The sequence below is a fragment of the Mus caroli genome, unplaced genomic scaffold (genome assembly GCF_978045245.1).
Source record: "Mus caroli unplaced genomic scaffold, Mus_caroli_1 scaffold_11, whole genome shotgun sequence".
Classification (NCBI taxonomy): Eukaryota; Metazoa; Chordata; class Mammalia; order Rodentia; family Muridae; genus Mus; species Mus caroli.
The window spans coordinates 98,152,441-98,440,798 of NW_028227266.1; the positions used below are offsets into that span (position 1 = coordinate 98,152,441).

Here is a 288,358-nt window from a genome sequence, read left to right on the forward strand (position 1 = left end):
CCTGCTATTATTATTTTTTTTTTTCTGGGCTTTCTCTTTAAGGCAAATAGTTTCAGTAAGCTAATTATAGCATTGGCTTCTCAACCCACTTGCTTAGCTAATAATGTAAATTTGTTCTAGTATCTTCAATTCGGGGCCTAAAAGAACTAACTGTTGAGTTTCTTCCTGTAGCTAGGAGCACACCTGCTTTCAATCAGCAGCTCCAGTGACCAGCAGAGAATCTCTGTCCAGGGTCCTGTCACCCACGGGTGTCTGAGGAGGGTCTTTCCACTTCATGCTCTCTAGGTTTCTTTGTGTTTGCCGGTCTGAGCTTGTTACACAGCTGAAGGTTGCTCCTCAGATCCCTGCAGAGCTGTTAGGATACATGATTCGGTCCCGTAGAGCCTCCCAACACTGCAGACGCCAGTGTGGTTAGTTGTGTCCTGTGGGGAAGATCTTCGGACTCTCAGGTAATGCACAGGGACACTGAGACTTCTCTCCATGGGGCTTGGGGCTGCTCCCTGTCATTACCATCACCAAGTCATGAGAGATAGCACATGGGGGAAATCTGCACACTGCCTCCGCAGGGCAAGGACCAAATAAGAACTGGGAAGCCTGTCTTCAGTGCTCTCCTGTCAGCTAGCAGGTGGCCCATTCTGCCCAACTCTACATGGGCAGAAAGTTCTACTTCCGGCCACAGGACCCAACCTGGTGAGCCTATATTTCACGTTCAATTGCTTTGATGGGCATAAGATGTGAAGAGTTTCTTTTTATAAAATCAGTTATGCTTTCCGGTGGGACCACAGAAAAACAAAGGTCAAAGGAGCTCCAACCCAGGATACCTCAACCATGAGATCAGCAGGAGTTGGCTACCTCCTCCTTCCAACCTGGCGCCATAAAGCTGGCTTCCCCACCATCGATCCTAGTGACAACCTATTACCCTGACAGTTATCGGGCGTCACTACTTGTTTGACCCTAGTAAGCCCTCACTCTCCCCACCCCCCCCCAACACACACACACCCTATAGTCCTGGAGTGTGTAGATGAAGCATCTTTCAACACCCCTGCCCTGGCCGATGGTGCACAGCCACACAAATCTCATTCCAGAGACCCTGGCCACCTCCCCAAGGGCATACACACTCCTTTCTACCCCTAACAAACAAACTAATACTCTGAAGCTGTTCCCAGGCGTGTTTATTGCCTGTGCATTCATCGCCGACCAAGATCCTGCACTGCACTGCACTGCACTGACACAGGCTAAGCTTCCCTCCCTCCAGTCCAGCTCAGTGCACAAGGGCCTGGCTACCCCAAAGGAAGAAGCAGGCATGGGCAGCACTTTGCAAATTAGCTATTTCCAAGGAACGTTTAAACCTGCCTGAATTAAATGTACTGGCATGCATGTGACGGTACTAGTGTGTCTTAGTCAGGGTTTCTATTCCTGCACAAACATCATGACCAAGAAGCAAGTTGGGGAGGAAAGGGTTTATTTGGCTTACACTTCATGCTGCTGTTCATCACCAGAGAAGTCAGGACTGGAACTCAGACAGGTCAGGGAGCAGGAGCTGATACAGAGGCCATGGAGGGATGTTCTTTACTGGCTTGCCTCCCCTGGCTTGCTCAGCCTACTCTCTTATAGAACCCAAGACTACCAGCCCAGGAAAGGTCCCACCCACAAGGGGCCTTTCCCCCTTGATCACTAATTGAGAAAATGCCTTACAGTTGGATCTCATGGACGCATTTCCTCAACTGAAGCTCCTTTCTCTGTGATAACTCCAGCTGTGTCAAGTTGACACAAAAATAGCCAGTACATAGTGTTTCTTCTTATGTCTGTGGGACCTGCACTAATACTTGTCTTATAGACTTGTAGATTCATTGTGATAGCTTCCTTTGTCTCCTTTATCAGCCCCAATGAAGGCTTTCCAAACAACCACATTTTAATACCTCTCCTCAATTGCATGTCTCTTGATGATTTGATCGCACTGGCTTCTATTTTACTATTTACTCTTTCTTTCTTTGGTTGAGGTTTCTTTGATAGTTTTTCCTTTTGTTAGTTTCTTGAGATAGAACTGGAAATCATTTTAACCTATCTTCTCTAAAGACATTTGAATCTAGAATGCTAGTCCTCATTTTTTAAAAAATGACAGTTTTTCTTTTTTAAGATGTATTTAATTTATTTATATATAGCCATCTTCAGACACACCAGAATCCCATTACAGATGGCTGTGAGCCACCATGTGGTTGCTGGGATTTGAACTCAGGATCTTTGGAAGATCAGTCAGTCCTCTTAACTGCTGAGTCATCTCTCCAGCCCTCTCTAGTCATCCTTCTAAGCATAGCTACAGTTACATCCTACAAGACTGTAACACAACAGATTGATAACATGTATCAATATTATATTGTATAGCCCAAAATCACAATCCCAGCACCCAGGAAGCTGAGGACCCTATATAAAAGTGTTACATAAGCTTTATTACATATTTTTTATTATATTAGTAAGTATACACCAATAATAAAGTATATATTGGTCAACTTTTACCAGTTTTAACATCTATACACTCAACAAACATAAGCCCAGATACAAGGCATACGAATCAATCCAGCAAGTCACATATAAAACTCATGCTCAGAGGTAAGTACTCTTTAGGATTCTTTTTAAAATTTAAACCTTCATTTATTATTCTTGTGTGGGTGATATGTACGTAGATGTGGGGTGCCGTGTGCTGGGTTTTGTCAACTTAACACAACCTAGGAAAAGGGAACTTCAACTGAGGAATTGCCTCCATCAGATTGGCCTGTGAGCATATCTATAAGGGCATTTTCTTTTTTTTTTTTGATTTTTAATATTTTTATTACATATTTTCCTCAATTACATTTCCAATGCTATCCCAAAAGTCCCCCATAGCGCCCCCCACTTCCCTACCCACCCATTCCCATTCTTTTGGCCCTGGCATTCCCCTATATTGGGGCATATAAAGTTTGCAAGTCCAATGGGCCTCTCTTTCCATTGATGGCCGACTAGGCCATCTTTCGATACATATGCAGCTAGAGACAAGAGCTCCGGGGTTCTGGTTAGTACATCATGTTGTTCCAACAATAGGGTTGCAGATCCCTTTAGCTCCTTGGGTACTTTCTCTAGCTTCTCCATTGGGAGCCCTGTGATACATCCAATAGCTGACTGTGAACATCCACTCCTGTGTTTGCTAGGCCCCGGAAGGGCATTTTCTTGATTGCTGATTGATGTGAGAGTGCAGCTCTCTATGGGTGACGATGCCCCTGGGCAGGTGGTCCTGAGTGGTATAAGAAAGCACGCTGAGCAAACCAGCAAGGAGCTTGCATCAGACATGAATTCCCTCCTATAACTCCAAGCAGACAATGTTTGCTTGCCCGTGACATTACCGCACCAATGGAGCTAGCTCTCCAGGCAGGTCAGTAAGGAGAACACAGGGTCCACAGCCGAGAAAAGAGTATAGGTGACTTTTCTTCCCTAGAAGACTGTACAGCACCTTCGGGCACTGTGAGTGTTAGTCACCGAGCAGGAAGCTTCCTGTTCAGTGCCATATTGAGTTCTCTGTGCCCTACAACAAAAACATGCAGTGTCTTCAGCAACAGATCCTTACAATCTAGTCCCGGTGGGCAACAAAGAGCAATGCCAATCTCCTGCATTGTTTTGTGGCCCTCCAAGGCCTTCCCGGCTAATGACTCATAGGGAGGGATCTCACAGGGCTCTAGGTTTTAGTTTACTAACTTGACATCTGTGAGCAGCATTATCTACTCATGTAGATAATCCCATTCAGACTCCTGTGCATATATAGCTATAAAGTAGTTCGTTTTCACGCTTTTCACACAACCTTGGTTTTAGTTAACCCTCTACCCCTCCCTCTTCCCCATCCCCATCCTCATTCCCCTGCCCCTCCCCTCCCCCTCCCCATCTGCCATCTCACTTTAAATCCTCCCCTACACTCAGTTCTTCTCCTGTCATATCACATGTATGCATTACTATCCCCCTTCCCCAACTACTTGAGGACTCTTCTCATGGCTGCTGCTTACTCCCTGTCCATGTCCTTCTGTCTGTTGATTTAAGAGTATTTATGTCTGTTCAACACATGCATACTTATTGTCTTAATTCAGAAGGCATCAGTTCACCTCGAACTGGAGCCAGAGAGTTGTGAGACACCTTGTGGGTGAGGGGAATTGAACCCAGGACCCTCCAAGAGCAGCAAGTACTTTCGGCCACTGAGCATCTCTCCAGCCCTCTCTTGAAATCTTCTTAACACATGATCTCTACATATGTTTTACATTTCAAATTCTTTTTGTTTTTTTAATCCAAATTTGAGTTGAAATTTTCTTGGGCCAATTTCAATAGTGTCAAGAAAATTTCCTATTTTGTGTAGGTTTCACAAACTTTGCAAAACTGTATTTATTCCAAAGCAGAATAATAATAGCTCTTTAAAAATCAATGACACCTCTCTTTTCTTTTCTTTTCTTTTCTTTTCTTTTCTTTTCTTTTCTTTTTTCTTTTCTTTTCCTTTCTTCCTTCCTTCCTTCCTTTCTTTCTTTCTTTCTTTCTTTCTTTCTTTCTTTCTTTCTTTCTTTCTTTCTTTCTTTCTTTCTTTCTTTCTTTCAGATCTAGCCAGCAGTTCTCAACCTGTGAGTTGCAAACACTGGAAAACAGGTATTTCTGATGGTCTTAGGAACTGAGACACCACTCCTCTAAAAAGTTACAGCTATGAAGTTACAAAATAACTTTACAGTTACAAAAATAACTTTCTGGTGAGGGGGAGTCACCACAACATGAGGAACTGCATTAAAGAGTCAAAGCACTAGGAAGGTTGAGAGCCACTGATCTAGGTAGGAATGATTAATTTTTCATTTTCTGTGCACTTTCCTGCATTTTAAAAACAAAAGTATTTATTTTTGGCTTGAGGTATCTGTGTCTTTGAGTTTGTATGCAGCTTATTTTTATTCTCATTTTCTCTAGGGATTTTTATGTTAGGATCATCTAGCTAAATATAAGTCTCCTGACAGTGATGCATATAAATGCAGGAGATAAAAATCATGTTTAACCTGAGCCACACTTGCACGCCTAGAGAGCCATCTGTGGTATAGATGGCTTCTAAGTGAGCGTCATGAAGGAACTCAGCTGTCCTCACCACCCCCAAACCCACTCTTTTTTTTTTTTTTTTTTTGATTTATTTATTTATTATATGTAAGTACACTCCAGAAGAGGGCACCAGATCTCGTTACGGATGGTTGTGAGCCACCATGTGGTTGCTGGGATTTGAACTCTGGACCTTCAGAAGAGCAGTCGGGTGCTCTTACCCTCTGAGCCATCTCACCAGCCCCCCAAACCCACTCTTGCGTATGTTCACCTCCCACCACCCCGCAAACCCACCCCTGTGTGTGTTTGCCTCCCCTGGAAGAAATTGCGGCCACCTTTCAGAGTTCGTCAAGTTTTTCTGTTTAAGAACAGTTTCAGGCTGGTGAGATGGCTCAGTGGATAAGAGCACCCAACTGCTCTTCCAAAGGTCTGGAGTTCAAATCCCAGCAACCACATGGTGGCTCACAACCATCCGTAACGAGATCTGACTCCCTCTTCTGGAGTGTCTGAAGACAGCTACAGTGTACTTACATATAATAAATAAATAAATAAATCTTAAAAAAAAAAAAAAGAACAGTTTCATTCTAAATAACAAGATAAAAATTTAGTCTTACACAGTCTCATATTACAATTCATCACTTCCATCTGATTTAAATTTTACATCTTTGGGAGGCAGAGACAGGCAAATTTGTGAGTTCGAGGCCAACCTGGTCTACAGAGTGAGTTCCAGGACAGCCAGGGTTACACAGAGAAACCCTGTCTCGAAAAACCAAGATAAAATAAAATAAAATAAAATAAAAAAATTTCACATCTTCTTTTATATGACCATCAGCTCAGAAATATGCCATGGGAACAATGGCTTCTCCTCCTTCCTAAGTGTTGTTTTGGAGGCTACCTTACTTATGATTCTCTGGAGAAATAGAACCAATCAGATATATAGAAATTCATGATCAAAAAATGGCTCGTGTGATTATGAGGCCAAGGGATCCCATGATCTGCCTTCTGCAAGCTAGGAACCCAAGAAAGCCAGGCATGTGGTTCAGGATGAGTCTAATGTCCTGTGTGCCAGAGGATGTGATTCTCAGCGAAGAGGACAGAAGACAGAAGTCGCAGCTCCTTCCTCAGCTGTTGGCTCTGTTCAGGACATCAGCAGATTGGATGGTACCAGCCACAAAACAAAGGCCATTTGTTCTTTTTGTTGTTGTTGTTGTTGTTGTTTTGGTTTTTCGAGACAGGGTTTCTCTGTATAGCCCTGGCTGTCCTGGAACTCACTCTGTAGTCCAGGCTGGCCTCGAACTCAGAAATCCGCCTGCCTCTGCCTCCCCAAGTGCTGGGATTAAAGGCATGCGCCACCACGCCCGGCTCGGGCCATTTCTAGTTAGAGCACCGACTCTAGACTCTCTTCCCAAATCCCCTCACTGAAATGCCCAGAGAGACATTATGGCAGCCTGTGATCTTGGTGCCCTGTGATTTACTCAAGCAGAGATGAGGAGCGTGGTTTGGTGGGTTGTGGAGCCACTGTGCCATTGCATTTACAATCAGGCAGGGCTCCCTGGCTCCCCGGCACAGGCTCCCTCTCTTCCAGACAGTGCATCCTTCAGGTCACAGTAGAGGCTTTCCCTCTCTGCCTCCCTGCTGTCTTAATTGCCAAGGTTGAGGAGTCCCTCATAAGTACCCCCATGTTCTATGGTGTCCCCTCCAACCCACAGGAAATAGGCAAATATCATGACCCCTGCATAGGAATGCCTTCACAAAGTATGCCCCTAAGCAAGGGGGGCTCCGGGCACCCTCCCCAGTCAGAAAGGGAGGCCCCTTCAGTAGAGGGAGGGAACTGCTGAAAATTGTGTTCTGACCTTCACAGTGGCACATACACCCTCATAAACACACGCACACACACATGCACACGTGTGCACATACATGTAATAAAAATCTTAAAGATGTTGGCCTTTATTCATCTATTTATCGTTTGCATTTCCTTCTGTAAAACATGTTTGTTCAGCCATGAGTCAGGATCCTTGTCTGAGGCAGGAGGATCAGAAGCCAAGATCAGGCTAGGCTGTGCGGGAGAGACCTTGCCACAGACGCATGGTCCAGGTCTACTGGGTTTATTTGCTCATTTACTGGTCTGATCCTGTGTTCCTTTGGTGTTCCACATTTTAAATTCTTTGCCTGTACTGGCTGAGAATGCCCGGCAAGGATCTTCTCCCAGTCTGCAGGCTGTGTCTTTGAGTTGTTATTTCCTTTGCTTGCCATGCAGACCCTCTGTAAGTTGACACAACCTCATTTGCCAGTTTGGTATTATTCCCCAGGCTGAGAAGGCCTGTTCAGGAAGTCACTCCTGTGGCTATATTGTGGAGGTTTCCCATGTTTTCCTCCAGGTCTCTGGTATTGATCCATTTGGAATAGATTTGTTTTAAAATGGAGTCTGGCTATGTAGCTCAGGTGGCCTTTATCACACTATATGGCCTATGCCAGATGCGAACTCGTAGTCTTTTTGACTCAGCCAAATAAATGTTAAAGTCACAGGAGTGTGCCACCATATCCAGCTCTTAGAGTTGATTTTATACAGTGTGAGAGAGACGGCTCTAAGTTCAGTCTTTTATATACTGAAATCCAGTTTTCCAAATACCATTTATTAAGGTGACTGTCTTTTCTTTAATGTATTAATTAGATTACTGTAGGTAAAGGTTGGGTTTGTTTATGGGATCTCTGTTCTTCTCCATGGGTCTCTATTTCTGTTTGCTTTTCTGTTGCTCTGATAAAACACCCCAACCAAAAGCAACTTAGGGGAAGAAAAGATTTCTTTTAACTGACATTGCCAAGTAACAGTCTACCACTGAGGGAAGTCAGGGAGGAAAGCAAGCAGGAACTGAAGCAGAAACCACAGAGGAATGGTGTGTACTCTCTGGCTTGCTCAGTTAGATTTCTTATACAGCCTAGGTTTACCTGTCACCAATGGCGCCGCCCATGGTGGACCCTCTCACATCCATCAACCAAGATGAGGTGGCAGGCATGGGAACAGGCCAATCTAACTGACATAGCCCTTCAGTTGACATTTCCTCTTCCCAGGTGACTCTAAATTACATCAAATTGACAATAAAAGCCAACCAGCTCAGTGTCCCTTTGCATGCCACTGTCACACTGGTTCCCCTGCTATAGCACTATGCCACACTTTGGAATCAGGCATTACAATACTGCCAGCATGGCTCTCTTCGCTCATTTACTTTGGCTTTTTGGGGTCCTTGTGCCCCCATGTGAATTTCACATTTTTTTCAAGTTGGACAAATATTTTGGATTTTGATGGGGTTCTCACTGAATATGCTAAGACCACAGCCATTTTCACACTATTGATCCAATGATACATGCCACTCTCTTTTGTCTTTCCTAACTTCTTTCTCCATTTTCTGTAGTTTTCATTTTAGAAATCTTTCACCCCATTGATTGAGTTTGCTCCTGCGTGTTTTATTCTTTCTGTGGCTATTTTGATTGGTACTGTGCAACTTAATTTGGTTCCCAATGGGTTTGTTATTGGTATATTTAAAAGCCACAGGACTGCCGGGCGGTGGTGGCTCACGCCTTTAATCCCAGCACTTGGGAGGCAGAGGCAGGCGGATTTCTGAGTTCGAGGCCAGCCTGGTCTACAAAGTGAGTTCCAGGACAGCCAGAGCTACACAGAAAAACCCTGTCTCGAAACTAAATAAATAAATAAATAAGTAAAATTAAAAAAAAAAAAAAGAAAAAGCCACAGGACTTTTGTGTACTAGCTTCATTCTTATTAGTTTATTAGGCTTCCTTGTAAGTCTAGAAGGCTTTTGATGGAATCTTTTTTTTTTTTTTTTTTTTTTTAGGTTTTTTTGAAACAGGGTTTCTCTGTATAGCCCTGGCTGTCCTGGCACTCACTTTGTAGACCAGGCTGGCCTCGAACTCAGAAATCCGCCTGCCTCTGCCTCCCGAGTGCTGGGATTAAAGGCGTGCGCCACCACGCCCGGCCTTTTGATGGAATCTTTAGGTCTTCTAATGTCACACCATCCTTATGTGGAGGTGTTTGGCTTCTTCCTTCCTGTTTCTATGCCTTTTCTTTCTTTCCCATGATTCATTGCAATGACTAAGATCTCAAGTACTGCATTGAATATTAGTGACGAGGCAGACATTTGTCTTGTTTCTGACTTTAAAGAACCTGATATTAAAGGTAATGCTTTCAGAGTTTGCCCATTCAGGGTGATGTGGCCCACAAGTCATCATGGATAGCTTTTATGATGTGTTGTATTAACATTATTGATTTGCATATATTGAGACATTCTTGCATTGCTGATATTTGATCTTTTTTAATGTTAAAGAGGATTTATAGAAGTATTGACAAAATACAATGTTTAGTTTGTTTGTTATGATCTTCCTAATGTATTATTGAATCTAGTTTGTATTTTGTTGAGGATTTTTGCATCTATCTTCAAGTACACTGGCCTAGAGTTTCCTCTACTGTCACATTTGGCATTCGGTTGGTGTTGACTTCATAGATGAAGTTTAGAAGCATCCACTCCATTTGTACTTTATAAGAAGCTTGGGACACATTGATGTTAGTGCTTCTTTAATTGACGTTAGTGTGTAAATTTCCACAGCAAAGTTTTCCATCCTGGGGGTCTTCCCTGGTGAGAGACTTTTTTTTTAAAGATTTAATTTATTTTATGTCTGTGAGTACACTGTAGCTGTCTTTAGATATATCAGAAGAGGACATCGGATCCCATTTACAGATGGTTGTGAGCCACCGTATGGTTGCTGGGATTTGAACTCAGGACTTCTGGAAGAGCAGTCAGTGCTCTTAACCGCTGAGCCGTCTCCCCAGTCCTGTGAGAGACTATTAGTTACTACTTCAACTACATAACTTGTCATTGATTCACTGAAGCTTCCTCCAGTCTGCTGATTCAAGTTTTACAGATGGTATGCATTACAAAGGTGTGCCCTTTTCTTCAAGATTTTCCAAATTATTGTAGTATAAGTTTTCTTTAAAAAAAAAAAGATTTATTTATTTTATATATGTGAGTACACTGTAGCTCTCTTCAGACACACCAGAAGATGGCACTAGATCCAATTACAGATGGTTGTGAGCCACCAGGTGGTTGCTGGGAATTGAACTCAGGACCTCTGGAAGATCAGTCAGTGATCTTAACCATTGAGCCATCTCTCCAGCCCGGAGTATAAGTTTTTGAAATAATTTTTAAATATTCTCTGGATTTCAGTGGTGTCTGTTCTAACACACCATACACACACACGCACACACACACACACACACACGCACACACACACGCACACACATACACACACACTTTGTCTCATTCATGCATTTCTTACATATTAGCCAGAATTAAATCAGCTTGAAATGCATATGGTTTTCCCTGAAAACAATCTATGGCAACATATGCTAGTGCTCATATTGAACTAGAACTCATTTGTGGGCCTACGTACCAGAGGGTTTCCACAGAGATCTCTGTCCAGGTCAGGTAGGAAGGTTCTAGCAAAGAGAATCGAGTGCAGGCAAGAAGACAAAGTCTCTGCCATGCCTTCCAGGTCGCTTGGTAACTCTGAGCCGAGACACTCTGAACTGAGTCCGGTCCGTTTGGGCCAACAAAAAGCTGAAAATCCAGTGAGGAGTGCGGTGGGACCTCGGTGGCTCTTCGGGAGAGAAGATCTCTTCCCAAGTGTTACATACAGCTCTTGGAACAAAAGATTCAGATGAAGGAATAGTTCTCACATACCTTTAATTCCCTGGATGGATTTATATACATTTCTGGGGGTGATTCAGGGTTTGACAGCAGGTACCTCTCATTGGCTTGGACTGAGAGTTTGGGGAAAACTTTATTTGCATGTGGGAAGGCTTGGCTTTGTTCCTAGGTGGCTGATAGCCACGCCTCTCCTGTGGGGGCTGTGGAGGCGGTAACTTCGACAGGAGCCTGGGGTCCAGAAGACATGGTCAAAGGCCTGCCATCCCATGTAGGTGGAAATTACCACCCATCGAGTTCTCCCGGGGTTCAAGATTTAACCTCCTCAACTGGAAACCAGGCTGTCTGTGCATAGCCCGTTGCCCCACACTCATTGAGTAGGTTTTGGATTTGTCAGACTGTCAGAGTCGATGCAGACACTTGACAGTGTTAAACACCAAGCTATGTGAATGAAAAACTTGACCAGCCCACGCTATTAATGGTTAACAAGTGGGCCTTTTCAGAGCTCTTTTACTTATTATTATTGTGTGGGTGCATGATGTGGGGAGGCTGGTGCATGCTGCAATGCGCGTGCAGAGATCAGAGGACAGAGTTTGGGAATCAGGTCTCTTCTTCCATTGTGGGTTCTGGGGACCAAACTCAGGGTCTTAGGCTGGAGCACCCGCAACTTCATCTACTGAGCCCTGTTGCTGGAATTCATAAAGAGAATCTTAAGGAGACCTCTAGGAACTCCTTTATCATTGAGGACAAAGCAAGTCTATCAGGAAACCAAGAAGGCTTTCATAGCAGGACTAATACAAGCAGAAGGTAACTTGACATTCTCTTCTGTCAACTAGAAACAGGACAAATACATGACCTTCTTGTTGATGCCATCGTGATGTAAAGGATTCAGTCACACCCTTCTGGAGGCGGGAGTTGTTTATAAGTTGATCTTGATTTTATGACCATCATCTGTGTAAGCTCTCCATGGCTGACCACCCATCATGCCGACTTCTGTGTCTGGCAATTTCATATTCTATCAGCTTTGTTCTCTCATGTCAACATGTGGCATAGCTCCGCTGCGTTGCTGTAACCGTCTCCGACGCCACTGAAGACTCGGAAGCCTCAGCATCTCTACTCTCTCTCTCTCTCTCTCTCTCTCTCTCTCTCTCTCTCTTATCTATCTACCAGAATGTCAAGGATCTCTAGTGTGTCTATCTTTTATCTAGATAGCATAGTAAAAAAATTCTGAGCAGCCCACAGTGCTGTTATCAGCATCTACTTCCTAGATCATATCCTGCAGTTCAGCCCCTGTTGGGTCTTGACCATATAACCTCACGACAGTTTGCTTCGTGGTGGCTGTGCTGTCACCATATTTACTGGGTGTGGAGAAACTGCTTGAATTCAGCCACCACCTCGAGCCAGCTAATCACCCATGGAGATGGTGAAGGATGGAGGAGCTGAGAGCGGGGAGTGCTGTGTCTCTGTCTTGTGCTGTGCTGCAGCTGAGTGTCCCCGAGACCCCCAGCACCATTCCTTGCCATTGTTTGTGATGGTGGTGATGTTACCATGGTCTGGAAATGGAGATATGGAATTCCAGTGGCCTGGCAGAGAAACAGGGTCTCTCCAGGGATGAGCCCTTGATCTTGCCCTTGGGTCTCTGCTGAGAGGCTGAAGGCAGCAACTGTTAACTTCCCCCATAGTTGTCAAGCCCAGAAATGCAAAGTCCGGTGTTGAGAGGACAAGTTTTTCTTTTCTTTTCTTCTTTAAACAATTTTGATGTTATCACCTCTTTCTTAGCTTCTAATCACTCTAGAACTCCTTGGGGTTCCATGGTATGTAGATACATGTTTGGCATGTAGATAATGCAACATCTGCCTGTCTTTACAAACCCCTCTACCCTTGGTATCCCTCCAATTTCCTCTCCTATGTCATATAAGGGCACCAGTCATTGGACTCCTTGAAATTCAGACAAACCCATGAGATCCTTCACCAATTCTACAAAGACCGATTTCCAAATAAGGTTACATTTACTAGAGCTTGGGGTGTAGACATATCTGTTTGGGATCTGTTATGGTTTGTCTATAAAAATATCCTCCATAGGCTGATGGGTCGAACACTTGGATCTGGGATGCTGTGCTATGTTGGGAGGATCTAGGCAGTTGAGGAGGAGGAGGCAGAGGAGGAAGAGGAAGAGGAGGAGGAGGAGGAGGAGGCTGACTGGCTGGAGGGAAAGTCCTTTGGGGCTGTATCTTACCCTGCACCCTTCTCTCCTTTGCCTCCTGTTTGCCCTGAGGAGACGAGCCTCCAACACATGCTCCCTGCCATGACTCGCTGCCTTGCTACAGGCCAGAGAGATGGGGCCAGGCAAGCACGTCCTGAAACCTTTGAAACTGTGAACAAAATTAATCTTTCCTGTTGTTTTGTTTTGTTTTGTTTTGTTTGTTTTGTTTTGTTTTGTTTTTGTCATATGCTATCTTGGCAAGAAGAAAGTGAGCCATTGGGGGGCTGCTGTTTAATCCACATGCATTTGAATTTAAAAAAGAATCAAAGGCTGGGGGCAGAGCTTGGTTGATGAAGTTCTTGCCATGCAAGCAGAAGAACCACCCTTCAGATTCCCCAGCACTGATGTAAGATATCTGGATGTGGGAGCTTGTACTGGAACCTTACTGCTGGGGAGGCAGAGGCAGGAGGATGCCCCAAGACTTGCTGGCCGAGTGTAGCCGGACTGAAGAGTTCTAGATTCAGTGAGAGATCTTGTCTTTAAAAAAAAAAAAAGTTTAAGCATGATTGGGGAAGACAGTAAAACCTCTGGCCTCCGTATGGACGTGCACACATGAGCACTTATATGGACATGGGCACACACACAGACATAACTAAAATAAAACCGAGTGTATTCCAGAAGCTTCCAGTCTTATTAACAGATGGCCATTGAGCCGCATTCTCAGATACTAGGTATCTCTTTCTCCCTTAGTACGTGTGCTGCCGGCATTTGAAGGACAATTCTGAGCACTGTAAAACCTTTCTTGGGGATGAGCGTGGAGAGTGGAGCCCTTCACACTTTCCGCAGGAGCCTACCTGGAGATTTGATGGTGAGCTTCCTAGAGAGTAGGTCTGCGCCTCTCCTTCCCAGAGCATCACCTTCTCCTTTCCCTTGATGTTATACAGGGGGGCTGGCTTCACAGGGCAAAGAAAATACTGCCTGCCTTCTCTCTCCTCCCTTCTGGGTCCCAGTGCAACCTCTCCCAGCCTTGAAGGAGACGGTATCACAGCAGAATCACATTATCTGATAGTGGGCTGTCATAAGTCAGGGCTCTTCGCTAAGCAACTTTAACAAAACATGACATCTTTTCATCAAGGATGAAGGCTAAAGCCACAACAGTGTTCCATACCAACATGGGGGGGGGGGGGAGGATGTAAGTTGGACTGTTGAAGCAATACAAGAGCAGCTTCACCTATCTGTGGGAGGGATCCTGCAGCTCCCAAAGTGGGGAGGTATGCAAGCCAGGACGTCCTCAACGACCCCATGCTACCCCACGAGTTCTCCCCACCTAGCCTTCCAGCCTCACCCCAGAGACTGAGATGCAGTGGGTCTGGAGAATGCCCATTTTTTACAAGTCCCCAAGAATGTGCCCTTTGTACCAGGACTACACATCGAAGGCTACTGGACTTAGGAAGGTTTCTCTGAAGCTCCATCCACAAAAGTGGCCCTCACCAAACACTATTGGATAGTGGATCTAGAATGTGCAGGAAAGCGGGAGGTCAGGGGAAATTGAAGCTGTGGATGATTTTCTTTGTTTCTTTTCTTTTCTTTTCTTTTCTTTTTTTTTTTTTTTTTTTGGTTTTTCGAGACAGGGTTTCTCTGTGTAGTCTTGGCTGTCCTGGAACTTACTCTGTAGACCAGGCCGGCCTTGAACTCAGAAATCCGCCTGCCTCTGCCTCTCAAGTGCTAGGTGTGCGCCACCACCGCCGGGCCGTGGTTGATTTTCTAACTGAAGAAGCTGGCTGGATTCAAGGAAGACGCTCTCTCCATATGTAGAATGTAGAACTGTATGAAAGTCTCCAGAAGGCACATGAAGTCAACTGTGAGGGACTGAAGCTGAGCCTTAGGCACAAAGTGTCCAGAAGTGTCAGGCTTCCCTGGGGTGGCTAAGTTTAGTTCCAGAAGGCTGATCGAACAGTTGTCTAGATGAGAATTTGGTCTGGCGTTTTGATAAACATTTGACACATGAAAACGGTGGACTTGAACTCCAAATGTATATTTCTCTGGTACCCGAAGTTTAGAAGGTTAGGAAATCCCACAGAAAGGAGAAAGGGTATGGGTTTTTTGTTTTTTTTTGTTTGTTTGTTTGTTTGTTTTTTGTTTTTTTGTTTTTCGCTCTACAACGGCACCCTCTGGTGGTCAGTATAGGCACTGTCCCAGTTTGCCAGGCTTCCTTAAGCGGCCAGAAAGACTGTCAAGTAGAGATAGTAATAATGATCGTGATCGTAGAAAAAACAAATACTGCACGCGGAGAAGCTTCGTCGGCACGTGGTCAGGATACTTTGCTAGGGTCTTAGAACGCATTAGGCCGTTTGATCCCCACATTAGCCCTAGCGGTGAGTAATCATATGATTCCAGCATCAGAGGAAAAGACCCCCGGCCCATAAAGTCATCAGCACAGAGAGACAGTAGTGAGCATATGCTACTAGGGGGTTAGCAAGGGATGGAGTCAGAGTCCCCAGTCTATCTTCGCCAACAGGCCTGTGACATCTAGGGGTGCCCAGGTCTTTCAAAAGAGGTTGTAACCTCCAGAGCTGGGAGGTTTCAGGAAATGAAGATTTTTAAGGCTATTGGCACACTGGCAGCACCAGCCTTTGTTATGATGATGTAGTATTTCGTTATTTAACCATACCCTAACTGTGATTCACCTAGGACCTTGACACACTTTGGTTTACAGATGCAAAGATCATCTTTACCAACCTCGCATTTCTATTTCCTAGGAGAGAATAGAATTTTGGGGGGTAGAAGATTTTAGGCTGAAACCTAGATTTTACTGGACTTATTTTGTTTATTTTACTTTTTGAGACAGGATCTTATGTATAGCTCCGGCTTGCCTGGAACTCACTGTAAAGACCAGCCTGGTCTAGAACTCACAGAGATCCACCTGCCTCTGCTTCCCCAGTGCTGGGATTAAAAGTGTGCACCACCCCGAGACAATGGTGGAGCGTGCTTTTAATCCCAGCGCTCAGGAGGCAGAGGCAGGTGGATCTCTGTGAATTTGAGGCTAGCCTGGTCTGTAGACCTAGTTCTAGGATAGCCAGGGCTACACAGAAAAACCCTGCCTTGAAAAAGTGTGTACCACCACTGTTAGCATTTTGTCTAAGCTCCGCCCCACAGTTACCTGGCAACCTCCAGGTATGCCTGACCCTCTATAAAAGGGGGCTGTTTGCCCCCCTCCTCTCTCTCGCTCTTGTGTTCTTCCTGCCTCCACTGTCCTCTTGCCTTTTTCCCCATCTCTCCCCATTCCCTTCCCCCCTCTCTCTCCATGTGCTCATGGTTGGTCTCTATTCTCTCTCTCTCTCTCTCTCTCTCTCTCTCTCTCTCTCTCTCTTTCTTTCTCTCTCTCTCTCTCTCTCTCCCTCTCTCTGTCTCTATCTAAGTACTTCCCAAAGACAAACTAAGGTACTGTTTGATTAGAGTTCACTCTGGGAAAGCAGTGCGTTTAGTGGGCTTCCTTACAGAGCACAAGTGAGCACTTACCAAGGCGTCGGGGGTTTTCCTTCAATCGGCCACACTTGGAAAGTCTTTACTGTGGAGAGCTACTTGGCTGGAGTCTGACATTGGCCATGACAAGGAAGTAAACTCAGGCAGGAATCTGACATTGGCCAAGGACAGGGAAGTAAGAATCTGGCTTTAGGATAGAACAGAGAAGTAGGCTCTGATATCTTGATCATCCTTAGAAACAGCCTCACTGGAGTGATCATGGGGCTTTGTGTTTATTGTCTTACTTGGTCCTTGACTATGGTCTCTTTGGTTCCTTATTGTACTGTTCCCCCCTTCATACTTGCATGTAATTAAAATGGTATAAAAAGCGGGTTGGGAAAATTAAATTTGCCTTCAGTCTTAGGATTGACTGGGGTCATGCTACAATGCTGTCTAACTGTCTTTTTTTTTTTTTTTTTCTTTTTAATCCTCACTACTGTGCTAGAGAACCTGTTGATTGAGCGGGCTTGGTCACTTTACCCAGCAGAGAGGAGAGGCTCCTGGAGCCACAGTTAGAGCCCCTTTCCCCTTGGTCTTCCCATGCCTATATATCCCAACGCTTCTCTGAAGTCACCAGCAACTAAGGCAGAGTTGCATACAATAGGTAGTCGGTCGCTGAGTCGGTGAGGTAACCCTTTTGCAGGAGCGTGCAGCTGAACTTCCCAAGATGGCGGTTAATTGGCTCAGAAGGTAGTAAGTGCCACTCCCCGCTTCTTACATCGATCCAGCCTTACATCTTCATACCTGTGAAGTGCGTACCTTCCACCACTGAGACATCTCTCTGGCCTGGACTGTTTTGTAAAAAGATAGAAGAGAGGAATATGCTTGATAAGGAGGTGCAGTATGGTGTGGGGGAAGGGTGTTCCTCTTTGGGCCTGTGCTGAGGCATCCGTTCCCCCTGGGGGACCAGCCATACAGTATAGAATAGGGTTTAGAGAGAGAGAGAGAGAGAGAGAGAGAGAGAGAGAGAGAGAGAGAGAGAGAGAAGAGGCCAGCTACAAGTATGTAGAGAGGGGGAGAGGGGAATGTGGAGAGAGGGGGAAGAGGGTAAGGAAACAAGGGCAGGAGAGCAAGAGAGTGAGGAGGGGGCAAGCAATCCCTTTTATAGTGAGTCAGGCACACCTGGCCAGGTAACTGTGGGGCAGAGCTTAGACTAAATGCCAACCCAACGTGTTATATAGCAGGCTGCTCTCAGATACATGACCCTCCCGCCTGAGATTGTAGGCGGGCATATATGGTTCTGATATACTTTAATTGACAAGGAGAGATGGGAAGAGCTGAGCCAGGAGCCAGACAACAGAGGGCAACAAAAGGCTGCCTGAGTCCCGGGGTTCTGACTCAGGCATTCAGAATTTCTGTATGTCAATCATTATTCCAAAAGCATATACTAAATTCAAACCTAGCAATAGTCTAGCATTTAAGTCTAATAATAGTCTAAGGCTTTAAGAAGTATTGTTAAAAAAAAGAAAGAAGAAATATTGTTAGCATCAGTTCAGTTAAAGTTTGACATTAAGCTGAGACATGGGGAAGGTTGGACCTCTTGGCTAAGATCACCAGACAGCAGCACAGCCAAGCTAGACCTAGTCTGTGCACTGGACACTGCTCTACATGCTGAGAACCAGAGAGGGAACCAAAAGTCTGGGCTGAGAGGAGAGAGAGGAACTGCTCTGTTAACAGATAAGAGCACCTAGCATCCAGGGCTCCATTTGCTGGAGCAAAAGAACGGGGCCGAGCAGAGGTCAACTGAGGCACCATCTTAGGACCTACCAGTCCTCAGCAACGCTCAGAGGTGGTCATGAGGGAGGGTTTTCTTTGTGGAAACTGAGGTAGGGGTTCATTAGAGTAGTGAGGCTATAGAAAGGAGGCAGATGCAGAGGGCGCCATGAGATCATGTGATCTTGGGAAACTATTTGAAATGTGCTGCAACCTGGGGTCCTGCTACAAGCCATGAGATTGACTAGGGGCAAAACCAAACCAAAACAAAACAAAAACAACAAAAGCCCAACGTGTGTCTCATTGCTAATCCATGGTTCTCAGAAGGCCCAGTATACTATTACTCAGAATCTGTTAAAAAGCAAATTAAAGCTGCCAAGTCCTAAGCCTGTGTTCTAACTACTCCCATCCCCAGGGAACGATGACAGTCACTAGGGTTCCCGGCTCTGGGGGTTCTCTAGGCAGAATGTCTGAGGCCCAGAACAAGCTTACAGCTCCTGGACCTCACCCTTTGTGCCCACTGGCCTGAAGAGTCTCAGTTGGAAGGGCAGTAAGAGGGGGACAGAACTGGAGGTGGGGTCCAGGGCCACGGTGAGGAAGGGCTGCCCTGGGTGATGTCCTAGTGCAGACACTCTGGAAAAAGACTGTCGCTGAAGTTCACAATCCTGTGCTGAGTCACTAGGATGGGGGGGAGGGGAGTGTGGCACACATTGAAAACCTCAAACCTGGGTGAAATTGAAAATAGGTGTGGGGAGACAGCCTGGGCTGGCTCCGTCTTCAGTGTGGCAGGGTGGTGGGAACAGAGCACAGGCTGCAGGAGCAGAACTGGGTGTAGGAGCAGACTGCCATTTCTGCCCGTTGTTGGCCTCGGTTTCTCTCTCTATAGAACAGTGTCACTTACTCCACAGGGCGGTCATGAGTAACGGGAGGTGGGTGAGAGACAGGGACAGTGGCTGGCTTACAGGAAGTCCTCAGCCATGCAAGCTAGGACTCTCAATGTGTCCTATGCATTTGCCGAGGTATCAGACAAGTGGCATACCATTACCTGGAACCTGTTTAAAAAGTAAACTAACACTGCTAAGTAATTAAACCTGTGTTCTAACGACCCCCACCCCAGGGGACTAGGACAGTTGCTAGGGCCTAAGGACCTGCACCTAATTCATAGTTACTAAAGGTGTTTACCAGAACAGGCTTAACTCTTAACACTCAGGTAAGGTTGGCCAAGGCCTGCCCTGGACCGGTGGCAAACCGACATCCTAAAATCCCCTGCCTTAGCAAACTGCAGGCTTTAGGAAGAAATTGTAGGATGTGGCTTTTAAAAATCATCTGCATTGTGTTGGGGGTGGGGGGAGGGGAGCAGCGTTTGACATAGGGGAGGAGCTAAACTGGGAGAGGTTCTGGCGGCAAAGGTCACCTGAGAGGCCCTCTTAGGGCCTATATGTCTTCAGCAAAGTTCAGGGGTAGTTTTGAGGGTGGGTTAGAGAGGGTTGTAGAAACTGAGGCAGGGGTTAACTTGAAAAGAGAGGTTGTGGGATGGAGGCAGATGCAGAGGTCACCATGAGATCATGACCTTGGGAAGTTATTTGAAATTTGCAGTGACCTTGGGTCTGCTACAAGCTGGGACTGGGGACAAAGAAAGCACTTTGAATGGAGATGTTTGGGTTTTAAGGCATGAAGGCTGATATCTATAATTATTTTTTTTATATTTTTAGATTGATTGATTTATTGATTTATTGATTTTATGTACATGAGTACACTGTAGCTGTACAGATGATTGTGAGCCATCATGTGGTTGCTCGGAATTGAACTCAGGACCTCTGCTCTCTCCGGCCAAAAGACTTATTTATTATTATATGTAAGTACGCTGTAGCTGTGTTCAGACACACCAGAAGAGGGCATCAGATCCCATTACAGATGGTTGTGAGCCACCATGTGGTTGTTGGGATTTGAACTCAGGACCTTCGGAAGAACAGTCAGTGCTCTTACCCACTGAGCCATCTCACCAGCCCGTATTGATTTATTTTATAAACATTAGGAATCACCACTGTACTACCAGCTTCTTCTCTGGGCCTGAGGGCATAAACATGCAAGAAACATAACAAATGAAATATCACTGTCGTATGTGACCAGCCTCGAAGGGGACCTGTTTTAATGAAAATTAAGAGTTGCCTGTGAGCCTGGGAATCTAGGTCACTGGTAGAATTCTTACCTAGAATACACACTCACACATACACACTCACACACATATACATACTCACATATACACTCACACACATACTTATATACACACACACATAGAGTCATACACATACACACTCACATAATACATAGAATTACACACGTATACAACAATCACACATACATATACACACATACACACTCACACCCATACTCATACACTCACATACACACACACTCTCACACACTCACATGCGCACACACATAGAATCTCTCTCTCTCACACACACACACACACACACACATAAAATCACAGTAGTGTTTGCCACAGTGGGGAAGGAGGTAGTTGAGTCCTGTGGGTCACATACTTGGTCATGTAGGGGGAACTGGGAAAAAGGCAGCTTGACCCTGTCACCTCCCACAGGATGTCGTGGGAGGGCACACAGGGACATGTCTAATTTGTCAGCGCTTCTTCAGAGTAGCTGGATCTTTGCTTCTTTCGTTTCCTCTTCCTGTTCTCCGTGCCTGTGAGAGCCATGGCTGTGAGGCTGCAGAAGAGCCTGGCATCAGAGAAATGTGCTAGAGAGGCCGCTACATCTCCACACAGAGCAGCACCTGCGGCAGGCACAGTGAGAAGCTGCCACAATGTGACTGTCACAAACCTAGAAGAGGGCATGGTAGCTGTCATTTTGCATATGATTTCAAGGTGTCAGCCACCCCACCTGCAACTCTGTGGATTGACGGTCAATAACCCCTCCTCTGGGATCTTTGGTTCCAGATGTTGGGGAACCCTTATTAATTAGATGCGGGAAGCAAAGAGGAGTGGCCTGAGTGTCATCCTCTGATAGGACCACAGCTGCCTTGCAGATGAAACACCTCTGCAGCTGTGCATCTCCACAGGATGGAAACTTGGTGACTTGGCGATTCTCAAACTTTAGGAAGCATCAGAGAGTCATGGAGGCCTCGTCAAACAAAAATCTACCTATAATCGGTGGTCACACTCGGTGCCTATGGAGGACAGTTCTGAGTGTATGGTGTTGCTAAGCAGACTCTTACAGCTGTTTGCAGCTGAGCCTTCCTCTAAGGCAGCGGTTCTCAATGTCGTGACCCTTACTTAATACAGTGCCTCGTGTTGTGGTGACCCCCCAGCCATAAAATGATTTTTGTTGCTACTTCACAACTGTGATTTTGCTACTGTTATGAATCATAATGTAAATATCTATATTTCCTGATAGTCTTTGGCAGCCCCTGTGAAAGGGTCATTGACCCCCGAAGAGGTGAGACTCACAGGGTGAGATGCAACATAGGTTGAATGGATATGGGGAGCTTGGCTCAGAGGTAGCAAACCTGGGTTGAATGTGGCTCAGGTATTATACACACAAATCACTGAGCTCTTGTTGAAATGAAGACTCTGATTGAGAAACTTGTGACAGGACCCCGGTCATGTCAGCAAGTTGCAGGGCAATGACCATGTTGATGTCTGTGACACCAGGGTCCTTTCATGTACGGCCTCTTCAAACAAAATCAAAGTGGACTCTTCAAGTAGTCCTTCTAGGGGTGGAACGTGGTTCTGGTGGTAATGTTAGTTGTGCAAGCATGAATGCCTGAATTCCAGCACCAGTGTAAAAGCTGGGTGAACCGCATGCATTCTGTCAGCACGGTACTGGTAGGGCAGAGACAGTCAGAGCTTATTGGCCAGGTAGGCAGCCTGGCACAATGGGTGAATTGTAAGTTCAGTGAGAGACCCTGTCTCAATCAAGTAGAGAGCAACTGAGGAAGACATCTGACGTTGACCTCTTGCCTTCAAAAGCATATAAACACATGTGCATATGCACCAGCAGTTTGAACATAGACCGCACAGAGATAGGGAGAGGAAGGAAGGGAGGGGAAGGAGGGAAAAGGGAGGAAGGGAGAAAGGGAGGGTGACTTTGGAGGCAAATCTTCACTCTTTATCAGTGATATAATAAGTGGATCCAATATGCGCTGTGGTTTTCAACTAGTCAGCGAATCGCCTCCCGGTTTTGATGTTTCTGTGACCTTGCTGTGGGGCCCAGAACTCAGTGAGTGTTTGACATCAACTGAAGGAGCACATGTGGCTGCTCTTATCATCTAGCTAATGCCCATCTGCTCATCCGTTACTCACGTGTCATGGTGTAGCCCTCCTTGCCATGCCTGCAAAGTGAGGTGGGGGAAGTTACTGGGCGATGGTGGGGTGGACAGAGTGGAGACATGAGTGAGTTGCCTTTAAATTTCGCCAGAACTTCTGTGCTGGCTGGGTTGAGAGTGAACTGTGGGAAGAGACAAGAGCAGGACGTGAAGAACGGCAGCCTCGACTCACACGTCAGCGGGGGAGGTAGAGGGAAAGGGTAGACTCCAGACGAATGTTTGCAGTGTGAAATCAACAGTCTTTGCTTATAGGACGGGAGGTGGCGGGGTCAGGGCAGAGATGAGAGCAAGTCCAAGACTTAGGGGCCGAGAACAGGAAGCAAGGAGCTGGGTGAAACAGGCATGGGAGATGGATGGTCAGGAATTCCATTTTGAACACAAGTAAACAGTTTCCCATGAAAGGCAGAGGGGCATGTGGCAAGCTGCTGAGGATGTGGGCTTTTGTAGGAAAAAAAAAAGTCTGGATCCTCCTCTCAGCCCCATGCTCCCAGAAATCACACTCAGACTCAAAGTATATTTACAAATACCTCGGCCGTATAGCTAGGCTCTTCTCTGACTAGCTATAACTTAAAATAACCCATTTATTCTAATCTACTTTCTGCCATGTAGCTGGTTATCTGTGCTCGGGTACCATGTGACCATCTCGTCACATCTTCCCTGGTGAAACTCCTGCCTGTCACTTCCCCCAGACTCCTTCTGTCTTCTGGATGTCCCACCTCCTATTCCTGCCACGGCATAGGCCATCAGATTTATTATCGACAGGTGCCCCATCCGTACAGACATAAGATAGTCTCTTCTCTACAGTCTCCTGCAGGCAAAGATACCTGCATGGCCACCAGTGTGCTTCCTCTTTGCTTTAGGTTTAGTTAAGCCCAAGGCTGTGCTCTGGAAGAGGTGAGTGTTTCAGTAAAGAACTAAAAGCTCACAAAAAGGGCAGTGTTTGGGGAAGAGGAAATAAGGCAGATCTCTGATCGTTTCTTTATTAATAAGTAGAGATACACAAAGACTTGATAAAAAGTACATAAAAGGCTCAAGCGTCAACAAGATGTCCAGGCATCACTCTCGCTCCTCGCACGACAACAGCCACCTGCTAATACTGTCACGCAAAGGGCTCATTGTTTCAAGTATCTGGCATTGTGGGTAAACCCGACCCAATGTGGACTCTCCAACCAGGTGGGCTGCTAAAAGGAGGGACCCCTCTGCGGCTCTGGACTTAGTGTGATGGCTCTGAGGGGCTTTGGGGTTAGAGCTGGCATGGTCAGTGGGTCATGTCTTCCGGCAGGCAAGACAAGGCACACGCATCCAATCAGGTACTCCACAGCAAGAGCCATGGAGGGGCGTGGGGTACTCCTAAGGGGAGCATCCAGATGTTCCTGTGTGGCACGGTGCTTGGGAAGGAGGGAGCCATAGCATAGCCCCATACTGGGGGAGAAGGGATGGCTTGGGGGGGGGGTGGCAAATGAACCTATAAAGAGGTGGCAGAGTAATGGAAGAAAATCGGCACACAAGAGAGGCAGAGGTGAGGGGATTGCGGGGAAGGTATACATCAGATGTGATGGGAACACACATTTCTGAAAAAATTACAGGGAGCATCGGAATGACAGCTCAGTACAGACCCAAAGGGTCCTCTGTCATGTGGTATCAGAGCCAACCAGGTCTCCTGATGTCCCCTGTCAGCTGGCGATGGAGATTCACTGAGCATCTTTTACTCGGCCTCCCTGGAAACTCTGTCAGAGGGCTCATTTCTAATTCTGGAGTGTCATCTACCCATGCCACATGTAGGGGAAACAGGATTGTGGAAGATGAAAGCCCTGAACCAGAGATGGCCAGAAGTTGGCGAGTTTGTCCACCTGCGTGTGGGGTCAGTTTAGGACGTGGGCAGTTTAGAATGGATGCCCTGGATGACGAAGCTGAATGCACTGCTTCTGCTGAGAGGGGTGGGGGCGCTGGGAGCCTCCCTTCTGGTCAGCTGTGTGACTCACTCCTCAGGGCTTTGGTCTAGTCTGCTTCCGGGAAGAGTCTCCACTTGGAGCAGGAGAGGCGCTGGTCCACAGAAGTGAGGGTGTGCCGGTAGCAGGTGGCAGGACATGGCTTCTCTGGCAGTGGCTGCTGCCCTGAGTATAGAGCCTCCTGACCCTCCTTCCATCTGTCCTCTCTCCGGACTGCAGCAGCTATGGGTGTGGCTTAGAGAGCCCAGGGCTGAAGAAAGCCTGGTTCTTTTCGTGTTGAAAATATTCATAAGTATTACCGGATCTGAAAAATGGTGAGATACCTCCTCTGGCATGCCCTCTAGTATCCTTTTCAGGAACAGAAAGAAAAAAAAAAAATCGGGGCGGGGTGGCAGTCTGGTGAGTAGGAAGCTTGATCTCTAGCTAGCAAAAGCGTCAGTCATTTCCTTCTGTAGCACAGTTGTCCCTTGCATGGGGCCTTCTGTCCTGATGACCCTGCGTGTGAAGAATTTAGGACTCTCTGGGTTGGAAAGGAATCACGAGGCTGGGCACCCTACTTGGTGCCTGGTTTCCTTGGATTTCCTTCCGTACTGGCCCAGCCCCCTGGTGGGAGCCTCTGTTCTGCGAGGGGAGCTGGAAGATGAGCTCACTCACTATGCCAGCCACCTCCAGTCCCAACCCTCTCACAGGGTGTACTTGGTCCTTGCTGTCCCTCCATACGGGTCTTAGCTGGAAAAAGCCACTCTCTACCCCACTAGCAGCACCAGAGAGGGAGGAGTGCGTTGTGGCGGGAGGTGTCCCTGCTCAAATAAGTGTGTGGACCATGTCCTCAGCTCAGCTTCCTTCCCCTTTGACCTAAGAGAGCAAAGAAAGTGTGTACCGAACGGCAGCCATACCTGCCAGAAGGGGTTTGCTCATTGGCTGGACTTATAAAAGTAATGGTCAGCTGACTTGGGTGGAAATGGCTTCAGGTCCTGGGGCTTCTAAGATAATAGTATTGAGCTCTTTCAGTTCAGAGCTTTCTGGATGATGTCACATCCACCTCCTTGAACATGTCCCTAAGTTTGTGTCAGAGGCACAGCAATACATAGTCTGAGAGCAACAGGGACACGGTCCACATCTGAACGCAGAATTTACCCACTGCATGGAAAGCAAATGAGTCCTTTTGCAAAGCCAGTCACTGGCCTCACCACACACTCAGGGAAAGGAAATCCCACCAGGGGTGAACCGGGCCCAGCTAGCTCTCACTTCAGTGGGGGCAGGATTGAGGGTGGGGATGTAGTGGTGAGGGGAGTTATTTTCTAATCTCTGCCTTTTTTTTTTCAAGTGCACCAAAGCCCTCCAGGTAAATCCACCCCCTCTCTCCAGTCTCTGGGGTCTGTTTGCTTCCTGGGTTTGACCCCAGGCTTTTGATAAGACTCCACCTACTTCTGCCTCTCATCCAGGATGGAGTTTGGCACTGCTAGGAACACTCGGTTAAGAAGACAACAGCCCTATTGCAGACATTTATCAGAGGTCTGCCAAAGACTTGGGGCTTCGCCAGGCAATGGGCACAGACCTCTTTAATAAAATAATCGTTACTCAAATAATTTAAAAATCTACAAAAGACACAAGAGCTCAGACACGGGATGGGACAGGGAGGAAGCTTGCTCATGGCTTGTCTGGTGCGTTGTATGTGGGTAAGCACTTCCATAGCAAACCAGCCCTGTGGAGTTAAAAGAAACAAGCCCACCAAGAGACTGGGAACTGGGCTCAACCAACACACAAAGGGTTTGGAAGCTGTAGCCCTGTCTCCTGGGAGAGGCAGCAAAGCCAACCCCGGCCTGCTTCTGCCCCCTCCTCCCTCATTCCCTTCCAATGCCCAGTCCAGAGCCAAGGGCTGTGGTTAGAAATGGTTCTCAGTGCAGTTAGGCAGTGGGCTGGTCCCAGGGGCTGGCAGTTCACGGTTGCTATGCCCAGGGCTTCAGGCTGTCACAAGATGACACACTGCAGTTTGTGAGTGCCGGTGGCCCTGTCTCCTCGCCATTTTGTCTTCTTTTTCTTCTTCTGGTTTTTCTCTGGAACCTGTTGCCTTTGGAACAATGAAGGAAGCAAAGACAAGGTCAGAGCAAGCCTTTTGCTTCCTCTGTCCTCTCTCTGGGACTCCCAAGTCCAGAGACAGCTTGAGAGCTATTTTGGGGTGCTGTCTCGGGGCCTCTAATATCAAGGGCAGTGGTAGAAAGAGGGGCTTGTTCTTTGCTGTGTTGGGTATGTTGAAAGCTTGGGGTTCTTGGAGGGACAGCTTGAGAGTGCTGCTGTGCTGGCCACCCAAGGAGACCAGGCTGTGTGACATCTCTTAGTGCAGGAAAGGCAGAGAGGAAGGGAAGAGAAAAATGAGAATCCCCGCCGTCCAGCGGCGACTAGATTTATTCATACCGTAAGACTGCCGTGCTTTATAACGGAGCTGGCGTCTGTGCTTATTTCTTTTTCATATTTTAGACAAAATAATTGGCCAACTGTGTGCCAAAGCTTTTACGTGTTTTCTGCTAACATTTCTGAGGCCCAAGGGTCTTTTGGTGCCACAGCTCCCTAAGCAATACACGGCAGTTTGGGAAACCCATCAACTGCCAACACAAACAGGAGGTGAGGGCTGTGGGGAGAAAGAAAGATGAACTCAGGCTGCGGGGTGTGTGGGGGTGCGTGCAGGGGTGTGCACAAGGCAGGGGGCCAAGAGGTGGCAAACAGGGGCACTATTACAGGCCCAGGTCTGATTCATAGCTGAACAACAGCCTCTGAGTCACCGGCATAAGGTACTGAAGACAGGGGTTTAACTGTTGGCGATGTTAAAGGTTTAGAAACTGGATTGGATCTGGCAGGGACAGAGCCAGGAAACAGCTTCCATCATCCAACGTGAAGTGAATACGGTGTTAAAGGAACGAACGTCCATGAGTCTGCTCAAGGCTGCTGGCACTTGAAGACCACAGGCTATGGGTCTTGGAAGACACACACACACAGTGTCTCTGGAATTTGAGTCCAGGGACCATACTTGGCTATTTTGGGGTGCTGTCTCGGGGCCTCTAATATCAAGGGCAGTGGTAGAAAGAGGGGCTTGTTCTTTGCTGTGTTGGGTATGTTGAAAGCTTGGGGTTCTGAGGTACTAGGATGCCTGCAGCCCCCACCCACCCTCCTAGCTATACCTGGGGGCAGTGTAGAGGGAGGGGGTCAGGGGCAGGGGGGAAATGCAAAGAGTCACAGGAAATGGCAAACGAGGCTTGGAAACCGCCCAGTCTCTCAGGAGTTACATTCCTCATGTGTTCCTGCTGTAGTCTGCACCCCCCCACCACCTTCCATCAGAGAAGGCGTAGCCAGGGAGGGGCGCAGTTGTCAGGGAGAGTACAATGCTTACCTAATTACTCTAACTAGGTCATGGAAGGTTTTATCCACGTTGAGAGGCGGGTCCTTGGCACTGGTCTCTATATATGGGATCTGGAAGGCAAATCTCAGCTTGGTCAACCTGGCACCATGACCCACAGAGCCCTCTCCCACCTTTACAACGTACACTTTAAGCCGGGTGGGGGTGGTGGGGGTGGCTCACACCTTTAACCCTAGAACTCGGGAGGCAAGGGTAGGTGGGTCTCTGTGATTTCTAGGCCAGCCTGGTCTACAGAGTTAGCACCAAGGCAGACATTGCTGCACAGAGAAACTCTGTCTCAAAAACAAAACTCTAGAGGTTCCGAAGACCTGACAAGAACCCCCAAAGCTCTATAGCTTCTTGCCTTGTAAGGCTGGAGAGTTTGGCTAACAGCTTCCCTAACTCCCTCTTGGTCTCTAGTCACAGAGATACTTAATAGCTTCCTTAAAATAGAATCCAAATAGTCTTTTTATACTCAAGAGCAAACTGTTTCACTTCTCACACAGTGATGGAAGACAGTGTTCTTCATGCTTCTTCTGGGGGGTGACCTCTGACCTTTTCCCTGGGCTCCTCCAGAGTGAACTTCAGTGGGGAAGGCTGAGGAGGACTCTGGACCTAGGTCACCCTGGTCTCTTACCACCAGCTCTCCAGCCCAGCTCCACTCTTGTTTGCTCTAGAAACCTGGGAGCTCGGCCATGTTTACCCAAGGATGATGCTTTGATGATAGCATCTTGCCTAGGGAGTGGCACATTGGAAGCTGTGGCTGACAGGACTCCATGGGCCGTGTCCCCACCAAACCTTGGACCAGCAGAGTGGAACAAAGGCGCGGGGAGGATAAGACACAATCCTAGGTCCTATGATGGGGAACCCAGAGAATTAGGAAATGCTCAATCCTCCACACACAGGGCTCAAAAGTTCAGGAAAACATGCCCTGGCCTCCTGGGTGTGAAGGAAGTAAGCTGACAGAGGTTAGACCAATGACTTTCCAACTTTCCATAACTTATTTTTCCTGATCACCAAATTAGTGCCTTTTATTCTAATACAATTAAAGAAGCTGAGTATGGTGAAGAAGGAAAGTTCCTTAAACACTCGGGGAGGGTGGTAGAGCAAGCTCAGAGTTAGGGCAGTCAACTTTGCCTAGGGAAGCTTTGCCTAGGACACACAGGGGTATGTTAACATCCTGAGAGGTCAGATGACAGCAAGCTCAGCGGCTTCAGGCAGAGGTCTTACTGAAATGCAGAGACAAACAAAGGCCCTTGCTTAGGCCTTTGACCTTTTTATTTGAGCCTCTGATAACTCTAAAAGGACTGTGCCCTCCATAGTGGAAGAGCTGTTGGGTTCCCAGTCTCCCTTTTCCCACCTTTGCTTCATTAAACCCCAGAGGCAAGCATCATCCTGCAGTGAGGAGACTGAAGTCAGAATGATGAGCCTGCAGGGGCTCTGCCTTGCCAGGTCAACAGTGAATCTGTGTGAGCCTTCTATTGGTCTCCCATGGGCACCTGTGTGATAGGTCAGTTTTGGAGCATCTTGTGAGCTGGACACATGGTAGGCATTCCTGATGATAACAAGGTAGAACCCTTCCCATGGCTCAGGACACTGCACAGCCCTGTATACATGCAGAAGAGAGGTAGGAAACCACCCATAGCCAAATCCCCTTGATATCCTGCCCTCCTGGGAGTTCAGCCATCCTCAGTGTCTACAGGTCTGCAACACAGTTGTCTGCTGACCCCATATCTGGTCTGTGAGCAAATGCTGTTGGTTCTAAGACATACAACCTAAATCTTGCCACCCTCACGTGCTTCTCAGCCTCTTGTGGGGCACTGGAGCAGCCCCTGTGTGACTCTCTGTTTTCTCCTTTCCCAGTGGACTATTGTCAACATGTCACAGGAGAGAAGCTGCTCAGGTACAAGTCACATCTCTCTGAAACCCTCCAGTGGCCATTCTTCCTCAGCCTCTATCATAGGAGCCATAACTGCTTAAGTCACCTTGCCGACCACACTTCTTATGACTCACCCGCATGCACCCACTCAGCCACCGCTGCTCAGCTCGTTCACCAGCCTGCAAACTCCAACCCTGGGGCTCATAGATAATAATCCTTTGCTAGAATGTTCTTTTGTCAGATACCTGTCTGGTCATTCCTCTGTCTCCCTAAGTCTCTGCTAAAATAGACCCAGCCCACCCTATTTAAAACATCACTTCCTCTTCCCATTCCTGACCCCTCCCCACACCTCCCCCCCCCTTTCCTGATTTGTTTGTTTCCGTAGGACCCATTGCCTCCAGACAAACTGTAATTTACTTTGCTTATTGCCGGTCTCCATCACTAAGTTTAAGCACCCAAAGACAGAGAACCATTGCTCTCCAGGACCTAGGGTGATGGAATTAATAAAGGAATTAATACAGAAGACAGACAGACAAAGCTAGTTCCCAGCATGCTTTTCTCTCCGTGTAGTCCACTGGGTAGAAACAAGGCTACCTTGCTGCTGACTTTCCAGCTCGCAGGCAGCACCCAAGGGGGCCAGTGCACTGTGCCAATAAGGGGGTGAGGAGCAGAGACCTGACCCAGCACTATGGAGAGAGCAAGGACATTGCAATGAACTCAGAAAGCTAAAATGCTGTGATAGGGTAGAGCTGAAGCAACCTTAGGGCCAAACCAAGTAGGGATAATGATGCCTCTGGTTGCAAGGGTAGAGGACTTGATATCCATGCTTCCCCAGTACACCGCTGGACCTGGGGGGGGGGGGTGGCGGGGGGGCATTGCTCAGTGAACAGAGCTGATGGCAGTGATTCAGTATAACCAAGTGCAAGCTCATGAGCAGGAAGGCTATCACCTCCATACAGCCCAGTGCTACCTCAGGCAGAGCAGCCCTCAGCCAGGAGGACGCTGAATACTACAGCTACCAGGGCAATCTGAAAGCAGCAGTTCACACCTCTACCTCATGTTCTCTCTGCTTTTTTCAAATAATATCCCCTAACATTGCACCCTGTGGCATCTTGTTGGAGCCTCGTTGCTCAGTAGGAGGCCTTAGTCCTTTTTCTAAAGACTGGCACTGCCGGAGGGATGGCATATGGACTTTCACACAGAGCCCTGAGGCCCAAACATGCAGGCATGCAGGCATATCCACCTACATTGTATTTGGACGCCATTTCTTTTCCTTGGTCCCTGGTGATTTTCCTTAGGTGCATCAGATCCACCTTGTTGGCCACAAGGATCATTGGGAATGACTCCCTAGGGAAGAGGAGAATTCAGATAACAACAGTGAGATTCATCCTCCTACACAAGCAGGTGATACCGAACAGACGGCGAGCCCGCCTACCCCACAGCAATTGCCCAGTGGGCCCAGTGGGCCCCCTCTTTTCCAGAGGAGAGGGGTGGGGGGAGCTCAGAGAGAAGGAGCCCGGGATCTGCTGCAAGGCTAGTGGCGAGGCTGTTGATGTGGGCCCCAGCTTCCCAGACTCTCCTCAGTTCTCCAAGACTCTGATATACAAACCATGAAGGGCCCTCAGCCAGGACTCAGGAAGAGCAGCAGGGACAGGGGCTGGCACACAGCGGGCACTGCACATAAATGGCAGCAGCGAAATGAGAATGGATCCCAGAATAGGGACCCCCCCAGAAGAGGGACCCCCAGATGGTGAGGCACATCCCATCAGCATCTTATTGACATGCGAACGAAACAAAACAGCAGCCCTTTGGCATTTGGGGTGATATTGAATATTTTCACATTAAATAAAGAAACCTAAAATTTGAAAGATAAAAACTGCTACTTTATTATTTGTTTGATTAACAAGTAAATTAGGACTTCCCCACCACTGGGGCACTTAGAGTGTCCCTTTTGAGGCATTATATTCATTAATCAGCCTCAGCTCTGGGGGTGTTGTGTCCCCCTGCCAGGCAAAAGTATAAGCCTGTCTTCCTGTGGAACAGTCATTGCCTGGGCTTCTCCATCTTTACTGGAATTTAGTCAAAACTTGCTCTTTTCCTTCATTTACATTTTCCTTCTGCATTGCTTCTCTGACTGGCAGTATTAGATAGGCTTAAACCAGACACTAGGTGATTTGATTATGTTATAGAGCATGAAGAGGGACTTGTAAATCTTGTAGTCAAATGCAATTTAATCGATTTCAATGTGTTCTGGAGAGGAAATTCACTTTTTCTTTGCATATAATGCAATTTGGTTAAATCGGGGCTGGGAAACGAGGATGTTACCAATGATTGCTTGCTTGTGGGAGTTTATGAAAATGGGAGGGGCATAAGGCTTGGGAGTAGCTTAGGAACCAAGGAAGGAGTCAGGGGACCGAGGAGTTACAACAGTTGGTTCTCAACCTTCCTAGTAAACCCTTTAATGACTTCTTCATGATGTGGTGACCTCCCCACCCCCACAACCAAAAAATTATTTTGTTGCTACTTTGTAATTGTAATTTTGCTATTGCTATGAATTGTAATGTAAATATCTGATATTCGACCCCCAAAGGGGTCATGATCAACAGGTGGAGAACTGCAGCCTTAGAGGAAATAATAGAGAAATTTGTGGGGGGCAGGGGAAGAAAAGGAGAGGGGAGGAGGGAGAGGAGAAGGAAGGGAGGAGGGAGGAGGAGGGAGAGGGAAGACTGAGCCTTCATAAGCTAAGAAGGAGAGGAGGGAGGCCCCGCTTGCTGCCCTCACCTGTCCTTGACACGCAGAATGAGCTGGTGGAAGCGGTCCACGTGCTCGAAGCTGGCCTTGTCGGTGACGGAGTAGACAATGAGGAAGCCATCCCCTGTGCGCATGTATTGTTCCCGCATGGCACTGAACTCCTCCTGCCCGGCTGTGTCCAGAACTGGAGAGGAATGAGGTCATTCAGGGGCTGCCCCCGCTTCCATTGGAGTCACTATAGACTGTAGAACCCCAAGCTACTGCTACTGCTGTCCCCACTGTGGCTGGCTCAGACCCGGCTGTCCTCACAGGAGGACTTCCAGCCCCCTCAGAGCCTGCTGCAGTGTAAGGCTCTTCCTGGCTCATTTCGACCTCCTTGCTCACTGGACCTCAATTCTGTGACCCGAGGACAAGCCTCACGAAGCCAGAGATCAACTTTCAAAAGTCCCTCTGGGAAACCCCAGAGCTGGGTTTGGATTCCCGGTTTAGCTCTTTCAAACTGAGGTTCTCTGGGCGGGGGTGGGGTGGGGTGCCTGCCTCTCTGTGCCTCCATTTCATCCTGTACATTCATGGGTACAGGACACCCACCTGGAAGCTCTCAGGTGGGGAGAGGCCAGCTAGAAGGGCCCCTTTAAGCCCCGTGTGTGCGGACAAAAACATGCAGACCTTGGGGAAGGAGTCGCCTTCAGAAGTCAAGGTCCACATCATAGGATGGAAATGTCAGGAAGAGGCATCTGGGGCAGGAATCACGTAGAACTGAGAAGGCCACTACAACCTCCAGACACGCTCAACACTCCCCACAGCACAGAACCCTGATATACAGTGCTCATGTCCAGTTGTAACTTAACCCCAAAAGTACCCATGTTGTATTTGAATAACTAAAGGAACATGCAGCTAGGCAGCTGTGCCTATCCATTTAAGAAATACTGAGTGTCTACTCCATGCCAGGCAGCCTGTAGGCCCACTGGTTACAGGGTGAATGAGGCAGAGAGAGTCTCCAGATGGAAAACACCAGTGCAGCAGATCCTGTGCAGGCTGCTCTAAGATCTCATCCCACATGTTAGCACTGCTCAGGACCTTGGGTGGGCGGACAGCCAGTGTGGAAGGGCGCCAGCCTGGGCCTTTGATGTATCTGTCAAGATTGAGTCCTCTTTTCCTTCCTTTTTCCTTTCTCTTTCCCTTCTCTGCTCCTTTCTTCCTGCTCTTTATTTATCTAGATCTGGGTCTGGCCACCTCGATCCGGACTAGCATCCAGATTCCAAACGCACGCTGAAGCTATGACCTCCAACCTGGAAGCCCCTCTTCTCTGGTTGTCCCAGCCACCCTTTGGCTCAGAGGCAGACCTGTGAGGAGGTCTCCCTCATAGGAGGCCTCAGTCTCTGTCATCTCTGGAGTCTACTTCCAGCCTGTGCCCTCAGTTCTTCAGACCTGTGCCTCATAACCTAGATCAGCTCTACGCTTCGCAGAGAATGGCAGAGGTCAGGAGTCAGGTACTGTTCTCTTGAGTCTTCCCCCAGATGCAGCTCCAAGGTGGGTTCAAAAATGTGCAGAAACACAAGGTGCAAGCCATGACTCATTCGAGGAATGCTATGACCTCAGTGAAATGGCCTTTTAGGTTTAAGGAAAAGCACTAAAGATAGTGGTGTCAAGGATGACAGCAGGGAGAGCCAGCCCTGCCACTCCTTTGCCCTGAGTGAGGTGGAGAGAGAGAGAGAGAGAGAGAGAGAGAGAGAGAGAGAGAGAGAGAGAGAGAGAGAGAGAGAGAGAGACATGGGCGATGCCCTCCTCTGAGGTAGTAAGGACAGCTGGCCCAGTCTCTTGTGGCTGCAACACTTGGGGGTGCTGGCCAACACAGTCGAACTAGTCCTAATGGTAAAGGCACAGGTAAGCCAGCCTGAGGGCATGAGAGCAGGAGAGATGACCCTGTTTCCTGCTGATAGCAGCATCCAGTAAACCAAGGGCTTGACCTGGTGGTGTGGATAAGGGAAAATGGGCAGGCTGACCAGCTCAGCTACCACCCAGGCCCAGATCCAGGGCTCCAAGTCAGCCTACCCCAAAGTCTATTTCATCAGTGAATGGTTGAGATTCATGAAAGGCCAGTCCTGCTGATTCAAAGCTGCATGACACAGGGCACCAACAGGATAACCTGGAGGAAGCCCAATGAGAATCCAATATTGATGATGTCATAGAAGCCAGAGACCTCACTTGAACCAGACCAATGACTCATGGCAATGAGCATTTGCAAGTGAAGATGTGTAGACAGAGGGATAGACTATGGAACACACTGTGACACACTACAGATGACACACTACAATGAGATGTTTTCTGTACTCTGTGTGTGTGTATTATTTGGGGGGGGTGCAAAGGTGAAGGGTAAATATGAGGGGGCAGGGAAATGAGTAGGGCTGGGGTACATGATGTGGAACTCACAAAGAATCAATAAAAAGTTATATATATATATATAACTATTATATATATGTGTGTGTGTATATATATATATATATATATATATATATATATATATATATCTTTTTTTTTTCTGGAGATGATATATCCAGTGACCACATCTCCAGTTTGTTCTTTCTGTAATCCCCAGGCCTTCTATGGGATGGAAGATCAATCAAGCCTGTTTTCCAGGCAAGTTAGGTGGGAAAGCCTGTGCCTCCCTAGCTATGTTTATATCGAGCCACATCACCTCACAGAGCACACACAGCGACAGGCTTGCTCCTTCCTGCCAGAACTGTGCTCACTCTCTGGGTCAGGTATGTAATAGGGCAAGGTTGGGTTCCCCGAAGCACAGCTGGGTGCACTAACCACCCGCTGTCCCCTGAAAAGGAGCTGCTTTGGCAGACTGTGAAAGCCAGGCCACCTCCTGCCACCTCCAGGGAAGGAGCCAAATTTTTACAGAGCCTCCAGCTGGCTTCCTGGCCACGAGGGAGGATTCCCTCTGGCAATGACACCAGCTTTCTCAACCCAATGGCTACAGGACAACAGCAAGTAATATTCCACAGCTGCTAGCCCCCCGGGATGTCTGTTCACTATGCCATACTACTCCAGCTGTGGGGCTGGGAGCGAGGAGACTATGGGGTAGGTGTGCACGAGGCCCAAGATCCCCTGGGTTGGTGTGCAAATTGTAGGTGTGGGTGCCCATTCTGGGAAGGTTCTCCATGACTTTGTGGAGTTCTTAGAGGAGCCAGGGACACCTGTCCTCTGACGCTGCTCTGGGTGGGGGGGCGCAGAATGTTATGGTTTGAATATAAAATCTGCCTAAGACTTGGCTCCCAGCTGGTGGCTCTATTTTGGGAGGTGGTGAAAACTTTAGGCAGTAGGGCCTAGGTAGAGAAAGTAGGTCACTGGGGACAGGCCCTTGAAGGGATTCTTGCCCTGGTCCCTTTCTCCTTTCCTCTCTCCTTCTCTTTGCTTCCCAGCAACCAGCTTCCTACTCTATATATTCCTGCCACTGTGATGATCTGCCTCACTGCAGGCCCAAAGTGGCGGAGCTGACAGACTGTCACCAAACCATCTGCAATGGTGAGCGGAGATAATTCTTCCTTTTAAATTGTTCTCTCAGGTACTTGTCAGTGACTGACAGGGGCTGGAGAGGTGGCTCAGCGGGTTAAGAGCACTGACTGCTCTTCCAGAGGTCCTGAGTTCAATTCCTAGCAACCACATGGTGACTCACAACCACCTGTAATGGGATCTGACTTCCCCTTCTCGTGTGTCTGAAGACAGCTACTCATATAAATATAATAAATATAATAAAAGTAAATCTTATTATATTATTATATATAAATATATAAACATAAACATAATACATTTTAAAAAAGAATTCAAAAAAGAAAAAGAAAGGAAGAAAGAAAGAAGACTGATAGACACTGAGGAAAGTTACAGAGGACAGCAAAGGCCTCAGAGGCATAACCAGAGTTCAGGAGCATCACGGGAACACAACAGAGCCTGGGAGGGGCCCTGGTAGCTGGGAAGAATGGAGAGACACAAAGCTGTGGTCCACAACCCGGATTTCATTTCACAGCCACTCTGGGACGCCAGCCAATCACAAGTGAAGAGACTGAGCCAGGCTGAGCCCAGTAAGCTTCAGGCTGCTGTGCCAATGAACCACGGGGTAGGTTCTGAACTCACCCTTGCATCTAGCTCCTTATGCCTACCTGCCTAAGAGCAAGAAGCTAACAGAACATGTCCAAATCCTGATAGCAGGCTCCATCACACTCTCCCCAGACTCTACGGCTCTGGGTAGACATGCTGCAAACCTGGGAAGAGATGTAGGGCTGGGCCTGATGCTTTCCTTTCAATGGAGCCCTGAGCTCCTAAGGATTCCAAACACAGTCGCCACCAGCTAGGTTCCTAGTCCCCCACTTTCTCCTTTGTTCTCACCTCCACTCTTATCTTAGAAACAAGAATACATTTCACAGTCCCGTCCCCCATCCCCCTCAGCTTGCCAAGTCTGTGGGCCCAACATGCACTTCGGGTGGGATGCAGTGTTAAACCCGTGAGCCCTAGCAGCACACCCAGGAGAACCAGAGACGTGAGTCCACAGAGAAACAAAGCAGTTGAGGGGTCCGGCAACATTCTCCACCCAAGAGCCAAGCATCATCTGAGAGTCATCCAAGGGGAGACAGCCCCAGGAACCAGTGGAAGAGCGAGCAAAGTGTGTGTCTCTGTACACCAGAATGTCAGCCACACATGAAGGAGAAGAACCTGAAGGTCTACAACAACTCAAAGAACCTTCCAAGCACTGAAGCTATTCGCAAGACTCATGCTATGTGAGTCCACGCATACGAAATGTGAAAGCCGGTAACCACACAAGGGCAGAGAGTAGAGTCTGGGGTCCGGGGGAGGGAGGATGAGAAGTAGCGGCTCAAGTATGAATGTTTTAGAGGATACAGAAAACATTCAGGAATTAATGGCTGTCATTTTAGTGATTATTCATTTATGGATCGATTGGTCATTTCTAACTGCACAATGTTGATAGGTGTGGTATTTTGAGAAGGTATGGCCTTCATAGACTCATCTGTTTGAATGATTGGCATGGGGGGTGGCACTTTCAGGAGGTGTGTCACTGTGGAAGCGGGCTTTGAGGTGTCCCGTGCTCAAGCTATGCCCAGTGTGGTAGATCTCTTGGCTCCTCAAGCAACATGTCTGCCTGCATGCTACCATACTTCCAATCCTTGAAACTAAACCTCTGAAACTGTAAGCCTGCCCAATTAAAGTTTTCCTTTATAAGAGTTACCATGGTCCTGGTGTCTTTTCACAGCAATGAAACCCTAACTAAGGCAATAAGCATGCAATTGTGCATGTGGTCTACATGTTTTTCTTTCTTCCTTCCTTTTCTTTTTACTATTATTATTATTTGTTTTTTGTTTTTTGAGACAGTGTTTCTCTGTGTAGTCCTGGCTGTCCTGGAATTCACTCTGTAGACCAGGCTGGCTTCTAACTCAGAGATCCGCCTGCCTCTGCCTCCGGAGTACTGGGATTAAAGGTGTGCACCACCACGCCCGGCTATTTTTTGTTTTTTTAAGATATGGTTTTTCTATGTAACCCTGGCTGTCTGAGAACTCACTCTGTAGACAGGCTGGGCTCAAACTCACCGAGATCCACATGCCTCCTGAGTGTTGGGATTAAGATATATGCCACCGCCGGGCGTGGTGGCGCACACCTTTAATCCCAGCACTCGGGAGGCAGAGGCAGGCAGATTTCTGAGTTCGAGGTCAGCCTGGTCTACAGAGTGAGTTCCAGTACAGCCAGGGCTATACAGAGAAACACTGTCTCAAAATATAAACAAACAAACAAACAAACAAAAAATGTGCCAGCACCACCTGGCTGTGGATTATATCTTAATGAAAAATTATATGATTAAAAAAAATCACCCTCCCCTTCTCTGACACCCATGCTCCACCCCTCGTCCCCTGTTAGTAGATACTTGTCTATCTTCTGAGCCTATCGCTTCCTCTAGAAACACCTTGATTCTGCTCTTTATATGAAAGGCAGTCCGTACTTGATAAGTCCTAAATTAGTCCCAGGATTCCCAGTTCCACTCCATAACATTTTTTTTTTCTCTTTCCCCATCCTATTCCTATTCTTCATCCACAAACCCTGTGGTTCCCCCTAAAACTGTGTTTGAACCTGCTCCTTCTCACTTCCTCCCCCACAGCCCTAGGCTACCACTCACTGTACCCCAGTTTTATTCCTCTACACACAAGCCAAAAGCAAGCGTGAAACCAGTCGGATCACATGCCTCCCCTGCTCAAAACCATCAGGGCCATCTCCTCAACTCACCTGCCGGTCTCCTGTTTATTGGCCGTGCAGAGCATCTGTGTTTACTGCAAGGTGAGTTTCATCTTACCCATTAGCTCTCTGCATCCCGCCTGACCTAGCGGAGTTGTCAAGGCTAGCAGGGACAATCTTTGCAAGGCCCTTAGCCTGGCTGGTGGCCAGCAAAGAAAGTCTGGTCAGTGGTCTTCTGCTAGCCCAGCTCTGAGAACCAAATACCAGCAAGAAAGGATGAGAGCTCTCTACCTGCAAAGCCTGCCCCAGGCCATTGGAAGCATTCCTGCAGAAATGACTCACACAGCCAGGAGAAAGGGTCAGACACAGACCTGTAAGGCAGGATTCATCCCCTGAGGCCAGTGGCCATACTTACTCCCACAGGGAAAGAGGGAAATTCCCCAAATCACTGTCTTTAGGATAAAGAGGACAAAGGGTAGGGGACAGGCTGACTTACTCTCCTCCGTTCTTGCTTGGAGGCACCTGATGTGCTCCCTCGAACGCTGGCCATTGGGTGGTAAGCATAAGTGGGTCAAAGCCCCAGCCCAGAAAATTCGCCCAATAAGCTTTCCAGTTCCTTCCTGCCCTTCCATGTCCTCTGCTCTTCCTGCTCCAGAAAGAGTGCGGATTCAAATGTTCAGGGAAAAGCCAGGTCCAGGCCCCCCGGAGAAGACAAGAGCACTTGTGTCTAGTTTTGGGCAGAAGCCAGGGTAGAAATGTCCTGGCTTCCGAGGGTGCCAGAGGACAGACCGCCAGGCTCATTCACAAAGAAGGAGCCCTTGCTGAGGAGAAGAGGAACAGCAAGGTTAGGAGCCTGGGTCCGAGAGCTCCCGGGCAGGAAGGGTCTACAGAATGGCTCTTTGATGTTTTGTGGCGATGGATGTCCCAGAGGCTGGCACGCAGAGTGAGCCTGGAGCCAGATGGGGAGGGGAGGCCAGAAACATTGGCTTCTCCTGTAAGTGGACAGAGGTGTGTGCCAACAGCTGTTCAGCATGCTTAAAGCTTGTGCCAACGCAGAAGTGAACACGAGAAGGTGGAGACCATACTCAGTGGGGTCAGGAGGCTGAGGCCTGGCTCGGCCATTAGCCAGGTGTGGCTCCGGGCAAGTCACTTCTCCTTCTGCACTGGGTTGAAGCAAGAGGCTGATCTGATGAGTTCGGCAGCCTTCAGTCTCTAGCCCAGCAGAATCAACAGGGACACACAGCATTGCTAAGACGAGGTACTGAACAGTGGAACCCAAAGAGAATTATGGGCCACATGCATAGCTCCTCTTTTCATAGCAGTCACAAGAGGGGAGGGCACAAGTGTCTATCATTAGAGGGTGTGACATCAGGGAGTGATACACAATGCAGTGTGGTATTATCCAGCATAAAGGAAAGTCAATGCTAAGTGGAAATCAACTACGACATGATAAGTGTACAACCCCATGGATGCTCAGCACATGTATGAGGCACATGGGGTTCCCAAGACAGGATGTAGAATGATGAATGCCATGACTGGGTGAAATAGGAAGGAAGCCTGTGTGTATATAGGTAAGCAGGTGTCAGTGCGGTGGGGCAGCGGGGTGGGGGGAGTATATGAGAAGTTCTGGAAATGGGTGGTGATATAGAGCAAGGGTAATATACTGAACAACACATACCTGCATATTTCAGTATCGTTTCAATAGTGGATTTTATGAGATAGATAGATACATAGATATAGATAGAGATGTGTGTGTAGATAGATGATTAGGTAGATAGATAGATATGTGTGTGCATATATGTGTATACATATGTATATATGTGTGTATATTTGTGTATACATATACTTACACACACACCTCCCAGCAGAAAGCCTCAAACATACAACTCCAAGACTCTGCTTGAGTTTCAGAGCTTCCTGATTCCGAACTGGAATGCAGTAAATCACACAGGTACAAGCCAGGGTAAGGAAGAGTCCAAGAGACCAGAAGAGAATCCAGACAGCCAGGAGGAAGCACTGAAGAGGACCCACAGTTAATGGGTGGACAGACTGTATTGAGGAGATAGATGTTCACTGTGGGAAAGAATTCAAATGAAACAAGAAACAGGTTTGTAATACAGCAAGCACCCTGTGAGCCCCCTGGGAGTGGGACCTCAGAGGCATTCTCCCGAGTGTGCCTGCACACATGACCACAGCCATGGGGAGGACAGCACAGGAAGGCAGGCCAGAGATGGGATGGAATCCTGACAATCCAGCTGTGTGCTTTCTCCCTGGGAGTTCAACTCCCACTCCCTCGAGCCACCAGAATTGGCTGTCACATTGGAGAAGATTCTCATGCCCAGCCAACTATGCAGTGTGTGGCGGTCTATGGGAGTTTGAGCCAGTGCTAGCTGTCAGAAACTCGGTGTCTCGGTTGGTTTCACCAACACTGACTAAGTACCGGAGGAAACCGGCTCAAGGAAGGAAGGATTTACTCAGAGAGTTTTAGATCACAGGACTGTGACAAGGCCAAGCATCATGGTGGCAAGGATATGTGGAGGACAAAGCTGTTTGTCTCATGGTGGACAGGAAGAAAAGAGCAAGGGAGAGACTGGAGACTGGGTAGAACTTCCAAAGAGACACCTCCAGTGACTGGCTTCCTCCAAGATCTCCCACCTCCAAAAAGATTGCCACTGCCTAGTGACCAAGCACTCAACACGGGTGCCTGAGGGAGACAGACATTCTGTATACAAATGATAATATTTGACCTTATTTCCATCTGTAACAGCAGCTACCATGACAGCTTGTGTAAGAGGTAAAGAGTGCATTCATGGGTTTTCCAGCAGTAACGGCCCATGACATCATCATGACCCCACCCCATGACATCATCACCATCATCATGACCCCCCTACCCTCCCCCAATCACTATCACTGCCATCATTGCTCAGCTCAAGCTACAAGGCTTTTACCCTCAATCTGGGACAAGAAAAAGCAAAATCCAGAGCACTTTGAGATTGGTAGGGTGTGGGGCAAATGAAGGCATCTACCCCCAGGTTTAGCACATCCCCAGATGGTACCCAGCAGGGAAAGCCAGACCCCAGAGCACTGGTTGCTCAGGAAGATCTTTGCCCTCCAAGGTTTGCACACCTCCCAGAAAGGGTCAATGTTATGTTCAGGCCTAAATATAACAAGCCTTTGATTAAGGTTCTCTGTTAAGGTTTGGTCTCATGCTATGTATTGTAGTGCTAAATACTGGCCCTGGTTGCCTCAGGGATGAGAGAATCAACCAGTAAACCAAGTGATGCTATGTGACCTTGCTCCTTAATTTAAAACTATCAGTTGATTAAAGATGCCTACAGCCTATAGCTGGGCAGAAGAGAGGTAGGTAGGTAGGGCTTTGGTTTGCAGGCTTGGGGTCTGAGGCAGAGGCCAGCAGAGAAGAAGAAGGAGGTAGAGAGAGGAGAAGATGCATGGGGTAGGTATCTCAAAAACATGGCCAGTCAGAGTTACGAGGGGCCCAGATGGAACATGGCAAGTTATAACCAGGGGTTATTGATGGGGAAGTAGATTGTAAAAGTTTAGAGGGTCGATATCTGTCCATCTCTAGTGTATTATAGGGTTATAATAAATATAAAAGTTTTGTGTCTTTTATCTGAGAACTCAGTGATCAATGGCAGGTTGAAACCCTTGATTGGAACGTATTATTACTACGACATTCTCTCTTATATGGGGCATCCTTCTAAAATCCATACTCAGCTGAAATGACTTAAGCTTTGTTAAAAATGGGAGAATTTATGCTGAGGAACGTGCTAGTCTGGGCATCTAGCATCTATCTAGGTGTCTAGGAAAGGCCTAGGTGGGCAATGCCATAGGCTAAGTGTGCTGGCTAGCTTTATGTCAACATGGCATAAGCTAGAGTCATCAGAGAGGAGGGAGCCTCAAACTGAGAAAATGCCTCTGTGTAAGATTTGGCTCTAGTAAGCCTGGAGGGCATTTTCTAAATTAGTGATTGGTAAAGGAACAGCAGGCCCACTGTGGGAGGAGCCACCACCCCTGGGCTGGTGGTCCTGGGTTCTATAAGAAAGCAGGCTAAGGAAGCCATGAGGAGCAAGTCAGTAAGCAGCACCCTCCATGGCCTCTGCCTCAGCTCCTGCCTCCAGGTTCCCGCCCCAGCTGACTCTTCCTGTCCTGACTTACCTCCATGGTAGACTGGGATGTGGAAGTGTAAGCCAACTAAACCTTTCCTCTCAAACTTGCTTTGGCTGTGGTGTTTTCTCACAGAAAAACCCTATCCCATTAAAACACAGAGAAAACCTAAGACACTAAGTCAGGTTCTGGTCTCACTGACCTGAGCTTCTAAAGTAATCTTAGGACCGTGCTTCCCCTGTCTCTGCTGGGAAGAAATGATATCAGCTCATCTAAGAGGCACTCTGGAAAATAGTGTTTTCTCCCTGAGAAGCAAATGTTCCAAGTTACTTAGAAGGACATTAAAGAAGCTTACATGGCAATAAAAATAAATAACATTGACTGAGCCACAACTTGTACCAGGAGGTGTTCTCCTCTATGTATTATGCAATATTTCTCTGAATGTTTCCTGTGGAACACAGCCTAAAATGAAGTGCCAAAAATAGTTCTTTTGGGGGGAATCCTAACAATATACTCTATGTTCCTAATATACATTATATAGTAAAGGGTTTTATAAGACCTGCAGTAAAGAAACTTATTTCCATGTATTTAACTCAGTCTGTCCTAGACCACGGGATATTCCAGTAGATGGTGCCTGCAGTTATTTTAGAAAGTGCCAGCTGGGTGGGATGGCACATGCCTTTCATCCAGCAACCTGGAGACAAAGGCAAGCAGATCTCAGTGAGTTCAAGGTCATCTTGGCCTACATAGAGAGTTCTAGGCTAGCCAAAGCTACATAGTGAGACCTCGTATATTAAGAAGAAGGAGGAGAGGAAGAAAAGGAAAGAGAAGAAGAAGGACACAAGGAAGGAAGGAAGGAAGGGAGGGAGGAAGGAAGGAAGGAAGGAAGGAAGGAAAAACGTGCATAAGTATAAATTTTATAACAGTTATATGTATATTCTTTACTAAGAATTAGGAAGGCAAAGAGATTAATGTAGCTAAGCCATTGAGCCTGTTACTGCATATACATTGTTCAGTTTAAAAAGTATTCACTGACAGGAATAACAGGGGTAAGTAAATACTAGTGTAGTTGTCTTGGTCATGGAAGACCTTACAAATAACATGACATTTAATAGGCTGTGGATGTAGCTCAGTTGGTAAGGTGCTTGTCTACCGTGCCAGAAGGCCTGGTGTGGGCATACTATCCTAGAACTCAGGAGGCAGAGACAGGGGGATCAGAGACTCAAGTTCAACCACAGCTGCACAGTGGGCTCAAAGCCAGCATGCCACACAGGAGACCTGCCTAAAAAAAAAAAAAAAAAAAAAACAAAAGACAGGATCTTAATGAATTATGTTCTTCTACAGGAAGAACATGCTAGAAGAGAGAAGATCACATGCAACTTTCTGAGTAGGGACATACGTGTCTACCTGTCACCCAGTGAAACAGATCAAAATCCCAGGCTGCAGGCAAGGCCCCAAAGGCTGGTTGGTGTGTTTTCTGTAAGATGCTTCTCATACCACAGCATGCATCCCTTCTGAGAAGCATGGTCCTGAGGAACGGAGTGCCTACCTCAAGGTCCTCACAGTTTTAAGGTGCAGCGCATGCAGGCAGCACAAAGTCAGGAATGATGAGAGCCACTTTAATAGGACTAGAGGGCCAGTCGTCTAGAAGATAAATCAGTCCTAAGTGTTTATGCATTTAACAACAGAACTTTTTAAAAATGCACCAGGAAAACCCTGGCAGAAAACAAGGAAATATACAATCTCAGTCTGACATGCAGCACTCCCCTCTTAATAACTGACAGAATAAGAATTCAGAAAACCAGTGAAGATACAGGAGACCTGAACATCATCTGCCAGTGTGATGTGTGAAACACTCACAGAGCATCCTATCCAGTCACAGCAGACTCTGGGAACATCTATGAAGACAGCCTATCTTCTGGGCACACAGACAAGCCTCAATAAAGACTTCAAATGCTGTACTGTATGTTCCCTGACACACTGGAATTAAAAGATCAGGAACACAGAGATTTTTTTTGGAAAATTCCCAAATACTTGAAAACTAAATAAGATACTCTAAATAACCTAGGGGTCAGAGAAGAAATCTAAAGAGAAACTAGAATTTGAAACTCATTAGAAATGAAAACACAAGCCAGGCATAGTGGCACAGGCTTTAAACCCACCCAGCACTGGGGAGGCAGAGGCAGGAAATGAATTGTGAACTGAAGGCCAGCCTGGCTTAACAGAGAGTTCCAGGGTAGCCAGAGTTACATAGTGGGGGAGGAGGGGAGGGGAGGGGAGGGTTGGGGAGGGTTGGGGAGGGGAGGGTTGGGAAGGGAAGAAGGAAGGAAGGAAAATATATATTACAATTTGTGGAGTACAGCTAAAGGAGTAATTTAGTGAATTTTATAGCACCAAATGAATATCCCAAGGAAAAAATAAAATGATTCAACTCAACAAAATCTGATTGCATTTCTGGCAATTAGAACAAGGTGGAGCATGGTGCTGTGTCCCTACAGTCTCAGGTACTTGGGGTGCTGAGTAGAAGGATCACTGAGCCCAGGAGGAGATTAGCCTGGGTAAAACAGCAAGACAACTGTCTTCAAGGGCGTGAGAACAAGAGAAACTTAAATCCAAAGTAAGTACAGAGGCAGAAAGAACGGTTATGAGTAGAAATCAATGGAACCGAACGAGAGAAATCAACGGGTGCCAGAGCTCGCTCGGAAAAAATCGATACATAGAAAACCCAGCCGTTGCCTGATCAGGAAAAGGAAGGAAAAATTGATACAAGTTACCAGTATCGAAAATGAGACATGACATCACTGTAGAATCTACATGTATTATAAAGATAATAAACAAGATATACAAATATCCAAGATATGCAAATATATATAGTAAACAAATATAAAGATAATAAATAAAGATAAATAAGATTATAAAGATAATAAAAAATATTATCAAAAGCCTTATGCCAATTTGGAATTTTGGGAACTCTGACAAAGTGAGCAAATTAAAAAACACATACACAAGGGCTGAAGAGATGGCTCAGTGATTAAGAGCACTGACTTCTCGCTCTTCCAAAGGTCCTGAGTTCAATTCCCAGCAACCACATGGTGGCTCACAACCATCTGTAATGTGATCCAATGCCCTCTTCTGGTGTGTCTGAAGACAGCTACAGTGCATATAAATTAAAAAAAACAAACAAACAAACAAACAAAAACCCCACAAACTACCAAAGTTCACTGAAGAATAAAGAGGTGGTTTAATGACCCTATGTCTATTAAACACATTTAATTTATAGTTTAAAAGTTTCTCCATAAAGCTTGTAGTCCAGAGGGTCTTGCTGGTGAATTCTATTGAATACATAAGAGGGAAATTAGAAGAGATTTACTTAAACTCTCCTAGAGAAATTTAAAAAGAAAGGTTAATTTCTAAACCATTCTAGAAGGCCAGCAATACTTCCATACGCAAGTTAGACAAATAAATTATGCTTTTTAAATATGGCCTAAAATTATTCAATAACAAAGTAAAACATTTCTGTATCAAATTCTATCAAACTGAAGCAAATGGTTTATAAAATTCATCATCAAATTCATTGTAACCATGTATCATTTATTTCAAGGATGAAAAATTACTTATACATTAAGGAAAGGGCCAGCAAGATGGCTCAGTGCATAAAGGCACTTGCCACCAAGCCTGCTGCCATGAGTTAATTTCCAGGACCCACCCACATGGAGGAAGGAGAGAATGGATCCCCAAGTTGTACTTTGACCTCCATATTCAGGCTGTAGCGCATGCCCCAGCTCCCCCCAATACATACACTAAATAAAAGTATTTAAAATAAAAAAGTATTGGGGGAAAACAATATAATTTACCACATTAACAATTTTTTTAAAGGTTTATTCATTTATTTCATGTATGAGGGTACACTGTCGCTGTCTTCAGACACACCAGAAGAGCACATTGGGTCCCATTACAGATGGTTGTGAGCCACCATGTGGTTGCTGGGAATTGAACTCAGGACCTCTGGCAGAGCAATCAGTGCTCTTAACTGCTGAGCCATCTCTCCAGCCACCAACAAATTTTTTTATTAAAAACAGCCATATGACTATATCAGGCATTTGACCACATACATCAGCATCCATTCCTGATTGAAACCCCTTTGCAAACTAGGGCACGGTGCTTCCTTCACCTGATAAAGAACATCTCCACCAAATAAATCCATGGTTACTGTCAGACTCAGGCCAGAAGACTGACCACTCCCTCAGGAACAAGGCAAGGACGTCTGTTCTTATTAGGTCGCTCAGTGTAGAACTGGAGGCTTAGTCACTTAAGGCAGGCAAGAAAAAGGAAGTAAAATCCATTCAGATTGACAAAGAAAAGATAAAACTGCCTCTATCACAGCTTCATCCAGGGAAAAGAATCTCACAAAGAGCCACTAAAGCTAATAACCCGCAGGTTGTATGATTAATATAAAGAAATCAGTTATACTAGAGGAGGTCAGGAGGCACAGGAAATGCAGAGGGAGGGGGCAAGGAATGGATTAGAATCAATTATGTATAATGATATATATGTTTAAAATGCCACAAAACCCCATTCCTTCACAAGCCATCTTAACCTCATTTTAAAAATTAATTAGAAATCACTTATATTTATATATTCTAGTAGCAAACAACCAAAGCTGAAATTAAAAACATTTACCATAGTATCAATGCAGTTGTAAGTATAACTCTGTCAAAATGTACATAAAAGACCTGTGTATCTGAAAGCATAAAACAAGTGAGAGATCGTGAGAGATGTAAGATAAATGGAGAGACAGACAGAGCGTGTTCACATGTAAAAAGGCTCAGAACTGTCCGCTAAGACATCCGTGCTCAAGATGAGGACATGGCTTAGGGCTATGTCAACTTGCAGAGCTTGAGTTAAAGTCCCAGGCTCAGTAACAAACATGACAAAAACTCCTTCAGGTTGTATACAAATTTAACACTATCCCAAACAAAATCAGAAATTTCAACAGAGTCTGTAATTCATATATCCATTCTCACAGCGTTGGCTACTGAGTTATAATGTTATAACTGGTGAGGCAATAGTCAGTTGTCTTAAATCAGACATCAGGACCAAAGACACAGATTACACAGGGAACTGGTTGTCACTAGAGAGACAAAGGCAACTGGGAGCTGGGAGGAAGAATCTCTTTAACAAGGAGCTCTGGGGGATTCATTTTGCCCCCATGCTGCATGCAAAGTATACAGAATAGGCCAAAACCTAAACAAAAAAACCCCAAACAATTAAACTCAAGGAGAAACCATGAGAAAAACTGTCGTGACCTTGGGTTAAGCAAAGATTTCTTAGACAAAATACCAAGAGCACACACTGTGAAAGATCGAATAAACTAGACGGCGTCAGAACAGAAATGTCTAGTCTTTCAAGAAACCGTCTTGAGAATGGAAAACAAGACACAGACTGAGAAAAATATTTGCAAACTGCACTTATCTGAAAGAACCTTGTAAGTCAGCAGTTTTTCAACCTCTCCTCCTAGACCAGTGGCCTGGGCTTAATGGGCCTTTGTTTATGGAAGAGACTTGGGCAATTGAAAATCATGGCCAAGGGAATCTAGAACGTGGACTCCAGCTCAGCAGTCCCTGCAGGATGTGCTAAAAACAAGCCATCGCCCTCTGTCCTTGGAGTTTCAGAATGAGAAGGGCCTGGGAATTAGTTTTTCTAGTAAGTTCCTTGACCACCACACTAATTTTGACCAGACTAGAAGACAATGCCAGATGCAAGATCTCCCAACAAAGGGGCACTTCCTAAATAAACTCTGGTCATTAAGAAATAATTTTTCAGGCATTTTGAGCACCTCATTCTTGGGAGTTCTTTCTCAGCTTTAATAAATCTAAAAATAGAGAGAAAACTTCAGTTTCCCCACTTTTCTATACCTGCCATCAGCACATCTGCTCAAGCAAGCAACACCTGACATAGCATTTCTGAGCTGTCAGGAGTCCAGCAAGGCCTCCTTATTCGGTGTCCACTTTCATTGCCACTAAGGTCTTTAAGCAGTCTATCAAGACACGATCTCTCTCTAGAATTCTCCGTGCCCCTCCCCCAAGAAGCTGCCTATTGCCTCATAGCAACCATCCTATAATAACAGGAAACCATGTTGCCCCACTAAAACCTATCAAATTCCCCTGATCTTCCCCACGTAACGACCCACCCCATGCAAGACTGTCATCAGGTCTCACCATCCAAGATGGCCCACTGATTGTCAATCTCTGTATGCTTCAGGTAGGAGTCTTCAATGGTGGGGTCGTAGTCAGGCACAAAGATCTTCTGGAAAAACTGAATAGTGAGCGCACTCTTGCCCACACCACCATCTCCCACCACTACTAGTTTATATGTGGGAAGGTTTTCACTGGGAACAGCGCTGGTCGCCATGTTTCTGGTAGTCAGACCTAGGGAAGAAGGACACACGGAATGAGGAAAGGATCTTTAACTTTTGAACTAGGAAAAAATACTCATGGGCTTTCTTTTCTGAGTTGGGAAGAAATATGCGTTTGCTTCTTATAGAGGAACACAGACTCCCAACAGTAGATCTGAAAATGAAACAAGGCAAAGGAGTGTGAGTGAGCTTTGTCACGCATGGTCTCACCACCCAGAGATGATCGCTGTTCAAATGGTATTTACTGAACAGCAACTACACGCCAGGTCTGATCTTATTCACCATAGTATCGGTCTTTAACGAGTACAGCCAAAAGCTGTGTCAAGGGAATTCCCTTACCACTAACCTCTGCCCCAGAATGATAGGAGTAAGAGGGCTCTGGGCTGAGCAGATATAGAAGACTCAAGAGTTCACAGCTCACTTCATCTCTTATCAACTGGAGCATCTCTTATCGATTGGAATGCTCTGCTGAGAAAGCACTGAGGCTGTGGAGCCCAGAGGACAAAGGGGTGGTGTGGATTTGCATGCCTGTGCTCTGGGAGGCCCTTCCCAACTCAAATCTGCCTTCCTTCCCCTCCATCCTCTCCCACTTTATCATACAAGTCAGGAATCTCTTCCAGAACCCTTGCTCTGCCTTGCCCTGTCACATGACGTAGAGTAGAACATGCCTAGGCTGACTTTTGCATAGTGATGACTACTACACATGCTCTGCATTGTACGGGTTCCCATTCAGGGCAGTAGAGAGAAAACAGAAAAGGGGCCAAGAGGGATGCAAAGTGCACAAAACAGAAGAGTTAAAGAGAAATCACACATCTGGATGCTTGTCGTGGAAACTAGGCCAGGGGTGTCTGCTGTCTGAAACGCAGGGAACGTTTAATGTTCAGCCCTTGTCGGTAAGGGAACACGCTACTCTGTGTCTTATATTGTTAATTTTTTACTCCTGATTTATAATTTAAAGGCCTGTATATTTTGTTACCTTGAAGTGGATTTTGACTCCTGATTTATAAAAGGCTTATATTCATTAAAAAATATATCTATCTATCTTACATCCACTTAAGCTGGAACAAAGGGAAGGAAGGCGCAGGTGTCCTGGTGGTGAATCTGGTTAAAGTGTGGTTCTCAGCCAGAGATAGTTCTCTCCCCTACCCCAGGATATCTGCACTGTCGGGATGTTTCTAGGTATCACTGGCTCCAAGTGGGTGGAGTTCAGAGACAACACTTAAAACATTCTAGAAAGCACAGGGTGGCCCTCCCCAAGAGGCCTCCCAGCGAAGGCAGAGAGGAGAGAGCTGGAAATGTGGGAGGACGGTTCAGAAGAATGATGGGGTCTTCACAGGCCAGGACTGACTGTGAAGAGGTGACAGAGAGGGGTGAAGAGTAAGTGACTTTGGGAAACAGTGCCACAGAGTGCCACAAAGAGAGTCAGGTGGGGGTCATGGAAGGCACACTCAGAAAACCAAGAAGAGATCCGGTCAGCTTCCAGCCAGGCCAGCAGCAGTCACACACTGGAGAGGGAAGAGCTATTTGTAAGAGCCAGAGGTAGTGGCTGGATTCAAGGGAAGTATTTTCCAGGTACAGCGGGGTACTTGCAGATATGAACTCACAGCATGGGACAGCATGCACATATGAACTCACAGCATGGGACAGCATGCACACATGAACTCACAGCATGGGACAGCATGCACACATGAACTCACAGCATGGGACAGCATGCACACATGAACTCACAGCATGGGACAGCATGCACACATGAACTCACAGCATGGGACAGCATGCACACATGAACTCACAGCATGGGACAGCATTAAATTATTCCTTTATTTGTTTTATGTGCATTGGTGTTTTACCTGCATGTACATCTGTGTGAGGGCATCAGATCTACTGGAACTAGAGTTACAGTTGTGAGCTGTCATGTGAGTGCTGGGAATTGAACCCTGGTCCTCTGGAAGACCAGTCGGCACTCTTAACCTCTGAGCCACCTCTCCAGCATGCTATTGACATCTGATAGCTGCTAGGAGGAGAGTCAGCTTTCTGGTTAGTTAACCACACACCAGAGCAGGCCCCGTGCCCAAGGGTAGTTGGGTAACATAAACTAGGCTAGACAAAAAGAGAAGGCAGACGAGGAAGAGGAAGAAGACAGACTCAAAGTTGAGTGGGTAGGGAGGTGAGGGTAGAGAGGGTAGATGTGGGAGGAGCAGGAGGGGGTGACTATGATCAGAATACATTGCATGAGATTCTCCAAAGAATTAATAACTATTTTTAAAAGAACAATTAGGAATGTTCATAGCAGCAAAAGCTGCCCACTGAAGACCCTGCCAGGGAAAAGCTGGGTCTCTGATGGCTGGGTATGCCATCATCCAAGCAGCACAGAAAACCAATTCTAACCACTCAGGGAGTAGAAGCACGTGAGAACACACACAGACAGACACACACACATACACACACACACACACACGCACACACAGGCACACATACACACATACACACATGCACACACACACCTGCGCACACACCAGTGCTGCTCTGGGGAAGAGAGAGGCTGGGGTGTAGCAGAGACACCTATGCCAGAGCAGGGGAATAGCACAACCCAGAGGACAAGGGACTGGGGTTCCTGCCATGACTACATAGGAAGACCCCTGAATCATAGCTTCCTTCTGTATCAGACTAGCAGTCTAGTTTGAGAGGTTTTTATAATTATTTTCAGCTCTATGAGATCTTCAACTCTAGGCTGTGACAAGAGGGTAGTCACAAAAATGTGGGTTATGTGGCCAGGTTGATTTGCATGTGGCTAAAGGCCAGCACCGTTGCTGATCCTCTGCAGTCACTGAAACCTGATGTTAACATTTAGGACCCCCCCCCCGAGTGGAGGGGGGGGGGGAAGTGTGTGCCTTTTTGAAGGCAGGAAGAATATAAACCTCTCAAAGCTGGGCTGAGAATACGCCTTCAGAGACAGATCAAAATTAAAAGGGATACACCCTCTTTTACACTCTTATCAAGTGAGAATTTATTGCAAGGAAAGGAATCTAGTCGGGGAACTTCACAAAAATGTTAGGAATGGGGAGATGGAGATATGAATGATTTAAATGTTGGGGGAAAGACAGACAAACATATCAATCAGGCAACTGGGTGTGGTGCTGTACAACTGTAGTCCCTAGACTGGTAAGAAAATCTGGGATATACAGGAAACCCTCTTACACACATAAATACGTGCTCACATAGAAACAAAGGCAAAACAGAATAGTTAACAAACCTTAAAAAAAAGAAAAGAAAAGAAAGGTTTTTATTATGTATGGAAAAATGACCAGATCTCAAAACAGCAAAGTTCTAAGGTCACTCTTCCAGGAAGGTACCCATCCAGGACTGCCCCTGCCCAAGGGTGGATCCCAGAACAAAAAGGTTTGGGAGGTAGCTATTCCAGAATCAGACTGCAGGGCACTTTGATTTCCTGTGTGTGTTTCCATGAGACATACATACACAGTCAAACCCCCTTAGCCATGAGATCCGCATTTACAGATTCAGCCAACCGCAGGTTGCAACTATTTTTATTTGGAAGATCTAGAATGGCCACTCTGATCTTTGTTGGTAAGGACAATGGAGAATCAGGTGCCCTGTAGCCCCTAAGGATGCGCAGCAAGCCTTAGATGGGAAATCACAGGTTTTAACACTATTAGTGAAAATGGCTAGTGTTTCACCACCCTTAGCTGAAGCTGGCAAGGCAGGCTTTGGGGACTAACTGTCCACAGAACTAGAGAAAAGCCAGGAAAGACTAACAGCTCCCTCCTTAAATAATAGCAACCAACCCTCCCTGTGAAAAAGATCAGTGAGAAACTAAAAGCTTCCCTCTTGATTCTGAGCACATCTGACAGATGCAGAAAGGCTCTTTCCCTCCAGCCCACTGACTGCAAGGCCAGCCTGACTGACGCTGGTCCTTAGTGTGGACCAGACTTGAAAAGATGCTGCACCTGGACCCGCTCCGTCTATGAGGCTCACCCTGGGAACATAATCTCTTGTGCTCTTCAGCCTTCTCTCCGCCCTGGAGGTTGAATTTCTACCTCTGTATCACCATACAATACTCAAGCTTATCACTCTTTTATCCTTTGCATAGGATGTGTTAATAAAACATTTTTGCATCTGAAAACAAAGTCTCTGGGGTTGGCTTTGTAGCTGGGCTGGTAGAGTGCATGCTTTGTGCACACTAAACCCCCAGCACCAGGAAACTGGATGTGCAAAGCATGTCTGTACCTCCAGCACCAGGCAGGGAGGTCAGAAGTCCAAGGTAGTCCTTAGCTAGATAGTACATTGGAGGCTGGCTATAGTAAATACGGGAGATCCTGCCTCTTAATATTTATTTTTCTCCTGACATATATGGACCATTTTTCTTCCCGTTATTCCTTAAGTTCTATGATATTTATGCAGCATACACATTGTATTGGATTTGTAAGTAATGCAGAGACGATTTTAAGTATATGAGAAGGTACTGTGATTTTTTATGTGAGGGACTTGTGGATTTACAGACCTGGGGTCTTGAAATCTTGAAATCCTGTCTTGGATACCAACGGATGACTTAACAGATTTGCATCCTGGAACAATTTGACAGTATTATCATCCCTTAAAACAAAATACTCAGCTACCTGAAAATACTCTTTCCACTTTCGTTTACGCTCTCTGAGGTGGGGCTGGATGTGGCTGTAGCCTCAGAATCAACACTGGGGATGAGCTACAGCTCGGGTCTGTGCCGCCACATACAAGGGTCACAGGGGAGTTGCAGGACCACAGAAATGGGCAAACAGGAAGGGCAGACATCTTTTTTTTTTCCTTAACTGGTCAGTGAAGTCTGGTGCCACTGCCCCTTGTTAACAGCTACTGTCCTCTCCCCACTGGACAAGCACTGGTGAAAAAAGACACTTTTCCACTCTCTGCCAGAAGCCACAGGAGCAAGCACCACTTAGAGATGGGAGAGGATGAGGAAATCCAACCATTTCTGTTGTGTTCTTCAGAGAACACAAGGTAAGACACTATTAGTCACAGAGGACATGAACTTGACCTTTGAGTCAGAGTTCAGACCACCCACAGAGGAATCACCTGGGAACTTGCTATAAACAGCCTCTCCTTGCTAAGGCAGCTGGCAGGAAGTGGTCAGTTGAGGGCCCCCCTCCTTTTCATGGTGCTCTGACCTCAGGGATTGAGGAACCCCAGGCAACAGGGAAAAACATCAGGTCAGGGGTTCCTGTCTATGGGAGTTTCCTTCTAACAGGGTCCCACAGCTTAAAAACCCTTTCCATACCATCCACAGTGGACGAGGCAACTCTACGTTACTGAGCATTTTAACTGAGACCTGTCACCAGTAGCCCTCAGTGACCACTCCTGCCACACCTGTGCAGCTGACCCACTCTTCTGTCACCCCAACTAGTCTTTGCTTTCCTCGTGTGTCCCTATAGTCATAAAATGTCCAATGCATTCAGAATGGTAGTAAGCAGGTGGGGCATAGACAACTCTAGTCAGCCCAGGCCCAGGAGTCACATTCCAGGGCAGACATAGCCTCTACACTGTGCTTTGTGCTCCATGGTCCCCATGAAGCGGCTACCATCCATCCTGGGAATCTTCTACACATATATTATGTGCCCAAAGGCATAGGCTGTCTTTGTGTCCCCCACCCCCAGCCCCTGTCCTCACAAAGCCTGGCACAGAACAGCCTGAACGTACCCGGGCTTAAGCTCTGGCATTTCCAAAAAAAGTTAGACAAACAGCCAACCTCAGAGCTGGCCTCAGCATACACAGGACTAAGGGAAATCCTCTCAGCCAGGCACTGGGACTGTATCCAAGGGGTCAGATGAACCCCACAGATATGAAATAAGTGGGAACCAAAAGGCTCACCAGGACAAAATGGATCCAGAAAGCCCCCAGCACAGAGGTAGTTTTGGCTGTGTGTCTTCTCCTGGTATGAGGGGACGGGGGGGGGGGGGGAGATGGGGAATATGTTTTTCACCCAGAAAAAAAGAAATTGGATCAAATGAAGTCTTCGTAAATGGAGGCTGGCATGATGATGACAGGATACATAGCATACTTCTACAAAATAAGCTGGTCTCTGTATGGTACAGGGAAAGAGATTCTTAAATACCACCCAAAGGCTCTGACGAAAGTCACCATGGCAAACTTGGTTGCTAGACAGCTATGGAACAAACTGCCTATACTGTCGTAGCACTCTGCTCTCCTCCTAGTGGAAACCATTGCTGAGTGTTTGAGGGATCATAGGTGGCCCTTGGAGGTAGGGAGGTTGCGTAAGGAAGCCGTGGTTCCTCGTCACAGGTTGCCATTCATCTTTTGTGTTTCTGTCCAGTTGTATAACCTCGGGCAAGCTACATTTCCTCGCCTTGGGGTCTGCTCTAAGCATGAAACGAAGGGGCTCGAAATATGTCAAGCTCAGAGAAGGCGCACATCCTCTCTCACCTGCTTACTTTGCTCCCAGAAGCAAGAGCGCCCCATCTCAGTCACGTGATGCCCAGCCGTGGGCCCCCTTCCCTCATTTACAGTCCTGCTGCCGCCTCGTCTCCATTACAGCCAGATGATGCGGGCCTGTGTGGGAATGGCGCCCATCATTTAGGGCATTGTTTCCATGGGAAAGGCTCTGAGGTTCCAACACCCTCCACATAGGAACCAACTTTTGGAACAGCAGCCATTTGGCAGGGAAGGCAGCTGAGCTGGTTCCCATGGCAACCATTGCTCCCAGAGCCCCACCCAGCCCACAGGCTGCACCAGCAACCTAAACCATTACCGCACTGGAAACTTCCTCCTAAAAGGCAAAGTTCCTGTTTTAAATTATTTTAATAGCACGTATATAAAACCTCAAGCACCTTTAAATTGAGAAGTATGCTTTGGTGGTGGGGGGGGGGGGGGGTTGTTGATGACGTCATGTCTCCTCTAACCCTTTTTTCCTTACCCATAACACCATCTTACATGAAATTATTTTCTTAATTCCAAAACCACCTCCCCAAGCAGAACATCAGCTCCACTGGGATGACAGCCACTCCCTCACAGGGCTGGAGGGGTCTGTGCCTCTGCTAGCCACGCCATCCTGCCCCGTTTAGCCTTCTACTCTCTCTGCCCTCTTTGGCACCAAAAGGGACACAATGTCCTTTTTTTTCACAGGAGGCCAGCTCACACCCCTAAGAAGCAGGTATTTAGGTGGTGAGGCCAGCATAACCTTGTCACTTAGTAAGTTTCACAGTATGGTGGGTACAGGGAGCTGTAGAGATGGCTCAGCTGTTAAGATCACTGGCTGCTCTTCTAGAGGACCCAGGCTCAATTCCCAAAACCTACATGGTGGTTCATGAACACGTGTAACTCTAGTTCAAGAGATCCAATGCCCTCTTCTGTCTTCCTGGGGCACACATGGTGCACATATGGTGCGCAGCCAGTGGATAGATAAAGGATATAGATAGATGATAGATAGATAGATAGATAGATAGATAGATAGATAGATAGATAGATAGATAGATAGATAGATGAATGGATAGAGTGTGGAGGGTACATCCGAGACAACCCAGAAACAAGAGCTCAGTGGCTCTCAGTATGGCAGCCTATGGAGTCAGTAGCAGCCTTGACTCTGTAGCCAGGCAGTTGCTGTCCTGAAATGAAGCCTCTTAATCTCTTCGAGCCCCCATTTCCCCAGTGGAAATAACATGGAAGGTGCCTGAGCAAAGGCATACGTGCAATGACAGGGAAATTAACTGACCCTGCTTTCTCTTCCAGCCCAGCATGGGTCTGAGGGCACCTGCACGTAGGGGTGAGAGAGGATGCTCAGGACAACAGTCTGCTCCCTTCTTCCTGGGTTCTACAGATTCCACAGTGCTCGTTTCCCAGAAGACTCGCCCCACACCACTATCCACTGTTCCAAGAGAGCTGTGCATGCGAAAGTAACAGGGCTGTCAGTAGATGCCATCAAAAGTGTCTGAGGAGGTCCCTGGCCACCCACTGACCCACCTACCACTACTTTAAAAGCAACATCACATAGCCCTAGTAAAAACCAATCCTGTGCAGAGTGTTAGCACCAGCCATTCCTTAGCTGACCTTTGCTGTGGACCAATCAGATACCATTCTTTCGCCAACTGACCTTGAATTCACTTGCAGCCTTCACAGATCACATGCCACTGTGATTCACATTGTCCATCCTGTGGCAGCTTCCCTGATCTGGCCATAGCAAGGGTATAAGTACTCCAGAAATGCCACCAACTTCAGTGAAGAGCTGGTGCTCAACATTCTTTTACCTCTCTGTTTTGACACTAATGATTTTAAAGATCCCTCGAGAGCCCAGCAGTTGGGTTGGGTTTTCTAAGTAAGAGGAGGTTGCATTCATTATTAATGGTGCCCTTCTGAGAGTGTGCTCCCGTGGAACTGAATCAGTCCTGGGAAGCTAGTCTCTTTTCTGGGATGTCTGGGTGTGCCCAGCACTGGGGGAAGAGGGCACATTGGGGGGGAGCGACCCAACCCATATGGAGGAAATTGCTCTGCATTCCAGGGGCTGCCCTTCCCTTCTGCACAATTCCCAGAAATGGGATGCTTCCCCCCTGCTGACCCACAGCCTGTGTGTAAGTAATGCAGGACCCATCAGGAGTCTGGGGCACTTGGCATCTCTCCCTAAGATGTTCCTCCTCTCCTTTGTATGGTCCTCTGGCCAACTCAGCACTTCTAAGCAACCATGACTGCACCCAGCTCCCTCCATCTCTACAGCCAGCTATGTAAGTTCTTGCCACTGAAGACCTTAAGTCCAAGTCCTTACGATGAATGTGTGGCTGAGTTCCGTTCCTTCCCAGTGCCATAGCAGATGTCACTGACCTGGGGTGGGTCCCTTCCTTCCTTACTCTTAGAGTCCCTTTCTACCTAGTGCTCCTGACCGGCAGAAACAAGGTGATTGGCATGGATAGAAAATGCATTTGGCACCCCAAATCTAACCCACCGGCCTTCCTGTTCTCTCCCAAGCACCTCATGTAACTAGCCGTCATCCTTTCTCTTGGAAAGGGCTTGGGCTCTTCACAAGCATCTTGCTTGGTCTTCCTTGGATGACTCTATCATTAGCTCATTTTACTCAATAGCTTCTCTTTCTCCTAGCATCCTCCACCATCAAGAGAACCAGACAGCACTCGAGAGGCAGAGGCAGGCAGATTTCTGAGTTCGAGGCCAGCCTGGTCTACAAAGTGAGTTCCAGGACAGCCAGGGCTATACAGAGAACCCCTGTCTCAAAAAGAGAGAGAGAGAGAGAACCAGAGGAACAACACTGGAAGCAAGCAAGTAAAGGGCCCAAGCGACCTTGTTCACCCTGTACCTTAGGCATCTTCTATCAAAACCACCCACATTTGGGTCCTCCTCACAAGTAAAGGTGTCTTCCAGACATGTCCTGGGTACCCATTTACTGTCTAGCATTGACTCTCTGAGCGGTGTGCAGGAACCTTTGGCTGCAGTCATGACACTAAGGGTCATGTCAACACATAAACAATGGATCAGAAACTGTTGGGAGACTCTGCTGTCCACTTAAGTCACTTAGTTCTCAAGTACTGGTTCGATTAATCCAAGTTTACAGCTCCAGCAACACAAGGCCATTGAGATGGCTCACTGAGCAAAAACGTCTGCTGCTAAGCCGTACAACCTGAGTTCCATCCCTGAGACCTGCATGGTAAAAAGAGAGATCTGACTTTCACAAGCTGTCCTCGGACCTCCATGCACGCCAGGTGCCATGTGTGCACACACATATACATGAGCTACATAAATAAATGTAATTTAAAATTAAGAACAAAAGCAACTGAAACGCAAGAGAAGTTAAGATAACTTCACCAAGGTCTCCCAGCTAAGAAGGAGTAATACGATTCCAGAGCCACCACTAGCTCACCACTCTAGGCATCCCCCTGTGGCTGGTAGGAGGATGGGTATATGTGCGCAGTCAGGCCAGGGCAGAGACAGCAGATGCATGAGTGTTGGAGAGAGCATAGCAGTGAGCTAGGGAGGGGGTGTCAGAGCCACAAGGCTAAATCTTTGGTCTCCACAGGCAGAAGAGCAAAGCCAGCAAGAACAGGGCAGATATAAGGACCTTAGAATAGGCACCCAATCCCCACTGTGGGACAAAGCCTGCTGCAGATGTGGGCCCACCTTGTGGACCAGAGAGGAAGTGGGAAAAACCAGACAGCTCCGAAACCTCCTTTGGTATGGTATCACTCACATATGCGACTTTGTCTATTCTCCTGGTCCCTCTGCCCCCAGCCCACCCACATACAGAGTTGTTGCTTCTGGATGAGCCCAGGGGCTGGCCCCTCACCTGGAACCCCAGACCAAGGAACTGGCTAGCACTAAGGATTACAAACTGGTAACCTTGGGCAGTCACTCACCCTGTGGAAAAGTGGAAACCGCAGCAGCACTTGGCCTCAGGGTGCTAGGAGAAGCTACATTTTGGTTGGTTGGTTGGTTGGTTGGTTGACCCAGTGTCTGACACAGAGTAACTCTCCAGGATGCTCCAGGTGAGCAGCATCAGCAGCCGTAGCATCCTTCAAAACTCTTCCACTCCCTCCTCCCGCAGGGAAGAACCCCTACTCTTCCAAGGCTCTTCCAAGGGTGGCCAGCAAACTAGCAGTTCAACAGACAGCTCAGTGTAACTCAGTCCCTCACTGCCCCGCTGCTGGAAGATTCTCGGGGTAGTCCATACTAGCTTCATTGCAGAGTCTGTGCTGGAGGGTAACATCCATTTCGCACTGCAACGATCCATACAGCAATTCCCTAGGACAGCAAGCCCCCGGGAGCTCAGTGACTGACAGGAACCATGCCGTCTTTTGTATGTCTCCAAGAGCTTTGCACACAGCAGCTCTCACTGCAGAGCATGCAGAAGACAGCGCGTAGCTAGTGGGTTCAGTGTTCAACAGTGCCTCTCTCAAGTTATTAAATATCGGTGTTCTCTACCAGAAAACCAAGCTGTCTCGGGGTGCCCAGTGTTTTAGAGAGTATCTCATTGGGGAGATTAAAAACTGACCAGCCACAGGATGCAAGAAATGGTCAAATTATACCTGAGCCCTGAGGAGAGCAGACTGGGTGAGGAGCCAGTGCAGCCAGCTTCTCAGGACTCTCATCTGCTCACGGTCTAGAGTACTGGTTCTCAACCTTCCAAACGCCGTGACCCTTCACTACAGTTCCTCATGTTGTGGTGACTCTCAACCACAAAATTATTTCATTGCTACTTCTTAATGGTAATGTTGCTACTGTTCTGAATAGTAATTTAAATATCTGATATGCAACGTCAAAAGGGGTCATGACCCACAGGCTGAGAACCACTGGTCTATACCTGATGCTGCAAAGCAAAAGTCAGAACAGCAGCATCTTAGCCGCCATGCGGGCTCTGAGGATGTCTTCTGGTAAAGGAAATGCCAGAGTGGAGTCTTGCAGACCTCATACACATTAGCTTTGTAAACAGTAAGAGCAAGCAGGTAAGAAACAGAAGGTGCAAAGCCACGAAGCTCAGAAGGGTGAAGCCAAGGACGCAGTGAGTGTTGTAAGCCTTGAGACGCGGCTCAGTGGAGAATGTGAATATGATTCCATAGGATAACGAGGGTCGGTGAAAAGCCAGGCGCCTTTATCTTTGCATCTTTACACTAGCACGGTGCAACAGCATCCAGCGGCGACTCAAGAAACATCCAATGATGAGGGACCCAGTGGCCAAGCTTGCAGGGCTAGACAGGTGAGGCTGTGGTGAGCCTGCACAGGCTAGAGGCCCACTCATCCTCTTCTACCCACAGATCAAAGCAGTCATGCAGTTAGGCTTGCCCCATAGCTGCCAGTGACACAGGGCCTCCAGTTCGTTGTGATGGCCACAGGGAGATTACACAGTAGGCAAACCCCAACAGAGCTGAATAGATTGCACAATACAAACTCAAATTACTAGAAGCTTAGAGAAAGGCGGGTTAGGGTTAGAGAAAGACTGGAGAATGGGTGAGGATTGACTGATAATCCAGGCAAGGTCCAATGGGGTCACCAGGGTCTGAGGCAGAAGCCAAGGGAGGGTTGTTACTCCATTTTATGAAGGGACTCAGTGGTGTGGAGGCATTTGCCCAAAGGTAACAAGTTAGTAAAGGGAGAGGCTAACGCTTTTACCGCCCCTCCCCCACCCCCAGATCTGGCAAGTTGCAAGTTACTCTCACTTCCTGGAGCCAAGGGGTTGATAGGGGCCTCATGTCTCAGGATCCACACAGCCTTCAAGCCCCGGGCCTCACCTGGCTCTGCTTCTCACTGTGTCCCTCAGTTCCTCATCAAAGACAGGGGAATGGGAGGGCCTCAGCCCAAAGGTGAAGAACAGGGTGCCCCTGGAAGTGTGGGCTTTGTGAGAGTGGGGGCTCCAACTGGAGCAACCACTGAAAGGAGAGGCAGGTGTGGTCTGCTTTGTAAATCCTTGTTCTCAACCCCTGGAGAGATGGGGGCAGGCATCAGTTAATATTTTCCTAGTACTGGAACAGTCTCACCTGCAGCTAAGGGACAGAATTTCTTTAGCCTGCCATGGGAATCTGCATGTAACTAGGGAGGTCATCCTAGTGGGCCCTCCCCAGGAAGGGTTCCCCATACTTAGGGCCTAAGTCCAGTCAAGCTGCCTGCAGCCCTACCCTGCCTGCAGTTCTAGCTCAGCTGAACTCTCAGGGCTCCTTTTACATCCTGCTACCCCACAGCTCCGTCCAGCTCAGCTCTGCACAGAGATTCAGCTAGCACTGTGCTTCTCAACCTTCCTGATGCTGCGACCCTTTTAGTGCAGTTCTTCATGTAGCGGTGACCCTCCCCCACCACAAAATTATTTTGTTGAGACATCATAACTGTAATTCTCCCACCGCTATGAATCGTAAACATCTGTGTCTCCCAGTGGTCTCAGGTGAGCCCTGTGGAGGGATGGGGACCCCATTGAGGACGAATGAGTTAGCACCCCCTTCCTATGCGCTCAGGCAGGCCTCTTTCCCACCTCTTCACTCCAAACTAACTCTCTACTGTTTTCTTCCTTCATTTTTTCCATTCACCTCAAATCAAAACCAAGGTCCAGGAACTCTGCTGCACGTAGCTTTCCCACTCAGTGACTACATCCGCTCCCAACTTGGGCTCCCTTCTCCATCACTGCCTCCCCAGTCCTTCAGCCCTGTTATTCCTTAGCTGCCCTTGAACACAAAAGACACTCCTGGAAAACTATGCATGGGAATCTGAGGCTTTCTGAACAGAGCCTTCTAGACTTTCCTTCTGCTGCTCAGAACCCCTCCTCCCATACAGTCTCTGCCCCCACTAAGTCCTAGCAGGGTGTCCTTCGGGGGCAGGGACAGTAGCCAGGCCTCAGGTTGTCAGTGCCTGTAGGCAGCCTTCCAGTGAAGGCCTTCCAACTAAACTCCCTCTGACACCCTCTTGAAGGAGCTGCCTATGTCTTCTCAAGCCCTTCTGAACTATACCTTAGGGAGCAATAGCCCTCTGTACCATCCCTACTGTCAGATTCCTCCGCTAGCATGGCAAAGGGGACCGAAGGCAGACCCTCAAGGACTTTGACCCAGCTGCAGCCAGAGAATGCCTGTCATGGGGCAGAGGTTTGGTTTGGGTTCACTTTTGAGACAGGGCCTCCCTGAACGGCCTAGGCTGGCCGGGAGCTTGTTATGCTGCCTCTGCCTCCCAACAGATAGCTTACCTTTTTAGAGGAACGAGAAGTCTAGGTTTTTGTATGAGAACTCCAGATTTTAAATCACTGTATAAGCCAAACAAATGACCCCTTTACCTCAGAATGGCTCTGCCCTGGGTCAATGGCTGCCTCCTTGGCTCTTTTCATCTTGTACATGATCCTAGGGCTGTGGTGGCCTGGGACAGATGACTCTTTACTGCTGGCCTGGCTTGGATCTGGCTGCAAGGAGCCAGAAGGTAAAAGCACTGGACTTGACCCCATGCAGCAACAAGGGTTCCTCAGCCTGAAGGAAAATTTCCAGGGGCGTGTTCTCCACAGAGAGGGCACACAGCCGGCCTCAGGAATAGCTCAGACCCAGGGAGGCGGAGGGCAAAAGGCACATTCAAAAACCATATTGTTTTCCTCATATATTGTCAAAGCATCCAATGCCATTATCAAAGAATGTGAACATTTTTAATGCTTGACCAAAAAAAATAAATAAATAAATAAAAAGGAAGAAACAGGGACTAGGCTTTTTCCAGAGGTAGAACGAGGTAATCTAATTTCCATCTTTAAAGAGTAACCAGATGGATGGGCCAAACAAAGGGGAAACTTCCTGGAAACGAGCTGGGCACGGCAACGAACGGGCTGATGGGATTTTCCTGTGTGACGGCCTGTGGCGTGGCGCATGGAGGAGAACCAGTCGCCTGACCCTGAGCATCCAGCCAGGGCTCAGCGTAGGATGGAGTTCTTTCTCCATGACTCTTCCAACTCAGGATTCTAAGCTTTCTAGCTGAAAAAGCAGGGGGCAGCTCGCCACAAATCCCCCAGCAAGCTTATGGTTTTCTTTGTTCTGTTGGTTTCTCTCTGCCTCCCCAACCAAGCAGATCTGACTTGGAAGGGAAAGGAAGAACAGGCAGAATGGTCTAGTTCCAAGGGGCAGGCTCAACCAGAGGTCATCACAGTCTCCCACCCTTTGGTTTTCTCTCTCTCTCTCTCTCTCTCTCTCTCTCTCTCTCTGTCTCTGTCTCTCTCTCTCTCTCTCTCTCTCTGTCTCTCTGTCTCTCTGTCTCTGTCTCTCTCTCTCTCTCTCGTTTTGTTTTTGTTTTTTCGAGACAAGTTCTCACTGTGTAGCTCTGGCTGTCCTAGAACTCACTCTGTAGTTCAGGCGGGCCTCAAACTCATAGAATTGCCTGCCTCTGCTTCCCAAGTGCTAGGATTAAAGTGAAGGTGTGTTGCCTCCTCATTCAGCTCTCTCTGCTTTCTACATAGACCCTTCATTCAAAGTCATTCGTCTGGGGGCTGGAGTTGTAGTTCAGTCAGTAGAGTGTTTGCCAAGCATACATGAAATCCTAGGTTTGACCCCTCAGCGCTTCACCAGCCACACAAAGCCGCTTACACCCATAATCCCACAGCTTGGGAAGTAGAGACAAAAAGATCAGGAACTCACGGCCATTCACAGCAAGTCTGAAGTCAGCCTGGGATACACGAGACCCTGTAGTGAGGGGGAAAATGTCTATCTGCTAGCTACAATCCTCAGCAAATGATCAACCATGCAAAACTATTATTGGTGAGCGTCAGACAGTAGGAACCCCTGCAAGGAGAACCAGACTGAGGCCTAGGGCTACATTGTATCATTATAACATCTGTTTATTAAACCCTAACCACACAGTAAGCCCCATAATAACTTCCCAATCTCCCAGTGTGCCTTGGACTTGGTGAGATTTCAGTTTTGTCAACCCAGAGCATGCAGTGATCTACCTTGATCGAATTTCACATACTGGTACCTAAGGCTCAGTTGTACGTGATTTAGTGTGACTTCCCCAGACCATGGTCAATGCACATCCCTGCAGTGTTCCCGTGACCATCTGTGGACTCACAATACCTAAGCTCTTCACAGATCCTCAATCAAAAAGAAAATCCACCCCTGCCCAGTTTGGTCATTAAGAGAGGCAGCCTGACTTTAGAATTTATGCTAGCCTTATTAATGGCAGTAACCAGTCTACAGCATCTGCCTTCTCACTGTAGGCCTATGATACTGAATTTTGCTTAGAGGAGCTTTTTAACAGACCTTTCTGGACTTAGAGGGTGTGGCTCAAACTTAGTTTAAAGTAGACTGTTACAGAGGCTCTGCTATCACGTGGTAGAAGCTTGGAGTTTTCACCTCTGGAAGGAAGCATCCAGGAAAATTGACCCTTGGGAAACTGTAGTAAATGAGACTTGAGAAAGAGAGAACAGCCACTGGAGACATTCTCCAAGGGTGGGACCAAGCAAGAGGAGAATGAATGTCACTCACTGCTACCTCTGGCTCTGTTGTAAGCCATGGGCAACCCCTAAGCTCTTGGAGAAAGCCTGTTGTACATATAACACAACACTCAGTCCGTAGGACTTTAGGAGCAAAGAAGCCAAGAGTATTGGACACACATGCGGCACAGCAGGTATTTGGCCCTGGAGTCCTGACAGTCACTAGGCCTGGTCCTCACCCTCAAATACTCAGAATAAGGGGATTCTGAGTGTATATGGGATTTTTTTTCACTGATGCTTAGGCAATTAAAAACAAAAACAAAACAAAACAAACAAACAAAAAACAAGATGCCCTTGGAGAACTTTACTAAATTCAATGGGAAGAACTGGGTGCCTATTTCCTCACACCTGTGAAATTGAGGCCTGGCCCCAGGGAGACTGGATTAGAAAGGAAAGGGACAGGAAGTGGCTGGGGGCAGACATAGGGAACTCACTTCAGTTCACACAGAAAACAGAGAATGGGCAGAAACTAGAGCAGAGACTTCTTCCAAGAAAGACAAGCCAGGCAATCCCTAAGGGCAGATTGCCTGCTCTGAAGTCTCGTTGGGTGGCCCCAGACCCCTGCCTAGCACTGATGGAGACCCCGCCTGGGACAAAACCACCCCACCCTGTCCTATGACATTCCACCCACATGAAGGCTTTCTCCAAACCCTCAGCCCATCCTTCCTATTCACCCACACCAATCCTAAATAGAACAGTGCCTCTGAACGGCTTTCCCTCTTAGAATGGTTATTTTGTTAAGGTGCCAAGTGGCCGGTCCCTGCTCCCCTTTCCATCCTTCCAACCATCCCCAGTTGGAGTCCACAAATAAGACAAAAGCTTTGTTCCTTTATTTTTATTTCCTCCATAAAATCTTAAACATGCAGGAAACACCCACCCAGTCCCAGATAAGTGGACTTAGGCCACAATCCACGGAGGGCGGGTGGAGCTTGGGTCAACGGGTGGAGTGGACAGGAGGCTGGGAGGCCAGTTGGCTTTAAATGCCCAGAGGGTACCTGACCTTTGGAGAGAGAGCCTGATTTCCTCAGCGGGAAAAGGGCTTGGTGTGTGTGGTGGTTGGCCTTCCCACTCTCTGCCAAGAATCTCAACCTGAGGAATGTGGGTGTGGAAGGGTGGCTGAAGAGACATATCCTATACACATTTTGTTAAAAAAAATATATATATATATATATATATATATATATATATATATATATATATCCCCCAGGCATTGGGACAGTGTCTCCACCCTTCTTCCCTCCTCTCCAATAAAGCAAGCTTTGAAAGAGCACAGGAGAGGCTATTTTGGGCTGTGGGGGTGACTCCTGAGGGGGTGGTACTGGCTGAGAACGATGCATTGCTCAGGATCTCGCTACAGAAGCTTCGGTTTCCATAGCTGTTAATTAAAACAAGGAGAGGTGAATTTGTGATTAGCTACAAAAGGGGGGAATTTTCCAGAAAGTATGCTGAGATTCCAAAGGATGAAAAGAAGAAAAAAAAAGTAGCTAACTTGAAAGTGATTCTTCTTTAGAAATGAACGCTTTGGGGAGGCAGAAGCCTATCCCCAGGGTCCTCTACACTCTTAAAGAGGTAGTGGCCCCAAGTTCTCTCCCAATTGCTGCCGATTCTATCAATCTGTGTATAGCCACATAACTACAAATGATTTTAATCTCAGTGTTGGTATATACTGTGGGCAACCCAGCATACAGTATTGTGGTTGGTACAGGTTCTTGTAAACTCAACTTTTCTTTGGAAGTTAGGTCTGTAAACCCGAAACATTCATGTATTTCTGTAAAGTCAAGTAGAACTTAGTTCTACAGCATATGCAACTGCGTTTGCTGGTGCCACCTGTATAATAATAAGACAACCTCTTGGTCCTTTCAGCCTTGGGGACTTTTGTAACATCTCCATCAGATGGGAAAGGATCCATCCAGGTTGATCTCTTGCTGGCAACTCAATAAAAGGTAATTTCATCTTCAACAGATTGTATTGAGGATTTGCGGGCCGTTGTGGCCCCCTAAGGTCGCGGTGGCATATTGTAAAACCAGTTCAAACCTCAGCCCCCCCATTAGTGATGCACTTGAAAAGATATGCCAGTAAGGAGGGCCTTCTAGAACAGTCCGAGTCCTCACCAACGGCTCTATGAAGCAGCGCTCTGCTGTTCTTACTCAAGCCTGGGCTGAATGCAGATTCAGTCTGTGGGTGGAAGCAAGGATGCCTCCAATTGTCCCCAGGAGCGTCCACCCTCTGCAGTGAACAGCTGGTTATCCATGCTGGGCAGAGAAGAGAACCCCCTACAAAGCACCTGGGGCCTATTTTAGAGGAAAAACTGGAACATGCAGAGTGGGGGATCAGAAAGCATCTCTACTGGACTTGGTCTGTTTCCTTAAGCTAGTCCTATATTTTTGTTTATCTGGCTTGGGATTTTTTTTTCTTTGGTTTTTGGTTCTTTGTTTGGTTGATTGGTTTTGGGTTTTTGTTGTTGTTGTTGGATTTTTGTTTTGTTTTGTTTTGTTTTTTGTTTTTTCGAGACAGGGTTTCTCTGTAGCCCTGGCTATCCTGGAACTCACTTTGTAGACCAGGCTGGCCTCGAACTCAAAAATCTGCCTGCCTCTGCCTCCCAAGTGCTGGGATTAAAGGTATAAGCCACTATACCTGCCCTATACTTTTGTTTTGAGACAGGGATGGCCTTGAACTCACTATGTAACTGGAATGACCTTGAACCCCTGATCCTCCTGCCTTGACCTCCGTAGTGACAGGATGAGAAGCACGTACCACCATGCCCAGCTTACTCCTATAGTTCAGAATATAACATGGACATTGACAATGATTGCTTCAGCCGGGCGTGGTGGCGCATGCCTTTAATCCCAGCACTCAGGAGGCAGAGGCAGGCGGATTTCTGAGTTCGAGGCCAGCCTGGTCTACAAAGTGAGTGCCAGGACAGCCAGGGCTACACAGAGAAACCCTGTCTCGAAAAAAAAAAACAAAACAAAACAAAAAAAAGACAATGATTGCTTCAGATGAACTTCACAAATCATCAGATTCTAAAAAGAACAACCATAGTTCTGTCTTTTCCAACCTCCTGTTCCAGTCTCTATTTAAATTACAGACGTTCAGAACACTGGTGACTGAATTAGGCTCCGAAACCTAGTGATCAAGGCAGGCATTAGTGAAGACAGATGAGCAGGCTTGAAAAAGACCTTTGAGAAAAGTCAAAGCCCAGGGAGGCACACTTGCCTTATTTCCCAGTGTCTATCAGCACCTCAGTGGGGGACTCACTATCTTTTTCAGTGGGTTACCTGGGTATGAAGACAAAGAAGTTTAACACATGGAAACTAGCCTCAGCCTTCAACAGTCTCATGCTGGGCCCAAACTCACCAGGCCACATGACCAGGCCCTTTAATTCCGGTGCTACCATGTGCAGATAAAATAGTCATACCCATTCATTCTGAGTCATGGTTTAGGGGTGTTTGTTGCATTAGCCTTTATATTTTTCTTTTTCAAAATTAAAAACAAATAAAGTGAGCACGTGGTTTAGGGGCTCATTGGCAGCTGAGTAATGGAGCCAAGGTTCCTGACAGTCAGTCCTCCCTGCCCTTTATGAATCAGCCACACGTTCACCTCTCTAGTTTCTGCTGCCTATGGTGTTTTCATGTAAAAAGTACCCCACCTCTCTCCCTATGGGCCCCTGCCCCATGGCATTGATTATGTAGAATCGGACCTCACAGCACCAGCAAAGCGGGAGTGTGTTGTTCCATCCTCCAGTTCAGGGAACAGCAAATGCTGCAGAAGTATCATTAGCTTGAAATAGAGCATGCTCAGACTCCTCTCCGGCCCTGCATCTCTAAGCTCATGACGATGGAGACCTGCTTAGCCTTTCTGGATCCTGGTTTCCACAACCACGGAAGGCTAACAGGATCCAGCGACACTGTCATGACCGAGTGCCACCACCATAATGGTGAATATAGTGTACTGAGCGGGGTAAGTCCATAGGTCGTCGCTGAAGGGAAAATGGGTAGGTAGATGAGTGGGCAGGTGGATGACAGTCAGACAGATGGATGGATAGAAAGACGGATGGACAGATGGATCAGTAGGTGGATATATAGATGGACATACAGATAGGATATCTTTAAACCAAGCCACTGAGGAGAAGCCAAAGAAAGAAAAAACTGTTCATCCCTTAAAACACATAACTGAGCAGTCTGTGTGGGGCAGGGTAAGAGATGGAAGGAAAGACCTTTGAAACAACAAGCAAACTCCCCAGAGGAGCAGACCAACCTGAAGGGCAGTAGGTGCCCTGTCTCTACAAGGCTGAAGCAAAAGTCATCACAGATGAGGGACTTCCTCTGTGGAGTGCTTCCTAGCCTTTACCCAGGAGGCAACTTCACACGCAGGCCGTATCTGTCCACTCATAATCTTAACCTTAAAATTAGACTTTTAAAATTAGACTTTTATTTCCCTAATAAATTTTTTTTCTTTCCTTTCCGTTCTGATCAAATTTTATTTGTTCATTCACATGTTCGTTTATGGGTATGTGCAGAGGACAATTTGTAGGAGTGAGTCCTATCCTTTTACCTTGCAGGTCCCAGAGATTGAACTCAGGCCAACAAGCTTGGCAGCAAGTGCCTTTACCTACTGAGCCATCCCACTGGCCCTCTTTGTAGTCTCTGAGTCAATCTCATGTAGCCCAAAGCTGACCTCAGATCTTCTGTGTAGCTTAGGATAACTGTGAATGCCTGCTTTTTCTGTTTCTACCTCGTGTGCTGTGATTACAGGCTTCCATTACCACACCTGTCTCTAATTTTTTCTGGAGCATTAATCTGAACAAGATAGCCATTTAAATAAACAAGTCTGATACCATGCCTGTTGGTATTTATTTTTTATTTTTTTGTAAAGCATGGTAACAACTCCTAACTATTCAAATGGGAGATCTGTCTGGGCCACACTGTAAATGAACCCCCCCATTATGAGGAACAGTTCTGCTGAGTGTGAGTGTGACTCTACATTAAATGTGCTGGAGGGGCCTGCTGGGTCATGATTCTGTTATCTGAGATAGCCACAACACTGATTCTGCTCTTTTTCTCCTGGCCTTTCTGGTCTCCCAGCATATTTCATCTGTGTATTTCATCTAATCCCCATGACAACCCTGGGCAGAAAAGCCACAGACAGAGCCTGGGCCTGCACGGCGCAAGATCTCAGAGGACCGGGACTGGGCTTAGAGCTTCCTAGCTGCTCATTATAGCCCACCACTCCTTGCTACAGAATCAGTTCCATTCTTGGTGGTCTCCAAAATCTCACTAACGGAACAATCAAAATATAAATCATGGCTTTCATCCATTGGGAGGTACCCTGATGCCAGGCTCTCTAGACAGAAGGGCTCTCCAGTCCCTTCTGAGACTCACTCTCTCACCTTAGCAGCTGGGGAGACCCAGACTTTCATTTGGCCATCTGGCCATCCCCAAGTCCATCTAACGAAGCTGCCGGGCATATTAAAGAAAAAGAACAGGCTAAATTCACAGGGTTGTTTCATGACTCCCATGAAAGAAAAGCCTAGAGAAAACTATCTTGGACCACACAAGCCAGCTACAAAGGAGGAGTATGGAGGTATGGAAGACAGGCCAAGCAGGGCCAGTGAGGGGACACTGTCAAGGACCTCCACTTTGGGCTGCATAGTGGCTAGTATGGACTCCAGCCTGGCCCTTGGCTTTGCATCAACAACACAGCTCCTGTCTCAGACCCTCCCAGGGAAGACAGTAAGTATCCCAGTCACTGTAGATTCTGGATTCTGTCTCTGTCCCTTCAGGATGCTCTAAAGATGAAAAGTGCCCAGCTGTGACAAAGAGCTACACAACAAGTCTCCAAAAACCATTTCTGGAACAATGGGCATTAGACCAGGGATGGCCAACCCGTGGCTCATTTTCAGAGATTTGCAACTGCCCCCAGTCATATGCTATGACTGCTAATCTTGTCTTCACTTGACAAAATTTAAAATCATCTAAGAATCTAACTCCCGGGCACGTCTGTGAAGGTGTTTCTAGAGATGTTTAATGCAGGAGGGAATACAAGCATCACCAATGGGCTGGTACCTCTGAACTAAATAAACAGGAAGCAAGTCAAAGCCAGCACTCATCTTTCCTACTCTCTATGGGTGCAGCGTGACCAGCCATCTGTCTCATCACCATGCCTTCTCTCTCAGGAGGGGCTGTACTCTCAAACTGTCGGTCATCATGAGCTCTTCTTTAAGTCTCTTTTTCCAGGCCTCCCGCCACAGTGACAAGAGAAATAACCAACATGCATGCTCAACTCTGCACATCAATCAATGTTCTCTACTAACTTCTCGTACACATAAAGAGTGGCTTCTCCAGATCATGCAAATCATGAGTCTAAACTCCAATTCTCATCCTTCTTGACCGTCTACCCCACACAGTAACTAGCTGGAAGGGTACAATGATCTCCCAACAGCCGAGAGTGTCTTTGGGAGATCTGAGCCACATCTAGCCTATTGTTATTTGTGTTTTGTTACTTGCATCCCTGCAGATTTGGACCACAGGGCCAGCCTGGAAGCATCATATTAAATTCTAAGGGTAAGGCTTCAGAGTCTATTGACAAAGTGCTCAGCTCAGCATCTGTATCATGGGTACCTGGTAGGTGCTCCAAATTGCAAGATGCTCATAGCCAGCTCCTCCATTTTCCCCATCTCTCTAGAAAGGTGCTGATAGCTCATAGCCGGCTTATGCCTGCACTCAGACCCTCTAGATACTAGTGAGCATTCCAGCTTTGCACAAGAACCCAGTTCCCACTTAGCCCAGCTTGCACAAACAACACAATACCCAGGAGCAGTATGTTTTCAGGTCCTTCCATGGAGGTGCACTGACTGGGGCCTCTCAGTGGTAGACAAGATTACAACAACAACATGTGTCCAATACAGGACAGAGATCACAATTTCCTGAGAACTGAGTCGATCCAGGAGACTGGTAAACACATGATGTTAGGACCTGTCACTCAAAGGACTCAATTCATTAACATCCTCCCTTATTCTGGATGATGATCCCTGGAGCTCAGGGACCAACCTCAGGGGGGAAGTGACTTGTCACTGTATACAACGGTATAAAACATCTAGGCCTAAAACTAGTAAAGTTCCATTTGTCACTCACCTCCCCCAAATCTTATAAATGCAGCCAAGGAGAGTGGTATGTATCTTTAATCCCAGCACTCAGGAGGCAGAGGTCAGAAGATCTCTGTGAGTGGCAGACCAGAGAACACAGTAGGTTCCAGGCCAGCCACGGCTATGGAAATTGCTTTAGATAGGAGCAAGGCCCACTGCTCTTGAGGGTAGTCAGTCACCTGCCTCCCCAGAGGGCCTTTCCTCTCCATAAGGAAATGTCAAGGTCACATCTGGGGGTGGCAGTTTCCACCAGAACACTGGACTTGCTTAACCTCCCACTACAAAGAGACCAACCTTGAAACCCACTGCAACAGAGCCCCCACACCTCGCACCGGGGCAGAGAAAGGCCAAACCATGCCATGAAACACAGTCGGTGAGGCTAACTGCCTGCTGGGTACTATGAGCACACATACACACACCCCCGAAGAAACACCACGGCCTGAAACATTTTCAGCCCCAGTCAGCAGGGACATGCAATTTACAGGAAATAAGAAGGTTTACAGAATGTTAGCAGCTCAGATTTCTTCTCTGGGAAAAGGGGCAGGAGAAAGTCTACGAACTGCTTCAGTGAAAGTGCTTTGTTCACAGCTAAGCCCTGACATGCGTCAGTTGTTCATATACATAGCTGCCACCCCACACTTCAACCCACCACTGCAGGACGTGCGGACTGGTACACTAGGAATGCACAGAACAGGCTGCACAAGCCTTAAACGTCAGCATCTTAGAGCCTCACTCATAACAGGCCAGAACAGACACAGGGTCAAAAGCACACAGGCTTAGGCACAGTACTGGGTAGGTTAACTTCCCACTTCTCCCACCTTTCTGGAGGCGTCCTGTCTGAAGATAGGCAAATTCCCATCAAGTACCAGGGCTTTGTAAGCTTTGCTTTTAAGTCTTCTCTGCTCACTCCTCGGCCAGCCAGACCTCTGGAGGCCACAGTTTTGAGCGTCATCAGTCAGTCTCTCTAATTTGGTCCAGAGAATCAAAAACCATTGTAGCCCAAGAAGGTTCCCCACCACCAAGAGCTGCCCCAGCGCTCAGGTCAGAGTTCAGGTGACACAGTCTTTGTCCTATTCTCCAAGGCACCTCAGTTCTGCAGGGGGTTCTACCGTAATGTCAGGGGCCCACTCTGCTCTTCTGAACAGACGTCTCTCTGACCTAATCCTGGCGTAGGGGCTCTTGAGCTCTCCCACTGACCACACTAGACTGTCATTCAGTTTGTGCCCTGCTTTCCAAGCAGAACAGGATTTGGCATTGAGCCTGACACATGATGGGCACTGGGCCGCATCAGTTTAACGAGCGCAGGCCCCAGTTGTGACCAGAGAGCCAGCCCAGCAACCCGAACCCGGGACGCAGTGAAGAGTTGTTTATGAAGAAAGCTGTTTTGTATTATCCACATGAATGTGCCACCTCTCCGCAGATCTTTACCCTGATTTACGCCATTTTAAGCCGGGAGAGCCCCTACCCGACCCCGCCGCCCACCTCCCTGCCGAGTCCTTACCCGGGCAGCCGAGGAACCCCAGGATGACTACAATCAAAGGAGTCTGTCTAAGCGGCGGCTAGGCCCTTCCCACTTGGGTCGGAGTGGCGAGCGACTTCTCCGCTGCACACCGTTAAACCAGAGCCGGTGATAGGGGACAGAGGCCACGCACAGCCGGAGCCCGCTGCCCGGGTGCAGCCGGGTGCAGCGCAGCGCAGCCCGGCGAGCGCGGAACCGGCCACACCGCCGGCCACACCTCCAGCCCCGGAACGGAACAAAGCACCCGGCGGCCTCCTCCCCGCAGGGCTGCCGGGCGGCTCGCCGCGCGCTCCCGCCCGGGCTGGGCTCCCGCCCTGGGCCACCGCCTCCTCGCTAGCACCGGGAGGAGGGAGCGCCGCGCCCGCCGGGCCCCGCGCCGCCGACTGACGGCTCCGCGCCAGCCAGCCCGGCCGCCGCCGCCGTCCCCGCCCCGCTGACGCCTTAAAGCGACCGCGCACCCCGCGCTTCGGGCGCCTTCCGAGTGGCCGCGACGACCCCCAAACGGCACCACTGTGGGCACTGGGACAGCTGGCACCGGGCAAGGGTCCCCTCGCCTCCACTCACTCACCGCACGGATCTGTAATCTGTGAGCCTCCGATAAGCCTGGGACACCTAAGGAGAATTGGCCCCGGGCGGCTTTAAAAGAGCTGGAGGTTCAATCTTTAACTCTTCGGGCTGCCAACTTCGGGATCTGCGGACGCCTCCCCAGTCCTTAGAAGAGTCCTGTCGCTTCAACCAATTCCCGAGGACCCCAAGATTCCGAGGGCCTGCTGCTTGCTTTAGCTAGGTGCCAGATTCAGACCTCAAAGTTCTTGAGAATTAACCAGCGACCTGGATAGGAGGCGGCGACGTTCGCACACCATTTAACTGTTCCATTGGGTTGGAGTCATTCCCTACTCCCCGATCCCCGGCTTTCCCTTTTACAAGACTTGAGATATGATCACATAACGCTGAATATATGCTTTTAAAGGTGTACGTTTCAGTGGGGTTTTGGTATAACAAAGTTGTGCAACCATAGTTATTTATCTAATTCCAGAACATTCGCGTCACTACTCCTTTTCCCAATAAATAAAAAGAAAAAAACCTCTGTGGGTAACCTCTCCCCATTCTCCCCCCCCCTCCCAGTCTCTGGAACCCTCTAATCTGCTTTTCAGCCTCGGTGGATTTGCCTATTCAGAACATTTTATATAAATGGAGTCATACAACATGTGGTCTCTGTGACTGGCTTCTTCCACGGTGTGTGCAGGCTGGATGCATGTGGTTCCGCGTAGCCACGCCTCGGCCAGACTCATCTCCCACTGTGTGTATAGGAAGCATTTGTTTAGCCTTTCCTCAGTCGATGCTTACCTACTTTCCCCCTTTCTCCAGGTGTGAATAAAGTGCTAGAGTGTTAAAAGTCTTTATGTAAATACAGTGATTCCTCTTGGATACATACACCTCCAGTGGAATTGCCGGGTTGACTGGGCAACTCTTTCGGGGGCATATATCTGTTTCCAAAACAGCCATAGCATGTTACACTGGCACCACTCACGTGTATGCAGGACATAAGCATGCCCCTGTGCATGCAATCATGTGCATGCCCACAGTTGTGAGGACAGGACAACAGTGGGTGTTCCTTTCAGGTGCCTGTCAGCATTTTGCCTTATTTTGATCTTTGGTTGTGGTTGTGGTGGTTGTGGTTGTTTATTTTGAGGAGTCTCGTTTGCCTTGAACGGCTGAGTAGGTAGAGCTACAAGCCTAGGGGATCTGAACTTCTGCCTCCCTTCTCAGGTAAGGAGGCCATGACTCTAGACACAGCCTTTGTTTCCATTTTTGTTCTTGCCAACACTTGTAATTGTGTGTCTTTCAGATGATTGCTTCCCTAGTGGGGGTGAAGTGGCCTTTTGTTCTACATCTCAAAGCTTCTCTCTCTCTCTCTCTCTCTCTCTCTCTCTCTCTCTCTCACACACACACACACACACACACACACACACACACACACACGTCTCTGGGTCATTTTTTGAGGACATTCTTTTGCAAATGAGCCTTGAAGTCTTGGACCTAGGTTTACTTGTAGCTTTACGTGTATATATATACACGGGACTGCCTGCTATTTTGAGTGCTTCTCCACACCCCTGGCCTCAGGGAACCTCAAAGCTCTGTATCTTGCAAACCTGCCTGAGATTCTGCCTAAGGCAGTTTGCCATTGGCCTTCCAGCCACCACCCGTTTAAGGAGAGGCCAGACTCCCATCTGCCTCTCTCAAAGCCGGGGTGGCTTTCAAGAGTCCCAGGACAGAGAGCATGTTAGATGCTATTGAAGGTGTCTTTCACTGGCTGTAGGGAGTGAACCGAGTAAGGAGAGGGGCCTTGAAGGTCAGAAGTCCCTCCACCTTGGCTGTCTGGGTTCTGCCCTGGCACTGTCTTTTTCTCTCATTTTTGTTTACCACAGACCTCAGGGAAGGTGGGCAGAGGGCTATAGCTACTTCTGTTTCCATACAGAAATCCTTCTCACGTCTGCTCTTCATCATTAAATTCCTGAGAGTCTTCATCTGTGAGTCTGCGGCTTTCAGGCCATTGCTCGGGATGGATATCTCATTTAGGCTGTCCCCCCACCCCAGGCCACCCTACCCCACCCCACCCCACGCCTGCCTACCCCATTCCTTAAGCCCTGAAATAAAGCTGTGGTGAACAGTCTTTTAAAAGCAGGATGGCCGGGCGTGGTGGCGCACGCCTTTAATCCCAGCACTCGGGAGGCAGAGGCAGGCGGATTTCTGAGTTCGAGGCCAGCCTGGTCTACAAAGTGTCAGGACAGCCAGGGCTACACAGAGAAACCCTGTCTCGAAAAACAAAAACAAAAACAAAAACAAAAACAAACAAAAAAAAAAAACCCAGCAGGATGACTGAGCAGCAAAAGGGAGTTCTCCCAGTTCACTGGGGATGGGGTAGGGGACTGATGGAGCACCCACGGATAGAGCTCCCAATCACGGATAAAGGGTGTCAGGGAGAGGGGGCTGTGTGGGAGCGCAGAGATGAGCACCTATCCCACAGTGTAAAGGGAACAAGTGAGAGCTGATGACCGAGCCAGGTCAGACAATGGTGTGTGGGTGTGTGGGTGTGTGGGTGTGTGGGTGTGTGGGTGTGTGGGTGTGTGGGTGTGTGGGTGTGTGGGTGTGTGGGTGTGTGGGTGTGTGGGTGTGTGGGTGTGTGGGTGTGTGGGTGTGTGGGTGTGTGGGTGTGTGGGTGTGTGGGTGTGTGGGTGTGAAACTAAACCCACCGGCCGGGCTAAGAGGCAGGAGACAGAGCTTGTATACTGAGGTATGAATGAGCTGACGCCTTTCCAAGTAGCAGATCTGCATGGTTGATCAGGTGTGTCAGAAGCGTGGCACACCAGAGACTTCTGGCCAAGGACCCAGAAAGAACACAGACCAGATTTCATGCCTTGAGGTCCAAGGCCCAAGAATGGGACAAGAACCAATTCCTAGAATAGAATAAAGGTCAGAGCTGCTAGGCTAATACACAATGAGACCTCCCAGTTAGTGACAAAGCAGGTGTGCTGTACCACTGGCCCCAGGGATTGCTGAACAATGGATTAGAACAGACCAGAGCTAAGGGTTCAGTGAGTGAGAAACTGGGAGTGGGTGGAGCCTTCAGGATTCGGAAACCATCCAAGTCCTTATAGCTCATCTTTCTCTAGACTCCAGGCTTAGGTCTCTGTGGATAAAAGTAGCTCTGAGCTTCTGAGCACTCACACGTGATGTGCCAGCTGCTGGAGATAATGATGGCTGTATGGACCTCCGGGGGAGGGGATCACAGCACTTAACCAGCCTTCCTCTAGATGTAAGGAGGTTTCGGGTGCACTTAGCCCACAGAGGAACTAAATTCCATCCCCTGCACGCACATCCACCTAACAACCACCTGTAACTCTAGGGATTCTGACATCCTCTTTGGCTTCCATATATATATAACGTAACTCTAATATATGTGTATATGTGTGTGTATGTATACAGGTGTGTGTGTATATATGTATATATAACGTGTAATATAACATATAATATATATGTATACCCTACAAAGCACATGAAGTTAACATAAAATAAAATCTTAAATAATAAAACTAGCTGATAGTGTGATAGCAGTTGGGGCAGTAGGTCTGGCTGAGACAGGAGGACAATAGAGAACCAAGTGAGAAACAGTGTCAGACATGTACTACATCTGGGCAGCGATCACATCTGCCCATGGTAATCTGCAAGCACACTGTGCCATGCAACAATGACTCTAAATATCCACACGGATGATTAATACACGGAGGAAAGTGAAATATACAAAAGGGTTCAAAAAATATAAAAATTAAAAATTGTAACTAAAATCAAGGTTGCGTTAGGTCAGTTTAATGGGAGATTGAGCACAGTTGTGTAGAGGCTTGATGCAATCTGAGGATGACATGGAAACTAAAGCACAGAGAGAGAAAAAGAAGCCCAAGTGATCACAGCACAGAGGTTACACAGGACACACTCAAATATCTAACAATCATAGCACCGGGATCCTAGAGGGAGGGGCAGGGAAGGAATGACAGAGAATACTGTTGGCAAAGAGAGAGCTACAGGGAGAGGATTTTCTACAGTTTATGAATGATTAAATATACAGATTTGAGGAGCTTGTCACCCCCAAATGATAAGTGCAAACAAAATCACAACCATAACCAAAACTACCCAAGACACCATCTCACCAGAGTCAGAATGGCTTGTGATGAGAATTGCCAGCATGGAACACAAGTGCTGGTGAGATGTGGGGAAAGGGGCCCCTTACCCACTGCTGCTGGGCAGGGCCCCCTTACCCACTGATGCTGGGCGTGTATACAGCACAGCCACTATGGAAATCAGTGTGGAGGCTTCTCCAAAAGTTAAAAATAGAATTCCCATATGGCACAGCTATACCACGCCTGGGCACATTCCCAAAGGACTCTGTGTACTACACAGAGATACTTGCTCATCCATGTTTATAAATGGTCTATTCACCATAGCGAGGAAATGGACACAGCCTAGACGCCTATCCACAGATGAATGGATAATGAAAACCTGAAATGTGTGCACAATGGAATTGTATTCAGCTGCTAAGAATATTGAAACTCACAAGGAAATAAATGGATCTGGAAAGTATTATATTAAGTGATGGGCCCTAGTCTCAAAAAGGAAAAAAAACCTTTCATATGCAGATACTAACTCTTATGTATTTAATGTGTGTAAATGGGAGGTTATACAAGTTGGTACAGACTGGGGAACTAGATAGGAGTCCAGGACAGGGAGTGAGAGGTGTTGGTAAAGTGGTGGGGGAGCAAAAAGCTGTCCATGAAAGCAGATAGATGGGGGGGAGAAGGGCCCAAAGGAGGCTGTGGGAAAAAAAAACAAATGAAAAAATGCCAAGATGAAAATCTATTTATTGTAAGCTAATGCAAATATTTTAGATTTATTTTCCAACACAAAAACTTCACATGCGTGTCTATTATAGTTAAACCACTGAAAAAGGAAAGATAATTGATAGAAGCAATGAACAAAATAAAACAAACTCCAAAACTGTCAGCCAGATGACTCAGTGTTGAGGGGCCTCTGCAGTGCATGTGCATATACAGTATGTGTGCACACAGAGTACATGTGCACACACAGTGGTGTGTACACAGTACATGTTCACACACAGTGCGTTTACACACACAGTGCATGTGTACACACAGTGCATTTGGACACACAGTGCATGTGCATACACAGTGGGTGTGCACACAGTACATGTGCATACACAGTGCATGTGCACACACAGTGCATTTGGACACACAGTGCATGTGCACACACAGTGGGTGTGCATACACAGTGCATGTACACATACAGTGCTTTTGGACACATAGTACATGTGCATACACAGTGGGTATGCATACAGTACATGTGCATACTCAGTACATGTGCACACACAGTACATGTGGACACACAGTATATATGTATACGCAGTGGGTATGCATACAGTGCATGTGCACATACAGTGCATGTGCACACACAGTGCATGTGCACACACAGTGCATGTATACACAGTACATGTGCACACACAGTGGGTGTGCATACAGTACATGTGCACACACAGTGGGTGTGCATATACAGTGCACGTGCGCACACACAGTGGGTGTGCATACAGTACATGTGCATACACAGTGCATGTGCATACACAATGCATGCATACACAGTGGGTGTGCATACACAGTGCATGTACACACACAGTGCATTTGGACACACAGTACATGTGCATACACAGTGGGTGTGCATACAGTACATGTGCATACACAGTGGGTGTGCACACAGTACATGTGCACACACAGTGGGTGTGCATACAGTACATGTGCACACACAGTGCATTTGCACACACAGTGCATTTGCACACACAGTGCATGTACACACACAGTGCTTTTGGACACACAGTACATGTGCACACACAATGCATGTGCACACAGTACATACACAGTGTGTGCACATGTGCATGCACAAAAGTAGGTATAAGTGAAGTTGAAATTAACAAGACAGCAGGACTGAGGCAAGCTAGACGATGGAGTGGTTCATTTAAGGTGCAAAAGGTAAGAGACCCCAGCTTTGAATCTCATGGTCACTGACCACATCCTCCAGTGATGAAATGAAATAAACTTTCAAATGGACCTAAACTGAGGACATTCATTACCCACTGGCAGTAAAAGAAGAAACAGTTTCTAGCCAGAAAGAAATAGTTCCAGGCAGAAATGTGGACGTGTAGGAGGAAGTGAGGGGCACCTGAAAGATCACCACCGAGAATGAACTATGTTGTGAACAAGTCCAATCTGCAGCCTGCAGGCCAATGAGAGCTTTTAATGCAGCCCAATACAGAGTCATAAACTTAATTAAAGCACTATATGATGTATTTTGGTAACTCCATTGCACAGTTTGTATGAACTTCGTAGATGATGACGTCACAATGGCAAACAGATCCTGAGTGTGAGCAGGGGTTCTAAGCCCCTTTACGTCCTTGTCCAGATTCTTCTGTCACCGAGGCTCAGTGTCTCTCCCCCATCTTCTCTCAGGAACAGGCCTCCTCTGGGATTGCCTACCTTCTCGGTTCATTGCTGGGAAATAGAACTCAAACTGAAACAAGACCCAGGCCCAGCACTAAGATGAACTCATATCTTAAATATAGACACCAGCATCAGAGTGTTGATAAACCAGCCTTCCCACACTCCCCTGTAACAAAATGTGTTGGAGCAGAGGTCAGAGGGACAGTGGCAGGGCAAGGAGCCTCTGGCCCACAGACCAGGGCTTCCCCATGCTGGTTCAGTCATAGGCTGGTAATGGGCTTGCTTTCCAATAGTGTTGGTTTCATTAAAAGAGTTAAAAAACAAGGGGCTGTAGAGATGGCTCAGCAGTTAAGAGTACCGACTGTTCTTCCAAAGGTCCTAAGTTCAAATCCCAGCAACCACATGATGACTCACAACCATCTGTGACATAACAAGATGTGATGTCCTCTTCTGGAGTGTCTGAAGACAGCTACAGTGTACTTACACATAATAAATAAATAAATCTTAAAAAAAAAAGTTAAAAACAGCTGGGTGGTAGTGGCACATGCCTTTAATCCCAGCATTTGGGAAGCAGAGGCAGACGGGTTTCTGAGTTCAAGGTCAGCCTGGTCTACAGAGTGAGTGCCAGGGCTATACAGAGAAACCCTGTCTAAAAAAAAAAAAAAAAGAATAAAAATATTTTGCAATTTCATTCTTTTTTTGGGTTTTTTTTAAACGAAGATTTTATTCATTTTATTTTATGTATATGAGCATGTATGTGTACCATGTGAGTGCTTCATATTCTCAGAGAATGAAACTCCACCTACAAGTTGGGTTACTAATAGCTGTAAGCCACTATGTGGGTGCTGGGGACTGAACCTAGTCTTCTTCAAGAACTGCAAGCTGCCGTAAGCACAGAGCCATCTCTTCAAGCCCTATTTATTTATTCATAATAGACAGCAGCTTATGTATCCCAGACTGGTCTTGAACTTGCTATGTTGCCAAGGATAGATTGCGGTATTGCTTTTCACACCTCCCTTGTCAATGGTTGTGCTGCAGGCAGATGCAGACTGGATGCCCAGAGCCTTCTTGTCTCCTTTCTGTGACTCACACTCTCAGAGACTCCTCCAAAGTGAATGCAGTGAATGCAGAGAAAGCCTGGAGCTTCAGTTCCCTGGGAATTTTCAGGGATTGCTTTTGTGAACCCTAACAGGAGAACAGGCATGGTTTCAGAGTAGGTGCCTTCAGGAGAATGGGTTTCCACTGGCGTCTGTACACACCAGTGTTGTGCCCGGCTGGGGGGAGGGGGTTAGATCTAATTTTCTAGATGGCAAATTTGATGTCTTTTGACATTAATGTCACCACTTCCCAAACCTTGAGAATTGGGTAAAGAGGAGTGTGAGTCATTTGAGAAACATATATTTACTCAGAACCTGACATTTTTGGTAATTTACATTTGATAAAAATGATAGCATCGAAATTAAGCAATACTTTTAAAAGCATCCGGTTGGCTTTCTTTATTGAAAACTAAAATCCTTGGTGAGCATTTCCTGGTAGCTGCTGAGAGATTGAGCTAGAGAGAAGGCTATTGCCTGCCACACGAGCAGGGTCCTCTAGACAGGAGTCAGTCTCAATGATAATCTAAATACAGCGTGTAATATTCAAAAATGCACACAAATCTTTGAGATAAATATTAATGAGGTTTAGAGATCCCAGAGGGCCATTTAGTGCAATGCACTCAGCTGAGGGGCAACTTGAGGAAGCTTGTGGGGTTGTGGGGGAGGAGGTCCCTCTAATGAAGCCTGTGGAGAAGCTGATTTATAGCCCTGCCTCAGACAGAGGCTTGTCAGGACACCTAGTTGGGAAAGGAGTGTGAATAGAGTCCAGAAGGTCCTGCGCTCCTTTCCCTGTCAATAGACACCATCACCTCTCTGCAGTTGTCAAGGATTATGAAGTGGGGGCCACTATGTTGGCTCATGCCTGTTGCCCCTGGGTCAGCCTTGGTAAATAGTTTGAGCCCATCCTAAACAAACCATTGTGATCTGCGATTTCTATGTTCTTTGCAAGCTAACAATTAGCCTCCCGTAGTGTCATAGGTGCTGGCGCAGATGTGACGCTTCTAGGTCAGAGACGAAGAAGAATTTATTAGTCAAAACAAAAACAGTACCAAGGTTGCCAAAATTCCTCGGTTCACTGCAGGACAGTGAAAAAAAGGAAAAGGGCTGGGGTGTGTCACAGCATAGGAATTGGGTAGCCAGTTCACTAGGAGGTCCAACCAGGACTCATCACTTTGATGTAATGCTAACTTTGCAGCTTGAGGAAAATACAGCCCAATGGATATAGGTTGTCAGGCTCAGAGAGATACTTTATGGCTGGCTTACCATCTTCTTAGTACAATCACCCCAGCCCAGGTAACATATGCCTTTAATCCCAGTGGTGGAGCGAAGAGGGCAGAAGCTGACAGATCGCTATGAGTAAGTTCAAGGTCAGCCTGGTTTCCATAGTGAAGCCCTATCTCAAACAACACGAACAACAAGTCACCACCAACGAAATACTTATATGGAGCACACTAATTAGACTAACAAGGAGTTTATTAGTAATATTAAGAGAGGAAGTGGGAACAAGATAAGATGGGGCCACTAGGCTGGAGGGAGGTAATCGTGGATGGATATGATAAAACATGTATATGATTTATACATTGGGTAAATGTATGAGATTGTCAAAGAATAAATAAATGTGTTGCTTAAAACTATTAACAATCATAGCTATTTCTTTTGTGCCGTTTTAGGGTGGAGAGGGTGGGCACGATGGAGCCAGTCATTCAGGACTTAATTCTTCCTTGTGTTGTGGTGTGGTTTTCTTTCTTCTATTTTTTTTTTTTAATTCCTTCTTTTGCCATTGCACCAGAGTGTGAATTAGCTTCCGGGTTCTCCGGCTCTAAGCTGGGCGGTGATTGTGGTCACACCCTGACAACACTAGGGATCTCAACTGATTCCTCTTGTAGCCTCACCACTATTTTTTAGCAGTTTAATGGGTATATTATAGAGTCTTCCATTTTGTGTGGAATTAGCTCCTCCCCTTCAAATGCTGTAATTAACATCACTTAAAATAAAACTTGAATAAAATACTGAAACCTCAAAAAAAAAAAAAAACTACTAACAATCAATAGTAAGTTTAGCAAGATCTCAGAATAGCAGTCAATACGCAAAACAAACGAATGCATCTCCATGTTCTAGCAGCAAATAGCTAAAAATGAAGCTAACAAATAAAATATTTCAGAGCTGGAGAGATGGCTCGTTGTTTGAGAGTGCTGAATGCTTTTCCAGAGTACCTGAGTTCAGCTCCAGCTCCAGCTCCGGGGAGTGGGGGATCTGAGTCTTTGGACACTACCCCAATAAGCTTAATTAAAAAGAAATCTCTTTAAAAGTAAATAAAATATTTCAATAATGTAGGAGAACACAGAATGCTAATGGCTTTTGGTTTTTCAACAACTAAAAAACATTGTTGAAATAAAAAGAAAAACAGAAGTCTGATGATTTAGCCTGATCTAGATGCCCAAGACCCTGGGTTCTATCCCCAGCACTGGGAAGAAGATAAAATAGAAAGATCAGTACGTTTGCAGATTTGGTGACTCACCGTCAATAAAATGCCAGTTCTCTCTGAGCTAATCCTATAGTCAGCTGACTGCTACTCAAATTTAACAGAATTTTCCAAAAAACATTAACAGGCTGACTCTGAAGTTTATATAAAAAGCAAGCAAAGTAATTAAAAATAACCAAAGGGATGCTGAAAAGGAAAACAACAAGCATGAAAAATGCTATGATTAAACATACTGCTTTGTACACTAAGCTAAAAGATAAAAGAAAATTGAATTACTTTGATTATGTGATTTAAAGATAATCTTGATTGTTATCTAATGGTTACTAAGAGCAACAACAAAGTCCTAAAACACACATACTAGTATAGTTAATGGATTTGTGTGTGTGTGTGTATGTTTTCTAGACAGGGTTTCTCAATGTAACCAGCCTTGACTATCCTGGACTTGCTTTGTAGTCCAGGCTGCCTCAAATTCACAAAGATCTGCCAGCCTCTCCTGCCTCTTTCTTTCCCCCTGCTCCCTGCCCCCTGCCTCCTGTCCCTTGCCCCCTGCCTTCTGCCTATGCCTCAAGTGTGCCACCACAGCCAGCAATGGATTTTTTTTTTTTTAACACAGGGTCTCACTCTATAGCCCTGGCTGGCCTGATACTTGCTATGTAGACCGGGCTGATCTGGATCTGATAGAGAGCCACCTACCCCTGCTTCCTCGGTGCTAGGAATTAAAAGTGTGTGCCACTAGCCGGGCATGGTGGCACACGCCTTTAATCCCAGCACTTGGGAGGCAGAGGCAGGAGGATTTCTAAGTTCGAGGCCAGCCTGGTCTACAGAGTGAGTTCCAGGACAGCCAAGGCTGCACAGAGAAACCCTGTCTTGAAAAACCAAAAAAAAAAAAAAAAAAAAAAAGTATGTGCCACTGTGCCTAGCCTAGCCAGTTGATTTTTTTTTTTTTAAAAAGAGAAAACAATTCAACGAAATAAGGTAACCTTCTCAATGTCGGCTCACACAGTTAGAATTATGTGGGAGGGTAAGCCTTGGCCCTTTCCTCACACCCCCCACAAAAATTCGTTTGAAACAAAGTATGGTGCTTCAAGACTGTGGAATGCACAGCCATGCAGAAAAGTTAAATTATGAATACACACAACTACTGGGATGCTGGCCAGGGGAATTTCAAATTCCGAGGCAATTATACCAGATGAACAAGCTGGTCCCCCAAAAGATTACATATTGTTTGATATCATTTATATAACTTTTGTAAAACTTTTTCTAATGACAAAAAGTTTAGATACAGGCTAGGGGTAAGACTGGGACGAGATCCAAGAAGAAGGTGGGCGTGGCTATAAAGGGCAACATAGTGTTTGTTATGTTCAGAATTCTGAATAACAGTGAATCCACCAACTTGTGCAGTTTATAAAATGTTTACAGAACACACACACACACACACACACACACAGAGAGAGAGAGAGAGAGAGAGAGAGAGAGAGAGAGAGAGAACAGCAAGCAGTACCCAGGCCATCTGAATGAGTAAATTGCATCACCACCAGCAATCTCTTTATGATACTGTATTATAATTTTTAAAATTGTTACCATTGAGAGAAACCCCCGGAAGAGCACACAAAGAATTTCTCTGTGCTATTTGCTACAACCACAGTAAGAAACAAGAATCAGAGTAAAACCTGAAATTAAGTGGGCGGAGTCCTGTGCACTTAGAATGGCAGCTACTTGGGAGGCTAAAGGGTTATTTGAACCCATAAGTTCAACCAGCGTGAGCAACAGCGGAAGACTAAAGGGACAGGGAACTGTATGCCTAAACACAGAGGTGACCCTTTCTGATTATGTGTACGTGTGTGCACCTGAGTATATGGACATGCCCACACGGGTGCCAGAGCTGTCATCAGGAGAGGCCATGGGATCTCCTGAAAGTAGAGTTTCAGGCAGTTGGGAGCCACCTTGTGGGTGCCAGAAACTGAACTCAGGTTCTCTGCAAGAGCAGCGAATGTTCAAAACCATTGAGTCATCCCTCCAGCCCCGAGAGGCCCCTGGAGGTAACTTTGTTTAACTTATCCAGTCCAGGATAGTCAAACAAAGTTTAACTTTGTTTCATTATATTTTTTTCTTAAATTTTCAAGAATTGGAGCTTTTTATAACTTATAGAAAACAATAATAGTATTGACCTGTGGGGAGGCGAAGATTTGTTAGGACAGAACCCAGCTATGAATATGGCAAATGATTCTGGTAAATTGTAGTTCATCAAGCTATGGTGGTTCATACCTGGGATCCCAGCCCCGTGGAGAATCACAAATTAAGGCCCGCCTGGGCGACATAATGAAAGAAAAGAGTGGCACCCATCCATGTCTTCCAATCTGACTGGGGACAAGTAATCCAATAGCTGCATCAGGATGCAAGGGATGTGGTGGGGCAGCCACTGTGGTCCTTTCCTGAAGCTGCTGTCCAGCACCACCTCACGCTGTGGAAGAGGACATGACTCCATGGCAGTAGCACTGCTGGTAGTGTCCAGAGATGCGTGTTCTAGAGCATTCCTAGGTGTTAAGATTTGTATTCCTCATTAAAACTCAGAAACCGAGGCTGAAGAAGGCTGCCCCTTTTTCCAGGCTTAGAGAAGCGAAGGTAGCAGATAGGAGAGCTAGCCAAGTTGTTTGGGCTAAGAAGTTTTCAATCCTCCTTCTGAGTTCCTTATCCCTTAAGATGAAAAACTGGAAGAAAGTTGACACATGGCCAGACAAGATATAGTATTTGGTAATAATTCTCCTCCTCCTCCTTCCTCCTTCCTCCTCCTCCTCCTCTTCGTCCTCCTCCTCTTCTTTTGGATTTTTGAGATGGGGTTTCTCTGTGTAGCTCTGACTGTCCTGGAACTTGTTCCATAGACCAGGTTGTCCTTGAACTCACAGAGGTCCGCCTGCCTCTGCTTCCCAAGTGTTGGGATTAAGGGCATGGGCCTTCACAGTCTGCTTTTTTGCTTTTTTGTTTCGTTTTGTTTTGTTTTTAAACTTACTTTACATCCCAAACTCTGTCCCAACTCCTGGTCACTTCCTTCCACAGTCCCTCTCCCTCTCCCTCCCTCTCCCTTCCTCCTCTGAGAGAGTGGAGTCCTCCCCCCAATCTGTATCACACAATCACACACACACACACACACACACACACACACACGCATGCATGTTATGGAGTTGGGGGAAGGATTGAGGGTCCCGTAGGGGATAGGGACACCACACTAAGACCAACAGAGTTAACTAACTTGGACCCTTGAGGTCTCTCAGAGACTGATCCACCAATCAAAGAGCATACACCGGCTGGACCTACCCCACCCCCACCCTAGCAGCCCCGCCCCCTACATATGTAGCAGATGTGCAGCTCTGTCTTCATGTTGGTCCCGAACAACAGGAATGGGGGCTGTCTCTAAAGCTGTTGACTGTGTGTGGAATCTGTTCTCCTAACTGGGCTGTCTTGCCTGGCCACAGTGGGAGAAGAACCGCCTAGCTGGGTTCTTCCTTCTAGTTCCACACAGTCAGCTCTGGATGGCTTGATGAAGGTGCACTTGCTAATCTGGGTCTCAGCAGGGATTCTTGTGAGCAAACCACCACCTTGTGGCAAACAGCATAACTTGCAGGAGAAACTTAATCTTTCAGACCAAAGCGTTTCGTTAGCCACAAAGTATGACTTAAAAAAAAAAAAAAAAGCAAAAATAATACGCGCGTTTCTTGGCATAAATCTAATTAAAAGGTGTTTCCCAGAGATTTGGCTTTGGACAGAACAATCTCACTGACTGATATTATCATATATAAAAAAGATCAAGTTCCAGATGCTGGAGAGATAGTTTAGTGGTTAAGAGCACTGGTGGCTCTTCCAGAGAGAGAACCTAGGGATCAATTCAGCACCCCACGTGACAGCTCACAACCATAGGTAGCTCAAGTTCCGCAGGATCTGGCGATCTGGCGCCCTCTTCTGACCTTCGTAGGCATTAGACACAGACGTTGCAGGCAAAACACTCATACATATAAAAATAAATAAGCCCCCTCTCACCCCCCAAAAAAACATTTCTTTAAATAACGGCATAAAAAGCATGGTAACTCGAAGTGATGCATTTGGGGGGAGAGACATGATTCAAACAGTGCACTTAAATTCTTATTTTTAGATTTTATTTGTTTTTGGTTTTGGTTTTTGGTTTCTTTTTGGTTTTTTCGAGACAGGGTTTCTCTGTGTAGTCCCGTCTGTCCTGGAACTCACTCTGTAGACCAGGCTGGCCTCGAACTCAGAAATCCGCCTGCCTCTGCCTCCCAAGTGCTGGGATTATAGGCGTGCGCCACCACCGCCTGGCAGACTTACTTGTTTTGTATTATGTGTATGCTTTCCCTAGATATGTATGTATACCATGTATGGTGGGAACCAGGAAAATGAGGGAGTCAGAAGAGGCTTAGGATCGCCTGGAACTAGGCTTGTGAGCTACCTTGTGAGTGCTGGGAATCGAACCCTAATCCTCTGTGAGACCAATACGTGCTTATAACCTCGGAATCATCTCTTCAGCCACACATCCCCTTGTCGCTGTCTTTTAATGGCCTTTTAATCAAATCAGACTATTGATATGCTTGGATTAGTAATCACTATCTGTACCTCTTGGGAATGTGTAGTCTTGACTTTCAAAGTTAATTCTGAATTCACAATTACTTGCAGACTTAAAAGACCGCTCTCGTGTTCCTGGAAAGCCATCTTAGGCGAGGCACTAATTGAAGGATTTCACGGATGGAAAGCTGCACACCAACTTGTGCAGACAGGCAGGAAGGAGGCGGGAATCCAGGTGCACCAAGCACGGAAGGGTGGGATCTTTACCTTAGTGCCTCCAGACCGGCATTCCCTTCAGCCAATGAGAGCTGTCCACTGGCGGCAGAGGGCTGGGTGCTGGGTTGCCAAGACGACAAAGACGCTGCAGAGTGAGTTGGAGGCTCTTTGGCTTCGTGCAGGTCCGGTATTTGGTATCTATTGGGTGATATCGTTCACAGAAGAGGTTTCCTAGTAGTTCTCCGGGACTTGTAGGCACTACGGAACTTTCTATATCTGCTCAAATTCCTCAGTGGACACTCCTGTGACAACCTGCTGGTGGTGCCCACAGGCATTCCCCTGCTCCTAAGTGAAGGGGCTTCGGAGCGCGCGCACACACACACACACACACACACACACACACACACACACACACACCAGAGCCTGGTGACCCGCTGGATCCCGGGAGGAAGGAGGATGGGAGGGAGAGCAAGAGTGAGTCAGTCTATGTCTCCGTCATTTTGCATCAGTACACTGATTGAACCTCTCTGGCCTCGCTGCTTTGCCCAGAGGTTGTAGGGCAGCTACCTTGCTGACAGCTGACAGCTCATTCCCCAGGAAATTGTTTGGTTTCTTTGCAGAGCGATGGGAAACAGGAAGAAGGAAATTGCCCTGCAGGTAAGCCTCGAGGGATGTTAGCTACTGGCACTTGTTTGAGAGGCTGGTGTGGGAGTGGGGTGTGCAATCAAGACGACTTTCCACTTGCTAGCCATGTGAGACAGTGTTCGGGAGCCCACGTGCCCTATCCTTCTGTGATAATGTAGAAATAAATTACCTGGAGCACCCAGTAATGGCAACTTTTTATATAAATATCCCGACCAAGGCACAAGCTCTTAAAGGGCCTTTGCAACCTTACGACTCAATTAAGCATTAATATAAAACCATACATCCAAGAGAAGATGAAACAAGCTTATTTTCTGTTGGATAATCATTGCAGGAAATGCACAGGATGTATACAGATTCTTTGGATGTGGGCATTCATCTGTGTGCTCTGTGGTGCCCAGTTTCCCTTCCTGCACTGTTGCCTGCAAAGTTTGGTTTGACCGGTGTTGTGTGGTGAGTGTTTGCTGTGTAGAGTGCTTTACTTCAGGTGCACATAGGACAAGTCAGATCTTTCCTCCTCCTCCTCCCCCTCCCCCCACCTCACCGGCTTCGAGGTAGGGTCCCTCTATGTAGCTCACTTGTGAAGTGAGGCTGTGTGACTATCCAAAGGGTCATGCAGCTTTGACATACTAGGATTTCAGAATGGGGGATCTTCTGCCTTAGAGTCTGAGGATCGGGTTCCCCCATTACTGTTGTGGGAACCATTTCCTCAACCTCTGAGCTCTGAGCAGAAGCTGGGAGAGTAAGACATAAGCGGCAGAGTTACTGTGATGGCTCTGGACAGTTCCAAGCTGCCTGCACACATGCTCTCGATGTGGCTCACAATGGCCTGTGGGCTTCTCAGTTCATCCTTTAATGCCATATATGGAGAGGGGTTGCGGAAGGGGGGGGGAAATAATATTTATTAGTGGTGTTTTATGTTATTCCTCAGATCTCTGAGTATGACCCATACTCAAAGTAAGTGCTCCCATTTGCCGAGAGAGAGAGAGAGAGAGAGAGAGAGAGAGAGAGAGAGAGAGAGAGAGAGATTTCTCTACCCACAGTGAGGTTACTCTTTGAATGCCTTGCCCAAGAGCTCCAGCCCAGAAACCCTATCTTCTCCCTGTCTTCAGGGTTCTCTCATATGACATCAAGGCACTGAAAGATGCCAGGACGTCTTTTCATTCTCTCCTAATACAGGCCTTGGGGAAGCTCAAGTATTTTCCATGCTGTTATACCCTACAACCAGGAGTAAGACAGTTCATCTAGCCCCAGGTCTGGTGTGGCTCATTCCATGAAGGCATAGGAGGTCGAGAGGAGCCCATGACATTAGTTAAACTTCTGGGCAGTGACAGGGCTCTTCTGATGGTTCCTGTCATTTGCTTCAGGGGGGAAGCTATGGGGCCAGGATGATGATATCGGTCCAACTCTCACTTAAGACTTCAAAATAGCTTTTCTCTTTTGTGTCTACACACACACACAGAGAGAGAGAGAGAGAGAGAGAGAGATTCCTTGAAACTAAAGATCTATAATAGAGAATCTGTCTGTAAACCTTATGTAGTTTTCTTCCATAATTAGTGGGTAATACATCCTAACAGATCTTTACATATTTTTATCAAGATCAAGTTGTAGGGGGTTGGAGAATGACCTATTGGGGAAGAGCACTGGTTGCTCTTCCAGAGGACCTGGGTTCAATTCCTGCCACCCAAATAGTAGCTTACAGCCTTCTGTAACTCCAGTTTCAGGGGATCCAACACCCTCTTCTGGCCTTCTCAGGCACCAGGCATGCAAGTGGTGCACAGACATAAGTGGAAGCCAAACACTCATACACAGAAAACAAAAGTAAATAAATCTTAAAACAAAAACCTCTTAAAGCCGGGCGTGGTGGCGCACGCCTTTAATCCCAGCACTTGGGAGGCAGAGGCAGGCGGATTTCTGAGTTCGAGGCCAGCCTGGTCTACAAAGTGAGTGCCAGGACAGCCAGGGCTACATAGAGAAACCCTGTCTCGAAAAAACCAAAAAAAAAAAAAAAAAAAAAAAAAAAAAAAAAAAAAAAACAAACCTCTTAAGAAGAGCAAGTTGTAATTTTCATGATCTTTTCAATTGAATAATGTCAACCCAATGCTCTATATCTGTTATATTTCTCTTTGTTGTGACAAAATGCCAGACAGAAGCTACTCAAGAGAGATGTTTATTTGGGTTCACTGTTCCCGGGATAGATAATAGAGATGAACGGCAATTAATGGCTACATCTTTGGCAATGAAAGCTTGCAGCTTGGCTTGTTACAACTGGGCAGACAGGAAACTGAGACCAGTCTGGAAGTGGGTGTTGAACTATAGAACCCTCAATGCCTTTCCTGACTGGCTTATAAGTGCCAACCTTGTTCCGTGTTGTAAAGGTCTCAGAACCTACTACAGTGCCACCATTGGTTTGAGAGCATGGTTCAAATGCAGGGAGGGGCCTATGGAGCGCATCTCACTGTGAAACTGTAACACTCCCTATGGAAACAGTTAGTTAGAAGGAACAAGAAAGTCATTGTCTAGTGGAGGAACCTGGCTGACTTCCATGAGTGGTTAAGCCAGTGTGGTTTCTACCTGGCAGATGGAAACTGTGTATCACTGGGTTGGCTGGAATGAGGGCAGATCTCTACAGCTTCTCTAACATGACAAACCAACCCAGGGATACACCACATGAGCCAAAGCATCAGAAAACAGGCAGGCTGGACTGAGGGTCAGCCCACAGAGGAACTGCCAAACCGCCTTCAAAGAGTCAAGTGATACAAATAAAACAGCTGGCGAGTGCCAAGTAGTGGTGGCGCACGCCTTTAATCCTGGCACTTGGGAGGCAGAGGCAAGCAGATTTCTGTGAGTTCAAGGCCAGCCTGGTCTACAGATAGAGTGTTCCAGAAACTCTATAGCATGATTCTACTGTGTGTGTGTGTGTGTGTGTGTGTGTGTGTGTGTGTGTGTGCACCTGTTCCAGTGTATGTGTCTGCCAGAGGTTGAAGTTAGGATGTCTTTCTCAGTTGCTTCTCTTCCTTGTGAAGTAGGGCCTGTAGCTGGACCTGAATCTCCCCGTTTCATCCCATAGGCCCCTGCATTTGAACGCATGCTCTCAAGCCAATGGTGGCATTATAGTAGGTTCTGGGGCCTTTACAACACAGAACAACGTTGGCACGTATAAGCCAGTCAGGATAGGCATTGAGGGTTCTATAGCTCAGCACCCACTTCCAGACTTGTCTCGGTTTCCTGTCTGCCCAGATGTAACAAGCTAGAAGGACTGGCCAGTGAGCTCCAGGGGCTCCCGGGATCTTCCTGTCTCTATCTCCAGACACACACAGCCATTCTCCACTCTTTACATAGGGGCCAAGGATCCAAACTTAGGTCCTCATACTTGGACAGTAAGCCCTTTATTGAGCCATCTCCCCAGTCCCCCTCCCCACATTCATTGCTCCGGGGTGATGGGATGTCAGATTGATAGTTTACTTGCAGATAACTAAAAAGCACCCCCAGAATATTCTATATATGGTACTTGCTTTTAAACAAGATTTATTTATGGGTGCTCTGTGTGTATGGCTGCATGTCAGAGAAGACATCAGATCTCATCATAGATGGTTGTGAGCTGCCATGTGGTTTACTGGGAATTGAACTCTGGACCTCTGGAGGAGCAGCTAGTGCTCTTAACTGTCGAGCCATCTCTCCATCCCCTATATCATACTTTCAGGTACATGTTATTGTTTTGTAATTTTAAAAATGCTTTAAAAAAAGATGTGCTATATATATATACATATATATATTTGTGTGTGTATGTTTATATGTGTGTGTAACATATATACACATAATAAGGGAGTAGAGGAGAGGGATAATAATATTCACTTCCCTTGTATGCCATATCTAATATATATATATATACCAGGACTCTTTATAAATAAGAAAAATGTGCGTGAATGGAGAAAAACTCCATAATTTCTGACACTGACTGAACATAGCTACAAAGGGAGCTGCACTGTGCTGCTGTTTCTTTGAACACAAAGCAGCCTCCTCTATGATTCCTGCACAAATACATGTGTCACTTTTAATGTCTGAGGATGGCACACATTTTTTGTAGGTTAATTATTTTTCCTGTCATATGGGGGGGGGAGAAAGAAAGAAGATTGCCAACAGAAGTCATTTAGAACTACATTTGGGAATATTGCAGAGAGAGAGAGAGAGAGAGAGAGAGAGAGAGAGAGAGAGAGAGAGCCATCTCTGCCCCTACTGACAATGCTTTTGATCCTCTCTGGCTGCAGGTCAACATCAACACCCAGGAGCTTTGGGAAGAAATGCTCGGCTCTAAAGGACTGACTGGTGATTCTAAATGAAGCCACTTCCCCTAAGCCATTCTTTTCGAAACCGTTCAATGATGCATGTGGAGAAGGGGCTACTGTGGGTGGTATTGTTGTAAGCCTGGGTCTCAGACTCTAGTGCTGCATTAGCCAGGGATGGTGGCTTATGCCTGTAACCCCAGCGTTTGGGAGCTGGAAGCAGACTGATCAGAGTTCAAGGTCCACACGGCAAGTCTGAGGCTAGCTTGGGCTATGGTAACTCTGTTTCAAAATGTACAAACAGAAAAGGAACCAGCTGACTTCTTTATGTCTGTGTGCACAGTGGTCCACCTTCTCTGTGTTTTCACTCTCCTGTTCAGTTACCTGCAGAGTCCCACGGAAAATTCCAAAAGTATAAGTTCATCATTTTAAAATTGCACGGCACTCTGAGAAGTGCGGAAATTTCGTGCCCTCCCAACGTTGTGCATATCACTTGCTCATTATTCTCTTAGAAACCAGTTACCAAACTGGCTGTCTCAGTCCTTGAAATGCTTGTATCAGCTCCAGTCCCGTCCAGCTTCTATTGCCCACTGGTGTCTTGAAGCAGAGTCCCTGAGAATAACAGGTACCGTCCATTGTACTTCATATAGTTGGGCATCAGTAAACTCAGCTCATTGAATGAGTCAGTACTGTCAGGTACAAGGGTTCTCTTGGTTTAGAGCTGATTGCTGTACTCAGTTGCATGACCAGGCACAGAGAACCTTAATGATCTGATGCACAAAAGGAGAGTATTTCTGAAGGGAAAATGGGCTTTCCTGGAACTCCCAGGATGGAGAATTAGACATCACAGAGAACTAACTGGAACCAACCAGGGACTGCACAATCATTGTCCACAGCTATCTTCTTTGTATCAGTTACCACTGCTGGGTAACACTTTACCCAAGCAATAGTGGCTTAAACACGGGCTACCTTCCAGTACCTGCAGTTCTTGGATGAAGTGCAGTCCAGCTGGGTGCTTCTGGACCCGGAGGCTTTGCCAAGGCTGTTTCTGTGTCATGGATAGATTTTCGCTTCAGGGCAGACTTGCTTGCTTCCGATCTCTTTTTATATGGCTGTTGGTGGATCGAGCTCACTCAGTGGTTGCCAGCAGGGTTCACATCCTCACTGGCTGTTGGCCAAAGATGTGATTTCTTGCCATTGGTTTCTGTGTGAGGCTTCTCACATCACGGTAACTTGCTTGCTCCAGACTGGGCACTGAGAGACCACCGCTGTGAGTCAGCCTTTGTTAACTTCGAAGTCAGATCCATACTCTATTGTGCTTATTAGAAGTCCATCATGAGATCCAGCCCACTCACAAGGGCTGGGGCTGATATGATGGTGTGTACCCCAGGAGACTGGTGTCTTGGAATTGACCATGATCTCCTACCCACGGTTCCTTCCTCTCTTCCAGGCAACTCTGCATCCTGTTACCCTCCTCTATCTACATCTCTCCATGACTCCTCAGCATTCAAGAGCACTCCCTCTCTCAAAAACCCCTCTCCTTTCCAACCCCTTCCTTTACTGTTTCCTGAGATGTGTCCTGAGCTGAGACGGCTTTCCAGAGCACGTCCTAAGTTTCCCCCTCCGTTTCTACGTTCTACTCTATGGACAATCACAGTTCTCATTCCAAGGCTCACCTCCAAAGTAGCCTATCTATGTGAAGTCTTTCCTGACCTCCACTTTTCCCTCCATGGGAGCCCCCTAAGGCTCTGACAAGCTCCCCACCATATTTCCAGTTTGGCACACCCTCTTGTCTGTCACCCCAGACTCTAAAACAACAGTGTTAACTTTTCCATCTAGCATCTGCAGCAGACTCACCCAAGCCTGGGGCCAAATGGAATTCAAATATTTCTAGTCCTGTTGATCCAGTGTGTGTGTGTGTGTGTGTGTGTGTGTGTGTTGGCACACTCTCCAGTCAGAGAGATTATGAACCCTTTAGATGGTGCCAAGGGTTAACAGTTGTACCCATGCGTCTGCTTTGAGAAGGTAAATTCAGCTCCGGGGTGAAACAAACTATTACATTTTTACCAGTGGTGAAAGGACAAGCATCATGTATTACTTTTTGGAGACTCTGCTATGTGCCAACTGCCCTGATAGGTGCTTACGTGACCATGGCTAATATTTCCTGAGCACTGACTATTCCAAGCCTCCTTTCAGTAGTTCAAGAGTGGAAAGCTCTTCAAAGACATCTTACTGGACAGGTTAGAGGAATGAACACACCCACACACATCTCCTTTACAATGTAACTACCACAGGCTGCTTCCCTCTGCTCGCAAAGGCTAGACCTTGCCTGGTTCCCTCTGATAGCAAAGGCTAGACCCTGCCTGGTTCCCTCTGATGACAAAGGCTAGACCCTGCATGGCTCTGGTCCATATGAGTTGACTCAGTCTGTGCAGGTCCCTTACAGGCTTTACAGTTTGCTCCACTCACCAGGCAGGGAGTGGAAAACCCAGCTCCAACACCCACTAGAATGGCAGCATGAAAGAAACCCAAGTTCCCTTCTGACAGTCTCTCGGGTTCACCTCTTAGGAGAAAGATGTTGACCTTACAAGTAAATGAATGCTGCTTTACCCAAAGCACGAGGCTTTAAAATGTTATTTAGAAAAATACGTGTATGAGTGTTTTGACTGAATGTATGTCAGAGCACCATGTATATGCAGTAAGTGTGGAGACCAGAAGAGGGTGCCTGATCTCCTGGAACTGGAGTTAAAGCTGCCCTGTATGTTCTGGGATCAGAACCTGGGTCTCTCCGAGAGCAGCAAGTGTTCTTGACCACTGTGCCCTCTGAGCGGCATGAGAGCAAATGGCTTTTAATGCATCAGGAGAAAAGCCACAGTTGTTATTATCAGTGGATAAGAGTCACCTGGAGGCTACTGGTCATCTATACTGACCTACTTTGGGAGTAGTCTGTGTTCCCTTCAGATATTCACCGAGTGACACTCCATGCCAGGCCTGATCTCCGAAAGGTAAAGGGGTCACCTTAAAAGCAAGCTGCTGCTTCTTCCACCTGTACTCACTTCAGCTCTTCCTTCCCCACCCCACCCCCACTCTCCTTTTAGACAGTTTCTCATGTAAAACAAACTCGCTTATAGTTGAGGATGGATGGTCTTGAACACCCACCTGATCTTCCTGCCTCTGCCTCCCAAGTGTTGAGATTACAGCTGTGAGCCACCGTACCCACCTGCTTCATTATATTTCAGATCCAAATTTCCATGTTGGAATGAGGGATGGTTATGTTTCATGCTCAATCCTAATCCACTAGGCTTACACCTACCCAGCAAGCATGTCCATTGCAGGGGTTAGAGGGATGAGAGCAGACTCTCACCATGAATGTGGCTGTCTGATAAGCATTGTCATTCCTCACCTCCGGCAGTTGTGGATGTCTACCAGGGCTGGTGTGGACCCTGCAAACCCATGGTTAGCCTCTTCCAAAAGATGAGGATCGAGGTTGGCTTGGACCGTCTCCATTTTGCTTCGGTAAGATTCCCTCTCAGCAAAAAGTCACATAACAGCTTAAACAATTTAACCACCGAAGAAGCCAGGGCCAGGATGCACAAGCTGCCTTTCAGATGGAAAGGCACCAGCTGTCACTGTGTCCTGTAGTTCCTCTAAACATAAAAGCGCCAACCCCACCACCAAACTGTATGCAAACATGTCACTCAGTAGCATCTGCATATCTGTCTTAGTTGGTGAACACTGCTGGCTGAGATGTTACTTCCAGAACCCAGTGTTTCAAGATTTCCATCTTCTAGGTCATAAGGGGGGATCTTTGAGCAAATGTTTGCTTAAAGTACAGGAATGGGAATTCCATAGAGATGTGCAAGAGACCCCAACACTGATGGATGATGAGGTTCATACACACTAAAGACAACAGGAGCCCCAGGGCTTATGCTAGTCTTTTAGGAGGTCAGACTCCAAGGAACAGAGACAATAAAGGGGTTGTCTAAGGACCCTCAGGCATCACCACAGGAGGATGTCAGATGGTGGGGTTCCCTGGACCAGTCAGTAGCTGGGTGGGGAGCCAGAGCAGCTCATGCTCTGAAGTCAAGGGAGAAGCTAGAGTCAGCTTCTTCCTTGACTCTCCAAGGCAATGCCGCTGACACAGCTGTCACCAATGTGTTGACCAGACAGTGAGCTGGGCTTCATTTGGGAGGTGCATCATTGAGGAGGAGCGTGGCATTGCTGTGACCCTGCACTAGCTGCACCTAGGGTGCCCGCTGACAGCTTGTTCTCCTTAGGCAGAGGCAGACCGCCTTGATGTTCTGGAAAAGTACCGAGGGAAGTGCGAGCCAACCTTCCTGTTTTATATAGTAAGTATCTTTGCGGACACAGAACGGTTGACTGCGGATCACTGGTGTTCAGATAGATGAATCGGGTCTCAGGAGCCACCATGAGGCCTCAGACATAGTAAAGGGTGATGTCCCTGACACACCCTCTAGACTGATTCACTCCGTTCCTGACCATGACGTGCCCTAAGGCATGGTCAAGGCACAGATGTGCTCATTCCTTTTCCACAGGAGATGACAGACTCATTGCCATGGTAGCCACTGATGGCTGGACAGCCCTCCTAGGTGGCTGTGCATGGCAAAGGACACACATGTCGATGTGTTTATAAAAAGATAAAGAGGAGGGAGCTATGTTCTATGGAGGTGTGATGAGGTGTGGGGGGAGGGACCAGCCACACACTCTAGATTGTAGCTTTACTCTCAAAGCATGCTCTCCAGATTTCTCTTCTCTGCCAAGGGGAACTTTTAGGGGCAAATGAATACATTATATAGAGAGAAAACATGTGTTTGCCTTGATAACCACAGTGTGAAATGGAAGAAAGGCAAAGGAGCCCCCTGGGAACCAAAGGGTTCTGTGGTGACAGGTGACTTGGATGTCTTTGGATGTGCCATCCATAACCAGCTCCTGTTCCTTAGCGCCCACGGTTGCATTCCGGGGTTCCCAGGTTGAGGCTGCCTGCCAGATCCAGGAGGTAATTAGTGGCTGTGCTGATCTAGACTCAGCCCTGCCCACTCATGGTAGTCAGGGAAACCAGGGCCTGCTCGTCCAGGACTCTCAACAGCCAGGTCTCTTAGCCTGGGCACCACGAGTGTCACATATTAGAAGCTTATTGTAATTATTTGTTAGGTTTCTATCTTTCATATGTATGCACGTACAGCACTCATGTGCAGATCAGATGACAGCTAGTTCTCCCCTCCTACCACATGGAGCCTGGGGACTGAACTCAGATCATCAGTCCTGGTGAGAGGCATCCTCACCGGCCGAGCCATCCTGCTAGCCCCGAGCTAAAACGTCACTTGAGCTTTGTCTTTCAGGAGGGAGCCCCGGCTTCTGTGGTGGCTATATGGCTGTGGTTGGCAGGAGAAAGAACGTTGGGTGGGAAGGAGATAGCCGTGTCCGTCCAGCCATGCTGGCCCTTAGAGCTGTCACAGAACACAGACATTATTGAAGTCGTTGGATTGCTTAGGCCAATAGTGGTTAAAACAAGAATTGCAACCATCTGTGGCGATTCAGGCCACAATCTGCGACCCATGGCGGTTCACAGAGGGATGGTGAGAAATGGAGTCAGGGCCGTTGTACAGGGGCTTCTCTTCAGGTTTCATCTCTCAGTGATGAGAAAGCGAGAGCAGAAAACTCAGGGCCACACCAAGCATGACCACTGTGAAGAAGTCTTCCCTGAGTACCGCAGCCCGTAGTGTGGATTCCTTCTTCCACGTTTATGCTGATTAGCTTCAGACACAGGGTCCCCTATTATGGCTGTCTTTGTTTTGTGAGGCATTGTTATGTCTTTCTAAGGTTAGCGGTTATCACCCTTAGTGCTTGGCATAGTAAGAGCTCAACAAATATTTGTTAATAAGCCACATATAAGTCACATTTAGCCACACAATCTTCTTTGGGTTGCTCCTCCCTTAAGGAACTCCCGGCTGCCTTGAAGGAAGCTTTGACAAGAGGGATGTCAGGGAGAAGGTAGAGATCAGAGAGGAGTCAGTTAATAGCCATATTGAGGGCCTCACGGGGGGGGGGGTGGGGGGGATGGGCCCCGGAAACTGGCGCAGGGGTGAGGGTGGGGGATGTGGGCCTAGGGTTAATTCACCTTGGCCTTAGGCACAGCCTCCTGAAAGTGATGGCCAGCTGAGAGGAGGATTTCACGTGGCCTGTCACATTCCAGAGAGGAGAGCTGGTGGCTGTGGTGAAGGGAGCCAACCCCACCCTGCTTCAGAAGACCATCTTACAGCAGCTGGAGGTGGAAAAGAAGCTTCCGGCTGAAGGCCAGGAATGGAGCATGGTAAGTGGAGGTCATGTGTCCAGCTGGCGGGTTCACCAGAGCGCTCACACAGGGGCCCCCTCCCCATGCCAACCTGGGCCATTTTCTTCACCCAGGCCCTTGGGAGGATGCACAGTTAGAAGTCTCTCGGGAGTGATCCTCTTTCCTCTCCACAGTCCCTGGAACATCTTTCATCCATTTCCCTTTCAGTCACAACTAAACCCTTAGTAAGGACTTCAGGGACAGAAAGGAATTGACAGAACTGTGTAGTGACTTTGTCAGCCTTTTGGTCCCATAACAAAATACTTGAGGCCATTGGTTTTTGAGATGGAAAGGTTCATTTTAGCTCACATCTTAGGCTTCTGTCCATGGCCAGTTAAGTTTGCTGATTTTGAGCCCTTGTTGAGAAGGCTGTTGGTCCCAGTGGGGGCTGGAAAGAGTAACCCTCTCTAATCACCTTCAAGTTCACTCCCCTAGTGACCTTATGGCCCCCACCTCTTTAAGGTCCACCAGGGAACCTTTAAACTTGCCAGGCTGAGTTTAAGACATGGGCTTTCAGAGGGGTCAAAAAAAACCACAAGAAAACCCACAGGATCAAGCAACCTGGGCTCATAGGGGTTCACAAAGACTGAACCAACAATCAGGGAGCCTGCATGGGATTGTCTCTGTCTTCTCGTGGGACTCCTAACTGTGGGAGCAGGGGCTGTCTCTGACTCTCTTGTCTGCTTTAGAGATCCTTTCCTCCTATTGGATTGGCTGGTCTAGCCTCAATACCAGGAGAAAGGGGAGGTGCCTCGTCTTACTGTAACTTGCTATGCCATGTTTGGTTGCTATCCACGGGAGGCTTGTCCTTCTCTGAAGAGAAACAGAGAAGTGAATGAAACATGGGGCAGAGGGGAGAGGAGAAAGGGGCAACTGTGGTCGAGATGCAAAAAAAGAAAGAAAAGGGATGTATCTATAATAAATATATGATTTTTTAAAAGGCATGGGCTTTTGGGGGAAACCTAGAATACAGCAAATTATAGGAGGGCCTTCTCCCAGCCTCAGGGCAAAGTCTCTCCCAGTGATGCACACACTCAGATTCTTAGAAGCTTTTAGGCCATTTCCTTAATGTAGAAATTTAGCTCTTGGATTACCATGGCATCCAGGATCTACATAACTTGTGGCTTTGAGAAACTATGTTCACAGTAATACAGACTGCACCATCTTCACAGCTAACTGGCCCTCTTAAAAATCCATACCTCAAGACTTCCGGCACCCTCCCAGCCGGAGGACAGTGACCTGCCCTGCAGAGAGCGCCATCTTGGCTCCGGGACTCCGCCGAACTTAGTCTGTACAGGTTAGAGTGAGGACCACAGAGGCAGACAGCTTCTGGGACAGGCAGGAGCCACAGAGCCGCTGAGGCAGCACCCTTTTGGGGCCACAGACATCCGGCACCCTCCTAGCTGGAAGACAGTGGTCTGCCCTGCACAGGAGCCCTCTGCCTCAGGAGCAGGGAGCACATCTTGGATCCAGGACTCCACTGAACTTAGGAACTTAGTCTGCACAGCTGAGAGTGTGCACCACAGAAGCCTACAACTTCTGTGACCTGCCAAAGCAACACAGCATCTGGGAAAGGTCCTGTTTTCCGCCTTCTTCTTCGGCCAGGAGGAGGTCCAAACGCCAGATATCTGTACACCTTCCCTTTAAGAGGAAAGCTTGTCAGCAGGGAGTGCTCTAACCACTGAAACTCAGAGGAGAGAGCCTGTCTCCCAGGTCTGCTGACAGAGGATACTCAGATACACCAGAAGAACAACCTCTGAACAGAGACAACTATAACAACTCCAGAGATTACCAGATGGCGAGAGGTAAAGGCAAGAATCTTACTAACAGAAACCAAGACCACTCACCATCATCAGGACCCAGTACTCCCACTTCGCCCAGTCCAGGGCACCCCAACACACCTGAAAAACTAGACCTGGATTTAAAAGCATATCTCATGATGATGGTAGAGGACATCAAGAAGGACTTTAAAGAACTACAGGAGAACATGGCTAAAGAGTTACAAGTCCTTAAAGAAAAACAGGAAAACACAACCAAACTGGTAGAAGTCCTTAAAGAGAAACAGGAAAACACATCCAATCAGATGATGGAAATGAACAAAACCATACTAGACCTAAAAAGGGAAGTAGACACAATAAAGAAAACCCAAAATGAGGCAACACTGGAGATAGAAACCCTAGGAAAGAAATCTGGAACCATAGATGCAAGCATAAGCAACAGAATACAAGAGATGGAAGAGAGAATCTCAGGTGCAGAAGATTCCATACAGAACATCGGCACAACAATCAAGGAAAATGGAAAATGCAAAAAGATCCTAACTCAAAACATCCAGGAAATACAGGACACGATGAGAAGACCAAACCTACGGATAATAGGAGTGGATGAGAATGAAGATTTTCAACTCAAAGGACCAGCAAATATCTTCAACAAAATTATAGAAGAAAACTTCCCAAATCTAAAGAAAGAGATGCCCATGTACATACAAGAAGCCTACAGAACTCCAAATAGGCTGGACCAGAAAAGAAATACCTCCCGACACATAATAATCAGAACAACAAATGCACTAAATAAAGATAGAATACTAAAAGCAGTAAGAGAAAAAGGCCAAGTAACATATAAAGGCAAGCCTATCAGAATTACACCAGATTTTTCACCAGAGACTATGAAAGCCAGAAGATCCTGGACAGATGTTATACAGACACTAAAAGAACACAAATTCCAGCCCAGGCTACTATACCCAGCCAAACTCTCAATTAACATAGATGGAGAAACCAAAGTATTCCACGACAAAACCAAATTCACACATTATCTCTCCACGAATCCAGCCCTTCAAAGGATAATAACAGAAAAAAACCAATACAAGGACAGGAACCACGCCCTAGAAACAACAAGAAGGTAATCCCTCAACAAACCGAAAAGAAGACAGCCACAAGAACAGAATGCCAACTTTAACAACAAAAATAACAGGAAACAACAATTACTTTTCCTTAATATCTCTTAATATCAATGGACTCAACTCCCCGATAAAAAGACATAGACTAACAAACTGGCTACACAAACAAGACCCAACATTTTGCTGCTTACAAGAAACTCATCTCAGAGAAAAAGATAGACACTACCTCAGAATGAAAGGCTGGAAAACAATTTTCCAAGCAAATGGTCTGAAGAAACAAGCTGGAGTAGCCATTCTAATATCAGATAAGATTGACTTCCAACCCAAAGTCATCAAAAAAGACAGGGAGGGGCACTTCATACTCATCAAAGGTAAAATCCTCCAAGAGGAACTATCAATCCTGAATATCTATGCTCCAAATACAAAGGCAGCCACATTCATTAAAGAAACTTTAGTAAATCTCAAAGCACACATTGCACCTCATACAATAATAGTGGGAGACTTCAACACACCACTTTCACCAATGGACAGATCATGGAAACAGAAACTAAACAGGGACACAGTGAAACTAACAGAAGTTATGGATCATATGGATCTGGCAGATATCTACAGAACATTTCACCCTAAAACAAAAGGATACACCTTCTTCTCAGCACCTCATGGTACCTTCTCCAAAATTGACCACGTAATTGGGCACAAAACAGGACTCAACAGATACAAAACCATTGAAATTGTCCCATGCATCCTATCAGATCACCATGGACTAAGGCTGATCATCAATAACAAAATAAATAATAGAAAGCCAACATTCACGTGGAAACTGAACAACACTCTTCTCAATGATACCTTGGTCAAGGAAGGAATAAAGAAAGAAATCAAGGACTTTTTAGAGTTCAATGAAAATGAAGCCACAACATACCCAAACTTATGGGACGCAATGAAAGCATTTCTAAGAGGAAAACTCATAGCTCTGAGTGCCTCCAAAAAGAAACTAGAAAGAGCACACACTAGCAGCTTGACAACACACCTAAAAGCACTAGAACAAAAGGAAGCAAATTCACCCAAGAGGAGTAGACGGCAGGAAATAATCAAACTCAGGGGCGAAATCAATCAAGTGGAAACAAGAAGAACTATTCAAAGAATCAACCAATCAAGGAGCTGGTTCTTTGAGAAAATCAACAAGATAGATAAACCCTTAGCCAGACTAACTAGAGGGCACAGGGAAAGCATCCTAATTAACAAAATCAGAAATGAAAAAGGAGACATAACAACAGATCCTGAAGACATCCAAAACACCATCAGATCCTTCTACCAAAGGCTATACTCAACAAAACTGGAGAACCTGGATGAAATGGAGAAGTTCCTAGACAGATACCAGGTACCAAAGTTGAACCAAGATCAGGTTAATGATCTAAACAACCCTATATCCCCCAAAGAAATAGAAGCAGTCATTAATAGTCTCCCAACCAAAAAAAGCCCAGGACCAGATGGGTTTAGTGCAGAGTTCTATCAGACCTTCAAAGAAGATCTAATCCCAGTTCTTCACAAACTATTCCACAAAATAGAAACAGAAGGTACCCTACCCAACTCATTCTATGAAGCCACAATTACTCTGATACCTAAACCACAAAAAGACCCAACAAAGATAGAAAACTTCAGACCAATATCCCTTATGAATATTGATGCAAAAATCCTCAATAAAGTTCTTGCTAACCGAATCCAAGAACACATCAAAACAATCATCCATCCTGACCAAGTAGGTTTCATCCCAGGGATGCAAGGATGGTTCAATATACGGAAATCCATCAACGTAATCCAGTATATAAACAAACTCAAAGACAAAAACCACATGGTCATCTCGTTAGATGCAGAAAAAGCATTTGACAAGATCCAACACCCATTCATGATAAAAGTCTTGGAAAGATCAGGAATTCAAGGCCCATACCTAAACATGATAAAAGCAATCTACAGCAAACCAGTAGCCAACATCAAAGTAAATGGTGAGAAGCTTGAAGCAATCCCTCTAAAATCAGGGACTAGACAAGGCTGTCCACTTTCTCCATACCTATTCAACATAGTACTTGAAGTCCTAGCCAGAGCAATTCGACAACAAAAGGAGATCAAAGGGATACAAATTGGAAAAGATGAAGTCAAAATATCACTTTTTGCAGATGATATGATAGTATATATAAGTGACCCTAAAAATTCCACCAGAGAACTCCTAAACCTGATAAACAGCTTCGGTGAAGTAGCTGGATATAAAATTAACTCAAACAAATCAATGGCCTTTCTCTACACAAAGAATAAACAGGCTGAGAAAGAAATTAGGGAAACAACACCCTTCTCAATAGTCACAAATAATATAAAATATCTTGGCGTGACTCTAACTAAGGAAGTGAAAGATCTGTATAATAAGAACTTCAAGTCTCTGAAGAAAGAAATTCTAGAAGATCTCAGAAGATGGAAAGATCTTCCATGCTCATGGATTGGCAGGATCAACATTGTAAAAATGGCTATCTTGCCAAAAGCAATCTACAGATTCAATGCAATCCCCATCAAAATTCCAACTCAATTCTTCAACGAATTAGAAAGTGCAATCTGCAAATTCATCTGGAATAACAAAAAACCTAGGATAGCAAAAACTCTTCTCAAGGATAAAAGAACCTCTGGTGGAATCACCATGCCAGACCTAAAGCTTTACTACAGAGCAATTGTGATAAAAACTGCATGGTACTGGTATAGTGACAGACAAATAGACCAATGGAATAGAATTGAAGACCCAGAAATGAACCCACACACCTACGGTCACTTGATCTTCGACAAGGGAGCTAAAAACATCCAGTGGAAGAAAGACAGCATTTTCAACAAATGGTGCTGGCACAACTGGTTGTTATCATGTAGAAGAATGCAAATCGATCCATTCCTATCTCCTTGTACTAAGGTCAAGTCTAAGTGGATCAAGGAACTTCACATAAAACCAGAGACACTGAAACTTATAGAGGAGAAAGTGGGGAAAAGCCTTGAAGATATGGGCACAGGGGAAAAATTCTTGAATAGAACAGCAATGGCTTGTGCTGTAAGATCGAGAATTGACAAGTGGGACCTCATGAAACTGCAAAGCTTCTGCAAGGCAAAAGACACCATCAATAAGACAAAAAAACCACCAACAGATTGGGAAAGGATCTTTACCTATCCTAAATCAGATAAGGGTCTAATATCCAATATATATAAGGAACTCAAGAAGGTGGACTCCAGAAAATCAAATAACCCCATTAAAAAATGGGGCTCAGAATTGAACAAAGAATTCTCACCTGAAGAATACCAAATGGCAGAGAAGCACCTGAAAAAATGTTCAACATCCTTAATCATCAGGGAAATGCAAATCAAAACAACCCTGAGATTCCACCTCACACCAGTCAGAATGGCTAAGATCAAAAATTCAGGTGACAGCAGATGCTGGCGGGGATGTGGAGAAAGAGGAACACTCCTCCATTGTTGGTGGGATTGCAAGCTTGTACAACCACTCTGGAAATCAGTCTGGCGGTTCCTCAGAAAATTGGACATAGTACTACCGGAGGATCCAGCAATACCTCTTCTGGGCATATATCCAGAAGATGTCCCAACCGGTAAGAAGGACACATGCTCCACTATGTTCATAGCAGCCCTATTTATAATAGCCAGAAGCTGGAAAGAACCCAGATGTCCCTCAACAGAGGAATGGATACAGAAATTATGGTACATTTACACAATGGAGTACTACTCAGCTATTAAAAAGAATGAATTTATGAAATTCCTAGCCAAATGGATGGACCTGGAGGGCATCATCTTGAGTGAGGTAACACAATCACAAAGGAACTCACACAATATGTATTCACTGATAAGTGGATATTAGCCCAAAACTTAGGATATCCAAGATATAAGATACAATTTGCTAAACGCATGAAACTCAAGAAGAATGAAGACCAAAATGTGGACACTGTGCCCCTTCTTAGAATTGGGAACAAAACACCCAGGGAAGGAGTTACAGAGACAAAGTTCGGAGCTGTGATGAAAGGATGGACCATCTAGAGACTGCCGTATCCAGGGATCCATCCCATAATCAGCTTCTAAACGCTGACACCATTGCATACACTAGCAAGATTTTGCTGAAAGGACCCAAAGATAGCTGTCTCTTGTGAGACTATGCAGGGGCCTAGCAAACACAGGAGTGGATGCTCACAGTCAGCTATTGGATGGATCACAGGGCTCCCAATGGAGAAGCTAGAGAAAGTACCCAAGGAGCTAAAGGGATCTGCAACCCTATAGTTGGAACAACATGATGAACTAACCAGTACCCCGGAGCTCTTGTCTCTAGCTGCATATGTATCGAAAGATGGCCTAGTCGGCCATCACTGGAAAGAGAGGCCCATTGGACTTGCAAACTTTATATGCCCCAATATAGGGGAATGCCAGGGCCAAAAGAATGGGAATGGGAGGGTAGGGAAGTGGGGGGGCGGTATGGGGGACTTTTGGGATAGCATTGGAAATGTAATTGAGGAAAATATGTAATAAAAAAAACAGTGAAAAAAAAATATCAGAAAAAAAAATCCATACCTCAAAGGTACGTGGATGTATTTCCGGGCACTTCGTGCATCTGCCGAACATCCAGCACCCTGGCCTTGGCTGTTCACTGTCCACGCTTTCATACGAAGTTCCAAAGAGCACAGCCCCTTTTCTAGAACATATAGAATCCGGTCATACTTCCATGTTCTTAAGGATACTCTCCGTATTTCCCGAAGAAGGAAAGCCATAGGCTCACACTGCCAAGGAAGAGGGTCTGTCCCTTGATTTCTCTGTACTGGGTGGCTCATCGCTTCAATGATCTACCATCTTCATCTGAAGGCTGCTAGGCTACTGGCTTCCAGGCAGCTAGGATGAGGGTCTTAAAGCCCACACACACAGTGCCGCACCTACTCCAACAGGGCTACATCTTCTAATAGAGCCACACCCTGGGCCCAGCATATACAAACCATCACACCAACTGTCCATTCTTTATCATCCCTTAGTCTCTACCTGCCTCTGGTTAAGAGGCAGACTCTAAAGCTCAAGACCAGCAAGGATCTCCTCCTTCTCCCCACCCCCGCCAGTACTAAAAGAGCCCTTGTTGCCCAAACTCTGATCCCCTGTCCTCATCCTCAAGGCTCACTGCGCTCAGCATTTTGAACCTCTGTATTCTGATGCTGTTTTCTGAAGATGCCAAAAGTCTTCACAGTGACTTGTGTCAGCTGAGTCCTCTCTCTCCGTGACTGGTTTGTCCTAGGCTACCGATGAGGAACTTCTGGGTGCACTCAAGTGGCCTCCCCACAGAAAAGACGGTGGCGAAGATGGGGACATAGGTGAGTGCAGACCTGATGAACAAGGTGGATTCTGACGTGATGTTCATTTTTAGCAAGCAGGTCGCCAGGCTATTGTGCCATCTTGGTTCTGGGAAGCTAGCCATGAGCATTTTGTCTTCAATCACTGGGCTTCAAGCAAATGGTATCAGACCTCCCATTGTCCATTGGTGGCCAAACATGGGTACATTTGACAGTTGTCTGATGAGACTCAAATATGATTTTTGTGGCAGTCACTGGACATCAGGAAATGATCCTTCTAGAAATAATAATGGAGAAGAGGAGCAAGGAATTCCTGCCTGAGCTGGAGAGTTCAAGTTTCCCTTACTATCTCCTTCTAAAACACCAGACGCCCTCACTACCTCTATTCACAGCCCCACCCCCTCTCTCCCTCTTTCTCTAGCTGCTATCAGCCATAAGTCTCATAGGCCCTGTGCCATGTCCTTTCCTGAACCTTCCTATGAGAAGTCCGCAGTCAAGTCTCTTTGACCCAGAACACCACATGAAACCCTTTCTCTACCTCAGCCTCTTCTGCTTCTTAGCTAAGATTTGTGAACTTTGTCCATGTCTTGGGCCGCCCCTCACCTCCATTCCTGCTGACCTGCTGTGGCCTGGCCCTGAACCCATTGCTCCTCAATGGGTGCTCCTGAGAGGCCCTCCCTGCTGCCAAAGTCCACAGTCTCCTTTTTTGTTTGTTTGTTTTTTTTAAGATTTATTTATTTATTTATTTATTTATTTATTTATTTATTTATTTTATGTATGTGAGTGCACTGTTGCTCTCTCCAGACACACCAGAATAGGGCATAGAATCCCATTTTAGATGGTTGTGAGCCATCATGTGGTTTCTGGGAATTGAACTCAGGACCTCTGAAAGAGCAGTCAGTGCTCTTAACCACTGGGTCAGCTCTCCAGCATCAACCACAGTCTCTTGAATCAGAAACAGTTGCTATTCATTGTACCCATGTGCCTTTCTTCTCAATACCCCCTTAGCCCCGTGTGTGTGTGTGTGTGTGTGTGTGTGAGTGTGTATGCATGTATTGGGAGATGGAACCTAGGCCCTCATACTTGCTAGGCCAGTGTCTCAACTTCTGAGCTACAGCTCAAGCCCCCTCTGTCTGGCTTCTGAGATAACATCTTTCTCTTTCTCTGGTCTCTTTTCCTGGGTTTCCCCCTTTGAGCTGAGGCTGGGGGATGAGGCCCACAAGGGCCTCGTCTCTTCTTCCTCTACCCTTTAGGTGATCTCATGAGAACCACTTCAACACAGAGTCAGTCGTAGGAGTGCCTTAACATTAAGTGTCCCCAGCCTATCAGAAATGGTGGCCATAGAAAAATGAACAGGCTGTTGCTTAGGGTGACATACACTGTGCAAGTCAGCTTTCTGTCGCCATTCAAGACACTTGGGATAATCATCTTATAATGGCAAGATGTTTTCTTTGCTCTGAGTTCTGGGGGCTTCTGCTCAAGACCAGTTGGTTCAGATGCTTTAGGGCCCGTGATAAAGGCTCTAGGCAGGGACATACAATGGAGCAGGGATCTCACAGCCAGGAAGCAAAGGAGCAAGAGTGCCACAACCTGCCTGTCAGCCACCTCCCAACAGGGCCACAGGCTGGGGACCGAGGGTCCCTAGGCAACACTTGTCTAATGGATAGCATACACCTGTTTAGTGCAGGGTTTACAGATAGTCCCAGTAGAAACCTTCCTTAGCTACAGATGGTTTTGTTTCATTGTGGTGGGACAGATAGAAAGGTTGAGAAACAGAAAATAGGTGGTGGGAAATGTTGATTCTGTAGAAGATGCCGGTAAATTACCAAGGGCAAGTTCATGTCAATAGGAACCCAACAGAGATGGGCTCCTGGACCACACAAATTGTTGCCTACAGAATTCCTATAGCTCGGACCTAGGTGGCCCCGGGTCACCAAGGCTGACCCCAAGCGATGTCAAAACTAAAGCTAAAACTGAAACAAAACAACAACAACAACAACAAAAGGCTCATGCTGTTCTGGCTGACCTCCTCTCAGGAAACCTGAAGAGGGACAGAGGGGTTTGAAGCTGGAATCTAGTAGCCCAGAAGTACAAAGTTCAGATGCAGGGCTCGGGGCAACCTTTTCTGTCACACACAAGAAAGGCAAAAAATTGGAAGGGGCCTGGAGAGTGGCTCAGCGGTTAGGAACACTGGCTGCTCTTCCAGAGGACTCGGTTTCTTCTCGGGCACTCATGTGGCAGCTCACGTCTGTAACTTCAGTCACAGGGAACTCAATGCCTTCTTGGGCTTCCGTGGGTACTGTATGGCCATGGTACACAGGCATACAGGTAGGAAAAAATATCCATATCTATAAATTTGGCAGAAGCAAAGGAGTCAGGAGAACAAGAAGAAAGCCAGACAGGCAGCAGTTAAAGCCGAGAGCCACAAGAAGGGGACAGGAAAGCCTGAGGGTGGCTGGCCCTTGTGTCCTCTGCCCCTGTGCCCCTTGCTCACCCATCTCCAGGCAGCTCGTTCAGCCATTCCAAGTTTGCTTCTGAACAGTCTTTTGGAAATGTCCACCCCCGTGTGTCCCCAGACCAGAGTTCAGAGAGTCAGACTCTGCCCATCCAAGTCAGGCTGGCTGTGGTCTGGTGCCAGGTTGGTGCCATTCCCTACAGTCTGAGTCTATGGAGACCTGGAGCCCAAGCCTGTCCCTGGTACTTGCTGCAATGGAGCAATGTTTCAGCTGGTACTGAAACAACACTGTCCCTGCCAATGGCTTCCCAGCCATCTGACAGCACTCCCCTGGTTAATTTCAGGGTCATCAGGAAAGACCTGTACATTGGGCATCATTAAGCCAGATGCAGTGGCCCATGGGAAGGCTGAGGAAATCATCATGAAGGTGGGAGGCACATGACATACCTTGTGTAACTGTTCTCAGGTCCCCTGCGGTAGATGCACAGGGATGGGGGCAGCAGGCTCTGGGATGCATCGAGGGAAGAAGACTTCTGATGAGTTCTAACTCAGATTCTGTTCAAGGTTACAACACTGTTAGATCTGAGGGGGGGGGCTGCTGAGGGTGCTAAGGACCTGCATTGCTTTTCTCTTTCCATTAAGATCACTGCAAGTGTGGCCTTGAGTTACATCTAAGGAATGCACACTTATATGTATATGTATGTGTGCATGTATATATATATATATATATATATATATATATATATATGTATATGTATATGTATATGTGTGTGTGTGTGTGTGTATATATATAATGTATATTACATATATTCTGCAGATCCAGGAAGCAGGATTTGACATACTATTAAAGGAAGAGAGAACCCTGACAGAGGCAGAAATGCAAGCTTTCTATCAACACAGAGCCAGAGAGGTCAGCTCATCTGCTTCTATTGGTCCATCTCATCCTCTCTCCTCCTCCGACACTCTGGTGATAGGTTGATAGCCTCTCAGGGGAATAAACATGAAGAACAAGAACATGAACGGCAGGTGGGTGGGTAATGGATTTGCAGCTCAGAATACGATCGGAGCCTGTACCGCTCAAGTACCGTGGCTGCAAGGAAACTATTTTAACAGTCAGCAACAGAATAAAGCTGTTTATTAGAAGGATGCTCCGTAACTCCCAGAGCCAATGACAGAGAATGAAAAGGTTAACAAGGATGCTTGGTGAAAAGGGGGACCAAGGGAAGTCTAGGGCCCACAGACGCCAAAGCCTTAGGCAAACCGCTCAAGACGTCGCTGCCTGCCACTTAATCTTGCTTTTTCTGCTTGCGTCTGCTTATGATTTGCGGGCCTGGGGAGTATGGCTGACGGCTCTTAGGTCACAGCCCCATTTCCTAGGTCAGAGGTGTGATAGTCGCTAAGCATCACGGTTGTGAAATGAGGAACAAGGGAAATGAAGGAGGGGATCTTCCTCAGAGGAGCACTGATATTGAAGGAGAAGGAAGGACCGTCTACACTGTACCCTTGGAGACCCAACACCCATGTATTACATATCCAAACACTATTCTTTTAGCATGCCACTACCCAACCTAACTCATGTTCCACCACGGTTCACCTTCCTGGGGTCCTGGGGTGTGACTGGTCATCATCAACAGCAGGCAGAGGTGGCCAGGTCACAGCTGAGTGTGACCTGCTCACAAGGCTGCTTACTAACTCTCCCTTCCAGCACGTGGGTAGTCTGGTTGCGCTGGCCTGCTTCCGGTCTCAGTAGTTCCCGCCCCAGGTCACTGTTTCCTTCCCTGTGCCTAGGAGGCATTTGAGAGGCTAGTACATCACATGTGCAGCGGACCCAGCCACCTCCTGATCCTCACCAAGACCGAGGGCACCGAGGATGTAGTCACCGCTTGGCGAACCTTCCTGGGACCTTGTGACCCTAATGTGGCCAGGAGGGAACATCCGGAAAGGTGACAACAGCTGTAGTCCTTTCAGCCAGCTCAAGCTTCATTTGGTGTTTGGTTCAGAATCGTGGGTGATGCTGCCAGCTCTGGTAGCCAGGGGGCGCCTTTCTATATATCTGGGAAGTTTTTGACATCTTCTTACTCTGTCTGAGTTTCTGAGACTCCCCAACATGGGATCCTCCCCCCACCCCGACCCTCACGGATTTCTAAAGGCTGCTGCTGAGTTTGGCTCAGTCACAGATCTCAGGGTCCTTCCAAGTCAAAGGCAGCAGTACCGCCTGCCCTGTGGACTTCAGCTACCACAGCCAGTGCTATCTGGAGTCAGCTTCCCGCTCAGCACATCTATCTACCTAGACCTGCTGAGCCTGCTCTATGACCCAGTGAGCAGCTAGCCTGGAGTCCACTGTACCAAATCCACGGGCCTTGGCTTTTGAACCTGACCAAGAGCCATGGTCAGACAACAGGAAAGAACTTAGCAAAAAAACAAAACAAAACAAAAAAACAAAAAACAAGCAAAAAAAACAGAAAACAAACAAACAAACAAACCTTAAAGTACTTTGCAGTCCTAAGGGACAAGAGCGTCTAACTGAAGCAACTGGGCTAAGCAAAGCGGCAGATGGCTCAGACCTTAGGTTACCAGCTAATGGGTCAAGTCCCTCCTCCATTTCTGTTCAGTTCAGTTCACTTCCCTAGGCTATGAAGTGGGACTATTCACCACCCTCAGGCAGCACAGAGGCATTTAGAGCGGTGCTCAGCACATAGGTCCTACCGAGCTAGACCAGGGTTAGGGGTCTTACCAAGATCAGTCATATTGCTGCATGAGATACAAAGTGCTAGAGCTCAGCTGTGACCCAACAACAGTGGGAGCTGTAGTCTCTGTCTGGGCAGAAACGTTGCCAGACCCTGTGTTTAACACCCCTGGGCAGCAGGTGCTGGCACGGCTGATAATCTCCAGTTCTCTACAAAGAGCAAAGCAGTCTGGCAGCTGGTGATCCTGCTGCCAGAGAGCAAAGCATTTCACTTCAAGTGAAACAATTGTTTCTTTTACACTGTACCAACGCTCCCAGTCTCCGGGCTCAGTACGGCACAGAAATGCCTTTTAATGCTGTGCATGGAAGCCGGGACAGAGAGGACGCCGACAGAGAGCTGGCGCTGCTCTTCCCCAGTTTCAAGTTCTCAGATAAAGACAAGGAAGCTCCACCGGGTGAGTTGATAGTGGCTTTATGACTGTATGTGTGTGAAACTGACAACTTATCTCCCAACTAGCCAATGAAGTCCTGTTCTGAACACAGGTCACCATGTAACTGGCATCACCATTAAGCCATTTGGTGCATTCTTGAAGCAGAAGGGTTGCTTTTGAAGACCAACTGGGCTTTTTTTTTTTTTTTTTCCTTTTTTTTTTCTGCTTATGGTGGAGTCCTAGTTCCACCCGTGAGACACTTTACCTTTCTTTCTGCCAACCATAGGGGAAAGTCCTATGACTCTAAACAAATCCAAAGTTTATTTTTATAGGTTTGCACATCCACCCTTTGCAGACTGATCTCATCTCCCACCCACCCTCCCTTCCCCACAAATATCCCTCCAGTGTTCCTATCTGTTCATTTTGTTGTGCGATCCACCAAGATTAACCAGGGCCATCCATGTGATCATGGGTTTGAAGCTATCTGTTAGTGAATGACTGGAGGACTCAGAGAGCACACCACACCAAAGACAGTGATTCCCTCTCTCAAGGGATCTACCAACGGTCAAGGGTTTAGAGGTAAGAGGCTGAATGAAGCTCATGACGCTGACCTAGTGTGGGCCCAGTGCAGGTAACATGATGTGAGCTAATGTTACAGCAGTTTTATGAGTCTGGGGCATAGTACCTTCTGGCCCTCTCTTGCAAAACATTCCCAGAGCCTTAGAGGGGGTGGTATATGACTTACTTAGGGCTGGGCCCACTCCTGTCACTCATGTTCTCCATCCTCGGCAGCCATGAATCTTTGTATTCACTGCTGTCAGGAGGTTTCTGATTCAGGCTGAGTAGTGACACCTCTGTCTATTGATCTCGGCTCTGGTACTCAGAAGGCTAAAGTTACTAATAATTCAGTTTAGGTAACCATGAGAATACTCCTCCCCAGACTTGGGTGGTTGGCTAGGCCACCAGGCACTGGTCCTATCCTTGGAGAGGGGCTAGAATCCATGCAGACGGCACTTGGTCATTCTATCAACCTTCAAGCTGCTGCTGTGTACCTTGTTCTTCAAATGGCTTCTTAGTACTTGATAAAGTTAATCCTCTGCCCATCCCCTATCCTCATCTCTCCAATCTCAAGGCCTCCTTCCCTGCCTAAACCTTTCTACCCATACTGCCCCCTTCTTTTTAATTATGTTCTACTATATGCCTTGCCTTAAGGCAGTCCTTACCTCACATCACCTTACTTCACTTGCACAGTCCACATGCCTCAAACCGTACCAAACAGTTAACACTATGGTCCTCGTATGAGATCATAAGGCATTTGTCCATTTGGGCCTGGATTACCTTACTTAAAATAACTTTCTCCAATCCCATCCATTTCCCTGCACATTTCAGTTTTCTTTAGAGCTGAGCAGTAGTCCACCGTGTATGTACAAACCCTGATCACTCATTAGTTTCTTCCATTTCTTAGCCACTGTGAATAGGGCGGTAATGAACAAGTGCTGTTATCCCTGTCACAGAAACTAGAGTCCTTTGGGTCCATGCCCAGGAGTGGTACTTGTTTTTGAGACTCCTCCAGCCTGACTTCCAGAGTGGCTGCAGTGGTTCACATTGCAGTGGACAAAGGTTCCCCTCCCCCACGCCAGCTGCCATTTTGTTACTAGTTGTCATTAGTGTTCTCGAAAGCCATTCTGTTGGCCTGAGATGAAATCTTAAAGTGGTTTTAATCTGCATTTCTTTAATGGCTAAAGTGAAATTTTAGTAACTTTCTGAGGCTTATTTCAAGCCAGGTGGTCCTCTCTTGTTCCTGTGTCCTCCCCGCTTCCCTGGCTTGCTGAGACACCAGACTTCATAGAAGGGCCCTTCTGGAACCTGCTGTGACCTCCTGTCCCTCAGCCCATGTTAAAGTGGGCTAGGAATGCGCTCTCTCTCTCTCTCTCTCTCTCTCTCCCTCTCTCCCCCTCCCTCCCTCCCTCCATGGGAAACATTCACAGTGCTTGGGCAAGATGGGCCAGGCTATCACTTTCTCCTAATATGGGTGAGAAACCAGAGTCCAAGGTGCACAGAACATTGATTCTATAACCAGTGCAAGAACTGGGTCTGTCTGGCTGCAGTGAGCAGGAAATGAACAGTCTAGGAAAAGCCCAAGGATGTGGAGGTTAGTTTCTTAAGAGGAGGGAAGTCGGGTGGTGGCAGTGGCAGTGGCCTAGGTAGAGCCTTTAATACCAGCACTTGGGATGCAGAGGTACATGGATCTCTGAGTTCAAGGCCAGCTTGGTCTATGGAGTGAGTTCTAGGATGGCCAGGCTACACAGAAAAACCATCTCAAAAAAACAAAAACAAACAAACAAAACAAAACAAAAAAAAGAGGAGGCTGCAACACAGCTCTAAAGCACTTATTGCCTGTTTGGATTTTAACCTACATATTTGCCTAAATGTTGGCTGTGCTTAGGGTACCAAGATCTAAACCTCAGCATGTTAGAATGGGCAGTGTGGGGGTTGAGGACCTCGCTGAGCGCACCAGTTCAGGGAGTCAGTAAGCCCTGGGGAGTATGGCTCTGTGAGGGACCAGAGACCCAAGTTCACACAGCCAAGCACATGTGTCCTTTGGTCCTCTCACTTTGGTGGACACCCCTGCCAGGCCAGCTTTTTTCAGAGCCCATGATACATCTTTGTCCATTCCAGGCCATGGCTGGAGGCACAAAGATATAAATCTGGGCCAGCCTAGGATAGGTGAAAGTGAACTGGCTGCAAACAGCCAACTAGGGCTCCTGGGGAGTACTGGGGATCTGCCCCTCTGGTCTCAGCTGATAGAGCGATGGGGATGGTTCTAGAAGGGACTGAGTCCAGATTCCAGGTGGCTTCTGTGAAGCAGCCTCACTAGCAGGAGGACGCACCATCACTTACTCAGCACCCCTGAGCCCCCACGCCCACCCCTATCCCCACCCCGGGCTCTGGAGACAGATCTTGGTCCCAATGTTCATCAGCTAAACAGCCTCTGGAATGTAACTTACCTTTGCTGAGACCATTTCTTCATGTGTAAAATGGAGACAATGACATGACCATTAAAACCCCAAACTAATAATTCCAAACCACCATCTTCCTCGCAGTTGTGAAGATGAAAAAAGGTCTAATTGTTCATTCTTACAACCCTGCCATCATCCCTCCTAACACGCCCATTAGGAATCCCCTGGCCATCTCACCTGCCAACAAGTTCCAGCTTTGTCCTCTGGTTGGTTGGGTGGGTGGGGTTTTTTGGGGGGTGGGGGTGGTGAGGTGGTAGCCTGGCTGTTTAGGGAGTGTTATAGAACAATGTTACCCTGCCAGGTGCTGAGGCTCAAACTATGGTGGGCCCCGTGGAGGACCCTTGCGTATCTGAGCGTATCTGAGGACTGGAATGTCGTGTTGTCTTCTGCCAGAATCAAGGTCACAAGGCCACCAGAGGAGCCCTCAGTACACTCCTGTCTGCACAGAAGGACCTGCAGAGATGATTCTAGAGCGCCAATATGTGCTTGGTTTAGCCCTATTGTGTGGACAATGAAAATAACTGTCCATACTTCTCTGCCTTATTAAACAGTCTATAGAACACACCCAACTCTCTAGTCACAGCATTCTGCTGAGGCATGGTAACCTCAGAAGACACTGGGTCTCTTCAACAATAAAGCTTTGATCCTAGTGTGGTACCTTAAAAAACATTTATTGTGGTGTGCGCGTGTGTGCGCATGCATGCGCATGTGTACATGCACATGCCCAACTTAAGGAGTTCCCCCACACGGAGTCTGGGGATCTAAAGGTTATCAGGTGCGGCAGCAGGCCATCTCAGCAGCCTCAACTCAGTGACTTGAGGATCGGAAATTAGCTTGATAGTTATGACACTGCCAAACAGGCATGAACTGGCTTTGGTGCTGCCCAATACCTTCAGGTAGCAAGGGCAGCCCCTAAGGGTGGAGTTCACCAGACATGGGGCACACACGTGTCTCATGAATACTTGACCATTTCTTTGGCTTCCGAGTAGGCTGAAGCCCAGTTTTAAGACCTGATCTTGTACTCCCATGGGGGCCAGGCAGCCTTCAGTTTTCACTGAGTTGCTGGCTCTGCTGCCCTTCTTCTGAGCGATGTAAGGTTTCAGTACAAAGGAATTTAGGACCCCATGATGTTACCACACATGCATGGCAATCCATGACCACCTTGTTCCTGCACTATCTGAGCTGGCCAAGTCCAGGTACACTTCACAAAGGCAAGGCTGTGCTCTTCCACACCATGAGGAAAATGCCAGCACTCTCTTGCTGGTCTTCTCTAGACGAGTTCACTCCTGTGGTTGCAGGTTCTGCCAGCTCGTCACCGAGGGCATTATTGTTCTGTCTACGAAATCTAAGAACTCAACCGAGCACCATGTTGGTTCTGAAAAGGATGGGCCAGGCTTTCGTGAAAGAGGCACGGAACATGGTGTAAAGTTCCATGATCTAGGCCACCTCTGCTATGTACCCCCATGATCTTCCTCAGGCTCTGTCCCAGGCTCCCTCAGGACATTGTGTGCTCTGCTCTTCTGAACTCCAGGCACTGTGGGGCCATCCCCTTTCTGCGCATGGGCTTGAGAGGCCTACCATGTTATGGCAGCCACACAACAGGCATCAGTGCAGCTCCAAGTGCAACTACCTGTCGGAGGGCGTGCACCCACCTGGCAGCCACCGAATCTCACCAAAGTCAGGGTGCCGGGGGGCTTACATCTGGCAAGAGGAAAGCTGGAACAGTCAAGGCCTTTAAAAGCAGGGGAGAGAAGGAAGAGTGGGTGGGGGTGGGCCTAAGGGTGAGAGGTTTGCATTAGTGGCCTGAGCCCCTCTCAGAGGCGACTGCACAGGGTAGTCATGGTGACACACTCCTTTACTGCTTTGGCCCTGAGGATGTTGTGGGCTCAGTCTTGAGTTGTTTAGAAGAATCCATAAGATCCACGGCTTAAGAATGGAGTTTGGGAAGGGGTTCCAGTGAGTGGCTGTGAAGGTCGGGCCACTCTCTGGGGACAGCACTCTTGGTAGGGACCCTTCCTTGGCTTGGCACCCCTAACAGAGATCAGCTGAAGGCAGCTTCTGGAATGGACTTTTAGAACTCTCATTTCCTCTGTTCAAGTGCCTGAAGGGAGGTGGCAATGGGGTGGCTCCACTCTAAGGGCTGGCTGTGGCCTGCCTGCCAGGAGAACCCCACTACCGTGGAACACCAAAGCCTGATCCCGGAGCTGCAGACAGTTGGTGGCTCTGCCATCTACACCATGGCCCGTACAGTCCCCTCAGCTCTCCTTGAGGTGGGGACCTGAGGAAAAACTTGACTTGGGAGAAATGAATGAGCCTCTGTTCAGAGATCAGGGATTGCCAGGGGCAGGGCGAGGCAGCAGACCTACCCCAGTTAGCAGGTGTTGGGACTGCTTCAGCTGGGTTTCTCCAGAGACCTGGAGCGACAGTGTCCCCTTCCGTGGGCCTTGCACATTCTCTCTAGGAACTTAGGAAAAAGGGGGCAACCTGGTCATCCCCCTACAATCACTTTGAGTACCCCAGAGTTTCATGCCCCTCAAATTCTCTTCCCTTAACACCCACCTCATTGTCCTCCTCCTCTGTCCTCATGCTCTGGGGCAGGTGCCCCTGGCTTTCTGTTTCCAGTGAGACCTTGAACTGGGGGCTGTGGTTAAGGGTTAGATCCAGAAGACAGCACAGTAAGGAAGTATGGAACACCTGTGTGTCCCTGCAGAAGGATAGCAGTTGGTCACTGGTCAAACTCAGTCTGACTTAGCAGGTGGTAGCAATGGTGATGAGAGGGGTGGGTGAAGGGGAAGGAACAGCATAGCAGATCAGGGGTGGGGTAGGTCTTGGTGGCTGGGAACGGGCACCTACAGAGCCTGCAGGCCCTTCCAGGGGTCAGAGAGAGGAGCCCTCAGATCAATGCAGGTGCCTCTGAGAGCCATCACTGATTTGAGGTATTGGCCTTCATTCTGCAATGCAAAACCACCTCAGAGCTCTTCATTTACCACAAAGCACAGCCTCTCAGAGCTGGTCCACATTCTCTTCTGCCATTTCCTAACGTTCCAGTCACTTGGAAAACAGACTCCTTTAAAGAAGTTGCCATGACTTTTCCTGGCTTTTATTAGCACGTGTTAAAATCATATTATCCAAACACTACCAGAAGAACATGTATTGTTCTGAATAAAGTGCTTAAGAAAAAAAAATGCAACTTATTAAATTTGACATTCTCTTCTAGTTTATAAATTTTGGGTTACAATCAGGGCACAAAAGGAGAACAGAATGCAGTATTAGGGCCAGAAGATTCGTTAAGAACTTGGGTGTAGACATAAGACCACGCCCCCACTCTCCCCACTTCCTTGCTGACCAAACACTGCACCTGCATAAAGCAGCACACAGCTTTGTTTTAATAAATACATTTCCCTTCATTCAAATCAGAAAAGTTAATTAGAGTAAAGCACTTTTTATGTGACCATTGCCTATACCCACAGGCAAGATTTATCCACAGAGTTCAAAGGGTCTTCAGCCCTCTCATGCTATTTTGGGTTCACGATTGTCTCAGCAACATGTTATTGGTTTCTTTACAGTTACTGGTACTTTCTAAAACCAATGCTGTAGCGTCTTGTTACAAAACGCTATCGGAGGGTGCAGTCCCAACACCAGCGGCGGCAATAAGTGGCCCGGGGAAGGCTTCATTCCCAGGTTTTCTCACATTAGCACTCTGACATCTGTACAAAACCCAAGTTCTGTTGTGACAGCTTTTAAAGTCAGTGATGTTCTGGAAAAAACAACTTGGAAATCTCTGTGTTTGTATCTTGGGTGGCCATATGGAGAACAGGAAGCATTGCATTAAATACAACATTTTAAAAACATTCATTTGCAATCAACCATACTTAAATCTTCCAAGGAAGGCGAAGGCTGGTGACAGACCAGCTCTCAGGTGAGCAGCCCTGTCAGGTGTGGCTGGTGGGAGGCAGGGTGTGGGCCCCAGCAGCAGCAGACACCGCACACACAGCCTGCTGTGCCGCTGACCTGGTGATCACAGGAAGGCAGGCTGTTTGTTCCTATCTCTGTTGAGTTCGATTTGAAGGGACCGGAAGTTGAAGCAGACTCTACCCCCCACCCCATGCATTTTCAGTCAGCATGGGGAGATTCTCCTCCCTTTTCTCAACATGAAGTATTTTAGCTCCATCCAGGAAAAGACTTCCTACTTCATTCCGGATGAGCACAGCACCCAGCTGTCCCCAGCTACTGCATGGCCTTTGCTGGGGCACTTAAGCAGCTGCCTCTTTCTAGGACATGTTTGCAGAACAAGCTAGTCTCCCAGCAGCAAACGCTGCCACGGGAAGCACCCGGTGATCTGGCTTGTTTCCAGGCAACCTGCTCTCCAGGTTTGCTCTGAGACCCTGCCAGATACTGCCACACTAATGACAGGACATTAGGGATGCTGGGAAGCTTTCAGCTCCCAGTCCTGTCAAAGCCAGCCCACCTGGTCCTCGCTAGGCTTCCACTATCAGCCTCCCTTTGACATTTCAAAGCCTACAGTGACTGTCCCTCACTTTGCTCTATTCCACCATCCTTCTGATTTGGAAGCCTGAGAACTTACTGAATTAGGCTAGGAAAAAACAAAAAATAAAACAAAACCCAAAGGCTTTGTACCTGCTAATATTGATGGCAGTAAGATGCTAGCTTACCATCTGCACAGCACCATGTACAGTGCCTGTTATTCAGGCAGACTGTAGCCAACTTTTTCTTTGTCTTTTTTGTCTTTTTTTGTTTGTTTTTATAAAGAAAATCTATGTAAGTTGAGGTTCAGAAATGCATATATTTTTTTTTACTTACAAATATTCATCTGACCAAAATTCAACATAACTTTTATGGAACACTAAACAATTGTTTTGCTTTTAAAATAACATTTCATTCAAACTGTATATAATTCAGTAAATTTTTTTTTATACAGCAAGCAATGCTTAAACCCTGGAAAATCTGTAGAAAAGAGATTTTCACACAAAATAAGAAAAGAAAAATCTGAGGTATCCCTCACCCACACGGTCATTCATCCTGACTCCCGTGCGTGTGCACACGTGCGCACACGCAAACACACACACGAAAACACACACACACACACACACACACACACACACACAAATCATTCTTGCTCACAAAGTGGCTGCAGCATAGGCAAAAAATTGTAGGTCCAAAGGAAATGACTGATTGTTCTAATAAAGAGTCCAGGTAGCTCAGAAAACAAAACAAAACACAACACAACAGTCCTCTGAGGAAATCACTACCTCAAAAAAATGTTCTCAAGATGAATCCGAGATCTAAGCTTACTAAACTGCTTCGCAAAATAGCTCCCTGCAGTCCAAGGTGACGTGTGCAAATAGAAGGAGTCAAATGAGGCTAGCTCCTGTACTTCCTTATACAAAGGTGTGGGGTGCTCGCAGGTGCACAGGGCTCTCCTGTCATGCCAGGTACTGCTGCAGCGCCGTCTTTGCCCTGAAATCACAAAGTTCCTGTTAGCCACCACCTCACAACTGCAACTGCGGGAGAAACCCTTGCAGCTAGTGGGAGATGGGAGGGAGCTGGCCTAAGCCCAGCTGAGCACCTACCTTATGGGGCAGAGACCTATGGTGACCAGGCATTTTTCTCCTTGGGTTTCTCTTGGACAGCTCTTCTAACTCTCGAGTCTACTGTTGCTTGGCTACATTCCACACTCCCTGGCATATGCTAACAGTCTGCAGCTGAGATGGGTATGGAATCCTGCCGTATTCTTAACTGCCATGAGGATGTTATGTAGTAATGCACAGGGCTAAGGGAAGACACTGGGAGGCTGACACAAGCAAAAGTATTGAGGGAAATGAAAAGGGGCCAAGCAGCCTCCCGGTTCAAATGCCTCAGAACTATGAAGGAAGACTACAGTTTGGCAAACTATAAAGATACAACCATGAAGTTAGGAAGTCCAGTTTTAGAAATGGTCTCTGCCTAGCTTACAGAAAGGAAAGGCTAAACCTGCTATTAGTAATGAAAGTGGTTCTAAGGGGACAAGGCCAATGATAAGTCACACTCAATTACAGCTGCCAAAGGTATAGTCTTAGAGTTTTTTGTTTGTTTTTCTGTGTGTTTGACACAGAGGCTCACTCTCTCGAATCTATGATGTCCTCAAACACATTTCATAGTCTGTTTGGCCTTGAACTTGCAACGACCCTCCTACTCCCCAGTGCTGGGATTACATGTTAATCTATAGTCTTTAAAGGAGAGGCCAGGAATTGCCTTGCTTAGTTGACAGACTATTGTGCCTTGTCATTATGCACACAGGGAACATTTTAGTCAAAATTCTGTGTTAGTCTTTAAAATTATCAATTGAGCTCTTATGATAGCACTAGAAAGGTAGAGGTAGGAGAGAGATCATGAGTTCCAGGCCAGCCTGGGCTACAGGGTGAAACTCTATCCTCCCACGTAAATAACAAGGAACCTGATGCTTCAATTGTTAGATTTTTCTAGATCTAGTAGGCTGCTTGGTTACCAGAGGGCTCCAAGTGCATGCTTATTGTGTTTATACTACCTGCAGTCTAAGGAGTCTTTCAGTCTGATGGTTTTAGAGGAGCAACAGGCTGAGTAGCTTGATTCTTATTTCTTTCTTCCCTGAGGCAGGGTCTTGCCACGTAAGCCAGTTTGCACTGGAGCCCCTGTTGGCCTCAAACTCCTGGTCCTCCTCTCAGCTTCCTGGGTGCTGAGACCACAGGTGAACATCCCCCACCCGTTCCCAGATGGCTGCCTTTTCTTTTAATAGGGGTTTGTGTGCTAAGTACCAAAAACTTATGTGCCATGTAAATTTGGAGAAATAGTACCAGACTGGCTTAAAGTAATACAGGCTAGACCCTAAACCTATTCTGTTCATGTTGATGAGGCCTTTCTTTGTACTCTGGACTCCTTACGGACAATTTTAAGTAGAACTGTTTTCTATTTCCAACAAGTCTGAGCAAAAGTCCAAATTAGCAGCCTGGGTTTCAAAGGTCCCAGCCTGCAGCACATGTCTCGCTGCTATTTGCCTTTGGTCCTAGGCTCATCTGATGGGCACCTGGGGCTACAAATGCCTCAGCCTCCTCTTCTATAACCTATGGGACAATAAGCTTCAGGAGGCAGATGCCCTGCCTGGTCTTTATGCTTTGGAAGTCTAGAAGAGCAAATCACTTGACAACCTGACAACTGGGAGGGAGGGAGGGAGGGAGGGAGGGAGGGAGGGAGGGAGGGAGGGGAGAGAGAGAGAGAGAGAGAGAGAGAGAGAGAGAGAGAGAGAGAGAGAGAGAGAGTTCTACAGCTACCACAGGAGCAGAGATGATGCTGGCATGGTTGCCTAGGAGACATGGCTTCTTAGAATGGGGAGTTCTGAAGGGAGACTAGCTGCCTCTGGGCATTTCTGTGCTTGCTCTCAGGGCAGCTACATGGCTACATGGCTGCATGGCTGCCTATGCCACTAGCTGTCCCTTCTGCTCTCTTGCTGGAAGGTTTCTCATCTACCATAAATGTTGGGGGTCTTTGTTCTCAGTTCTTAGCATGATTCTCTCATTCTGAGTCTCCTTCAGCTATCGAGATGACAGTAGATAAAGGTGCTTGATGACAAGCATCATGTGAATTTGACCACCATCTCTACATCCACAAGACAGAGGACAAGAACCAAGCCAGCTGTCTTCTGACCTCTACACATGTGGCATGTTGCACATACACCCACCCATTACATACATAAAATAAGTAAATGTTAAAAAAAATCAAATATTGCAGCTGGTTCACAGAGTTAATGAATGAACCACAACAATCTAAGCATTTCAAAAGGCTGGCTGCATGGGTTACTAAAACAGCTCAACCCTTTCACAACAGAATGGAGGGCACCCAAAGCCAGGCCTTTTCTGTGGATACTCACTTGTCACAGAGGTTTGAGTCTGCCGACTGACTCAGTTTGTGTAGAATATCTACAATCCCCATGTCTCGTAATTTATCCTGGCGTTCCTGTGAACCTAAAACATTGACACTACTAGATTACTGGGACCACGATGCAGGACACTGTTCACCTCTAGCTTTAGCAGAATCATTGGTGCCAACCCTCCTGTCCCTACCATCCCCCACATGGCTGGACTCCTTCATGCCTGAACTTGTTCACAGTCTTTCTGGCCTCTCTGCCTCTTGAACCCTCCTTCCTTCAAGTCCACCCAGGATTCTGCTGGTAGTTTTTGCATGGATTGCAGAGTCAAGGTCACATTCTTTGGCATGGCATAAGACCCTGTGTCAGTAGGTTTTGTCACTCTTTAAGGACAAACCAGTCTCTGGCAGGGCCCACTTTTCATATTCTGTGTTTCCCATTCCTTGGTCCTCCCAGCACTTGCTGCCTCTGTGACAGCAATGTGGCATTTCTAATTTCATACTGCTATGCATTATCTTCCAATTAGATGACTAGCCTGGAGCCTGTTTTTGATGTCTTGAGTCGCATGAAACTCTTGGTATTAATCCTGTGGGTTAAATCTGGTTTTGCTTCCTTCTACTTTGTTCTGTAAAGTTCTAAATGCAAAGTACATGAACCTCCCTGGACTTTCTTCCCCACTGAATGGCCTCGTGGCTGATTGGCCTAGTGGCTCATGCATACAACATCCTCTATACCCTAGAGGCCTGGTATAGACAGACTGATTCTCACAGCAAGATAGCTCTGTAATACTGGGAACCAGCTAGTCCGTGTGTGCAAGGTACACTCTAAGGGTACTTCTGCTTTCCCTATGTGAAAATGTTAGTCCAAAATTTTCTTTGCAATAAACCTCACCAATATCTTACCTTCCTCTTCGTTCCATATGAGGTTTGATATACAAAACATGGCAGCAAGCTGCAGTTTGACATGTGAATGACCCTATTGACACAGAAAAGGAATGAAGATCAAACTGGGGTATGTCACTGCACATCATGTTCTTTGTGACATACTACAGGTAATTCCAAGAGCCTATAGTTCTGAACCAGAAGCCACAAACCTGAGGAACTGTAAAGTTAGCATTAAAGAGAGTAAAGGTCAGGCTAACAGCAATAGGGAATGGTAGGAAATCTGGCCAGTAGGAGTGCAGCCCTTGCCAAAAGACAACAAGAGTTAAAAAATCATCCTATGGTCAAACAAAAGGTTCTCGAGGCCATGGGGGTAAGTCTGCACTTTTAACACATGTTCCTTGAACCAAAGGTACCTAAGAGCTCTACACTGTCAGTCAGCCGTGCACTCTCAGGCACCTGACAGCTGTATGCGTTGACTAGCCTACGTTCTTAGTCACTAGCATCAATGAGCTGGGCACCTAACATGCCATTCTTTCAGTCTCTGGCAGATGATGAACTGGACGTGGACTTCATATTAGCTCTTCAGCTACTATCTTGCTCAAGTAGTCCAACAATTCTTCTGGGTTAGGAAATGAAGCTATGGTTAGAAGGCTCATGAATTCCCAGCTTTAAGCACAATCTATAAATAGGTTTACACTCCTGATACTACTTCTGAAAATAGGAATGATAGAATGCTTTTACTTTCTGGAATAGTGAAATTAGTCTTTTTTCTCTATAAGAATATCCCAAAGGACTAGATCAAGTTGCTACCTGACTTATCAAATGTCACAGGTATGACTAAGGAGCCTTATCCTCTAACACACGAGTCTCACTTACTGTCCATGAGCAAATGCATCTCCTGGTTAAGTTGGACAGCTTATCCCTATAGCATGCTTTCTCATAAATGAAAGATGAATCAATAAGCAGTAAGTAACCTTTAGATTACTTCCAGCTTGCCCATTATAAAGGCTTTAAATGAGGGCTGGCAAGATAGCTCAGCAGTTAAGAACATTCACTGTCTTCCAGAGGACCCAGATTTGATTCCAGCACCCACATGGCAGTCAGCTGCCTATAACCCCAGTTCCAGGGGGTCCAATGCCCTCTTCTGACCTGTGTGGGCACCAAGCACACATGTGATACATATACATACACCCAATCACAGATACACATAAAATCAAATAAAGTAATAAATTGAAAACTGAAGCCCTTAAACGATTAACGTATATTCCAAAGAACACCAACTGCATGATATGCTCAAGGGTTTCTGGCAGACTTATCCCTGCAGGCAGGACTGACTACACACATACAGAGATAAGGCAAAGGACTGGGTGTGGCTTCCTCCACCACAAGTTTCTGGGGAGTGACTCTTCTTCTCCCATCAATGATTTTAAAGACATATTTAGTTTGTGCACATAAGCCAAAAGAGAATAAAACCTGTCGTCTGCGCCCAGTGTCAGACTGACTGAGTAAAACGAGCAAATGAGTATTCACTCCTGAGAATGAATCTGTCCTTGTTCATTACCGAGGGAGGCTGGAGGGGAAGGAACCTAACAGGGAAGCACACACGAAGATCTCTCTGAACACGGCAACATTTAAATAGAGGCTTTCAAAAAGCAAGGAGCTAGATGTATGAAAATCACGGGGCTGTGAACTCCAAACAGAAAACTCCTCAGGGGGTCTGATGGGTGCACAGCCTGTAAATAGTCTACTCCCCTGATACTGCTTCTGAAAAGGATGACAGAATGATGGAGCTTGTGGGCCCTCGTAGGCTAGACTAGGGACCGTGGCTTTCACTCTGCATTCAGAGGAAGCCCCTGAAGGATTTACAAGACACAAGGTGTACTGGCTATTTTTGTGTCAACTTGACACAGCTGGAGTTATCACAGAGAAAGGAGCTTCAGTTGAGGAAATGCCTCCATGAGATCCAACTGTAAGGCATTTTCTCAATTAGTGATCAAGGGGGAAAGGCCCCTTGTGGGTGGGACCATCCCTGGGCTGGTAGTCTTGGGTTCTATAAGAGAGTAGGCTGAGCAAGCCAGGGGAGGCAAGCCAGTAAAGAACATCCCTCCATGGCCTCTGTATCAGCTCCTGCTCCCTGACCTGTCTGAGTTCCAGTCCTGACTTCCTTTGGTGATGAACAGCAGCATGGAAGTGTAAGCCGAATAAACCCTTTCCTCCCCAACTTGCTTCTTGGTCATGATGTTTGTGCAGGAATAGAAACCCTGACTAAGACACAAGGTCTGAGCCACAGGTTTAGAGGATCATTTTGGTTGAGGGAACTGGAGTGCAGTTCTGGAGGCCACTGCAGTCAGACAGGCCATGAGACAGGAGTTGCATCGTCATGGACTCCAGTCAGTGCAGTGGCAATAGGAAGATGTAGTAAACAGGTTCAAAACCGGTTTTTGAGAGAGGGTTCATAAGACTTGCTGATAATCTAGACGAATGTGTGGACAGGACAGGAAAAAAAAAAATCAACCCTGCATCTGATTTGAGCACTGGAGTAGATGGCAGAGGAGACATGTCAGCTTAGGAGACATTGACATACAAAACACAAGCCCAACAGGCGGTGGGACAGCAGGAGAAGATGCTGAGTAGGCAGGAGGGTACCAGGTCCAGAGTCCTGAGGGAGTCCAGGGTTCCGATCGATACACCTTTTAAAATAACTTGCAGAGATGGAAAACAAACCACGGCACAGATGAGAGTCTGCTAGGTCCGTGGTTTTCCTCCATCTTAAATGTAAGAATAACTTTAAGAAATCTGTTTAACTTTGTCATACCCCAGATTTGTATTAGACTCCTTCGAGGACAAGGATAAGGCAGGCCGTGAAAGCTCCCTAGGAGGCTCTACTGTGAGGCCAAAGCTGCAAACCAGCAACGCAGGAGAGCAGACCTTCACTGGAACAGGAGCAGCTGAGTGAGGAGGGCAGAGCCAGAGGAAGAAGGGTAGAGCAAGTTTGGAGGCAGGAAAGGAGTGAGAATATGCAGAAGATACTTTGGGGGAGAAGGGCTTGGAATGGCAGTGGGAAACCTGATGGATACCTTGATGACTCAGTGAGCAGAGAAGTCATGTGCACTGGAGATGCTCTACCACTAAGGGAACTTCCAAAAGGCAGAAGACGCTACACGGTAATGAAAGACAAGGGCATTACCAGTTCAAGTTATAGGTTTTTACTCAACAAACACTGAGTAGGTATTTGGGCCAGGCACCGTAAGGATGGTAGATACAGACCTTGCGCAGAGCTGACTCAGTGCTCACTTCTGGGATGGAGACAGTAGATGTACCTAGACAGATCACTAAATTGACTAAACTGCTCTAAAGAGAACAATGTTATAACAGCTCACACAAGAAGGCCCCAGAGATGAAGTACCAGTTCAGCTGGGATCTGAAGGGTGAGGAGTGGGGCAAAGAAGTGTCTCTGGTGGAGAAGTCAGAACAGATAAAAGAGCCGAGGAAGAAAAGAATGTGGTTTCATTTAGGAGCTAGAATGGAGCCATGAAACGGACCAGCGGTACTGTGAGTGGGCCACAAAGTATTTACAAGAATTTGACTCAAAGGAGCTAGGGTGTGGGGATATGTGGATTTTGTCTTCTGTTCTTTTAGTACATTTAAACATTAAAGTGACAAAGTGAAAGGGACCGCAGGGTTAAGCATAAAAGACCAAGGACAAAGTACAACCATATTCAGGGGAGAATGGAGGCACAGCTTACCAGAAAATCAGTGAATGACACAATACAGGGTTTATAAACATGAATCATCCAGCTTGGGTCTGTGCCTTTAGTTATGCTATGAAATGTCTAGCAAAGATAAGGCAGCTTTGCTGGAGGAAGGGCATGGGGAGATGTCCCTCACGGCTAGAATGCTGCTGTGAAAATGGACAAAATGCAGAAAGATGGGGGTATCTGGCATTAGATACAGGTGCTGACCTGGCAGTTTCCCATGACGACAGTGGCAGAGCAGTGGGTGGCAGGCTGGACTTGGAAGTAAGCATGTCAAGCAAGCAAGGAACCAGGAGGCAGAGGGCTCATCACCACAGGGCTGAGAGACCCGAGGGAGACAGGACTGAGGAGAACCAAGAGCTCAAATCTTCAGTAAGAGGGAAGCAGAGGGCAGAAGACCAGGACTGGAGCTGGGTGGGAGTGCTCACAGCGCTGGCGGCCTGTTTCTAGGAGCTGGGCTTGCTTTCTACTTTAGTATACAAACTCTGACTTTGTTATACTCTTCTTTCTGCTGTTTGTTTGAGCAAGGAAGCTACAGACAACCCTTGCCATCTAATTCTGCAGTAAGAGGGACTGAGGCTTACCATGTAATATTTGATTTTCTGCAGGATGTCATCATTGGTCATAATAAGCTCTTTTGCTGTTGTCCCATCTGCAATGTTGGCTAGGATACACAGTGTCTGGAAAAGAACAAAGAGCCAGTGATCAAGAAAGCTCCCTCGAGGCTAGAGGGACGGATGGCTCAGTGGTTAAGAACATGTGCTGCTCTTGTAGAAGACCAAAGTCTGGTTCCCAGGATCCACACGGTGGCTCAGAACAACCCTTACCTCCAGTTCCTGGGGATATGATACCCTCTGTGACCTCTGTGGGCATCAGGTACACACATAGCATGTATATACATACACATTCAGGCAAAACACTCATACACATAAAATAAAATTTAAAAAGAAGTTCCCAGATGATGGAAAATTGCTCATCGGAAAGCACAGAGCTTTTCCTGAGTTCTATCAATGCCCTGATTCTCACCTCCTGTCATTTAGGCCAAACAAAGTAACCACATCCAAGAAAAGTTTATCTTATGCAAACAAGAACTCAAACACTTGAGTGGTTTCTTGTTGGGCTTTAAGCCATCACATTAATGTCAGTGACTAGCATACCTAAGAGCCTGGGTTGGATCCTGGCACTTCCAAATTCCTACTACAAAGACAATACATTTAGAAACTCATTTCTAAGAAGATCCTGTGACTGATCCCGGCTCTCTTTGAAGATGTAACCAGCCTCTTTGCTGGAAGCTTCCTAGGAACTGCAACTCCCCTCTTCCTTAGGTCTCCATCTGTAACTTGCTCCCAAGTTCATGACTGAACCTGTCTCCATGCCACATTGGCTATGACAATTACAACACGTTGATGGTATGTCTGTGTAAAGGACCCTGGTCCAGGCTGGCCTGATGAAGACACTGGAGGCAGCTGGTGGGACAGTACATTTTGGCAGGGCACTGGCAAGGGGAGATTCTGATCAGTAGAAGAGATCATGCTTACCAGAGGCTCCCTTGTCTGTAGCCAGGATTAAGGGAAAGGGAAAGGGACTTTGGCAGGGAACTCAATACAAACCCAGATGGAGCCCAGCAGAGACTGGTCTTCGGCAGGGCACCTGGGGGACATGGCAAGAAGACAGCCTGACTTTACACTGTTTCATAAACAACTGCATTTCACTGAAGCAAAAGGGAACTAAGAAAACAAAAGTTGCCAAGTACTATAAAGGCCAGGGGCAGCAACATGAGCCTGAAGCACAGGCATCAAAGACAGCTGAGGACAGGGCACAGCCTCAATCTCTTCCAGCCTAAGCCTTTCCCTTTATAAGTCTTAAAGGATGGAAGCTAAGGAAGAAACTGTTTTCCTACTGAGGCCCAAGACCTCAACTGTCTTGAGGGGTCTGTGACTATATTTCCCTTTGATTAGCACACAGCTGTAACTAGATTAAGCAAGTAAGAGATGAAATATAAACCAAAGAAGGCTGCCTCTGTGGTACAGGAGAGAGAAAGAAAACACAATTTCTATAACTCAAGGTCTAAGCGGGCAGTAGCAACACATTTAATCCTGGGCAGCTGATGAACTGTGACAGTAATGGCTTGAGGAAGATGGATTGGTGTGTGACAGATTAGCAGACAGTTCCCTAAGAAAAGCAGTAACAATGGATTTGTACTTAAATAAAAGAATTCTTACTGGAGTGTTTATGTGGTAGGTTGAAGTGAGTGGATGTGGCACTGTACATATGTGAAGGTCAGAGGACAACTGTGTGGGCTCAGGTCTCCTACGTTTATGTGGATTCTGGAGAACAATTCAGGTTGCCAGAATTGTGAGGCAAACACCTTTACCCTCTGGACAATTTCAACAGCCTTCTGCTTGTGCGGTATGTGTGTGTTTACTTGTAGAGCTTCACTATGTATCCCAGGCTGACCTTGAACTTGCAGCAACATTCCTCAACTTTCCAAATGTTGAAATGAGGGGTGTTCTGTTAAACTCACAAGGAAATGGGGAAGGGGCTGATAGCAACTGCTTTCAAGGGATTCAAGTTCAGAACTGTGGAGCAATGGTTGTTTTGCCCACATTCTATCTCAGTTCAACAAGAGGACAGGGTTATCGCACGTAAGGAGTGAGTATCCAATCCTTCCTTTCTTCTCCTCCCCATTGTCATCCAGATCATTGACACAAAAGCTGCACTAATGCAGGCACACTGGCACTGCGTGTGCAAACACACACCTTCCTTTACTAATGCAGGCACACTGGCACTGCGTGTGCAAACACACACCTTCCTTTACTTCAGCTCTTCCTTTGTGGTGCTGACTACGAAACGATTTCACAAGCCATATAAGGTGACCTCCTAGGTGTTGGCGAGACAATGCTCCCTAAACAGACATCACCAGAATTGACTAGGACAAAGACAACAACAGCCAAGAGCAAGGCCAAGCTGTATGTAGAAAGGTGAAGCCAGGAGGGAGCAGGGAGGAGGAAGAACACACAAGAGCCACGGGTTCCACCCCTCTGTCTTCTTTCCCCATTTCTCCTCAGAAGGGCTCAGACTGAGCTGCCCAGAGCAGCCTAATAGGAAATCATAAAAATTACTGGCTATGAACGAGAATTTTAAAAGGCCAAATGTTTTTGGAGAAAGGAAGAAACGTAAACATGTTGAGCCTCACTGTGGAAGAACTACCCCTCTCTTACATACTCAAGAATATAAAGGAAAATGATGGAAGGCTCTTTCAGTAAGACAGATGAGTAATTGATATTTATTTTTGAGTATCAGAATAGGTCTATGATCCTCAACAACAACAAAAACAAAAAAGAACAAAACTAAAGCAAAAAAAACAAACAAAAAAACCCCTTACTATAAATATTCCTATAGACACGAGAAAAATCAAAGACATTCAATTAGTTCTTGAACTAAGTCAACTCAAGATATGAACTAGACAGCAGAATGATAAAAACTACACTAGTTTGCATAATCCTCTAGTATCAACAACTGAAAATCACTTAAGTAAAGCCGAGACTGGCAAACTGTGGCCTGGAGCCACTCAACACCTGGTCTATGTGAACATGGGGTTCTGTTGAAGCACAGCCAGGTATCTGTCTTGCCAGTGGCTGCTCAGGGAAGCAGCGCCAGTAAAGAGTTTCCAACAGCTGCAGAAAAACTGACTGGAAAAAAACTCCAGTATCTGCTCATTGGTAGTCAGTACACTATGTTAAAATTTTCTTTTTTTAATAAAGAGGATCTATCAAAAACCTACATATCTCATACTCAATGGTGAAAGATAATATTTTCTTCAAATACTGAGAACAAGGGAAATATGTCTATCAGAGCAAACTGATAGAAATATTTCCCTTGTTCCCTTGTCAGCTACTACAAAGAATGCAGAGCCCTGCAAAAATCAAAGTCCTATCCTGCCCTTTACAGAAAGTTTACCAACCTGACCTCTGAAATAGAGGCCAGAAAAACAGTAAAAATGAAACTGAAGATGATCTTTGAAAAGATCAGTTAGACTGCTCCAGTTGGGTTCATCTGTAAAAAAGGTGTGACAATGCACGGAACAAGAGAGGAGCTGCTGTCCACCTTTTAGTCCTAGGACTTGGGACACTGAGGCAGGAAGAATGCTAAGAGTTTGAAGTCATGTCGGGCGTGGTGGCGCACGCCTTTAATCCCAGCACTCGGGAGGCAGAGGCAGGCAGATTTCTGAGTTCGAGGCCAGTCTGGTCTACAAAGTGAGTTCCAGGACAGCTAGGGCTACACAGAGAAACCCTGTCTCGAAAAAACCAAAAAACCAAAAAAATCAAACAAACAAAAAGTTTGAAGTCACTCAGGGCTACAAAGGGAGTTCTGACCTAAACTACATTAAGACTGCCTCACCCTTTCCCCAAACAGGAGGGCAACACTGTAGGACACTGCTTACTTATAAAAGGTAGTACGGGGATATGATAATCAATTTTATGGCAATAATATGAAAACTCAGATGAAGTAAAGATTTCCTTGAGAGATTTATGATGTCATATTTTACTCATGAAGAAACAGCCTTGAATAGTTCTCCTCCTGTTAAAGTAATGGCTTTTGAGTTAAACACTTCCACTGAAGAAATATTAGACCCCAAGGTCTGCACTGGAACAGTCCAGCAAGATTGAAGAGAGACCAGAGTTCTAGCTCACCACAAATTCTTGCAGAAAGTTGGGAGACACCACTTTCACCTGCTTCCCCAAGCCCAGCAGTGCCTTTGAATGCTTTCTTTTCACTGTTGTCTTTTACAAGTAAATCACTGTGAGTGGAACTGCCTAGCATGCTGGGTTTTGAACCTGGTTTCTTTCACATGGTTCAATGCACCTAAGATTAGTCCATGCTTTAGAATGTACCAAAACATGTCTGCCATGTTACCCCCGCGGCCACAGCTGCTAATCAGTTTGCCACAGTTCACACAGGACTTTCTTGAGTGTCATCTGCTTTGTTTCTAGTTTCTGGTGACTATGAATAAAAATTCTTATAAATATTGACAGGATTCCTGTGAAATAGGTTTTCATCTATGAATTAATACCTAGGATAGGACTAGGGAGCTGTGTTGTAACAACTGGACCTCTGCATTGTGGATTCCACATCCACAGGTGGAAAATTCTGCGGAAAACTTTTTGTAGTGAGTGTGTATATATATTTTCCTGTCATTATGCCTTAAACAATACTGTATGTAGCACTTATACTGTTATACCAGAAGTAATTCAAATTATTTAGACTGTACAGGAGGATGTGTATAGAGTATATACAAGTAGTATATCGATTCATTTTATATATGGGACAGGAGACTTTGGTACCACATGCTGAGAAGGAGGAGACCAGTCATGGACGGATACTGAGAGTGACTGTGTTCGCTAACGTTGTAAGAAAACGTCATACCTTTTCAAAGTGTGCCATTTTGCACTCTCACTGCATGCTTCCTAGCAATTGTACAAATGGCCATTTAAAATGGTTGCCAGTCTAGGGCTGGTGACATGGCTCAGACATACTTGCTACCACGATGGGCCACCTGCATTCCACACCTGGAACCCACACTGTACAAGGGAAGGACCGACTCCTGCTTGCCCTCTGCCCTCAACAAGCATGCCCACCCCCACACAAATAAGTAAGTAAATGGAACAGTGGTTTTCAAAACGCTTGCCAGTCTAAGGACCTTGCAGTGGTGTTGTATTGTGGAGTATCTGCTGCTGGTTGTTTTCGTTTTGTTCTGAAAGCTTCCTAAACCTTTTGAACACAAGTCATTGTGTCTAATGTGCTCACATAGTGATTTCCCGCAGGTGGGGTGTCTTGCTGATTCACGCGCTTGAGTCCAGTCCACAGAGTACAAGTTTCGCAGCTAGATGAAGATCAATGTACCTTTCCTGAATGCTATTTTAATGGCTATATCGTAACATTTCATTTTTTCTACTATATTTTAAAAGTTTTATAATTTTATTCTTTACTCTTTATGAATACAATTTTATCTAAGGTATGAGATGAAGTTTAAAGTTAATATTTTTTGGCCTTTAAAAAAACTGACATCTTTTTCCCACTGAATTTCCTCAGTAACTCTGTAAATTATTACAAACCATATACGTGTGTATCTGTCTGCAGACTTCCTAGTTAGTTCTAGCTTTACACTGATGATACAGTAACAGGGAGTTTCCAGTTGTTTTTTGTTTGTTTGTTTTCTGTTCCTTTTTAACAGAATTGGCTATTCTAGTTCTTTTTACTTCCCAAAGATTTTAGGAACTGAAAGACTTTGGTAATTCACAACTATATTAATACTTCTTTATTCTGGGATCATGACTGGGATTATGTTGTCTGTAACCACTTAAGGCGAGGCAACATCATTAACTTTTTATATTTTTCTGTTTACCTAACTCTTAGTTCTATTTTCATCAGAGTCTTAGAACTTTCAGGACACAAAGCCTTATGAGATTTAAATCTAAGAACTTTGTTTTCCTCAAGCTAGTGAAAATGTTGTTTTTAGTATTATTACTAATCTCTCATTGCTTAATTGTGGAAAAAAGAAAACTGTCTCTATTGTCACCTCACTTAACTTAGTTCTAGATTTAAAAAAAAAAAAAATCACACAGATACTGTTTTCTATTCAGCTCTTCTGTCTGGGGAACAGTTCTGTTTTATCCTTCCCAATCTGTGTGCCTTGTTTGTTTTGCTTGCCATATTCCAGTGCCCTGTTGACTGGGAGTGATATGAATGGAGGAACTTGTTTTCTTTCCAATAAAATGTCAAAAGTGGGTATATTCACTACCTTGACTGCAGTGGTAGCTTCATGGGTAGATGCACCTGTGATAAGTTATGCATACTTGTGGATACTGCAAATGTATGCAGCTTAATGAATGCCCCAATAAAAGTAACTTACTAGATATTTTTGAGGAGGACTGAAGTTCCAAATAACAACTAAGTTTAAATCCCCTATTGACACCTACTTCTGGGTCATCTCCAAATTCTGTGAGCATCTGTACCTATATTAGTGTTCTGTAAAGAAAACACACTGTTGTTGGTCATTTCACCCATATCTAAATCCCAGCTGGCCTTAGTGACTTGCTTATTTATAGACTGGTGGAATTCTATCCAGGCGAGTGCTGTCTCTACAGACAGAATACATCTGTATACTTTGCAAGTAGCATTTTTTTGAACAGTATATTCTTCATTCTTGTATCCCAGTGATGACTTTCATTTCAACTATTTCCAGTGTTAAATTATTGTTATCAAAGTTTACTTCTATATTTTAAATCACTTAAGATATTTGTCTCAAAATGACTTAGTCAACTCTTTTTTCTTTTTTTTTCAAGATTAAATTCAGGCCCAGATCTCAAGTGCTAAGCTCTCTGACATCCAGGATGGCTCTAAGTCAGGAACACAAAGGATAAGCCAACTCTCCATAATGACGCCAGACAAGTTTCTCTCTCTTTCAAACACTCACATACATAATATCATACTCGTGTGTTCACGTGCATGTGTGACACACACACAGCTCAAGAACTTTGAACATGAACAGAGTCTTTTTTTTTTTCGAGACAGGGTTTCTCTGTATAGCCCTGGCTGTCCTGGAACTCACTTTGTACACCAGGCTGGCCTCGAACTCAGAAATTCGCCTGCCTCTGCCTCCCGAGTGCTGGGATTAAAGGTGTACGCCACCATGCCTGGCCAGAGTCGTTTTTACGATCAACCATTTCTGGAAAGCAAATACTAGTGGTGTGTCAGACTCTGTGTTAACATCTTGGCAGGTGACCTTTATTTTTGTCGTAAAATAAAATATACACAACTTCTAATTTAGATAAATTTTAGAAAATGTAGATATTAACTCCCAACTGACTCCCTGCTAATATAGCTGCTGTACTTTCCTACTTTCCCTAAATATGTCCTATAGAAAATAAGGGTTTGAAATGGCAACCAAGAATAGAAGATACTGAAGAGTAAAGAAACCAAAACTGTCTTCAGGACGAGGAATTATCATTCAGGGAGTAGTGGGTTTGAGCTGAGACCATAGTGACAGACTGGAGAAAGCATTAAGTCTAGTGTGCTAAAGGAAGCTGCTCCTGCAGAGATGGGTCAGTACATGTGGCATGTGACATAAGCAAGAAATCTACAGACTCTGGCCATGTTTTCCTCTATTTCAGGGAAGGAAATCACACAAGAAAGGAGAAACTTTCTTCTTGTTTCCAAGACAAGAAGACTCACAAGATCTACCTTTGTACCTAAGAGGCAGAAGGTTCTCCACCACACGTACCTGCTCTTTGACTTCAATGCTATGCTCCCCTTCCAGTATCAGAGTGACAGCTTGCATAATCTGCTTCCCGTGAGTACTCATGATTTTATCTATATGCTGCAAAACAATGGGAAATCCACAATTACCATCTGGGAGACAGAGCAAAAGACCACAGGAGGCCTTTTATCTTTTGGTTTAGTTTATTGACAGAGTCTCATGCAGCTGATCAAGATCTTGAATTCTTGCCAGTGTCTTAGCACTGAGATTAAAGGCCGTGTAAACAACGCCTGACTTACACAACATTGGTCAAAGTTACATGATGCACAACTGCTTCAAGCAGAACAATACAGCATACAAAGCCAGATTCCAAAGACAAGTGTTTACTGTTATTCTAAAGCTGCCCCCACTCTATGTGTGTACATGTGTGTGTATGTGTGCATGTATGTATGTGTATATGTGTGTGTGTGTGTGTGTGTGTGTACTATAAAAGAATTAAAAGCACCGAGAACCAAGAAGCACAAAACGAGGAATAAGAGCAAAAGACATGGAAACTATGCCGTAGGTCACTACTATAGTCTTAGAGTGCAAGTGTGGTCAGAAGGACTGAAAAGACAAGGAAGGCAGAGAAGGGACCTCCTGTTCTCTATCTACCTGAGAGTCACTGATGATGACGGCCAGGGACTATCAGAGAATGCCCACAGTGACCCACTAGCAAGGCTCAGCCTCTCATACTCTTTCATGCACCATTTCTCGCCACAATGACATCAATATGTGAGCAGGTGGTAGATGTGTCTGTGGAATGATATTGAAAGGAATTTTCAAATAAGAAACAGGCCTCAGAGACAATGATCTGGGCTGAAGAGAAGACACACTCTGGCCAGCAAACCACATAACAGTAGTGAAAAGTCAAGACAGGTACACACTGAACATGGAGAGACAGAGCCCTGACAAGGAGACAGCGATGGTGGGTGGAGGGTTATGCAGGCTGGTAGTTCCCCGATCACCCACCCACGCGAACTTGCTTCTCTGGAATGGTCAGCATTTTGCTTACACTCACAGATGCCAAGCATTGCATTGAGCTCAGATGGAATCATATGTTACTTACAGGCCGAGTGGAGAGGAGATTTCTAAGAAGCCCCAATGTCTTCATCAGCACATTCATATCAGAATCCGATAATAACCGGAATAACTGTTCAGTACTCAAACTTCGTAAAATATCTGCTTTTATTTTTTGTTCCGCCTGAAATGCCATATTCTGAAATGATTAAAGAAATTACAAGAATCATGTTTATGGTCACTGTATTAAATTTTATTTTAATAAAACTCAAAGCACAGAAGGAAGTTGGATTGGTCACTCAATTTTTCTGGTTCCTTTTCATCATCTATAGAGAACACTAACAACCATGCTTAGATATACCATACGAGGAATATAACCACTTCCTGACATGGGCATTTGAACAAATACAAACCCGCTTATTACCTCTGAGAACGCCTTGTCACACAGGAAACTCTCAATGGGTTGGAGGTATGCCCTGGCTATTAGCAGCTCAGCCAGCCAGTGGCTACTTTGTTTCTACTTATTTTTTAGTTCATATACTAGACTAGCTCAGTTTACTTCAAGCTCCATGTCGAAAGAAAAAAATAGCAAATGCCAAATAGCACTTCATAAACAAACATTTGCTAGAAAATTTTCTTATAAGTTGATGGCTTATATGTTAGCTATTGCCCTCTAGACAGGTATTCATTCTAATTAAGCAACTGAGACCTATCGGAGAACAAGATTATCAATGACACAGGACAGTATGACAGTCAAAATAACACTTGCTGGCCATCGGAGACCCAGGCCAAAGGTAATCCTATAGCTTTCTGTTTTGTGAACAGAGATCGTAGAGCTGGATATGGAGACTGATTAGAATAAGACAGATTGCAAGATGCAGTGATTCATTTGGTGTCCAGCAAGTCAGGGAGCCCTCAACTCAAGTCCCACAGACTATTTAAGTGAGAGTTCTGGGGAGCAGGCCTTACACATGTACACACACAGGATTCTGAGTAAGCTCTCCTCTTGAAGGGGTTCCTGACACCGAAGTGTAAAGAAACTGACACTGGGAGATCAGTCCTGAAGAGGAGCTAAGGTACAATTGATGGTGTTAGAAACTTTCAAAAGGCCTGGGGGTGCTTTGAGAAGAGCTACAAGTTGTACTAAGGAGAAACACCACTAAGAAATAATCAGAGATGATTACTTCTGTCCCTCAGTTCATGTCAGTAACTCAGCAGATACAGCATGGACACACATCCCAGGCCCACTTTCCCACCAGTAAGGTAGATACAATACAACTGAATGAACAAGGGACAGCACAGACCAGCAACAGGGCTCACTTAGGTAAAGACACAGAGCACATGATCTGAGCCGGACTCACCCAACTCCCCCCCAAAGCTGTCCTGTTACCTCTGGCATGTGTGCACACTCCCCAACTAAATAAAGTCATGAAATATTGATTTTAAAATAGCAGTTACAAATATAAAGTATCTAGTTTTGGTCTGATACACAGCAACTAAATTGTAAATAACCTTAGTATGTTTTTGAAAGTCCATGAAGGTTTACTCCTTATAAAAATTCAATGACGTTTACTTTAATAATCTTGAAAAGAATGGTTCTGCCTCCTAACTTAATAAACTATTATTAAGTTTACTATAAACTGTTCAATTACTATTTGGCAAGGTAACTATTCTACAAAATATGCTAACTACATGGGTGGCACTTATATTAACTCAATTCAGCTACTTCAGAACAGCTATCTTTTAAACCATGAACAGCATAAACATAAAATTTTATGTGTCAGAACAACAATTATTCTATGCTTTGGTTTACTATCTGTTCAGAAAGAAAAGAACATCAATACAAGCAAGCATGAAATATGCAGCTCCCAATGATCAGAGTAATTTGGGAAGAACACACACAAACTTCTGTTCCCAGATAAGGGCATGCTATAGGGATGACTTTACAGCTCAACCTGAAAGACGAACACGGAATCTTTCAGGCCATAGGTCATGAGAAAACTGGACTGGGTTAGCTAGATTTTTGAAAAAGAAAATTACAGAACATACATATGCCATACCTACAACTTTGCTAATGCCTCTGTGTTTCCTGTAAGCTGTGACATTATAACAGTGAGACATACCATTAAAGCCCAAATCCCATTCACTCGTAGAGCAGGGTTTTCACTCTGTGTCAACCCACAGAGCAGCTCGACAGCTCCTGATTCCAAAATTGGCTGATTAGGAAAGAAAGAACAAGATAGAATTAATAAACAAAACAACAACAACAACAAACTGGAGTCCACATCAGGTTGCAAACTACAGTGCCTTCTCCACCGCTTACTGCACCATCTCTTCCACATCTTACTCAAGTCTCAGCAGTTTTCAAAAAGCAGGAACTATTGTACCATGAAAGTTACCCTGACCCTGAGGAAGACAAGGTCAAGGTCTCATTCTGCCTGCCTGCCTGCCTGTGTCTCTGTCTCTCTCTTACACACACACACACACACACACACACACACACACACACACACACACACAGTTTGTAGGCATCCTAATACATATCGATTTCTCACAGACTCTTATAACTAACTGCACTGTCTACTTCCCGAATCCTTTCATTCTGAACACACTGCAGAATGTGAGTTTCTGGAATATTCATGGCACTAAGCATCCGTGTTGTGTGCAGAGCACAATTGTGCTTTTAAAGTCATGTCACATCTCATGCTTAGGACAGCCTAACTACTGACTACAGTCTGAATACCTAGCTGAAAATGGGTTTCTAGAGAGTCCATAAAAATCCCGACTTTACAGGATTAAGACTTACCACTAATAAATGCTGGTATTTTGTTGTAATCCAGGGTATCTGACACCTGGCGACTAGAAGACTCTTAAGGAACTCAGCGGTATAGATTCAGGAAAGGGCACTGCCTTTCAAGATGACATTTTTGAAGATCATATATTCAAATCATGGTATTTCAAACATCTGCCCCTGAGGCTTTACCACATTTCTCATTCTATGTGTCTAATCCACATTATTAATTTTACTTTGCCATTTGAAAACAGAGCACAGAAAAAAAAGAAAGAAAGAAAGAAAGAAAGAAAGAAAGAAAGAAAGAAAGAAAGAAAGAAAGGAAGGAAGGAAGGAAGGAAGGAAGGAAGGAAGGAAGGAAGGAAGGAAGAAAGAAAGAAAGAAAGAAAGAAAGAAAGAAAGAAAGAAAGAAAGAAAGAAAGAAAGAAAGAAAGAAAGAAAGAAAACAGCACAGACTTGATGCCCTTAACCCCCAATATTTCAGTGTGTTTCCTGAGAACAAAGATATTCTTAGACGGGCTGGAGAAATGGCTCAGCCGTTAAAGGCTAGGCTCACAACCAAAGATAGTTTGGTTCCCTGCACCCACGTCTGTCTCTCCACCCCCCCAACCCCCACCCAGGATATTCTTAGACAATCACAATATAGTTACAAAGTACAGAAAAGTTAACATTAAATTAAAACAATACTCTTATCAACATAAACTCTCTACTCCAATTCTGCCAACTGGTTCAGCAGTGTTTTTGTTGTATTCCTCTCCCTTGCAGATCAAAAGGAAGCCTTTTTTCAATATAAAACATTATTCCAATCCTTTGTGCTCATCTACCACATTTCCTCACTGGAGGCTTGCTACAGGGGCTGCTCTAGGTGGCTGGAGTTGCTCTGACTGTAACTCAATCTGGATTTGGTCAGTGCTCTACTGTTCTTTGTCCCCTCCAGTATACTCAGAAGCATTTCTGACTTTGTCTTGGCAGTGCTGTCATTCTAAATCAGTCAAAGCCTGCAGACGCTTCAATATAGAAAATGAATTATGAACTACCAGAGGTCCAACAAATAATAAACCTCACGTCAGGATTTATAAAAGGACAGGGCGGACACACACAGACACACACACACACACACACACACAGACACACACAGAGTTGTTTGTTGTTGTTGGAGACTGAATCCATGTAAGCATCCTCTACAAGCCCAGACCAGAGACAATGGAACAGTAAAACTGTATAAGGTGTCAACCCTTCCTTTATTAAGTTTTTCTTTATTAAGAGCAAAAGCCATGAGCTCAAAATTTTTTATATAAATTGTAGTAAGAGACCCCTCCAAAACTCGGGGAACACTACATAAATAGGAGGTAACAGAAAGAACATAGACCAAAGGACAGGGAAAGGTGCAGCAGAAAGACTCTTCTGGGCATGACGTGACCATTACCAAGCGCACTGCTGCTGTGCATGCCACCTAAGACCTGCACAGACTGGGCTGCCATCAACATTTCATCATGGGGATGAAGGGGCCTATAAGGCTCCACCCCTCCCTGTGGGTCTATTGTCAGCTAACTGATGCTGGGGGAGAAGGCTGTCATCTTCAGTGGTGTACCCCCAGTCAAGCCGCCCATGCTCTAGAAAAGAACTTCTACCCATGGTCATGTAAGCAACTCTAAGCAAACAGAGTAGGTCACACATAAAACAGCCCATGAGGACAGACAGTGATTTGCCGCAGAGGAGGAAGTCAGTAGGCTAGGGAGGAGGTGGGCAACGGGAACAGCAGGAAAAACTACTAAAATTCATTGTACATGTAGGACATGGTTAAGGATAGAAATAGAAAAAATCCTTATATTCATTCTGCCTTAAACAATAACCACTGAGAATTATTTTCTGATGCAAGGAGTTACTCTCTTAAAATGACTTACAATCATTTTCAAAGACAAGTCTTTCCTAGATAATGTTTGAAAACAATCTACTACTTATATTTTTATAATTATTTCTTCACTTGCAATTTCAGTATAGACTATTAACTACATACTGTGATATCTTTTAGTTATTCATTTATAAGCAAGCTAGCCTCAAACTTTTAGGCTCTTAGAATCCTTTTGCCTCAGCCTTCCAAGTCGCTGAGACTTGGTGAATGTTACTGCAATGGCTCTGGGCTTTGTAACATCTGGTAAGTAAGTTGACCGTGACAGAATGAACAGAGTAATGAGAAGTAATTCCAACCCTGACAGAAGTAACTCACTTCCTTCTCTACTCAAAGCAAACAACTCAGAAGGATTCTTCAACTCAGTGCTTTGCAAATTTCAAAATGAGAAAAGCCAGCTGGTTGTGGTGCACACCTTTAATCCCAGCACTCAGGAGGCAGAGGCAGTGGAGCTTCGTGAATTCGAGGCCAGCCTGGTCTACATAGTGTATTCCACAACAGCTAGGGCTACACAGAGAAACTCTGTCCTGAATAAATAAATAGGAACAAAAACCAAACAGTAATTGACTAAACTTTAGCCAGATAAGAGAAAAATCAATACTAACCTCTTTACTTGGAGAAAATTCAAGAAGAAGGTTACATAACATGGAAGATGCTACTACTAGGATTTCATCGGGTGCATTTTGTAAAACCTACAGAATAAAAAGGACGATGTCATTAACTTTGAAATGCTAAAGATGAGGTCATATATGACTAAGCAAAACCCTAAACAATTATCTTACAACTTGAGTTCTCATACTGGACAGTATATATAGGAGAAATACTGCAATTCAGAAGCTGACTTCTGCTGTCAAGCTAATAGAATTTTAATAAAATAGGACTGGGAGGGGTATAGTTTGCTAATCTAGCAAGTATGAGGCCCTGGGCTGGATCCCAGAACAAAAAACTATATATCTATGCATATATATGTATATATTGTATGTATGTATGTATAAATGAATTTTACCTGAACAGAAATATTTATAACACAAAAATTGCGGGGCAAAAGTGGTGTATGCCTTTAATCCCAGCACTTCGGAGGCAGAGGCAGGAGGATTTTTGAGTTCCAGACAGCCAGGGCTATACAGAGAAACCCTGCCTCAAAAAACAAAACAAAACAAAACAAAACATAAAAGCCAACAAAAAATTTTATTAAAATTAAATGGCTATTATCTTGTGTCTAGTTAATCAACAGATAAAATGTGGAAAAGCAAATGAGAAAATTAGATCTATAAGCAGGTTCTCAACTATGATAAATCAAAATGAGTATGAGTATCTGCATGTGACAGAGATCACATCTTGAATGTGTGACCACGTTGTGGTTTGAGATCCGAGCCCACACACAGCCATGAGTGCAAAGCTCTTCTAGTGTCTTATCAAACGCTTGCCCCAGGAGAAGTAGACAGAAACCACCTGGCTCTATCCTTGATGTGCATGATACAGAGATTTTTGAGCTGAGCAACCAGAGAAAAAGGTCCAGACACAAAAGAAGTTATTTTGGGAAACAGAAAACAGTTAAAAGGTCTTGGATGGATTATAAATAAATCAAGATCAAGCTATCATCAAAGCAAAAGAAAACAGAACAACTGAAAGGAAAAGGTAGGAACTGTAAAGGTAACATAAACTGAGTAGAGCCTTGGCTACTCCTGCGTTAGGTGAGAGATTGTGAGTCTGAGACAGACTAGTTGACTGAACTGCTCCACCCTTGAGGAGAGGTGTTACCAGGGTGGAAAGGCACTCAGATTGTGGCTGGAGGAGGCAAACAACCTTTCTGAGGCTGGGGGCTCTCGGTAAGTTCCAGGAAACAAGAATCATAGCAGGAAATGAGTCATGTTCAGAGTATGCTGTATATCAGAGACCAGCGAAGCCACAGGCTGAGAAGGGAGGTCCCCAGCAAAGGAGAAACTGAACAAACATTTTATCCTGATGAGCCAGCCTTACAAGGCTGAACTCGACACCCTTCTAGAAACGTAAACACCAATCCCATACCCAGTGCTGTTGTGCCTGCCAGGGAAGGAGCTCTAGGATTTACACTGTTTCTTAAACAACGACTACCATCTTATTTCAAGACCTCAAAGAATGAATCACATGCTCAGCCGTGAGATACGTTTTTGCATAGGAACCAATCAGTGTGTTCATTTCCAAGGCCTGCTTCACCGATCCAACTCCACCTTTAAAGACAACAACAGCAGCAGCAACCCACAAAAACAAGTTCTCACTGCACAGACCAAGCTGGCTCTCGACTCATGATCCTCCTGCCTCTGCCTTCCAGGAACCAAGATTTCAGACGTGCATTACCCAGCTTCCACCTGGCTAGCTGTCCACTGGTCTGTCTCACTCACTCCATCCTTCTACGGTAGTCATGAAGGCACCCTTGCTATTTCCTACATTGCCTTCCTGTTCACAGAAAGAAATCCTTCTGCTTTTATCTTTGAAGTCTAACTCACATCTGTCTGTCCTATTGATATTTTTCTTATTTCTGTCACACTGACAGATGTCCCTATTCTAACCTAAAGTTTAAGCAAGGCTAAGATCGCCATAGTAAAAGATTTTGCAAGGCCAATGTGCCTGGAAGCTTTGCTTACTGAGTATTCAAATACAAACAACAACAACAAAAATCAAAAACAATTTTAAAAATCTACTGAGCAAATGAAATGTATATAGATACTTAAGAGGTTAAAAAAAAGAAGAAGAAGAAGAAGAAAGCAAGAAAAGAAAGGTTAGAGACCAGGGTGACGTGGTTCTGAATGAGAGTTAACATTATTAGCAACAACTAGTTGGAAGCTCTCTTTATAATCAATTCAGATTTATTTGCCTTGAATTCCTTCCTCCTGGCACGGGAGACCCAAAAGCAGAGTTAATGGCACAAATTTCAGTTTATATCTATAAACAGTCAATTCTTTCCCTTTTTATAACCCCAAGGCTACAAGGAAACCCTCTCGGTTTATGTTTAAAGAGTAATAATAAACATACAGAAGGCCAAACAAGCACCAGGAGCTCAAGCTAATAAAGACGCCTGGGCTGGGGCTTCCCTCTCACACATGAAACGCTGATGCTCTGAGAGCCATATTCTCTAAGTCTGCAGCTGCTCAGACCGTGTGACTCAAGAGAAGCATCAAAGTGTTCTGTCAGCTGTATCCCTAGCCCTGGGTGCTCAGCTCTCACAGGCTCTGTGCCGACTGCTGCGACTTTCTCACCTTCATTAAAGGTTTCCACACCGCATGATCCTGGAAACTGGTTCGAAGCTGTTGTACAGATCTGGATAAACTGTGCAAACATCTATAAAGAATGATCAAAATTAGCTTCCCGAGAAGCCAAAGCTCACATTTCAAATCAATTGCTTGGCTTTTCACTAGCACGAACTACACTTCAAGCATGGCTCTCAACACTAAGTCAGCTACAGCGAGACACCTCTCGGGCGTTGGAGGCTAGGTTCTGTTAGGTAACATTACACACTGCATGGATTCACCTGAGCATACGTTCCAGGAACATCTGCATCCTGTGCTTAGTGAAGGACCGGAAAGGAAACAGGCTAAACACAGAGCAAGGGAGTTTTTTTTATTCAGACCACGTAAAGCTCATACCTGACAGCAGCTAACCGCACCTTGACACTAGACTCAGACAAGCCAGTCACAATCCGGTCCATCATATTCTCAGTCTCAATGATCTGGAGAAAAAGGTTAACGCTGCATAAATAACAACACGAAGGTGACAAACTTCACTGCTTGTAAATGCAAGTATGTTAATGTCCATTAAGAGTTTCATGGTTTTGGCAAAAGATTTTACCTCTCGACAATCACTTTGCAGTGGGGCAGGCAGCTCGCCAGAAAGATGGGGCAAGCACCCCGCTAAGGATGAGCCAGGATGAATGACAGGCATAATCGTGTTTCTTTATTTTTAAGGTATTTAAAACAAGATTTAAAAGGCCTAAGTACTACAGAGGTGCGCATGAACCTTCTGGGCTGCAGGGATGTGGGTAAAATATGAGGCATTTCCTGTAAGAATGATAACGAATCATAGTCCACACTGCCCTCATCACGTGAATGAAATCTGCAGGTCCTGACACCGCCACCCTGTACCTCCACTTTATCGAGCAAATTTAAACTAAGCTAAATATTTACAAGTAACCCTTGCTGTCCTTCACCACAGCACCAGGCCCTGAAATCATAACAATCATTAAGCTTTGCTTCTTATGTCCAAAGTAAGACTCCCTGAAATTCATCTTCATCAGGTCATACACTGATGAATGAGCAGTGTGCAGAGGAAGCTAAACTTGCCTATGGAAAACCAGACTTTTCCTACTAAAGTGTTAGTGCAATCACAAACACATTAATACCATCAGTGGCTATCTGTTGAGTTCATGTATGTGCTAGTTGTCGTGCTAAACATTTTGTGTTCTCTGGTTTTCTGACTCTTCCATGATCTCTTCTGTGAGCGTTATTACGAAGGCTTTCACTGACACGCTAGGAAACTGAGGATTCTGAATAACACAAGAGTTCTCTGTCTGCAGAGTCCATGCTCTTAGCAACACTTATAATCCTGCTCTGGTCAATAGTGCTAAACATAAATGATCCGTCATCAGGGGGAGCCATTGCTCTCGCCTGGAATGACGGACCAATACTCTGAGGAAACTGTTGCTAGTTCTTATGTCTAGGACACACCAATTGGATCAGATTCTTGTATAGACAGGAACTTGTAATTTTTTTTTTTTTAAAAAGGTGAGTGCAGTGAGTGCTTCGAAGCTGAAGCCTAAGACTACCAAACTAGAGAGAAATGAGAAGATTCCGAAACTGGGCTTCAGAACAGGTGGGGAGAAATCTCAGGATGTTCTTAAGTCATTTCAAATTACCAGTGACCAGTAAAGAGATCTACCATCAGATCAGAGCAGAGAACATGGGGCGGAGATGGATCAGTGCACTCTTCTTCCACAGGACCCAGGTTTGATTCCCAGCACCTAGCCAGCAGCTCACAACCATCTTTAATTCCAGTCTAGAGAAGTCAATGCCCTTTTCTGGCCTCAACAGGCACTACACACAGGTGGTGCTGCCAGATACATAGGCAAACCACGCATACACATAACAGCCTTGGGCCAGTGAGAAGGCTCAGGGGCTAACAGTATTTGCCACTATGTCTAAGAACTTGAAATCAAGCACCTAGACACACAGGATGGGGAGAACCAGCTTCTACAGGCTGTGCTCTCACACACATAACACACATACATGTAATACAAACATACACATAATACACATGCACACAAACACACATAACATACAAGCACACACATAATACACATATGTAACACACATGCACATAAACACACATGTAATACTTGCACACATACATGTAACATGCAAGTACACCTAACATACATACACAGGGAGGGAGGAAAGGAGAGAGAGGGGGAGGGGGGGAGAGAGGGAGAGAGAGAGAGAGGGAGAGAGAGAGAGAGGGAGAGAGAGAGCGAGCAAAGAACCACACACTTTAGCTATAGGTTAGGAAGGGCCATTTCATACTGTTTAAAGCAATGTCCAAATAGCCCAAGAATCTGTAAATGTACAAGAACATGTATGTTCCTGTGCCAGACCAACCTTAATCACATCCTTACCTTTAGGAACATCCATGTTCTGCTCCATTGGAACACCTAGCCTCCCTTGTGCCTTCCTTCTCAGGCTAGCTACTCTTAAGTCTACTATACATTTTGGCAATATGGAGGCCTGCTGGCTTCTCAGCAGACCTTCACTACTGGCACCCCCAGCCCTGTACTCACCTGCAGGAGATGCCCATCTCTTGTGGTACCTATCTCCCATTTCAAATTCTTTCTAGATCTATCAAATCCCAGTTTCTCTGCACTCAATTCTACATTACAGAGGCTTTGCCTTTTCCCAGGGGACATTACTTGACGTAGCCCACATTTTTTTGTTTTTGAGTTAGGGTCTGTCTGTGTTGCTCTAGCTGGTCGCTAACTCAAACACAGGAGCCCAGTGATCCAGGCCAAGAGGTAGGAACAAGACTATGCAAGGCTCCATGTCCACTTCCATTCTGTCCCTTTTTTCTTTAACCTTGTTATGCCGAATACATCAAGTTGGGTACAGGAAGCTTAAATCCTTTCTACCAGGACTCCCAGACCACTTCCCCATTTCTTTCTTGTATGTTTACAATGACTTCATCAGAGGCTACGTGTATGTAGGAGAACGAGACACAGAATTACTTTCTAACAAAACACTAGTGGCTCTCACTTCAGGTGCTTAGGAAGCTAGCATGGGCAAGACCTGAAAGAGACTAATGGACCATGTTTACTGGCCACACTTAGTCAAAGAAGTAACCCTGCCAAGTGACAGGCTAGTACAACAGTCATGTAACACCTAATAAAGACGATCTCAATATAGCACCAGGTCATCAGTGCCTCAGCTGGGAAGGGGCTTGCCACCAAGCTTGACAACCTGAGTCTGATTCCTAGAACCCACACTGGGAAGAACTGACTTCCAAAAGTTATCCTCTAACCTCCACACATGCACCACGGCACCTACAGACACATACAGCAGTTGTGTAAATACTCCTCACAAACAGATATATGTAAAAATAAAGAAATGTTTGAAACGGCTTAGCCTATGAAAGTTCTAATTCTACAGAAGTGATGGGCTAGAGGATTCTGAAAGCTTCCTATGGCTCCACATCAAGGCTATGACCTCCTTCCCAATGCTATTACGGCCAACAATCAAACAGCCCCCAGAGAGAGGAAATAAGGCGTTGACCAAAATAAAATAGTGGATAGTCAAACCCGTGGGAGAGGGTGTAAAATACAGTATCATGCAGTGGTCTGCTATAGAATCATAGGCAATCCATTCTGCCTCTCTGAGACTTCAGCAAAATGAAAGCATTCCAAGTTATCAATGGGAAACAGCAACTGGTCTCTCTGGACAAGACTGCTATGCTGTTCAGAAGCAATATAGGAAGCAAGGTAAGCAGGAGAAAAAACAGGGACCGACTTAGACCTAGAGATATACACATCAAACCAGGAAAGGTAATTATTAATCCAGTTCCCACCTGCATTCCTGGCCTCACTTATTCAGCAAATATGGGTGTCTAGTAGTGAACATGGTTTAAAATGCAAGAAAACAGTAGTGATGGAGAGATTCCTTCCTTTCATCAAACTTGGTGCTGAACAACTACCATTAACTGTGGTGCTATGGCACTTGTATCTACAGATGCAAAAGCATCTAAAAGAATGACATGATCATGGGGTTAAGGGGGACAGAATGAGAGGAACATGAATAAAAGGCAGGTAGGAACCATAGCCATTCTGAAGAATGGGGGTTTTGCTATGAGTTGGGGAATGGCCACCAGTGACTTTCCTAGACAATGTCTAAGCTCAGGGAGAATGATGAAGAGCTGATAGTACCCACCAGTGTAACAGTGGAATGTAGCCTCACACTTCATTCCTAAGTTTTTTACAGTAAGGCTATATCTTAGATACCTTCCCTCTGGGCACAAACTGACCTTTCTAGGACATCTATAGGTGTAGACTTGTACATGAAGATGTTATAAAGCAGATCCTTGCCAGCGTTCTAGGAAGCTCAAAGTTTAGAATTTGATTCATTTTCTTCATCAGGATTACCAGTCCATAAGAGGGTAAAAATGATACAAAATCAGAATATGAACATATAATTCCAGACCAAAAGGGCATCCAGAAAGGTCATGTGAACAACATGATCTAACCTGAAGCCATGTATGCAGGGGTAAAGGGGACATTTCGGTGAGTACCATGATCAAAATGAGGATAAAAATGTGAAAGGGTTAGAAATCCAGACAACACTTTCCAGGTCAACAGTGAAGGAGTTAGAGGTGACCTGACTCATGACAGTCTCATGGAGCGCCACATTGTTTTATAGATCTGGGGTTGGAAAGGCAAAAGCAACAAACCATGTTCTCTATTGTACCCCTTAAAGAACCCAGTACCATGCTCCAAAGCTTTGAAAGGGACCAAGTCATAGCATCTAGAATTTTGGGTTCTTTGAGGATGTAACAGTAATGTCAAGTAGAACTGGAAACTGCCCTGACCCATGGGTCTTGTTGGAGAGTCTATAAAAGAGATAGTAGCCTTTGCTACAGATACCACATCCAACAGCAGAGGTACTGGTTTCAGGCTGTCTTTCTGGTAGAAGCAGTCATTTTTTTCTTCTAGGTACTGGGACTGTAAATCTAACTACAGAATTAAATGCCAGCATCCGACAAGGATGATGGTTTAGGTCAATGGACCAAGTGCTGCATTGGTGCCTACAGTCAGTGTCTGCATACTGTTGCATTTGCATTGTTGCAATTCTTCCAGGAATGGAATTGGATCTAGGAGGACAGGATGGGAGATCCCTGTCACCAGGACAAAGACCTGTGGACATTAAAAGAGAGACAGTAAAAGTACAGAACCAAATAACACCAAGATGGTTCATTGCATAGACACCATTGTCAACAACCTAGAGATGACCTGTAGATACAAGAGAAACTTGTAGTCCTCATTTATAAACTCCAGTAGACTCATAATCCAGTTAGGGCCAGAATATAAGCCATTTCCTGAGAGCTTATAAAGAGCTAGAAGGATCAGGAAAAAAAAATCACTAAAGAAACAAAGCAAAGCAAAATACTCAGACTCAACTCTTCCTCGGCAAGAACAAAAAACAAAAAAGCAAGACAAAACAAAACAATCTTCAGTTTGAACTTTGAACTGTTTTAAACAAGTCAAGCAAACTGTACATAAAGCAAACTTCATGGATTCCTGGTGGTATTAGTGAACTTTTGCAAGCAATTTAATGTGGGTGGGTTTGGGGCCAAATGGGTAGACGGCAAAGTGGTCACTGTCTTAACATCTATCCTGTCATTTATGATAATGTTCGCTGCAACCAGGCAAGTACAACTTAATTCCAAACAAGTTTGTGAGAAAGGTTCCCAGAGGTTCTGGGAAGTGTTCTAAAGACAACAAAACTGGCCACTAGCAGTACAGAGCTAGAATCAAACTGAAAATCAGAGGGCGTAGCATCTTGAATCTATGGAGACAAATGACCGCATCTAGGAAGTCTAGTTAAGCAGGAAGAAGAAAGCAGACAAGCAGTGAGTGGCTGAAGGGTAACAGGGAGGACCTGTCACAGAAAAGGGACCTAGTGGACGTGGACTGCACTGTTTCAGTGTTGTTAGAGATAGCAATACATACTGACTTGAGCTCTAACCCTCACTGAGATGAGCACTGTGAACGTAAGCCCTTATGGTTGTCAATGAGAGGCTGACTTTTGTAATGGTGCAGGAAAGAGAGGAGTAGTCAGCAAGGGAGGAGGATACAGACATTGACCTCTGGCTTCCATACGAGCAAGCATGAACTTATGCACCTGCACACACACAACACACACACACACACACACAGCTCTAATATATTCTATACTTTGAAGAAATGTGAGGTCTCTCTCTCTCTTGGCTAAACTTTTTTCTTATGCCCAAACAACGGCAAAAATATATAAACACTATAATGTCAGAAATGTCATGTATGGAAAAAAAATCAATACATCTCTAAAAAGTATCACTACAGAAATTCAATTTTTAAGTTCAATCATTAGCTTATATCAGCACAGACCGTAAGCAGCCACCAAATTATACTTTAGTTTAACAAATATTACATAGCACCATTCAAATAGCAATAAGTGTTCTTCTGCCTCCTCCTGTTTACTGCTCCAGGGGTGTGAACTGTGCACTGTCCCAGGAACTGTACAAGATAAAAAGCTTATTCTGTATATGCACAGCTATACACCTCACAGTCTTTACGAAGGTCCAGATACACAATTTACTGAGCAAATACAAGCCTAACACCTGTAACAATCCAGGCACTGCCCTATGTAGCTTACATTTGAATGAACATTACAGCTTGACAAAGCAGTGCCTATTCGAAGATGAAAGGATCTCACAAGTCACCTCAAGTTTAAACCTATTCCATAAGAAATCTGTCCACAAAATAAAATGCTGAAATAGCACCTCTAGTTGGGGATGTGTTCAGTGGTGGACTGGCTTGCCTAGCATATACGTGCTGGGTTTGATCCCAGAACCTCAAAAGAATAAAAATAAACAATTTATTTAAAAGAAAAATGCCAAGGATTGAGATAGTATCTGAATATAATGTAATCACATTTAGATGGTACCTTTAGAAAAACATTTAAAATGGGTGCAGTAGAACCAGATATGAAGATTTCCTGCTTTATAGGGCCAAAAGTCTGAAACAACTATTTCCATGTGTGGAGGGCAAAGTGTTTCAGCAAAAGTTCTTCATAAAGGGCCTTTGCAAACTCCTTCATCATAGGTCATCCCAATTACAATCATGCTGTGGGCTCTGCTATGTGGCCTTCAATACGCCCGCGCCTCCCAAGCACTGACTGGCTTGCATCGCCATGTCCTGCTACAGTCATTCTTATTCTGCATGTATTAATTAATTAATCATGGCAAACCTGGTTTTCAGTGTCAACAAGACTTTCCAGACACTTACAAAACTCTAGGATGACTATACAGCAATGTATTCTCATCTGTTTTAAACTTATAAGCAAATCTTTTCTTCACTACTAGCCACACGGGTGATCTTTCGTGAACGATAAACACACAAATGAATAAATGTATCTCATAATCTACCTTGTACCAGAACCAGAGAAAACTTACATATGTTCTCAACTTGCTGCTCTGCCATCAGCTAGCACATACTATGTAATTCTGTAGCAAGTTCCCTGGTTTAGACTAACAACACACTCTTCTTACCAGTTTCCACCATCCTCTGGCTATACTAGAGGTGTGCAATTGTACCTAAGCAATGTACTGCTTAGGAGGAGGGCACTGGCTTTAGAGAGATTGGGACAGAATGCAGACACCAGATGTACTTATTAGCTGTCACCTTGCTCAAACGGATTCCTTCCAGTTATCTCACAGGTTGGTGTGAAGTTTAAGAGAAATAACATACTGACGTTTACCACAGCGTCCAGCACATAGTGAGTTCTCAACCAATGGTTGGTTACATGGAATTCAGTTCCAAAATATACCGTATCTAGATGTGTCTGAGCTCTATGATTTCGGCCCCCTAACATAATGATTATTGTTTGCTTTTCTCTGGGATTTTACTCAAGTAATGTTCTCCCCAATCTACAGAATCCAGCAATTCATATCATAAATAAAAGCCACAGTTATATCACTTGCCCAAGGTCCTTCATATGACATCACTACTCAAATACAGGAATTAACTTGTAAGGAATACGTAGTGACATCATACTGTTAATGCCTTTGTGCACGAAGGCAAACAACTAGCCTCTCCCTCTCCTGGTTTTATAAGGCCCCATTGCCTTTTACAGACTAAAAGCCTAAGTTATGGTTTTCCACCAATCTGTTTATGGCAGTGGCTCCAATCTTGCCAATGCTGCAAGCCCTTAATACAGTTCCTCGTGTGTGGTGACCGCAACCATAAAATTATTTTCCTTGCTACTTCATAAATGTAATTTTGCTACTATTATAAATTGTAATGTAAATATCTGTTTTCTGGTGGTCACAGGGGGCCCCTGTACAATCCTCAAAGGGTTGAACCCCCACAGGCTGAGAACCACTGGTTTATGGTGGGTGTTTGTTTGTTATTGTTGTTTTGTAATACTGTGCTGTGTCAGCACAGAACAATAGCTTCTTTGTACAAAGGCCAGACAGGACAGTAAGTCCTTTAACCATAGAGGGCCGTGCTTCTGCTTCACTGTGCAGCATGCCCTGGGAGCTCAGGACAAATGAGCAGAACTGTATCAGGAAAGAGCCATGTAGGCATAGGTTAGAAATGAATTCACTCTTCTCATGTCCTATCAGAGGTAAAATATTTCTGTCAAAAAGCATTTCCCCTCATTTAGAAATGTAGAGGTCATTCCTCTGGCAAGCAAACGCTGCACAGGTGACAGGTGTGCACTGCTGACTGCAGTGCGAGCATTTAACAGTGGAGAAGGGTGGACCAGCAGCCCTGACTGTCCACAAACTCCATCTAAAGTCCTTACTTACTCCAAGTACTTCATAGCCAGACAAAATACTCGTGAAAAAAATCCAACTAAGTCACTCGTTTGCTTTACAAATGTAATCAAAGACCATATTTTAGCCCCCCCCCCTTTTTTTTGGTTTATAAAACACCTGTCTTTTAACTAAATTATAAAGAACTTATAACTACATATTAAAAACTATATAAAAATACTTAACTCCATGTCTCCATTTAATGACATTCTGAGGTAAATCTTTTGCTTTCTTCTGTATGTCTACTGTGTATACAGCAGTATGACACACATTCAGTGTGCTGAAGGTCAAGGGTCACACCTGTTTTTCTCTTTAGAAATACTTACCATCTTGAATAAATGTCACAGGGCTCATTTAGAATTCTTTGGAAGGTCAGCTTTAAGAAGGTAACTTATAATTTAGTCACCAATTAAGGAATTATAAACTCTAAGTTTGCTGTATTTATAGCAAAGCCAAGTCCTACAAGATGCTGTATCTGTGGTGCCATGGAAACCCTTGAAATGTTCAGGTGTTTGCTTCAATACACAGGTAAGGAAGGCTCAGGAATAATTCTTTACAGCTGCCCGATGGAAGAGGCAAATACAGAACCTGCTGTGGTGCTTTTGAAATAACCATTTAGAACTGTCACACTTTGTAAAACTATGAAAACAGAAACTCATGGGCATATACACTCTTAACCAAAACACCAAATAACAACAAAACCAAATTATAAACAAAGGATAGAACGTTTCATGGAGAATGGGTAACAAACTATGAAAACTGTCTTCAAATGCCAACCTCCTATAAAATCTCACAGCACTAAAACCAGAGAGATAATGTGAATGAGTTGGGGATTCGTTTTCTAGGAATAGAGATTACTTAGAGCGATAGTGATAGTGTCAATCGTGGCTGGCAATCCTTAGCTAACTATAATAATGTTTTAAAAGTTAGGATTTAAAATGTATATCAAATTATTATAAAACAAATGTGAAATGAGAGATTCATTATAGAAAGAGTGTGTTTCTAAAATATAATAATTCCTTTTCTGAAATGGACTTATTGACAATTTGGGCAGTTTACATTCTTCATTATGAATCCATATTTACATCTCAAAATGCTGCTCATCTTTTCTTCAAACACACAAAAGACACATATGGTGTTTATTTTTCTCTGACAAGGTAATTTAGAGTAAGCAAACGACCGATGCCATTCACGGAGTGCTTATCCTGTGGCCAGCGTCATGCTAAATATAAGCACATTATGCTGACTCTTCCTTGCTAGGAGAAGGCCCTGGAAGGAGAGTCTCGGTTTTCATTGTTTCCTCTTTTGTTCTCATTTTCTTCTGCCATGATTTATTCTGCTCGTATTTTTTCTAAAGCTCAATTTAAAGATAAAAAGAAGCTAGTCCAATGGTGTCCGAGCCACTCACAAGGCTGAGGCTTAGACCAGGAGTGTCAGCTAGCCTGGACACAGCCCGACTCTGTCACTTTAAAAAAAGAAAAAGAATCCCAACCTAATCTCCCCAGAAGGCATAACTGAAAACTATTTCCAGTTCTTGAAATGTGAAGTAAAAAGCATTTAGAAAGGAGTAAAGGTGACAACCCCAAAGCAATTAGATTTCAATTTCATTCAAAACAACAGGTACACTCTAATATTTTCCAAGTAATTCCTTGTGTCCCTGTCAAGTGCTGTCTGGCTCTTTTTCAGTTCTCTGGCTTAGTAGGCTTGATAACGAAGGCTGAGGTTTAAATGCTCTTGGTCTCCATGCCCGTCTCTCTCCTGAGCAACTACAACAGGAGTTCAATTAGTCAGTGTATAAATGAAGACAGTACTGACCTTTAAAAAAAAAAACTACATCCATTAAGTAGAAAAATACTTCAAGTAGGTGTAATATCACCTTAACAAACAGGTGGATTCTTCAGTCAGATTAATTTCTACAAACTATATATGTTTAGCTTAGAAATGTATTCCACATTCAGAATTGTAAATTCTATCAATTTTTGTAAATCACACACTGGGAAAGAAGAGACTCTTATGTCCACTTTGCAGTGCTGAGGCTGGGGGCAGGGCCTTGGCATGCTAGTTCCGCACTACGGCCCGACACTACTTCTGCCTGCACTTCTAACTAGAGCACAACAGTCAAGATTACTTTGACATAAAGTAGGTTCTCTTCAACCTATGATCCAGGTTAGTAGACACTTAGAAATTAGGATTGCCTGCCTCTTGAAAGATGAAAGTTATTTGTGTTTTCTCTATGTTGTATCTAGTGCAAACCCTTGCCTGTAAGGAGCAGACATCTATTTCTCCCATTTAACGTTCTCTTCTCATACATAGAGGATTGCTGGAGAAGTTGGGAAAGCGCCTAATCACGTCAGGTCGACATATTACTTGATAGCCAGTACAGAATAATGTAATTCTACAACACAGCTCATTCATCTATTTCTTTGATTATTCTGTTCACTGGCCATTCACTCTTCAAACGTTTATCATCAACTGTGCAGAGCTGCAGATGCTAGGAATGCAGTAGTGAGCAACAAAGAAAGAACTCCTGCTCTCACGGAGCTTACATTCTAGTCCATCAAAGTATCGCCAGCTAAAAGGCAGTGCTCAGACATCAGAGGGAACACTCTGAAAGGCTCACCGAGTCAAGAGCCCCAGAAGGGACAGTGACTACAAGCAGTGCTTCATTTACCTTTTGAATATTAAGTTAGTTTTACCCAAAGCAAAGACAACATCTTTACTGTAGTAATTTCCTTGCAGTTAATTTATTCTGAACCAGTGTCATTTTCCTCCAATGGATACTTCCTAAATTTCTGAAACATTCCATCAGCTCCTTGAAGAGATTGCAATAGAGTAACAGGTGTTCAGTTTCTAACGTCCCTGATGATCAACAGGTATGAACTGAAATGGCAGTCTTCGTGTCTTCTTTAGACTAGAACTGGCTTCAAAACTACAGCACTGCTTGCTATTGCTGGCTCTGTATGGCTTAACCGTTCACTGGCAATGCCTGCGTATGAAAGCTCACTGGTCTACATCTTGTCCTGCCCCATGAGTTGAGCTTCAGCTTTCTAGCCAGCACTACCATGTGGTATCATTAAAGATGGGACTTGCCCCTCACAGAGACCAGAGCTAACACCTCCTTGGGGTTACTGTCAATTTAGTTACAGCTAAAACACTCTTCTGAGCTCTCACTTCCTGCCATGTCCTTATTCTCTCTAACATAATCCACTCAGGATCAGTGGTTACCGAGTTATCACAAGTTAAGCTGAATTCTGAGCTGTAGTAGCAAGCTCATGAGCCCAGACTGTCTTGGGCTTTTCTCTCTTCCTGACCCAGTCAATGGTAATACCTTCACTCTCACAATGAGAGCCTCGCTTTATCCTTTTACCCAGAAACTACAAGTGGTTAAGAAATTAGCAAGTATGCTAGAGTGATAAACGATGAGAAGCTAGGAATAAAAATGCTGCCCAACTTTGCTGTGCACAGGAGAAAGGACGACCCAGTCATATGAAATGACCCATCACCCTGACTCTTATTTCTGCATCTTTGCTTCTATACTTACTCAACAGGTTTTGTGGGTAGGGGAAGGGTTGGCACAAGGTCTCATGTAACCCAGAGTGGCCTCAAGATTGCTATGTGCCCGAGAATGACCTTGAAATGCTGATTCTTCAGCTTCCAATCTCCCACGTGTTGGAATGACAGGCGTGCAAGTCCACACCCAACTCTTGTTCAACAGATATTTACTGAGTTCTAAGTTGTAAGAGAAGCTGGTTTTTATTGTTGTATTTAATGAAAATACAGTGACATAATTCCCAAAAAGGGATGGCAAATCTCTGACATGGAGATCATGCTTAGTCTTAACACTGAATTCTGTCTGACTCAAGAAATACCACAACAGACCTTTGGCCGTCTTTCAAAGCAGGGGGCTGGGGGTAGGGAGGGAGAATTCTAGAAGAGAGATGGCTGCAGTTTTCCTTACAGCTGTGATTACTTCTCACTGTGCCTGGTTTTTGCTCTGGTTTTCTCGTATTTATTCTTCTGCCTTTCCTTAGCTGGCCACAGTAGGCACTGTGATGAATATTATTTACTGAATTAGGTTCCTGATTCCAATAGGAAAACCAGACCAATTGAACATTTCATCTTTATAGTTAAAACATGCAAAAAGTCAAAATAAAAATAAAATAAAAATTTGTTTTGAGGGGCCTGGCAAATTTCTATCAAGATTATTCATACATACATCAGTACACTGAAACTCTATATTGACAAGTATAAATGCCATATTAAAAAATAATTACAGTGTACATTAAGAATCTACACAAAAATACAATCAAATTACATAAGGCATAAGTATAAAAGAGAAAGAAATATTTCATGGGAAAAGTAAATTCCATCTCTCCAAATAATCATTTCAATGAAGAGAAAGGAATAGAAAGAAGAAGTGTGTTCAAGGAAGAGTTATCACTTTTATACACTGAAAATAAGAGTTTTTTTCCACTTCTAAGACCAGTCTTTAAGCAGATTGTCAAATTTTTTTTTATAATTCCCACTTTACAATTTCTTCAGTGAATTCTATAAACTGTAAATTACTCAGCAATTTCCTAGAATTAAGAACTTCCTAAAAATACTACATAATCCCATCACAGAAGAATAGCACAGTAACTTTTCTTTATCACACATAAAAACTATAGTTTTTAAACAATTGTAACTTATTCTTTATTTGTTATCTTTCTACAGAAATAAATGATCAACAGCCTTAGCAGACATTTGTACACATTGTAAATACAGGTTTTAGTAGACTATTGATTAGACTGTTATGTTGCAAGTACTTCTAGAACACGGTATCATGTATTAAGTCATTAATTCCAAGACAATCATTTATTGACAAAAAAAATACAAAGAAGTACAAACGAGCATCCTACTCCCATGATGGACAGTCCATCTCTCTAACTCCTGTTAGGCTAGGGCATGGTCTTTGGGAGCTGTAAGGATATAGAAGATATTCCTCCTGTTTCCTAATAACTCAATCATAAATTACACACTCCATGTCATCATAGATTTTGTCTACATGAGTTACCATCAAAACGTTGTCGCTTGTGATACACCACATGTCTAAAGTGAACAAAATATTTCAGTGTCAATATCCATAAACCATGGTTAGACACAGGTAATTCCACATCTCTAATGTTTGCTTTGAAGTAACAGTTCACAAGTGTAAATCACAGGTGTCAAAATGACATTTATATCATGTACTAAAAATATTCTAAGAGGTCAAAAACCTCTCACCAGCTGAGATACATGGAAAACTCAGCTTGTTGTCCATTAAAATGCCCTGCATTTAAATCAAAGCTCCTCACTCTCTAATCTTACTGCTGTTCCTTTGGTTTCTTCAAGAATGAATCCTTCTCAATGTGCCTCATCCAACATACTTGAGGTTGGTTCCTTTATTTCTCTAACAAGCCTAAAATTCTTCTCTGAATCATGGTAATTTCTCTCACAATTCTCCTTAAAATACCAATACAGATGGAGAGAGTCAGTCAATCGTCATGTTCAATAGAAAAACATGTTACTACAGCAACTCATGACAGGACATGTGGATCGGCTGGTTAATGTCTGCAATCCCCTGTGTGGACTCCATCAGACTGTAAGTTTTTGAGTGGTAAATTCTAGCCTTTTAGTTTGTTGGGGGAGCCAGGTTAGAATTTAACACTACACTGCACTTCTTGCCTAGAGCTACTTCCATAAAGAACATGAGTTCAGTGTCACACTAACATGGGGTGAGGTACCAGTGAGACATTTCAGAAGAGCTGGAAAGTTCAGATGACCACTCACTAAACATAAAATCATCATTCCACAAAGATTTTATTCACATTAAACTTGCACAGTAGCAAAAAATAAAATAAAAAATTTAAATCAAAACATAAAACTAAGCCACATTATTAAAGAACAATATACAATAGAGATTTGAATTTCTCAATGGCATTAGAAGGTATATCAATAAATAACATTTACAATTCTAGTGTTAGATCTTTCAAGGTGTCTAAAGCTTCACAGTGCTAGAAATGATTTTTATCAGAACACATGCAAAAGTGTGCAACATAATGATTCATATTAATGACAAAATCAGCAGGCCAGTTATGTATCATTCCAGCATGGCCATGCCACTCTATGTTCTAAAGACAAACAGCCCCCCAAATCCAGGTCCCATTCATTCTTCAATTATGCCTTTTGTCACTCTGCTTTATTATATTCAAACAGTCACTGTTAGTGCTCTTCACCACGACTTTCAGGTTGACGTCACTCCCTGCCTGCTGGCTGTCAGGACTGGGGGACGCCCCTCTCCCAGACTCACCTTCTTCCGGATGTCTTCATCATTTGCTCCAAGAGAGGCATAGAGCTTGAATGCAGCCTGGCGAAGCTCATGGGCATGTTTTAAGTCGTGATCAAGCTACAGGAAGTGGGGGAAAGAGAGATTCCAAATTAGTCTATAAGTTTTATTTTAATAAAATACAACATAATAAAATAATAAAAATAAAACATAAAGATTACTGAGTTTCAGGGCAAGCAGAAACTATTAACACTGGTTCTGTCACTAAATGAATTTCCTAGTTACTTTTGCTCTCTGTTCACATTTGAGATCTTACTGTGTCTACGTCAGTGTGACCTGAAATGAAGTCTACTTATGACTGAAAGTGCCTATCATCACCTCTGCATGGATATGACTCTTAGAGTCCAGTGTTTCAGACGGTAGTTGTCAGTGGCACTGATATTTGCTTCTTGAAAGAGGGGCACAGAGAGAAGGCAGCACAGCTGGACAGTCTCTAACTGCAAGTTGGACACACTGAATGCTATCATACCAATGTTTTCCTAATTTTGGCATTTAAAAAAACTTTTAGAAAAACATTTTGTGAAAACCCTCAGCAATCAACACACCAGAATCACCACCACTATCTATTAGATGTATGTCCAGGATTTTTAAAGAAAATTATTGAAATAAATTATTGGCATGAAATAATTACTGCTATTTTTAAATACACATAAATGGCTATGTTAGCAATTTTACAAACCTGTTTTCCTAACACATTACCATAAAATTAAAATAAAAACATTTTCTCAGGATATTTAACTATGAATTGTAACTATACAAGAGGAATCAATAGTATTTTAAACTTAAAGTCCTAACACTGTGTTCGCCTTTTCCTAAAGGCCTATTTTGGGAAGGTGAGCTCTTACCTTAGTTTGCAGCTATTGTTCAGAACACTTTGAAACCCTCCTCTGAAACCTCCTAAAGCCCTAGCTGAGTCAGCTACAACCCAAGCAGTGACAGTGCTGTCACTACGCACTGTAAGTTTGCTGCCACTGACTATGAATTTGGGATAACAAGATGCTCCACAGGTACAAAGTATGCAGTGTGCACGGGAAGTGGTTCTGAGTACACTCAGTAGAGGAGCTCCACAGATGCTGGTACTCATGGCTACTGAAGGGCTGAGTGAGTCCCAGGGCACGGAAGCCCTCAGGTCCTCACCACATTCCAGCCATAACTTACACCACAGAACACAAATTTGGACTGATATCATGACAATCATCTACTTAATAACTTGAGAATTTCACTCTGTAGGTCTAATACCTACACTTTTGTAGCTAAACCATCTCTGGATACTTTCAAATCAAATGTTCACTCATGCTTGTCATTTGGAGGTCCTTAAAAATTATTTCAGTTTTATGATGAAAGAAATGAAATGAAAAAAAGATTCTAACCATCAGGAATAATCCCCCCCACACAAGTGAAGTCCACTACAGGTGCTGACATTCAGAGCTTTTAGATCAGCCTCCTCAGACATGCTCATGGTCCTCCGTGCCTTTCTGGGGAGGGAAGCTCAGGAGACCATCAGGACTCACTGTGTATTTTGTATTGTGAGATATTTTATCAGTGTGAGCAAACACCCCAGGGAAACAGATAGGGCAGCGTGCCCATACTGCTACTAGGGAGGAATGCTACCCAAGGGCAAGTGGACACAGAACTTTTATTCTTGCCAACCTTTTTTTTTTTTTTTTTGAGATAGGGTCTTTTCTTGTGTAGCACAATTTGACATCAAATTCACTGTCCTCCTGCCTCAGCCTCCCAAGTGTCAGAATTATAGACATGTGCCGTCACATCTGGCTTCTGACCCATAACTTTAATGCAGAGGGCAGTACATGTAACTAACGCGAGGCCCACGGACAGTTATTTTAGGCCTCCCTAAAAACAGAGAAAAAACATATGTATAATTTACTTTCAACGTTAAGTGGCAAATAGGCTACTGCCCGCTGGGTGAATGGCTTCGGGAGTCAGAGCACGTGAAAAGTGAAGACAGCAGTCGTTCTTGGGACCACTGCCACACTCACTGGTCTTGAGCACAAATAAAAGTCATCACCCTATTTGCCATGACCTCTTTAAATAAAGTTATGTTATTAAATTCTCTTAGAGAAATGAAAATGGCAAACAGGCTGCAAGCAAAAAGTCAAAAAGAATCCCAAACCCAAGGAACTTCATTTTCAGAAAAAGTAAACATGGCTTGGTCCTCAGTGGTCCCAAACTGAGGATAATGATACGACAGTGTTTCACCTCTGACCGAAAGCCCAGTGTGAAACTAGAACAGGGAAGTTGGGAAAAGGAAGGAGAAAAGACTGGACAGTAAACTGAGACCAGCCAGGCAAAAGTAAGAAAAATACCACCCTTGACCAAGAAAGAGAAGGGGCGGGGGGGGGGGGGGGGGTGCGCACCAGAGATGATTCTGTAACTCTGAACTGAGTTAGGTACTGACATAAAGTCAATACTCAATGCAGGACACCCCACTATTCTGGAGATTTAGCTTAGTTAGGGAAGCCAACAATGTAATTCTCTTCTTGATTTTGTGCTTAGTGAAAAAAAATCCTAATGATAAACACTAAACAAACTAGATTTTTAAGCCTCACAATCTATCCATGTTATTAAAGGTAAAAGACTCCTTTATTTAAATGGGTTCTCAGATGGAACTGTCAACTGTTTCAAAGCTTGTGTGCAGTAAGAAATGGAAAACTCCAGAGGCACATACCCTTTTAATGTCAGTGATGGCGCTCACTGAGCTGGGATACTTGAAATAGTCAGCCAGCATGGCAATGAGGTGGTCGGTTATGCTAGCGATTCTCTGCAGCTCAACATCTGGCTCAATCAGATAGGCGAGGGTCTCAGCTCCTTCAACTCTCTCCTCTAGTAACCTCTCCTTACTGCACATTCGAACCAAACAAGGCAAAGTCTGAAAGCAGGGAGATTAATTATTTGCTTTTTGGTAAAGGCAAAAGCTTGAGAAAGCATTTGGTAACTAAATCAATAGAGTGGTATCGGCTGGAAGTCATGTTTGTATGATATATTTCCTCAACTGGTTTTTAGAAGAAAAAGAAGTTTAAATGCAAAAACCAAGCAAAATTCAGAGCAGACTGTTTATTCTAGCACACTAACCTCTTAATTATGTTAACAGAAATTCCACTTGCTTTGAAACACTATTGGAGAACCTTATAAAAGGCATTTGAGAACTCCTGACACATGCCACCAGCTCTGCCCCACATATGTGTTCAACTTATGTGAGAACTGGTTGTTTAATCAGCAACGATATCCTTTCTTTAATAATATGGTTGGAATCCCTCTTCTTTTTTTGTTTTAGAAATTAATATCTACAGGTGCAAAAGCAAAATATAGTTTTAAAAAATTCTTGCCTCTCTCAAATTCCACCAGCTCTGAAATGTCAGCAGCCTGTATCAACCACAGGGGTTAACTTTCCCCACGACCATGCTGGGATGACTGTGGTGTCACTAGTTCACCTGTCCTTCTGCGCTCTTCAAACACCGGGACACTGGCCTTGGTGACTTCTCTGTATTAGGCACTCAGAACTGGCCTGTGCATTTATTAGTTCTAAGGCTGCTGAACCTACTTTAAGGGCTATCTATGTAAAAGTAGACACTACAGTGCTACTAGTTACAGGAAGCTGTCTCGACTACTGCAGTCAACTGTGCTTCACTATTTTCTGGATCCCTGCTTGTTTCTTCCTCCAAATGTGGTAAACCAATGAGGTTTATTGGGGTTACTTACTGCAGCATAACTGCCTCAAAGATAGCTGCATCATTCTGTTCTATTTCTTACCACAGAAGTCAACATGTTGAGTACCACCAATGTCTTATTGGGCTAGTTCAGGCTTTACATCTCAACTGTAGGCTTCTGAGGAGAAGCTCCTAGTTTATTCCTAACATTCCTAATTATTAATATTTATCAATACTGTAAATTCATGGTAAGCTTAATGCTCCCAACCGAGGCAACTGACAGCAGTACTACTAAACCCACGGTAAGGATGAGAAAGAACACAGTAAGGGTTAGAGAAATAAGCCAGTCTTTTACATGGAAGCCCTTAGTAGTCTATGTATAGGTGTTTACTCAGGAGCTCTTATATCTTTCACCAAAGACTACTGCAACCTAGTCACTAATGTATCTGCTTATGTACGATTTCTTGGTGCTTTGTTTTGTTTAGACAGACTTACTATGTAGTTCAAGATGGCCTCAAGCTTATAACCCCCCTGAGAACTGGGATTAATGAGTAAAATTGATATTTGTTTGTTTGTTTGTTTGATTGATTATTTATTTGTTTTTCCAGACAGGTTTCCCTGGGTAGTCCTGGCTGTCCTGGAACTCACTGTGTAGATCAGGCTGGCCTTGAACTCGGAGAGAGCCATCTACCTCTGAACTTAATGTTCTTAATGATCCTTAAGCTCATCTTTTCAATAATGGTAATACATTTGTTTTGTTCTTTAAAGCAATTAAGACACTGAAATACGTTAATACATGGCCAGCCTCACAATACTTCTGTGAGATAGGCTGAGTGAGAATTATTGTCTCCATTTTCATAACCAGGAACTGAAGCGTAAGGTATCCCAACTAGTCAGAAGCTAAACCTGGGCTCCAGTTCTCAGGCGTCAGAATGGCCACAGGTTGAGGCCTGCCTAAGGGCGGAATGCATTTGCCTGTAACACAGCTGATCACTATTTTCTCTATTTACGTACTCTCTTATGCATGCTGAAGTCAGGCTGTGAGGGTGAGATACAAGCTTTACCTTGTAATTGGCAAACAGTTCTACTTCATCTGAGTTTTACACATTTGTACAATTTTATACTCTCTAATAAAAAGAAAATTATAATAACAATAGAATTATTTTATTGTGATAGTCAAAGACATCTAAGTCCAATTTCAGATTACACGCATACCACAGAAAAGCATGGGTTTAATGTCATTTTAGGCAGTATCACACCACAATGCAAATGTGGAAAAAGAGGCAAGAATAGCAACATTCATACCCAACATTTTTATTAGAATTAATTGGCTTACTTTTAATACAATGCAGCTGTCATCTGTGCGAATTGCTCCAGCTCTGCACATGTAAGTTAAACTGGAATAAAATGACATAAATTACTCCTGAGTTTTAAGGATTAAAGAAACACTATTTGTTCCTAAGAATTTATGAAAAAGAAAACCCTGAGCACTATGACAAAATTCTGACATTCTTCATATGAAAGTCAGTTAGCTCAGAAATAAAAAACTAACACATATATAAGTAGTAGGCTAGCAATAAAAAAGAAAATCCAAAATGAGTGGATACATTTTGAAGCCAGGTGCTGGGCATAAAGTAGGGTTTTTGTCTTTCTCTTCATCTCTTTATCTCCCTCCCCCTATCTCTCTGTCTCTCTTTCCTTTCACTTCTTTTTTTCCTCCTATACTTCTTATGCTTAAATTTTTCCCTAACAAAAAGGAAAGAGATGCTAAGGTACATTAAAAGGGTGAAGGGTCTTACGCAGGAACGGTCCCAGTCCACCAGCAGTAGAAAGATCACAGAGACAATGCAGCTTTCCATCAGAAATTAGGATGTGGGGGGCGGGCTGAGAGATGGCTCAGTGGTTAAGAGCACTGACTGCTCTTCCAGAGGTCCTGAGTTCAATTCCCAGAAACTACATGGTGGCTCACGATCATTTGCAATGGGGTCTGATGCCCTCTTCTGGTGTGTTTGACAGCTACAGTGTACTTATATACATAAAATAAATAATTCTTAAAAAGAAAAGAAATTAGGATTTGGAAGTCTCAACAGTAGCTCTGCAGGTTGGTCAGTGATTCAATTCTACTGAGAAACAATTTACTCTATAATAATATCTAGCTTTGAATGAAAATAAATGTAACCAAAGAAAAATTAAAAAAGAAAAAATCAAGGAGGCTGGAGAGATGGCTCAGAGGTTAAGAGTGCTGGCTGCTCTTCCAGAGGTCCTGAGTTCAATTCCCAGCAACACAACTATCTATAATGAGATCTGATGCCCACTTCTGGTGTGCAGGCAGAGGAGATGATGATGATTATAATGATAGTGACAATGATAAATAAGAGGCCTTACCATTGGGGGTGGGATGAAGGGGACACAAACAAAATAACTAGTGGTAAATACTCAGTTTGAATCTGAGTCAAAAGAATAAGCAAGGAAACCTAGACTACAAAATTCTAATTTTCCTATTGGAGTTAAACACTTAACGTAGAGCTCTGCACAACCCATACTGTACTGATAATCCAACCAACACTCTGGGGTTCTTTGTCTTTGTCTTCCTAGCTGAGTGTTTAGAATGCATCACCATTTAGGTTTCTGTTATTTTACCCTAAAGACAAGGAGAGCACATGGTAGACTTAATAACTTTTTATAAACAGTTTTATGACAGCCTTGTTCCTTATACCAAGTATAAAAGAGCATGCTCAGTTTGGAACAACGTAAGCCAGTCCAGGGAATTTCAAATTTCATCCCCAACAGGATGTGATGGACGCGAGCATCCCACTGCCACACTCATACTCAGTGTTAGCGGACTCCCCTCCAAGGCGGTGCTGACGTTTACCATTTTGCTGACGTGAGCTGCATCTCAATAGGCTTATCCCTCTGTAACATCTTCACAAATATCTGTGGTAACAACTCCCCATCAACCAAAACTAGAAACAAAACAAAACACAAGGAGTAAGAAAATCCCGTAAATCTGTGACATTCATAAATTAAAGCACATAGGTGTCATGGAAAGTTCCAGCCTACCGTTTACCAGGGTCATCGATACCTGGGGATTCTCAAAGGCTAAAACAGAGAAGCATTTCAGTGCTTGCATTCGAACCTGTAAAAACAACAACAAATACAGATTTTAATTATTTATTTAAAAATTTGAAATATGATTTTAATGCTTCAGAATCTGAAGTCCTTTTCTGAATAATTATTTAATACTACTTATTATGAACAGGCAGGAGGCACAGCTCAAACAGGCCACTTGCCTAGACTGCACAAAAGCCTGAGTCATTCATTAGGACTGTGAACAAAAACTAAACAAAATGACCCACAGTAATAACAAAATTCCTGCATATGCAGAGACAACAGCAGAAGCCAAGTAATCCTTGAAGTCAAAAAAAAAAGTGAGAAAGTTGCACTTAAAACCAATAGAAAAATAACTAATCAAATCTAAAAAACACTATATAAAATGTAAGCTTTATAAAGTAGAAGGATGGAACTTAATAAAAATTATCAAGTGCCTTTCAAATGGCTCCTTTCTTTTTGTGTACAGAGATCTTAAGTAAAGGATTCTGAATTTCCTGTTTTATTTTGTTTTTTTTTTTTTTTTGCTGTTCTTATACATGTGTATAAGATAGAGTTAGGGCTTAAATCAAGAAGTAAGAATAAAGGTTAGAGAAGGATTAAGCTATATTCTATGTTCATATCTGTGGGATTCCCCACCAGTGTATCCACCAGATGACCTTGCATCCTCACCACTGAGCCACCTTAGGAGGTGGGCAGGCTCCACAGGACAAGTGACTGCAGAGCCTGCCCTCGACTGGGAAGGCTTGCACTGCTGGCTCATGCTCTCAGGTGCAGCCTACAAGATGCTAATGACATGTTCCTCCTCACAAACTCTCAAGTTTTAAAATTCGTTATGGCCAATAAATCTAGGGCAGAAAAAGGATGGAAAATTTTAAGAATGGGGAATTAATGAAGCTGGAGAGTTGCAAGAACAAAGGGTCAACAAAGAACTGCCTGAAAAGTTGTTTTTCTTCCTTTTTTTCTTTCAGAAAAGTCTATTCAGAATACCACATGGGGCAGGCGGCTGGGCAGTAACGTGAGAACCACCAAGCACCTCTACAACTATTTTTAAAAAGTAGTGCTTTTATTCTTTGAAAATTTCATAAAGCATACCATGTATTGGATCCTATCTACCCACTGCTACATCTTATTGGCAGCTGATGGCGACTGAAGGGAAACTCACTTTTCTTTATGGATGTGGTCACTGGATAGGTGTCTATGCTCCAGTACATGGCCCCACACCCATTTGCACATGGCAGAAACCGACTGGACTCAGGAAGGTACCAATAACAACAACAACAACAACAACAACATAGGCCATGAATTGGGAGAGACAGTGTGGTGAGTCTCAATGGCAGTTGGGGGAGGTATAACGACCATCTCTGTGTAGCATAAGGCAGAGGAAACAGCTTCAGTACACAGCTCTGTCCGGCTTTTGGTGAGTTTTAAGCTGGTGCCATATGCATTCCTATCCTGTAAGCTTTCACCAACAGCCACATGGTGGACGTCTGAGGTGGGGCCTTATCAGAAAGGGCACTAACAATAGATCAGTGTTACCACAGACAGACAGAGGGTAAAAATTAGTGCTTCCTTGTTCTGATTTATTTAGTTTTCACAAGACACAAGACAATGTTCCACTATTTCTATGGTCTCATAGCTATGCAACTGTGAATGGCTAAAGTTTGACTTCATGTTTAATTATGGGTTATAATATTGCTTATCTATACATAAAAGGCAGCAAAGAAAATTATTAAGCCTGAAAACTTTTGATATCTTAACTCAAAACACAAAACAGAGTACATTCTAGAGTCTGATATATACTGTAGGCATATACTGTAGGTTTGAGTCAGTGTACCTCAAGAAAGACTCTAAATACAAAATCCAAAGGCTACCCCAGGGCTGCTAGCTACTACTCCTATACACTTGAAGGCATCAGTTCAAGCAACAGGTTCAGCACTGTAAACTGAAACTTGAAATACTACTTCACAAGTGAAAATCCACAACTCACACATGCCATAAAAAAATGGACAAAGACAACTATTTCCTAAGAGAAGAACATGCTGTAGTTACAGATGCCCTGTACCACCTGACTGATGGAACATAGCATCCTGGTTGATGGATGGGAGGAAATGTACTCCTGATCACAGAAGAGGCCATAAAGAGGAGGACTTCTTTCTATGAATGAAAATGAGCATAAAATCTGACATAACTTTTTGCATCTTACTTTGTAAGAGGGTGAGGTTAGAAGATGAGCAATGTTCTGCACTGCCCCATGGTTAAACAAAATTGTTTGATGATCTGGCCCCTGAAAGAGAAAAGAAAAAAGAACACAGTAACACATTAACAAAAATCATGATTCTGATAAAGTCACACTTCTTTAAAGTAAACTACATTTCCCACAGCACATATCTCTCAGCTGCCCTGTGACTGAACAAACTCAAACCCCAAAGCAGGACAGAGAGGCCTCAGTAAATCAGGTGCTGCCGTAACTTCCCCATGACATGTCTACATATTCCTCCTTACCTCCCGAGAATGAGGAAGGGAAAAGAATCTAAGGCAGTGGTTCTCAACCTCTAACACAGTTCCTCATGCTGTGCTAACACCCAACATAAAACTATTTTCGTTGCTACTTCATAACTGTAGTTTTGCTACTGTTAATCATAACATAATATCTGATATATAGGATCTCTGATATGTGACCCACAGGTTGAGAACCACTGCTCTAGAAGTTGAGACAGGACAGTGGATGTCTGCTTGTGTAGAACTTAGGTTACAATGATAAATGCCCCGAGTCAAGGGCACAATGCACTTATTGTCAGCTATTCATCCAGTACTGTACACAGCATCCTTTCTAACTGCTTTCTGACAGCCTTAAGGCACAGGCTTTAAGCACATTTTCCTTCCTCTAAGCTCATTAACATACCTGCAGACGAAATTATGGGAAATACTCACTGGGCGCAGGCTATGTTGTAGGTACTGCTCTAAATGCTCTCTTTAAACTGTCTTGTGTGATGGATTGCGCATCATAAACATGATGGAGACCTCTATGGGGAACCAAGTAAAAAAACATGTCTCCTAAAATTCTGTCTCATTTGATGTCTCATGAAACTAGCTTCTGCACAGTGAAGGAAACAACATGTGAAAAGGAACCATAGAGAGGGGAAAAATCAGTAACAGCTCAGTCATCCGACAAGAGGGTTAGTGTCTAGAACATACAAAGAACTAAAAAACTGAGCTATAAGAAAATGCTAGTCCAAGCACTGGCAGAGATGATCAGAACAGCTAAGGAGGAAAGACTGTCTCGAACACCTGCACCTCTCTCTGCCTCTCCCTCTGCAGCCAGACTTTCTGTGATGTGGTGAACTACTTATAATGTACTAGTTTCTATTCTTTAAGAATTTTGTACCTATTTAAAAAAAAAAAAAAAAAAGCTGGGCATTGTGGCCTACACCTGTAATCCAAGGCTGAACATAAGGATCGCTACTCAAAACCAACCTAAGCTACAAGACAAAGGAGTCAGCTGAGGGAGTGCACACCTTTGCTACCTTTTAAGACCCTATCTCAAAACAAACCCACAACAACAAAAACAAGGACAGAACAAAACAAACTATATATAAGCAAATCTGTATGTATGCTTTACTCCATTTTAACACAAAGGGTAGATAGAATACTAAATATACTGCTCTAAACCCTTTAAATTCTCCTCACAATTTATCTTACAGATCCTATCAGTACAGACGAGTTTTCTCTGTCTATTAAATGGATGCTTCATAATTATTTTAGATTTCAGACTCTTAATTTTTCTCTAAAGTCCAAACCATCTCTCAATAGTAGTACTAACAAAAGTTGCGTTTACAAATCAAATGCCAGAAAGAGATACAGTAAGTACACTGTTAGCCCAATGCACTGAACTGCTGCTGCCTGCTGTTGACATGCCTTCCTTTTTTTTTTTGTTTTTTTTTTTTGTTTTTGTTTTTTTGTTTTTTTCAAGACAAGGTTTCTCTGTGTAGCTTTGGCTGTACTGGAACTCACTCTATAGACCAGGCTGGCCTCAAACTCACAGAGATCTGCCTGCATCTGCCTCCCAAGTGCTGGGATAAAAGGCATACCCATCAGAGATGCCTCACGTTTTAATCTCAAAAGATGGGAACAAATATTTATTATCAAACAAGGTCTTCCTTTGCTCTAAGCCTCTACATAAAGTTGTGGAAAGAACTGTAAAGAAAGCCAACTTGAGAAGAGGGGGCTCACCTTAGGTTTTTGTCAAGTATCTCTTTCATCTCTACAAATCTACCTGCAAAAATCTAGTGAGTGAGCAGCGAGGCAACACCCACCAGGCAGTGACTACATAAGCCCTTTCAGCCTTGAACACCAAAGAAATGTCAGGAATCTGAGGAACTGCTCACAAAGCAGCAGCAATTTAGAAATTACAATTCTAACACTGTGATTAATAGTCCTTTTTTATAATTCAGGAGCACTACAAGATGTAATTATGACTAGTTTATAATACAGTGCTTTAGTATTCTTCTCTTTCTGTTTTGTTCCTCAAAGTATATGTAGTGACTTAATGTTGATACCAGTCTACTGTAAAGTTCTATTCCACTTAATTTCAGATAAGTGGGTCCCATGAATGACTCTTAAAACCCTATTGTAGTTTTATTTATTTGAGCTTATATGCAAAAAGGGAACGTGGAAGCAAAAGGTTTTCATGATTAAGTACAGTAGAATGACCATATGGACAGCTGTTTTCAAAGATGCACAAGGCTACTGTGCACCCAAGTCATTACTGTTGGCATGGGTTCAGCTCATATCCCTTTAGGTTCAGTTACATTTCAGAATACCTAAATGTTATTATTTAATAAGAATACTAAACTATCGGACAAAAGGATTAGCAAAGGTGATTTTCCTCTAATAAAACTGCTCGTTATCAGTGGTTATAGGTTGGCTGACATACATCTCTCCAGGAAAGCAGAAGTGATGCGATGGCCCCTTCATCTCTGGCCACAGCTGAGACAGCACCCAGCAATTTCAGGTGCTGAGAAATTTCTGGTGCTCAACACTGAAAGCTACTTGCGGGGATGGACTAAGACATTACTCTGTTATTAGGAATACTTACACCTTGTGGGTTTGAACTCATTGTTAGAGAATGAATTTCAGCAACGTTTCATTTTCTAAGAGTTGGCCTACATACATTCAGAACAATCAAGAACAGAAATCTCAATGATTTCAGGGGAGGGGGAGAAAAAAAAACCTTCTATTTTAGGCTTAGTAATCAGTTAGAGATTAGATGGAGTTAAAAATAATTACATTACAATGTAGATATCATTCCTGAATCGAGGCAAATTTTATTAGGGAAGATATGCTAAACAGCACAGAAGAGTGAGCCTCCTGCTGTAGGTAGGTAGGATTATGTATTTTCTACTTCCTTCCTGAGGCTAGAAGCGCTCCACCTGGCATCTGAGTTACACATAACAGGAAGGCAGGCAATGCTGTTCTCAGTCACTGTCTGGGTCACCAGAACATACACAATAAACTGAGTAGAAGTTAGAAAGCATTTAGGAATTAGCAAAACTTCAAATAAAGCTAGGTGGTAGTGGCACACGCATTTAATCTCGCACTGGGAATACTTGTAGAGGCAGGCAGACCTCTGAGTTCAAGGCCAGGTGGTCTACAGACAAGTTCCAAGACAGCCAGGGCCTTTAAAAGCACAGAAACTGGACTTTTCAGACACTGAGGACATGGAGGACCGTAGAGGGCAGGACAAGGTGCTTCTACTCTGCCCTCTTCCCACATTGCCCTCTGACCTCAAGCACTCCTTTTAAGTGAAAAGGTAAAAGCTCTCATTACATTAGGAGACAAATGTATATATAGTATGCTGAAGCTTACACAAAGCTCAGAGAGGTCAAGCAGCACACTCAGAGCCAGAATGTGTATCAGGTTTCAACAACCAGCTCTGTTCCATACGAGAAGACACACAAGTTTACAGTGAGAACATTTACTCTAGTTCTTACTTTGCAACAGTGTGAGAAGATCTGGCAGATATATTCCTGGGTGTAGCGGGACCTGCTCAGCAGTGCCATGAGGTGTGGTATCACCGTAGCATCCTGGATGAAGGGGAAGGAGCAGACAGCAACAAAATACTTAGGCTCTAAGCATATATGCGAGACTTTCTACAAGTAAGTATATTTATTTTATGTATCTAAGTACACTGTTGCTGTCTTCAGACGCACCAGAAGAGGGTATCAGATCCCAGTACAGATAGTTGTGAGCTACCATGTGGTTGCTGGGAATTGAACTCAGGACCTCTGGAAGAGCAGCCAGTGCTCTTAATTGCTGAGCCATCTCTCCAGCCCCAAAGCTTCTTGTCTTAATGGCACTAAATCAAGTCTCTTCAAGGTATAGCAAAATAAAAGCATCGTGGCCATCAGAACTGTTCAAGCATAGAATAAGGAAAGATGTTTCAAAGTCATCCTTGAAAATAAAATCCAAGACAAAGAACTTAATATCTCCTCTTTAAGTAACCAACAGTCTCACTATAAAACAGCATTGCAAAGAATAGGAAAAAAATCAATTCTGAAATCAAAATGTGCGGGGTGACTTTAACACAAGTAATGTTAAACAGTCTATACAGAAGAACTGTATAAAACAAGTCTGATAGCTTGGGTCTTGGGATGTTATGGTAAGCACCAGTAACAACTATGATGTGTTAGCTATTTTCAATGTAGCCAAGCAGGACACTTCACATGATTAATAACTTCTCACATAAAGCCCACTCCTAGGCTGGAGGGATGGCTCCATGGGTAAAGCTATCCAAGCGGCCATGCAAGCATAAGGATCAGGAGTTCAGATCCCCAGGAGCCAGGAGCCAGGTGGGTGTGGCAGACTACCAATAATCCTGACCCCAGGAAACAGACAGGGTTATCTCTAAAACAGGCCAGCTAGTTAGACTAGCTCTATCTACAGGCTCTGGGTTTAATATATAAGGTGGAAAGCAATTGAGGAAGATACCCAATGCCAATTTCTGGCCTCACATGTACAAGGACACCAATGAGCATGTGCACACATACATACAGCCATAGACATGCAAGCACACACACTCTTGCACACCACTCACAAACACATAAAAACAGTTTACAGCCCATTATCTTTCTTACTGGTAGCAAAGGAAAAGAGCCCTGCTGCCAGGCTTTCCAAGATCTCCTTTTATTTGTAATGCAAAACCAATTACAAACTAAAATGGGATTTGGACCGAACCAGATAGAAAAGGAAACCTGGCTCAAGCTTCCTGGTTTTACAGTGGGCCACGTTCCTAAGCCATGCTTATGGACAAATGTACACACACATTTTCAAAGAATGATCTCAACAACTGATTCTGATTCTGTAAGCCTGAGGAGGATCTAAGAATATGAAACCTAACTAATTTCCCAAAGGTACCAAGCTGGTCTACAGACAAAAATAGAAGGCGAGGAAGAAAGAATGCCCAAGATATATATGGGTGAGGTAGGAAAACGGAAGGCTTTAATTCCTTGAAAGTGGAACTCTGTCCCTTGCTTGCACATTAGTATGACTCTCTGAGTTGTCATGAGTAGTTTTTAAAACAAAAAGAGAAAGACTTCAAAACAGCCATGGAAGACCAAGAGGCTGAGAATGAGCAGAGGGAAGGGGCTGGCCAGGTTACAAGACTCTGCTCATCTCTAATCCACGTCTTCCTCTACTGCTCTCTGACTCACCAACCCTTCCAACAACCCCCAACCATCTTCTTATATGTGTCCTCTCTGTCAACTAAATTTCTATATCTGCAGTGCATACACAATAAAAAGAACAAGGAATAGTTCTATAACTGGCACTCACCACCGTCACCCACCCCCACCCCCATTACATATAAGTAGGATTCCAGGTAGAAATGTAGAGAATATCTTATATACTGTATGAATGCATCACCTGTCAATTAAAAAGCCTATAGCCTATGGAAATAGAGGTGGGACATCAGGAAGGAGAAAGAATTCTGGGGTAGAGTCACACAGGAGTCTGGGCCAGGAAGATATACCAAGATGGATGCATAATTCTTGAGCACAGGTAACTAGCCACATGGCACAATGAGGGTTAAAATAAATGGGTTATCTTTAGTTATGATCTACTCAGAGAAGAGCCTAGCTATCTGTAAATATAGTTTGAGTCTGAGTCTTATTTCTGGGAGCATGGGGCTGGCAGGAAGAACTGGGATGTAACTTCTACATAGAAATAACCCCTTACTTACTGATGACTGTATGTAGTTAGTGCCTAAGTAGCTTCCAACAGTTGACCTCTACACAGTCCAGTCAGCTAAGTACACTAAACAGTTCTGTGGCTGCACACACACCCCACCACTGCCCTGTCTTTTAACACTTTTGAATTTTCAACAGTCTCTATGATATAAAATCTCCCAGGTATAAAAATTAAAGTGTTTCATAATTTAGAAAAACATACTCCCTTAATTTACATACAAAATCAACACACAGAGCTAAGCCTTTAAAAACAGCATGCAAGTTCTCAGAGTGTGTAACTATAATTCATTCACTTATTTACAAAGCCTGCAATATTCAACATTCCAAATGAGCAGAAAGTCAAATACTTGCTATGACTTCTACATTTAACAGTTATGGTGAACCAGGAGACACTAAGCAAACTAGAAATAAATTGACTGTGACCCTAAAATATCCCAAACTCACTGTATACAGTAGCTCCTCTGGAGTGACAGGGCTGGTGAAGATTGTCCGTAGGCATCGGAGGCAAGCTTCAATGAACTTCAGGTCTGGGGACAGTAGTCCTAGTAAGATAAACTGCATGTGAGACACAATTTTTGTTGTTGTTTGGCTTTTTTGTCTTATTTTTTGAGACTGTTTTTCTGTGTAGCCCAGTTATCCTGGAACTCACTATGTAAACCAAGCTGGCCTCAAACTCACAAAGATCTGCCTGTCTCTGCCCCCCAAGTGCTGGGATTAAAGGCATGGGCCACCACTGCCCAGCATGAGACGCATCTTTCAACCAGAATTTAGAATACTATAAGCAGAATATGTAGACACTGGTTCCTACGTACCTTGTAGTAAGGCAGGGATAATATGGCAGTCTAGTAGAGACTTGACATTGTTTTCTGTGCCCATCGCAAGACTCCCTAACACCACTGCACATTCAGTTTTCAGCTCTGTGCTTGAGGTTTCTTGTTGAAGCAAATACAACAATCTAAAAAAAAAAAAAGGTGGGGGTGGGATGTAGTAAACAGACTGTAAAACAAAACATAATTAAGGTAACAAAGTAGTGCAATAAAAGCAAAAAAGCAGTGTGGGAAATACAGCCCACATAATAACAATGTGGTAGACACACCACAAAAGGAAGAGTTGCAAAGTACACTCCCAATAGATATATTTACAACATCCTGCACCTAAGGCTCAAGGATCATTGCAGAAAAGTAGGGAGAAAGACTGTAAGAGGCAGAGAACAGCAAGGTTGTTGTGAGAGTGAGTCTCCTAGGATGTCAGGTGCTACACCATAAAGTCTCACCACATGACTGTCCAAACAAGAATGGCACCAGCAGACATGCTAACATGGATGGGGGAAACCTCACATGGCCTTGTCCTTAGATGAAGAAGGACAGGCAACTAAAGAATGCACAGAACAAGACAAAAAGTCTTCTCCAAAGAAGAGCACACTAACTGGTTACTGAGTACCAAAGGGTCAGCCTTGAGAATATGCATACAAGTAACAGTGTACAGACTGAGCACTTACACACACACACACACACACACACACACACACACACACACCAACAACTACTAATAAAAAAGAGGCCATAAATTGGAAAGAGAAAGGTAAAAAGAGGGAAGATTGGAGAGATGAAAGAGAAGGGGATACAAAATAATATAATCTCAAAAAGTTTAAAAAATGAAAAATAAAAATATAGTTGTCTGAACTTATTTAGATTTTTGAGTGATTATTTATTTATATGCAATGAGAAAACATTAAGAACAAATATCTAAGACATTGTCTTATTTTGTACAAAATAAATATTTTATCACAGTTTACTAAACTATAAATCTAAAAGTTGCAAGCAAGTGGTCTCTGTAGAAATAGCACCATCCCCTGTGTTATCTGCCACTTCCTGGTGGGTCCCTTCAGGATCTGAAGAATCCTAATGCCAAGTTCTACTGAATGGTAAATGCAAAGCAGAAATGGACCCTGAATTCAGAGCAGCAATACTAAGAGGAACTCTTACTAATTTTCTTAACAAAACTCTTCAGAGTCCTTGTGAAGCTCTTCGGGAATGGAAGGCTTTCTTCTCTTTCTACTTATCCCATGCCAGTTTGAGCCCACTTGCCAAAGAACTACTCCCAAAGCCTCAACTTATGACAATTCTCCTTGTTCTACGAACCCTGGTGCTTCCTACGCACACTTGCACACAAACACATACGCGTGCGTTTATGTGTATGTTTTCTCAGACATGGTTAGTGTACTTTAAGGCATTATTTAAAAACACATTTATTTTAAAAAACAAGAAAGAATATGATAAGTGAGGAGATCTTATAATGGAAGTCAGAGGACACTAGAGACTCGGCAGGAATGACAGAGTAAGTCGGACAGCAAACATACCTTGGAACAGCTCCTAGAACGATGAGGTTGGCTTTCTGTTTGTTGTTTCCAATAACAGCATTTTTCATGTCTCTAAATTCATGAGAAGAAAAAAACAACAAGCACACTGAGACAAGTATCAAAGGCCAACTCATTCCACTTTATCATGCAACATCTTGGGTAAAGCAAGGACAAAAATGAGTGACAAATCTCAACTCCTCACCCTCGTCAGCCAGAGTGCTAAAGAGAGGGGACAGTGACAGGTGCTAACTGGCATTGGGACTATACAACAAGAAGCAGAAATCCTGGGGAAGAGAAATCCTGAGTACTGGTAAAGACTTCCACTAAAAACAAGCTGAATTCCTCTGAACACAAAGGAGTGTGTTAGCTACTTCAGTACAGCTCTGGAAGTAAATGACAAACCACCAGCCCAAGGCAGCACCTACCTGACTGTGCAGCAAGGACCACTGTGTCCCACCTTACCTGTGACTTTAGAGTCACTCAGCCTCTATGAGAGCTCAGCAGCCTTTCAGGGATTCACATTCATTCTCATATAACCTCATATATCCATTCATATTCACGGCCCCCATGTGTGCGCATAAACAGAAGACTCTTAGAATAAGGGAGATGGTCGTAAGTGCTGGAGGGCAAGGATTTCAGGAATCCTGATCCTAGTGATTTTATGTTCCTCCTCCTCTTCCTCCTTTTCTTTTGCTTCTTCCCTCTTCCTCTCCCTTCTGTGTGTGTGTGTGTGTGTGTGTGTGTGTGTGTGTGTGTGTTAGTACAAGCCAGAAGAAGGTGTCTGACCTCCTGAATCTTGCATTACAGGTAGCTGTGAACCGCACAACAGGGACGGGGCAGGGGTGGGGAGCGGGGCGCTGGGCATCAAACTTGGATCCTCTGTAAAAGCAGCAAGCACTCTTAATCACTCTCATCTACCTTTCCAGACCCCTGAGCAGTTCTTGTGATTCCATCTTAACTGCTTGATTCTTATTAGCTGTAATGCCTGCTTTGGTTTTTAATGGCTTCTTTAAAATTTCCAATGCAATATTTAATTTCTTACATTTAGTCTTCATATGATATCCCGTTAAACATCAGAAAAGAGTTGTGAACACATTTCCCTCCTGTCCTTTCTGTGTCCTGCTGTATTCACACACTTTGTCTTCAAGTTGGTTAGAAACAACACACTACACAGGATTAGTATTTCTGCTTGCATATCCAATTATCTTTTAGGAAGATAAAAAATAATTCTTAGCTGGGCAGTGGTGGCACATGCCTTTAATCCCAGCACTTGGGAGGCAGAGGCAGGCGGATTTCTGAGTTCAAGTCCAGCCTGGTCTACAGAGTGAGTTCCAGGACAACCAGGGCTATACAGAGAAACCCTGTCTCGAAAAAACAAAACAAAACAACAAAAAAAATCTTGTATATTTTTATATATTTGCCAGTTTTTATTCTAGCCACACAAAGCAGAGTTCTTTACTTCAAAAATAAAACTGTTTTCTAAAATAAGAGTACCTCTATAAATGACTACTCAGTTTACAAATTCATAGATGGCCCCAAAGGATATGTAGAAAAAATATAAATAAGGCAAAACTAACTCATAATTACCAATGAAATATTGTTAAAGTACCTAAGAAGAACTGTCTGGTACTGAACACAAGAGGTATGTGTTTCTACATAGCATTGTTCTAAAGGCGGGGAGGGGGCATTACCACACCCAAGGGCACCTCAGACACTTGTAAGGATGGCCAGAGAGACTTCCAGTCTTAGTTTTACAAATGTGTGAAAAATCCTTTTTTTACAGATTTAAAGCAAATGTCTTGGGAATAGGAGGGATGGAGTAGGGGGAAACGGAGGGTGAGAGTACAGGGAGAGACAACTAGGACCAGAGGTGAAGGAGCATCTCTGGGAGGAGCTAGAAACCAAGGACAATGGAAACTCTCAGCAATCTATGAGGGTGACTCTAGCTAAGACTCCTAGCAATGGGGAATATGGAGCCTGAACCGGCTATCTCCTATAACAAGGCAACATTTCCAATGGAGGGATTGGATTGAGACACCAACCCAGCCACAAAACCATCCATCTACAATTTGTCCTGCCTACAAGATGTGCCAGGATAAAGATGGAGCAGAAAGTGATGGAGTTGCCAACCAATGACTGGCCCAGCTTGAGACCCATGCCAGGAGAAGCATCCACCCCTGACACTGCTAATAATATTCTGCTATACCTGCAGACAAAAGCCTACTATAACCATCAACTGTAGTGGGTTGACCTAATGCTACTTGTATTATAATGCTAATTTGGGTCCCCCCCCCGGCCCCCCTACACACAAAAAAAACTGTTTGCCCCAAAGACAAGAGAGAGAGTCCATATGTAAGACACATAACATGTAAGACACTGGGGGACCCTGCCCCCAGTTAATTCTGATTGGTAAATAAAGATGCCAGCAGCCAATAGCTGGGGAGAAGAGACACAGGTGGAGTTTGGGTTTCCTGGGCTTGAGACCACAAGGGGGAGAGAAGCAGAAAGTAGCCAAAGAGGAAGAACATACAGGAGGGAGAGAGTGACAATGGGATAGCTGGGCTATAAAAACATGGCCATGTGTGCTGGCCAACTGGAGTTAAGAGCAGCCCAGATGAACGTGGAAATTAGTAAGTAGTAACTCGGAGTTATTGGTAGGAAAGGGGATTCTAACAGCATGGAGGGCAGGCAGTTGCCTGGCTATTGTGCTGCCTAAGGCATATTAAAATATAAAGGCTGTGTGTGTTTTTCATCTGGGGTCATAAATGGTCAAAGGCAGGAAGAAACCCTGCATCAAGATTTTTTTTTTAGATTTATTTACTTTATGTATAAGTACACTGTCACTCTCTTCAGACACACCAGAAGAGAGCATCAGATGCCATTACAAATGATTGTGAGCCACCAGGTGGTTGCTGGGAATTGAACTCAGGTTCTCTGGAAGAGCAGTCAATGCTCTTAACCGCTGAGCCAGCTCTCCGGCTCTCTACTCAATGTAATATAATTATTTACTACAATCATCAGAAAGGTTTCACTCAGCAATGATAGAAACAGATGCAGAGATGCACTGCCAAACATTAGGTATAGCTTGGGGAATCCTGATGAGAGGGAGAGAATGGATTGAAGGAGCCAGAGAGATCAAGGGCACCACAACAAAACCTACAGAATCAACTAACCTGGGCCCATAGGGGCTCACAGAGACGGAACCTCCAACCAGGGAGCCTGCATGGGTCTGCCCTAGGCCCTCTGCATATATATAACAGTTGTGTAGGTGGGTCTTCATGTGGGACACCTAATAACAGGAACAGCAACTCTCTCTGATTCTGTTGCCTGCCTTTGAGACCCTTTCCTTTTACTAGGCTACCTTGTCTAGCCTCCAAAGGAGATGGTGCAGAGGGTCTTGTTGTAACTTGATATGCCAAGGCTGATTGATATCCAGGAGAGACCTCCCCTTTTCTGAAGAGAAAGTGAGGAGTGGATGGGGAGAGGAAAGGTGTGGAGGAAGGGAAGGAATAGGAGAGGAGGGGGCAGAAAGTGTGGTAGAGATGCAAAGTAAATAAATAGAAAATGGCACTTTTGTTTGTAGTATATATGTCACATAAATAAAAGTTTTTACTTTAATCAAAAGTTAGCATTTGGAAAATCAGAACTAGTTCAGGAGTACTCACTGTGTCTGAGTGAGTCACCAACAGCACACAGCTGCCTCAGAACACCCTGGCAGTTCTCACCATCAACTACCTCAGAAGGCTTCTACTCTAGTTAGACCTAAGAATTACATATGAGTACACTATACATCATCTTATCTCTATAAGCAGGGAAGACATTACTTGCTTCTGGGGATGAAGTGTATTAAGTAGGTATTGTTACTATGCATCTAAAACATTGCAGGGTAGTATAACAGTGTTACCAAAAAATAAGAAGAAATTTCATGGGAGTTGTTACCACCACGGTTAGGTGGCACTTAGGTTTTCAGCTCATCCATCCCTTTTGTACCCCAAAATAAGCCCCCCAAACACTTTTGCTTCTCTCTGTTTTAAATAGCAAAGGTCTACAATATATAAGAATATTTTACGGCGGCTAGAGAGATGGCTCAGAGGTTAAGAGCACTGACTCCTCTTCCTGAGTTCCAATCCCAGCAACCACATGGTGGCTCACAACCATCTGTAATGAGATCTAACACCCTCTTCTGGAGTGTCTGAAGACAGCTACAGTGTACTCACATATAGTAAATAAATAAATCTTTAAAAAGAAAAAGAGTATTTTGCAATCTTAAAAGTTACAATTTTAGAAAAACATAAGAGTTAGCAAAACATGATCTGGCAGAAAATGGAGGATGAAAGTAAAAAACAACAATAACCAACCCAGCTCAACAGATGAGTACATACTTCCAACACCAAGCACATTTACGTAAGGCTGAGAGTATGGCTCTATGGCAGAGAGCTTGCCTAATGTGCTCAAGGCCCTGGGTTTGATTCCCAGCACCTTCTTAAGACACACAAAAAGCACCAACTCTTATACAATTATCTTCTTCAATAATCACTGGGGAATCCTAGTGTTCAGGGGTATGCTAAAAGCAGGTGTCACCATGCCTTGCTAAATGTGATTAAAAAAAAAAAAACTTATTTATTTTATTTGAGTACACTGTAGTTGTCTTCGGACACACCAGAAGAGGGCATCAGATCCCATTACAGATGGCTGTGAGCCACCATGTGGTTGCTGAGAATTGAACTCAGGACCTCTGGAAGAGCAGCCAGTGCTTTTAACCACTGCGCCATCTCTGCAGCCCTAAATGCTATCTTTATGTATTGAGACAACCACTGAAACGTCATGCTTTTCCATTAGCCATCTAAGGTTAGGTCTTTCAAAGACTGACCTAACTCTCTGTAAACTTTCCCTCAGATCTTCTGGACGATTTAAAACAGGTAATTAACTATTCATTATGAGGCTGAATGAGATGTATTAAGGTTTGTTTGTTTTTTTAAACCAAGTTCTGATACACAACTATACAACAGTAAAATACCAAGGCCTCAGTAAAGAGCAGCTGGTGACAAACTGTACATCTGGGCTCCTATGTCCTCATTAAGCCTACTGGCTTCTTCTGAGAGACAGCTCTGAGTCCCGGTAACCGAGCAGTCTGCCGCACACTCTCATCATCTCCCACTTAGTGTCTCCTTCCCTCCTGTGCTAAGGTAGCACAGCCGAGGCTGCCTGTTGCATCTCTGTCATGCCAGGCACTACTTTGGTTCTCCACTACAGAACTCTCAATCCTGTTCCTCATTGCCCCTTCATCCTCCCTAAACTAAGAAAAAAAATGAGGTGTCTTTTCCTACAATACTTTGTGGACCCATTCCAAATACCTGAAAGAAAAGTGTGTTACATACAGAACACACACACACACACACACACCACCACTACCACCACCAATTTTCTAATTCTCTTATATCAATGTCTGAGAAAAAAAGAATGTTTGCATTGGCTCCAGTAAGTAAATATAGCCATGTTAGACAGGCAAATTAAATATGTTCAGTTGTTACTTTAATTAGGCTTAACAGGTCATTTTCATGAAACTGTTAAAGAGATGGAAGTCACCACATTAAGTAGGCAGTAGAATCTGTCAGTCTACCTGTGATCATCTTATCATCCCTTTCTCAGTCTTCTAGTCTAAGAATGATGTCAGTGTCACTCCCCACAGGATGACCTGACAGCTCCAGGTTTGAGTAGGTGTCCCTCTAAGGAGCACTTAATTGGAGCACATTCATCCACTTTTTAGGCTATAAGTCCATTCCTTTTTACCAACAAGAATGTAAATCTGACCTGGAAATATCAGAGATTTCACTATATGGATCATTACTTACAATAATTCTTTACTCAATGAAGACATCAGTATAACAGAACTATGCAAGCTCTATCTATCCATCCATCACCCATCCACCCACCCATCCATCCTTCCCACCTATCTTTACAGTTTACACAGTACTCTACTCCTGCTGCTCTATCTCATCCTCATGGCAGCCCTGAGTATTTTAACCCCACACACATACGAAAAAGCTGCAGCTCAGGTTTGTATGCTTGCTTGTTTTTGAGAACCCGCATAATAAATGGTGGATCCAAGGATATCACCAGGTTTGGGGCTTTACCTGTATCCCAGCTCGGAAGAGGCTGAAAGGAGGATCATGAGTTTTAAGCCAGCCTAGACTACTCAGGGAGACCCTGATTCAAACACAAAAACCAAACCAAAGCAAAACAAAAGAACCAATTCATGCCTTCCATGACAGATGATATTTTTTTCTTCTACTCATGAGCCCTTTAATAGCAACCTTGTACCTTATAAGAAAGAAAAATAAATTTGTTATCTTTCTTTTTATTTTCTATGTCTGTATACAAAATAAAAAGCATTTCTAACTTTTAGACATCCTTTTCCCAGGAGATCAAAGAACACAATTTCTTGCCTATCTTGTCTACTGATGCTGGGGAGAGGGCAGGCATGATTTATTATATTCTTCAAGTCCACAGTTAGTTCTTGAGCTCTGCACTCTACTAGGCATTGCAAAGGGTACAAAAGGTCACACAACAGAGTTTTCTGAAGAGTTACTGTCTACCTGGAGAGATGAAAACGTTGCTAACAGTATAAAGTCAGTTGAATTATAAAATTAGCATTTATAATAAAGGCTTAAAATATAGATGATAAATAAACCTAAAAGATTTATGAGGCAATAGGAGGAACTACGCTGACTGCAGAAAATGGTCAGAACCTGGGTATGCAAATGGCAAGAGCAAAGGAAGGTCCTGTTGGTAGATTATGCTGCATCATGAAGACAGTGCATTCTAGGGGCAAACACAAGGAATGTCAACTGAAAAAAGGAGGGTCACTTTAGAGTGGCAATAAACAAAAGTGACAGAGAGAAGAGAGAGGCTAAAGGAGAGGACTGGATTGAGGACAGGCATGAAGAAAGCAGTGCCCAAGGAAGGCAACTACATGTAGATAGGCTGGTACACTGACAAGACTCAAGTCAAGAGGGGTGGCTAAGTGGGTGACACCAGTCATCATCGTGGTACTGGGATCAGATGAAAGGGAATTGATTGTGTCTGTAATTACCTGATTCCATTAGGCCTTTGACCCCTCTACACAGAAGTACAGTGCTTGGCACTTGGCAGGTACTCAAACTCTTTCAAGTTTGGGGCCAGTCAATAAAGCATAGGAAGACTAAAGAAGAAATCACTCAGCAAGGCAAAGATCTACTCTTACTTCAGACATATTAAATTAAAGCTGAAATAACAACATCTATGTATGGGGGGGGCATCATCTTAAGATATGTCTTTAGATGCATAAACTTGCCAAAGGTAAATATTAAAAAACAAAACAGAAATAGAAGAACACTCAGGTAGAAAGGTTTAAACCATGTGTTTAGAGCTCTCCCTTTTGGGGAGATGGGAGGAGCTGGCATTAAAACCCTACAAATGCACCTCAGTGCCCTTGCCAGGCAATGAATGAAGGTGGAGTCACAGCTGTGTACACCATTAAATGGTTTGGGGAGACACACAGTTTACATGGAGATTAAATACTTTACTTCCTTTTACTGTGCTCTGAAAAATATTTGAGACAAAGGACTCAAATACTAAATGCAAAGTAGAGTGCCTACCTCACACACATAAACTTCAGAGCATAGAGAGAAAGCTAACAGTACAGTTGGTGTACTGTTAAAATAGTGGCAGGAAAGAAAGAAAAAAATTGGAAATCTAGAGCTGTTGAAGAAACAAAATTTCAATCAGGGATAAGCCTACATTTATTCCTAAATAGTCAAAGAATAATGGGCTTAAAACTCATTAAAATTAAAATACCACTAGAGCTGCTAGCATTCCAGACTAAACTTCAGCGACAGCAGTTCATTCTGAACCAGTGTCATTTCTCAACTAACCGAGGCAGCTCTCATTTAGAAGGAAATACTATTTTATAGTCATTTTTGTTCAAATGATAAGAAATAGCTGAATAATATGATAATATGTGGGTAGTAAAAACTACCATCTGAGTGAAAGGCTTAGCCCACTTATAAACTTTCACTAGCAAATACGATACGCTGTAAATTAAGGAGGAAAAACAACCCCACATGTTTGTGAGTTAGCTAAGAATAAAGCAACATTTTAAAAAAAGAATGCACTATAATAAGACATCTTATTAAACATCCAAATATGATGAGCTTTCTATTTCTAAACATAGCGAGAGAATGAGGTACATTCATTTATTCACATCCCCATTAAACAATATTTACATTTCAGATGACAATCATTTGTAAGCTGCTATATTAGCTAGAGTCCAGGGGCTAGAGAGAGCGCGTGACCAGAGTCAGTCTTCAGCACCATAAATGAAACATTTTTTAAAGATTTATTTATTTATTTATTTTGCGTATGAGTGCTCTATTTGCATGTACACCTGCGTGCCACAAGAGGGCATCAGATCTCATTATAGATGGTGTGAGCCACCATGTGGTTGCTGGGTACTGAACTCAGGACTTCTAGAAGAGCAGCTAGTCCTCTTAACTGCTGAGCCATCTCTCCAGCCCCCCACCATAAAAGAAATTTAAAAATGAATTCAATGATGATGTATTATTCATAATCTTGAATTAGGAATCATTTTCCTCCAAGTTCTGGGATCAAATCCAGGCCTATCTATGCTAAGCAAGTCCCGTCTAGTACCAATGGTATCCTTGGGCTAAGGAAACAAACTTTATATACCAAACTTGGCTCAAGTCAACTTAGGACACTTACTGTATTCCTACCATTTCTGCAAACAGAACAGGCCTGAGAAATGGCGGTGAATTAACTCACTCTTACTACTCTGTGGTATAGACACTTAAAATGTCATTTCAGATACTTACATAAAATTAAAAATATTTTACAGTAAATATTTTCTATAACATCTTATGGTTCCTTAATAACAAATGAGTATTATCTTTAGAATATCTTTTACTTATTGATAATTTCATATATGTATACAATCTCTTGATTATATCTACCCCTTAATGAATGAACAATTTTGCAAATTAAATACTGCCTCAGAAATTAGACTATTTACTGGATTTAACTCTGTTCTATTAACATGACTGCAAATCACCTTATTTTCTCCAAAAAACCAAAGTGTATAACTTAATAAATTATGTAACAAGTTTAAAACATTTTGAAACATGTTAATATTTTAAACCTAATCATTCCAAAGAATATCAAAGAGTGTGTTAGAACATTACAGAATAATGTAGCAGCAAATAGGTACATATGAAAAGATGTGTTTTATATATAAGCAAATAAGTAGCTGACCTTCAAAGTCAGCATCTCACATACACACAAAGAGAGAGGTGTTTCTATAGGAGTAAAGACTATGCCAGGCTGAGCTAATAAATACAGCAATCTGTCATACTTGGCCATAACTCCCAGGCTATGTCCCATTTCAGGGCACTACTTCTAAAAATCACTTTAGATAGATTTAAAATTTCCTAAAAGTTAACCTTGTAACTTAAAAATTCTCAAGAAATAAATACTTCATTTTTATATGAACTACTACTAATTCTGGTTTGTTTAAAAAGAAAAAGAAAAACAAAGAAAAGGAAGAACTTGTCTATATTTTCTGGAACCAGACAACAATAACCATTACCAAAACAATCTCATCTATTAGCACAATAAAACCCTTTGGAAGCACTTGATTCCTGTCACAATTTACACTACTGTGGGACCAACAACTGCCTGAGAATTATGGGAGGAGTCTAGGCTAGCTCTTACTACACTCAACTGTGAAATGGTAGAGCCAGTCATGTCTGCTGAGGTCACTTATTTCCTGTCAGCACAAGGACATAAGTGCGTGGCTACACGGCGGAACAACTGACCTCCTTTTGAAGAAAACTAAAGTAAAACCAGACCAGACTCCTTGTTTAGATGTTTCTGAACACGTGGCACATGTGTGTGGGGTTGTGAGGGGTTAAGTAATTTGATTCATGATCTGCAAAATCTTTGAACACTTCAACTATCCAATTTAAGATAGTTGAGCCAATACCACACCAATCTTGCTAAAAAACTGCACTGTAAACGTCCTTTGTTATTTGCTGCAGTTGTTTTGAGGCAGAGTATCATATAGCCCAGGTTGGCCCTGAACATGCTATGTAGCCAAAGCTAACCTCCAACTCAAGTTCTTCCTGCCCTTGCCTCCTGTGTGTTAGAATAAGGGCCACTACCATGTTTCATTTCTACAACTGTTATTTAAAGTCACACAAAGTCTCCATAATAGAGAAGGCTGAGACCTGGCAATGCAGTCTATCTAGTCTGTCTGCTTTGCCTACTCCCTTTTGTAACGCAAACTCTACTACAGTTCATGACCTACATGAGTGCCACTCCTACCTGAACATATCTCATGCCACACCTCTCTTCTATTCAGTCACGTATATGAACTTTTTTAGAAACTCTTTTAGAAAAAGATAAATCGAATTTTGTATTTTGATATAATAGGACCATCCAAGTTCATGCTGAATGTTACACTACCAACAAAAAGTTACATTAGATGACTGCTCGTCCTTTAACGACTGCCACGTAGTACTGGTTGCTAATAGAACTTTTCCAACAGGGCTGCAGTCACCAACTGGGAACATGCGCATGCCTGCATTATCCACAAAGCAGCTTTCTATAGTTAGTTATGTCACTAGTATAGGCTACGATGAAAACTCATTGCTTACCTTTAATTTCTTCAATTTTGTTTTTCCTGATAATATTTTACCATGTTCATAATCTTTTGTGAGAAAAATAAATAAATTTTAATGCAAAACCATAAAACTCTGGTCGGCTTGTAGCCTAAGCTTTAGTTCTTATCAAGGCTTTTATAGTCCTCCATTTGTACATTTTAGACTTGCAATTGTTTGCTTCAGTTTGTCTATTCCTCTTCTAAAACAAGCAGGCTACCTTTGTTTGGCTCTCCCAGCAAACACATGGTGGCTCACAACCATCTATAATGGGATCTGATGCCCTTTTCTAGTGTGTCTGATGTCAGCTACAGTGTACTCATATACATAATATAAATAGATACATCTTTTAAAAAAGAATTAGGTACACCTTTTCCTAAGTACCACTGTGGTTCCCTTTTTGTGCTATCAATATTGTACTGAAGAACCTCCACAAGCCAGAGGGAAGACTGGGGAAGTCAACGCCTTTCCATATCCTTTTAAAGTTATTTAAAACTGGGCTAATGACAACTGGCCACTACGTAAGTGGTGGTACCCATAACAGGCACTGAACTTTATAATTCTTATAGCAATCTGGCAGGATAGGTGGTTATTTTCTCTTTAAGATGATGAAATAAAGGTTCAACAAAACTGAGTAATTGGCCCTAACACACGGCTAGGAAAGGACCCCACTAGGAAATGTCACGACCAGGGATTTAACATACTGTCGGTCAAATCCAACACCCATGCTCAATCCAGGGCTTCATACCCACACCCTTGCTTTGTCTGCCCTTCCTGACAGCTAAACATGTCTGAGACCTGACCCTTTTTCAGGAGGCACTAAGGCTATCTAATGCATCCCACCTAAGCTGCTGTGTTACACTTCAGTGTCCCTCCTGTTCTTCCATCTCCTACTCTGACACTCTCTTACTTATCAGCTTTTAGAAAGCTGTAGCGGTCTCTAGAAAATGAAGATGTCCCTGAAAGGGACAAGTAGTATCGGCATTAGTTACTCTATCTGACATAACCCAAGGAGCCAGGCTAAGACGGCTGACTAGGAAATCCTACCACGCAGTAATGATGAAGGAAGTATCATCTTCTAGTCTACACTGAACACTCAGTGAGCATTTTCAACTAAACTAAAGAATCCTAAGTAATATTCAGTACTATCTATCTAGAGAGCTGCCTGGTCCGTGGAGGGAGTGCTGCTGCCTACAGAGCAATGTCATGTCAACCTACCCTCTTCGCTAATTGGGTAGTGATAACCAAAACTAATTTACTCAATGGAGGCTTTCAACTACTTTTTTCTGGTAACATTCAAACTAGTCTTTAAAAGACCTGATTAAATCATCACAAATTCTCTCAGTTAAGAGGACAAAAGCAAAGTTATCATGAGGAGAAGGTATCACCTCTTTTTGTTCCTCTGAAACAAAGGGAAAAATAGTGTCAAATATTATGAGTCCCAGCCAGCTTTCCTGACTCTGAATCAAGGGGCTGGAGTGATGGCGCAGCAGTTAAAAGCACTTGCTGCTCTCGAAAGGCCTGGGGTTCTGTTCCCAGTACCCACACTGGGTGGCTCACAACTTCCTGTAACTCTGATTTCGGGGAATCCAACATTCTCTTCTGGATTCTGCAGACACTTGCATACAGATAGTGCACAGATATATACCTGGGCACACACACACACATACATGTAATTTTTATTTGGTTTTGGTTTTTTCCTCCCCTAACCCCCAAGACAAGATTTCTCTGTGTAGCCCAGGCTGTTCTAGAACTCGCTTTGTAGAGGAGGCTGGCCTCAAACTCATTGAAATTCACCTGCCTTGTGCCTCTTGGATATTGGAATTAAAGGTGTGTGCCACCATGCCTAACCACCTGTAATTATTTTTTGAAAAGAATTATAGTCAAAAGAAAGGTCATAAACAAAGCATCTAGCTTACCGTGGCTGAGAGAGAATAAAGTTTAAAGTACGATTTGACTGGAACCATTAGAGGGAAGAGGAAAAGGAAGAGACCCATCTTTCTGGCCTGATGGCCATCCCAAACACATTTCATCTTCATCCTCCTCTGAACCTTGATCCTTGCACAAAACTAAGGCCTATAGGCCCCGTGCTTCCCAGTCCCACAAGCAGCCTCTGTGTCTTCTTCCTCAGAACTAACACAGTAAAGGGAAGGAAGCGTGCCTCTAGTCCCTTGAGATCCTACCCTACTTGTCCAACCTTAATCTCACAATCACCTACACTTGATTAAAATGTTTTCCCTCATTAAAGACCAAGGAACTTTGGGAAAAGAAGGACATACATGCTCTCTGTTATCAATAACTTAAATTTTAAATGACTGCTTTCTAAATATTGATATTTCAGTTTTCAGCACTTGGAAATTTTGATGACAGCTAATGAGTTAGTCAAAAAACAAGCAAAACAACAACAAAACCCTAACTGTTTTTAATTTTATTTTTATAGATATTAAAAGCAAAAGCATTCTCCAAAGAAAACATTTTAAAATAGAAAACAAGTGTTCTACAAAACATGTAGCCAATTGTTAGTTAAAAACTATCAATGAACCTTTATGACAAAATATAAGTCATGAATGTAAAGAAATCATCTCATAAATGAAGCCAAATGTAAGGAAAGAAGTTATACCTACATTTTCATAGTTATAATATTTGGCAGATTAAAACATGAAGACAAACAAGACTTTTTGATAGAGTCTTAAATGCATACTACTTACATGACACCTTGGAGAACTTTCTGGGGATCAGGGTCAAATAGCCTGTCAACATAGTGGCGACTGCTAGCTGTTACCTCCTAGAAAGTAGGGGAAAAATGATGACATCTGAAGCCATGCAAATCACAAATTCATAGAATCACCCACAATACCAAATCACTAAACCGTCTACCTTAAGGAAGAGATGGCCTCCTTCCAGGCCATGTTTTAGTTGCTTCCTTACTGACATGCTAATGTAAGTAGGGGACTTTCTCTCTGTTATCAAAATAACTAGAAACTACAGTGTTCAACTCAAGATGTCAATGAGCAATTAACAACAACAACAAAAAAAAGAGCACCCAATTTTAAAAAAAAAAAAAAAAAAAAAGGTCATTGTGGGAAATCAACAAGGCACATAACTTGGTTCATTATAAAAGCCAGAACTAAAGGACGTACTACTTTTTGCTAGTCTTTTAAATAGCTCTGAGGAAAATGCAAGATAAACTATAGGTTAGGGGAGAAAGAGGACACCCAGCTCTCATTAGAAACATAATTAGGGCACAATAAATTGAGCCCTTTGTACTGAGGCCCACAAGATCTGTCAGCAGGAGAGGTGGACACGTGTGCTCTCCACTGGCAGCCAGATGCTGTGTGTGTGTGTGTGTGTGTGTGTGTGTGTGTGTGTGTGTGTGTACGTGCATGTGTGACACCCAGGGCCTAAGCTGCCTAGTACATACTACAGGATAGAGAACAGCTCCTAGACAGAGAAAGGGCAGTACAAGGAAGTCCCTCAGATGCAGGGAGTGCCACAGTTAACAAGCTGACAAAGATAAAAGTGTAAATGGTGGGGGTAATAGCATTCCTCAGACAAAAAAAAAAAAAAAAAGCAATTCAAAGTCACGGTAACTCCTACCCACACTAGAGCTGTCTAGTCTGGACTGGATGGCTCTTGGAATACACAGAATAAGGGGAGCCAGGCAGCATGCACCTATAAACCCAGCTAGAGGCAAAGATGTCAAAGCAGAAGGAGGCCAACCTGGGCTATAGAGTAAGCCCCTTTCTCAAAAAGGAGTAGCTAGATACACTTACCTCTTATTCGTATTGAGGGATATGCTCTTTATTATGCAATTTATTCTAATATTTATTTTGTTGGGTGCTCTTTTATATTTAATTTTCAGTATGTAATGTTACTTGAAACAACATATTAAAAGCAGGAAAAAGTCCTTTTGTCCCCTGCTTGTTTTCTCTTGTCTGCTGGAATGTGCTTGGTACTGCCATCCATTAGCAATAAAGTGTTACAGGGACAAAGAAACCTTTCCAGTTTCCTCAAAATCCCGAATTAGTGGAAAGGCTAACTGCCACAACACAGGTCCAGCTCACACTTCTACAGCACCTGTTAGTTCTGGAGAAGCACACAGACTCTTAACCTTACAGGTAAAGAAGTAATCAAAACCAATGTGCATTTTCATATTCCATTTATGAAAGACCAAACAGCAGAAATGAAAATATAATGCCCTCCACGAGCATTAAAGCACCTGCTAGAGCCTATTATCCGCAAAATAAGAGGAGCAGGCCTAGGATTCTAAAGCTACCTACCCCACTTCCCTGTCTTACAAAGTGTCTGTAAGTCAGCAACGAGATGTCTGATCAGGAAATGTTAGTCAAGCAAGGCCACCGGCAACCACAAGAATAAATCATGAAATACTACATTAGGAGCAAAAGCTAGACAAACACAGGACTAGGATGGTCCAGTGGTTAAAAGCACTCACAGCTCTTGATGGAGTTCAGTAACCAGAACCCACATGGTGGCTCATAGCCAGCTGTAACTCCAGTTCCAAGATATCTGGCACTATTTTGGACCTTTGTAGGTAACAGGCACGTACATGGTGCATACAAACACATGCAACAAAATACCCATACACATAAAAATAAATAAATAAATAAATGTTAAAAAATTCTAAGCAGGGGTAAGCTGAGTAAATCTATAAACAAGCAGAAAAGTTATGCCACACCACTTAAGTTAGATAAGAGTCTCTAACTGAACTCAGGGCTCCAATTTGACAAGACTTAACACTCAAGGGATCTTCCAGACTCCAGGTCCCCAGTGCTAGAATTATGGTGTATGCCACCATGCCCACCTTTCTACTTGAAAGGAACCTAAACTCATCCTTGAAGTGAACACTTTACCAACTGAGTCACCTCCCATTCCCCATCCGTTCCCTGGCTTTCTAACAGGGAGCTCTTCTGGACTTCTCAAACTCTGAGCGTCTCGTCTAACTCGGGGCTGACATGGCTTTACCAATCACCGCCCTTTACTCCCCAACTGTGTGTCTTCTGTTGCCTTTCAATATGTTTTAAACAGACAGAAAAAGAGGGCTGTGAATTCACTCACACCCTTTTTAAAACTGTGAATGTCTGGTTGTCTAAGTACTATTTGTGGAAAGGGACTATTCTTAATCCACTGAGTGTCTTGGTGCCCTTATCAAAAAATCCTATTTACAGGGGCTGAGGGAAACCCACAGTTGATTTCTTTCTATTCTTTGTTATCACTAACATTCATAGTCTTAATCCCAGTACCAATGGTGATTACCACAACTTTCTAGTAAGTTTTTAAATGATAAAGTTATAAGTGTGGCCCCTTCCCCTGCCAACTAACTGCTTTTCAAGATTGTTGGGCAATTCAAAATTTCCTCCTCAATTAGCAATAGCCTTCCAATCTGTCATAAGTCATCCTCTGTGAAGAAGGCAGGCCCAGAGGACACAACCCTCCTAACATCACCATGTCTGTGTCTGCACGGAGCAATGCTCGCATTTTACTGCTTTTCTCTGAAACTAGGCCTCCTCTCCCCACAGTTCTTGTTTCTTTAAGGAGAAGGTTTGGTCATGAAAAGCTAAGGAAGATAACTAGTCTAGGTACTGAGTAAGGATAAGATGGTAATACTTGAGCAAAGGCCTAAAGAAGGGCATGTCTTCATCAAGAGAGCAACAAACACAAGGCTCTGAAATACAAAGCAAGAACAGGAGGCCATTACTGTTGGAGCACAATGAAAAGAGGAGAAAGGAGAAAAGAGTGGGAGAAGAGACCCACCACAGTTGGGAGTTGCTCTGTTGGCATGGTGGTCACTAGCCTCACATGTCTCTCTTTTATTATTTGAAATATGGATAAAAATTGAATTTCGTCCACTTTTAAAACTAATTAAAAATCAACAATGTATCATCCAATTATTAGGAAACTTTCAAAAACATTTGGAGTTCCCTATGGATATGTGAGTCTACCTTTTCAGTTGCAAATTTTGTGAAGCTGAGATAAAAACCAAGATTTCTAATATTTTTTTCTGAACTATATTAAGTGCAGACTACTTTCAAGACTTAATATTAAAAAGTCAATAATCTCGGGGGCTGGTGAGATGGCTCAGTGGGTAAGAGCACTCGACTGCTCTTCAGAAGGTCTGGAGTTCAAATCCCAGCAACCACATGGTGGCTCACAACCATCTGCAACGAGATCTGACTCCCTCTTCTGGAGTGTCTGAAGACAGCTACAGTGTACTTACATATAATAAATAAATAAATAAATCTTTAAAAAAAAAAGTCAATAATCTCTAACTACTCACACAGGTGAGTTGAAATAATGTTTTGATATTTGGGTCTTAATAACATTTAAATTATATTTACTATTTACATGTAATAATGTGGCTGCTAGAAAATGTTTGTTACAGCCTTCATTATTGTTCTATACACAGCACTGGTAGAGTGTTGTTAGTTACTGTTTAGGGTTTTAATGTTTATGGCATGAGTTGGGAAATCATAAAACAGATACCTGATTGACATATTTTTAAAGTTTTGTTCTGCTGTAAATTTTGCAAATGAATAGAGAAAAGGGAAGGGCTACAAGACAGATATAGGGAGGTCAGATTGGAGGCTATCTCAATCACCAGGAATTCAGTTACTTCATGACAGTAGCCAGGACCAGAGTGAACACTGTGGAGGTAGTATTGATCTAGACTCCGGATAAATGGAGAAACACGAAATGCTATCAGTCGGGATATAGGATGTGGGAGAGTAACACTGAAAGTTTTTTCTAACCACCTAGAAGACTGACTTGCCTGTTAATAAGATGAATTAGATTTAAGAAGTACAGATTTAGGTAAAAAGATAAAAAAAAAATTGGCTTTTGATTATGCTAGGACTGAGATTCCCTACTGAACAGCCCAAGTGAGGGTGTATATGTTTAGTTTAGGATTTAGAGGAAAGTTGTGAACTACAAACACAAACCAGAAAAATTATCATCTTATTCATGAAGGCAGTGATCATGAACAGATCAAGGCCAGAAATCTGTACTCCATAGTCAGTGTTATGGACAGAAGTGCAGGAAGCTAACTCATAGACTGTTTCAAGGAGGGAGCAGTCAAGCATGACAAATCCTATTGATGTGTCTCATAAGATGACTGACACCTAACTGCTGGATTCAGGAACATGGACAGCATCAGAGAATTTTACCAGGAAAACATAGTGAAGCTCCAAGAGGGGTTCACTTGAATTGAGGGTGTAACTATACTAATGGTGGATTAGTGGGAATGATTTGGGAGAAGACAGCATCAGGACACCTGAAATAGAGATACTTACTGAAAGGATTTTAGTGATGGGTAAATTAAGGTCTAGGAAACAATCATGGAAGCTGGAACTAAAGATAGGACAACATAGCCTTCAAAGAGAAAACTAAAATTCCGCCAGGTCTGTAGTGCACACTAGCACTTGGAAGGCAGTGGCAAGAGGAGCTCTGTGAGTCCAAGGCCAGCCTGGTCTACTACATAGAGAGTTCCAGGACAGCCAGGGCTACATAAAGAGAGAAAGAGAGAGGAGGAGGGAAGGAGGGAGGGAGAGAGAGGGAGACTAATTTCCCAGAAATCATCAAAAAAGTGATCCTTAGAGTTAACATGAGCTAGAAGCTGAGATGTTAAGCAAAGGAATGGTCAAAGATGAGAAATCCGATGCGATTCTAAGGGTCTGAAAACACTGGGAGGAGTAAGAAAGACTTCTGCCCACTTGTTAAGTGTTATGAGGGAAATGGAAGGAAAAACATTAGCTGAGAAGATCACAAGAAAAAGCTGGAGAAATGTCATCAAGTGAAGAAGCTTCCTTTGCTCTGAACAAAGACCAAGGCATCTCAGAATTTAAGCATAAAGAACATGTAGTGAAAGAAACAATAGGCAGGGGATGTGGGCTAGAGAAACAGACAGACAGCTCAGTGGTGTGAGAAAGGACCCTAGAGTCCCTGGCTACCTGCAGTTCATGTGAAGAGATATAAAAGCCACTGCAGAGAAACAGTGAATATGTGCTGGGTGAGGAGGACTAAACATGGAGACCACAGGGCTTTTCCTTGTGTTTGTCAACAGTCTAGACAGGGTGACAGCCTGATCTCACAACGTCTTTACTCCTGCCCGTGGACACAAGCAGGAGGATTGGTGATATCCTGTCCTTTCATGATGAGACTTCAAAATATCAATGACATCCGAGTTATTTTTTGTAGCTTTCAGTAGTAGCTCAAAAAGATACAGTTATTCTTCCTTTTTCCCAACCAAAAAAGGAATGCAAAACAGCCAGCTAAACTCAGGGTACAGTTCATGATAATGAAAGACAGCAAAGTGAGCTAGGGTCAGAGCTACAAAGTCTGTGCCTTTTGACAAGGGGCTTAAAACAGACATGCCCTCAAAACCTGGCTGTGAATTCATACTACATATTCAAGGCGTCAATAAAGCTATCACAAATTTATTTATTAAAGTATATTATGTTTTTGTTGAATAGCACTTCTCTAAAATTATGTAAAAATGAACTCTTTCAGCAGAAAAATTGCAAATATCAAATTTGTAAATTAGAGTAATGTTAAGAAGTTTATTATTGGGGGCTGGAGAGATGGCTCAGTGGTTAAAAGCACTGACTGTTCTTTGAAAGGTCCTGCCTCCACATGGTGGCTCACAACCATCTGTAATGGGATCTGATGCCCTCTTCTGGTGTGTCTGAAGACAGCAGTAGTGTATTCATATACATAAAACAAATAAGTATTTTTCTGAAAAAGAAATATATTACTGACTACATCCTGTGTATCAAACAGGTACAGAGAGAAGAGGGCAAAGCTCAAAGCAAGTTCTGTATTTCAGGAAAACAAAAAGACAAGCTACAGGTTGTGCTCTGTTGTAGAGAGTATTGGGTGGTGCACCTTTTCTTTCATGGGGGTTACTATATGCACCGTGTTTCCTGGATGGCCTCCTCTGAGCCCCACTGCTGATAGCCATGCCCTGGTGCAGTCTCTTCCCTCAAGTGAGCACTGGACAGAAACCTCCGTCTGGTAAATGAAATGTAGCAGGCAAAATGGGAGGCCATTCAAGAAGGTTCTCTTGTCACAGTCTCCTTTCTTTCTGTCTGAAGCTAATTGTGATTGTGAACTACCCTATGGAAAGGCCCACAAGACCCACAACTAAGTTCTGCCAACAATCTCAGGAATGAGTTGAAAACCATTCTTCCTAAAATCAGCGTTCAGATGAGACTAAGGCACCTACTGACACTGACTGCAACTTCTAGACTTGGGCCAGAAGTACGAGTATCAGCTAACTTCATCTGCTCATGGGTGATTTAAGAGGTGCAATTGGTTTGCCTGTTTCCTGACATTCAGAAACAGTGAAATACCAACATAGTTTTTGTTGTTGTCGGTGTTGCTGTTTTAAGAATTATTTATTTTATGTTTGTGAGTACACTGTAGCTGTCTTCAGACACACCAGAAGAAGGCATCTGATCAAATTACAGATGGTTGTGAGCCACCATGTGGTTGCTGGGATTTGAACTCAGGACCTCTGGAAGAGCAGTCAGTGATCTTAACCACTGAGCCGTCTCTCCAGTCCCCCAACATTGTTTTTAAGTAGGTAAATTTTGGCAATTTTTTAATAAATACTTTTAAAAGACTTACTTATTTATTATATGTGAGTACACTGTAGCTGTCTTCAGGGACACCAGAAGAGGTCATTGAATCCCATTACAGATGGTTGTGAGACACCATGTGGTTGCTGAAAATGAACCCGGGACCTCTGGAAGAACAGTCTTAACCACTGACCCATCTCTCCAGCTTTTTTGGCACATTTTTAACACACATACAAAAGTAGACATTGGGCCACTGAATGTATCATTTAAATCAGAATGACTTTAGGTTAAAAAATGGATTATTAATAATTAGCTAAGAACACACAAAAACCAAGAGTACTGAAGACAACCTGGGTTGTATATCACCTAATTTTTACATTTCTTTAGAAGCAACAAAGAAGAGAGGAGAATATTTCCTAGGCATCTCAGAAAACTAGTCAGAGGTTCTAAACAGGCAAACCAGAACAAACTCTAACTGCACCTCTTAAATCACCCACGAGTAGGATGAATTTAAGCCATTTGCTCTTAAAAATCAATTGCTAAAATTCTTCAGGAAAGGTCTGGAATGATAGTTTGCTAAAGTCCAGACTTGCCATGAATAGAGGCAACTAAGAAATAGAGAAGTTGGGCTGGAGAGATGGTTCAGTGGTTAAGAGCACTGACTGCTCTTCCAGAGGTCCTGAGTTCATTTCCCAGCAACCACATGGTGGCTCATAACTATCTGTAAATGGATCTGATGCCCTCTTCTGGTGTGTCTGAAGACAGCTACAGTGTGCTCATATAAATAAAAAAGAAAAAGAAAAAAAAAGAAATAGACAAATGTCAAACTTGAGTGTAGAGCTAAATAAACTAAACTATTAGTTTCCTAGAGAATGAAAAGTTAGTAAGCTATTAACAGTGTTCTATTTCATCACTTCTTTGCCATTACCGAGGTATAACTATGCCGAAATGAGTCTCATGACACTTTCCTGTGCACATACCTAGATCTAGCCACCATCTCTATTATCTTCTCTTATACCTACTTCTCCTTTTCCTGCTTGTAACGGTTCCCTTCTAATTTCAGGTTTGGTTTTTTTTTTTTTTTCTTTCTTTGTAAGTCTGACTTATCTCACTTGGCAGAATGATCTGCAGTTACACCCATCTTCCTGCAAATAACAGGTTTTGTTCTTTATGGCTGAACAACAACAACAAAAACTCACTGCATACATATGCACATATATTCTACACTGTCTTTACCCATGCAGCTGTCAATGTGTCCGTAGCCTGGCTCTGTAATTTGGCAGCTGTAAACAGTGAAGTGACACAACATGGCTATGCAGGGAAGCCAGCTTTGACTCCTTGGCTCAGGAGTGGTGTAGGTGGATCATATAGTAGTTCTATTTTTAATTCTTTGAGGACCTTCATACTCATTTCCACAGTAGCTGGACTAATTCATAGTTCTAGAAATGAAAGTCTAAACCAATGACAGCTAAGCAAATTTTAATAACAATTAGAAAACCAACAGAAACTTTGAATTGTTTACAATATTTATGACGTCAGAGGAAGTCAAGTTTGTAGAAAGATACAAAAATACTAATTAAAAACCAGGTATCTGAACTCTGAAGAGATTTGATTTTAAACCTACTGCAGGTTAAAATTCATCCCTCCCATGAATTTCCCAGGTATGCTAGCTGCTGGGGAGAGTGAGATAAAACAGGCTCTCCCACCTTCAATGTAGTCTTAGCACAAGCAAGAAAAATACAAGTGTAATGTGGCAAGTGAGACTATCAATACAAAACGAACAGATGCTGGGTGTGATGGCACATCTGTAATGCCAGAACTTGGGAAGCAGCAAGAGGAAGATTTCTGTAATTTTTTTTTTTTTTTGGTTTTTTGAGACAGGGTTTCTCTGTGTGGCCCTGGCTGTCCTGGAACTTACTCTATAGATCAGGCTGGCCTCGAACTCAGAAATCCACCTGCCTCTGCCTCCCAAGTGCTGGGATTAAAAGCGTGTGCCACCACTGCCTGGCTCAGATTTCTGTGATCTTAAGGCCACACTGGATACACAGTGAACTCCAGGCCAACCAGAGCTGCACACTACGACTGTTTGCAAATCAAAACCAAAACCAAAAGGAATAACTACTCCTGCACAAAACAAACAAACAATCCCAAGCAAGCAAGCAAGCAAGCAAACAAACAAACAAACAAATGACTCACAAGATTTAAAAGAGTAGCTCTAGAATAGAGACAGGACTACTCCTTAGGCTGTATTTTATAAGCCTGTGAAAATCACACATCTGGCATTTAATAGACAAAGACTAAAAATAGTGTATGCCATGAGATGACAGGCCCACCCCCACATCCCACAACTGCATACTATCCATGTACCAAGATTAAGCAAAAACAAGAAAGTCTTAATTATGTGACCTTAGAATCAAATTCCATCCTACATACAAACCTAAAATATATTTTGTGTTATCTTAATGCACAATCAGTTTTCCAAGAATGCAGCTCCTTTATAAAATAATGGTTATACTTTGTCTTGTTTGGACCTTTTACCAAAAGTTCAGACACTGAAGAGGCTATATAAAAATCACTTATGATTCCATTTAAGCAACCTTAGAGTCTTTATCACTCTATAGTGTGTCTGTCACAACAAGAGTAGCCAATATGCACATCTGGAAACATATCATTAATTTGTTTATGTAAATATACCTGCATATTTACACATTTATATGATTTGAATTAGTTTTATGCTTCCATTAATAGAGCAAGGGTATTATGCCAACTTTTAAAACGTTATACATAAGTACGAGTACAGTTAACATTTTCACTTTGGAACAGACAAAAGTATTAATTTGTAAATATCTACCACTACGAGTGAGTGAGTTTAGTTAGGCTGGAAACTGTTAGTGGCTTGTGATGATCCACTCAATCTAACAGGAAACCTCAGAAAAGGACTGATCACCAAAAACAGTAGAAAATGGAAATCTGGGTTTCCAGTGTCCCCAAAAATATCTGAGAAAAACAACAACAAAATCAACTAACTTCTGCTGGGCCTGGTGGCGCACACCTTTAATCCCAGCACTCAGGAGGCAGAGACAGGCAGATTTCTGAGTTCGAGGCCAGCCTGGTCTACAAAGTGAGTTTCAGGACAGCCAGGGCTATACAGAGAAACCCTGTCTCGAAAAACAAACAAACAAACAAACAAACAAATCAACTAACTTCCTTTTGTTACTATGTCAATATTCTGAAATATCAAATAAATAAATTCTATTGAAACCAGTCAAATATTCCCTATTGTTCATTTTAAAGCTATGGACACTTACTGTGCTCATGTTTGTCCCTAGGAGTCCTATACTCAAGAATACTGGAAACCAACCAATACTGAGAGTCTCGCTTTACTAAGCTATGCTTAATTTCAAATCGCATGCTTCCCTCCAGGTGTGAGATGTATTCTTCTAAAAACATAAAAGACACAAACTCTTAACATTCCCTCACTGACACTTGGAGATTTATGGAAAAATAAGTGTTTCTCTGCTCAAGAGTTAATCCCACTACCAGACAAAACTAAATGCTAAGTAAGTCTTCCCTAATTTTGAGAGGAAAAAAAATTAGCCTCTTTTGAAACAATACAAAAAGAAAAGAAAATTAAGACATTATTAACAAAGATAGACCTTTCACATATAGACAGCAACCTTGTTCTCACTATTTCAAAATTCCAACTTGCTTCCAAAATGAGAAAAAAAAGGAAAAAAAATTGCCCCACACTACTTAAATGTAAGGCTTCGTGTCTTGTTTTATGCTTTTCCGGCTCTGGTAGGACCCAACCAGATTCATATTTCTTTTATAGATACTTCATATAATACATCTGCAGTTATTTTTTCACCTTAGTTTTTTCCTCCTAGGATTATTCTTTGTATTTCTAAAGTTTCACAACATCCTTCCTTTCCAGATTAATCAAAAGCCCACTTCTGTACAACTTCAAGTAAGAGACAGTTTCTAAATGACATCTGACTGTTGAGTTGGGCACCATCTGTAAGGTGCCATACTCTGACAACTGAAACCTCTAAAATGTGATCTGCTTTAAATTTAAACATGGGGCACATACATACATATACCAGGGTACACACAGGAACAGTAAACATGGGGGCACATACATATACCAGGGTACACACAGGAACAGTAAACATGGGGGCACATACATATACCAGGGTACACACAGGAACAGTAAACATGGGGGCACATACATATAGCATGGTACACACAGGAACAGTAAATGTGTGAGGTCAGAGACAACTTGCAGGAGTCAGTCCCAGGGATTCAACTACCACAGTCAGTTTAGGAGCAGGTACTTCTTCCCTCCAATTTTGTATTTTAAAATGTAGGAATTTGTAGAACTGAACTGAACATTCAGCATACCACAGTGGGAAAGTTAATATACCCGGCTCTCAGTTTTTCCCCAATAAAAGATGACAAGGATAGAATTAAAGACTGTCTGCTTTTTTCCAGGTAAAATATTCCCTCACTTTATATTCATATACAACAAAACTTTTTCGTAATAGAAAAGCGAGTGCAGTTAAAGGGGATATGTGGAGCACCTTACAGTTCATCATTTGTAGTAAGTGTTTAACCTAGTAATGTATTTTCATGGCCCTGGTACTCACTGTTCACAACAGCTTTAGTGCTCACAAGAACCAAGAGCAAATAACATTCATTCTTCTAAAATCAATCCCTAGGATGTACATACAAGTCTAGTACAAGTCACAAAGAGCCATATAGGTCTATTTGACCATGAATGCTCCTGTGCCCTATTTTAAAAAGTAATACATTTATTCTTCAGTGGAGGCATTATGAGATGCCCCTAGATGGAGTGAACAAGTTAATGAGACCTATGGTGCAAAACAGCATAATGTGCAGCCCAAAGCAAACAGAAACGGAACAAAAGGGCTGTGAGTATCACAGAGCTAGAGATACTTTCTAGGTTGGCTGACATTATTCACAAGTCTCCAATGATAAGATAGCCAAGAAAATCCTCTAAAATACAGCAAATGCCTACTTCTCAATCTTGGCATTAAAAAAAGGGAGCTACTTAGACACAGTAGCCGTTGCTTTGCACCATACAATAAATTATTCAAATAGTGCAGTGACTTCAGGATCCTGAGTGTGGTCTTTCACAACACAGAGTTGTGTAAGTACAATGTGCACAGGCCAGCCGCCTCACTGCTTCCCATTCTCAGAGGCAGAACCGGCCCTGCCGGCGGTGGAGGAGCTCTCCATGGTGCTTACTCACGTCTGCTGTCTCGTCTAACAGTGGTAAAGGTTTTCTGGTTTCTCTCTGGATCTACCTGCCCGTAACAATGGCAGTCTCACGAACCACCGCTCATCTGTTTTTCCACTTTTGCCTATGCAGAGACCCTCAAGTATTTTTCTAGCTTGACTGTACAGTTAGCCTAGCTTTGGAGCCCTAACAGCGGCCAAAGTTCATTTTGTGGGAGAGCTCACTGACATACTCTGGACAAAAAAGTTAAAATTCCTCAGATTCAAGTCCAAACATGATATTGTTACTTTAGGACCACGCCTCACAAACCATGCCCTTACTGGTGGTTTATAAACAAACGTCAAACTTCTAAAACACGATGAACAAACTTCACTCTTATATTTAAACTAAAACCAAAGGAAGGCAAATTTGTGCTTAGAGGCCAGCCGGGTTTAACTTCGCCGAGTTTTCTAATTACGGCTAACTGCCCGCACAAGAGAACAAATCAATAAGCAGCAACAGGAAGACCAATAGAACACAACTGTCAAGAAATGAACAATAAAAGCTCTGATCCCCCTTGAGTTCCTTCTTGTGTAAGGCATGAGGTAGAGATCAAAGTTCTTTTTGGAGAGAGGTACCAGCCCCAAGGTTCATAAAATACTTGTAAATAACTACCTGATAAATATATAAATTCATATAAATTCAATAATCAAAGAGCAAGCAGTTCAATTAGAGGGTGAGTATAAAAAGACACAAACATTTCCCCTTATTCCATGAAAAGACTTCAACATTGCTCTTCATTAAGAAAATCAATACAAATTAAAAGGATGATACAGTATCCGTACACAGCTATTAGAGAATCTAAGATGAAGACTAGCAGTAATGTTGACAAGGACTGAGAGAAATGAAATCTACAGTACTAATGAATATAAAATGGTAATCAGAAGAGTTCAACGGTTTCTTTACAAACTAAATATACATTTACATATGTAAAACAATAGTTTTAGTAATTACATTTTAGGCTTTTCTTTCAAGCATATCCATAAAAAGAACCTGTCAGTGACTGTTCACAGTAGGTCCACAGCTAAAAGGCAGAAACAAAAATGTTCAACAGATGACTGATTATAAACAAATGCTGGGACATCCATTCATGGAATTCTATGTTGCAAAAAGAAGAAACAAAACTATAGATACATGCAATAATTTTGAAGACTCTCCAAAGCATGATGAGTGACAAAAGCTACTCCCAGTGGGTCACATAGTGTATGTTTCCATTCATGGAACAACGCAGACAACTTACAAAAGTACTGAAAGGGAAAAGAGATAAGTAGTTGCCACCAGAAATTAAGGATGGGGCTGGGAATATGTCTTTAAAGAAATAGCATGAAGGAAATCCTCATGGTGATGGATACTTTTGTATCTTAACAGCAGACAAAAATATCCACACTATACCAATTTCCTGGTTCTGTAACTATGTAAAATGTAACCAATGCAGGGAACCCGAGTTTGTTATACACATGCCCTCTCTGCAACTTTCAGGAAACCTATACTTCAAAAAAATACAATTAATACAAAACAATTAAAAGTCTCAAGAATTATGTTGAAGGGATGAAATGAAACAGGAATGGCCATGGTACAAACAGAGCTGAGTCTGTCCACCTCCTCCAAGAGTTCAATTAAGCATTTACTAAGTGCCTTGTATTTATCACAGAAGAAGAAGAAGAAGAAGAAGAAGAAGAAGAAGAAGAAGAAGAAGAAGAAGAAGAAGAAGAAGAAGAAGAAACAGCAGCAGCAGCAGCAGCAGCTTAACAACTTATTATACAGAAGTATGAGTGAAAGAAGAGCCAAAGATGATTCAGGGAAGTTTAACAGAATGATAAGTGAAAGACAGAACTGAACTGGAAAGTCATGAGTAAGTCCTCTTAGGAAAAAGAACATGCTTTGTTAGATGCCATGGATGACATCCACGCAAAGATCTGAGACTAGATGTAGGCGGGAAGTCAAGATGATAATGTAGATGCGTGTAGTTAAGGTTAAGCAAGCAGTTGAGGAGGTCTCTCAGGAAGAAAGTATAATGGACTATAGATGGAAATCATTTAAAACAGTTTGACTTCCCATTAGTCAACTTACAGCTATCACACTCTAGTGTGATCAGAACTATGAACTCCTTCAGAGCATTTCTGATGCCCTTGCATTGCTAAAGTACACAATACAAGGCTTTATGCTTCACTAGGACACAGTAAGTAGCTTATTAGAGGGATTCAACCAACTATGTGTCAGAGGTCAAGGTCTGGCACCTTCCTGTTTCTATCTTACTTTCTGAAACAAGGTCTCTCACTGAACCTGAAGTTCCCTGTTCTGACTAGACAAACTGGCCGGAAACCCTCCATGATCTACCTCCCAATGACCACATTACAGACATGCACTGCCACACACAGCTTTTTATGTAGGTAATGGGATCCTAACTCAAGTCCTCCTGCTGTGAAGCAAGCGATTTACCTACTGAGCCATCTCCTCAACTTCCAATAACTTCTAACTAATAACTGATATAAAAGTAGTGCTTTGGCTAGCTGGTTAAAAGTTAGAACCCTTCCTTTAAACCGGGAAAATCACCAAGTTCAGACATTTTAAATCATGTGTCTAAAGCTCTGCCTATTCCTAAGGCCCTCAGGTGGAAGAATTAGAAAACAAGACTTTAGAGTTAGTTTCTGCTCCCAGATGCTAAAGAAAATTCTAACTCAAAACGGAAAATATTCTTCAACAAGTTTTTGAGTGAAATAAACAGAACATAATCATTTATTGGGAGTGTGAGACAAATGAAGTTTTCAACTATATCCACCATACAGGCTGATAATATACAGAAGGCAAAGAAACCACACGTGAGGCCAGAGCAGCATTTTTCAAGCGTGCTCAAAGGTCTGGGATTGATCACCTGTGTGTGTGTGTGTGTGTGTGCGCACGCGCGCGTGAACTATAGGATAACTGCAACCTAAATGACACAATCAGAAAGAATGTGTGTGTGTGTGTGTGTGTGTGTGTGCGTGCGCGCGCGCGTGAACTATAGGATAACTGCAACCTAAATGACACAATCAGAAAGAAATTGAGCAGTTATGATACATCCTTTTCTCCTTTGAATGCAAAGAGAGAAGTCATCCGTTTATTCTCCCACAAAACATTCATGGACAATATAAAGTGAAATAATGAGCTAATGTGATCAGTAATTGGACAGAAAGTACTTCTCTAGTTGCAGTTTAAGTAAACAGTTTAGTAAAATGGATCTGGGGCTAGATTTGTTGACCGTCTTCCAAAATTGCATTTTGCACTGTATAGTGACTTCTGTCTTTTTGGGTAGCCAGCATGGCTCTAACCAACCCTGACTGGAGTGATGTACCTAGTGCCTTTGAACACAAAAGTGTGTTTGTGTGAGAGGTCAGGGAAGAGGAAAGAAACCGGTTGGAGTTGTAAGACTATAGGGAATCTGACAAGCCATCTATAATCCAACTGCCATTTTGGTAAGTCTCCACAGGTCTAAAAGATGATTCTTTGCCCGCCTATTTCTTTACTTCCAACAACTGAATCATTGGTAGGCTCTATTTGGAGTCCAACTGCTAAAATCTGTGGTCAAACTTCCCAGAGTTATCTCCCAGCAACACTCATTCTTGTTCATTTCATTCCTGGTCCTGTTTTTTGTTTTTGTTTGTTTGTTTGTTTGTTTTAAGGACATTATAGCGGAAGGTGAAAGTCACCTTCTTTGCTTTGTTTTTGTTGTTTCTTTTTAATTTAAGATGAAGAAAAAAAAAAAAACCCTGACATTTCTTCTAGGTATATCAATATGTTCCCTTCTTTCAAATACTGGGGAAACCTATTCTTTTTCATTCCGACTTTTTGGTTCCTCCTAAAATGTTTTGCTCTCCCCAAAGAAAAATCAAACACCGGACATTAGAAACATAGTTTCTCTAGTCTCGGAGCCCGGATCTCAACAGCAGAGCTCAGCAAAGCGGTTTAAATAACCACACACAATAGCGCGAGTTGCAGCTGATGTGAAAACGTCCATTGCCAAGAAGCAAGCGGCGCTGGCAGGTGCCTCGGTGCTAGGGACTTGACAGAAGATGCATAGCCCTGGTCTGGCAGCTCTGTGCTGTGGCAGCTTAAGAGTTCGCACCTCTTCTAGCCACAGCCCGGGAGAGCGAAGTGGACTCTAGGTTCCAGGCCTGTCCTGAACCCTCGCAGGCAGCGAGCTCGATCCGGAAAAGCAACAGCGCGGGGAGGAAGACCGGAGAAGGCTCTGCCAAACCCAAGCCGCGCCCATGGGCCGGCTGCCTGGAGCCCGACCTCCCCGCCGGCCGCCGTCCTGGGAACCCGCACCGGTGGGAGCTCTCGAGTAGGAGACGCCTCCGACTCGGCCCGGGTCGCGTGCATCCCAGCTGAGGCCACCGCAGGAGGTGGTGCTCGGGAGGCTCAGGGCGCCGGGGTAATGCTGTGGGCAGGACCGGGGTTGCCCCGCGCCGGGCGGGTCACTCACCGAGAGGACGCTCATGCGGATTGGGGTCTCCAACAGGCACGCCATCTTGAGCCTTCCCACCCGGCTGCTGCCGGCGCCGGCGCGCGGCCGGCACTTTCGACAGCCACCTATGTGACCTGCAGCCGGAGCCTCTGTAGAAAGCCCAGGCAAGCTGCCCAGAACAGACCGCGCCCCAGGCGTCGCTCGAGCACCGAAGGGGCCGGGCAGAAGGGCGAGGGATTGGGAAACCGCGCCGGACCCCGGCTTACGAATCGTCCTCTCAGAAACAGCAGCTACTCTCGGCTGGGGTCAGAGGTGGGCGCGGGCAGCGGCCTCCGCATGCGCAGAAGCCTGCCTGCCCCACCTTCCGCGGATGGGGGGCGGAGCCTCACCCTGGCTTGACGAGCTGTCCGCACTCTTAAATTTCAGTTTACAGGTTCTCTTTCCTAACCGCTAGTAGGTGGAGTTACTATCTACGGAGTCTGAAGTTCACTTTCACATTCATTATCTCACTCTACACCATTCCCTAGTTTCAGTATTCTCTCCCTCTTAAAGCTAGAGAAACTGGTCTCAAAACTAGGTCTTCTGCCTGCAATGAAAATCGCCTCACGCTTCAACAGTCAACTATGACCTGCTTCATTTAGCATTGCGTGCCCGACCCACTTACTCTGATATATTGGTAAGAACGGGTTCTCCACAGCCAGGACGCCTGGATTTAATCCTAGCTGCTTTCGTTAGCGCCAATATTTTGGACAGGTTCTTAGCCTCTTTATATTTAATTCACTTCTCCCGACTGTAAAATAAGGACTAATGAGAATAAATGACCCAATAAACAACAACAACAACAAAAATGCCTGGAATGTGGAAAACCTTACGTTGTCTGTGTGTGAGAATTTTCTATTTCCAGCCTCTAGGTCAAATGGGGGATGGAGAATTAAACTATCTGAATGTTTCCTACTAAAATACTCTGAAAGTAAAGCCATCCCTAATTCAGGTTGTTACCTCACCTCCACTCACCTCCCAGTGCTCTTGAAGTAAAAGCATATCTCTCCCATTGTTTCTCATTTCCTCCTGTACTTTAATGACTACATTTATTGTATCACTTATCACCCTTGCTTATAAGTCTCTTACAAAGTGTTGCACTTCTGGAAGCCTGGAAGTTTAAGAGAACCCTGGTGCTGTAACAGTATATCCTAAGCTCTGTAACTACAGTCTTTCCTAGTCTTTACCCAGGAATTATTACTCATTCAATAATTTTATTTAAAGCCAGACTGAGCCCATTTAAGATTGTTAGCCTTGTCCTAAATCATAGTCTGTGAAATCAAATGTGTTGTATTCTTTTTTATTCTAGTACATATTACCATTCATAAATACAAACATTTAAATGTTCATCTGTCCATCCATGTAACACCTAAAATCGCGTCCTAGTATGCCTGCTACAACCAGGCAGATTGTAATTGTATATAGCACACAAAAGCATTGACAATTGTACAATAGTCTCTATATGTGTGAGCTATACCTCACCCAGAAACTCGGGCAATACACTTCTAGGAAACCCCTCCCTCAAGGAGGAACTGGGTGACTCTCCCAAGTCCATATATTTTCTTTAAAATGATTTTACATTTATTTATTTATTTATTTATTTATTTATTTATTTATTTATTTTGTGGGGGGGATTCGTGTGTGTGTGTGTATGTGTGTGTGTGTGTGTGTGTGGATTCACACATGTGCTGGCCAGAGGACAGCTTAGGAAGCAGGTTCTCTCGTTTCATCTTAGAGGTCCAAGGATCAGAGTCAAATCATCAGGTTTAGTGGCAAGAGGTTTTACATTTTGAAATATCTCCCCAGCCTGCTTCATGATTCCTTAACTTCAGGCATCAGTGTGTTCCTGTAACATAATATCTCTAACAATATATTGCTCTATATATGTGTGTTTGTATATGTGTGTGTGTTGATTATAGAGGTTTGGAAAAAGTAACTTTATACTATTCCTTTCAAGGAGACTACAAAAATTTTATCATCTTGGTTTTTTATTTTTAATCTTAATGCCTACCATAGGCATGTAGTCAATGTTTGTTGAATAACCACTTTTTGCTTTGTTTCAGCCTGGGACAAGATAGAAGTATAGGCAGGTTATTTGGGAAGTGCTTCCAGGGAACATGATTGGTGAATCTAAAAGGAGGTGGGTGGAACAAAATCAATACAAGAGTCTGCTATTGAGATCATTCTATATTCTTCAAGGGCCTCTGAGAAATAAATAGAACACCATGTTGGATTATCCATCTTGAGGCTGGAACATGTGTCCACCATTGTATTAGTTGAGGATTTCCCTTGGGCAATTAACTTTCTGTCTTTCTGACTGCCTCTCTCTGTGCCCATCCCCGTGTGTGTGTGTGTGTGTGTGTGTGTGTGTGTGTGTGTGTGTGAGAGAGAGAGAGAGAGAGAGAGAGAGGAGAGAGAGAGAGAGAGAGAGAGAGAGAGAGAGAGAGAGAGGAGAGAGAGAGAGAGAGAGGAGAGAGAGAGAGAGAGAGAGAGAGAGAGGGAGAGAGAGAGAGAGGAGAGAGAGAGAGAGAGAGAGAGAGAGAGAGAGAGAGAGAGAGAGAGAGAGACCTCAACATCCCAGCTGGGATGATCTACTGCAAGCTGGCACAGAATAATGCCCAGATGTCAGGTGCTTGGCTCAGAGGACAGTTTACCCACAACACTCTTAACACTTTTTTTTTTTTTTTTTTTTGGTTTGATTTAGTTTGGTTTGGTTTTTCGAGACAGGGTTTCTCTGTGTAGCCCTGGCTGTCCTGGAACTCACTTTGTAGACCAGGCTGGCCTCAAATTCAGAAATCTGCCTGCCTCTGCCTCCTGAGGGCTGGGATTAAAGGCGTGCACCACCATGCCCGGCTCTCTTAACACTTGTTAACTGGTTCTATTTACTCATGGACCAGCCTTGTGAGACACTTCTGCACTGTCTTGAGCACTTCTTGAGCCCTCTCTCCCCTCCATAAGGGAAGGTCAGTGGGCACACTTTTGTTGAGGGTCTGCTGTGGATAACTAAAGCTATGGTAGTTGTAAGACAGCAAGGGCCATGTTAGGCCCAAAGGACAATGCTCCAGAACTCCTAAAAAAATGATAATTGTCATAGTTAGTTAGGGTTTCTATTGCTACAATGAAACACCATGACCAAAGCAACTTGAGGAGAAAAGGGTTTATTTGGCTTACACGTCCATATCACTTTTCATCACTGAAGGAAGTCAGGATAGAAACTCAAAACAGGGCAGGAACTGAGAGGCAGGAGCTGATGCAGGGGAAAATGGAGGGGTGCTGGTTACTGGCTTGCTTCCATGGCTTGCTCAGCCTGCTCCCTGTAGAACCCAGGACCACCAGCACAGGGATGAAACCACCTACAATAGGCTGAACCCTCCCCCACTGATCACTGATTGAGAAACTTCCTTATAGCTGGATCCTGTGGAGGCATCTTCTCAATTGAGAGTCCCTCCTTTCAGATATCTAGCTTGTGTGTCAAACACAATAATAAAGAGTTTAATGAAGAAAAATAGAAATATAGGGTAGGATGTAAGTAGCCAGGGATAAATCTGAAAAGTCTGTAATATTTATATAGAACTCCCACATTGTATAGCTGTATTGTCAGGGTTCTCTGGAGTAGCAGAACTTACAGAATTTCTCTCTATATAGAAAGGGGATCTATTGGAATGACTCACAGTCTTTGGTTCAGCTAATCCAACAATGGCTGGTTATGAATGGAAAGTCCAAGAATCTAGTAGTTGTTCAGCCCATGAGCTCGGTTGTCTCAGCTGGTCTTCAGTATATACCAGAATCTCAAAAAAGTCGGCTCTAATGTCAGGAAGGGATGGACTTGCTATTGAGGTAAGAGCAAGCAAGCAAAGAGCAAAAGCTTCCTTCCTTCATGCCCCTGTTATATAGGCTTTCAGCAGAAAGTGTGGCCCAGATTAAAGGTGGGCTTTCCCAGCTCAAAATATCTACATAAAAACTTTCTCTTGGGCTGGAGAGATGGCTCAGCAGTTAAGAGAGCTGACTGCTCTTCCAGAGGTCCAGAGTTCAAATCCCAGCAGCCACATGATGGCTCACAACCATCTGTAATGAGATCTGATGCCCTTTTCTGGTGTATCTGATGACAGCTACAGCGTACTTACATATAATGATAAATAAATCTTAAAAAAAAAAAAAGCTGTCTCTTCCTACCTCAAAGATCTGGATTAGAAGTAGATCTTCCCACTTCAAATTAAGCAGAAATCCCTCACCTCCACTTTTGAGTTTTAGTTAATTCCAGATGAAGTCAAGTTGACAACCGAGAATACCTATCACAGATATAGTTGTACTTTTAAAAGTAGAATTTAGGCTAGTGAGATGGCTCAGAAAGTAAAAGCGCTTTTCATCAAGCCAACAACTTGAGTTCCATTAAAAAAAATAAAGAACAAGAGAACCAATTCTCACCAATTGTCTTCTGATTGTCACACATGAATCATAGCATTCACATACACAGAGACAGAGACAGAGACAGACAGAGACAGAGAGACAGATGGTCAGACAGACAGACAGACAACACACATGCAAAAAGTAAAATGAACTACTGCATCTAAGGCTCAGGAGTCACCACAGAAGAAGAGTCGGAAAGATTGGAAGAGCCAGAGAAATTTTACAATGAGGCCGTGTTTCCTAGAAATGTGAGACTCATGAAGTCTCGTTGACATGGCTGACAAAACAAGGAGCAAACACGGATGACATCAGTGGATGTGCTGCTGGTCCATGGTGGCACACCCCTTTGATTCCAGCACTCCTGAGGCAAAGGAGTGCAGGTCTCTGCGAGTTGAAGGCCACCTTGATCTACAGATCAAATTCCAGGACAGCCATGGCTACACAAGGGAACCTTGTCTCAATAAAACCCAAAACCTAAAACCAACCAACCAAACAAACAAACAAAGAAAAAGCCAATGGACATGCTAACATGAAAGAGGAAAGTCCCATGGGGAAAATCCCTCAAACCTAGACACCCTAAAGCAACTAAGAAATGCTGAGAGTGGGAGAAACTGTCTTTCCCAGGGAGAAAGAGTCAAACTACATAGCTTAAGGGGGACACCTTCAGTGTGTGTGTGTGTGTGTGTGTGTGTGTGTGTGTGTTACATGACACCTGCTTCCCTGGGTTTGGGCTCAGGTAGTAGAGACCAAATGTAGGCACAGGCACCATTGTGGTGTCTCCTTCCAGGAAACAGTGAAAACTGGAATGAGCCAGCATGCCTGCTCCTTTCATGACCAGAGGAAGGAAGGAGTTGCTGTGCTGGTGTTGGCACATTCCTGTACCCCAGGTCTTTAGAGGAAATTAAAGCTCATCTAGCTTATATTTGAAAATCTTGCTGAGATGGGTTTTATAATAATCTGGCATTTTGTACCAGTAGCCAAGGGATATCTAATGTTTTGAGGCATGGTTCTAAAGGAATATATACACAAAATGAAAAAAAATTCTATGTAAAGAATCTAGAAGGAAGTAATTTGTATAAGTTAAAAATGAAAGCCCACTACTAGGGGCTTGCTGGTTGTAATCCCAGCTACTTGGTAAATTGTGGAGGAGATTGAGCCTAGGAGTTCAAGGCCATATATATATGAATGAGGGTTGGAAGTTAGATTTAACAATACTGTCAAGTCATTGTTTTGACATTTCAAAATTCAAATGCAGAAAGACAATGTTAGAAGCTAGTGGAAACCATTTTTTATCTTTTCAACCTTCTTTGTCAATTTAAACATCAAAAAAAAATTATGTCTTCCTGGTAAACTTGAAGAAACTACCCCTAAATCATTGTGGGCACAAGGCTTTTTCATTTAATTTTCTTTAAAAACAAGTACAGTTTTATTTTCGCTATACATTTGTGAACCATCAGGAAAATAAAATGCTGGCTTGCCACTCTTCTTTTCTTAGATGCGTCTACCTTCTTCCTCCCATGGTGGGATCCTATTATTTATTTATTTCCGTTTTTCGAGACAGGGTTTCTCTGTATAGCCCTGGCTGTCCTGGAACTCACTGTGTAGACTAGGCTGGTCTCGAACTCAAATCCACCTGCCTCTGCTTCCCTAGTGCTGGGTTTAAAAGCATACGCTACCACTGCCCAGCAGGATCCTAATTTATTACTCAGGAACCAGGGTGGAGGGGACCAATCCCACCTAAGCAGCAGTGCCTCTCCGGCTTCATCGAATTTAGTCACTGATGTCATTCCAGAATCTTTACATCACCCTGCATCTGCTTACATGTCTTGCTTTATTTAGAAATTAATTTTGGTGTCTTTGTTCCTAGGATGTTGTGCCTCTGTTTTAAATGTGCAGATAGCCATGAATGGTTGATTACACCTTTAATCCCAGACTGGGCACCTTGTAAAAGCGGGCAGATTGCTGAGAGGTTCAGGCCAGTCTGATCTACATAGTTCCAGGCCAGTCAGAGATACAAAAAAAAAATCTGTCTCCAAAGAAAAGAAGAGAAAAAGGAAAGGAAAGGAAAGGAAAGGAAAGGAAAGGAAAGGAAAATTGGAAGGAACAAACAGAACAGACGCAAAAAGAGTAGAGTCTGACTTATAAAATTGTATAACCTTGATTAGATCGTCTTTTCTGAGACATTTCTCCATGTGGCTTTGTCTTTCTTTCTTTTTCTTTCTTGGTTTTATGGGACAGGGTTTCTCCGTGCATCAGCCCCAGCTGTCAAATTCTTTTGTTTGTTTTGTTTTTCAAGACAGGATTTCTCTGTGTAGCCCTGGCTGTCCTGGAACTCACTCTGTAGACCAGGGTCAGAGATCCGCCTGCCTCTGCCTCCCAAGTGCTGGGATTAGAGGCGTGTGCCACCACGCCCGGCTAGCCCCAGCTGTCCTAATTCACTTTATAGACCATGCTGACCACACTGGCCAGGAATCTGCTTGCTTATTTCTGGAATACAAGGATTAAAGGCAGAGCCACCATCCCCTCCCTCCCCCTGCCACGCCCCCAGCCTAGATTGTATTTAACTGATTAAATTTTTCAGTTGTTTAAATGTATAGTTCTTTATTGAGAGGCCAAATCTTGTAAGTTCAGACTCCATTTTAGAGAACCTGGCCTAAGTTTGAACTCAGACAAACTAAACGACCTAACACTAGTTTCCAAGTTACCCCTCAACAAGACCAGCGTCCCCAGGTTATTACCCCAACATATCTGCACCCCCAGGTTACGAGGCCACCCCCTGCCTAACGACCACTAATGCAGAGGGAAGCAGAAATTAAGTTTATGATATGACTCCCAGCACCAGCCAATTGTGTTAAAGGACATGGTAGCTCTCAAATTAGATGCTTAACCACCACCATCACATCCCACCCTCTGCTTGTAGCTTTCTATAAGGTCTTGTCCCCACTGACATTCGGGGTACACCAAAAACTGTGCTGTGTGTCGGTGGCGAGCCACAGCGAGCTGGGATAGAATAAAGACCGTGCTATGAGTTACAGCAGATGGGCTCCTGCCTGGTTTGGGGGGATCGCTAACACTTTCGTGGCACTACATCTGTATGCCCTTGATTAGATTTTCTTTACTGGCTTTCTTCTTTGCCATTTATTCTTCCTTGATTCGTCGCCACCTTTTCTCTCCAGAAGTTTTCTAGATATTTAACCTGCTTTCATTCATCTTGCGTTACAGTTAGGCAAACAATTTGGTAGGAAAATACCCATTCCCCTTAGTCAAAAATAATTTTAGAAATTCCCCCCGGGGCGTTGGTGTATAGTTTTAAAATAATCAGTAAGCTTCGACGTTGCATTTAATTTTTGTTTGTTTGTATTTTCGAGACAGGGTTTCTTCTGTGTAGCCCTGGCTGTCCTGGAACTCACTCTGTAGACTAGGCTGGCCTCGAACTCAGAAATCCTCCTGCCTCTGCCTCCTGAGTGCTGGGATTAAAGGCGTGCGCCACCACGCCCCGCCGCATTTAAATTTTAATGTCATCATTAAAACCCCTTTGTACTTTCTAATTCATTTTTTAGGCAATCATCGTTGCCAGGGAGAGGTTTGCTCTAGGGAATTGCTCAATCGCTCCTACTCACTTGCTTACCTTGATTTTACTAAATTCAATTCCTATTCTTGGAGATTTTATTTCTTTTTCTAGTTTTAAACAATGTAACCCACTAGATTGCTAGCACGCACGGGATCACGAAGACAGACAGGGTCTTCATTAAACAAGTTCAAAGTTTCCTCCCTCCGGCTTGGCCCGGCCTTTCCCGCTCCCTCTCTCGCGAGACTTGGAAGCCGGAAGTTACATAAAGGACTCGAAACTCAGCCGCGGCTCGGTTGGTGTTGGCGGGAGCCGGGCGGACAGGCTGCCTGGTGTTCTCTGCTGTGCGGCCCGGGCTGCAGGTGCTCTAGGGTGTTGCTGTGGAGTTCCGCGGCCCAACGTCACGATGCGGGTGGCTGTGGCCGGTTGCTGCCACGGCGAGCTGGACAAGATCTACGAGACTCTGGCGCTGGCGGAGCGGCGCGGCTCGGGACCCGTGGATCTCCTTCTGTGCTGCGGCGACTTCCAAGCGGTGCGCAACGAGGCCGACCTGCGCTGCATGGCCGTGCCGCCCAAGTACCGCCACATGCAGACCTTCTACAGGTGAGGGGCGCGCGGCCCGGCCTCGCGTAGGGTTCTAGGTCCTGCTGCCGCAGATCGCGCTGACTGTTGGACCCAGAGCTTAGGAAATGGCACTGGCCTCCTCTCTGTACACATCTGGCTTTTCTTCCCAGGGACCCGGGGTGACACCAGCAGGTTTAGATACTTTGGATTTGCTAGAACACGATGGTTAGTTGATTCAATGATCTGGTTTTCCCGTGACCTGCTGTGTGCTAGGCTGGGTTCTAGAAGCCCAGACTTGCACTTCACAAAGTTCTTGATCTCAGTGAATGTGTGCTCGACACTTAAGATCTAATTTATTCTTAAGGGCAGGCATGGGAAGATAGTGGGGACCGTTTGATCGTTTTTTTAGCTTGGCCTTTTCCTTCTGACCCTCTTGCTTTTTTGTGTTTAGTTTGGTTCCTGACAGCTTTATTACCGTTATGTTGTAGATATTACTCTGGAGAGAAAAAGGCCCCGGTTCTCACCATCTTCATTGGAGGAAACCATGAAGCCTCAAACCATTTGCAAGAGTTACCCTACGGTGGCTGGGTAGCGCCGAATATTTATTATTTAGGTATGTGTTTATGTGCACTTTTTTTGGTCTTGTCAGAATCTGTACCAGCTGGGCAGCTTCTAGAAGACATGTGGTGAATGCCATTAACTTAAATAATCATGAGAATTGAGTTAAAATAGTTATTAAATGGCCAGTCATGAACATACATCCATTTTTCTTCTAGAGGTTTAAATAATAGCTAATATGATGACAAGTTTTTTTTATTTGTAGTCTCTTTGCTTTTTTCTTATTGCATTAAACTTTATAATGGAAAATGCTAAACATACATGAAAATACCGAGTAGTTTAATAAATTTCTTTACTTGTTAACCTCAACACCTATTACTTTGTTCTACTCCCATATTTAAATATCCAGTATTGTTTAAACTTTTCCCTTTTGAGATGGCTGGGATGCCTTAAAGCAAATCCTAACCACTGGGCTATTTCATTTGTGTATTTTTAAGTACATGACTCCCCTCCCCCAAGATATATTTATTTATCTACCGTGTATACAGTGTTCTGACTGCATGTGTGCCTACAGAGCACCAGATCCCATTATAGATGGTTAGGAGCCACCATGTGGTGCTGGAATTTGAACTCGGGACCTGTGGGAAAGCATCCAGTGCTCTTAACCTCTGAGCCATCTCTCCACCCCTAAGTACATGACTTTTGAGTGATAGATTTTTTTTTTTAGACACACGTAGTTCTGGTGCCATTTTATACCTAACTAAAGTGAGTTAGTTAGTCCTTCTCTCATGCCTTGTCCATACGCATTTCTCTGCATGTCTCGGTTATCAGATCTACAAATGACTTGCTCGGGTCGGACCAAATATTTGGTGTTCAGGGCTCTGCCTCTTAGACTCTTTATCCTTCCTTCCCTTGTTTCTGTTTTCTGTTTCCTCTATGGTTTGCGTGTTGTAGGCAGTGAGGTTGATTGCCTTGTAGCATTTCCTGGGCTCTGGATTTAGCTGATTGGATTTACTGTGATATCACTTGAAGTGTCCCTTTTGTTTTTCACGTTTTTCATCTTTTAAAGTTTGCAGGTCTTTTATCTCTTTATATATAAGTGATTGTTTCTAGAGTAATGTTCAGGTTTTTCTAGCGATGAAATCTCAACTTTGGGAATTTTGTTTCCTGTCATTACTGATTTGCCATCTCTCAACCATCTCAGTATTATGAAGAGATGAATTTGGGCTGGGCATGTTTTTAATTCCAACACTATAGAGGCAGAGGCAGGCTGATCTCTAGGAGTTTTGAGGCCAGCCAGGTCTATGGAGTGAATTCCAGGTCATCCAGAACTGCATCATAAGACCTGTCTCAAACAAATGAAAAGACCAGGTGGAATTGTCAGTTGAGTTGAAGATGAAAATGTAGAAATGCAGTGCTCTTTGGACATTACACCTGCTGACTTGACTCCCATGGTGTAAGGCCATCACAGGACATTGTCCTTCCCCTTCACTTTCTCCCACATAATTGCATGTTCAGCTGGGTACCACAGTACACTGTTAGGTATCACCATGCTCTGTTAGGTACCACAGTTCACCATTTGCTTTTAACATCCTGTCTCTTCATCCTTTTAGAATCCACTTAGTTTCTTGTCTGATTGGTTCCAGGCCTACTCTGCCTTGTGGATCATCGGCATAGTGTGTGAAGGGGGATGGCAAATACTTTCAAATGATTTAAGGACCGCATAGAATTTCAGGCTGCTAAACAATTTGTTTTCTTTTCTTAGTAGATTCTTTTTTGCTTAAACTGTTTTACTAAAATGCATAATTTTTCAGGCTTGGCTGGTGTTGTCAAATACCGAGGAGTAAGGATTGGTGGCATCTCTGGCATATTTAAATCTCATGATTATAGAAAAGGTATTGTTTTGACGGGATGACTTTTATAGTTTAGAGCTTGCATGCCCTCTAGTAAAATAACCAACATTTATAGTTTGACTCATTCATCAGATTCCTTCTGTAAATGATATTATTCTTAATTTTTTATTATAAGTATTTTATGGACAGATGGACAAAATGTAGATACTATATAGCATATCTATGTGTCCATGATCTAGTTTTATTAGTATTTTTTTCAGGATTTGCCATTTTAATTTTGACTTTTAAGAAATACAACAGTATCGGTGTAGTAGAAGTTCCCTGACTTGACTGGCGGGTTCCTTTTCTCCCCCCTCCAGTAGCCAGGGAATCGCTGTTTCCAGCTTGGTGTTTATCATTCACTTGGTTATTTCACGTCACTGCCGAGTACACAGGGTTCAGGGTGTATTACACCTTGTGTAAATGTGTCGCGTTGCTTGCATCTTTTGCAGCTTACTTGCTGCTTTAACGAGTTTCTGAAGTCCAGGTTATTACTTACCTGTAATCTGCCCATTTGTCTGTAGATAGGAGTTCATCGTTTAGACACATCGCGGTTACCTTTCATTCCACAGTAGCTAAGTGGTTTTTGGTTAGAGCAGTGGCTTACATTCATATAGATTTCACAAATTTCCTGAGTTAAATTGACAACTAAAATATAGGTATTTACTGTAACTGTTAATTGAAGGTCTACTTCCTCACCCTCTCCCCTCTGCTCTCCATGGTGCTAAACTGTTGGCATGGACTCCACACGTGGGCGGGCTCTGTGTTCTGTGGGCTATGTGAATATGAATTGGGAACCTCTTTTGGAAAGACAATGGTTATATGGTTTATTTCTCTTCAATTTAGGTCATTTTGAGTGCCCCCCTTATAATTCATCTACCATAAGGAGTATATATCATGTGAGAAATATAGAGGTCTACAAATTAAAACAGGTATGTGAGAAGTATATAACAGTGATTTGAAACAAATTTAATTTTGTAAATTTAAGTTTGTAGAATGTGTTTTGATTATATTGACTTGCAATATTTGATTACTACCACTTTAGTGTTTCTAAAATATAGTTTGGATAGGTTTTTGGAGGTTCACAGTTGAACAGATTTTAATTTTTTTTTTTTTTTTTTTTTTTGTTTTTCGAGACAGGGTTTCTCTGTATAGCCCTGGCTGTCCTGGAACTCACTTTGTAGACCAGGCTGGCCTCAAACGCACAGATTTTAATTTTTAATGGTTAAAACTTTATTGTAACAAACAGTTGTAATTTAATTTGTGGTTGCACAAATTATACTTAGGTTAAGGATAAAAAGTATATGCTGAAATAAAATGATATATTTTTTAAAGATTTACTTACTTTATGTATGTGAGTATATTGTTGCTCTCCTCAGACATACTAGAAAAAGTCATCAGATCCCATTACAGATGGCTGTGAGCCACCATGTGGTTGCTGGGAATTGAACTCGGGACCTCTGGAAGAGCAGTCAATACTCTTAACCGCTGAGCCAGCTCTCCAGCTCGAGCTTAGTATTTTTATTAATTTTCTTAAAGTATCCTTAGGATAAATTAACACAGAAAGCAAGATCATCAGTCAGCAAGAGGGGTGCATGGTTGGGGAGGGAGTTGCTTTGGGTTGCTCTCTTTCTAAGGATTTTCTTTCTGTTTTTCTGTTCTTAAAGTTAAAGCAGCCTGTACATATATTCTTGTCTCATGATTGGCCAAGAAATATATATCATTATGGCAATAAGAAGCAGCTTCTTAAGACCAAATCTTTTTTCCGCCAAGAAGTGGAAAACAGCACCCTGGGGAGCCCCGCTGCCTCGGAGCTGCTGGAGCACCTACAGCCCGCATACTGGTTCTCGGCGCACCTGCATGTCAAGTTCGCAGCCCTGATGCAGCATCAGGTAGGACAGAAAACCAGAGAACCCAGTTTACCTTTTAGGAGTTGCTCCCTCAGTACTCAGTGTGGGGAGAAATGAGCAAGCAATGACAAGGTGGGGGGGGGGAGGCGGGGCGAGGTGCTTGAGGGTATCTGGTTCAGACTGGTACACTGGGGTTGGTCTAGTTTTTGAGAGGGAAAATTTCCAATGAACTGCATGGTTGAGCTGAGTCTAAAGTGCCAGGAAGAAATAGAGTCTATGAGTGTTTTAATAAAGGGACCAACATGTTTGAAGACTGAAAGGTCCCAGAGCACAGCTCCTGTCCCTGAGGTGTAGAGACAGAGACAGCTGGAGCAGAACCAGAACTGCTTCTGGGCAGAGCCTGGGTACCTATTCCTTATAGAGTAGGTCCACGTTAGAAAGGGCCTTAGAGGGCTGGAGGGATGGCTCAGCAGTTAAGAACACTGGCTGTCCTTCCAGAGGTCCTCAATTTAATTACAGCAACCACATGGTGCCTTACTACTAAAGGACTTGGTGCCCTCCTCTGGCCTGTAGGTGTATATGTAGACAGAGTATTCCTACATTTTTAAAAAATACATAAACTTAAAAGGGGGAGGGCTTTGGGATATTTCCAAATAAAACTTTCTGGAGCATTGAACCTCCAGTGCAGAGAAGGTTTGCTCCAGTAGCTTTGGGAAGCATTGCGTGTCACCTCCACAAAGACAGTGCCCATTGAGCCATTAGACCCCTGAGAAGGTCTCTAGAAGCAGAAACCTCCAGCTGCTGACCCTGTGTTTTCTAGATGGTTTCCCTATGGGATACTTGAGGAGAAAACAAGCATTTTGGTTTAAAACTCTAGAAGGTGATAGGAAAGTTGGAGACTGATGGAACCAGGTAGTGGTTCTAGAGAGATCGGGAAGCGGAGAAATAAATAAGGATTTGTTGGAAGTTGGGAGTCCAGGATGACGACCAGAGGGTTTTTTGGGAAATTATTTAGAAAATGCAGGGTTAACGGTTGGAGATCTCTTGACATCGTCTGTAGAGTTTCTCAGTGTCTTTAATACATTAATGAGCACTTTTTCGAGAGGAATGTGATATGTAACCCTTCCCGAATTTTTTCCTACTTTAACAACATGCCTGAGGTAGTTTGTATATGAAGACACTCCCAAAGCCCTTTGTGCCGTGGTCCTACACAAGAGTAAAAGTTATACCTGCACTTCACCTGTGGCCTCTTAGTGATCATGCTTGCTTGATGATGTCTGAGCACACGTGTAGACACTGTCCTCATCCGCCTGCTTGTTTTACTTCTTAAGTGCTTGTGGCATTCCTGAGTTTTGGGTTTTTTTCTAAGACAAGATGGTGAGGGTCTCACTGTGTAGACCAGGCTGGCCTTGAACCCCGATCTGATCGCCCCTGCCTTCTCCATGCTGGGATTAGAGACTGGTGGCATCATGCCCGGCCAGCGTCTGAACTCTCATTGCTGCTTTCCTCAGCTGAATCTTCTGCTGTCATCCTCAAGAGTATCGCCTCTGTATCACTGATAGCTTGAGCCCTGTTTAGTGGCTCATCAGCCTCCTTTAACTTGCCAGTGTTCTGTTAACCCTTTCGCCTTTTCTCAAAACTGTCTTGTTGCCAGACGTTCCCATAGTCTCTGGGCCTCCCTTTAGTAACGCGTCACTCACCACTACTGGACTGATTCTTGTCTTTTCCCTACCTGTCCTTTCCTGTTTTCAGTCAGTCACTTTTGTCCTGCTTAGATATTGTGACCTTCATACTTGAGCTATCTCCCTCTGTTTTCTTCTGTTGATTCACTTTTTTTTTTTTGGTTTTTCGAGACAGGGTTTCTCTTTATAGCTCTGGCTGTCCTGGAGCTCACTTTGTAGACCAGGCTGGCCTCGAACTCAGAAATCCGCCTGCCTCTGCCTCCCCAGTGCTGGGATTAAAGGCGTGCGCCACCACGCCCGGCTCTGATTCACTTTTGAGAAAAATAGTTTTATTGGGGTACAATCTACATATCAAGATTAACACTTCTTAAATATGTAATTCAGTAATTTTAAGTAAACATCCACAGTTGTATGAATATGAATACCACAGTCCAATTTTGTTGTTGGCTTTTTTTTTTCTTAATTTTTTTTTTATTTTAACAATTTATTTATTTTATAAATGTGAGTACACTGTCAATTTCCTCAGATACACCAGAAGAGGGCATCAGATCCCATTACAGATAGCTGTGAGCCATCATTGTGTTTACTGGGAATTGAACTCAGGACCTTCAGAAGAGCAGCCAGTGCTATTAACTGCTGAGCCATCTCTCTAGCCTCTTGTTGTTGGGGGTTTGTTTGTTTGTTTGTTTTGAGACAGGGTTTCTATAGCCCTGGCTGTCCTAAAACTCACTCTGTAGACCAGGCTGGCCTCTAACTCACAGAGATCCACCTGCCTCTCCCTCTGGAGTGTTGGAATTAAGGTCATACTCGATCATCTAGCTCACAGACGCATCACATCCCAGACTCTATTGTGCCTGTTTGTAATCAACTTTGCATCCTTAGCTGTAGACACGCACTGGTTTGAGTTGTACTTCTTCTGATTAATTCCTGTAAAAGAATCATAAAGTACAGGTGTTTAGCAGCAGGTTTCTGTCATTTGTTTGTGTGAGTCACTTGTGTAACTCATGTCAGTGTTTGACGACATAATCATCGTCATCGTCATCTCAGTGTTTGTTCTGAATTATGGAAGAAATGGCAGCTAACAGTAGTTAATGCTTTCCACATCATTGCCCATGTGGGTGCAGACTGCCTTCCCCTTTTCTTTTCTCTTCTTTCTTATTTATTTCCTCACTTGGTAGTCATTCTTTTAACATAGAATTGGGAGCATGTGTAAGAAGTATTATTGCTCTTCTATTCAATGTATGAATTCCTTGTTGTGATGTTTTAAAATTCTTACATCGTGGTTTGTATCATCTAGGCCACAGATAAAGACCAAGCAGGCAAAGAAACCAAGTTTTTAGCCTTGGACAAGTGCTTGCCACACAGAGACTTTCTTCAGGTAAGAACAAAATGAGTCATTTTACAAAAGTTCTACTCTTCCAGTGATTTTAAAGAACTAGCTACTTCCAAATTTATTTGTACTATTTATAATTTACGTTTTCTGAGAATTCTTTGATGTTGCTTATGTTAACATTTTAAAATTTAATTGATTTAAAATGATTAGACTGTTAAATATAAATGAATTACCTAAAGTTTCCGATTTTGTCCTCTAGGTGTTAGAGATAGAGCATGACCCCAGTGCTCCTGAATACTTAGAGTATGACGTTGAATGGCTTACTGTTCTCAGGGCCACTGATGACCTGATTAATGTGACTGGGGGCCTGTGGAATATGCCTGAAGACAATGGTCTGCACACAAGGTGTGTCTGCTCCCTCAGAGCTTGCCTTCTGTACTGCATGTGCAGTTTGGTCTCTCGTCTGTGTTGTGTTTTGGTTCCTGAGGAGTTTGCTTGTCTGCAGAATGGAGGGAGAAGCAAGGTGGCAATGGTTTTGGGTTCAGAGCATCTAGCAAGCTTCTAGCATGTGCCTGCTTCATGACCTGTGAGCTGTAGTAGTTCCTCTGGTCTCTGATTTGGGCCTAACTTAGGGATCTATACCCCCTGGTTCTGGCACGCACTGGCCATGAGACCCCAACTTTGTACTCACAGTTAACTGACTATTATGTTTATTCTAAAGATTCTTTGCTAAGTTAATTATAATTTTACCATGTGGGGTTTTTAAAGTTTTTATTTTATGCAGATGGGTGTTTTCCCTGTATGAATGTCTATGCATCATGCATATGCCTGGCACTGACGGAGGCCAGAATTGGGAGTCAATCCCTGGAATTGGAATTACAAATGGCAATGAGCTGACATGTAGATGCAGGGAATTGAACCCAAATCCTCTGGGAAAGTAGCCTGTATTCTTAACCATTGAGCCGTCTCTGCAGCTCTTATGTAGAATTTTTGTTTTGTTTTTTTTGTGACGGGGTTCCTCTGTGTATCCTTGGCTGTCCTGGAACTCACTCTGTAGACCAGGCTGGCCTCAAACTCAGAAATCCACCTGCCTCTGCCGCCTGAGTGCTGGGATTAAAGGCCTGCGCCACCACTGCCCAGCTTTTATGTAGAATTTTTTTTTTTAAAGATTTATTTATTTATTATATGTAAGTACACTGTAGCTGTCTTCAGACACTCCAGAAGAGGGCACCAGATCTCGTTGCGGATGGTTGTGAGCCACCATGTGGTTGCTGGGATTTGAACTCTGGACCTTCGGAAGAGCAGTCGGGTGCTCTTACCCACTGAGCCATCTCACCAGCCCTAGAATTTTTAACATTTCTTTTTACTCCTTGTATCTGGAGTCCATACTTGGGTTTCATTGCTTATTGTTTGAAGGTAATACCTTGTATAAACCAGCTGCTCTGATTGTTACAGGTGGGATTATAGTGCAACGGAAGAAACTATGAAAGAAGTAATGGAAAAATTGAAACATGACCCGAAAGTCCCCTGTAACTTCAGCATGACAGCTGCTTGTTATGATCCCAGTAAGCCACAGACACAAGTGAAGCTGGTTCACAGGATCAATCCACAGACTACTGAGTTCTGTGCCCAGCTCGGCATCACAGACATTAATGTCATGATTCAGAAGGCCAGAGAGGAAGAGCATCATCAGTGTGGTGAATATGAGCAGCAGGGTGATCCGGGGTCTGAGGAGTCTGAAGAGGACCGGAGTGAGTACAACACAGACACGTCGGCCCTCTCCTCCATTAATCCAGATGAAATACTGCTGGATGAGGAGGAGGAGCAGGAGGAGGAGGAGGAAGCTGTAAGCGCTCACAGTGACATGAACACACCTTCTGTGGAACCTTCTTCTGACCTCTCTACAAGCTTTTCTGACGTCAGGAACTTACCAAGTTCCATGTTTGTGTCCTCTGACGATGCATCCCGCTCTCCAGCTAGTGGAGAGGGGAAATCTGGTGAGACGGTGGGGTCTGGGGATGAACAGGACTTGGCTAAGTTTCCTCTGAAGAGGCTCAGTGATGAGCACGAACCTGAACAAAGGAAGAAAATAAAGCGGAGGAACCAAGCCATCTACGCTGCAGCAGATGATGAGGATGCTAATGCCGAGTGAGACAGAGGCTGGACTGGGATAAATAGAGGGGTGGGATTTCCAGACCCTGTTTTTAGGGCAGAATTTCTGATTTATTACTGGACTTTGTAATAATGAAATGATGGAATTTTGGTTATAAGCTCTGTATTTAGATGTATGTTTATATGATTCAGATATAGACTGATTAAAATTTCATATGATATTTGATTGATGACCGTTTTTAAGACATTCACTTCCATAGTTTTCAGCACTTACTACACATGAATTTTGAGAAACACTGTTCTCTAAGATGGGACTATAAAGATTTTGTAAATACATTAAATGCCACTTAATTGCTGAAATTATCCTATTGGCTCTTGTATATTACATTTTTACTGAATTTTTATGTAACTTTGGTACCTATATTCAAGTTATCTTGGTATTGTACAGTTTAATATTAAATGATATTATATTAATATGTAATTATTCAATGTTAATTACATCTAACAAGAGTGTATAAATGCTGTCCATCCTGCCACATGATAGATCGATGGATGGTAGTGAAGTCTTTTCAGAGATCCATGTGGACAAACCCTTGTCTGGAGTCACAGCACCGGGGCTGCCTGGGGAGATGGCCCTGGCCCTGGGAAGAGGAATCCTGGGGTCTCAGGGTCTGTTCTCATCATCCCACACCAGTCCTCATCCAGGCACTAGTTTAGGGAAGACCTGAACCTCCATCTTGTCAGCATTTGACTTCAGGAAGCTTGGCGGCTTTGAGGCTTTTGTTTCCTTCCGGTTTCTTTTCACTTTAAAAGATTATTTTCTTATTTACATAGGTATCTGAAACTGAATTTCCCCTACTCTTTTGAATTTCACAACTCCAGATTGTGGTTTTCCCCCAGAAAAGTCTTTTTAACGAGGAAAAGAAGACGTGCATGCTTGAGGTAATTTGGAGTATTGAGCTCCTCTGAAAATACCTTACAGCAGAAAGTATTATACTAGTATTAGTAAGTGTTGATTATAAAAACAAACAATGCTCTAGAAAGTCTGCAAATACAAGCTGTGCCTGGTGGGCCAGACGCTTAGTCCTAACACTCAGGATAACAGGCAGGTGGACCTCTAACGTGAACCTGATTTACAAAGTGGGTTCCAGGTCAGCCAGGGCTATGTAGAGAGACAGTGTCTCCAAAAAAAAAGTATGTAATTAGAAAGATGCAAAAAATGTTATTTTTATAACACTGTAAAAGCTTGGTAAAATGTATGGTTGGTTGGAATTTCTTAGAAACAGAATTTATTGATGCCAATTGTGGTTGAAATGGATCAAATGTATTTTCACAAAGAAATTTACCAGAAAATGATTCCCATAAAGTACCTGGTTGCTTTGTAACCCGAATAACAGCTTGAGCTGCCTGTTTTCACAAAGGCAGTGGGCAGAGACAAGAGGAGTCCTTTAGTTATGTTCTAGCCAGGTGGTGGGCAATCTGAGACCAGAGCGGGTTCACATCCTAAGAGGAATAAGCCATACTGTATCTCACCTCCAGCCAGAAGGCTACATACAGATGGAGCAGACATTCCAGAACGTAGCCTCCCTCCTGTGGTCAGTTCCTGTCCCCGACATCTACGGTGTCTATGTCTCCTTAATGCCTGCACTGTTCCCTTGTTAGTGCTTCTTGGAACGCCTGTTTGGACACTCCCGCGGATGCGTGGTGGTTAGTACCTGCAGGTGGTATCCTGCGTTCCTCCGGGTGCCAGCTGGGCTTGGGGCTTAACTCAGAACCCTTAGGAGCGTGTGCCCTGTGAGCTCTTTATGGTGTGTACATGCAGATTGCTTTCTGGAATAAGTCCATGCCCTGCGGCATAGTTTCAGGAGGAAACTACCTAGCTTTTAAAGCCAGATAATCTCTCAGGTGATGTTCCAAAATATAGAAAAGAATAACTTCTTTTTGTGAAGCAAATGTAGCACTGATGCCAAATCTAAAATAGATACAAAGAAACATCAGTCTCACAAAATATCAAGAAGCCTTGGGGCTGGAGAGATGGCTCAGCTCCACTGAGTGGAAGACCTTGGTTCCATTCTTAGCTTCCACATGGTGGTGGCTCACAACTGTCTTAATTCCAGTTCTAGGGCTCTGACACCCTCTTCTGGTCCCCTTGGGAATCTTTTGTACACATGGCACACAGACATACATGCAGACAAATACATGTATGGGTATATACATAAAACAATAAAAATTTAAAGACATATAGCACATTTAAAGATGATGTGGCATGAGCCAGACAGTAGAGATGGTTCAATGCTATGGAGACTTCATACAGTGGAAATAATAGATCTAAGAGCAAGCCATGATGATTTCCATAGATGAAGAAAATTAAATTAAAGCCTACCATCTGGCTCGCTGTGGAAATGTAAGCATTTATCAAAGCCAAGGAACAAGACAAAGACACCTGCCTCCACTGCAATCCAAAATGTATTGGAAAGAGCGAGCAAGGCAGGCATAGGGATGCTGAGGAGATCTGCATGTGGGTGGCCTGGTATTTCATGTAGAAAACACAACATCCAGACTAGAGTCAATATAAGCATTACTATACCCCAGAAAAATAAGATACAATTTAAGGGATGTGGGCTGGGGCTGCTGTTAATCCCTAGCATGCCATACACTGACTGGGCCTTGTGTAACTCCAGCATTTGGCAGGTAGAGGTGGGAGGAATTCTGGGATACAGGTACTTTGTCTCTAATCATCGTCGTTGTCATTGTCAGCATCATCAATAATACAGATTTTAAAATGTCCAAGGGGCTGGAGAGATGGCTCTGCGGTTAGGAGCACTGACTGATCTTCTGAAGGTCCTGAGTTCAATTCCCAGCAACCACATGGTGGCTCACAACCATCCGTAATGAGATCTGGTGCTCTCTTCTGGAGTGTCTGAAGACAGCTACAGTGTACTTACATAGAATAAATAAATAAATCTTTAAAAAAGAATGTCCAAAAGTTGTAGGAAAGAAAACTTAGAAATACACCTTGCTCAACACCTTTGCAGTTTTGTAGTCATGTGCCTAGGGATAAAGATGTTACCGTGCTAAGCAGAACAACGCATATACAGTTTAAATTGTATCAGTAGATTACAATTCTTGATTGTCTAGGGAATGTACTAGGTTTAAAAACAAATTGGATTTAGCTTTGTTACCAAGCCATTTTAAAATACTGCATGACAGGCCTGGAGAAGCGGTCAGTGGTCATGGGCACTTGATGTTCTTGTACAGGTCCAAGGTTTGATTCCCAGCATTCACATGGTGACTCACAACTGTATGTAAAATTCCAGAGTAGCTAACTCCCTCTTTGCCTGTAAGGGTGCCAGGCTTACACGTGGTGGACAGCCATACATGCAGACAAAACTCTTACACATAAAATAAAAATTAAAAACTCTTAAAAAATAAAATTCCCCATGAATGTTTCTAAGAAGCTAGCAATCACAACTGAGGACTCTAGGGAAAGAGACCAAGGCCTACTCTGTCTAAACCTTTTTATTTTTTCCTCACTAAAGTTAGCTCAAGCTAGCCTTGAATTTGAAACCTTCCTGGCTAACACCCCCAACCCAATGCACTGGGATTACAGTGAGGGCCACCAGACCCGACTGTTTTTGCAAACCCAGGACATGCCAGGTAAACTCCCTATCACTGGTTAACAAACCCCTGGGCTTGTGGGGATGTGGGTCCCTGGGGAGGGCTTAGAGGAGTTGGAGGGGTGGGGATGGGGATTCACATAACTTTACCCTCCCTACCTGGGATCAGACTGACCACAGGGCACAATGTCTTCCATAGAAAAAGTTAATTCAAAGCCCAGCGGGAAGATTGTCAAAAGTCAAAACCCCTGTCAAAAAGCAGCAGCTGGAAATAACCCTTAGAGACCGTGAAGGGGGTTCTTATGCATTTCACCTGCCTCTCCACTAGGGGCGCTACTAGGTACACTCCAACTTAGTGTTCAGCTCTGAAATCTAATGGTATTTCTGGTCTCTGGAACAAGTCTCTGGCTCTTGCCTGAGTCCCCTTTCTTTCCTTTTTAAACGTCTATGCTTCAGCTGCTCTTGATGGAATCCAGTGACAACCAGTCAACCAGTGTATGGAGCCCTGTAACCTGAGAAGCAGTAATCTATACTTTCCTGCCATTGCAGTACCAGCCCTTGTCAATAGACCACAGAAATGATTCTATGTCCAGATGTTAAAATCTCCGGGTTTTGTTTCTCATGCGACTTTGTTTTATTTAAATTTAAATTCTTTAAATTTAAAGATTTATTTATTTTTTATGGCGAGGAGAAAAGGTTCAGCAGTTAGTGCTTGATGCAAGCTGGTCGTGGTGGTGCACGCCTTTAATCCCAGCATTTGGGAGGCAGAGGCAAGTGGATTTCTGAGTTCGAGGCCAGCCTGGTCTACAAAGTGAGTTCCAGGACAGCCAGGGCTACACAGAGAAACCCTGCCTCGAAAAACCAACCCCCCCCCAAAAAAAAAAGAGTGCTTGCTGCTCTTGTAGAGCACTGATAAAAAGAATTTTAACATTTTTTATAAATTGTGTGTGTGTGTGTGTGTGTTAGAATGGGCATGTAGTGTAGGTACCCAAGGAGGTCAGAAGTGTCAGATGCTCCCTGGAACTGGAGTTACAGAGAACTGTGAGCTGCCTGATATGGGTTATAGGAACTGAATTTGGGTCCCCTGAAAGAGCAGTACACTCTTAGCCATCCCTCCAGAACCTCTTTTTTTTTTTTTTTAATGGTTTTTCAAGGGAGGGTTTCTCTGTGTAACACTGGCTGTCTTGTCCTGGAACTTGCTTTGCTTTGTAGATCAGGCTGGCCCTGAACTCGGAGAACCACCTGTCTCTGCCTCTGCCTCCCAAGTGTTGGAATTAAAGAAGTTTGCCACCACTGCCTGACTCAGAACCATAGTTTTAAATAAAAAAAATATAGAAAATATCGTATATATTCATTATATAGAACATGATTATTTTGAAATACAAATGTTCTCTGAAATAGTTATGTATTAGCTAATTTTAAAATGGATTTCTGGGATTGAGGATTTATCTCAGTGGTAGAGCACTTGCCTAGCTAGGCTAAGGTCCTGGGTTCTGTCCTCAGCTCTAAAAAGGAGTAGGGGAAGGGAACATGAGAACCACAGATAACCAAAGTATCCCTTCTAAGTAGGCAGTTTAAAACCAACAAACGCAAGCCGGGCGTGGTGGCGCACGCCTTTAATCCCAGCACTCGGGAGGCAGAGGCAGGCGGATTTCTGAGTTCGAGGCCAGCCTGGTCTACAAAGTGTGCCAGGACAGCCAGGGCTACACAGAGAAACCCTGTCTCGAAAAACCAAAAAAAAAAAAAAAAAACCAACAAACGCATAAACAACGACTTACTCAAACTCAAAGAGAAAATACCGAGAGCCAGACGCTGAGGCTGCCTTGTCCAGGCGGGACCAGAGTTTCCTTAGTGCTCCATCTGGTTACAGGGGACAAGGAGCATAGTGACTTCAGATTGTGCTCAGGATGACTGGAAACACCAATCACCTGTGGGCATAGCCACAGGGCAGAGGTGGAGGAGGCTCATGGCTACCAGTCGTCAGGCTTAGGCCTTAGCTCACAGAAGGTCCAGAGCTACCACCACCAAGACTTCACACTCTCTCTTTCTGTAGGTAGACTCATAGAAGCTCAACTTGGGAGATGTGTAAACTGATGATATGACTGCTCCCTGATATGGTTAAGGGGAAGGTTTTTATTGTAGATGAGAGAGACAGAGAGAAAGACAGAGAGATGGAGACACAGAGACAGAGACAGAGACAGAGACAGAGACGGAGGAAGAGAATCAGAGAGAGAGAACAGCCAGAGGCATTTGAGAGAGTCCAGATAGAAGAAAAAGAAATGGATTGAACATGGCTATCAGACAGGACATGGCTAGGGCTATCTGCAAAAGAGGGAATATCATAGGGGGGAGAAAACCCATACTGAAACTACCAGGAGTCAGAGCTTAGTGAAAACCAGAGAGAAAGGCAGGTTTATAAAGACAGTAGCTGGGGAGACAGAAGCCTGGGAGCTGCAGGGATTTAGAGTAGAGGAGGGGTGGGAAGGGCTGGGATGCTAGCATGGACTTAAAAATGTGTAACAGTTGCTTGTGGTCAAGTTTGAACCCAGGGAGACTGGAGGTCTGCATGCGTTCTGATATGCTGATAGATACCACAGGTAGCCATATGTCCCTTCTGCCAGAGGGAAGGGAAGTGACTCCTTTTGGCATATGGAAACCAGCCTTGTAAGTTCCTAGGAAATGCTGGCTTTTATCTAACCACCAAAAATCCTCCTATAGCCCGATTGGAGCTCCAAGTTTTGGGTATTTGGCTTGCCTTTTGGAGTCTGGGCATGTGGAGTTTCCATTGAACCTAACAGGAAGGAGCTGAAGACTTTCCTTGTCCCAAGAATTCCTGCCTATGCACTGATAACTTTGTTTTTAGTTTTTTAAAGGGCACAGAGAACTCAGTATACTCTTTTTTGTTTGTTTGTTTGTTTCTTTTTGTTTTCGAGACAGGGTTTCTCACAGCCCTGGCTGTCCTAGAACTCATTCTAAAGACCAGGCTGGCAGTGTTCTCTACTACACCTGAACCAGGTTGAAGCCAGCCAGAACCTATTGGAAAGATCTCTTCTATGATGGGCAAGTTGTACCTTCCACCTGGGTGGAAGAACATCGAGCCCTTACCAATGTGTTCATTGGCTCTCTCCCTTCAACAGGATTAGACCAATGCCGGATCTCATCCGTCGACACTGAGAGTCACAGGAGACAATCCACAGGGCCCCCGGGGTTTCTTTCTTCACTCGGGGCCAATATAAACTGCCTCTCAAAGACTGAGGCACAGAGAAATTCTCTTATAAATGTACTCTGTCACTGAGAATCATCCAAGAGTGCAGCCCAACCCCAGTCCTAGGGGCTTTTAAGACACAGATTTCTCAGACGGGCAGGTAGATGAAATGGGTCTCAGGACTAGCGTCTCGGTCTTCTACAACACGGTGCTTTTGTGGGGGAGAAGAGGCATCGCCACCAAGTTTGTACCCAGAGGTGTGGCAAAGTGGCTGTAACCACTTCTGAAAGTCACTTAACGCTTCTCTTACAAGTGACTCCCAACCCTGAGTGTTTGTCAAGTTCTCTGGTGTATGCAGGGATTGTTCTAACGGGGGGGAGTTTTGCTGGGAGTTATGCGAATCCGGGTCATTGCAGCAGCAGGCACACAGGACAGGCAGGGCAGGCAGGACAGGCAGTGCAGGCAGAGAAGGCAGGGCAGGCAGGACAGGCAGTGCAGGCAGAGAAGGCAGGGCAGGCAGGGCAGGCAGGCAGGCAGGCAGGGCAGGCAGGCAGGCAGGCAGGGCAGGCAGGCAGGCAGAGAAGGCAGGGCAGGCAGGCAGGCAGGCAGGCAGGGCAGGCAGGCAGGCAGGCAGGCAGGGCAGGCAGGGCAGGCAGAGAAGGCAGGACAGGCAAGCAGGCATCCGTGGCAGCTGGAAGTACTCAAGCTCCTGAAAGGCCGGGCAGAGAGCCCTTCATCTTGGTGGCTGCATTGTCAGCTGGTACTTCAGAGGGCTTTGTCTCCACAAGGGACTGGAGAACCACACTGAAGAGGTAGCAATGGTTACCGTTGGAGCTGTACGGTAGGGTGGGGAAGGGGTTGGAAGACGTTCACCACTTCCTTAAAAGGAGGTAGTCAGTAGTTCAGTAAAACCCTGAAGCACGCGGAGTAAGTGTGGGCTTCTCCTTAGGCAATCTTGTGTGTCCCTGGGATGCTGGGATGATAACGATCATGGTGGTATGAACACACCAGCAAGAACCACTGGAGTTCATAGTAGTAATTGCGGTACTAAAACTGTTCAGTCTCTGTGTCACGGATGTAGCTTGGGTTGTTGGTAGCCACACAGGCTTCCTTGTCAAAGTAGCAGCAAACACCAAGATCTTGAAGATTAAGGGATAAAGAGTTAAAGGGCCAGTGTCTGCCTGCTGCACAGGTTCAGCCCTGATTGTCCCGGACCTGGGCAGCACCTGGTGAAGCCAAAGTGCCATGCCACCCGGGAGCTTTCTCTTGTCCATCCCCACCTGCTCTTCTTCCTCCTGTTTTCTTCTTCTGTTTCTCCTATTTTTAACATCCTGAGGAACATCCATACTGCTTTTTCACAATGAATGTCCCGATTCCAACATCCCAACCAACAGAAAGAGGGTCTGTTTTTCTCCATCTTTACCGATGTTCATAATCTTTGTTTTTTAAAAAAATAGAATCTCAATTTTTTTTTTCCCAAACTGGCCATGAACTCATGGCAATTCTCCTGTCTCAGTCTCTGGAGAGTTGGGATTGCAGGCATAAACCACTAGACCTGGCATTTTGTGAGTATCTTTTTTTATAATAGCTATTGTAGCAGGAGTGCCCTGATAATGATGTGGACCCGGATTTACATATCTCTTAGACATTTGTTTTTCCCCTCTCAGAAAAGCCTGTTAAAGTCCAATAGATAGGCAGCTATTAAGTGCTCTTAATAGGGGAGCAATCTTTCCAGTCCTTCAGGACAACCTTTTTTTTTTTTTTTTCCTGTAGTTGTCTTCAGATGCACCAGAAGAGGGTATCATATCTCATTGCCAATGGTTGTGAGCCACCATGTGGTTGCTGGGATTTGAACTCAGGACCTTTGGAAGAGCAGTCGGAGCTTTTAACCACTGAGCCATCTCTCTAGCCCTCAGGACAACCTTTAATGAGCCCTCCTGTGACACTGATTGCCTTAATATATATTTAAAACTATTTGGAGTTTGGTTTTTTGATTTTTTTTTAATCTTGGAATGCCTTTTGATAGCTTTTACCTGATTTACTACCAGGCTAAACTGTAATTTCCTATTGATTTTCCAGAGTTTTCATATAATAAGAAATTTATAATTTTGCTTTTTGATCATCTCTTACATTTTTAATTGATGGAATGTTGGGATAGATCACTAAATTTAAATCTATTTTTTAAATCTATTTTTTAAAAACAATATAAAGACATTCCTTATGGAACACAGGAAACTGAAGAAGAGCCAAAAAACAAAGAGCTGTTGATATTTTGATAGGTTTCCTTTTGTGTGAATTCTCTCTCACTTGTAAGGAATTTGTAATTGCTGGGGCATTGGCTGTCTTATAAAAAAATGTATAGTGAAATATTAATGCACAATCATATTATCCCCCAGACAGAATACCTGGTTAAATGAACTATTGTAATATGAACAGCCCTGTAATTACTACTCAGGCCACCCCGGATGTCTGGGAGTTACCAGTCATTCCTACAGTCCTTCCAAGTGCTACCTTCTCATCTCAACCCTTCCCTCTTCCCAAAGGATCCCCCACCCCATCCTGAAGAACGACCACTTCCTTGTGCTCCTTTGTAGTTTCTCTCCCTTGGGCAAGCCTAGCAAGAATAGACTTGTTCATTGAGATACTGTCATGTCTCTAAAATAGCTTTCAACCTTCAGGATTCCCCTCTTGCTAGTGTAGATTTGTTTTGTTTCTGTGAAAAACAAACAAACAAACAAACAAACAAAACCAAAAAAACCCATTTTTTTTCCAGATAAAGATTCTAGAACTTTTTCATTTATATTTTCTACAAACTACCTTTTCAATCCAAGGTTTTCTTAGGCAAAAGGTAAATACCAATAGTGGTCCTATGATCCTCCACCAGGAGGCAAAAAGTATCTGGTTTCTGGTGTGTGTATGTGTGTGTGTGTGTGTATGTGTGAGTGTGTGTGTGAGTGTGAGTGTGTGTGTGTGTGTGTATGTGTGTATGTGTGAGTGTGTGAGTGTGTGTGTGTGTATGTGTGAGTGTGTGTGTGTGAGTGTGTGTGTGTGAGTGTGTGTGTGTGTATGTGTGTGTATGTGTGAGTGTGTGTGTGAGTGTGTGAATGTGTGAGTGTGTGTGTGTGTATGTGTTTGTTGACAACAGCTGTTGACTCCCCATTGTTCAGATTCATTGGCTTATTGGGAGTTGCAAAGTAGTAATATTCTAACTCAGCCATATGTTGTTCACTTGTTTTTTGAGACAGGGTTTCTTTGTGTAGCCCTGGCTGTCCTGGAATTTACTTTGTAGACCAGGCTGGCCTTGAACTCAGAGATTTGCCTGCCTCTGCCTCCTGGGTTCTGGAATTAAAGGTGTTCACCACCACTGTCCTGCTTCAATATTATTTTTATATTCAGTAATGGTATAATTTATATTGGAGATTAATATTTGTTTTTTAACAATTTTTTTTTGTTTTGTTTTTTGAGACAGGGTTTCTCTGTATAGCCCTGGCTGTCCTGGAACTCACTTTGTAGACCAGGCTGGCCTCGAACTCAGAAATCTGCCTGCCTCTGCCTCCCAAGTGCTGTGATTAAAGGCGTGCGCCACCATGCCCGGCAACAATTTTTTTTTTAAGATTTATTTATTATTATACACTGTACACTGTAGCTGTCTTCAGATGCACCAGAATAGGGCATCAGATCTCATTATGGGTAGTTGTGAGCCATGTGGTTGCTGGGAATTGAACTCAGGACCTTTGGAAGAGCAGTCAGTGCTCTTACCCGCTGAGCCATCTCGCCAGCCCCCTTAACTAGTTTTTTAAGGTAGCTATTTGTTTCCCTGCACAACTCAAAACTAGTCCATCAGCTTAAAAAAAAATCCTTATGGTGGGCCATGGTGCACACCTTTGATCCCTGTACTCAGGAGGCACACACAGGTGACACAGGCACACACACTCCATGAGTTCAAGGCCAGCCTGGTCTTCACAGTGAGTTTCAAGTCATCCAGGAGTACTGTGAGCCCAGTCTTGAAATGAAATGAAACAAAGAAATCCTTGTCTATGATTTTAAGATATTTGAAGACAGTGAAAGCTTCAGGCAGCTGTGGTTAGCACGCCTTTTAAAGCAGGGTGCCCTGCTTCGCTTAGGTGATTCCTGGACCATTATGTAAGCTGTCATGAGCTTTCTTGTCTTTTTGTCTGTAGTTAGACTGCAGATCGCAGGTGTGCCTGGCCTGGCAGTACTTCTCATTTGAATTCAGGAATACAGTGTTTTACCTCTTTCAGATTACCTCAGAATTTCTGTTTTCCAAACCACCAATCCTGATTTTCAGGGACCTAGAAAATAACAGGAGTATAGTACCCCATGAATATTCTATAAATACCCCATGAATAACCCATAAATACCCCCAGGAATACCCCATAAGTACCACATGAATACCCCATGAATACCCCACAAATACCCCATGAATACCCCACAAATACCCCATAAATACTCCATGAATACCCCATAAATACTCCATGAACACCCCATAAATACTCCATGAATACCCCATAAATACCCCATGAATACCCAATGTACTTTAGCCCACATTACTCAGAGAAATCTCAGAATAACACAGCTACTGAGAGCAAATTTTCCTTTTCTCTCTATTTTGGTATTTTGCTTATTGTTGGGAATGGTTTTTTTGACATTCATATGTGTGTTTGGTATGTCTAGTGGGTGTGAGCATTTAATATAACCCTTAATTTCTTTCAAATTTATTGTTATTTTCCATTTCTTCCTTTTCTAGCTTTTTCTTTGAATAATTATTTTTTTTCGTCACTCGTCCTCCACATCCTTTTCTGGCTGTGAGCTCTGTTGTGTGATCTTAGTGGATTCTTCAGGGACTGCAGTGTACATTGTTCATTTATGATCGTATGGTTCCTTTCCAGGTGAAAATACTTCACACATAGTATAGGTGTGCTATAGTATAGTATAGTGCTATAGTAGTAGATCTTCATTGTTACTCTGTGGGACCTTATTCAGCTTAATCATGATTTTCTTTGACTCAGCACCTTGCTTTGCAATGCAGATTGGCCTCAAACTCCCAATACACGTGTGCTAGCTCCCAATACATGTGTGCTAACTCCCAATACACGTGTGCTAACTCCCAATATGCATGTGCCAACTCCCAATACGTGTGTGCTAACTCCCAATACGTGTGTGCTAACTCTCAATACGTGTGTGCTTCTGGCTCCTCAGTGCTGAGATTACAGGAATGCACCTTCTCACCCGGTATATTTTACTTTTATTTGTCTTATAAACACTGCATGATATGATTTTGATTGTTTTTAAGGAGCAAATTATATTGTAGTGGTTTTAGAGTCTTTAAAAAAATATGTGTATTTATAGTGGTTTTAGAGTCTTTAAAAAAAATCTGTGTATTTACTCAAGCAGTTAATGAACCTGGTGTTTGTGCTCCTTCGCCCACCTCCGTATCTCCTGGCACAATCATTCCTCGGCTCAAAGGGCCTAACCTCTAACATTCCTTATAGTGTGCTTGTATTGATGATAAATTCAGCATTGGTAGAACTAAAAGAAACTGTTACTAGGCCTTCTATTTGAAAAGGTTTTTGGTGTTGTTTTGTTTTGTTTTGTTTTTTGAACAGGGGATGATTTTAGTTTGTATTTAGTACCTTAAAATGTTACTTCATGGGGGCTGGAGAGATGGCTCAGTGGTTAAGAGCACCGGCTACTCTTCAGAAGGTCATGAGTTCAAATCCCAGCAACCACATGGTGGCTCACAACCATCCATAATGAGATCTGACGCCCTCTTCTGGTGCATCTGAAGACAGCTACAGTGTACTTAGATATAATAATAAATAAATCTTTTTAAAAAATGTTACTTCATTAATAGTCTTTTGTATCAGTTATTTGGGGTAAGAAATCTCCTGCTATCCTTTCTATATGATACACAGTTCCCCCTTTAGTTGTATTTTTAAAATTCATTAATATTTATTTTAGGCTTTTGAGACAGGGTCTTTCTACATAGCCATGGCTGCCCTGGAACTCACACTGTAGGCCAGGCTGGCCTCAAACTCAGAGATCAACTTGCCTCTGCCTCCCAAGTGCTTGAATTAAAGGTGTGTGTCACCAGATCTGGCCAGTCCTTTTTTTTCCTCCCCTTTTTCTTTTTCTTTTTTTGTCAAAATAAACTTAGTGTTAGGGTCACAGTAAAACCGAGAGGAAAGTACAAAGATGTTCCAGGTACCCACTCATAGCTTTCTCCATTACAACATACCACTCGCCCCAGAAAGCACTGGGAAAGTTAGGGTGGAAAGATTTTAAAAAAACAAAACAAAATAAAACACCAGAAGCTTAGGAGGACTGAGGTAAAACATCGTTTTCCAGACATGACAGGAGTCAGAAACAGCTGCACCTGTGGTTTTCGGCACGAGATCTATATAGGATCAAGCTGACCAACACTCCAGCATGATTTGGAGAGAGACACAGGTACCTGAGGAGAGCTATTAACAGACAGTTCATGGCTCCTAGGGGAAGGAGAGCCAGTTTTCTTTAAGGGTTTGGTCCCTGGTAAATTTGCCATGCTCCCAGTGATGAGCCAGACCCACACATATGAAGCAGTAATATTATTCCGCTCTAAAATCCCTGGTGGGTGCGCTTGCACACCTTGCTGCCTGTCCAAGAGCTTTGGATTCACAAGTGAAACACACACATGCACACACACACACAGACACACACACAACCTTATTTTCAATATGTATGCCTTAAGCAGCTCAATAGCTGGGCCATTTCCAAACTTCCGCATTGCTAACACCTCCCCTCTGATATTCCTGAATTATTACTTATGGGAATCTATATTTCATCTCTGCTACCCCAGACCTAATCAGAGGAGTGACCCTGGGGCCACTCGTCCCCAATTCTTACATGGTTGTTTGCTTTCTCTCTGGCTTCTCAGGCCAGGACCTAGTCCTCCCCGGCAATGGAGGTTCTTTTCTCTCATATTCCTTCTGTCTCTGTCTCCCTGCCCAGCCATTTGGCCACTAGCAACTTTATTTACCAATTAGAGCCAACAGGGGGCAGGGACCCTCAGCGTCTTACAGAAGCTGGCAGGTTCCCGTGTGATTTTGGGAGCTGAATACAAATTTGTATTAGAATCCACAACATACATATATAGACAACACTAACTGAACTCAGTAGACTATATAAAAACAAAACGGATAAGAAGTTAGGAGGGTAGGAGGGAGAAACAGAAGATTAATATAATCCAAATACTCGTATCTTATATATGAATGAAATTCTCAAATAATTGGAAAACAGATACAGTAAAACTGATCCTTTCTGGTGTGGTGCTGTGTTATGATTGCCAGGTCTACGCATAAACCTCATTACCACCTAAGTCTGTATTAAAAACAAATTTTTTTTTTTACATTGGTGTTCGGTCTCTACGTACGTCTGTGTGAGCATGTCAAATCCCTTGGAACTGGAATACAGACTATTGTAAACTTGCCAGTGCTCTTAGCCTCTGATCCACCTCTCCAGCCCCCACCTAAGCCTGTGTTAGGGTTTACAATTTAGTGCAGGTGCTAGGGATTCAAACAAATGTACAGCAATCCACAACCAACAGTATAGCATCAAGCAGAATTATTTCTCTAATCAAAACTTCCTCTGTGTCCTGCCTATTTGTTCCCCTATCCCATAATCCTTGACAACTCTGGAGTTCTACATTTCCTCTGTGTCTCTGTCTTTTCCAGAAGGCCATGTAATTAGAACTATACAGTGTGCAGAAATATTCAGGTAGCCAGGCAGTGGTGGCGCATGCCTTTAATCCTAGCACTTGGGAGGCAGAGGCAGGCAGATTTCTGAGTTTGAGGCCAGTCTGGTCTACAGAGTGAGTTCCAGGACAGCCAGGGCTACACAGAGAAACCTTGTCTCGAAACAAAACAAAACAAAAACCAAACAAAAAAGAAGTATTCAGGTGTGCAGAAACATATTCAGGTTCTTGTGTTCATAAGCATTCAGTTCCTATGGGTGTATATCAAGGGCATGATCCCTAGACCATGCGTAACTGCCAACTGCCTTCAAACATGGCTGTCCCACTTTCCCAGCAAAATACTCACCCATGTTGACAGCTTCCATGTTGTCAATGTTCTGGAATTTGGCCATTCTAATTGGCCAACCTTCATGAACCCCAAAAAGGCCACCAAGGAGCTGAATCTGATGTAATCACATTAGGGTCTCTTTAAGCTCGAGCGTGGGCCACACCACCATCTCTGACGAAGCAGAACGGGACCCTCCCAACCCCCCAAGCCCAGTTTCAAGCAAGCATTTATAGAGGCAAGAAGGAGGTAGCTAGCCTAGTACACATCTGATAGGGGGCCATTGTGGCCTTTTCCATACTTGGCTGGGAGCCAAACTATAAACTTAACTTCTGCTTTCCTCCTGATTGGTGGTTGTTAGGAAGTCAAGTGTCAGGGGCAGGCTTGTAACCTGGAGGTGCAGATTTGTTGGAGAATAACCTGGAAACTTGTGCTAGATGCAGGTCTTGTTGGGGAAAAGCCTAGAAACTGGTGCTAGGTACCAACTTGTTAGTTTACTTTAGTTCAATCTTAAGTCAGGTTCTCTAAGATGGAGTCTAAACCCCAAAGATCTGGTCTCTCAAACTCGACCTTGGTTGCTTCTCCTCGGGAGGAAATGGACTCATAGAAACACTGTCCCATGAGCCCAGGGAGGGAAGTAGATATGTAGAACTCCAGGAGTGCCATGTGGTGGCTGTGAGAATGTCTTCTCACAGACATCTGACTGTAGAGTGTAACTGAAGTGAGGGGTGAGGCTGGGGTGCGAAGGGCAAGGTTTGGGGAGCATGGGGAGATTCTGTGAGGCTCCTCCTGCAGGCTACTCCCAGCCAATGACTGTGTATAACGAAATCCCTGACAGCTACTTATTGTTGGGGGAAAGAAAATTCTCGTAATGCCAAACTCTGGCTTGAGGACTTCCTGATAACCTGGCAGAACCTGTCTTCTCCCAGGACGGTCTTAGGTCAGGCAGCCTGCCATATTTCCTGGCAGGGTTCTTCCAGACTCTGATTGTGAGCTGATAGCTGTCTCAGCAATGTGCCCACTTTGAAAACTCACATCACAGCTGGGCGGTGGTGGCACATGCCTTTGATCCCAGCACTCAGGAGGCAGAGGCAGGCAGATTTCCGTGAGTTCAAGGCCAACCTACCTGGTCTACAGAGTGAGTTTCAGGACAGTCAGAGTTGCATAAAGCAACCCTGTCTTGAAAAAAACCAAAGAGAGAGAGAGAGAGAGAGAGAGAGAGAGAGAGAGAGAACCCCTCATCATTAGTGTCCTAGTGAATCCCTTGCATGGCTATCGTCTTCTTAGTATCTGCTTCTAGGTGAACTTGTATTTACACACATGGTTATACTGTAGGAGGAGAGAGAGCTGAAAGAGGTTCTGTGGCTTCCCACTTGGGGTCTTGTGTGTACAATGACCCTGGGGAAAAGGAGAGGGCTCTCCATGAGCATTTAAACAATAATATACACCAAATAGAAACCAAACCAACCAACCAACCAACCAATCATGGCCTTGGAGACCAGAAAGTGAGAAGAAAGACGGACAGACACCCTCATGCTGTCATGATCTATTGTGGATGCAGATCAAACCTTCCCCACTAAGGCCTGGTTCCAATTCTTTCAGGAGTTCCTTTTCTGCTTCTACCATGTGGATTCTGGAGACTGAACTCAGATACTTTACCCACTGAGATATCTCACTGCTCCCCAACCTCTTTCTTAGCAACGGTTTTAGCATCCTCTAGAGCTAAAAACCAGACCTTCATGAGCTAGATGGAGGCTTTCTGCCATGGCTCAGTCTGCTACAACAAAATAAATACCACACACTAGGTGGCTCCAACAGATGACACTTGTTTCTTATCATTTTGGAAGGAGAGAGAGGGGGGGAGGGGAGATCCCTCATAAAGATCTTAATTTGCCTCATACTCTGGATTCATGTGCCTGCTGTTAGAGTATCAACAGTGTATCTCTCCTTTAATCTGTGTAATTATTTCACTCCAAATAGAGTCATTTTGTTACTTTTGCAAAAAGAAAAGAAAAATAGGGAGATTTAATCTGAATCTAAATACCTTCCCTCAAGTTTGACCTCCAAACACCTCCCATTGAGGTTAGGTAAATTTGGGGTGGGGGTGCTTGTGACATAATAGTAGCCTGTAACAGTTCCTGTCAGTGGGTGCTCTCAGTCCTTCAGACAGTCCTCCGGCATGCGGGCGGTGTGGCTAGGTCTAAGATGTCCCCTCTCCCCTTGGGGAAGATGGAATTCAACTCTGAATCCGAGGACTAGGGCCACAAAGCCTTAAAAAGTGGTGTCAGCGGGAGAGAGCAGCTCGCCAGGGAATTCATTTTATCTTATCTCCCAGCAGCTGTTTCATCTGCAAATAAATGTTAAAGGTGTGGGGGATCATTGCATGCATTGTTACAATAGTCTCTAAAACAAACCAAGACACAGACTGGACAGCCGTGAAGGGTTTTGTGCACCCGGGCAGGTTTGACTGGGGTATGCCCACATAAAAAAGAGAGAAACGGGAAGTACAAGGCTAGGACCATTTTACTGGGAGTTGGAGATGGTTTAAAATGCATCGCAAAGGATGATGGCATGAAGTCACTGACCTCACTTGGGGTTTCGTGACCCCATAACTCTTAAGCGTACATCACTTCTCTCATTAGTTCCCAAACACTATGCTATCTAGTTGTTTCTCACTGCACGGAGAGATGAGGTCTGTGCCCAGACATCTCCACTCACATCCAGCCAAATAAAGCCTTCTGTGGGCTTTGTTTGAGTGAGGAAAGTCTTCGACTGTGTGGACAAGCTATATCCTTGGATAATTTGTTCTGCACTGCTGGTACCTAAATGTTTTAACAAGTTTATCAGTCCCACTTGCTTAACAAATATGTTAAAAACCGGATCCTTAGCGCAAAAGGCCAAAGCAAATAGGACAAGTACTGCTGGCTCACACACTTCCTTCTCACAATAAACCCGAGTTCAAAGAAGCTACAGAAAGGCAAAGTGTACTTTTTAGGGGCAATTCAAGTCAATAAACATTTACTGTTAAAGATCCTTTTAACCCTCTGGCCTGATACAGTGGGTTCTTTATTCAAGACGGTGCTTAGCTCCAAATCCTGAACGATTTCTTATTGAGATTATCAGAGAGCATGCAGAGGGACAAGGAATTGAAAAGGCTCCGTTGTGATTCCACGCTCTTTTCCTCCTTACTTTGCCAAAAAAAAAAAAAAAAAAAAAAAAAAAAAAGGGAAGGAAAGAAGAGAAAAGAAAAGAAATAGCTTTAAGATCCAAGAAACAGCCTATAAAAATAGAAATAGAAATAACACTGGATCCAGGTTTTCTTTTCCTATCAGGTTAATATGTCTGGGGCCATACTGATCAACATTCCCCAAGACCTTACTAGCCAAGACTGTTACTCAGGCTCCATCATCTGTTGGGTTGATGGGACCTGGCTTCCATGCTCACTAATGGTTGCCCAAGGCAGAAGTTCCTAGGTAGGCAGGTAACACCCAGATCCATTTGTCACTCTCACATGGCTATCCCCAACATATCTGTCGCTCAAAGCCCAGGAGCTCTCTGGACATCTCTTTCAGATCTTCGCACTGGGACTTTTAAGGATGGCTTGAAGAGTTTGAGAAAGCCTGAGATTCTGTAGTGGAAAAAAAAAAGAAGACATTTTGAAAACAGTGTCTGGGGACAGGGAGGTTAGTGTCATAAGCAACCTTTTGTGGGGGTTATAAATAGGAGAGTCTTGGTAAGTGACATCCAAGTTTAATGCCAATTATAGACCCCTGGATGACCTCCTGAAACCCATCCGTGACGTCTTAGTTAAGAGCTTCGGCTGTGGCCCAGGCCTGAATAGGCAGCCTGGCTGTGTGCTGACTAGAAGTGTTGTCTACTCATCCCTGGAAGTTCCATGGATTGTGAGTGATTGGAGGCCTTCTCAAGAGGATGGGAAAGGACATCAAACAGAGATATAAACATGTCCCAGGTACCTGTGACTGGCTTTTTGGGCACATGGCACTAACTCACAGAGGGCAAGGATTTCTCCCGAAAGGTTCACTGGGATGCAAATTTAATTTATTAATTAAAAAAAAATTTTTTTTAAACCAGTGAGGAGACCACTTTATGTTTTTATCCATAAGGAGTCCAAATACCATCTACATTAATTTTCGTATTGTTTTTTTGAGGCAGGGTCTCATGTCTCTCAGGCTGGCCTCGAACTTGATGTGTGGCTGAAGCTAACTCCTAACTCCTGATCCTCTTGCCTCGAGCTCCCCAGTACTGGTAGCTGCGATGTGCACCAATCTGCTGGACTCCATCTTCATTAACATTATCTTTTCCTCTTCTCCCTGGTGGGAAGCCAGAGTTGCTTCTATAACCATTTCATCCCCCCCCCCCTTAGGCAAGCCTGATGTAGGCTATTATCTGCACGTCTCACAGGTCCTATTTCTTGTCCTTGAGTCAGCCTGGGATACATGGAGGTGTCTGTCACTCTACCTGGTTCTTGGTCAGCAGGTCCTACTTGTGAGGCTTGGGACTTTACTTCGAGTCACTCAAACTCACACCCATCCCCCACTGAACAGACCACCGACTACGCTGCATTTCGCCGTGACCATTAGCTCTTTTGTTTAGGCCTTTGTGCCAGCTACTAGAACTACACGGACACAAGGGATATATCACTTCCACAAACCCAGCTCTCTAGTTCGCCCCAAATGAGTGGCAGGAACACCAATCCCCCCCTCTTGTTTGCAGGAAACAACACCCACTTCTACACAACTCCAGAAACTCTTAAAAGATGCCAGAGGACCTTGATCCCAGAGCTGATGAGATCCACAGAAGACATCCAGTCTCCAAAGGAGGCGCATGTGGAGATCCAAGAGCTGTTCTTGGGTGTTCTCAGACAAAGAAACCCAGAGACACCAATACATGTGACAGCTTCAATTCTCTTAACATAGGACTGGATCCACAGTCCGTCCAGTAGGGCACCTCTCTGATCATACTGTAGCAGCCAGGGGAGCCTGCTTTTGCCTGAGAGAAAGCTCTGGAGTGAGGGCAGGTGATTCTATGAGCAGAGGATAGTTTAGAAGGAGTGTTTTGAATGCTCTCACCAGGGACCATGCTAGACCATGAGGCTGAAGATACCTTGAGGGAGCCCATACTAATTGTGGGTGATCAAGGTGACTTTGTGAGAGTAAGAGGAGGATCCTATCCACAGTGGTACATCAAGGGGCTATGAAGGTCCTCTCATGCAGCCACTGTAGCTGACCCTGGGATATCCGTTCTCACTGTATATCTCTAGGCCTTTAGGCTACTGGAGTATGTCCATTGCTTTGATGGCACAAATGGTTTTTCTTTTCTTTTAATCAAACCCTTTCATTATGGTTGCCAAAGAGAAATCTTGGTCAAATTACAGATTGTTCCATGAAGAACCTTGCACAACTCTGCCCATGAGTTTGGTTCAAACTGAACTGAGAAGGTACAAGGACATCATGCTCTTAAACAATCTCTTCTACCTGAGAGGATTCTCTTGGAGCCCCGTGATAGATCCCCAAACAGGCTTAACAAGTGTGTGGTTTATCTAAAAATTCTTGTGATCTCCTATTGTCCCCACATATCAACTTAAAGGGTGTGTGTGTTGGGGGGAGGAGCTTAGGGAAGGGAGGGGCTTTCTAGGGAGTTCTTATGTTTAGTCTTAATCTTCTGCCAATAATTTACTTTCCTCTGTGTGGCTGAATTGGAAGATTAGGCAGTGTGTTACCAGACTGCATACAGGAAAAAAGTGTCCTCACTTCTAAGACTTCAAATACTGGTGAACTGCAAGTCTCTGACTGAAAAGTAAGTTCTGGGCTCCTGGATTTGAGTTTTCTGAAAGAGTTATGTGGAAGTAAAAAAAAAGGGGGGGGGGCCTTCTTGGACCCTGGACTTCAGTGGCAGATGGTCCAGGTTAGACTCACAGCTTCCCTGCGTGCAAACTGTGTTCACAGTGTAAACTTCTAACCTTCAGTTTAGACCCTTGGTTAATTTTCTTCTCAAGTGTGTTAATTTTGGAACATATACTATTTTCAATTTTCTCCATCTGTAGTCCTGACTGCGAATCTGGTGATTTTTTTTCCTTTTCTTTCATTAACTTGGTTAGAATTGTTCGAGTAGTATTGACTAGCTAAAGTGACAACCAGCATTTTATCACAGGCAAGCTTTATAGGAATGTTTTGTGTGAAGAAGGCTGATCGCTCTATACTGTTATCTATAATATCTTTATATTGTCATCTATTTCCATCTGCATACTACCTATATATTATCACCTATGTATTGTTCTGGCAGGTAACATTGGTAATTAAGAAAGCTTCTTGAATTTTTTTTTTTAAATGATGAGTGTGTGTCAAAACTCCCCACGTGTGTCCTGATACCCCAGTGATTGCTTTCTTCTTCTTCTGTTAAGATAATCGTGCATTGCTAGCATGTAGATTAACCATTAACTATCATCTTTTATAAATCTAAATCTAAGATGAATTTGTTTTTAATATTGTCAGGCCTGACTTGATCATATTTCACTTGGGATTTTTTTTTTCTTTTTCCTCTAAATCGGTAAGTGATATCCTTACTCGTTTTCGTGCAGGTTGTCTACGTCAGGATCACCAGGGCGACTTCTAATGAACTCTGTTGCTTGAAGGAGAGGCTGGCAGGGCTGGAGGACATGCTGAAGGAAATTCACCTCTCCCTGTCCCTGGTCCTGGTGTTTGCCTGTGGCGTGCTGTACCAGCTCACCCTGAGGTCTCAGTGTTTCTTTGCCTGTCTGCCCCCTTTCTCATTTCCACAGGAACTGGAAGGCCTCCTGAGGAGTGGACGAAGCATCGTGTTTATAGAGACCTCTCAAAGGGTGGAGCCACCTTCGCTGGTCTCCTGTGCTGTGGAGTCTGCTGCTAAAATCTATCCTGAGCATCCCATCATCTTCTTCATGAAAGGACTCAGTGACTCCGTACAGCTGACTTCAAATACCAGCTACCCAGCCTTCTCCCTCCTCTCGGCCATTAATAATGTTTTCTTGGTGCCTTTGGACATGGAAAGACTGTTCAAAGACACACCCTTGTTTTCGTGGTACACAAAAGTAAGTATTCAAATCATCAAGTCTGTGTTGGGTGGGAGAAACAGAACAAGTAAGAAATGGGTTCAATACTCTCACCGTAGACAGGCAAACAGAGGGTAAGGGCTCAGAGAGTTGAGTCCAGCACTCAGACTGCTGGGTTCCTGCTTGGCCGCTGTTCAGCCCGTGGTGTTCTAGTTCAGGTAAATGTCACTCTTGTTGGCAATTGCACTGGTTCCCTCTGCACAGAGGTTTGTGTCCTTGAGGCTCTTTGATATATGGGAGGCTTTTCTTAACTGAATGAATTTCACATCTTTTCTAGGTATATAGAGGCCTTATTTTTCATTATAACTTAAAGCCCACCTATGTTAAACCTTTTCAACACCTGAGGCAGAAATGAAGTGATATTTAAACCCAGAGTGATGTAGGTCGAAAATTGAGGAAGGGTTGGTGTCATGGTGCTCCACGAGATTGGGTTGTATTGAGATAGGATGGAGAAGCCACCGAACCCCTAGGAATCTGATGACCCTTCTCTTAGCAGTATGTCGTAACAAGGAAATAATGTTTCAGTGTGATGTTGGTCTTACAGAGGATGCTCAGTCGGATGGTGCTTAAGGGAGTTAAAGAACAGTTCTCCATTAGACATGGCTTAGCTAACCGTTAACTGACATCATATGGAAAGTATAATACAACCCAGAATGAGAGACTCCTCTTCATCCAGTTATTCAACCGACTCCAGCATTAAAAAGAACCGAGGAACCCTTTGTGGGAGACACACCAGTAAACCCACTACTTGGGAGTCGGAAGTATGAAGATCAGGGACTTAACGTCATCTTTCACTTCATAGCAAGTCGTAGGCTATCCTGGGTGACTTGAGATTCTGTTTCAAAGAGCAACAACAACAAAAATAACATCTTGGAACTAAAATTCTTTGGAACAAACCTTGGGTTGTGCTAAGATGGACCTAGACTTTGTGTCATATTAGATTTTAGGAGTACAGCGAGCACTGAGGTGCAGGGCCCTCAAGCATCCACTCCATCTGAGTCTGTAGGGCTCTGTGCTAGCGTGTGTAACTGTCATTTCCTAAGCACTGCTGGGATTGCTATGTAAACCCTGCAGGCAGTTGGAACTCTCGAAGAAGTCCAGAACCAGTATGGCCACTGTCCTCAGCCCTTCCTCTACTCACCCTTCCTCAGGTGGACAGCAGTCTAAAGCTCACATACAGGCAGGATTCCTCTTCGGCCTCTCTGAGGCTTCTTGTGTTCTATGTGTCTCTTTGTCCAGTCACAACCCTTACGATCCAAACGTATACTGATTATTTACCAAAATGTAGTCCCTTATGAACGAGTAAATATCTGGAGATAAGATGCTCAGGCTCAAGTTCATCTCCAACCCCCACACCCGGGGACAAATGACAAGAGCATCAGACCCTTCAATTTCTCATTTGAAACTTAGCATGCGCATGCATCCCATCTGTGAGGATTTGCATAAATCACAAAGTGCTCTCAGAACGATCACTGACATGGGTTGGCGATCGCTGTTTCTGAGGTTTCAGGAACTGCAAATGTCCAGATGGTTTTCAGCAACTATGAGGTTTTCTACAAAGATTTTGTGGGTTTCCTTCTGTTCTTCTTGGTAGAATCTTTTTCTCATTAATTAATTCATTCATTCATTTTACATCCTGATCATAGCTCCCCTCCCTCCTCTCAGTCACACCCTCACAATCCTCTCCCCCGATTACCCCCTCCACTTCTCCTCAGCGTACTGGGTCCCTCCCCCATGGGTTCTAGCCTGCACTAGGACAAGGTACATCCGCTCCCACTAAGGCCAGAAAAGACAGCCCAGCTAAGGAAAAGGGATCCAAAGGCAGACAATAGGGTCAGAGACAGCCCCCATTCCAATTGCTAAGGGACCCACATGAAGACCAAGCTATATATCTGCTACAAAGGTGTGGCAGGGAGTCTAGATGCAGCCCCTGCTTGCTCTTTGGTTAGTGGTTCAGTCTCTGTGAGCCCCCATGCGCCCAGGTTAGTAGACTCTGTAGGTCTCTCTATGTGTGCTTGACCCCTATGGCTCTCTCAATCCTCTGCCCCAACGCTTCTACAAGACTCTCAGAGCTCTGGCAAATGTTTGGCTGTGGGTCTCTGCATCTGTTTCCATCAGCTGCTGGATGAAGCCTCTCAGATGGCAATTGTGCCAGGCTCCTGTCTGCAAGTTTAGCAGAGTATCATGAAGAGTGTCAAGGGTTGGCTTTCACCATGGCATGGGTCTAAGTTGGGTCAGTCATTGGCTGGCCACTCTCTCAGTCTCTGCTCCATCTTTTTCCCTGCACATCTCGTAGGCAGGACTAATTTTAGGTCAAAGGTTTTGTGGGTGGGTAGGTGCCCTCCCTTCCTCTACTGGAAGTTCTGCCTGGCTGCAGGAGGTGGCCACTTTAGGCTCATAGTAGAATCTTCACTCAGTTTTTGACCAAGACCAAAGGTCCTTGATTTATCTTTTAATTGATATATTTAAATTCAGAAAAATATATTTGGTTTTTGTATTTGAATTCTTACCATGTCAAAGGGAAATACTGATATTATATTGATTTCTTTTTATTCCTCTGGGTTCCTCCTCCGTTCTGCTTGTATCTTAAAGCATTTATAATCATTCTTTCTGCCCACTCGCTCATCAACAAACCTAACATGTTTTTATCTGGAATATGGACCATGACCACTTCTGTCACCCCTACCAGGTTATCACCCTGGTCCAAGTCTGGATTAACTCAACAAGCTCCTAGCCTTCTTCTTTGCCCCTATTCTCCTCCAGTTCCCACCATCACCCCAGATTCTTGTCCACACAGTAGTCAAAGGGACCCTTGGAAAACTCAATCAGATTACATCACTCTTTTCTCCTCAACCTTCCAAATAATTTCAAACCTCAACCCCAATGGACATGATCTGACCCCCTTTCCTGTACCCTGATCTGTCCTCATTGCCCACCCCTCTGCCTCCCCCACTCTGCTTCTGCCTGGTAGCCAATATGCTTCTGCCTTAGGGCCCTTCTATTTGCTGACCGCTCCACTTAGAACTTTCTCCCCGATGTGTCTGAGGGGCACACATCTACATGAAAGTTTCCGCTGAAACCTAATGTTACATTGTGTGCTCTCTCACCCTCCATCGTCCCCTTGCCTGTCGTTCTGTTCTCTTCATAGTCCTTTTCAACACCAATGCAGTATGTGTTGTTCATTGTCGATCTCCTCCCAGTGGAGATGTTTGCCTGTTTGTTTGCTGCTGTGTTTTTAGCAGTGCTCCGTGCACAGTAAGTAGGTGTTCAGTGAATTTTATTGAAGTTCCAAGCAAACAAAGGCAGGTATGCAAGCATCCTCAGATTTTTTTCTTTTGTCAATTTCTCAATTAGTGTGTTGACTTTTTTTCCCTCCAAAGTATCAATCTTCAACATTTTGAGGACTTAAAATATCCATCCTTCTGGGGCTGGAGAGATGGCTCAGTGGTTAGGAGCACTGACTACTCTTCCAGAGGTCTTGAGTTCAATTCCCAGCAACCACATGGTGGCTCACAACCATCTGTAATGGGATCTGATACCCTCTTCTGGTGTGTCTGAAGACAGCTATAGTGTACTCACATTTAATAAATAAATGAATAAATAAATAAATAAATAAATAAATCTTTAAAAAAATTCCATCCTGTACAGCTTCGTGTTTGTGGTTATTGCAACCCACGTGGAAGAATGACTCACACTGCTCTTTGTGAAATTCCCCGCTGGATTCTGCTTCTACTTTTCCACTGCTTTGATGAAAGAAAACCATTTTTTGAAATCTTTAATGGCTGCTAAAAAAAAAAAATCTTCGCATTGCTACTGATTGCTACAAACTCTAGACTTCAAGGAAAATTCCCGGGGGGGGGGGTGGTGGTGGAGGGATGCACGGTAAAGGTAAATTGAAAATTTTACAATTTGGCTTGTGGTCAAATAGATTTGGCGAATCACCTTGTTGCATTCCTTCCTAGCCACCCTTCATGCTTGGAGACCCATTTGTCCCTGTTCCCACAGGTCAACGGCAGTACAGAGAAACACTGGCTACACGTCAGCTCTGACGCAGCCCGCCTGGCCATCATCTGGAAGTACGGAGGCATCTACATGGACACTGACATCATCTCCATTCAGCCCATCCCTGAGGAGAACTTCCTGGCAGCCCAGGGCTCCCGATACTCCAGTAACGGGGTATTTGGGTTCGTCCCCCACCACCCCTTCCTGTGGGCCTGCATGGAGAACTTTGTAGAACACTATGACTCGAGCATTTGGGGCAACCAAGGTCCCCAGTTGCTGACAAGGATGTTACGGGTGTGGTGTCATCTTAAAGACTTCCACGGGTTGGGTGACCTGAAGTGTTTGAATATTTCCTTCCTTCATCCCCAGAGATTTTACCCCATCCCTTATCCACAGTGGAAGCGCTACTACCAAGTGTGGGACAAAGAGCCCAGCTTCAATGAGTCCTATGCACTGCATTTGTGGAACTATATGAATAAAGAGGGCAGGACTGTGGTTAGAGGAAGCAAAACTCTGGTGGAAAATCTCTATCAAAAGCACTGTCCTAAGACTTATAGGGTTCTGATTCAAGGTGCAGAAGGGACAGTGTCCAAGAAGCCAGGCGCAGGTTCCAGGTAGAGAGATGTTGCTACTGTGGAAAAGTAGATGTTTCCTGGGCTGCCCCATTCTTGCTTGGTCTACATTGTCTCTAGGGGATGGGTGCTAATCCACATCCCCAGGATTAACTTTCCTGGCTATAACTGCATGCTTTCAAAGGAAAGCGGCTGCAAACACAGAAGTTGATTTATCCTTCATGGAAACAGCAAGTCTGGGGGCAGATAATTTAGGGCAGGGTGTTTGGGTTCCTCCCCCACTGTAAATTAACACTGGCCATTGGAAGCCCATGCCAGAATCTTTCTGTTTGTTTTCCTGCTGTCTATAGTCCATGCTCATGTGGCTGCTGGACCTGCAGCTCATCATTTGGGCTATTCCAGACAGTAGGATGACAGAAGAAGGAAAGAAAATGCATCTCATATGACTTTATGCATGTACGGTATAAGTGCAAATACCATGTATCCTTGTATCTCCCTTGGCTAGATTGTAGCTGCAAGAAAGGCTGGGAGGTAGCTAATAGCTCTGTTTACTGTTCTATTGTTATTAAATATTAAGATTAATTTTAACACGTGTCAGAATGAAGGGACCTGGCTGCTTGTTGTTTTGTTTTGATTTTTGAGATAGGGTCTCACTATGAAGATCAGGATAGTATCCAACTCACAGAGATCCTCCTGTCTCTACCTCCCTTATGCTGGGATTAAAGGCATGTGACATCCATCATACCTGGCTCTTGATTTAGACATTAATGTATTAATCCATTTTCTGTCACTATAACAAAATACCCAAACTGGGAAATTTATTAAGAAAAGAGATTTATAGAACTGGAGACTGAACTCTTGATCCAGATGACTCTGCTCTAGTGAAGCCGTCATGGAGAATGGCATCACAGTGACAGGAAACATGTAGAATATGATTACATGGTGAGTCAGAAAGCCAGAGAAGCTTAGGAACCAGTCGTGCCCCCTCCCCCCAATCCCTAGAGAGGTTGGTGTCAGAGGGAAGGTCTTGCTGTGTCTGTCCCAGGCAGGCCTCAAACTCTCAATCCTTTTTCCTAAGCCTCAGAGGACTGGGATTACAGGTATGTGCCACCATGGCCCACTCAGGCTTCCTCTTTTTATAGGAATTAACTGGAATCCCATCAAAAGTACATTAACTCCTTGTGATGGAATCCTCCCATGACATAGAGACTGGGCTGGAAATACACAAAACCATGTATAAACTACAGCAATGTTCATTAACTCATTAGCTCAGTACATACTAATTGATCTTCCTGGGTACCAAGCACTAATTTAGGGGGCAAAGATACAGGAGAACCAAGAAGTCTTGGTCCCAGCACATGTATCCTAATTACTGGTCACTTATCTTCAAGATACTATCTCCCTTCACAGACTGCCTTCCCCACACTTCCCCTTCCAACACACGCCTTTATCTTACTACCCCAGCTGTTGATTAAGAGCAAATTCTAAGTTCAAGCTATTTTAAGCTGCTTCGGCCATAGATGCAAATGAAATTGAATTTCTCCAGCATCATGTTGATCATATGTGATTTTTATTGTTCAATTATAAATAAACTCATTTCTGATTTTCAGGAGGCATGGAAAAAAAATTTTTTTTTCTGTAAGCAGTTTTCAGCCAAGATTTTCTAGAACGTTCCCCTTGATTGCTTGCTTTATGGAAAAATTTACTTTTTTTTTGTCCAAACACAAAATTGAGATGATGATGTCTGATGAAACTACATCCATCTATTGCCTCTCATTCTTAAATTTCCCTTTTCAGGAATCATGGCTCTGATAGTCTGATTAAAACAACTGGTGATCAAGGGTATGCAGAGAAACCCTGTCTCAAAAAATAAACAAAACCTCCCCCCAAAACAAAACAGATCCCCCCCAATAAAGCCCCCCCTCCAAATAAAGCCCCCCCTGGTGAGCTGGCGAGCTGGGCAAAGGTGCTTGCTGCCAAACTTGAGGGCTGAGTATGAGCCTTGGACCCAGGTACTGGAAGGAGAGAACCAACTCTTGCAAGTTGACCTTTGACCTCTACATGTGTGCTGTGGTATAGAAATGTGTGCACGCGTGCACACACATCTACACACCCACACCTACACCCCTCCCCACTCTACACACACACTGAATACATGTAAAAGAAACCAAATAACCTCAAACACTCCCAAGCCCTGTGTCCTGGCTCAGCCTGTTGGCTCTTATTGCTGTATCTGAGGAAAGCCCTCCAGCGAACATTCCTGAACACAAAAGTTTGGGAGACTTGAGGGAAAACACTTTAAACTTCTCAAAAATCTATACTGTTTCCAGGGAGACCAAATAGGTCAACAGCAATGTCACGCATATTTCTTTAGACTGGGTTGCATTTGTGTGTAGTTTTGAGGAGATAACGGTAACTTGGTGTTTATAGAGAGTCCTTTGTTTGCTGTAAAATGAGTTTTTGATTAATAAATATGGAAAATAAATTATTAACTTATATAAGAAGTACTATTTGTACAGTAGAAAGGAGTGACTTTAAAATGCTGTGGTGTTGGTTCTGAGGAAAACTGAGCAATGCAAATTTCCTTATTCATTTTGGAAAGGTTGATTGTTACCTATGTTTAACCAGATATATATTCTTATTCTTATTATGTAATATATGCAACAACAGGGTTTTTTATGTTGGGGTATTTTTCTATTTTTATTAATTTTTAACCACTCTGTATGTTAAGAACAATAATACTTTTAATAATATGTTACATTTTTAGTCTGTCAATTTTTGATTTTACTATTTATTAAAAATTAAAAAATTATTCTTTAGTAATTTCACACATGAATACATTTAGATTATATCTATCCTGTTGTTCTTGTCCTCCTCCTCCTCTTCCTCCTCCTCCTTCTCTTCCTTGTCTTCCTCTTTTTCCTCCTCCTCTTCCTCTTCTTCCTCTTCCTCCTCCTCTTCTTGTTTTTCTATCCACTGAATCCAGTTGGCGCTGCCTGTATGTGCATGGCTTTGGGCAGCATCCACTGAATCATGAGGAACCCATCACAGGCCATACAGCTAAAGAAAATGAACTCTCCCTATCCCAGAATCCACCAACTGACAATAGCTCCTCAGATCAAGCTGGGGCCTCATGAATCCCTTCCCTCTCCTGCTGGAGTGCTGCCTGGGTTGATCTTGGACCAGCAACCCCAGCTCTTGAAACTCATGAATGCTTTGGCCCTGTCATATCCAGAAGACAGTATTTCACAGCGATTTTCCTTGACCTCTGGCTCTTGAAATCTTTTGTCACTCGCGAGGCGGAGGTGGGTGGATCTCTGTGAAGCTGGAGGGCGGCCTGCCAGGTCTACACAATGAGCTTCAGGCCATCCAGGGCTACGTAACAAGACCATGCCTTAAAAATTAAAGAAATGAAAAAGAATTAAGTATTTGCTTAAACGACAATCTGATCCCATGACCCTTTAGCCAAGTAATGGTAGTCGGGGGTTATTTCTTAGTCAAGTTTGCTGTACCAGGCATGAGTGCTCTCCTCTGGCATGTACCTAAAGCTGCCTAAATCCAAGTTGTCAGCTACTTCCAACATGATATATTCATGTCATGATTGCGCCAATGGGCTTATCTTGCCAGAGTGATTATTATTGTAATTCATAAGGCCACAATAGGCACAGCAGGATACGACTATTGACCGTTTTTCTTCCCCAGCAGTCTGAAAAGCACCTTCTGGTACTGTGAACATAGCCAGCAAGCAGGGTTTTCCAGACCAGTACTACCTGATTTCCCCTATGCCCTAGGATCAGACTGTGGTGTTTCAGCAATTGGGTCTTACCATCAAGTTCTGGTGGGTAACCAAGAGCACTGTCAAGCTCTTCCACAGAGGCCTGGCCAGGCTATGCTCAAAGATTAGCTCATAGACAGGGTCTTAAGTGTAATTTCTGAATGCAGAAATTAGTATTAGTAATTTCTAATTACTAATAGCAGGTTTGGTGGTGGTCTCCTTGATCATGCTGGCACAGGGATTCTTGATTTGGGAGTTTAAGACAGTCATGTCTTTATTTTTATGAACTTTTAGTGTTTATAATTCTTTACAGTTATGAATATAGACCACAAGGCAGAGCAGTATTGGTAGCATCGGGCCAGCCTATGTCCTGTCATTTAACATCCTGGCCACTTTCGTATTGTGTTAAAGTCATAGCTATGTTGAACTATTATTTACACTCTTAGAAATCTTGATCAGGTGCATTTTGTGAATTAGATGCTGTATTTGCAATGCAAAGCCACCCTCAAGCTGGGAAAGATGAATTTCCTCCTAAATGACAGGAGTTCTAGGCAGAAAGTCACTGAGGTGGGTCTGTCCTGATCTCCATCTCCATCTCTGCCAGCCAAGTGAGTAACTGATCAGCCTGTCTTCTTCCTGGTCTTTTAGGCTTCTTTGAACCCTGCATTTCCATTGTTTTTTCAGAAGACATCCTTTCCCTGAGAAGAGAGTTCTCTTCTGGAAGGGAAAGATTTTCTTCAAAGTGATGTTTTCAGGGAAAGGCTAGATTGATATAAGCTCTAAATAATGAAATAAGCTCTAAATAACGAAGAGCCCCCCCCCCCCCGCCCCCCGCCCAGCTCCAGTCACTCCAGACAGGTGAGCATGCAGGCCTATTGTTGCTGGATTCTTGGATTTTTTTTTTTTTTTGAGACAGGGTTTCTCTGTGTAACAGACTTGACTGTCCTCACTCTGTAGACCAGACTTCCCTCAAACTCACAGAGATCAGCCTGCCTCTGCTTCCCGAGTCCTGAGATTAAAGGTGTGTACCACTACTGCCTGGCCAGATTCTTCAATTTTTCAAGAGAAATGACCAAAATAGGTTTTTGGGTAACATCTCCCTCTGACCACGTGTCTCCATATCCCTGCATCAGCAGCATGCAAACTCAACAAAGCACCTTTGACCTAAAGCAACCTCATAGATCATTAGTGGCCATGCTAGAGGTTTGGATGGGTGCTGGCTTCTTTGTTATAATGGCAGCAATTTTTGGGGATGCTCAGATATTTCTTACTGTTTCCTGTGGTCCCTGTGTGAGGTGTAGGGCAGGGTATATCTGTGATAAGATCTAAGCTGGGCCAAGAGTAGAAATAGAGCTCTAGACTGAGGAGATAAAGGGCAGCAGAGCAAGGTGGGAATCACAGCTACTAAAACCCAGTCAACGGTCACAACTCCAGAAGTTCAGGGTGGCAGTGATCTCGAGCCATTTTCCTCTCCCTGGATCTAGACATGGACTAACCAAGGGCTCCACTGTGGCTGCCATATTGATTGGATGGTGAGGCCTCAGCAGGTGACAGTTATTCAGTGCTTGTGATTTCTCACCAAAACAATCAATCAATCAAACAAACAAACAAACAAACACCAAACCTTGCACATGCTATGCAGTCAAGACTTTCCCGTATCAAATGTTGAACTGAGGCCCAGGGAAAAGGAAATAAATACCTGAGCATCTCATGTGTGGGAGGACAGCTGAAGATGGGGCTTAGGCTTTCGGCCAAGGTTAACCTGGGTCCATATCAAGTTTGCCTTAGCAAAGGAAGGCAACTGGTTTATACACAGGGAAAACTGAGGCTGGTGGAAATCACACACAACAAACGTACACACAGCTACCATCAGCTACCCTCTGTAAACTCTGAGGATTGTGGTGAGACAATAGCCAATAGGCAAGAATACTAAATGTGAGCCCAGAAGGACATACCATGGATGGCTCAGGCCTGAGCTGAGCCTAGGAATATTTTAGCTAATTCAGTGTTCATGAACAACGCCACTGATTTGAGTATATTTTTCCTACCGTACAGCTAAGAAAACTGAAGGTCACAGAGGTTAAAGGTGACATGTCCAGGGTTACAGAGCTTGGGGATGAGGAATATAGACTTGTCTTTGATTTCAAAGCCTGGGCACTTTGCTCTCAGCTAGTGAAGAGGGTATCTTGGTCAAAAGAGAAGAAAAGCATGATGTCCCACCGGAGGACCTGACTTATAGACAGCCTTTCTTGTTTCTTGTGTCTGATCCCATTTCCCCCCCCCCCCTTACACTTAAAACATTGTGCTAAAGTAGATGCAACATAAGATTCACTGTTTTAACCATTCTAGTATAAAATTCAGGACATTATACATCTACACTGTCATGTATCTGTCTCTACTAGCATCTCTGAAAGCATCTCACCATTCTTTCACACCTGAAACTTCTCACTCATCAAGAGTCACCTTAGTGACGTCCCCCCCCGCGCCCCCCCCCCATTGCTATGACTTCTAGTAACCACTCTCCAACCTTTGTCTCCATGAACTTGACTCTTCGTGGTTAAGCCCTGTAAGTGGAATCACATGTCCTTTTCCTTTTCCTTTGTAGCTTCTTTTACTTTGTATATCTGTTAGCTTTCTATGAGAGAATCTCCTGACTTCTTTCCTGAAGCAGGAGCTGGGATCTCACTCTCAAGGTCTCTACCTAATAACCGAAGTCTCCCTACTAGGCCTCGTCTCTTAATAGTCACACCAAACTCCCATAGCACCATGCTGGGGACCAAGACTTTACCACATGGACATTTGGGGACTCCTAACCAAACAATGTTAAGGATGGGGACTCCAGGAAGTGATGCAGTTATGAGAGTAGAGCCCTCCCAGCTGGATTCAGTGCCCTTACAGAAGAGTCTTTTGAGAACTACTAGATCCTTCTACCATGTTGATCAGGAAATAGGTGCTCAGCAGATGGGATCTGCTGATGCCTTGATCTTAGACTTCCCAGCTTCCAGGAGCAGGGCCAAGGGGTTTCTGTTTAGTCTGTAGCATTGTATCACAGTAGTCTAAGTGGACTAAGACAAACCTGGTTCATGTAGTGACACATGCCAGTATTTCCTTCCTCATTAAGGGTGAATGATATTCCATTGTATGTGTAAGCCACGTGTTCTTAGCTAATCAGCTGCCGATGGGCGCTTGGATTACTTCCACATTTTGGCTGTTGTAAATAATGTTATTATTTTATTGTACATTGTGTGTATGTGTGTGCGTGCGCGCACGCACATATCTGTATACACAGATGTCAGAGGACAACTTTCAGGAGTTGTTTCTTTCCACGGTGTGGGTTACAGGAATCCAATTCAGGATATCCGACTTGGTGACAAAGCCCTTTACCTGCTGAGCCATTTTGACAGCTTATTAAACACAAGTGTCCAAGAGTTTGTTTGGGGTCTTGCTTTAAGCTTCTTTGGATATAGATCTAGACATGCGCCTTATTTATTATTCTGTTGCTGAGACCCCATGACCAAGGCAACTCTTATGAAAAAGAAAAGTACTTAACTGGAGGCTTGCTTACAGTATCAGGGGCTTAGTCCATTTATCATAATTGCAGGGAGTATGGTAGCAGGCAGGCCTGGTGTTGGAGAAATAGTTAAGAGTTACATCCTGACCCACCTGACCTGTAAGGGTGGGTGGGCGAAGACTGGGTCTGACATGGGCGTTTTGAAACCTCAAAGCCCACCTCCAGTGACACACTTTCTCCAACCAGGCTACACCTTCTAATCCTTGTAATATTTTCAAATAGTGCTGAATCATGGCAAACCATTTTGTTTCCCACAGTGGCAGTACCATTCTGAATTCCCATCAATAACGCACAGAAATGTGAGTTTCTCCCCACCCTTGGCAACGTTTATTCCCAGGGCTTTTGTCCTTGCTGTCCCCAAGATGCAGAGCTTGGCATTTTGAAGCTGTGTTGAGAGAAAGGCCCTAAGATACAACAAACCCTCCTAGAACTTAAAGTCACAGAGATGAGAGTCCCAACGAGAAGGGGGCAGGGATCTATAATCAGGAGAGAAAATATAATACCCCCAACTCCTGCCCGAGCTTTCTGGGCAACGTTAATGGATAAGGGATTGCCATCTGATCAAATCGGAGCACACCTATGGGTCTCCTAATGTGGCTCAGGTCAAATTCCTTTAATTTTGCGGGCTTGCCAACAGTCGCTGCATCCTGCCACGGGCGAGATGTGAAGTGAAGGGATGGTGACAGAGTCTATCCTGCTGCTCATCAAGGCCTGGGAACTTGGATGCTGGATTTCCTTAACGAATTCAAAGCAGCACTCCCTCCTTCCCCCCAACCCCCCACTCCCTTGCAACTCTAAAAATAGCTGTTCCCGGGCTCTGGCGAGAGGCTCCGCCTCTGCTGTGGGTGGATGGGCTGGGGGTAGGGGTTGGGGTGGGAAGCACCGCAGACCCCAGGCCTGAGCTACTGGAGTGGAGAGAGGCGTAGGGTCTGCGCGGCTGGCAGCATCCTCGGGCTGCACTGTAGGAGATGGAGTGAGTCTGGACTTGCGGATGGGGTGAGTCGGGACGTGGGAACCTCTAAGACCTCCAGTCGCCGGCCCTTGTTCCGGGTGACCCCCAGACTGCCACAGGCCTCCCAGGAAAACTATGTCTGGAATCCAGCCGGGAGCCGCCGGAGGGAGCGCGGTTCCAGGCGGAGCTACTCGGCCCGCTGCGCGCGCAGGTTAAACCTTAGTAGCTGCGGTAGCCAAGCGAGGAATGGAGCTGCGTGGCCCAGGGTGCCTCACGACGTCCCGCTCCCTGTGCCTCCATCCCTTCATCCCAGCGGCTTCGGATTGTTCAGGACTGAGGTACCCTGCGGGGGAAGAGCTCGCATGCCTGGAGGCACGGAGGCACGGAATGGGGGATGTCTGACACCCAACCCTCGGCGTTTTCAGGAGTGTGGTCTTGGGAAATGCAGTTTTTGAAAACAGTAAAGCGATCTAAGGGACTGCAGATCCAAGTTCTGTAGGGAAGTGGGGTTCGGTTACTAACAAGATGACTTTTAAATAAAGATTGCGTGTCTAGGTTCCTCAGCTTCCGGTCTCGGGCTGAAGTTTAACGGGAGCACAGACTTAGGGGTGGATGAGAGTAGAAGTCCACAGGGCAAGAGTGTAGCAGGCAGGATCAGAGGACAGGGCCTGGTAGGATTGCCTTCACAACGGTCCTGAAGGACCCAGGGCCGGTGCTGTCCTGGCCATGTCTCCAGGAATTGGTTTCTAACAGGATTAGGCCTAGGGAGTGTGAGATGTTCCAACCCTGCTCTTCCATCTGTCTGTAAGTGTTCAGCAAGATGGTTACTTCCTTCTCCAAGGTGTGGTCTGGCAGGGGAAAACTACCCTGCTCAGAGAAGGTTGTCTGTCTGTCTGCTAGCACCAAGGGTCTGCTTGCTCCCTCCTGTGGAAATGGTTTTAGATCATTAAAGTATAGAACCTTCCTAATGCTGCAGGCCTTTAATACAGTTCCTCATGTTATAGTGATTCCCCCAGCCATAAAGTTATTTCATTCTGCTTCATAACTGTAATGTCGTTACGGTTATGAATTTGTTAATGTAAATATCGGTCATGAAAAATATCTGAGATTTCCCCAGGGGTCGCGACCCACAGGTTGAGAACCACTGTTTTAGATGCATGCCTTAAACTGGGAGCAGAAACCTTGTGCAGTTGTGAGCTGAACTTCTCTCATTTGTGCCACTCAGAACACTTAGGAAGAGAAGGGGAGCCCTTGGTAGGCAGTTCTGAATGTCCTGTGGTCACTTTGCAGAAGGGGCAGTTGTGGCCAGCAGGACTAGACAACCACTTGCCCCAACACTGGCCAGTCACTTGCCTGGTGATTGTAGTGACGGGGTCTGGTCCAGAATAAAGATGGAGAGGCTCTGTTAGGAAGCAACAGCGCTTTAATAGACAAGAAACCCCAGTACAGTCTGTTAGATTTCTTTCCGATGTGGAGCAGGTTTTGTTTGTTTTTGACACTTCTGTACCTGGGGACAATAGGTCGTGCTAGGCCTTATTCTCTAAGATATTCCCATGAGCCACCAGTCAAAGCCCACCTCCATTTTTGTTTTAAAGAAAAAAAAATTTGTGACACTAATTCATAGTAAGCTTTTATAATTTTTAAAAAAGAATTCTTTGAGAATTTCTCACATGTATTGTGATTATAGCCTGGCCCTCACTTCCCCATCCCCCTCCCCCCAACTTTGAGACCTCCTCCCCCAGTCCAATTTTCTTGTCCCACTACTTGTGTTTATTTGTTTGTTTGTTTTTTGATGGAGACCTGGCTGGCCTGGAACTCACAGAGATCCACCTGCCTCTGCCTCTCCAGTGCTGGGATTAAAGGCAATCGCCACCACTGCCCGACTGTCCTACCATAGGGTCTGCCCTGGAATATGATTGTCCTATCAGGGGTCCCTTAAGTCCTTGGAGCTGGTGATGTAGCTCAGTGGTAGGGCTCTTACTTAGTGAGGCCCTGCATTATGTCCCTCCCAGCACATCCACACCAACAAGCAGTTAAGAGGAAGCTGTTTTAAAGTTGCTAGGCAGAGTGGGCCTCTGCTGTGAATCTCTCTCTTGCTGCTTGGAAGTTCTGAGAGCGGATGCAGCCCCTGGACTAGACAGTTAAGAGTGGAAATGGATCCTCGTTTTTAATTTTTAAAAACATTTACTTAATAAAACAAGAGACCCTAAGAGCGAGACCAGGGTCTGTAAAAGAAGTCTGGAAAATCCCAGATCCCTCTCATTTCCATCAGGGGCTCCCGTGCTCCCTTGCCTCTGCTCTGTGGAGAGCATGTTTGCAAACTGTGGGAAGGTTTCCTTGGCAGCCCTGACAATTAGCTCTAATGATAAGCCTGGAGTTCCCCAGGGCAGGCGCTGTGGAGGTAGCTTGGAAGCTAGGGCAAGTTTGTCAATGATTGCCCACAGCCCCTTAGAAGCCTGGCACCTTCCAAACTTTCCTCTTAGTTTCATTTTTGAGGAAGAAAAAGAGACAGTAAAATATGGAGATGCAATTTAAATGAGAGGAACAAACAAACAAACAAACAAACCCAAACCCCAGATGTTTGGACAATATTATCTTTGGCAGAATTCAGGTGAGCAGAAGAGCCTCGCAGCTTCTGGGATTTGTTTCCCCATGGGACTGGTGACTTGGGAGGTAGTCAACACTGCCTGTCTGAGTGTGGAATTGCTGCAGGGGGCAGTGAACGCTCTCAGTAATGGAGCAGGCGTGCTCACTAGCGCAAAGCTCCATTTGAATCACTCACTCAGCATAAAGTAGGAGTAGGGAGTTTCCCTGGACCCCGTCGAGACCTGTAGAGGCAGGTAAGAGCCTCAGCTTTCCTAATGACGGTGAATCATCTCTGCCTTGTGTTCCTAGTCCCACATGTGGGAAAACAGTCTACTGATAACTCAGTCTGGAGAAGGCTGGCGTTCCTGCCCCTGGGGTGCGTGGTTTCTTGGTAACCAGCAACATAGTCATGTGGCTTTGTCTTCTACCCATACCTACCAGGAAGCCAGCTTTGTAGCCGAGATACACTGAGGGTTTATGGTCTCCAGCACTGGCCCTGTCATGATTTGCTGTGAACCCTGGCAGCCCCTCCATTCTGCACGAGAAGCCTCAGGTATTTACACAATGAAACAATCTTGTATCATTCCTACGCCACCTCTGCCATTGTTGGGAGGGCGGTTGGTATGACTCGGATTTGTGGAGTCAGACAGAAATAGCATCTTTTAAGTCTGGTGTTGCCTGGTGTGGTGGGGAACGCCTTTAATCCCGGCACTTGGGAGGCAGAGGCAGGCGGATTTCTGAGTTCGAGGCCAGCCTGGTCTACAGAGTGAGTTCCAGGAGAGCCAGAGCTATTCAGAGAGACCCTGTCTCGAAAAAACAAAAACAAAAAAAGTCTGATGCTGAGCCTGGCATGTAGGCGCTTGATAAATGATAGCTGCTCTCCTCAGATCATCATCTATAGGAATTCCCACCCTCCTCGTCTACCCTTTGAAGCCAGAAGCCCCAGACTTCCAGGAACCAAACCTAACCCAAGGCTTAGGAATCATTTGCTGACATGGACCCGAGTTGCTCCATGCTCTGGGGTCCCAGAGAAGAGCCAGGAAATTTGGACACTGGTGACAGTCAAGATGAACAGAGCTTTGAAGCACGTGTCCATCTTGAGGAGGAGCAGAAGGAAATACCAGGGGGTCCTCTATACTGAGGGGCAGCAGAAGCAGAAGCAGTGGCTGACAGCCCAAGACTGAGAAGTTGTATTGCTTGGGTTTGAATCTAGCTTCTAGACCTTGGGCAAACATCCTTTTTTTTTTCCCTCTGTGACTCAGACGTGATGGCAGCCCTTTAGGAATTGTCCTTTTAAAATACACTTTTATTTTATGTGTATGTATGTATGTGCACCACATTCCTGCCTAATGCCTGCAGAGGCCAGAAGATATCAGATTCTCTGGAGCTGGAGTTATAGACAGTTGTGAGCTGTCATGAGGGTGCTGGGATTCGAACCCGGGTCCTCTGTAAGAGTAGCTAGTCCTCTTAACTGCTGAACTAGCCTCTAGCCTCTAGGAATTGTTTTGAGAAATACTCTCCCTATTGCCATAATTCTCAGCACTCTACTACAGAGGGTTTTTCTTTTACTGCTTTCTGCCTTGGTGTTTGTTGGTGTGTGTGTGTGTGTGTGTGTGTGTGTGTGTGATGTAGAGGAGGGGGTATGGCATGCTGTGGAGGTCGGAGGAAAACTTCATGGAGTCAGTTTCCCCTCCCACCTTTATGGGGGTCCCAGGGCTGTAGCTCAGGTCATCAGAATTCTGTGGTATATACTTTCCCCTGATGAATGGGAGGCTCTCCACCTTGGTTATTGGAGACAGGGTCCCTTGCTGAACCCAGAGCTCACTAATTGGCTAGATTGGCCGTGTTTGTCTCCTGCTAGGGTTACATGTGCGTGCTACTGTGCTTGGCTTTTATGTGTGTTCTAGGGAATGCAAATGCAGGCTTTTATGCATCTGGGGGCAGGCACCTTACCAACTGTACTGCCTTCTAGCCCTGGTTCTGGGTTCTAACCCATTCTCGGTGATGCCACTGTCGTTGGCTAAGGAAGTGGAGGAATCTGAGAATCATGGCTTTACTGAGTCCTAGACAGAAAGGCAGAGAATCAGCCTGTCATCAAGTGTGCTGTGAAGTTTCTGTCCTACTTGGCATTTCTTGTATTTGATGCAACTTTCTAGGCACTGTTGGAAGTTGGGTTTGAAATATAAGCAGTTTTGGACCCAGAGTTGGGTCCTAAAGTCTCAAGAGGCAGAAAGGACCTGGCTACTTGGGGATAGCCAAGGCTCAGTCAAGAGCAGGCCCAGAGTAGCTGAAGCAGTGGGTGTATGAGCTCAGCCTCAGGAGATCACAGGACTGAGAGATGGTTCATAGGTGAACAGTGGATGAAACGTCAGGGGGTACCTGGACCCCTGCCTTAAAGGAAAGGAGGAGGAATAGTCATTATTGAACGGGAAGGCTGGCAGGAGCGACCAGAGGTAGGGGGAGAGTGGAGCGAGCCGGTGATGGAGAGCTGTGGCCTTATCGTTAGAGGGAGAACTGTTGGCACACACCGGAGGCCAAAGCTTAAATAGTTAAAGAGCGAGGTTCTCAGGCCCATGAGGGCAGGAAGTGGGTGTCCTGTTACCCTTGTACACAGCATGCCTGGTTACCTGCTGTTGTCAGAGGCATGGCTTGTTGTGAGCAACTGTCTCTGAGGCTCTGGTGGTGAGGCTGCAACCTGGAGCTAAGCATGGTGAGTGCCGTGTCAGCCACCTCCTGTTTCGATGGCTACCTGACACATTGTATGGGGTAGAAATGTAGTCAGTCGTCTTATGCTGGGTGATGTTGTTTTGGGAGGAGTGTCTGAGAAAGGAAGGGGAGGGATACCAACTGCAAAGCTAGGCTCAGGGCAGCCTGGGGCCATTCTGAGGAGCATCCAAAGAGGTCTGCAGCCAGTAGTCACACTGAATCCCAAAGCGGGGAGCAGGGATGTGGGCAATACATTACACAGTACCTACAATACTAACAGTGGGCTAAGTTCAAACAGGCATACAGTAAAGAGGGAGACTTTATGAATGGATGAATTTAGAGGCTTAAGGGAAAAGGGGGCCAGCCTCTGGTCAAAGCGAATCTTCCAGGAGGAGAGCCTTACCATGGCTGAATAGTTCAACCTCTGTAGCTGTTTGTAGCTGAACGTCTACAGACTTCAGAGGCAGGTAGGTGCATGCTTACCTGCAATTCAGCTCTGGTTTCCCTAGTGGGGGAAGGCCATACTCCCCATTCAGATTCCAGTTTGGTTTGTGGAATTGGGATAATGGTAGGTACCATATCTATTTGTAAATCCATACTTAGAGATTGCATGCAGCACGCCAGTGTTACCTCTGAGCCTGTCCCCTGCCCCCGACTCCTTCTCATAGTCCCTGGGAAGCTGATAGAGCTGGCCTGGTCATTGTCACTGTCTTCCCGAGGACAGCAGTTCAGAGGGGACAGGACCTTTCCTTTCCCCCTCCTCTGCCCACTTAGACCCACTGTTTCTTCAAGGCTTTTTGTTGTTGTTGTTAGTTTTATGACCTTTTTGTGTTCTTACTTTTGTCGTTGTTGTAACAAATAGCTATTTGACAAGAGTAGTTTAAGGAAGGGAGGGCCTCTTTTGGCTGATGATTGACATATAGTCCCTCATGCTGATGGGAAATGGTGGTAGGGGTGTGAGGTAGCTAATCACTGCTTCCACACTCAGGATGCAAGAGAATGAATTCTGCCCTACTCAGGCTGGGACTCATGTGGGTGTGGCTTTGCTCCTGGGATAAAGCTCTCTGGAAACACCCTCATAGATAAGCTGAGAGGTGTGTCTCCTAGGTGACTCCAATCCCAGTCAAGTTGACAAGGACTAAGACACTTTTCTTCTCTGCCTTTGGATTGAATTTAAGTGACAGGATCACACAGGCTGGGGAGAACTTGATAAATGGGGAGGTGTGTATCTTTTCTCATTTTAGTCTCAGTCTGCAGGGGCCAAAACTATTCTTGGAGGAACGCTGCTTACTGGCTTGCTCCAATCGCTTGCTGAGTTTGCTTTCTTATACACTCCAGGATCTTGTGTCCAGAAGTCGTACCACCCATAGTAGGTGGGACCATCCACATCCATCATCAATTAAGAAAATGCCCTACAGGCTAGGCTTGCCTCTAGACTGATCTTATGGAGACATTTCTTAATTGTGTTTCCTTACTCTCAGATGATTCCAGCTTCTGGCAATTTGACCAAAAACTTTCAAGCATATCTCCCAAGAGTACAGCAAATAGAGCCTGTGTCTTATGGCAAAAACAACAATAACAACAACAACAACAACAAGCCAAAGCTCTTTTCTCTTGCCCAGTGGTTCCCAACCTTCCCAATGCTGCAACCCCTTCTTAATACAGTTCCTCGTGTTGTGCTGACCCCCAAACAAAATTATTTCATTGCTACTTCATAACTATAATTTTGGTACAGTTATGGATTATAATGTAAATATCTGATATTCAGGGTATCTGATATGTGACCCTTAAAGGGGTCGAGACCAAAAGGTTGAGAACGACTGCTCTAACCTGTTAATGGGCTTGGAATGAAGGTCCCCATTAGAGCGTTTGCCTAGCAGGCATAAGGCCTTGTGTGTAATCCACAATGCAGGGGAAAAAAAACAACAGATAAACAAACAGGTTCATCGTAGACTGAGCACAATTTATGCAGACACATAGCAGCAGCTTTCTTAAGCCCCTCTTGACTGGGCTGGATATTGTTTCAGTTACAATCCACCAGAAATAACGTAGTCACATGATCACACTTTGCTGCAGGGGATGCTGGGAAATGTAGTCCACACATATTGTAGAATGGGGTATATGGGAAGACACTGCTGTGGTAATCGATGGCTCTGCCCTTCCTGGAGAGTTGTTGGACTTTATCCCAACTATAGCATTGCAGAAAAACCCTCTCATACATTTGACAAAATTCTTTGCCAGACGCTACCACAGTTGCTCTGTTGAAGAGGGCATCAGATCTCATTACGGATGGTTGTGAGCCACCATGTGGTTGCTGGGATTTGAACTCGGGGCCTTTGGAAGAGCAGCCAGTGCTCGTAACCTCTGAGCCATCTCTCCAGCCCCCCAGACTTGGGAGTTTTAAGAAGAAGAGATTTGTCCAAGGCAGAGGATTTAGATTTCTGTGCAAGGGAAGGCTCACCTTTCCTTCCCACTCAGTAGCCAGGTTGGCATAGTACATCATACTGAGCGGCTGCTCTACAGACAACCTCACTGTGTCCTCTAAGGTTTTGCTGAGTGGGAATATGGAAGGTACAACCATTTGAACTTCATGTAACTTGGATTCTTCTATTTTCCAGGTCCTCTTTCAGCTCCTTGGCCCGTGGTCCTGGTGGCATTCTACCCCTGTGGTCAGCCCAGAGCCTCTCCTGCCCATGCAGTACCCAGCAGCCACTGCTGAAGGCCTTAGTGGCCCACTGTCCGGGGCCTACACGCTTCCCGCCTTCAAGTTCCAGCCTCGCCGTGAGAGCATAGACTGGAGACGAATCAGTGCCGTGGACGTGGACCGTGTGGCCCGGGAGCTGGACGTGGCCACGCTGCAGGAGAACATTGCTGGCGTCACCTTCTGTAACCTGGACGGGGAGGTGTGCAACCACTGTAGGCAGCCGGTGGACCCGGTGCTGCTCAAGGTACTGCGCCTGGCACAGCTCATCATTGAGTACCTGCTGCATTGCCAGGACTGCCTGAGTGCCAGCGTAGCGCAGCTGGAAGCACGGCTGCAGGCCAGCCTGGGCCAGCAGCAGCGTGGCCAGCAGGAGCTGGGTCGCCAAGCCGATGAGCTCAAGGGCGTTCGGGAGGAGAGCCGGCGTAGGCGAAAGATGATCAGCACCCTGCAGCAGCTGCTTCTGCAGACGAGTGCCCACAGCTACCACACGGTGAGGAATCTTTGCTGAGGGGAGCCTGGGCTGTGCACCTGAGGCACCAGGGCAGCTGAGTGGCACTGCCTTGGGCCACACAAGTACTGGAGGCCATTCTCATTAGTTAGGAGCAGATATTAAAGATGATGTTCTGAGAGTCTGAGGATTCTTAATTGAGTTCTATGCAGTGTAAGTGTAGAATGGGTGTCTGAGAGGAGTGTATAGGGTAATGTATACAAGTACTCCTGTGCATGCATGTGTGGTGTGTAAAAGTGTGACTATATGATGTTTGCATCTGTGCATGTGGGTGTGTTAAATGTATATATGTGTATATATATGCATATATACATATATATGTATATATATAAATGCTTGAAGGGTCTATGATATCTGTGTCTGTAGCATATGTCTTGTATAATCTGTGCTTGTACTGACTTACCATAATGGACCCAGCTAAGAAGTGTAATATAAAGATATATTTATGGTGTGTGTCTTTGAGGGAGTGAAGGATGAGTATGTCTGTCTGTACATATAAAGACTGTAATGATGTGTATGTGAATGGATGAAGGCTATGTAGTATATGTGCCTAAGGATGTGAGTATGGAAGGTGGTGTGTTTGCACATGTATAAGAATGGAGAGTTTGTAGGCGTGCAGAGTGCCCTGTGTAAAGGCAGGCGTGTGGAGGCAGGTGGATGATCACTAAGTATGTGGTGTGGTATACGGAGGCGGGCTCACTTTAGAAAAACGACTTCATCGTTCAGACATAGTTCATGACTCCACTGCACAAGAAAAGGAGGCTGAGACATCTAACCTGGCCAGGCTTTAGAATGTAGTTACAGTCTATGCTAAGTTGGGTTTTCAGGGGATCCCTAGTTTGGGGACAAGGTTGTTAGTGTGGAACGGGACAGTAAAATGATTTGCACAATGTCCCCTGTTCCACCCAACTTACATTCCTCTTCCAACTAGAGGTTTGTTTCTGTCACGTCAAGTCTGTCAGTTCAGGTACCATCTATTGAGACTGTACTGGAATCGATGGCAAAGTTCCTATAGAAGCTGGCTATATTTAGGAACCCAGGACTGGTATGGAATGACAGTTACCGGTGATCCAGTTCTTTATCTCTTGCTTTGCCAGTCTTATTATGTGTCTCATGGCCTAAGACAGTTGCTTGATTCCATCCTTCAAGTCCACTAACTCCTTGGAGTTACATTCCTTGCCAGCTTTTTCTTTTTCTTTTTCTTTTTTTTTTTTTTTTTTTTTTTTTTTTAGGCTGGATCTCATGATGTAGCCCTAGCTGGGCTGGAACTTGTTATGTATATCAGACTGGCCTTAAACTCACAGAGATCTGCCTGTCTCTGCCTACTAAGCGCTCCAATTAAAGTTATGTTCTCCACTGGGGCTTTTTAAAAAAAGTCACCCTCAGAAATGCACTGTTTCTGCTCATAGATAGTGACTAGAACTTAGTGACATGGTTATATTCGGTTGTAATAGGGGCTGGGACACATGGTGGTATTGGCCTCATAGTTGACTAAAAATCAGGATTCCTGTTTGCTTTCCCTTCCCACTCCCATCGTTCTTTCTGTCTTTCTGTGGTGTTGGGGAATTGAACTTAGGGTCTCACCCACTCCCGGCCCTTCAAATTCATTTTATTTCTGAGGCAGCCCATGGACCCTGTGGAGGTAGAGTTTCACTACAGGATATTTCCACACTGTCTGGGGGATCTAATCTGGCCCTTCCAATTGCTTTTCTTCTGTGTAGTGCCATTTGTGTGACAAGACCTTCATGAATGCCACCTTTCTCCGGGGCCACATCCAGCGCAGGCATGCAGGCATGGCAGACGTTGGTGAGTTCAGGCTTCATCGGGGAACTGCTGGGCAAGGATTTGGTGTGTGGGGCCCATGCGCGTGGACCTGCTCTTAGCGATCCCACATGGTGCCCTGTGCAGTCTTGCCTGTGTAGGGGACAAGAGGCATCAGACAGGTAGGTTTAGTTTTAGTTTTCCATGAACAGTGGCCAGTACTTAGCCTCTGGCTTGTGCCCTTCACTGTGTGTGGAGCAGACAGTGACTCATAAGGGCCTTTAGCCTCCCTGTAGCCTCATCTGTAGCAATCCGAGGCTGACTGGGACAAATGAGCAGTCAGACCAGTTCTCTGGCTGTTCTGTGTACGGAGCTTATCACGACTTAATCACTTTATTTAATTGTACCATTTCAGATTCCAAAAGGAGTAACAAGGCTTTGTGCTGTCCTTGTAAAGTTATATGTGCTTTTTGCGTTCAACAGAAGTGTCTGTACAATGAAGTAACCGCATAACATACATATAAAGTTCTCATTAAGGGAAACATTGTTATTTCCTATCATTGTAATCCTCTTACATTTTTTTTTGCAGTGGAGAATGTAGCTCAGTAATATAGGACTTGCTTGTATGCAGTGTAGTTCTAGGTTCAGTTCTTAGACAGATAGACACACACACACACACACACACACACACACACAGCTTAATTCAGTATCATTTAGTTGTGTACTTATTATATATCTCTTCATAATTCTATATTGGGGATTATTGAGGAAAATAGTCTATGTCCTTTTTTTGTTTGTTTGTTTTTGTTTTTGTTTTTCGAGACAGGGTTTCTCTGTATAGTCCTGGCTGTCCTGGAACTCACTTTGTAGACCAGGCTGACCTCGAACTTAGAAATCCGCCTGCCTCTGCCTCCCAAGTGCTGGGATTAAAGGCCACCACTGCCCGGCAATAGTCTATGTCTTAAATGTTGGTTTTTTATTTTCTTGTAAAAATATATCTTCGCTATGGAAACTTAACTATGTAATGATATATAGGAAAAAGAAAGATAAAAACAAAGGACATTATCACAGAAGTTATTATTTTGATATTTTTCTGCATATATTTGTAAGTATATAAAAATTCTTTTGAGAATACCACAATTTCTGTTTTTTTGTTTTTGTTTTTTTTTTAGTTAGTCTTGAACCTGCTGAGTCTAGCTGAGGGTAGTCTTGAACTCCTGGCTCTCTGACTCCACTTTTTGGGTACTGGGGTTGTATGTGTATGCTGCTATGCCTTGCTCACGCAGTAATGGGGGTCAAAAGCAGTGCTTTGTGCGGCACTGCCAGCCCTAAACCATCTTTGAAAACATGATTTTTTAATGACTGAACAGAATTTCGTGATGTAACCATCAGTTTCTTTCACATTGTGGTACAGAATATCTGGGAAACTCAAAAATTTCCTTACTATGTAGCACAGGATGGATTGACATTCTTGTATGTAAATATTCGTGTGTGTCTTTTAATAGTGTTTTAGTAGAAGGAGAGGGAAATTTGTTCTTTTTCTATTTTACGATTTATTTTTATTTATGCGTATGTTTCTGTGTATATATGCCCTATGTCTTTGTGTGTGTGTGTGTGTGTGTGTGTGTGTGCCTACAGAGGCCACAAGAGGGTGTCAGACCCCCTATGCCTAGAGTTATAGGCAGTTGTGAGCCACACAACATGGATGCTAGGAACTGAACTCAGTTTCTCTGGAAGAGCAGCAGTTGGTCTTAATCACTGTGCTATCTTCCCAGCACTATGGAAATGTGTTCTTAGGGCAGTTTTTGCTCATGACTCTTCCCCCTTTCACCCATCCTGTGTGGACCCCAGGAAAGCAGAAGCAGGAACAGCCACTGGGGGAGGTGCTGGAGGAGCTTCGGGCCAAGCTCAAGTGGACCCAAGGGGAGCTGGAAGCCCAGAGGGAGGCTGAGCGGCAGCGGCAGGTCCAGGTGAGAGTGCAGGGAAATGGCAGGAGAGACTCAGGGTGTCCTGTGCAGCCATGCACTAGACTCCCACAGGAACCAAATTCCTACCGGTTTCCCTGAGCTGGAAGTCAGAGAGAGAAGGCCACCTTCTCCCATGTGGGACATGATTATACTTTGGAAGGGACGGTCAAACTACTTTGCCAGACCTGTGTGGCCAAAAGTGCAGCAGAGATTCATGGTCTTCTGCGTAGGGATGCTGAAGGCATCTGAACTTGAACATAATGTTTTGGGCCACACTGTTACTTGGCTCTCTGAGGACAAAGACTGGAGCTGGTTTTGAAAACTCCAGAATTCTAGGCTAGTGGGCGTGAACTATAAGTATCAAATATAAATAAATTTATAGAGTGAAAACTCTAGCCTTTTTCACCTCCCCGTGTCATCGCTCGTCACTTATTGCCTTAGCAGGCATTTATTGGGGATTGAAAAGAAAGAGAAAATGAGTCTTATCTTCACGGGAGTCTACAGCTTAGATAAGTCGTGTCCAGCAGTGGATCACTCTGGGTCTAGACTTCAGGGGCTGAGGGTGGCCTGTTCTTTGGATTGCCATAGTGTTATGCATATGGAGGAGGCCTTGGCTGGTACTCAGCAAATGTTTGCCATAACTGGGAAGCAATGATTATACTGCCTTTTATTTTTTTGGGTAGGAATTAGAGATGACTCGTCAGCGGGAAATGGAAGCTAAAAAAAAGTTCGATGAATGGAAAGAAAAAGAACGCAGCAAGCTTTATGGGGAGATAGACAAGCTGAAACAGCTGTTTTGGGATGAATTCAAAACTGTTGCCAACCAGAACTCCACGTTAGAAGAGGTACCCCACACAAAAATCTTTTCAAAATTAGTTTGTTGCAAATCTATTTGTTCTTAAAAGTTAATTTTGTGTGTGCACATGCATGCATGTGTGTGTTAGTGTGTGTGTTTTTGTGTGTGTTTGTATGCTTGTGCACATGTACAAGGGCTTGCTCATGCACATGTATGTAGAGACCAGAGATGGACATGTCTTCTAACATCTTTCTGTACCTTCGTTCTATATTAGACTTATTTTTAAGTGTGTGTGTGTTTTGTGTTTGTATGTCTATTCATGCATATGTGTGGGTGCCTGTGGAAGAGGCCATTAGATTCTCTGGAACTGGAGTTACCTGCTATTGTGAGCTGTCTCGTGTGGGTTCGAGAACTGAACTTGGGTCCTCTGTAATAGCGGTACATGCTCTTATCCATTGAGCCATCTTTCCAGACCTCCCACCTCACGTTGGCTATTTATTTATTTATTTATTTATTTATTTATTTGTTGTTTTTTGGAGATAGGATCTCTCTATATAGCCCTGGCTGTTCTGGAAGTCAGTATGCAGACCAGCCTGGCCATCAAGAAATCCACCTGCCTCTGCCTCCCAAGTGCTGGTATTAAATGCATGCGCCACCACACTTGAATCCTCCACCTTAGTTTTTGAGACATGAGCTCTGACTGAATAGGGAGTACCCCATTTTGACTTGAGTAGCTGGACAGTCAGCCCTTAGGATCAGCCTGTCGCCAGCTCCAATCCCTGGCTTTACAGATGTGCATTGCTGTGCCTAGCTTTTAAATAGGTATTAATGATTGAACCCAGGTCCTCTCCTCTCCTCTCCTCTCTCCTCTCCTCTCCTCTCCTCTCCTCTCCTCTCCTCTCCTCTCCTCTCCTCTCCTCTCCTCTCCTCTCCTCTCCTCCCCTCCCCTCCCCTCCCCTCCCCTCCCCTCCCCTCCCCTCCCCTCCCCTCCCCTCCCCCCCTCCCCTCCCCTCTCCTCCCCTCCCCTCTCCTCCCCTCTCCTCCCCTCCCCTCTCCTCCCCTCTCCTCCCCTCCCCTCCCCTCTCCTCCCCTCCCCTCTCCTCCCCTCCCCTCTCCTCCCCTCCCCTCTCCTCTCCTCCCCTCCCCTCCCCTCCCCTCCCCTCTCCTCCCCTCCTCTCCTTTCCTCTCCTCTCCTCTCCCTTCCTCTCCCCTCCCCTCCCCTCCCCTCCCCTCCCCTCCCCTCCCTTCCCCTCCTCTCCTCTCCTCTCCTCTCCTCTCCTCTCCTCTCCTCTCCTCTCCTCTCCTCTCACACATGCACTTTGGTTTAAGAATGTATATGACATTCCTTTTTTACAGGTGAAATCAAGACCATGTAATTTGTACAAGTTCACACAGCTAGTAAGGGCTGGAGGTGAGGATTGAACATAGCATTTAAAGTTCCAAGGGCCTGTTTTCTGCTGGCTGCACTATCCAGCACTAACACAGGGAGATCTTCCTAAGGTTACGGCAGAGTCGTATCTTCTCATACATGCCAAGATGGAAAACCATTTTAAAATGTATTTACCTCCGATTGATCCTCCTCACATGAAGAGAATCTCATTTTGAAAGTGAATTGTCAACAGTTTTTCTCAACACCATTCCATGTTTTGCATAAAGATAGATACACATAGGCAAGTGTTCCTAGGGGGATTGTCTCTGTGTGTCTGTCTCTCTATCTCTGTTTCTCCTCTATCTCTGTCTTTCTCTGTATGTCTTTTCTCTCTGTATGTCTCTCATCTACGTCTCTGTCTCTGTCTCTCTCTGTTTTCTCTGTGGTTAATCAAGTCCTCCATCACAGTGCTCCCTGCTGGGTTAGGGACGCTCTGTGACAGACAAGCTGACCCTCCCTTATTGTGACCCTCTGTTCTCACCAGCAGCTTTATAGCCATTGTTCCTGGTTTTAAATGTCCCGGACTCTGCAGTTCGCAACAGGTTGCTTATGGAGTAGGCATCTGTAAGTGCTGTTGATCTGAAGCAGACACCATTGATCAGCAACCACCTTATCAAGGACTGAGAGATTATTTTTGGTTAGAAAATCTTGAGGTTCAGAAAATGAGGGCACGCTTCCTTACCAGCTCCCGTCTGACTCAGATCCCGTTCTTCTCATACCGGAATAGCCTAGCACTGTATTTATTTATTGTCTGTCTGCCTGTAAGATTACTCATGTGCATTTCCATGTCTCCTGATTCCTTTCAACGCTTTATTATTTTACATTATTAAAGTATAGGGAGCAAAATTAGATACAAGACTCTCTGTATCATTCGGTAACTCTTTTGTCAAGTCATTCTTTTTTAAATTCTCAGGGAGAAAAGGTAACATTTCTGTTTAGAATGACTGGAAAGTACTGTGAGATAGTCTTCAAAACCAGAAGTGACACCCTGATGTGAGGAGGGCCACCGAGCCCTCAGTATATCTTGAGAGTATTTCTCCTTACAGCTTACCTGGTTACAGAGGTCTGAGCCCTTACTTGGGCCATGACTGACTGCAGAAAGAATAATGTCAGGATACATGGAGTAGATGCAGCGGCTAGAGGGTTTGCTTACAGGAAGAACAGGCCATGGGGGTTTGTAGTGCAAAGAGCCAGCGGTGTAATGTGCTATAGTGCTGATAGAGGAGACACATTGGAAACCCCCAGTTATCCATGCCTCTGCTGAAACATTTGCCAGCAAAAACGCTCTAGCTGGGACGTGATTAACATCTGATGCTGGTATTGCTTAAGCAGTGGCTGAGAAAAGTTATCAAGAAGAACGCTAAGTTAAACTCAGGCTTGCCAGTTCTTAATGTTGCACTAAGGCATATCAGTTGTATGTCTGAATAGACATGGGCTTTGTTAGTATGACCTGGGTAGGCAGGAAGGGATTCTGTCCTTGATCCAGCCTTCTCTTCTGGTGACAGTGCTTGCTCAAGGATCAGTAGCTATAAGTGACATGGCTCTGAACACTGCACAAAAACACCTGTTTCTGCTCTCTCTCTCTCTCTCTCTCTCTCTCTCTCTCTCTCTCTCTCTCTCTCTCTCTCTCTCTCTCTCTCTCTCTCTCTCTCTGTATATAAGAGGCAGGAATCCTCAGGGCATGGCTTGGAGGAGTCAGAGGTTCTCACATGGGCCCTAAGTGTGGGTCTTCCAGCTTATTCCAGACATGGGAAAAAGCTGGCCAGCACTTGGGCAAGTTCAGGGTTTGGGGACATTAGAAATTCACTGGAATTGAAGTAGCACTTGAGTCTGTGTTTCCCATGGGTACTTACTTTTACTGTACAGGGCTGAGCCCAGGGGACCCCCTGGGAGGGGGCTGCTGATTGGTGTGGATGTTTGCAGGCACGTGGTGGTGGTGAGGACAACGTGGGGAGGCTCTCGATTGCTGCGAGTTTCACTCTTCTGGTTCTGTATTGGGGTGAGGTCTAGGACTTCATTTAATAAAACAATTCTTGGCCTTTTCAGAAACTGAAGGCACTGCAGTCCTACAGCATGACGGAGTCCCACCTTGGGTCTCTGCGGGATGAAGAGTCAGAGGAGAGACTCAAGCATGCCCAGGAGCTCCAGGCCCTTCGAGAAAAGATGGAAGTCCAGGTGAGCTGATGGTAGCTCCATACCCTTCTGTCCAGAGCAAGCCAAGAATCTAGCTGTCCCCACCGAGGTTTCTGTTTGGCCTTGTGTTGAGAGACATCAGAGCTCTGTATTTTCAGGTCTTGTTCAGAATGAAAGTAGAATAAGGTTCTCGGGCAAGGCTGGTGATGGCTTTAATCCTAATATTTACCTGATGTGTACAAATATAGGTAAACATAGGTGCTATTTATTTATTTATTTATTTTTGACATTTTTGTCTCCAACTTTCATTCTAACACAGTTGAAAAAAGTATTCAGAAAGAGAGACAGTCCTGAGAAATTTATGACAGATCTGTGGTGTGGTAGTAAATGCTTAGCTGTCAGTTCGGAGCTAAGAGTTTCTGTGGTGTGCAGGCTCCTTTTGGGCCATCACTCTGAAGTCACTGAACAGAGCTGGGGAGATTTGTACCCTGTCTACCCTAGCCACCTCTGGGAGAAGCTTCCTTAAGTCCAGGCAGAGGAGGTGGATACCACTTATAAGGCCACAACGGGGACAGTCAGCAACTGCAGCCCAAGGGTGCGCCAGCATCTGTGTCTGCTCTTGAAGGGTGGTTGAGAAAGAGCTGGAAGCCTGTCTGCAGAAAGGTGCCGAGGCTGGCTTCATGGAGTCCCACTGGCTTCTTATTGCCGTGTTAAAACACCAAGCCCAGGTGCATCTTGGGGAGGAAAGGGGTTAGTTGACTCACACTTCCCTGTTACAGTGCATTATCAACAGAAGCAAAGGCAGGAACCTGGAGGGGAGGCAGGAACCACAGCAGAGCCCGTGGAGGGAAACTGCTTACCGGCTTGTTTTCCTCAAGGCTTGCTCTAGGACCGCCGCAGGGATGACACTGCCCACAGTGGGTTGGGTCCTTCTGCATCAATCATCGAGTAAGAAAACACCCCGTAGGCTTGCCTACAGGCCAGTCTCATGGGGGCATCTTCTTCTTGAGGATCCCGCATCTCAGATGACTCTAGTTTGTGTTAACTGTACAGACAACCAACCAACCCGCAAAACTAATCCATAGAGCTGGTTCATGGAATTTACATCATAAAAAAGTCATTGTCCTGGGGAGAGGACTTGGTCAGTAAAGTGCGTGCAATACATGCGTGAGGACCTTAGTTTAGATCCGCAATGCCCACATAAAAACCAGAAACGCATAAGTCTAGAACCTTAGAGCTGGGCTGGGGGTTGGGGTTGGGGGACAGAGACAGGTTCCCAGACTTATGGCTCAAGGCTCAGTCAGTCTAGCTAATTGGTTTAGCGGGAGACCTCCTCTCAAGAAATAAGATGGAGAGTGACACCTGGCTTCCACACACACACACACACACACACACACACACACACACACGCAAGCATGTACAAATACACATACATATGTACACATATGTGTCCATGTGTGCACACACAGACAGCACCTTTCTTTTCCTATAAACTTGAACTCTGTTCTAATCCTTTCCTTTCTCTTTATTTATTTTTTGCCTCCTCTCTTATTATTATTATTATTTTTTTCTTTTAACTTTTTGAGACGGTTCTCATGTAGCCTATAGACTGGCCTCTACTTACTGTGTATCTGAGAAGGACTCTGACCTTGAACTCCTGACCTTCCTCCCTGCTTCCGGCTTTCAAATGCTCCAGTTACAGCCATGAGCCACTGCACTGGACTAACTTTCTTTCTTTCTTTTCTTTCTTTCTTTCTTTCTTTCTTTCTTTCTTTCTTTCTTTCTTTCTTTCTTTCTTTCTTTCTTTCTTTCTTTCTTTCTTTCTTTCTTTCTTTCTTTCTTTCTTTCTTTCTTTCTTGTTTGTTCTCTGTGTAGCCCTGGCTGTCCTGGAACTCACTCTGTAGTCCAGGCTGGCCTTGAACTCAGAAATCCACTTGTCTCTGCCTCTCAAGTGCTGGGATTAAAGGTGTGCGCCACCACTGCCTGGCTTGGACTTTCTACTTCTCTGTCTATTATTGCTATTTTCCTTACCCAGTTTTGTGTTTGTATAACATGTGAGACTTTTTCTTTTCTTTTTAAAGATTTGTTTTATTTATTACATGTAAGTACACTGTAGCTGTCTTCAGACACTCCAGAAGAGGGCATCAGATCTCATTACAGATGGTTGTGAGCCACCATGTGGTTGCTGGGATTTGAACTCAGGACCTTTGGAAGAGCAGTCAGTGCTCTTAACTGCTGAGCCACCTCTCCAGCCCCGAGATGTTTTTTTCTTTAAAGACTTTGTTTATTTTATGTCTTTGAGTACACTGTAGCTGTCCTCAGACACACCAGAAGAGGGCATGGGATCTAATTACAAATGGTTGTGAGCCACTACATGGCTGCTGGGAATTAAACTCAGGACCTCTGGAAGAGTAGGCAGTGCTCTTAACCGCTGAGCCATCTCTCCAGCCCAACATGTGGGAATTAAGACTTTTGTTATTATAGTTGTTTGTGGCTGATTTTTCTCCAGTCTTCTATTGGCTTTCAGCTTCGCTTTATTGTCATATGGCCGTAATAAAGTAATTTCCGTGGTAAAAGTTATTAAGCAGTCAGCCTTTTTAAAGGAGCCATTGTCATTTTTATTTATGTATTTACTGTATGTGTCTCTGTGTATATGCATGCATGTGTGAGAATGTCTGCAGAAGCTAGAAGAGGGCGCTGGATCTTCTTCTGCAGCTGGAGTTACAGGCAAGTTGCAAGCCACCTGATATAGGTGCTGGGAACTGAACTCAGGTTCTCTGAGTAAGCAGCAGCTCTCTTAACTGTAGGCTGTCTCTCTGTCTCTTCTTGTTGTTGTACCCACTCTGAGACTTAAAAGGAAAATATTCCTGTGTTTTCTTTGAGTAATTCTATCACCTTAATTATTACTATTTTTACTGTCTTGATTTTTATGCACAATTATCTGACCTGTCTATAGTTGGTTTTGATTTTAAACAGACATTTGTGTTTTGTTTTGTTTTCTTCTGGTCAGTTAGCCACTTGTTCAAACTCCAGTTGTCAATGATCTATGCTTCCATTCTCTCTCATTTTCCCCCCACATGGTTCAGGTCCTCTATTCTGTTAGTCTTCCTGTCTGACCAGGAGCCAGTACTTTTTACTCTTCATAGTTTTATAGTTTATATCTATTACTATCTAGAGGGCTCCATTTGACAAGCTTCTGTTCTTTTACAGAAAACAGAGTGGAAGAGGAAAATGAAGGCCCTGCATGAAGAGCGGGTAGCTGAGAGGAGACAGGTAGCTCCTGTGTGGCAGCAAGAATTTGGTTTCCCACGACCTTTTCCTATTCAGCATCACACCTCACCCCCAACCCCATCCCATTCTCTACCTAGAATTGGCTATCGGGTGTTATTGTTCATGGTTGCAAGTCCCCTTTAATATATAAATAGGGTCATCTGCCTATCTCACAGGTTCCTTAGCCTGCTTCAGGGCCCCCTGGCCGTGTCCTGACTCACATGCATCCTGCACTAAGTGGGTACTTGCTTTCAGGCTGTCAGCCTCAGAGGAGTTATCAGTCCTATTACGTGTGGGTTCTTTGTAAATCTCCACAGCCAGGGAGAACCAGGTAGGGCAGACCTCAGTGACATTTCAGAGGGAGTCTAGTGATGGGCTCACATCATAAGGCCTGAGCACAGAGAGCAGCAGACCTCAGGACCAAGAACATGCTTCTGTATAGATGCCTACCAGAAGGAGGCAAGTTAGGGAGGTGGTTGGTTAACCTCCTCAGGTTCTGCTGGCCCTTGGCTCAGAAGATGCCTTGACGCATGGCAGACAGAGCTTGACCCATGGGGCACTTGGTCCCATGGGACATGTGGACCCGTGAGACACAGGGACCCATGGGGCACTTGCTCCCATTTCCTCATAGGGCTGCCCAGTCCCATGTGGTGGTTTTATTTCATTTATATTCTCTGGAGTATCTTTATGCAAGTATTATTAGATGGCCACATTTTGCCTCTGCTCTTATATCAGAGGTGGCAACACATTTTCTTCACTTGCTTTTATCTGAAGGTGAATTTGATGATTTTTGAGTGTACATTTTTACCTGAATGCCCTCAGTGGATGACGACATCTGACAGAACCTTTGTCCATGGTCCTGGGAGCATGTATTCCACTTTCTCTTCCCATTTCTTCCCCAGTACAGCTTAAAAAATGTACCCAAACTAGAAGGCAGCTAGAATTGTTAGAAAGTCACCTGCGGGGCTGGAGAGATGGCTCAGAGGTTAAGAGTGCTGGCTGTTCCTCCAGAGGTCCTGAGTTCAATTCCCAGCAACCACTTGGTGGCTCACAACCATCTATACTGGAATCTGATGCCCTCTTCTGGCATGCATGCAGAATACTGTATACATAATAAATACATTTTTTTAAAAAAGCCACCTGCACAGTTTAAAGATCCAGTCTTGTATTAGGAGAGGTCCACCAGGAGCACTTGACTGTAGGGACCACCCTTTTCCCTTGGGGCCTTTGGGTTCCTTGGGTCTATAGCAGACATCTCACTGACCAACCTCCTTATGCCCACCAGCTGCAGGAGGAGAATGAGAGGCTCCACGTGTCCCTGTCTCAGGACCAGAAGAAAGCAGCTGCCCAGTCTCAGCGCCATATCAATGCCCTCCGTGCCCAGCTTCAAGAACAAGCCAGGCTTATCGAGTCCCAGGAGGAGACGGTAGGCCCTTTCTTTCCTAGTCGGGGCCTGCAACTGCCAGTCCTCTTCTCTGTGAGGATGGCTTTGGCTTCTTCAGGGCTCATGCAGCTGATGCTATTAGGCTCCTGAAGGGGAGTGAAGAGAAGTTAAAGGCTGTAGCCACCTCCCTCCAGGCTGGAGTAGCACGGTCTCCAAGTGGGCTGTGGCAAACAGCTCATTCTAGCACCAGAGACCACACAGGACGCCTGGCCCCAGGCTGGCAGTTTGTGTGTTATGTCATTTAAACCCCAAACTGCCCTTCAAGATAGATACTGCTTTCTCTTGACCTCTGTTTAGTGCAGTGGTTACCGACCTTCCTAGTGCTGCGACCCTTTAATACAGTTCCTCATGTTGTGGTGATTCTCCTAACCATAACATTTACCTTGTTGCTATTTCATAACTGTCATTTTGCTACTATTATGAATTGTAATGCAAATATCTGATATGCAGGATATGGAATATGTGACCCTCCCCATGGGGGTCATGACCCGCAGGTTTGAGAACCATGGATTTAATGGCTGATGAAACAGGCTTGTTTAGGTCTGCATTGTGATGACACTGGACTCTTGTGAGGCTGGTGGGACACAGAGATGTGCTCCTTATCTGTACATTCATAGATGTAACTTCTTAACCAGTCCCCTCTCCATAAAGGAATGGCTTCTGAGGAGGTTTTCTATTAAGCCAGTAAGAAAGAAGTTGCTGGCTGTCTGAGTGTCTCCTAAAGCTAGGTGCCATGGCTCTTCACCTGTTCTTGGTAATTTTCCCAACCAGCCTGTACTCAGCTCCCCTTTGGAAGGCCAGGATTGTGGGAAAGCTGTCTCTATGCCCTCTGAGCCCCACCTGCAGCCTCAGGTTCCTGTTCTCCACATAACCCTGGAGTTACTGTCACTGTCTCTCTCCTTCCTCCTGTCCTCATGCCTCTTGTTAGTTACACTTTTCTGCTCTCTAGCCACATTCACTGTAACCACCTGTCACGTGACAGAACTTTTCCTGGGAGACACAACATGCAGATCTACTCACCCCAGATAGGGAACCACGACAGACCAAAGTACAGATACCACCAAAGCCCAACTTGGTGAACCAGTGAGTTTTACTGGGGTTACGTACAGGAGTATAGCTAAGGAGTTACTTCTGAGAGTATAAATGTGATACCTGTATCACTAAAGCCTGCCCCAGCATGGGTGACAGCTCACAAAAGCTGGGAACCTGGAGCACACTGCACTGCCTGCAGGCAGCTCAGCAGGCTGGGGAGTGTCCTCTCCAAGAGACTCCGTTGGTCTAGGCTTCTTCCAGGCAGCTCACCAGGATTCTACTTCTTGTAGGCAGCTCAGTTGGTCTCAGAGCCTTCTTGAAGCTTGTCAGAGTCTTCTTTGTAGTTTAGCTTCCTGAGAGTGGTGCTCTCAGCTTTTATTCCTTATTCCGGCAGGGAGGGGCCTAGTGAATCTGGTCGATTTCAGGGACTTCCTGAAGCTCTTTTGAGTTGGTTACCTTCCTGCTTAAGGAGTTTACTACAAGATGGAATGTTTTAGTCTGGGAGGAAACTGCTATACAACACTACTCTTGTCCCCTAGTCCCTGCAAACATTGGCCTCTTTGCTTCTGTAAGCCACCTCTAGTTAACCCTGGAACTAGATCCTTCAGATCTATTGCTTGGAAGTGGAGGTTGCTGGCTCACGATAACAGAATAAAGTATTAGTGGTTTATGTTCATCATAGACCCAAAGAGGCAACCCTGGCTGGCTGTGGTTAGCACCAGATTGGTACCACTGAGAACTCAGACTCTGATTTCAACTTTATATTCAGCTGTTGTAGTTACAAGATAGCATCACAGCCCCAAATGTTATAACATATTTGATGGAAGAAGTTGATGAAAAGGCCTCTTCCCCAAACATTTCAAATATAATAATTTATTTCAGGTGTGTGTGAGCACGTGCATACCACAGCACACAGAGAGCTCACAGGGCAAGTCTGTGGGGTTCATTTGTCCTTCTACCTTTGTGTGGATTCAGGAATCTAATGCAGGTCACTGGGCTTGGGCAGCAGGGGCCTCCATCCTCTGAGCTCTCTGCATTAGCTCAAGACATTGGAGTCGTATGATTGGTCAAAGCTGTGTGGGTGAGCAAATATAACTTTAAAGTAACTGGGTATACTGGCTGGTTTTGTGTGTCAACTTGACACAAGCTAGAGTCATTAGAGAGAAGGGAACCTTAGTTGAGGAAATGTCTCCAGGAGACCCAGCTGTAAGACATTTTCTCAGTAATTGATCAATGGGGGAAGGCCTAGACCATTATGGGTGGTGCTATCACTGGGCTGGTGGTCCTGGGATCTGTAAGAAAGCAGGTTGAACAAGCCAGGGGGAGCAAGACAGTAAGCAACACCCATCCATGGCCTCTGCATCAGTTCCTAACTCCAGGTTCCAGCCCTGCTTGAGTTCCTGTTCTGACTTCCTCTAACGATGGACTTTGATATGGAAGTATAAGCCAAATGAACTCTTTCCTCCCCACCTTGCTTTTTGGCTATGGTGTTTTATCACAGCCCTAGAAAACCCTAGCTAAGACACGGGGAAAGAGTATACTTTTTAAAAAAAGGGTTCTTCATTAAAAAAAAAAAGATTTTATTCTGTGTGAATGGGTATTCTCCCTGCATACAAGTATTGTACCATGTGTGTGCTTGGTGCCCTTGGAGGTTGGAAGAGGCTGTGGCGTTCCCCTGGAACTGGGATTAGAGAAGATTGTGACTAGAGGCTGCTGGGAGCTGAATCTGGGTAAGAACAGCGAGTGCTCTTAGCTGCTGCTTCCTCTCTCCAGCCCCTCATAGTCGGTTTTGTTGTCTCTGCAGTAGAGATAGGTAAGGAGAAACAGTTGGGAATTGATATTAGATGAGAACTTCGACACCAGTACATGGTGATAGAAACCCAAGCTGACGCAGAAGAGAGGACACACTGTATCAGTGAGTGGTGCTTCATAGCCCAAGGCTGGGGAGCAGCAGAGTTTGGGAATAAAAGGGACCAGGACGTGAGGATGGACAGAGTTTTCCTGTTTTGCATCTCTCTTCTGAAAGTGTTTCTTTTATTCAGAAGCTAGCTTGTTTCTTATTGGTTCCACGTGGCAAAACAAACAGACAAACCAAGAAAACCAAAAACAGTTGGCTGCTAACATTTGACCCTTTGCTAGTTCAGAGCGCTCCATCCAAACACGGACTGACAGCTGCTAACTGTGGTCTGAGGTCAGGTTGCACATTCGACTGCTCAGTCTACAACCTGTGAAAGAGGAAAGAGAAGGCCCTTGTTGGGAAAGGTGTGTTGAGCAGATTAGGGAGTTCCTGGGTCAGGCCTCCAGGCAGGGATGCTGTGTGGCCTCTGTGCTCCCAGGAGCCCTCAGCTCAGGTGTCTGCATCCCTGGTTAGAATTTCTACCTTCTCCTGACTGTCTTACATCAATTTCATCTCCATACCAGCTGTTCCACTCTGCTTCCATGGCCTCCTGCCCTGAAGGAATGGCTCTCTGAAGACAGTCCTTATGGTCTCTCACTCCTGAGAGAGCTGAGCAGGCTGTCATCCAGGACTGCTGAGTACCACATCTTCCTTGAGTCTTTCCACATATTCAGTGGGAGATGACATGAGCATGGGGCTGGGTAGTGAGCCCTTAGTGGATGGCATGGCAACAATGGCTGCCCTTTCTTCCCTATTCTGGGCAGATCTCCTGCTCAGAGCAGAACAGAGTCCCTCCAATGTCCTCTGCTGACTGTAACCTGCTCTATCCTGCCTTTTGCAGATCCAGACTTTGTCCCTCAGGAAGGTGGAGGGTAAGTCTGCCGTGGGAGCTTAGTATCAGTCTTTGGAGGTGTCCTGGGCTCTTTCTCTTCCGCTGCCCAGGTGACTTATGGGTAGAGGTGGTGTTAGCAGTCCATGGTACATGCAGTGTGGTGACAGGCTCTTGAACTGGGCAAGGGACAGGGCCTATGGGAAAGAGGGTATTTTTGCTGAAGGCCTCCCATCAGCTCCCAGAGATTCATGCCCGGTTTGATTTGGTCCAGTGGGATGGAGGGGGTGAGAGTCTTGGGCATGGTGTCGATAAGGCTGGGCCTTTAAGTCTTTTTGAGTCACCATGTCTGTAGCATGCCATTAATGACAACTGTACCGGGCCAAGTTCTTCAGGCCCGTCTTTGTATTACTCTGTGTTTAACTCGGGGTGGTTGTTATTCCTCTATTTTCCACATAAGGAAACAGACACTGAGTGAGGTTCAGGGACTTCTTAGCTCCCGCACAGCTACTG

At 44.5% G+C, this 288,358-nt stretch overlaps 6 protein-coding genes across 17 annotated transcripts in view; 4 read left to right on the forward strand and 2 right to left on the reverse strand.

Moving 5' to 3' along the window:
- Window positions 1-26,067: 26,067 nt before the first annotated feature.
- On the reverse strand, window positions 26,068-74,571 carry Mras (muscle RAS oncogene homolog). 5 transcript variants are annotated; one of them, XM_085827941.1, is made up of 6 exons: window positions 74,503-74,571; window positions 49,126-49,335; window positions 32,573-32,726; window positions 31,039-31,138; window positions 27,907-27,986; window positions 26,068-26,592 (listed from the first exon to the last, which is right to left on the reverse strand). In XM_085827941.1, exons 2-6 carry the CDS (start codon window positions 49,316-49,318, stop codon window positions 26,493-26,495), a joined length of 627 nt encoding a protein of 208 aa, XP_085684067.1. In that variant the 5' UTR covers window positions 49,319-49,335; window positions 74,503-74,571; the 3' UTR covers window positions 26,068-26,492. The 5 variants fall into 5 exon arrangements, with proteins under 5 accessions (XP_085684067.1, XP_021026853.1, XP_085684066.1 ...); XM_021171194.2 differs by lacking the exon at window positions 74,503-74,571 and adding an exon at window positions 73,917-74,304; XM_085827940.1 differs by lacking the exon at window positions 74,503-74,571 and adding an exon at window positions 59,696-59,714.
- Window positions 67,169-118,108, forward strand: Nme9 (NME/NM23 family member 9). Its single transcript, XM_021171193.3, has 12 exons — window positions 67,169-67,214; window positions 89,974-90,010; window positions 94,264-94,321; window positions 97,691-97,794; window positions 98,556-98,627; window positions 100,493-100,609; window positions 108,823-108,898; window positions 111,677-111,759; window positions 112,150-112,242; window positions 113,121-113,275; window positions 114,337-114,473; window positions 117,771-118,108. The coding sequence occupies exons 2-12, from the start codon at window positions 89,978-89,980 to the stop codon at window positions 117,830-117,832; spliced, it is 990 nt and encodes a 329-aa protein (XP_021026852.3). The 5' UTR covers window positions 67,169-67,214; window positions 89,974-89,977; the 3' UTR covers window positions 117,833-118,108.
- A 2,445-nt stretch (window positions 118,109-120,553) lies between these two features.
- Armc8 (armadillo repeat containing 8) lies at window positions 120,554-210,217 on the reverse strand. 4 transcript variants are annotated; one of them, XM_021171189.3, is made up of 22 exons: window positions 209,917-210,213; window positions 193,271-193,347; window positions 179,851-179,922; window positions 178,304-178,446; window positions 177,936-178,033; window positions 175,239-175,331; window positions 171,452-171,532; window positions 169,198-169,273; window positions 169,010-169,100; window positions 167,474-167,534; window positions 165,159-165,359; window positions 162,437-162,532; window positions 147,648-147,730; window positions 147,261-147,342; window positions 144,630-144,716; window positions 141,448-141,540; window positions 139,374-139,523; window positions 138,290-138,385; window positions 130,590-130,685; window positions 126,269-126,341; window positions 125,370-125,463; window positions 120,554-122,947 (listed from the first exon to the last, which is right to left on the reverse strand). In XM_021171189.3, the coding sequence occupies exons 1-22, from the start codon at window positions 209,959-209,961 to the stop codon at window positions 122,914-122,916; spliced, it is 2,022 nt and encodes a 673-aa protein (XP_021026848.1). In that variant the 5' UTR covers window positions 209,962-210,213; the 3' UTR covers window positions 120,554-122,913. The 4 variants fall into 4 exon arrangements, with proteins under 4 accessions (XP_021026848.1, XP_029337024.1, XP_021026849.1 ...); XM_029481164.2 differs by lacking the exon at window positions 165,159-165,359 and having other exon boundaries at window positions 209,917-210,217; XM_021171190.3 differs by lacking the exon at window positions 193,271-193,347 and having other exon boundaries at window positions 209,917-210,211.
- A 7,987-nt stretch (window positions 210,218-218,204) lies between these two features.
- Window positions 218,205-228,311, forward strand: Dbr1 (debranching RNA lariats 1). 2 transcript variants are annotated; one of them, XM_021172483.2, is made up of 8 exons: window positions 218,205-218,515; window positions 218,965-219,089; window positions 220,849-220,929; window positions 221,773-221,858; window positions 222,594-222,818; window positions 225,756-225,836; window positions 226,051-226,196; window positions 227,247-228,311. In XM_021172483.2, the coding sequence occupies exons 1-8, from the start codon at window positions 218,319-218,321 to the stop codon at window positions 227,941-227,943; spliced, it is 1,638 nt and encodes a 545-aa protein (XP_021028142.1). In that variant the 5' UTR covers window positions 218,205-218,318; the 3' UTR covers window positions 227,944-228,311. The 2 variants fall into 2 exon arrangements, with proteins under 2 accessions (XP_021028142.1, XP_029336920.1); XM_029481060.2 differs by lacking the exon at window positions 220,849-220,929.
- Window positions 228,312-249,479: 21,168 nt separating this feature from the next.
- Window positions 249,480-254,531, forward strand: A4gnt (alpha-1,4-N-acetylglucosaminyltransferase). The gene is made up of 2 exons (XM_021173405.2): window positions 249,480-249,890; window positions 253,917-254,531. The coding sequence occupies exons 1-2, from the start codon at window positions 249,480-249,482 to the stop codon at window positions 254,529-254,531; spliced, it is 1,026 nt and encodes a 341-aa protein (XP_021029064.1).
- Window positions 254,532-262,727: 8,196 nt separating this feature from the next.
- Dzip1l (DAZ interacting zinc finger protein 1 like) overlaps window positions 262,728-288,358 on the forward strand; it is a 39,446-nt gene continuing 13,815 nt past the window's right edge. For 2 of the 4 annotated variants that reach the window (XM_085827942.1, XM_085827943.1), the window contains exons 1-9: window positions 268,048-268,079; window positions 270,694-271,269; window positions 273,009-273,093; window positions 274,900-275,018; window positions 275,699-275,860; window positions 279,287-279,415; window positions 282,584-282,646; window positions 283,929-284,069; window positions 287,858-287,888. In XM_085827942.1, the coding sequence (XP_085684068.1) occupies window positions 268,077-268,079; window positions 270,694-271,269; window positions 273,009-273,093; window positions 274,900-275,018; window positions 275,699-275,860; window positions 279,287-279,415; window positions 282,584-282,646; window positions 283,929-284,069; window positions 287,858-287,888 (1,309 nt within the window). In that variant the 5' untranslated portion in view covers window positions 268,048-268,076. Of the gene's footprint in view, window positions 262,828-263,037; window positions 263,122-265,810; window positions 265,923-268,047; window positions 268,080-270,693; window positions 271,270-273,008; window positions 273,094-274,899; window positions 275,019-275,698; window positions 275,861-279,286; window positions 279,416-282,583; window positions 282,647-283,928; window positions 284,070-287,857; window positions 287,889-288,358 lie in introns of those variants that run through there. The other 2 variants (XM_021173016.3, XM_029481110.2) reach the window with 2 other exon arrangements.

Excerpts from the sequence above, each read along its gene's own strand:
- Mras (XM_085827941.1), bottom strand. The coding sequence starts at position 49,318 with ATGGCGACCAGCGCTGTTCCCAGTGAAAACCTTCCCACATATAAACTA. Across the intron at positions 31,139-32,572 it reads ATTCTGCGTGTCAAGGACAG|GGAGTCATTCCCAATGATCC; the intron begins GTGAGGGCAGCA and ends CCTCTTCCCTAG. Across the intron at positions 27,987-31,038 it reads AAATGGCGTCCAAATACAAT|ATCCCATATATAGAGACCAG; the intron begins GTAGGTGGATAT and ends TTTGCCTTCCAG.
- Nme9 (XM_021171193.3), top strand. The coding sequence starts at position 89,978 with ATGGGAAACAGGAAGAAGGAAATTGCCCTGCAG. Across the intron at positions 97,795-98,555 it reads ACCGTCTCCATTTTGCTTCG|GCAGAGGCAGACCGCCTTGA; the intron begins GTAAGATTCCCT and ends TGTTCTCCTTAG. Across the intron at positions 112,243-113,120 it reads ATCAACACAGAGCCAGAGAG|GAGGCATTTGAGAGGCTAGT; the intron begins GTCAGCTCATCT and ends CCCTGTGCCTAG.
- Armc8 (XM_021171189.3), bottom strand. The coding sequence starts at position 209,961 with ATGGCGTGCCTGTTGGAGACCCCAATCCGCATGAGCGTCCTCTCG. Across the intron at positions 167,535-169,009 it reads CAGCTCACGTCAGCAAAATG|TTTAACTTACATGTGCAGAG; the intron begins GTAAACGTCAGC and ends ATTTTATTCCAG. Across the intron at positions 147,343-147,647 it reads GTGCGGTTAGCTGCTGTCAG|ATGTTTGCACAGTTTATCCA; the intron begins GTATGAGCTTTA and ends CATTCTTTATAG.
- Dbr1 (XM_021172483.2), top strand. The coding sequence starts at position 218,319 with ATGCGGGTGGCTGTGGCCGGTTGCTGCCACGGCGAGCTGGACAAGATC. Across the intron at positions 218,516-218,964 it reads CACATGCAGACCTTCTACAG|ATATTACTCTGGAGAGAAAA; the intron begins GTGAGGGGCGCG and ends GTTATGTTGTAG. Across the intron at positions 221,859-222,593 it reads AGGTCTACAAATTAAAACAG|TTAAAGCAGCCTGTACATAT; the intron begins GTATGTGAGAAG and ends CTGTTCTTAAAG.
- A4gnt (XM_021173405.2), top strand. The coding sequence starts at position 249,480 with ATGCTGAAGGAAATTCACCTCTCCCTGTCCCTGGTCCTGGTGTTTGCC. Across the intron at positions 249,891-253,916 it reads TGTTTTCGTGGTACACAAAA|GTCAACGGCAGTACAGAGAA; the intron begins GTAAGTATTCAA and ends CTGTTCCCACAG.